General features: G+C 43.5%; 1 protein-coding gene, 2 long non-coding RNA genes and 2 pseudogenes across 11 annotated transcripts in view; 3 read left to right on the forward strand and 2 right to left on the reverse strand.

Annotated features, from left to right (window-relative positions):
* Nucleotides 1-31,291: 31,291 nt before the first annotated feature.
* On the reverse strand, nt 31,292-154,607 carry LOC148004566 (uncharacterized). The gene is made up of 3 exons (XR_015625132.1): nt 154,274-154,607; nt 37,314-37,496; nt 31,292-31,939 (listed from the first exon to the last, which is right to left on the reverse strand). It is a non-coding gene; the product is annotated as an uncharacterized LOC148004566 (long non-coding RNA).
* Ddx21-ps3 (DExD-box helicase 21, pseudogene 3) lies at nt 39,728-64,460 on the forward strand (annotated as a pseudogene).
* LOC148004567 (putative sperm motility kinase W pseudogene) lies at nt 65,171-83,190 on the forward strand (annotated as a pseudogene). 2 transcript variants are annotated; one of them, XR_015625123.1, is made up of 11 exons: nt 65,171-66,772; nt 70,615-73,305; nt 73,444-73,584; nt 73,866-74,061; nt 74,290-74,621; nt 75,459-75,612; nt 76,661-76,698; nt 77,283-78,105; nt 78,177-78,379; nt 82,344-82,519; nt 82,682-83,190. The product of XR_015625123.1 is annotated as a putative sperm motility kinase W pseudogene, transcript variant X1 (transcript). The 2 variants fall into 2 exon arrangements; XR_015625124.1 differs by lacking the exon at nt 82,344-82,519.
* A 12,775-nt stretch (nt 154,608-167,382) lies between the features above and the next one.
* LOC148004568 (uncharacterized) lies at nt 167,383-186,449 on the reverse strand. 7 transcript variants are annotated; one of them, XR_015625125.1, is made up of 7 exons: nt 186,167-186,449; nt 185,305-185,873; nt 172,602-172,782; nt 170,822-170,966; nt 169,033-169,147; nt 168,265-168,377; nt 167,383-168,154 (listed from the first exon to the last, which is right to left on the reverse strand). It is a non-coding gene; the product is annotated as an uncharacterized LOC148004568 (long non-coding RNA). The 7 variants fall into 7 exon arrangements; XR_015625126.1 differs by lacking the exon at nt 186,167-186,449 and adding an exon at nt 169,471-169,659 and having other exon boundaries at nt 185,305-186,111; XR_015625131.1 differs by lacking the exons at nt 168,265-168,377; nt 186,167-186,449 and adding an exon at nt 169,471-169,659 and having other exon boundaries at nt 185,305-186,111.
* A 14,777-nt stretch (nt 186,450-201,226) lies between these two features.
* Nucleotides 201,227-221,625, forward strand: part of LOC148004569 (ubiquitin-conjugating enzyme E2 R2-like) — a 69,430-nt gene continuing 49,031 nt past the window's right edge. The window contains exon 1 of the mRNA XM_087559464.1: nt 201,227-201,544. The gene's annotated coding sequence lies outside the window, so the exon portion shown is untranslated. The remainder of the gene's footprint in view (nt 201,545-221,625) is intronic.

Raw genomic sequence — 221,625 nt, forward strand, 5'->3', positions numbered from 1 at the left:
CAAGCCTGTGGATCCAGGTGCTCCACCACCCCGACTCCTGCACACCCCTTCATGTCTTGTCTTCCACCCAACGGAACGGCCTGTGAGCCCAACAGTGTCCTCCTCCTTTACCAGCCTTCAGGAGAGCATGGACCTGCTGCCCTGACTCTGTCAGGACACAGGAGGGCAAGAAGAGCTCCCATGCTTTCCATTGCTCTACACTGTCCCAAGAGGAGGAGCAGATACTGCCTGTGCCCTGTATTCTGTAGATGGGTCTGCCCCTGTGAACACATGAGCACATCAGAACAGGAAATTCCACTGTCGCCTGAGGAAGACTTGGACAAGGAAACCTTCATCACCCTCTCAGAAAATTGGGTGTCTCATCAGAATGGGGATAAAGAGAGCTTCCCTGTTATTTCAAAACTATCTGAAGACAATCCACAACCCCCCACCCACCCATATCTTCCAAGAACCTAGGTCCTCTAAATCAGGGAGGACGCAGTAGGAAATGAAATGGTATGCTTGTATGGGAGTGTTCATCACAACATTGACATTGTACACTACATCATCATATTACCATTAACCTCTTCTAGGTTCTAGTAACATCAAATCCTTTCCAGCTAGATACTCAGTATGTTCCAGAAGGAAACTTTTTGACCTCAGAATAGAGGAGGGGCTGCTGCAAGAGGAGGAGTCAAAGAATTCTATTTGGGCACATAGTGCCGGACATAAAGTATTGCCACTATCTTGACATTGTTTATTGAGACATTAAACATCAATGCATTTTGCAAATTGCAGACTGATATATGAAGGTAATAGTGCTTGCTTACTAGGATCAAAATCAAATATTCTTATTAATATTCCTCTATCTTCTCACATTAAAGCATTATATGTGCACCAAGGTGGCATTGCCTGAGAAGACGTAAACAAATACCTGTGTAACCCAGATGTGGAATCAGCAAAAGACCACAGAATTAGTCTACCTGAGTCTATCTTATTCAACATTGACTTCACAGGTGCTCCATGCTCAGGAAAGCATGTGGGGTCACTTAGAAGAAGGGGTTACTCGGGCAGTTGTTCTCTATGTGCTTCAGCCAGCACTGGCTTCAGCTTGGATAAGCTGCATTTCTGAAGCCTCTGATAGCAGGATAACTGCTCATGCTTGTCATTGTTGAGATTTGTAAGTACTCCAAGTGTCTAGGACAGTGGATCGCCCTTCCCTTCAATAGCATGCCTTTAACATTACCAAATGTTGTTATAGACTCAACAGCAAAGGGCATTAAAATATCCACTGGCTTTGACTTTTGAATGAGTAAATTTCAGTGCATTGGATCCACTAAAGCAATAGCTACTAAGGTCTGCATGTTCCTTACATTCGCTGCAAAAAGACACCTGGACCCAGGCAGCAAACGTATAAAGTGAATGTGTGCTTTAAACTCATTTACAAGTTGAGTATCCACTGGGATCATCAAAACCATTGTGAACAGAACAGCTGAGGGCTCACTTGGACCACAAGTGGGAGGCAGAGAGAGAATCAATTGGAATGGCCTGGGCTTTTGATACCTGTAAACCCAGCCCCAGGGACACTGCTCTTCCCCAGACTATACTGCCTAATTTTTCCTAAACTGTTGTCCCAACTAGGAATTGTATTGAAGCACATGACCCTAGGGGGACCAACCTAATTCAATCTCCTACATAGGTGCTGATCTTTGTCACTAGGAAGAAAAAGGCTGTGAAGGCAACAGTCAAGACAGGCACTGTGCTGAGGTAGTGAGCGGGACACTCTCCACCTCTCCAGGTCCTGTTCTCATGGATCATTCATGAGGGAATTATAAGTGAAAAAAAAGGAAAACACTCTGTGGATATGTTTGTGCTTTGGACTGGGGTTTGGTTCCTATAGTCCAGGGAGACGTGGTTTTTTCCATGATACCAAATGATTCCTATGTACCTATTTTGGCTCAATTTCAAGTCCACATATTGGGACTAGTAATATTTGGTTGCTGTCTTGTTTTAGACAAGAAAGTCAAGCTCAAAAATATACCTACACCTTTCTCCAGACCTATTTCCTTCTAAACTGGTTAGGTACCAACACTTACTAGGACCATGAGGGCCTCGACAGTGTTTGCCAAGCTCATGGTAGAATTCATGGGACCTAGTAGGAAACTTTGCTGTTGTTTGCTATTTCCTCAGATCTTGGAAAAGAATCTAAAAATGGTTAAAAGATTTGAGTTTAGAAGTAGTACCTGATTACTGGAGACTGCTCAAAAGGGTTTAAAATAACCATGACTATGTAAGAGAAATGCTACTAAAATTAAGAGAGACCCTAGAGTGGAAGCCAGAGACACCAGGAGAGGAACAGGGAAGAATGATGTCTGGTCCTATGTTAGTAAGATTACAGAGAAGGTCCATGTTCCATGCTGTATTGGCCTTTCTCTGGGGCAACAGAGGTGGAAGTACAAGGCTCAAATAATTAGGCAGTTATCCTGGACTAGCACCACATTCAATACTGTTAATTTCAATGCTGCCAGCCTGCTGCCCGACTCTACGCCAACAGAGCCTCTTTCAGAGAGCAGAGGAGTTGTGGTCATGACTGTCTCTCAATCTAGATGGAGGGACAATAGGATTTGACATGGTGATGCTGCAGTGGATGCAGACAAGATGTCTAGCTGTGAACCAACGTGAGGACAAGGTACATTCTAGGTTCTTTCCTTGGTCGTATCTCTTATGGACATTGAAGCTCAGCTCATCCAGATGGACACTAGGAGTTCGGCTTCAGCTTGTAGTGGGTCCACAGGACCTCTGAGTGAATATCTCATTTGTGGTTGCAGGTGGAAGGGCCCTTTTATTTGTACCTCATGGAACATGGGATCTGAAGAGGTAGAATGCTTCCTCCCCTAGGTATATGCACACTGGTACAAGACTGACATATCCTGTTTGTCAAGGAAAAGGTGTGTGTGCCTCTGCCTGTTTAGGAAGACAGTGCTTCTGGTAGCTTTTCCCAGGGTTCCTCTAACTTGTTAACTCTGCATGATTTCAATCAGGGGCTCAGTGGAATGGGCTCTACCTGCTAAGGCATCCATAGGGTCAGTAACCATATGAACTGCTTGGAGTCTGTCTTCTTTTGCTAGATTATTTGCAATACCTCTCCATCTGTCTGTGTATATAGAGAAGTACGAAGCCATGATTTGTTTTGTATTCTGGTCTTCACCCTTGCTTGGACCTTTAATCTAAAGCAACCATTCCAAGTGGTAACTCCATAGGGAGATCCAGGGGGGCATGAAAGTTGGACAAGGGATGGGACACAGATTAGTGGTGAGAATGTATTCTCAGAAAGCAAGAGGAAAACTCATACCCCAAGACTGATTCTTACCATAGTGCCTAGCTCCGGTTTAGCTTTCTGTCTGGATACAAGATGCTGTACAAGCAGGAACTTTGTGACTCTACTGAGGTAAGGCCCACCTGCCTTGTGGGGAGAAATTTTGCCTTCTTTTATGAATGCCTGACTGTCTGCTAGAGTCAAGTCAGACCGGGGTCTACCAGCAGATTTCCTGATTTGCAGCTTCATGGAAGGTTATGAGGGACACACTTGAAGCTCATGTTAATGGGATCAATGTTTGTTGATCTTAAAGGAAGGAACTGGAAGAAAAAAAGAGGCCTCCATATGCTTAGAGATACTGAATACATATCAGTCATCGTCTCTGTGGGCTGGGGACTTTGATTCCCATGATACTATAAACAATTGTTAAGTCCAGGAGAACCTTGAGACTCGTGCGGTACGGACTCAACAGCCCTGGCCATTGCTTTTCTTTGTTTCATTTCTTTTATTTAGTAAGCATTCCATTCATTCACATTTCAAATGCTATCTCACTTCCAGGTTACCCCTCCACAACCCCCGTCCCACATCTGCCCTCACACCCCTCTGCCATGTCTATATGAAGGTGCTCGCCCACCCTCACATCCTCTCCCACTTCTCCAGTTTCTCCCTATGCTGGGGAAATCAAACCTCTACAGGACCAAGGGGCTATCCTCCCCTTGCTATCAGGAAAATATTTTCTTCCATAAATAGGTACTTGTAGCCATGGATCCCTCCCTGTACACTCCTTATTTGGTGGCCTAGATTCTGGGACCACTGGGTTGTTTGTTAGGCCAATGTTTTTCTTCCTATTGGGTTACAATAACCTCTCCTTCTGTAGTCCCTGCGACAGCTGCTCCACCAGGGTCCCTGAGTTCAGTCTGATGGTTAGCTCCAAGCATCCACATCTGCATTGCTCAGTTGATAACCAGGCCTCCCAAGAATCAGTCAAACCAGGATTCTGTTAGCAAGCGCCTCATGACAAAGACAACAGTTTCAGGTTTGGTGTCTGCACACAGTGTGGATTCCCAGGTAGGAAAGTTCCTTGAGGACCCTTCCTTCAGTCTCTGCTCCATTTTTTGTCCTTGTTCTTCCTGTGGACAGGAACATTTCTGGGTAAAATACTTTGAGATGGGCAGGCTCAGCCCTCCACTGGGGACTGTGCCTATATACTGGAGGTGGTCTCTTCAGGATCTATGTCCCTCTTCTCTGCATATTTAGGCTAAAGCCATTCTCAGTGGCCCTAGGAGCCTCTCATTTCCTGGTCTATGTGACCCTCAGTGGCCATCTCCAGTTTGTAATCCCTGTTACATATTTTTATCCATTTCCTAAACCTCTCTTCCTCTTTACCATCTCCTCCACTATCTTATATTGCCCCTTTATTTCCTCCTCCTCCTGTCTCCCTCTCTGGTCCCCTTATTCCTCCCCCTCCTGCAATAATCCTGTAACCTCCTCAATGCAGAACTGAAGCATCCACACCCTGGTCTTCCTTCCTCCTTAGCTCCATATGGTCTGTGGGTTTTATCATGGCTATTGTGAGCTTTTTGGATAATATCCTCTTTTCAGTGAGTACAAAGTGTGTGGGTTTTTTGTGTGACTGGGTTACTTCACTCAGCATATTTTCTAGCTCCATCCATTTGCCTGAGAATTTTATGAAGTCATATTATTTAATAGCTGACTAGTATTCCATTGTGTAAATGTATCATATTTTTGCATCCATTTTTCTACTGAGGGACTTTTGGTTTGTTTCCAGCTTCTGGGTTTTATAAATAAGGGTGTTATCAACATAATGGAGCATGTATCCTTGCTGTATGTAGGGGAATTTTTGTGCATATGCCCAATATTGATAAACTTTGTTTCTGATTCTTTATTTTCTCTCTTTCCAATAATCCCCTCTCCCCACCTAGAAGACTACTGGACGTTTTGCCAGACAGACCCACATACTCTGCTCTCCTTTTTAGGCGTAGTTAGGTTTTATTGTCTTTTCACTCTCATCACAGACACAGATGTCCCAATTTCAAGTTTATTTCCTGTCCCAGTCTAGTAGGATTTGGATCTTTCTTGCATGAACTCTGTTCTCTCCTCAATTAACCATGTCCTGTTTCTTCAGCCAGCTGAGAAGATGCCAGAGCCATTACATGTACCCTAGCCTCAGCAGACAGGCCTTGCCATACTTTCAGAGTCCTCTGCCTACCAGAAAGTCACTTGTTGTTGTTGTTGTTGTTGTTGTTGTTGTTGTTGTTGTTGTCGTCATTGTTGTTGTTGTTGTCGTTTTCGTTGTTGTTGTTGTTGTTGTCGTTGTTGTCGTTGTTGCTGTTGTTGTTGTCGTCATTGTTGTTGTTGTTGTTGTCGTTTTCGTTGGTGTTGTTGTTTTCGTTGTTGTTGTTGTTGTTGTCGTTGTTGTTGTTGTTGTTGTTGTTGTCGTCGTCGTTGTTGTTGTCGTTGTCGTTGTCATTGTCGTTGTTGTCGTTGTCGTTGTTGTTGTTGTTGTCGTTGTCATTGTCGTTGTTGTTGTTGTCGTTGTTGTTGTTGAGAAATATCCCTAGCTCACCTGTTGTTGTCCTCCCTCAGTCACCTTCTCTTCACTGTGACCAAAATGGCAGGAGGAAAGTAAACACTCTGCTGAGCCATCTGTGTCTGTCCACCAAGTTTACCCTTCTATTCCTAATGGGCCCTGTTCACAGGGGCTGAGGTCTGCAGTTGCCATTCTTTACTGTTGTGTGTCTACTTTCTCAGTTCTAACAAGGCTACGTAAAGTACACTGGGGTGGAGTAGGTAAGGCAGTAACCTGAGACGTGGAGCTGAGATACTGTGGCCTCAGCTCATGCTCCATAAAGGATGCAGCCACTTGGCCCCATGGAGAACAGGAGCACTAGATGTTGCCTTGTCCAGCAACCTCTCAAGCCTATTTCTGCTGGAGTAAGGGAGGCCCCAGCCTGCCTAGGGGGGATGTGGTTCAAAATGAACATCTTTTATATTATGGTTCCATAAAGAGTCGGTTCATATATTCAAATGTTTGGAAATGAGTGGTCAGAATTGTCAGCTCAAGTTACTCAATACATTTTGAGTCCCTTAAACTCAGGCAAGGAAAATCAGACCTGTATATTCCCTGAGGTCTTCAGGGGTCCCAGTGTCTGTCTAATGGAAAACATTGTACAGGAACATGGAAGGATTTCTAAAGCAGGTTATGTATATTAGGAGGGTTGATTTAGGAATATCTGAATACAGAGGGCACTTAGCTCCTAAAATTGGGAGTAAGTCTTTTACTATGTGGCAGTTCTCCATAGGTATTTTCCCATCTCCTTGGTTGATGCCTCCATTAGTGAGACAAACTTAGCGACAATCCAAGTGTCAACTCTAGACATTTGTGAGAAGAGCTGCAGAACATCCAAAATTGACACCAACTGCCATCTCATCTGTACATTGGCATTTCTCTCCAAATGCCTTTTTATTGTACAGTGAGCATCTCTTTCCAACTGCCTACCTCCATGTATATGAAATCTGTTGTCAACTGCCTTTCTTTTTTGTAAATAGACTGTCTATCTCCAATTACGTTCCTGTCCAAATAGAGGGCATCCCTCGCAAACTGCCTTTCTCCCAGAATGTAGAATACCTCTGGGCAAGTGCTTCCCTGACTTCCTCTAAAATTCTTAACTGGAAGAAAAATACTCTTGGGGCCCAGAACCAATATCTCAAAATTGACATCTCTCAAAACCATTCAGATGAAGTGTGAGAACAGTAGAAGATAGGAAAATTCAGTATAATTATATCAGGGTAGAATTATCCCCAGTTTCTTATAAAGTTAGGTAAGGGTATGTCAGGTAGTGTCTTGGAGATATTTGTGTAGATATGGGAGTATCTGATGGAATCTAAGTTATGTCGAGTTCTGAGCGACCCTGTCTGACAAACGAGCAAAGTTCAATGATGAGAACATACATAATTGAAAAATTAATAGATCAGGAAGAAGGTGGGGATGCAAGCCTTAAATTGTGTAAAGTACTGTCAGGAACCATCCAAGAAACCTAGCCTTAGGGCCAGCACCACAGGAAAAAAAACAACTCAGGAATCATTACATGATACTTTTCCCAAATGACCAGCGTGCATTTGAGACCATGAATCCAGCCTGCAACACAAAAACACAGGCCTTAGTGATCATAAAACTGTAGAGGTCATGAAATATCTCATTGGAAGGATCCAGTCACAAATACCAACAGTGGAAACACTATACCATTCTAATATCAAGAGCTTCTAATAGGTTCTAGGAACATCAGAGAAGATCCATCTACTTTCTGAGAATGCTCCAGAAGGAAACGCCTTTGACCAAATAGTGGAAGGGGGCATGTTGCAGAAGGCAGAGCCAAAGAAAATATTTGGACACATATGGGCATCAATAAAGTACTGCCACAAAAATTGAACTTGTCCATCCAGGCATAAAATTCGAGAATACCCAAAAAGATGCAGTGGATTATGTAAAATCATAGACGTCACCAGCCCATCACCGCAGACACTGCCCCTCACTGAAATGGCAGCAGAGGACCAAGGATTTTATGCTCCAGAACTGATACTACGGGAACCACAGGATGGCAAGGAGGCAGAAGGGTAGAGTGTGGACATGCTACTCCATTATATCACCACAGGGTCCCCTTTCTTCAGTGGAAGGACCACGAAAGAGATCAGAAATAGATTGTCACAGAGACCTATGACATTGCAACTCACTTCTGGCAACCAGAAACCTAATCCACCAAATTCTTACAGTTTACCCAGAAATAAGGCCCTCCATTGAGAACATTGAGACATTTTTGTGTAATGAGAGGAAATGTGAAGTACTTAGCTCGACTGTCACCTATCCAGATTCTCAAACTGTAGACATGCTCTGAGGTATAGAATTTTATAGTTGCAAGAAATTAAATCCTTGAACAAGTAAAACTACAGCAAAATGATGGGGGACATATTTAAATTTAAAAGAACAGGAACAGAGGGCACTTGAGCATGGGTCTAAGACTTTTGTCATTACCAGGCTTACATGCCCTATGCCACCCAAATCATGAGCACATCCCTTTATTCTCTTCCTCCACCAAAGAGAAAGGGGAGTAACCCCAACTTTGGCCTCATCCATATCCAGCCCTAGGAGAGCATGGGCCTCCTGCCCTGACACAATAAGGCCAGTAGTGGCAAGAAGTGCTTCCATGCCTGCCACTACATTACAGTGTCCCAAGAAGAGGAGCACAGAGACTGCCTGTGCCCTCCATTCTGGAGATGTGTCTACCCACTGAGCCCACATCAGCATACCAGAAGAGCAAATGCCCCTGCTATCTAAGGAATTCTTAGACAAGGAGCTCTAAGTAAAGCCTCAGAGGATTGTGTGCTTCAAGGGACTAGACAAGAGTATCAGGGTTTTCCTGTCAAGAATCTGTTGTGTTAAGGAGTCTCTGAAGATGAAAGCCTACTATATAACTTTCAAAAATATGGGTCCTGTGAAAGAAGCAGGACCCAGAACCCATGAGTTTCTAGGCAAGTACGGGATGGTGCATCACTTCTTGACCTTCTTCACTATACCATGCTACACCCATTAGCCTCTTCTAGGACCTACTAATGCCAAAGGGGGTCCATGTAGATACTGAGTGTGCTCCAGCAGGGGACATCCTGACCTAAAAATGGAGAAGGACCCAAGCAGGAAAAAGAGGCAAAGAAATATTTCTGCAAATAGTTGAAGCCATTACGTACTGCCAGAACCTTGACATCCAGATATAAAGCACCAGATTGTCCTCAGAGATTCAGAGCTTGATTCGAAATAAAACAGGCATGTCCTGAACCTCGTTGCACTGCACATCTTACTGAAAAGGCAGCACAGGACCAAGGCATTTTATGCTTCAGAGTTCACATTAGGTGAGACATGTAATGGCAAGGAGGCAGATGGGTAAAGTCTAAGCGTGCTCCTTTATTTTATCACCACAGGGACCCATCCCTTTGCTGGAGTCACCATGAAAGAGATGGAGAAGACGATTGTCACAGGAGTCTATAACATTAAACCTCACTTCTACTGGCAACTTGAAATCTGAATCTCCAGATCCTCACAGTTTGGAAAAAGATGAGGCCCTCCATTCAAAGCATTAAGAAAGATTCTTGTGTAATTAAATGAAATGTGAAGTAAGTATCTCGACTGTGATCTATCCAGAATCTCACATTGTAGACATGCACTGAGGCATGGAGTTTTCTATTTCCATGAAATTGGTATCCTTGAAAAAATAAAACTATACCAAAGATGGGGACAAATTCAAATATACAAGAACAGGTACAGGAGGTACTTGAACATGGATCTAATACTTCTATCATGACTGGGGATCCATGCCCTATGCCACACCTATCATGAGCACATCTTTTTATTCTCTTCTTCCAGCAAAGAGACTGGAGAGTGACCCCAACTTTGGAGTCCAGCCCTTGGAGAACATGGGCCTGCTGCCCTGACACATTGAGGCCACAGTGTGGGAAGAAGTGCTTCCATGCCTGCCATTGCTTTACATTGTCCCAAGATGAGCAGAGATACTGCCTGTGACCTTCATGCTCAACAGAGGTCTGCCCCATGTGTCTGCACACCAGAGGAGGAAGTGCCCCTGCCATCTAAAGAATACTTGCACAAAGAACCCTTATTAACACCTACAGAATGGGGTGATTCAAGGGACTGGGCAAGAAAAGGAGGGATTTCCTGTCAAGGATCTGTTACATCAAGGAATCTCTGAGACCAAACCCTACTATATAACTTTCAAGAATATGGGTCCTGTGAAAGAGGCAGGATACAGAACCCCATGAATGGGTAAGAAAGTATGGGAGTGAGCACCGCATTGTTCACATTCTTCCCTATACCATCGTAACAGCATTAGCCTCTTCTAGGGCCTACTAACATCAAAGGGGTCCATGAAGATACTGAGTGTGCCCCAGCAGGGGACTCCTTGACCTAATAATGGAGAAGGGTCCAACCAGGAAAAAGAGGCAAAGAAAATATTTTCAGCAATTGTGGCAGCCATAAAGTAGTACCATGCCCTTGACCTTCTCCATTCAGATATAAAATGCAAGAATATCTGAAAAGATGGAGATGATAATGTGAAATTTATAGATCTCACCTGACCATCAAGGCAGACCCCGCCCCTTACTGAAGTTGCAGAATGAGACCTAGGATTTCATGCCTCAGAGCTCACATTAGGTGAACCAGGAGGCACATGTGGCGAGTCTGTGCAGGTTACTTTATTTTATCACCACAGGGTCCCACCACTTCAGAGCAAGCAGCATGAAAGGAATGGAGAAATAGATTGTCACAGCGACCTATGACATTGCAACTCACTTCTGTTAACCAATGAAAACTTAATTCTGCAGACCCACAGCGTTTCCGTAAAAGAAGCCCTCCATTCAAAATATTGACATTTTTGGGTAAAAGAAATGTGAGTAAATATCTCGACTGTGATCTATCCAGATTCTCACATTATAGCCAGGTTCTGAGGATGGAATTCTATATTTTCAAGGCATTGCATTCCATAAAAAAGAAAAATTTAGCAAAATGATGTGGACAAATAAAAATTCACAAGAAAAGGGACAGAAGACATTTGAGCATGGATCTAAGACTTACATCAGCCCTGAGATCCGTGACCTATGCCACACCTATCATGAATACACCCCTTTATTCTCTTCTTCCACCAAAGAGACTGGAGAGTGACCCCAACTTTGGCCTCCTCCATATCCAGCCCTAGGATAGCATAGGACTTCTGCCCTGACACTGTCAGGCCAAAAGGGGGCAATAAGTGCTTCCATGCCTGACCTTGCTTTGCATTGTCTCAAGAAGAAGAGCAGAGATACAGCCTATGCCCTCCATTCTCAAGATGTGTCTGCACCTTGTGTCTGCATCAGCACACCAGAAATGACAATGTCCCTGCCATCTAAGGAATCCTTGCACAAGGAACCCTCATGAACCATTCAGAGAATTTGGTGCTTCAAGGACTGGGCAAGATATCAGTGATTTCCTGTTCCTCTCTGAAGGAGTCTCTGAGGACAAAACCCTACTACATATGTCTCAAGAATATGGGTCCTCTGACAAGGCAGGACACAGAACCCATGAGTTTCTAGGCAAGTACGGGATGGTGCATCACTTCCTTGACCTTCTTCACTATACCATGCTATAATCATTAGCCTCTTCTAGGACCTACTAATGACAAAGGGGGTCCATGTAAATACTGAGTGTGCTCCAGCAGGGGACTTCTTGAACCAATAATGGAGGAGGCCCCAAGCAGGAAGAAGGGGCAAAAATATTTGTGCAAATAGTGACAGCCATAAATTACTGACATAGCCTTGACTTGGTCTGTGCAGACATAAACACCAGAATATCCTTAGCGAGTCAGAGGTTGATGAGAAATAGACAGAGATGACCTGAACCTCAATGCAGACTTTGCATCTTCCTGAAAAGGCAGCATGGGTCCAAGGGAATAATGCTGTAGACCTCACACTAGATGAGCCATTTGATGGCAGAAGAACAGATGTGGGCAGTCTGGGCATGCTACTTTATTTTATCACCACATGTTCCCACACATTCATAGTAAACACCATGGAAAAGACAAATACTGTCACAGGGACCTATGACATTGCAACTCACTTCTCTTGGTAAATTGAAATCTAAATCCCCAGACACTCACATTTTCCCCAAAGTTGAGTTCCTCCATAGAAAACATGGAGGGACATTCCCAGGTAATGAAATGTGAAGTTAATATGTAGACTGTGACTTCTCCAGATTCTAACATTATGGACAGGCTTTGAATCATGGAGTTTCATGTCAAGTAACTGGAATCCCCCAAAAAAGTAAATGGAAAAGATGGGGCCCTAACTACTCTAGAAGAACAGACACAAGATGTGAGCATGGATCTAAGACTTCATCCAAGCCTGTGGATCCAGGTGCTCCACCACCCCGACTCCTGCACACCCCTTCATGTCTTGTCTTCCACCCAACGGAAGGGCTTGTGAGCCCAACTGTGTCCTCCTCCTTTACCAGCCCTCAGGAGAGCATGGACCTGCTGCCCTGACTCTGTCAGGACACAGGGGGCAAGAAGAGCTCCCATGCTTTCCATTGCTCTACACTGTCCCAAGAGGAGGAGCAGATACTGCCTGTGCCCTGTATTCTGTAGATGGTTCTGCCCCTGTGAACACATGAGCACATCAGAATAGGAAATTCCACTGTCGCCTAAGGAAGACTTGGACAAGGAAACCTTCATCACCCTCTCAGAAAATTGGGTGTCTCATCAGAATGGGCATAAGAGAGAGCTTCCCTGTTGTTTCCTGTTTCCTTTTTGTTATTTCAAAAGTCTCTGAAGAAAAGCCACAACCCCCCACCCACCCATATCTTCCAAGAACCTAGGTCCTCTAAAGCAGGCAGGAAGCATTAAGAAATGAAATGGTATGCTTGTATGGCAGTGTTCATCACAACATTGACCTTGTACATTACACCATCCTATTACAATTAATCTATACCAGGTCCTCGTTACATCAAAGCCTTTCCAGCTAGATACTCAGTATGTTGCTGTAGGAAACTTCTTTGACCTCAGAATAGAGGAGGGCCTGCTGCAAGAGGAGGAGTCAAAGAAAACTATTTGGGCAGAGAGTGCCGGACATAAAGTATCGCCACTATCTTGACATTGTTTATTGAGACATTAAACATCAATACATTTTGCAAATTGCAGACTGACATATGAATGTAATAGAGCATGATAACCAGGATCTAAATGAAATATTCTTATCAATATTCCTGTATCTTTTCTCTTTAAAGCATTATATGTGCACCAAGGTGGCATTGCCTGAGAAGACATAAACAAATACCTGTGTAACCCAGATGTGGAATTAGCAAAAGACCACAGAATTAGTCTACCTGAGTCTATCTTATTCAACATTGACTTCACAGGTGCTCCATGCTCAGGAGAGCGTGTGGGGTCACTTAGAAGAAGGGGTTACTTGGGCAGTTGTTCTCTATGTGCTTCAGCCAGCACTGGCTTCAGCTTGGATAAGCTGCATTTCTGAAGCCTCTGATAGCAGGATAACCACTCATGGTTGTCATGGTTGAGATTTATAAGTACTCCAAGTGTCCAGGACAGTGGATCGCCCTTCCCTTCAATAACATGCCTTTAGCATTCACAAATATATATTAATGACTCGACAGCAAAAGGCACTAAAATATCCACTGGCTTTGACTTTTGAATAAGTAAATTTCAGTGCATTGGATCCACTAAAGCAATAGCTACTAAGGTCTGCATGTTCCTTACATTCGCTGCAAAAAGACACCTGGACCCAGGCAGCAAACGTATAAAAGTGAATGTGTGCTTTAAACTCATTTACAAGTTGAGTATCCACTGGGATCATCAAAACCATTGTGAACAGAACAGCTGAGGGCTCACTTGGACCACAAGTGGGAGGCAGAGAGAGAATCAATTGGAATGGCCTGGGCTTTGATACCTGTAAACCCAGCCCCAGGGACACTGCTCTTCCCCAGACTATACTGCCTAATTCTTCCTAAACTGTTGTCCCAACTAGGAATTGTATTGAAGCACATGACCCTAGGGGTACCAACCTAATTCAATCTCCTACATAGGTGCTGATCTTTGTCACTAGGAAGAAAAAGGCTGTGAAGGCAACAGTCAAGACAGGCACTGTGCTGAGGTAGTGAGCGGGACACTCTCCACCTCTCCAGGTCCTGTTCTCATGGATCATTCATGAGGGAATTATAAGTGGAAAAAAAAAAAAGGAAAACACCGTGTGGATATGTTTGTGCTTTGGATTGGGGTTTGGTCCCTATAGTCCAGGGAGATGTGTTTTTTCCCCCTGTAAAACGAAATGACTCTTATGTACCTATCTTGGCTCAATTTCACCTCCATATGTTGGGATTTTTCCTGTATATCTCAGCAGAGGTCAAGGAAAATTCTCAACCTCAATTAATGGCCAATCTCTTCAGAAAGAAGAACCTAGGCATTCAGTACATGCTGCTTTCCTGCATAGCTGTGAAGGCTTGACTCTGTAAATTATCCTACCATGGCTTTGCAGGGACCTGAAAAGCATATAGTGTCGAGGAAGGCACAGAGAAGCATCTTACTACATTGTTTTGATATTGATGTTCTCCAGCATCTGAATCCGATTTTCAAGGGTCATGTTAAAGAAAAGTAACTGAATATTAATCCTGGCAGAAGAACCTTGCTAACTGTGTGAGGAAAGGGAACAGAAACTATCTGAAGAGACCGCAGTGGCATTCAATACTACCCCCAACCCCCAAACAAAGCCCAAACCAGCTGCTTATGCAGACAGCAGTATCAAGTGTTTGACTTTGTTCTTCCCAAAGGCTAGAGCTGTACCTTGTGAACCTGAACCCTTCCGGGCCCCAGACCTTGTCCTGAGGGAGTCATGCAATGGTAATGTTGAGTGCAGTCTGGGCAGGAAGCTCTCTGGGATAAGAGAGCAGCGCACCTCCTCTGCATAGGAAACACACAGGGTGAGCTGCAGGACAACATCCTAACAGGAACCCACAAAGTTCCATGTCCCTTACCTTGCCAGATAAACCCCCTCATGTACCAACTTTTGACCAGTTGCCCCAGAGAGGCCTCTGCTAGAAGATATTGAGAAACCAAAGATGAGTGAGGAAAAGTCACAGACTATTCCAAGTGAGAACTATCCAGGCCACATCACCTCAGCCTCCCATGTGCTGTGACTTCTATGACATACATGTCATATGTGCAGAAGTGACAGTATGAGAAAATAATGAAGACATACTTAATACTACTGGATCATGCCATAAATGTGGGCTTGGCTGAAGGCCTTCACAAAGACTTGGTCCATGGCCATATATTTTTCTATCCTCAAAATTTCTTGTCCTTCAATTTTTCCCAATAATTTAAGAAGCACTGATTCTGTTCATGCCTGCTCAGGCCGCTGTGTTTAGAACCACACCTATCTGAAGAAATGTCATGGGGAAAACTGTCTCCATGCTTAACATTTTCTTCTGCTGTCTCATGAATTGGAGCCCCAGATACAGTGAGGCCTCCCAGTGTCACTCTGTGGCTGTCCTTTATGCGAACTGCAGCAAAGTTCAGGAGCAGATCCCTTGCCATTTTGGTAATAAGGTGCTTGCAATCTGTTTGCAAACTGCAGAGGATAGAATGAAGGCAGGACTCTCAGGGTTGTTTTACCTCTTGCAGTTCAAAAGAGTTCCATCTTGATTCTTCCAAAGATTGAAATGGCAAACCGTTTCACACCTAGGAATTGTGTTTAGAGACAGGCCTCCTGTCTGTAGCTTGTGAGTTTAGCATGCACTGAAGTGCTGATAGAATGAAGCCCCCGTCATATGAAAACCAAGAGAAGGACAGCCTCTGTAGTCCAGAGAGGGATGTCCCTGGGCATCGGCTCATGTGTCACCTGATGAGTACTAATTGCAAATGCATTTTCCTCTGGTCCCTGGAGAAAACATGACGGAAAAAGATGCCTGAACAAAGCCCACCCACACTCAGAAGCAGTCCTATAGAGATTAAAAAGTGCTTCAGTCTACAAAACTAGCCTACCACAGACAAAGTGATTTCTATTGTGGACATAAGTCAGACTCTGGAGAGGGAAAAGTACAGATTCTCTATGAAATGCCAATATTCCCAGGCTTACATCCTAGGCATATCACTCGTCACAACTGATTAAGATAGCATTTCAAATTACATCCATTTCATGCTGGAGTATGAAGCAGTCTACTGGACGCAGTGGACAATATCATGAAACAGAGATTTGTCTGGAAACAATGTGTAGTCTTTAAAAAAGAATTGGGAAGATGCAATGGGAGGAATAATTGATTCAGGAGATCAAAGGGGGCAGCAGGCTGCTGAACGAGGAGACACAGAAATCTCATTTGTTGTTTGACCTCTACCCAGACACTGATTTGAACCTGCACTCCTTAGAATGTACATTACTCTTCAAAAATGCTTGCTTTTCCTCCTGTGGAATTCGTAGGGCAATGTCAGTGAACTCGTTATGGTGGACTATTAACATAAAAGTCAGAGAATGTCTCTGAGTATCTGTATTTATACTCAAACCCAGAAGTTGAAGTGACCAGCTCAGTCCTAAACACTCACTGACTCTAAGTAATTCCTCCCTCTCTCTTCTCCTGCAACTGCTAGGAGAAAGCATTTCAGGGCAGGCTTCCTCCCTTTACTTTCAGTGTAACCCTGTACTTCTTCCTGAGTGTCCCTATGTCATCCTCTATGAGGGCTAAACCTGGACCCATGTATAAGGATTCTCAGGGACTAATATCACTACTCTTGGGCACACCCTGAGTATAGTGGGATCTTTGACCTTGGTATCTTCCTAGGTGTCCACAAGGAGGCCCTGCTCTTCTGCCCATGCAATACAGCTTGAGTCTCCTCATGTCTAGAGACAATTGTCTAGAGAGGACATCTGCAAGAAAATCTTGTCTGCTTTCCTGAGGCCTGCCAGCTATTCCAAGCTCTCAGGTTCTCAGTAATATGTGAAGACTCACTTAGCAATTCTTCCAGGGTCTTTGTATAGCACAATAGGACCTCAGTGGATTTAATGAAGTCTATGGCTCACTTAAACAGGATCATCTGGATTTTGGAGTTGATTAGGAGAAACAATGCACAACTGTAGAATAGGGATCCTAACAAAAGAAACAAACCCATGACCACCCAAGTGCAGAAGAACTAAATATACTGCATGTCAGTTGGGTGCTCTGGGAGGCAGCAGTCTGCCAACGTTTCTGTGACTGCCATGACACACAGAATTGAGGTCAAAGAACTAAATCCAAAAGAATCCTGCTATTGTAGGCTGGAAGCACAAAATGTGTTATTTGGAAAACTGGTTCATGGGTAGGGGACACTAGGGACATTGTAGGCACATTTTACTTCAGTGAAGAGGGAAGGACAAAGGTGTGAGAGAAACAGGAAGAGAATGACTAACTGACTGAATGAATGAATAAATGAATGAATGAATTTTTGCTGTGGGACATATGATGAACTGGAGGTCTGACCCTAAGTCAGTGCTCTCTCATTCCTTCAGTGGCATTGCCATATCCCTTTATAGAAAGTACTTTTGGAAAGTTATAGAAGTCCCAGAGGATGTTTAAAGTCTTTCTCTCTCTCTTCTTCCAAATGGGAAGCATCCTGCCTTGATGATTAATTGTTCTCCTGACGGAGAAACCTATCATGGAACTCATGATGAGAAACCTATTTCTCTTTAGATGTAACAGATCCTCACCACATTCTTTGGAAACAAAAGCCCATTAGGAAAACCCACCTTCCTCTCATTCCTTGAGATACTTCTCCCTGCCTCTATAGGCCCAGCAGACTTAGGATACCACCAGCATCACAGCCCCCAGAAGGTTTCACACATTTTTGGGGTCTGGTTGTAAGCCTCTGCCTCCAGGAAGGGTGGATTTTTATGACCCATGCATGGTACAGGAAAAAGGCAGTTCTGGATACTTGGAGAGGGCCAAATAAGACAGAATTTTAGTTTTATTAAGGACTACCAAGACGCCAGCATCAAATTCATATTCACAGAACAGACATCCTAAATGTCTTCCTTGTACCTGGAGGTATGTTGATCCTGCTGTCCTGAGGACTGTGCTATCTTTCCCTAACCCTCTGAGGTCAGTGTAATTGTCCTAGGTCTGTGCTTGCATATGGCCTCCCATACAGCAGAGTGTGTTCGCTGTTGGATTCAGCTAGGTCAGTCCTCCCTTGGACAGAGGTATCACATTCTCAGAGCCATGGAGCTATGCAGCAACTAAAACTATGGTCACTATAAATGTCTCACTCACACCTGTAATTCTGGACGATAGGACAGTACACCTATTCTAGCATTCTTTCACTAGACCTTACAGCAGTACTTTCTAGTGTCTGATGCCAAAGGCCTGATGTTGTTTCCCCTGTGTGTTGTCTGTGACTGGCGTGTTGACACCTGGCATAGAGGCCACCTTCTGTCCAGGTTCCTAGTGAAATTTCATTATTTGGTACACTCAGTTTCCATCATCTAAATCATAGGAGACAGGAATGTCTCCAGAGTCCTGTTTCAGTTTTGTTGATGGCCTTCTAGAAAGGTCAAGTGCACTCCTAGATCTGCCTCCTCAGGACACCTTCATATTCCTTCCCAAGTTATTCTCAGTGACTATTATCCAGTGCAGGACCTTCATTATGGGCCAGGTCAACTGCAGCCTCAGTCCTTCCTGCCTCTTCACTGTACAACTGTGGAGGCCAATAGGCTGGGGCCTGCACACAGAATATGGAGCCATTAGGATTTAACTCCAAAAGGAATCCAAACATGGCTGATTCCCTTCCCACTTCCCTCAAACCAAGGGGGTTATGTCTATCTGTGCTTTTAGGATTTAACTCCAAAAGGAATCCAAACATGGCTGATTCCCTTCCCACTTCCCTCAAACCAAGGGGGTTATGGCTATCTGTGCTGCCTATTTAAGGTGCTACGGGCAAAAGAATCCTTTGCTCTGAACACCTTAGGAGAGATTGCTGTAGAAAGACCATCACCCTGCTGTGTAGAGTGTCTAAATGTATTCCTCCTGCCCCTCTGAACTTTGTTCCCTTGGGCTACTGGGCCTGCTTCCCATTAGCTGCTATCCCTGTGCCTGGTGCCTGGGGATGGTCACTAGACCCTCCACATTTGGTAGTTGAATGATTGCAAATGCCTGGAGGAAGCCTTGTGGTGGAGGTGCACACCTTTACTTCCAGCAACATAGGCAGGTGGATCCATGAGTTACTTGCCAGCCTGGTGTACTGAGGGAATTCCAGGCTAGTCAGGGCTACACAGAGAAACCCTGACTTGGGACCTCCATGCTCCAAAGTGAGAAACCTCTTGTGGAGATAAAGGCAGAGTATCTGAGTACCTCATCTCTGGCAGTAAAGTAGGCAATGTAAGTTAAACTACAGTTTCTGACAGTTGGGCTTGCCCATCCCCCAAGGTTCTGCCCAACAATACCCTTTCTAAAAGTGGGGGGAGGGTCTATCAGCCTCCCTTCCTTCTTGCTCTGCCACAAAACAACCACTGCCTGATGTGGACCAGTGTACAAAAATGTGTGTCTGGCATAAGTTACTTTGCATTGATTTGACAGACACTATGACCAAAAGCAACAAGGAGCACAAATGATTTAATGTGGCTCCTATATCCTGACCATTGTCAAGATTTAATGTGGCTCCTATTTCCTGACCATTGTCCATCTATGACGAGAAGTCAAGGCAGAAACTCAGACGAGGCATGATCCTGTAGGCAGGGAGTGAAAGAGAGCTGGCAGAGTGGCAGAGGAGAGCTGCTGACTGGCATGCTGACCTGACTTTCCTGCTCAGATAATGATGCCTTCTAATCGCACATCTCCAGATGGGACACCATGCTCCCATTGTAGTGACTGATGAAGAAAATCCCTTTATACCTTCCTATAGGATATTAATACAGGAGTTAACTCAGTAACATTTTCCTCCATTCAGATTTCTTGTGCTATTGATGTTGACCAGTTGACTATCGCACATGAGCACCATACAAATAAAAAGTGCAGTGCTACGGTCAAGTGAAATGTCATCAGAGACAGAAAATGACCTAGAATGTCTAAGCATTAGATGCAGCTGGCTGTTCCTCTTATCTTGCTGTTTTAAGATCTATTTGAAGCAGAAGGGAGGGCCTGCAGGTGTGGAGGACTGCAGGCTGGAATTCAGTGTTCACTAGGTGGAGGGGATCTGTCTGTCACAGTTCTGAGAAGAAGCTTATGGCTCTGACCTTCCCACTCTAGAGAGCCATAATCAGAGACAGGTCCTGACTGGAACTCACTCCTGTCAGTGAAATGGTCACTAACCAGCCTTTTGGTGGGCATGGAGAAAAAGAATTGTTCAGAAAACGTCCACCATAATGTTCTGCCCTGGATATTTATAGCCGGAAGACTGCTCCCCTACAGAGAGTACTCCTACCAAGACTAGCTAAACCTGTCTGCCTGATACAGCCGCAACCCATAAACCATGCTACCTTGATCTATGTATAATAGCCCAGTCCTTGTTCAGCTGAATGCAGTCACCCCACCTCTCTTCAACTCTATACTAAACACACTGAGCTTCCAGGGTGCTGAGGTTTCTCCAGCAGTGAGTCTGGACCACATTATCCCAGCTTTCTGTCCATATGCCTGTCTGTCTGTCTTCCGTCCTTCACCATTCTTGTCAAGTCTAAGTCCCCAAACCATGCAAGGACTTGGCAGTGAGCAATGCAAAGGAGACAGACAGAGCACCACAGAAAATATATGTGCACCAAGGTTTCTCCAGAGAGACGGTCTATGTTGGCAAGTAAGAAAGCCCGGCTATTTTTCTGGGAAATATCACAGAGATTCCTGTTAAATGTCCACAAGACTGGTCGCGTTAAATACCGAGAAAGATTCGGGGCAGGTAAGCTAGAGTACCCCACCAGAGGAACATGAGATGGCCTGACAGATTAGGGAACACTTGACACCTTTTAAAAGTTTTTTTTTAAAGACTTATTTTTAGGAGCCTGTCTGTGTGACTGTGTGTGTGTGTGTGTGTGTGTGTGTGTGTGTGTGTGTGTGTGTGTGTGTGTGTGTGAATGCCCATGTGAGTACAGCTGCCCCAGCTGACCAGAATTTCCTGACAGTGGCATTAGAAGCAACAGGGATTCACCCTACTTGAGAGCTTGGGGACCAAACTCAGGTCCCAGGGAAGAGCAAGAAGCACTCTCAGCTGCAGGGCCATCTCTGTGAGCCCCTATTTAGCAACTTCTTAAACCAGCACTTTCCCTATGCCCCAGGCCTGCTACTATATATACATTTACAAAAGAGAAACAAAAGTGCATGTCCATATGAAGACATGTATATGACTGTCTATAAAAGTCTCACTTTGTAGCCCAGTGGGGTGACACATGCCTGTAATCCCAATTCTTAGGAAGTAGAAGGAGAATCAGGAGTCAAGGTCATCCTTGGTTACATTTGGAGCTGAGATCAGCCTGGGCATCGTGAGATCCCGTCTCAATACATAAGGGTTTTAGAGAAGGAGAGGTGGGTTAAGAACATGGTTTGCTTTTGTAGATGACCCAGTTTCTGTTCCTAGCACCCATGTGACACAACCATCTCTAACTCTAGTCCTAGGGCATCCGGAGTCTTTTTATGGTCTTTTAGGCCATCAGGTACACATGGTGCAGGACATACAGGCAGACAAAAACAACCATACACATAAAAGAAATAATAAACATTTAAAAATAATAAATAAACATTTGAAAGTCTGATTTGTAATAACTCCAAATCCGAACGTCCATGAACACTTAAAAAGGAGTTATGTAGCTATACAACACAGTGCTTTTTAAGCAGTGAAGGCAAATGAACGTTCATGTATGCAATACCAAGATTAACCTCAAAATGATGATGGTAACTAAAGCCAGCGTGACTCCACAACGTTCCTCACAGCAGGATTCTATTAGATAAATAAATGTAAACAGATTAGTAGTGATAAGAAACAGGTCAGAGATTGGGCAGTGAGGGTGACAGGGGAGGGACTAAACAAATTCAGAAGAAAACTTTGACTAGGGATAAGTGTGCTCACTTCCTTGACAGCAGTGACAGATTCACGATGTGTACAGATCCCAAACACTATTGAGCTGCTTACTATAAACATGTGCATTTTAAGGCATGTTCTACCCCTAAGAGGGCAAGAGTGCTGTCTTAAGATTTCTGAGAATTACAATAAGCTGAGGGCCTTATAAAAATAGTTTAGAATTAAATCTCCATTTACAATACAATTTAGACTTATGATTTCTTAGACCATGCCTCAATTTTACTGGACACTCTAAGATATTAGGAGCTGGAGAGCTGAGTCAGTGGTTAAAAGCACTTGCTGCTCTTATAGAGAACCTGGGGTTCAGCTCCTAGCACCCAGATTGGGTGGCTCACTGTGTCTTGTAACTCCAGCACCAGGGCATCAGATTTTCTTTTCTGGCTTCTACAGGCACCTGCATGCCCATATTGCATATAAACACATTCTCTCTTCCTCTTCCTCTTCCTCTTCCTCTTCCTCTTCCCCTTCTTCTTCCTCTTCCTCCTCCTTCTTCTTCTTCCTCCTCCTTCTTTTCCTCTCAACACACACACATACACATGCCCCAATCTTCAAAAGAATCTCTCTCTCTCTCTCTCTCTCTCTCTGTGTGTGTGTGTGTGTGTGTGTGTGTGTGTGTGTGTGTCTGTGTGTATGCTCACACTTGTAGAGGCCAAAGGTCAAAAGTAAGTACCTTCCTCATCACTTTCTACCTTTTTAGAACAATTATTACATTTGTTTATTTGGGGAAGGGATATTCACACCATGATGCTGGTGTGGAAGTTGAAGGACAATTTTTGGGAGTTGATTCTTTTCTTTTACCATGTGGGTCACAGGGATCACATGCTCGTTTGGCAACAAGAGCATTTACCCACCTTCATTCAGTGAGCAGAAAGCTCATAGAATAACTGGCAATCTTGGGATCTTGGGATCCTCTATCCAGTACCTCCAATACTGAGATCACAGCTGTACTTGTTGTTGTTGTTGTTGTTGTTGTTGTTGTTGCTGTTGTTGCTGATGTTGTTGTTTAATGTGAATATGGAGAACTCAAGTCCTCAGACTTCTGTGGTGAGCATTTTACCCACTAAGCCATTTCCCCTAAATACTCTCTATTTTGAATAAGAAGAAAGCTCATCAGATCATAGAAATCGGATCCAAAAGCTATAACAACAAAAATGGCACTGTAAATCTTTAAATAGTTTTTCAGATCTATCTTAATTTTAACAGGGGAGGTGGTGTGTGTAGTGAATTCTGGAGCCCACAGAGACATAAAGGTCCTTTGTAGCTGGAGTCATAGGTGGATGTGAATCAGGGCTTTAAAGAGAATATAATATATAATATATGATGTATGATGTATGATACATGAATATATATATATATGTATATATATAATCTAGATTTTACAATCTCTTCAGAATATGGTGATGACCTTTTTCACCAAAATTTGAAGCAAAGGATGTATAATTGGTTATGGAGTCTAAATAGGATACAGAAGCATATTTGTTTGTTTTTCTGTTTTTTGAGACATCGTTTCTCTATAACAGCCATGGCTGTCCTGAAACTTGATTTGTAGACCAAGCTGGCCTCAAGCTCACAGGGATCCTCCTGCCTCTGCCTCCTGAGTGCTAGGATTAAACGTGTTCTCCACCCTGCCTGTCCCTAGAAGGAATGTTTTTAATTAAATGTAAGTAGTTACTTTGACTATATGTTTATGATGAGAAGGATTGGACCAGGAGCTTCATGCATGCTGAACATATATTGTGCCACTAACTGGTAGCCCCAGCTCCCTAAAATTTCTTAGACATTCTATCCAGTGGTAAAATAAATAATGTAAATGTCCAAATTCTCATTCAAAGGCAATGCATTAAACTTGATGCATCCTAGAAATGGAAGTTCAGGGAATGAGATGCCATTCTGCAGTTATTAGGGAGAAAAAAATTAACACCGGCAGCAGCTACTCTAGTAGAGTGCTTGTGTTTATGTTGGGAGCAGTAGGATCCAGTCCAATCTGCTTGAAAGCAATATAGTAACATCAACTAACAGTAACTGTGCTTATAAGAATGTAAATAACATCTATGCTGATCCTGAAATATGGCATTTTAACAAGGTAATTATTTAAACTAGAGATCCCTCGAGAAGAGCTGCTCTGGGAGGACACTTTTACTTTGACATCGTTTATCTACCTAAATCCAGATTTCCAAAGAACACAGTTATTTTTGCTTCCTTCCCTAGGTTTCATTAACTAACCCCATATAGTCGGGAATCAAGACTAAAGAATGTAATCACAACGGGACAGTTTTTTCACAAGCCATGGACTATCTCCTAGGCCCATTCGATTCCCAAACACACTCCGTCACTAACTGCTGTCTAGGCCTGGGGTTCATTTATTCCTCTAATATTCCTTTCGACTCCTCAGATTGGTCATCTTCCCCATCTCCCTCCCACGAAGAAGACAGTATAATTATGTAGACCTCATTGAGTAATGGCACTTCTGTGGTTCTTCCTCAAGCATGTTAATAGATGTGTTTATCTTTCTCTCCTATTAATCTCTCATTGTTGCTTCATTCCAGCAAGTCAGTGGAAAAGGTAGGGGCCACTTTCCCTTTGCCCTGCATCTGCATAATCATTCAGTTGAGCTGGAGAGAGGAAAGCACCGATCCAGGCCATTTAATTGATTTTTTTTTTTTTTGCAACAGGCTGGATGAAGTTAGAGATAAGGAAACGATAAAAATGCTAAGAATGTCCTGTCTGCTGATTAAAGATGAGGAACTATTGCTGTCTCCGTGGATTTGGAATGACTTCCAAGAGATACTGTTCAGTAAAAAGGGCAAAAGGGAAGAGCATTTTGCATGAACCAGTGCTCTGCTGGAGAATCAGAGCTAGAGACTTCTGGAAGGACTTTGGGGCTGGGGGTTGGGGGGGCTTGGGGAAGGGGCTGGAACAGGTAATCTGAAGAGTGCAGAGGCCAGGCCATAGGTCAGATGGGGCAGCGGATCCTTCCACTGGTATATTTTCTTCTTCCCAAATGTCTTAGTTCTGCTGTTAAGGACTTGCCTGTTTCTGGTTGGTTGGTTGGTTGGTTGGTGGGTAGGTGGGTGGGTGGATGGGTGGGCATATGTGGACCCAGGGCACTCTGCATACCAGGCAAGTATTCTGATCCCCAGGGCCTCTGAATATCTTTCAGCTCAGTGAAAAAGAGCCACGGAGACGACCGAGAATATTCCCCTTTACTCAAAGTCAACTGATTGTGACTTTAATCACATAAACAACAAACACCGTCACAGCAACACCAAATCAAACAGTTGATGGAATAAACCCTAATAGCGGTCAGAGGAATAATGCTTCTCTTGTTTCCTTTGCACTTGATCTTAGCCTAGAGGCAAACAAATGACTGTTTCATTTTTTATAAAAACGAATAATGAGAAACTCTGCGTCATACCTTCCACCCTACCTTCCCCTTATCTGTGGTAGGACTTTGTGCAGCTTAGGTCAACCTGTGTGGCCTCCTGACAGCAGAGTTCAAGGCCTTAGTTCCTCCCTCAGTTTGACAGCTAGAGGCGTGGTTTGTACTGTAGCAACTTCAGCAGGCAACTAAGTTTTCTTTCCTAACTAAGCAGATAACCTCCGTCTTCCCATTAAAGGGAGCACCAAGTACTAATTCTAAACAATTGTTCCCGGAACAGTGTTCATAATCCTGGAAAATGTGTCTAAAATGAATCTACTTGGATTGATGTGCTGACCCAGTTAGGAAGATTGGGCTTCAGAGAGCGGCAGTTAGCATTTCTTCCCCAGGCACAATGAGCTTGTGTCAGTTCTTGTCTGGGTCTGTTTCCTTGTCAAGGTTACTTGGGATCCTCTCAGACAGCTGGAAACTCAGTGAGCAGCCTGTGATTCTCTTTTGTCTGCGACCTTGGTGCTAGGTCCTGAGGAACATTTTGGAGGCCTGTGTTTCTGCCTTTGTGTGACAGAGTAGCTGAGGGCTGGGTGTTCCTCGGAGGTCCCTTTCAGACATCAGTGCAGAGTACAGTTAAGTGTAAACTAATTTAAAACTTGCTTTTCTTCAAGAGTGGGGGCTGGGAGTAGAAGATGACTCAGCAGTTAAGAACTCCAGCTGCTGCTCTCCCAGAGGACAGAGGAGCCAGATTTGGTCCCCAGCACCTGCAGCCAAGTTCACAACTGTCTGTAACTCCAGTTCCAGGGCATCCGACACTGTCATCTGACCTCTGAAGCCTCCGGGCACACACGTGGTGCAACAGACCTACATGTGGACAAGACACTCATATGAAAGAACCTAGCTCAAGTCTCAGGATGGCTGGCCCCAGGAAACACAAGAGACCAGCTTGATGTAAAAGCAAGAGGCAGTTTATTATAATGAAGCTCCGGCTGACACGTGTCTCTTGCAGGAGACAGAGGAGTCGACCCTGAAACTCAAAAATCAGGGGTTTATATAGGGAAAGCTAGGGGGTTTGGCCCGGTTACACACAATTGGCTGTTTCAAACAGTGGCGGCTAATTTCCAGCGCGGCTGTAAGTGATTGGCTCATTCAAACATAGCAGTGAGATTACAACACAGCAAAAGAGTATGTGCTGACTGGGGCGTTCGGGATTTTAGAAGCCAGGTGTTTATCAGGGCTTGAAGGACATATGGTTAAAGTGTGACTCTGAGGGAGTCACATCTGGGGGAGATGCCCTCCTGCCAGATGGTTTATGGGTCAGTCCTGATAACTCGGGCTGGTTTCTGCATTCCTTTTCTTTATCTTTATGGTCTGTTAGTCCTGGCAGCAGGGCGGGCCGCGTCATGCTTGGACTTGCCTGGGCCTGCGTTTCACAGGTTTCTTAGCCCTGAGTCTGTGAATTTTGAAACTTACTCTTTACTTTAAATCTATATCCTTTCATTCCCCTCTTCTTCTTTTGACTCTTATTCTAATCATAGAATGTAAACACCAGTGTCCCCCAGTTCTGTCTCAAATTGGACTATAGGTTGGTATTGTCTCTGTATTACCATGAGCTTTACTGTGTCTATCCGGTTCTGAATAAACGCCATGCCCTTGTTAATTATGCAGGGGCCAAAAATTAGAGCTAGGCAGACAAGGAGCACAGGTCCAGCCAGGGCTGAGAACAATGTGGTCATCCATGGCGACTGAGAATACCAGGACTCGAACCACCCTTTCTTAGAGTCTCATTCTCGTCTTCAGTGTCCCAACCTTTCTCTCAATTTTTGCATAGAGTCTCTGACCACCCTGGTATGGTCTGCGTAGAAACAACACTCTTCTTTTAGGGCGGCGCATAAGCCTCCCTCTTTTAAGAACAATAGGTCAAGGCCCCTTCTATTCTGTAGAACTACTTCTGATAAAGAAGTTAAGGATTTTTCTAAGGCATCTATAGACTTTTCTAGCAGCCTCAGGTCTTCATTAACAGCATCTTTGAGCGATTGAATTCCCTGTCTTCCCTCAACTAACGCTGCTATACCCGCCCCCATAAACAATGCTAGGGTAAGGGTTATTGGTTCTCTTTTAAATCTGGTGTTGGTGTATTCTTCTTCGAGGCTATCACCGGGGTGGTAATGTACACGAGGTATAAGCTGGATCATAACACAAAAATCATAAGAATTGAAAACACTAGTTGATACACATGGGGTGAGTCCTGTGTTGCATGCCCACCATCCGACGGGGTTTGGTACAAACTAGTGACTGGAGTCTATCTTAGCAATGGGATGGATTTGGCCACACAGGTGTTTGTGAGTGGGTGGTGGGGTCACTATACAGAGGCCGGGACTATCCCTGGAGACCTCAGTCAAGGTCAATTTTTTTCCTGTTCCCCAAGAGGAAGAAGCATGACTTGTGGTCGTATTGTAGCTTCCATTGAAAGCTATCCCTTCGTAGTAAGGGGGCCCTGAGGATAGGCACAACCAGCAGTCAGTGGTGGCATCCGGGTCAGTCTCATTAAGGGCGGAATAAGCTCCTTGAATTAAATTAAACATTCTTTGGCCGGTTGTAGGAGCCTTGAATGGGAGCTCCTGAGGAGGAGTTTGGGATATACTTATAGTCCTTACAGCCGGTGGGGCTTTTTTTGGGACCGGCGGCTTGATTCTGATGGGGAGGCCCTGCTCAGGAAGGACCTTGTTGGGTCCTAAAGGTACTGGAAGGGTGCTCTCTACAGTCAGTTTAATTGTGAATATTAACCCAGGATCTTTTCCAGGAGCATCTACTCGCAGACCCCAAACATTTCCTCTGTGCCAGCTCCGGCACTCCTATTTCCCTTTATCAGTAAACTTTATAAGTATAGGATTACAATATTTATCTTTACAAGGTCCTTCTGGACCGTTGGTAGAAGGCACAGCACACCCTTTAAGATATCTGCCAATCTCTCTTTCGCCCTGGGTTTCTTCATCATGACTACTGTTTCTCTTTGCAGTGATTAAATCCCACTTTGAGGAGGGATTCCAGTAAGCTTGCCCTGTTGTCTCACACAACCCCAAGCGGTGCAATAGAAGTCAGGCCTTCCCCCACACTGGTCCCGAAGCTTTCTGTGTTGTCCTTGTCCGGGACAGACGTAGATCCCTGCTGATCTGAGACTGGCTAGATAAAACCGTCCTGAGCACCCGTATATATCTGAGGCCGCTAATGGGGATTGGACACATTGTTTTTCAGGGGGTGCATTAAGAAGGTCAAGATGGTCTGGGATATCCCAGGCAGGCGAGCCTGCTGCTAACTTACAAAGGTCAGGGGTGAGGTCTGGCCACCATGTCCATGGGGGCCGAACAGCGGTGGTTGACCACACGATGTCTCCCTCTCCATTTTGTACTTCCCACGTTTGTTGGACAGGGGTGTGTGGGTTGTTGTTACTTATCTCTAGGGCTGCGCCAGCGGCGTAAACGCAGCTTAAGAGGATTAGTAGTCTTTTCCAGCGTCCATCCATCTGGATCAGGTTCAGGGGTTGCTCTCTTAACGTGAGACGCATGGACCCAAGTGGGAATTCCTTCAACTTTGACCACGGTGGGCATCGTCAGCAATACCAGATATGGTCCTTTCCACCTCAGCTCTAAGTTTCCTGCCCAATGTCTCCTCATCAGGACGGCCGTCTCCCACTTCAACCTGGTGCGGCACTTGTGTGTCACCAGCAATATAGGTTTCTCTTAATTGTGTCCATATCTCTTTTCTTACTGTTTCTAAGGCCTTGAGCCGAATCGAGAGGTTGAAAGAGGGAGAGAAAAATACATCTGGGCTAGTTTTATCTTTTATAGACATATAAATGGATGGAGGGGCTCCAAACATCAATTCAAAGGGGGTCAAACCAAAAGGGCCCAGGGAGTTTCGAACCCTGAATAAAGCATAAGGGAGAAGGGCTGTCCAATCGTTTCCACTGGTCTCTAAGGCTAATTTTGTTAAGGTCTCTTTTAATGTTCTATTCATTCTCTCTACCTGTCCTGAACTCTGGGGCCTGTATGCACAGTGTAATTTCCAATTAATCCCCAGTTGTCTGGCCACTCCCTGACTTACCTGGGAGACAAAAGCAGGTCCGTTGTCTGACCCAATTACCTTAGGTACCCCAAAACAGAGCAGGATTACTTCTCGTATCTTCTTGGTTACCACGTTGGCAGTTTCATTTTTTGTAGGGAATGCTTCAACCCAGCCTGTAGAGGTGTCTATAAAGACTAGAAGATATTTATTTCCATACTGGGCAGGCTTTACCTCCATAAAATCGGTTTCCCAATAGGTTCCAGGTCTATCTCCTCTCAAACGCCTTCCTTCTAGGGGCCTGTTGGACCCAGCATTAGTAAATGCACAAGCGCGGAAGTTTTTGACTAGATTTTCGGCAGCCTTCTTTAATCCAGGAATAGAGTAAGGGGACCTATTAACCAATTCTATTAACTTTTTAGCCCCCAGATGGGTAAGGCAGTGTATATCAGCCAAATATTCCTGCCCCTTTTCTTCTTTGAGAGTTCTGTTGTCTGTCTCATTGGTCTCTGACTGGGATTTAGTTTTCATCATCAGAGTCATGGGTCCGTGAGCTGCTTTCTTTGCCTCCTGATCTGCCATTTGACTTCCTTTATCTATGGGTCCGGTCCCTTTTTGGTGTCCTGGGCAATGTATTATTGCCACTTTATGGGGCAAGTGAACAGCCTCTAGCAGGCTAAGGATCTCTTCTTTATTTTTAATATCTTTTCCAGCAGATGTTAAGAGTTCACGCTGTCGGTATATTGCCCCATGGATATGTGCTGTAGCAAAGGCATACCGGCTGTCTGTGTAAATATTGATAATCTTTCCTTTTGCCAGCTTTAGGGCCTGGATCAGTGCGATGAGCTCCACTCTTTGGGCCAATGGGCCCTCAGGCAGACTGCTGGCCCATATGACGGCCTTTCCATCTACCACCACTACCCCGGCCCTCCTCTTACCTTCTACCACGAAGCTGCTTCCGTCGGTATACCAAGTCATTGCCCCTGGCCATGGTTGGTCTATGAGGTCTGACCGAACTCCGGAGGCTTCAGAGGTCAGATGACAGTGTCGGATGCCCTGGAACTGGAGTTACAGACAGTTGTGAACTTGGCTGCAGGTGCTGGGGACCAAATCTGGCTCCTCTGTCCTCTGGGAGAGCAGCAGCTGGAGTTCTTAACTGCTGAGTCATCTTCTACTCCCAGCCCCCACTCTTGAAGAAAAGCAAGTTTTAAATTAGTTTACACCTAACTGTACTCTGCACTGATGTCTGAAAGGGACCTCCGAGGAACACCCAGCCCTCAGCTACTCTGTCACACAAAGGCAGAAACACAGGCCTCCAAAATGTTCCTCAGGACCTAGCACCAAGGTCGCAGACAAAAGAGAATCACAGGCTGCTCACTGAGTTTCCAGCTGTCTGAGAGGATCCCAAGTAACCTTGACAAGGAAACAGACCCAGACAAGAACTGACACAAGCTCATTGTGCCTGGGGAAGAAATGCTAACTGCCGCTCTCTGAAGCCCAATCTTCCTAACTGGGTCAGCACATCAATCCAAGTAGATTCATTTTAGACACATTTTCCAGGATTATGAACACTGTTCCGGGAACAATTGTTTAGAATTAGTACTTGGTGCTCCCTTTAATGGGAAGACGGAGGTTATCTGCTTAGTTAGGAAAGAAAACTTAGTTGCCTGCTGAAGTTGCTACAGTACAAACCATGCCTCTAGCTGTCAAACTGAGGGAGGAACTAAGGCCTGAACTCTGCTGTCAGGAGGCCACACAGGTTGACCTAAGCTGCACAAAGTCCTACCACAGATGAGGGGAAGGTAGGGTGGAAGGTATGACGCAGAGTTTCTCATTATTCGTTTTTATAAAAAATGAAACAGTCATTTGTTTGCCTCTAGGCTAAGATCAAGTGCAAAGGAAACAAGAGAAGCATTATTCCTCTGACCGCTATTAGGGTTTATTCCATCAACTGTTTGATTTGGTGTTGCTGTGACGGTGTTTGTTGTTTATGTGATTAAAGTCACAATCAGTTGACTTTGAGTAAAGGGGAATATTCTTGGTCGTCTCCGTGGCTCTTTTTCACTGAGCTGAAAGATATTCAGAGGCCCTGGGGATCAGAATACTTGCCTGGTATGCAGAGTGCCTTGGGTCCACATATGCCCACCCATCCACCCACCCACCTACCCACCAACCAACCAACCAACCAACCAACCAACCAGAAACAGGCAAGTCCTTAACAGCAGAACTAAGACATTTGGGAAGAAGAAAATATACCAGTGGAAGGATCCGCTGCCCCATCTGACCTATGGCCTGGCCTCTGCACTCTTCAGATTACCTGTTCCAGCCCCTTCCCCAAGCCCCCCCAACCCCCAGCCCCAAAGTCCTTCCAGAAGTCTCTAGCTCTGATTCTCCAGCAGAGCACTGGTTCATGCAAAATGCTCTTCCCTTTTGCCCTTTTTACTGAACAGTATCTCTTGGAAGTCATTCCAAATCCACGGAGACAGCAATAGTTCCTCATCTTTAATCAGCAGACAGGACATTCTTAGCATTTTTATCGTTTCCTTATCTCTAACTTCATCCAGCCTGTTGCAAAAAAAAAAAAAAAATCAATTAAATGGCCTGGATCGGTGCTTTCCTCTCTCCAGCTCAACTGAATGATTATGTAGATGCAGGGCAAAGGGAAAGTGGCCCCTACCTTTTCCACTGACTTGCTGGAATGAAGCAACAATGAGAGATTAATAGGAGAGAAAGATAAACACATCTATTAACATGCTTGAGGAAGAACCACAGAAGTGCCATTACTCAATGAGGTCTACATAATTATACTGTCTTCTTCGTGGGAGGGAGATGGGGAAGATGACCAATCTGAGGAGTCGAAAGGAATATTAGAGGAATAAATGAACCCCAGGCCTAGACAGCAGTTAGTGACGGAGTGTCTTTGGGAATCGAATGGGCCTAGGAGATAGTCCATGGCTTGTGAAAAAACTGTCCCGTTGTGATTACATTCTTTAGTCTTGATTCCCGACTATATGGGGTTAGTTAATGAAACCTAGGGAAGGAAGCAAAAATAACTGTGTTCTTTGGAAATCTGGATTTAGGTAGATAAACGGATGTCAAAGTAAAAGTGTCCTCCCAGAGCAGCTCTTCTCGAGGGATCTCTAGTTTAAATAATTACCTTGTTAAAATGCCATATTTCAGGATCAGCATAGATGTTATTTACATTCTTATAAGCACAGTTACTGTTAGTTGATGTTACTATATTGCTTTCAAGCAGATTGGACTGGATCCTACTGCTCCCAACATAAACACAAGCACTCTACTACAGTAGCTGCTGCTGGTGTTAATTTTTTTCTCCCTAATAACTGCAGAATGGCATCTCATTCCCTGAACTTCCATTTCTAGGATGCATCAAGTTTAATGCATTGCCTTTGAATGAGAATTTGGACATTTACATTATTTATTTTCTACTGGATAGAGTGTCTAAGAAATTTTAGGGAGCTGGGGCTACCAGTTAGTGGCACAATATATGTTCAGCATGCATGAAGCTCCTGGTCCAATCCTCATCATAAACATATAGTCAAAGTAACTACTTACATTTAATTAAAAACATTCCTTCTAGGGACAGGCAGGGTGGAGAACACGTTTAATCCTAGCACTCAGGAGGCAGAGGCAGGAGGATCCCTGTGAGCTTGAGGCCAGCTTGGTCTACAAATCAAGTTTCAGGACAGCCATGGCTGTTATAGAGAAACGATGTCTCAAAAAACAGAAAAACAAACAAATATGCTTCTGTATCCTATTTAGACTCCATAACCAATTATACATCCTTTGCTTCAAATTTTGGTGAAAAAGGTCATCACCATATTCTGAAGAGATTGTAAAATCTAGATTATATATATACATATATATATATATATTCATGTATCATACATCATACATCATATATTATATATTATATTCTCTTTAAAGCCCTGATTCACATCCACCTATGACTCCAGCTACAAAGGACCTTTATGTCTCTGTGGGCTCCAGAATTCACTACACACACCACCTCCCCTGTTAAAATTAAGATAGCTCTGAAAAACTATTTAAAGATTTACAGTGCCATTTTTGTTGTTATAGATTTTGGATACAATTTCTATGATCTGATGAGCTTTCTTCTTATTCAAAATAGAGAGTATTTAGGGGAAATGGCTTAGTGGGTAAAATGCTCACCACAGAAGTCTGAGGACTTGAGTTCTCCATATTCACATTAAACAACAACAACAACAACAACGAGTACAGCTGTGATCTCAGTATTGGAGGTACTGGGTAGAGGATCCCAAGATCCCAAGATTGGCCAGTTATTCTATGAGCTTTCTGCTCACTGAATGAAGGTGGGTAAATGCTCTTGTTGCCAAACCAGCATGTGATCCCTGTGACCCACATGGTAAAAGAAAAGAATCAACTCCCAAAAATTGTCCTCCAACTTCCACACCAGCATCATGGTGTGAAGATCCCTTCCCCAAATAAACAAATGTAATAATTGTTCTAAAAACGTAGAAAGTGATGAGGAAGGTACTTACTTTTGACCTTTGGCCTCTACAAGTGTGGGCATACACACACACACACACACATACACACACACACACACAGAGAGAGAGAGAGAGAGAGAGAGAGAGAGAGAGAGAGAGAGAGAGAGAGAGAGAGAGAGAGAGATTCTTTTGAAGATTGGGGCATGTGTATGTGTGTGTGTCGAGAGAAAAAGAAGGAGGAGGAGGAGGAAGAAGGGAAGGTGGAGGAGGATGACGAGGAAGAGAAAGAGGAAGAGGAAGAGGAAGAGAGAATGTGTTTATATGCAATATGGGCATGCAGGTGCCTGTAGAAACCAGAAAAGAAAATCTGATGCCCTGGTGCTGGAGTTACAAGACACAGTGAGCCACCCAATCTGGATGCTAGGAGCTGAACCCCAGGTTCTCTATAAGAGCAGCAAGTGCTTTTAACCACTGACTCATCTCTCCAGCTCCTAATATCTTTGAGTGTCGAGTAAAATTGAGGCATGGTCTAAGAAATCTTAAGTCTAAATTGTATTGCAAATGGAAACTTAATTCTAAACTATTTTTATACGGCCCTCAGCTTATTGTAATTCTCAGAAATCTTAAGACAGCACTCTTGCCCTCTTAGGAGTAGAACATGCCTTAAAATGCACATGTTTATAGTAAGCAGCTCAATAGTGTTTGGGATCTGTACACATCGGGAATCTGTCACTGCTGTCAAGGAAGTGAGCACACTTATCCCTAGTCAAAGTTTTCTTCTGAATTTGTTTAGTCCCTCCTCTGTCACCCTCACTGCCCAATCTCTGACCTGTTTCTTATCACTACTAATCTGTTTACATTTATTTATCTAATAGAATCCTGCTGTAAGGAACGTTGTGGAGTCACGCTGGCTTTAGTTACCATCATCATTTTGAGGTTAATCTTGGTATTGCATACATAAACGTTCATTTGCCTTCTCTGCTTAAAAAGCACTGTGTTGTATAGCTACATAACTCCCTTTTAAGTGTTCATCAACATCCCCATTTGGAGTTATTACAAATAAGACTTTCAAATGTTTATTTATTATTATTAAATATTTATTATTTCTTTTATGTGTATGGTTGTTTATGTCTGCCTGTATGTCCTGCACCATGTGTACCTGATGGCCTAAAAGACCATAAAAAGACTCCGGATGCCCTAGGACTAGAGTTACAGATGGTTGTGTCACATGGGTGCTAGGAACAGAAACTGGGTCATCTACAAAAGCAAACCGTGTTCTTAACCCACCTCTCCTTCTCTCAAACCCTTATGTATTGAGACGGGATCTCACGATGCCCAGGCTGGTCTCAGCTCCAAATGTAACCAAGGATGACCGTGACTCCTGATTCTCCTTCTACTTCCCAAGAATTGGGATTATAGGCATGTGTCACCCCACTGGGCTACAAAGTCAGACTTTTATAGACATTCATATACATGTCTTTATATGGACATGTACTTTTGTTTCTCTATTGTAAATGTATATATAGTAGCAGGCCTGGGGCACAGGGAAAGTGCTGGTTTAAGAAGTTGCTAAATGGGGGCTCAGAGAGGTGGCCCTGCCACTGAGAGTGCTTCTTGCTCTTCCCTGGGACCTGAGTTTGGTTCCCAAGCAGTCAAGTAGGGTGAATCCCTGTTGCTTCTAATGCCAGTATCAGGAAAATCTGGTCAGCTATGGCAGTTGTACTCACATGAGCATTCACAAACACAGACACAGACACAGACACACAGACACACAGACACATACACACACACACACACACACACACACACACACACACACACACACACACAGTCACACAGACAGGCTCCTAAAAATAAGTCTTTTAAAAAAAACTTTTAAAAGGTGTCAAGTGTTTCCTAATCTGTCAGGCCATCTCACGTTCCTCTGGTAGGGTACTCTAGCTTACCTGCCCCGAATCTTTCTCGGTATTTAACACGACCAGTCTTGTGGACATTTAACAGGAATCTCTGTGATATTTCCCAGAAAAATAACTGGGCTTATTTTTAATTATTGCCAACATAGACCTTCTCTCTGGAGAAACCTTGGTGCACATATATTTTCTGTGGTGCTCTGTCTGTCTCCTTTGCATTGCTTACTGCCAAGTCCTTGCATGGTTTGGGGACTTAGACTTGACAAGAATGGTGAAAAATGGAAGACAGACAGACCGGCACATAGACAGAAAGCTGGGATAATGTGGTCCAGACTCACAGCTGGAGAAACCTCAGCACCCTGGAAGCTCAGTGTGTTTAGTATAGAGTTGAAGAGAGGCGGGGTGACTGCATTCAGCTGAACAAGGACTGGGCTATTGTACACAGATCAAGGTAGCATGGTTTATGGGTCATGGCTGTATCAAGCAGACAGGTTTAGCTAGTCTTGGTAGGAGTACTCTCTGTAGGGGAGCAGTCTTCTGGCTATAAATATCCAGGGGCAGAACATTATGGTGGACGTTTTCTGAATATACTATTAATATCCATATACAGATATTAATGGAGGGATTTGCCATTTCCCTCTGAACCTCACCCAGGGCTGGAGAAGGTTTTGTCATTTTTCCATGGGTTTGGGGCTCTGGGTCCCTAAACATGGCTGGCACGAGTCAACACCACTCATTCACTCAGAACTGCACACCCTCATGGCTTCCTCCCCCACCACACACAGTTTGTGTGAAGCCCATCTTTCTGTGGCATTCTGGTTCTCTATATGACTCCTGTATATCAAATATCCTGAGTTTGAATTCCCATTTATGTCTCCTCTATCCAGGAAATTTCCCTATCCGCACCCCACCCCCGCCATGCACTGAAATCTCTCTAATTCTCTGTCTCTCTCTTTTTTAAATTTATATATTTTTATTATGTGTATTGGTTTTCTGCACGCATGTATGTCTGTGTGAGGATGTCAGATCTTGGAGTTACAGACAGTTGTAAGTTGCCATGTGGGTGTTGGGAACTGAACCCAGGTCCTCTAGAAGAGTAGTCAGTGCTCTTAACCACTGAGCCATCTCTCTAGCACCCCCTCTCTAATTCTAATTTTCGGTTGCTATAAACAAAAGTCTTGTGAGCATCCATGTATGAGTCTCTAAAAGTCTCAGACCTTCATTTCTCTGGTTAATGCTTAAGAGTACAAGGCTGAGATAACACGAAGTGATCATTGAATCATTCAAGAAGATGCCAGACTTTCTCCAGATCGATCTTGAAATTCATATAAAGTTGAGCTGCGTCGTAGAATTCTACACCACTATGTAGTTTAACTGTATGAACATCTCTCCTCTGTGGTTTGCTGATTTGAACGGGCTCAAGGCTCTTATCTTTATACTCTCATCCTCATACTCTGTGCAGATTCTTTTAGGAATTGTTTTTATGAAACAGTGTCTTATTATGTAGTCCACGCTGTCCTCCTGCCTCAGACTCACCAGAGCTGGAATTACAGGCATGAATCACATGTCCTCTCTCTCTTGGAAGGGGAGCATAGGAAGGGAGATTCCCTTGGAGATGGTACCTGGAACCCCATGGTGCTAGCTGAGGGCTCTCCATCACTGGCTGGATCCCACTTCTTTCAGATGGCTCCACTCCAGATCTTAGAAGTCTACAGAACCCTGTAATGAAGCAAGATTTGATACATACTTATCTCTGAGGGTATCTTCCTTGGCTTTAGCTCTCTCTCTCTCTCTCTCTCTCTCTCTCTCTCTCTCTCTTTCTCTCTCTCTCTCTCTCATCTCTTTCTTTCTGACAAAGTGCTGGAGCTACAAGCCTGTGTCACTGCACCTCATAAAGGCAAGACTGAGGATCAGGAGTCTGTGGCTTTGTGCATTCTAGGTGAAGGGCCTCTGGTCAGCTCAAGTATGGCTGTGAGCATGGCTCTGGCAGGCCTTGCCCATCTCCCCAATTCTCTGTGCTTTGCAAAATCCCCTTAAATTGCATTCCTAGAGCTGGCCACCAAGGCCTAGTTCCTTATTTGGCCACTTCCTCCTCCTGAGGCTGACTATCAAAGTCAAGCTATCAAAGTATTGAAGTCCAGCATTAAAAAGCCCGCCTTGGCTGCCCCATTAACACAGCCCAATACAATTAAACACCTCATCCTAACACGGGGGAGTTCCCCTGGTACCTTTATAAAATGTCATTGTCTATGGGCCTCTTTTGTTTCCTCTCTATCCTTTATCCCCTAGGACAAATATCCCTGAAGCCTTCCATCTCCCTGTCCCTTCAAAGTGAGCTCCAGCTTCTGGGTAAATTACTTTGGTTCTCTTTTTCTCCAGTGAAAATGCCTGACCCCAGAACCTCATTCAGGTGAGGCTGGTTCTCTACCATGGAGTCCATCTGTAGCAGTCTCTTTGCTTCTTATTTTGAGACAAGATCTCACTCTGTTCTTAAGGCAGGTTTTGATTTTACTCTGTAGTTAGAGCTAGCCTTGAACAAGTCGTCCTCCTTCCCCAGCCTTCTGAGTAACTAGAATGGCAGACCTGTGCCAGGAGGCCTTGCTAAATCTCTTTTGAAAGAGGAGCCATACTGTCCTCTAGTGGGGGCAGGATTGGGAGGGGAACTTCCATATAAAATGGGAGGGGGAGGGGCTAGTGGGATGCTGGCATGGAAACTGGGAAAGAGAATAACAATTGAAATGTAAATAAGAAATACCCAATTTAATTAAGATGGAGAAAAAAAGGAAAAAAAAAGAAAAGAAGGAAATGAAAAGGATGAGGACAGGAGAGAAAGAAAAGAGGTAGAAGAAAAACACCAAGGGCAAGAGAAAGAAGAAGGAGGAGAAGGAATTAAAAAAGAAGAAGAGGGAGAAAACAACATGCTAGAGAATTCCCCATAGTGCCCATCTATAGAATGTGTGGTGTGGCTCAGAAACACAGGAGCAGATCACAGACCTGGAGTGGATCAGCTAAAAATGAACCCACACATTAAGAGACAACTAATTGTACACAAAGATGGTGGTGCAAATCTGTAGGAAAAGGTGCACCTTGGTCAAGAGATGGTGCTGGGAAAAGCAAATTTCCATATATGGGAGATTGAAGTCCCTCTGACCACACATGAAGATTATTCCAAATCAATCATGGCCACAAAGTTAAGACCTGAAATGCTTCAGAAAACACAGCACACAATAGCACATAGCCAAGGAAGCCTAAAACTGTGAAAGTCATATTCTTAAGGTGGGAAATGTTCTCAGGAAAAAACATGAGGGCTTCCGTGAAAAAGAACAACATAACTAATCAACACTTTAAGAACAAAATAACCAATCAGCCCTTTGACGGGTTAGGGAGAGTGTGGAGACTAAGAAAGATATCTCCAGAGTTCACCTGGCTCATGTGCTGTTCTGAGATGGTGAGGAAATAAAGAAGACAGGCCCTCCGCTCTCTGCTTCTCCTGTCCACCACCTCTCTCTCTCCCTCCCTCCCTCTCCCTCAGCTTTTGATTCCCCACGCCTAGTCTAGTGGTATCTGGAATGATGGGAAGAAATGGGGCTTTGGATAACTATGATGTTTCAGAGGAAGCAAAAAGACCAAGGTATGCAGGAAGAGGAGTGTGCCCTTCAGTTGGATCTTGATCAACTCTGCCTCCTGCATTTGTGGGAGCCTCAACCCCCACACCTGGTGCCTGTGATGGTGTAGGACTGGGAGTTGGAATGGCAGAGGAGTGGGAGTGGGGATGGCATCCCTGAGCAGCCGACAGACCCTGCCCTGCAGGCCCTCCACCCCCCACCACCACCCCAGGCAGCCAGGACTCCAGATTTGTGAAGGTCAGGGCCTCCCAGACAGCAGACCCAGCTGTGCAGAGGATCCAGCAGCCCAACACCACCAAAGGGCAGAACACAGCAAAGCTCGGAATGGACAAAGATGCAAAGCTTTGCCTGAAGGCCACCAGCAACACCAAAGCGTGCATTCCAGTGCTCACATCTGAGCGAGTGGAGGAGATCGTAAGTAGCCAAGGATGATGGATTAAGGCTCTGAGGGCCAAGACCAATACCCATATTGAGACACCTGTGTGAGATGAGGAGCCAGTGTTCATGGTGACTGGAGGCAGTAAGAAGTGTTCACAGCCTGGCAGGAAATCATCTCCGAAGTGTGGCTTTAGTGTGCCCCCTGCTCTGCCAGGCCAAGCGATGATCCCTGTATGAGCCCTACCATGTGGTGATGCTGTTAGTGTGCCCAAATTGTATCCAGCAGCAGACCAACACTTACATCATAACTTCCAGCCAGGACTAAGACCTGGTGTTTGAGGTCAACAGTGCCTGGGTAACTTGGAAAGTAGACAGCACCGCAAGGAAGGAGATAGCAAGGTACAATACCCCACACACTGGCAAGATTCTTGAGTAGAACAGGGATGGTGACTTCCTGGGTGACAATAAGATTGACTTCATGGCTGTCAGACTCCATGCAGCCCTGGATAGCCTCTACTCAGATGCCTGGCCCGTGTTTGCTCCAGGCTGTAAGCCACTCTCCACCTTCAGGCACAACAACCTGGGCTGTATAGGTGAGTGTGGCATGAACTCATCTTTGAGGCCCAGCACTTAGGCTAGCAGGGCAGGGACATCAGCTAAGGTGGATATCTGTTTCCAGCAATGGTGTGGGCAGGCAGGAATTGTACTATGGAGTGAGAGGTAAGCCTGCCCACCCCCACTGCTGATGGAGTTCTTACCAGGAACTCCATCTTCACACTGGTGCACTTCTCTTCTGCCTCCTACTACTTTTCTTCAGTCAAAGCATATGCAGAACCCCCAGGTGAGCATTGATCTCCTGCCACCAATGAGGGGTCCTGGACAGGCTCACATAAATGCAGTCCAGAGAGACACAAAGAGTTTCTCTAAAGTGGGAGTGGGAGGGCCTGCATCGTCTGCTTTGAGAGAAAAGTGACAGCAGCCCTGGTGCCCAGTGGACATAACCTTGTCTGGATGGAGGGTGCAGTATGCATCTGTGAGAGGACAGACCAAGATTGTCCTGTCTGTCACATCACTGCCACACAAGCTATCTGAATATTTTTCCAAGTTCCATGTCCCTGGAAAATCGGTCTGCTCCCTAGGGTACAGCCATGGACCTATAGCGATTGTTGAAACATCAGCAACTACAGGTCAAGGTTCTGGGCAATAATCATCTCAGTTGGATGGAGAAGGAGAGGAATGAGTGGCTACTGATGGGGCAAAGTCCAGAGCCTCTGGTTACACTTTGGGAGTGGGCTATAAATTTTACTAACGTTACAACTCTGATACATCAACAGACCCTTAAATCAGGAAGCAGTTAAGAGAAGCTTTTGTTTAGCTTGAAGCGGCCACCAGGACAACCTGACCTTTCCCTTCTCCCTATCTATGTGACATTAGGCCTCTTCCTCTGCGGAGTAAGAACAGGGAGAATTGCTGTCTGTAGCTAGAGGTGCTCTTAGTGATCCCCAGTCCTTTGGTTCTGACCTCCGATCTCGTAACGTGACCCCTTACCACAACCCACCCTTTTCCTGAGTTCCCAACAGAATAAGGAGAAGGGGACCTAATAAGGTTCTAGGTACATTTTCTGGGAAGGAGCAGGATGTCAATCAACAAAGGGCTCACAATTCACCTGTCTCACATGGCTGGGCTAGAGAGATCTCAAAAAGGCTTCTCTTTTCCCTCCAACTTTTTGCTAGTCCCTTCTTCAAATTTTTTTGCTAGGGACTTGCCCTTTCCTTTTTTTGTCTTTGTTCTTTTTTTCCTATTCCTTCTATTCCCCTTTTTTATCCAGCTGTTACTTGCAGTCCCTGGTTCCTCTTGCCTCTTCTAGCCCAGCTTTGGGCATATCATCTTCCTGGGAGAGAAGTCTAGAGAACATTTTGATAGCCCCCTTCCCAGGTTCTGATCCTGTAGTGGACAGCCCCTTCCCCACTCCTGCAAAGACTCAATTCCAATTCCTGATGGAATGTTAGTTTTAGATCCAGACAGTTTGAGACTGGAAACTAATAATGGGGTACATAGTGGAAAATAGTAGCGGGGTTCATAAAAGGTTGGAAACCAACCTTTATCTTCTGTGGGTGTTCATAAAAGGTAATAAACCAACCTTTATCTTCTGTGGGCGTTATGCTGAGGGTGCAGCATATACGTATCACTGATCACCTGACCGAGGGAAGGGGAAGCAGATTGTAGGAAATATCCTGGATCTGGAGAGGTGTGGTTGGGAATTGTCCCCTCTCCCTCACTAGCAGTGGCCCACCCCTGACCTCTCTGCACCTAGCTGAACCACTATTGAAGCCTGATTAAACACAAATCATTATGCTATGTCTTCCCCACTGCCTGAGGAGAGAGCTCAGCTTCTTGGTGATGGGTTACGCCAGGGCAAAGCAGGGTTGGGGTGCAGTGGAGCCTCTTCCAAGAATCAGGCATTGTGATAGGTCTAGCACCCTTTGTGCTCCTCTTGCTCATTTATGTCAGTCAGCAGCCTCCTACCCTCCTGGTTCTGCTGGCTGGGCCAGGAGCTGGTGGGTGACCAGGAGGCCAGCAGATGCTTGTATGTAATAGGGAGGGAATACTCTGAGCTCTAGCTCAGGATTCTCACTCTTCCTGGCTGGAGAAGGGATGTGGGAGGAAGGCAGACGGAGGTCTCTCTCTTTTGCCTCTTGTCAATTAATTTACCTCTCCACAACCTCACCCTCTGGACCACCAGCCTGAGAGGGGAGATGCAGGAGGTCACAGCCATTTCACTGACAGGAATGAGTTCCAGTCAGGACCTGTCTCTGCGTATGGCTCTCTAGAGTGGGAGGTCAGAGACATAAGCTTCTCTCAGAACTGTGACAGAGAGATTCCCCTCCACCTAGTGAACACTGAATTCCATCCTTCAATCCTCCAGCTGCCTCCCTTCTGCTTCAAATAGGTCTTAAAACAGCAAGATAATAGGAACAGCCAGCTGCTTCTAATGCTTAGACATTCTAGCTCATTTTCTGTCTCTGATGACATTTCACCTGACCCTAGCACTGCAATTTTTATTTGTATGGTGCTCATGTGTGATAGTCAACTGGTCAACATCAATAGCACAAGAAATCTGAATGGAGGAAAATGTTACTGAGTTAACTCCTGTATTAATAGGAAGGTATACCTATAGGAAGGTATAAAGGGAGTTTCTTCATCAGTGACTACTATGGGAGCATGGTGTCCCATGTGGAGATGTGCCATTAGAAGGCATCATTATCTGAGCAGGAAAGTCAGGTCAGCATGCCAGTCAGCAGCTCTCCTCTGCCACTCTGTCAGCTCTCTTTCACTTCCTGCCTACAGGATCATGCCTCGTCTGAGTTCCTGCCTTGACTTCTCCTCACAGATGGACAACGGTCAGGATATAGGAGCCACATTAAATCTTGACAATGGTCAGGATATAGGAGCCACATTAAATCTTGACAATGGTCAGGATATAGGAGCCACATTAAATCATTTGTGCTCCTTGTTGCTTTTGGTCATAGTGTCTGTCAAATCAATGCAAAGTAACTTATGCCAGACACACATTTTTGTACACTGGTCCACATCAGGCAGTGGTTGTTTTGTGGCAGAGCAAGAAGGAAGGGAGGCTGATAGACCCTCCCCCCACTTTTAGAAAGGGTATTGTTGGGCAGAACCTTGGGGGATGGGCAAGCCCTAACTGTCAGAAACTGTAGTTTAACTTACATTGCCTACTTTACTGCCAGAGATGAGGTACTCAGATACTCTGCCTTTATCTCCACAAGAGGTTTCTCACTTTGGAGCATGGAGGTCCCAAATCAGGGTTTCTCTGTGTAACCCTGACTATCCTGGAATTCCCTCAGTACACCAGGCTGGGAAGTAACTCAGAGATCCACCTGTCTGTGTTGCTGGAAGTAAAGGTGTGCACCTCCACCACAAGGCTTCCTCCAGGCATTTGCAATCATTCAACTACCAAATGTGGAGGGTCTAGTGACCATCCCCAGGCACCAGGCACAGGGATAGCAGCTAATGGGAAGCAGGCCCAGTAGCCCAAGGGAACAAAGTTCAGAGGGGCAGGAGGAATACATTTAGACACTCTACACAGCAGGGTGATGGTCTTTCTACAGCAATCTCTCCTAAGGTGATCAGAGGAAAGGATTCCTTGGCCCCTAGCACCTAAAGTAGACAGCCTGGATAGCCATAACCCATGGGTTTGAGGGACGTGGGAAGGGAATCAGCCATGTTTGGATTCTTTTCAGAGTTAAATCCTAATGGCTCCATATTCTGTGTGCAGGCCCCAGCCTATTGGCCTCCACAGTTGAACAGTGAAGAGGCAGGAAGGACTGAGGCTGCATTTGACCTGGCCCATGGTGAAGTCCTGCACTGGATAACAGTCACTGAGAATACCTTGGGAAGGAATATGAAGGTGTCCTGAGGAGGCAGATCTAGGAGTGCACTTTTCCTTTCTAGAAGGTTGTCAACAAAACTGAAACAGGACTCTGGAGACATTCCTGTCTCCTATGATTTAGATGATGGAAACTGAGTGTACCAAATAATGAAACTTCACTAAGAGTCTGGACAGAAGGTGGCTTCTGTACCAGGTGTCACCACACCAGTCACAGAATGCAGGGGAAACAACATCAGGTCTTTGACATCAGGCTCTAGAGAGTAATGCTGTAAGGTCTAGTGAAAGAATGCTGACATAGGTGTACTGTCCTACCATCCAGAAACACAGCTGTGACCGAGACATTTCTAGTGCCCAAAGTTTTGATTAATGCACAGCTCCATGCCTCTGAGAAATGTGATACCTCTGTCCATGGGAGGCAGTCCTGGCTGAATTGGACAGCTCCCATAATCTGTTTTATGGGAGGCCATATGCAAGCACAGACCTAGGACAGTCATAGTGGCCTCAGAAGATTAGGGAAAGAAAACACAGTCCTCAGTACAGCTGGATCAAGATACATCCATGTGTAAGGAAGACATTTAGGATGTCTGTTCTGTGATTATGAATTTGATCCTGGCAACTTGGTAGTCCTTAATAAAACTAAAATTCTGTCTTATTTGGCCCTTTCCAAGTACCCAGAACTTCCTTTTTTCCTGTTCCATGCATGGGTCATAAAAATCCACCCTTCCTTGAGGCAGAGGCTTACAGCCAGACCCTGAGGCTGTGTGAAGCCTCATTGGGCTGGGTAGAGGTCACACAACAAGTGAGATTTCTGGGATGCTAGTGGTATCCTACGTCTGCTGGGCCTATAGAGGGAGGGAGGAGTATCTCAAGGAATGACAGAAAGGTGTGTTTTCCTGATTGTCTTTTGCCTCCAAACAATGGGGTGAGGACATATCACTTCTAAGGAGACATAGGCGCTCCATCATGAGTTCCACTATAGGTTTCTCCCTCAGGAGAACAATTAACCATCAAGGCAGGATGCTCCCCATTTGGAAGAAGACAGACAGAAAAGCTTTCAACATCCTCTGAGGCTTGCCCTACAACTTTCCAAAATTACTTCCCATAAAGGGTTAGGGCAATGTCCCTGAAGGAAGGAGGGAGCACTGACATAGGAGCAGACCTCCAGTTCATCATATGTTCCACAGCAAATATTCATTCATTCATTCATTCATTCATTCATTCATTCATTGTGTCAGTCATTCTGTTTCTCTCCCACCACAATCCTTCACTCTTCCCTGAAGAAAAATGTGCCTACAATGTCCCTAGTGGCCCCTGCCCATGAACCAGTTTTCCAGATAACACATTTGGTGCTTCCAGAGAACGATAGCAGGATTCTTTTGGATTTAGTTCTTTGAACTCAATTCTCTATGTCATGACAGTCACAGAAACGTTGGCAGACTGCTGCCTCCCAGAGCACCCAACTGCCATGCAGTATGTTTACCTCTTCTGCACTTGAGTGGTCATGGGTTTTTTTCTTTTGTTGGGATCCCTATTCTGCAGTTGTGCATTGTTTCTCCTTAAGTGAGCCATAGATGTCATTAAATTCACTAAGGTCCTATTGTGCTATACAAAGACCCTGGAAGAATTGCTAAGTGAGTCTTCACATATTACTGAGAACTTGAGAGCTTGGAATAGCTGGGATGCCTCAGGAAAGCAGACAAGATTTTCTTGCAGATTGCCCTCTCTAGACATGAGGAGACTCAAGCTGTATTGCATGGGCAGAAGAGCAGGGCCTCCTTGTGGATACCTAGGAAGATACCAAGGTCAAAGATCCCACTATACTCAGGGTGTGCCCAAGAGTAGTGATATTAGTCCCTGAGAATCCTTTGACATGGGTCCAGGTTTAGCCCTCATAGAGGATTACATAGGGAAACTCAGGAAGAAGTACAGGGTTACACTCTGAAAATAAAGGGAGGAAGCCTGCCCTGAAATGCTTTCTCCTAGCACTTGTAGGACAAGAGGGAGGGAGGGATTACTTAGAGTCAGTGAGTGTTTAGGACTGAACTGGGCACTTCAACTTCTAGGTTTGAGTATAAACACAGATACTCAGAGACATTCTCTGACTTTTATGTTCATAGTCCACCATAAAGAGTTCATTGAGGGTTAGGGATTTGGCTCAGTGGTAGAGCGCTTGCCTAGCAAGCGCAAGGCCCTGGGTTCGGTCCCCAGCTCCAAAAAAAAAAAAAAAAAAGAGTTCATTGACATTGCCCTACGAATTTCAAGGGAGAAAAGCAAGCATTTTTGAAGAGTAATGTACATTCTAAAAAGTGCAGGTTCTGATCAGTGTCTAAGAGAGGTCACACAACAAATGAGATTTCTGGGTCTCCTCATTCAGCAGCCTGCTGCCCCCTTTGATCTCCTGAATCAATTATTCCTCCCATTGCATCTTCCCAGTTCTCTTTTAAAGACTCCATGCTGTCTCTGGACAAATCTCTATTACCATATTGTCTACTGCATTCAGGAGGCTGCTCATACTCCAGTATGAGATGGATGTGACTTAAAATGCTATTTTAATCAGTTATGATGTGTACATGATATGCCTAGGATGTGAGCCTGGGAACACTGCCTTTTCAAAGAGAATCTGTACTTTTCCCTAGCTAGAGTCTGACTTATGTCCACAATAGAAATCACTTTGTCTGTGGTAGGCTAGTTTTGTAGACTGAAGCACTTTTTAATCTCTATAGGACTCCTTCTGAGTGTGGGTGGGCTTTGTTCAGGCATCTTTTTCTGTCATGTTTTCTCCAGGGACCAGAGGAAAATTCATTTGCAATTAGTACTCATCAGGTGACACATGAGCCGATGCCCAAGGACATCCCTCTCTGGACTACAGAGGCTGTCCTTCTCTTGGTTTTCATATGACGGGGGCTTCATTCTATCAGCACTTCAGTGCATGCTAAACGCACAAGCTACAGACAGGAGGCCTGTCTCTAAACACAATTCCTAGGTGTGAAACGGTTTGCCATTTCAATCTTTGGAAGAATCAAGATGGAACTCTTTTGAACTGCAAGAGGTAAAACAACCCTGAGAGTCCTGCCTTCATTCTATCCTCTGCAGTTTGCAAACAGATTGCAAGCACCTTATTGCCAAAACGGCATGGGATTTGCTCCTGAACTTTGCTGCGGCTCGCATAAGGGACAGCCACAGAGTGACACTGGGAGGCCTCACTGTATCTGGGGCTCCCATTCATGAGACAGCAGAAGAAAATGTTAAGCATGGAGACAGTTTTCCCCATGACATTTCTTCAGATAGGTGTGGTTCTAAACACAGCAGCCTGAACAGGCATGAACAGAATCAGTGCTTCTTAAATTATTGGGAAAAATTGAAAGAGAAGAAATTGTGGGGATAGAAAATGTATGGTCATGGACCAAGTCTTTGTGAAGGCCTTCAGCCTAGCCCACATTTATGGCATGATCCAGTAGTATTAAGTATGTCTCCATTATTTTCTCATACTGTCACTTCTGCACATATGATATGTGTGTAATAGAAGTCACAGCATGTGGAATGCTGAGGTGATGTGGCCTGCATAGTTCTCACTTGGAATAGTCTGTGACTTTTCCTCACTCATCTTTGGTTTCTCAATATCTTCTAGCAGATGCCTTCTCTGGGGCAACTGTCAAAATTGGTACAAGAGAGGGTTTATCTGGCAAGGTAAGGGACATGGAACTTTGTTAGGATGTTGTCCTGCAGCTCACCCTGTGTGTTCCCTATACAGAGGATGTGCCCTGTTCTCTTATCCCAGAGAGCTTCCTGCCCAGACTGCACTCAACATTACCATTGCATGACTCCCTCAGGACAAGGTCTGGGGACCAAAAGGGTTCAGGTTCACAAGTTACGGCTCTAGCCTTTGGAAGGACAAAGTCAAACACTTGATACTGCTGTCTACATAAGCAGCTGGTTTGGGCTTTGTTTGGGGGTTGGGGGTAGGATTGAATGCTACTGCAGTCTCTTCAGATAGTTTCTGCTCCCTTTCCTCACACAGTTAGCAAAGTTCTTCTGCCAGGATTAATATTCATTTACTTTTTTTTTAAAAAAACAGATGTTCTCATGGCATGACCCTTGAAAGTTGAATTCAGAGATACTGGAGAACAACAATATCAAAACAATGTAGTAAGATGCTTCTCTGTGCCTTCCTCGCCAATATATTTATGCTTTTCAGGTCCCTGCAAGGCCATGGTAGGATAATTTACAGAGTCAAGCCTTCACAGCTATACAGGAAAGCATCATGTACTGAATGCCTAGGTTCTTCTTTCTGAAGAGGATGGCCATCAATGGAGGTTGAGTATTTTCCTTGACCTCTGCTGAGATATACAGGAAAAATCCCAACATATGGACTTGAAATTGAGCTAAAATAGGTACATAGGAATCATTTGGTTTCATGGGAAAAAAACCACGTCTCCCTGGACTATAGGGACCAAACCCCAGTCCAAAGCACAAACATATCCACACGGTGTTTTCCTTTTTTTTTTTTCACTTATAATTCCCTCATGAATGATCCATGAGAACATGACCTGGAGAGGTGGAGAGTGTCCCGCTCACTACCTCAGCACAGTGCCTGTCTTGACTGTTGCCTTCACAGCCTTTTTCTTCCTAGGGACAATGATCAGCACCTATGTAGGAGATTGAATTAGGTTGGTCCCCCTAGGGTCATGTGCTTCAATACAATTCCTAGTTGGGACAACAGTTTAGAAAGAATTAGACAGTATAGTCTGGGGAAGAGTTGTGTCCCTGGGGCTGGGTTTACAGGTATCAAAAGCCCAGGCCATTCCAATTGATTCCCTCTCTGCCTCCCACTTGTGGTCCAAGTGAGCTCTCAGCTGTTCTGTTCACAATGGTTTTCATGATCCCAGTAGATACTCAACTTGTAAATGAGTTTAAAGCACACATTCACTTTATACGTTTGCTGCCTGGGTCCTGGTGTCTTTTTGCAGCGAATGTAAGGAACATGCAGACCTTAGTAGCTATTGCTTTAGTGGATCCAATGCACTGAAATTTACTCATTCAAAAGTCAAAGCCAGTGGATATTTTAGTGCCCTTTGCTGTTGAGTCTATACCAACATTTGGGAATGCTAAAGGCATGTTATTGTAGGGAAGGGCGATCCACTGTACTGGACACTTGGAGTACTTATAAATCTCAACAATGACAAGCATGAGCGGTGATCCTGCTATCAGAGGCTTCAGAAATGCAGCTTATCCAAGCTGAAGCCAGTGCTGGCTGAAGCACATAGAGAACAACTGCCCGAGTAACCCCTTCTTCTAAGTGACCCCACACGCTTTCCTGAGCATGGAGCACCTGTGAAGTCAATGTTGAATAAGATAGACTCAGGTAGACTAATTCTGTGGTCTTTTGCTGATTCCACATCTGGGTTACACAGGTATTTGTTTACGTCTTCTCAGGCAATGCCACCTTGATGCACATATAATGCTTTAATGTGAGAAGATAGAGGAATATTAATAAGAATATTTGATTTTGATCCTGGTAAACAAGTACTATTACCTTCATATATCAGTCTGCAATTTGCAAAATGTATTGATGTTTAATGTCTCAATAAACAATGTCAAGATAGTGGCAATACTTTATGTCCGGCACTATCTGCCCAAATAGAATTCTTTGACTCCTCCTCTTGCAGCAGCCCCTCCTCCATTCTGAGGTCAAAGAAGTTTCCCGCTGGAACATACTAAGTATCTAGCTGGAAAGGATTTGATGTTACTAGGACCTAGAAGAGGTTAATGGTAATAGGATGGTGTAGGGTACAAGCTCAATGTTGTGATGAACACTCCCATACAAGCATACCATTTCATTTCCTACTGTGTCCTCCCTGCTTTAGAGGACCTAGGTTCTTGGAAGATATGGGTGGGTGGGGGGTTGTGGTTTATCTTCAGAGACTTTTGAAATAACAGAAAAGGAAACAGGAAACAACAGGGAAGCTCTCTCTTATGCCCATTCTGATGAGACACCCAATTTTCTGAGAGGGTGATGAAGGTTTCCTTGTCCAAGTCTTCCTTAGGCGACAGTGGAATTTCCTGTTCTGATGTGCTCATGTGTTCACAGGGGCAGAACCATCTACAGAATACAGGGCACAGGCAGTATCTGCTCCTCCTCTTGGGACAGTGTAGAGCAATGGAAAGCATGGGAGCTCTTCTTGCCCCCCTGTGTCCTGACAGAGTCAGGGCAGAAGGTCCATGCTCTCCTGAGGGCTGGTAAAGGAGGAGGACAAAGTTGGGCTCACAGGCCCTTCCGTTGGGTGGAATACAAGACATGAAGGGGTGTGCAGGAGTCGGGGTGGTGGAGCACCTGGATCCACAGGCTTGGATGAAGTCTTAGATGCATGCTCACATCTTGTGTCTGTTCTTCTAGAGTAGTTAGGGCCCCATCTTTTCCATTTACTTTGCTGGGGATTCCAGTTCCTTGACATGAAACTCCATGATTCAAAGCCTGTCCATAATGTTAGAATCTGGAGAAGTCACAGTCTACATATTAACTTCACATTTCATTACCCGGGAATGTCCCTCAATGTTTTCTATGGAGGAACTCAACTTTGGGGAAATTGTGAGTGTCTGGGGATTTAGATTTCAATTTGCCAAGAGAAGTGAGTTGCAATGTCATAGGTCCCTGTGACAATATTTGTCTCTTCCATGGTGTTTACTCTCAGTGCCTGTGAAAATGTGGTCAGGTAATATAAGAGCATGCCCAAACTGTCCGCATCTGCCTTTTTTGCCATGAAATGGCTCATCTAGTGTGAGGTCTACAGCATAATTCCCTTGGACCCATGCTGCCTTTTCAGGAAGATGCACAGTCTGCATTGAGGTTCAGGTCATCTCTGTCTATTTCTCATCAACCTCTGACTCGCTGAGGATATTCTGGTGTTTTATGTTTGCATAGACAAAGTCAAGGGTGTTTCAATATTTTATGGCTGTCACTATTGCACAAATATTTTTGCCCCTTCTTCCTGCTTGGGGCCTCCTCCATTATTAGTTCAAGAAGTCCCCTGCTGGAGCACACTCAGTATCTACATGGACCCCCTTTGATGTTAGTAGGCCCTAGAAGAGGCTAATGACTGTAGCATGGTATAGTGAAGAAGGTCAAGAAGTGATGCACCATCTCGTACTTGCCTAGAAACTCATGGGGTTCTGGGTCCTGCTTCTTTCATAAGATCCATATTTCTGAAAGTTATATAGTAGGCTTTCATCTTCACAGACTCCTTAACAGAACAGATTCTTGACAGGAAAACCCTGATACTCTTGTCTAGTCCCTTGAAGCACTCAATCCTCTGAGGGTTTACTTAGAGCTCCTTGTCTAAGAATTCCTTAGACCGCAGGGGCATTTGCTCTTCTGGTATGCTGATGTGGACTCAGTGGGTAGACACATCTCCAGAATGGAGGGCACAGGCAGTCTCTGTGCTCCTCCTCTTGGGACACTGTAATGTAGTGGCAGGCATGGAAGCACTTCTTGCCACTATTGGCCTTATTGTGTCAGGGCAGCAGGCCAATGCTCTCCTAGGGCTGGATATGGATGAGGCCAAAGTTGGGGTTACTCCCCTTTCTCTTTGATGGAAGAAGAGAATAAAGGGATGTGCTCATGATTTGGGTGGCATAGGGCATGTAAGCCCAGTAATGACAAAAGTCTTAGATCCATGCTCAAGTGCCCTCTGTTCCTGTTCTTTTAAATTTAAATATGTCCCCCATCATTTTGCTGTAGTTTTACTTGTTCAAGGATTTAATTTCCTGCAACTATAAAATTCCATACCTCAGAGCATGTCTACAGTTTGAGAATCTGGATAGGTGACAATCGAGATAAGTACTTCACATTTCCTCTCATTACACAAAAATGTCTCAATGTTCTCAATGGAGGGCCTCATCTCTGGGTGAACTGTAAGGATTTGGTGGCTTAGGTTTCCGGTTGCCAGAAGTGAGTTGCAATGTCATAGGGCCCTGTAACAATCTATTTCTGATCTCTTTCGTGGTCCTTCCACTGAAGAAATTGGACCCTGTGGTGATATAATGGAGTACTTTGCCCACACTCAACCCATTTGCCTCTTTGCCATCCTGTGGCTCTCCTAGTGTGAGCGCTGTAGCATAAAATCCTTGGTCCCGTGCTGCCATTTCAGTGAGGGGCTGTGTCTGCATTGATGGGCTGGTGATGTCTATGAATTTTACATTATCCACTGCATCTTTGTGGATATTCTGGAATTTTATGTGTGGATGGACAAGTTCAATTTTTGTGGCAGTACTTTATTGATGCCCATAAGTGTCCAAGTATTTTCTATGATCTTCCTTCTGCAACATGCCCCCCTCCACTCTTTGGTCAAGGACGTTTTCTTCTAGAGCATTCTCAGAAAGTAGATGGATCTGAATTGACGTTCCTAGAACCTGATAGAGGCTCTTGATATTAGAATGGAATAGTGTTTTCATAGTTTATATTTGTGACTGGATCCTTCCAATGAGATATTTGATGACCTCTATAGCTTTATAATCACTAAGGCCTGTGTTTTTATGTGGCAGGCAGGATTCATGATCTCAAATGCACCCTGGCCAATTAGAAAAAGTATCATGTACTGACTCCTGAGTTGTTTTTTCCTGTGGTGCTGGCCATAAGGTTAGGTTTCTTAGATGACTACACTATTTAACCCTTGCTTCCCACGCCTTCTTCCTGATCTATTAATTTTTCAATTATATATGTTCTCATCATTGAACTTTACTCATTTTTCAGACAGGGCCCCTCAGAACTGGACATAATGTACAGATTCTATCAGATACTCCTATCTCTACACAAATATCTCCAAGTCACTACCTGACATACCCCTACCTAACTTTGTAAGAAACTGGGGATAATTCTACCCTGATTTAATCAGACTGAATTTTCCTATCTTCTACTGTCCTTACAGTTCATCTGAATGGTTTAGAGAGATGTCAATTTTGAGATATTGGTTCTGGGCCCCAAGACTATTTTTCTTCCACTTAAGAATTTTAGAGGCAGTCAAGGGATGCAATTGCTCAGAGTTACTCTATATCCTGGGAGGAAGGCAGGTTTCGAGAGATGCCCTCTATTTGGGGAGGAACATAATTGCAGATAGACAGTCTATGTTCAAAAAAGATGGCAGTTGACAACAGATTCCATATGTACAGGGAGGTAGGCAGTTGGAGAGAGATTCTCATTGTACAATAAAAAGGCATTTGGAGAGAAATGCCAATGTACAGATGAGATGGCAGTTGGTGTCAATATTGTATGTTCTGAAGCTCTTCTCAAACAGCGGGGCTCATCCAGAGGTCCAGTGGTGACTCTTGGATTGTTGCTAAGTTTGTCTCACCAATGGAGGCATCGACCAAGGAGATGGGAAAATACCCGTGGAGAACTGCCACATAGTAAAAGACTTACTCCCACTTTTAGGAGCTAAGTGCCCTCTGTATTCAGATATTCCTAAATTAACCCTCCTAATATACATAACCTGCTTTAGAAATCCTTCCATGTTCCTGTACAATGTTTTCCATTAGACAGACACTGGGACCCCTGAAGACCTCAGGGAATATACAGGTCTGATTTTCCTTGCCTGAGTTTAAGGGACTCAAAATGTATTGAGTAAAGTTCACTGACAATTCTGACCACTCATTTCCCAACATTTGAATACATGAACCGACTCTTTATGGAACCATAATATAAATGATGTTCATTTTGAACCACATCCCCCCTAGGCAGGCTGGGGCCTCCCTTACTCCAGCAGAAATAGGCTTGAGGGGTTGCTGGACAAGGCAACATCTAGTGCTCCTGTTCTCCATGAGGCCAAATGGCTGCATCCTTTATGGAGCATGAGCTGAGGCCACAGTATCTCAGCTCCACGTCTCAGGTTACTGCCTTACCTACTCCACCCCAGTGTACTTTATGTAGCCTTGTTAGAACTGAGAACGGAGAGACACAACAGTAAAGAATGGCAACTGCAGACCTCAGCCCCTGTGAACAGGGCCCATTAGGAATAGAAGGGTAAACTTGGTGGACAGACACAGATGGCTCAGCAGAGTGTTTACTTTCCTCCTGCCATTTCGGTCACAGTGAAGAGAAGGTGACTGAGGGAGGACAACAACAGGTGAGCTAGGGATATTTCTCAACAACAACAACGACAACGACAACAACAACAACAACAACGACAACAACGACAACAACAACAACAACAACAACGACGACGACGACAACAACAACAACCACAATGACAACGACAACGACAACAACAACAACAACAACAACAATAGCAAGTGACTTTGTGATAGGCAGAGGACTCTGAAAGTATGGCAAGGCCTGTCTGCTGAGGCTAGGGTACATGTAGTGGCTCTGGCATCTTCTCAGCTGGCTGAAGAAACAGGACATGGTTAATTGAGGAGAGAACAGAGTTCATGCAAGAAAGATCCAAATCCTCCTGGACTGGGACAGGAAATAAAGCTTGAAATGTGACCATGGGTGCCTGTGATGAGAGTTGAAAGACAATGAGAGCTAACTGTCCCTGGAGAGGAGAGCAGAGTATGTGTGTCTGTCTGGCAAAATGTCCAGCAGCCTTCTATGTTGGGAGAGGGGATTACTGGAAAGACAGAATATAACTCTCAGAGACAAAGGTTACCTCTACTGGGCACATACACAAAAGTCCCCTACATATAGCAAGGACACATGTTTCACTATATTGATAAATCCCTTATTTGTAACAGCCAAGCTGGAAACAAACCAAAGTCCCTCAGTAGCAGAATGGATGCAGAAAATGTAGTCCATTTACACAGTAGAATACTAGTCAGCTATTAAATAATATGACTTCATAAAATTCTCAGGCAAATGGATGGAGCTAGAAAATATCATGCTGAGTGAGGTAACCCAGTCACAAAAAACCCACATACTTTGTACTCACTGAAAAGAGGATATTATCCAAAAAGCTCACAATAGCCATGATAAAACCCACAGACCATATGGAGCTAAGGAGGAAGGAAATCAGGATGTGGATGCTTCAGTTCTGCATTGAGGAGGTTTCAGGATTATTGCAGGAGGGGGAGGAATAAGGGGACCAGGGAGGGAGACAGGAGGAGGAGGAAATAAGGGGGCAATATAAGATAGTGGAGGAGATGGTAAAGAGGAAGAGAGGTTTAGGAAATGTATAAAAATATGTAACAGGGATTACAAACTGGAGATGGCCACCAGAGGGTCCCACAGACCAGGAAATGAGAGGCTCCTAGGACCCACTGAGAATGGCTTTAGCCTAAATATGCATAGAACAGGGACATAGATCCTGAAGAGACCACCTCCAGTATATAGGCACAGTCCCCAATGGAGGACTGAGCCTGCCCATCTCAAAAGTATTTTACCCAGAAATGTTCCTGTCCAAAGGAAAAACAAGGACAAAAAATGGAGCAGAGACTGAAGGAAGGGTCCTCAAGTAACTTTCCTACCTGGGAATCCACACTGTGTGCAGACACCAAACCTGAAACTGTTGTCTTTGTCATGAGGCGCTTGCTAACAGAATCCTGGTTTGACTGATTCTTGGGAGGCTTGGTTATCAACTAAGCAATGCAGATGTGGAAGCTTGGAGCTAACCATCAGACTGAACTCAGGGACCCTGGTGGAGCAGCTGTCGCAGGGACTACAGAAGGAGAGGGTTATTGTAACCCAATAGGAAGAAAAACATTGGCCTAACTAACAACCCAGAAGCCCCAGAGTCTTAATCACTGAACACGGTGTGTACAGGGAGGGATCCATAGCTCCAAATATCTATTTATCAGAGAACAGAATTGCATGACAGCAAGGGGAGGGTAGCCCCTTGGTCTTCTAGAGGTTTGATTCCCCCAGCACAGGGAGAAACTGGAGAAGTGGGAGGGGGTGGGGGGGTGGGCGAGCACCTATATATAGACATAGCAGAGGGCTGTGAGGGCAGATGTGGGATGGGGCTTATGGAAGGGTAACCTGGATGTGAGATAGCATTTGACATGTGAATGAATAGAATGCTTACTAAATAAAAGAAATTAAACAAAGAAAAACAATGGTTAGGGCTGCTCAGTCCATACTACACGAGTCTCCAGGTTCTCCTGGACTTGACAATAGTTTATAGAATCATGGGAAACAAAGTTCCAAGCCCACAGAGACAATGCCTTATATATATTCAATATTACTTAGCATCTCAAGGCTCACCTATTCCTTTCCGTTCCTTCCTCTAACATTAACAAACATTGATCCCCTCAACATGAGCTTCAAGTGTGTCCCTCATAACCTTCCATGTATCAGCAAATCAGGAAATCTGCTAGTAGACCCCGGTCTGACTTGACTCTACCGGACAGTCAGGCATTCATAAAAGAAGGCAAAATGACTCCCCACAAGGCAGGTGGATCTTACCTCAGAAAGGGCACAATGTTCCTGCTGAGACAGCATCTTGTATCGAGACAGAAAGCTAAACCAGACCTAGACACTATGGTAAGAATGAGTCTTGGGGTATGAGATGCCCTCTTCTCACCCACTAATCTGTGTCCTATCCCTTCTCCAACTTTCATGACCCCCTGGATGTCACTATGGAGTTACCACTTGGAATGGTTGCTTTAGGTTAAGGATCCAAGCCAGGGTGAAGACCAGAATACAAAGCAAATCATGGCTTCCTACTTCTCTATATACAGAGACAGATGGAGATGTTTTCCAAATAATCTAGCAAAAGAAGACAAAGCCCAAGCAGTCCATATGGTTACTGACCCTATGGATGCCTTAGCAGGTAGAGCCCAATCCACTGAGCCCTTGCAGACATGTGGATATAATACCTACAAGCCCAAGTCTTCAAAGAGGGTAAACTCTTCACTCAGACTCTGCTCAAAAATAGATTAGAACAAAGCCCCTGTAAGATGGCCTTCTGAGTGAGTGCAGCCCTATTGGGGTGAACCACACCAGGTATCTGTGAATCATGGAACTGTTTCAAGGTGACAGGCACAGTAGATCTCTGGATCCAGGCTCACAACCATCTCATACTTGGAATATCCCATCAGCACCTGCTCTACCTGAGTTGTTGTCTTGGGATTTAGAACATCTGGTGGGAAAAGACTAGGTCACCCAGCAAAAGGCTTTAAAAGACAGGGTCTTATGGCTTAGACTTTTTTTAAAAAAGCCTTGGTGTTAACATCATGGAGGGAGCAATAGGCAATCCCCTGACCAGTGGCTTATATCAACACTTTGTGGATTGAGGACCTGGGAGAATTCAAATCATGCCAAGTCAACAAGATAGAGGGTCCCTATGAAAAGCTACCAGAAGCATTGTCCTCTTAAACAGGCAAAGGCACACACACCTTTTCCTTGACAAACATGACAGCATGTCAGTCTTGTACCAGTGTGCATATACCTAGGGAGGAAGCATTCTACCTCTTCAGATCCCATGTTGCATGAGGTACAAATAAAGGGGTCTGACTTTTCCACCTGGAGCCACCAAAGAGATATTCACTGAGAAGCCTGTTGCTCCCAAACAAGCTGAAGCTGAACTCCTAGTGTCCATCTGGACGTGCTTATCTCCAAGGTCCAGCAGCTGGAACTTAAGTGATGTGGCCTGGGAAAGAACCGAGAATGCACCTTGCTCTCGTGTTGTTTCATGGCTAGACATCTTTCTGCATAAACTCCAGCATCACAAAGTCACCTTTTGTTCTCCTGTCTATGTTGAAGGACTTTGATGACCACAACTCCTCTGTTCTCTGAAAGAGGCTCTGTTGGCTTAGTGTAGGGCAGCAGTCTGGCTGGGTTGAAGTTAACAGTACTGGATATGGTGCTAGTCCAGGATAACTCCCTGATTATTTGGGCTTTGTACTTTCACCTCTGTTGCCCAGTAGGAGGGCAACACAGCATGGAGCATGGACCTTCTCTGTAATCTCCCTGACACAGGACCAGGCATCATTCTTCCCTGTTCCTCTCCTGGTGTTTCTGGCTTCCCCTCTGGGGTCTCTCTTATCTTTAGTAGCGTTTCTCTCACACAGTCATGCTTATTTTAAAACGTTTGAGCAGTCTCCAGGAATCAGGACCTATTTCTATCCTCAAATCCTTTAACCTTTTTAGATTCTTTTCCAAGATCTGAGGCCAAACACCCAACAACAGCAAAATTTCCTACTAGCCCCCATCAGTTCTACCATGAGCTTGGCAAATACTTTTAAGAGTCTCATGGTCCTGGTAAGTGTTGGTACCTAGTGTGTTTAGAAATAGGTATGGAGAAAGGTGGAGATATATTTTTGAGCTTGACTGTCTTGTCTAAAACAAGACAGCAACTAAATAGTAATAACTGGGAACCAGAGCTCACCATATAGGAGGGACAAAGGTCAGATTTATAGAGTAGGGCTGAAAAAAACTGATACTGGTTTTGTTTGTTATGAGTGATATGAGCAATCCACAATTACCAGTGCCCTGAAAGAGGGGCAAATCTTTAGTCAGCTCTTTTCTGTGCACGTGTGAGTTGTCTTGCACAAGAAAGCTGCTCCTCAACACAGAAAAAGTGGTCAGAGTAGCTGGGTAATCTTAGTCACCAGATTCCAAACACTAGGACCATCAGTTGGCTACCTGACTCAAAAACAAGGACACTGTATTTCAGACTTGGTCTGGAGTTTTTCATGCTAAAAAAGAGACAACATAAGCATGCTCTCCAGTAAAACTCCCCATGAGGCATGTCAGACACTGCCCAACATTGCCTGGCACTGCCACCTGTTGCTTATTCAGTGGTGTGGACAAGAAAAAGACACCTTCCTCTGCCCTTGTACCTCACCACCTATGGCATGCATGATACTTGACTCTGGTGTGACTAGAACAGGAGAGGAGCCCCTGTCATTCACCTGCTAGAACATTCAGGAGTTCAGGTCCTTAACCTTGCTTGGGCAGCACAATAGATCTAGCCCTGGATAAATGGGCTGTGTATGAAAAGGCCCCAAGGGTTCTGTCTCTTGTCTGCGAGGCAATGGTGAGGATGATGGAGAAACCCCTCTCCCCTTATTCATCATGATGTCTGTGGCAGGCAGGAGAGCTGGCCCTGTGCTCATGTGTAACAGACCTGGCCATGTCCTCACTCGCTGCAATACTCAAGAGACAGGAACTGGTGCTTCACCTGAAGAGTAGGTTGTCACTGGCCATGTTTTCAGGGACTACAAGGTAAGCAGTCTCCTTGAAGGGTGCTAAAGTCATCAGGCTGACAAGATACATCTCAGGCACAAATCTAGGACTTTTAATTGACACCAATATCTAGCTATTGGTGAACTTCTGGAGTGCATGCAGGGCTAGTTTTATAGATCTAAAAGTCCAGAATGTCTATGATACAGATAACCACCATGACAACAAAATATCTGAGAAGAGGTCCATAGAAATTCCAGTGTTGATAGAGTAGCTAAAGACTCATAACACACCAAACAACCACTATAATGAAAATTTGCAGATGAGAAGGTATGAAAGCCATGGTGACATATTATAGCTTCCACAACAATCATTTTCGACTATTATTGGGGAAGATAGCATGGGTTAAGTATGGACAGGAGAGGAGAGGGAGATAGTGGGATTGTGTCTTGTGAAGGGAAATACACACACACACGCACAAACACACACACAGAGGGGGGAGAGAGGGATATGAAGAGGGACAGGGAAACAGAGAGATTGAGATAGAAAAAGAGAGAGAGAGAGAGAGAGAGAGAGAGAGAGAGAGAGAGAGAGAGAGAGAGAAAGCGCAAGTGCAGACAAGTGAGCAGGCGAAATCGAATAATGTTAAGCACTAGAAAGATCTTTAATGCCACAGTGGTAGTTAACTAGTCAATGTCTGAGAAATGGCAGTGTTGTTCGAAGCACAAACTCACAGTGATTGTCAGCGTATGCATGAGAGTAAGCAAGCTCATACTACAGGGAATCTTATGAACAAGGAAGTGGGGATAAGGATTGGAAATCCAACTACAAGGTGAGAGACCATTGGCACTTGACAGCTGCTGGGAGAGGGAAAGGCTGTTTTTGATGCCAAACCCTGAGAGGTCAATGATTCTCCAACTCGCACTTCATGACTGAGATTAGTTGGGTAACAAAAACTGGACCTGATCGAGAGATATGAAGGGAAAGGGAGAGGAAGAGGGAGGGGGAAAGGGAAGGGGAGGCAGAGGAGGAGCAAAACAGGGAAGGGAGGGAGAGGGAGAGGTTGAAGAAGAGGAGGAGGATCAGAGGGGATGAAAAGGAGAGTGAGACTGGTCTTCAGTCTGGACAAACCAACCTCTGTTGACTAGTTTTGTTCTTGATGCTTCCCTAGGACACTTTCAGAGGCACAGTGCCATTACCTACGTTTACTCAGCTGGAGCCCTGTTTTCTACATCTTCTGACTCCTGGATCCCCAAGGGCTGTGACTGATAGGGCACACATCGGGCTAATAGGGGACTAAGGGGCATTTGAGGACTCCCATCACTGAAGAAGGGTTCATCATTTCTCAGAACTGCATTCACGGCTGTGATTTAATAGAGCTCGTTGATGACAGGTTGAGTGTTTTCAGCTTTGCAGTATGCCTAGCATTCTGTCTTCATCTGCATCATGACTGTGATCCACATGTAATGTCTCACTAGGAAATATTTGATTGCAGAAGAAGGAAGCCACACTAGCTGTGTGTAATTCTTGTCCCCAGTGGTTCAGCTTTTATCCATACTTAGAGGATCAGAACTTGTAAGACGCTCAACCACAGGTGCAGAGACCATCACACCCAGTTAGCACAGTGTCTGGTAGGGGAATCCACCTAGAGATGTAGATTCACAGGTCACCTCCACCACTGACGCTCTAGTCAGGACCCGGAGCTGATTTACCTTAGATTCAGTTGAAGGAGATGGGGACAAAAATCACTGGAAGAGTCTGTGGTCTGAAAGACTTGCTTTCTCTGAAAAGTGTGGCAGGCATTGGTAATATTTTTGTGACTTGGAAAGGAGAGTAGACACATGACTAATGGAATGACTCTAGAGCTGATAGGGAATTCTCTGACTTCCTTTCTCCGTCTGTGAGAAAATAATGAAGACTTAAATAATGAATAACTTAAGGAATGATTTGTCCTGGCTCAGATGTAATGATGATACAGTATCTCATGGTGGGAAAAGCAGGGTATCAGCAGAAAAAGCAACTGATTTCCCTGTGTTCATGATCAGGAATCCCAGGCAGTGGATGGTTGAGAATCTTGTTGCTTTCACAGTTTGATGCAGCTGGAAATGCACCCCGAGGAAATGTTCCAAAAATCATGCAGGGCGGACCTTATGTTCCTTAGAGAAAAACATCTCAAAAACACTCACAGATACTTGCCCAAATGTTTGCACCTAAGCGCCTGTCACAGTCACAAAGAAGGTTGATTTCTGGGAAGCTAAGGAGCCCATAGAAAGAAGTACTTTACGTTCAGAAAGTTTATTGTTTGATCAAGACAAATGCTGACCAAAAAAGGAGCTGGGAGGACACAGAGCACAGAGCTTGGAAACTGCGTGTGTTTGTTTGTACTTGCGTGGCAAATGGAGGGGCACTATTGGAGGTGTGTGCTTGTTTGAATACGTGTGTCACTGTATGCGTGTGTTTGGAGATTCTCCTCCTATCTGCCTGGAAGGAGTTTTCTGTTTGCCTTTGGAGCATGATGTACAACACTCAGCGCCTCAACTGCGCTGCCTGTCTAGAAGCTGCCTAACTTCCCACCATAATGATTTGGATGGAAACTCACAACCATTGAGCCAGCCACAAGAAAATATTGTACATGACAAGGCAGTAATATAGTACCTTTGTCATGGCATGTTTTCACAGTAGAGGAAATTCTAACAGAAATTGCAGGGGAAGTAAGCATCATCTCTTTCCAAGGGAAGAAATTATTGAGAGATGCAGAGTGGATCACAAGTAGAAGGCTGCTGTGTCGCTCTCTCTCCTTTGCACACAGTTGGGGGACTGGCAGACCTGAGTAGCTCACACTGAAAAATACCAGGAAACTCCCCAGTGCATCCAAGTAGGGAGAAGACAGGGCTGAGGAGAGCAAGGAGATGCTGCCAACTCAAGCAAGAGTAAAAGTAGAAAGGAGAAGCCAAAATCGAAGACAGAAGAAGCAAGGAAAGGAATGGAAAAGACTTGTTCCTCCAGAGCAAAAGCAGTGAAAGAGAAAGGGCCTTCTGAAGTTGATGTGTGTTCTGCTAAATCCAACAAGGACAAGAAGGACGATGAGCCTCAAGACCACAATGCTTGTAAAAGCAAAACATCCCAGAAGAAAAGGAGTCCCTTGAGAAGAAAACAGCCAATGGGAAAAAACACAGAGACAAAAACCAGGAAGTTTCTGAAGCAGAGGCAGACATGCCCAAGCCCAAGGAGAAGAAAGGGAAAGAAGTTAATGAGACAAGGGAGAGAAGAGCCCAGGCTCAAGAATGTCCTCTCCCATTCCGAACCAAACTCCAACTCCAGGGATGCTCCTGGGGAAGAAAATAGTAATGAGATAGAAAAGGAAATACTCATGGAGAAGAAAGGATTCTCTCTAATTTTCCCATACCCGAGGAGACTGTCAAGCTTCTCAAAGCTCAAAGCTTGAGGGGTGAACTACCCATTTTTTCTAAAAACCAAGACATTCAGTCATGTATACAGTGAGACAGACTTCATTGCCCAGGCATGGACAGTAAGCAGGAAGTCCTTCTCCTTTGCCGTCCCTTTGATTGGGTAACTTAAAGGTGGACTTCAAGAGAGGAAGAGAGGCCAAGCCAATCAGATACTACTGCTGCACCTACAAGAGAATTAGCAAATCAAATGAGCAAAGACTTCAGTGACATCGATAAAAGCTATCAGTGTTTTTTATGGTGAAACTCCCTATGGTGGTAAACGAGAACAAGTGCAGAGTGGGATTGATATCCTGGTTGGGACCCCAGCTCATATTGAGGATCACTTGCAGAATGGCAAGCTAGATCTCACCAAACTTTAACATGTTGTCCTGGATGAAGATGACCAGATGTTAGATACTGGTTTTGAAGATCAAGTGGAAGAAATTTTATGTATAGCATACAAGAACGATTCTGAAGGCAACCCGCAAACATTGCTTTTTCTCTGCAAAATGGTCTCATTGGGTATTTAATGTTGCTAAAAATATACAAAACCTACGTATGAACGGGTGGACCTGATTAGGAAAAGACTCAGAAAGCAGCCTTAACTGTGGAGCACAGGAGACAGAGAGGACAGTGGTGAGTGGGGATGTGTTCCGAGGCTACAGTGGTCCTCAAGGGGACATGTTGAACTTCTGTGAATCCACGAACAGTGGCAGGAGCTGTCACAAAACACATGCATAAAGCAGGAATGCCCAGTCCTTACATGGGGACATTCTGCAGAAGCAAAAGGAAATCAACCTGAAAGGTGCTGAAATGGCAATTTTGTGGGTTTACTGGCTGCAAGTGGGTTAGACATCCCCGAGGGTGACCTGGTTGTTCATAGATGTACACCAATGGAAATGGAGTCTTTGATCTTTCAAGAAGAACAGGCAGAGCTGGAAGGATAGGGGTTTGAACTGCTTTTACCAAAGAAGAGTACCAGTTACCCCAGGTGGAGCGGAAAGCCAGCACTAAATTTGAACGAATAGGTCTTCCTTCTGAAACAAATAATGAAAGCCTCCAGCAAAGATGCCATCAGACTATTGGACTCTGTGCCCCCACTGCCGTTGGCCATTTCAAGCAGTCGGCTGAGACGCTGACTGAGGAGAAAGGAGCTGTAGAGACCTGGTAGCTGCTCTATCTCCACAGATCAAGGGCCACATCGGTCGACCAGTGCTCCCTGATCCACTGCCCAGCAGCCTTTGAGACCATGATACTGCAGTGCTTTGTTGAGATGTCCAACTGAGCAATGCTTGGAAGGAACTTGAGGAGCAGCTAGGCAAGAACATCGATGCCAAAATGAAGGGGATGGTCTTCCTCAAAGGAAAACCGGAAGTTTGTTTTGATGTCTGCACTGAAGCAGACACAGAAACACAGGTGAAGTGGCACGGTTGGAGATGCTAGCAGCTCACCGTGGCCACTGAGGAGCCAGAGCTGAAAGGACCCCCAGAAAGATATCAAGGGGGCAGGGGCAGCAGATGGCAGCCATGGTGATTTCATGGGACAGCAGGGTGGAAGCAGGAACTTCCTGGATCAGGGCAGGGACAGCAAGGAGGAAGTAGAAACTTCAGAGGACAATGACCAAGAGGTGACAACAAAAGGTACCAGAACCACAATCAAAGGCCAGAAGTGGAGTTTATAGTAAAGTATTGGGTCAGTGAGTAGAGCCAAGAAGAAACTCTTCACAATGGGCACCCCAGGGTCCCTCCTGCTCTCAAAGTCCCCAGTGCTTCATTCCTTTTAGATGATTTACCAGCTCCCCTTCCTTGCAGAGAGGCTTCTGACCTGTCTGAGTAACCGTCATTCTGTCTTACTTTTGGAAAGAAATAGGAATGGATGGATGAATGAATGAATGAACGAATGAATGCATACATAATGTGAGAAGGACAAAATAATCGATCTGATATTGGACCCTCAATGCACTTCCCAGGTGCTGCTCCTCTAACCAGAGCCTCAGGAGCCAATAGAGCAGCTGGAGAGGTGATCAAAGTCTCTCTTAGGTTACAGCTTTTTTTTTCTTTTTTTCAGAGCTGGGGACCGAACCCAGGGCCTTGCACTTCCTATGCAAGCACTCTACCACTGAGCTAAATCCGCAACACCAGGTTGAAGCTTTAATGCACTTCCCTGTGCAGCACAGTACTGCCTGTAATTGCTAAACAGTAAATACTGACTCTTTGATCTGCTGAAAGAAGCTCAGAGAGGCTAGTTTCCTTTTCACAAGAATGGAAAGTTCCCTGAGGCCCAGAGTGGAGACAGCCACTATGGTTTACAGCCTTGTCTGTTCGGTGCATTTCATGCTGTGACCTCACAAAGAACCACTGTGATGTAAGAATGAGTGTCCTCTGTATAAGACAGTGGGCCAACCTGTTGAATTTGTCCATAAGGACCAGGGAGCAGGTTAACGTTGACCTGTGGGACTCCTTGATAGCTGTGTATTTTGTTAGTTGACTGGTTATTGTAACTCACAACCTGTGTTCACCAGATCACAGGGATGGACATCACTTCTATTAAGAAGACTTTGGGCAGTCAGTATAGGGTGGCATTCTTTCTTGGCCAGGGTTCATATGGCAGTGTGAAATTGGCCTGGCACCGGAGAACACAGGCCCTGGTTGCCATCAAAACGGTAGAGATCAGCAAGAAGACCATCAGGTCAATCCTGTCCGAAATGACCACTTTGGAGTTACTGCACCATCCAAATATAATTTCCCTCTTCCAGATTCTGGTTACAGCGAACCAGATTCATTTTATTTTACAATATGCTCCAGGAGGCAACTTAGTAGAACTAATAAGTGAGGAGGGCCCGCTGCCAGAAGAAAAGGCGAAGAAAATGTTCGGACAGATCGTATCTGCCATAAGACATTGCCATAGTCTGGACATTGTCCATGGCGACATCAAGCCACAGAATATACTGATAGATGGAGAGGGCAATGTTAAGCTGATCGACTTTGGCCTGGCAGTCAAATGCAGACCTGGTACATTACTGAGTAGGCACTGTGGAACCAGGGGCTTTAATGCCCCTGAACTGGTATTACGGCAGCCATATGATGGCAAGAGTTCTGATGTGTGGAGTTTGGGCGTACTCCTATACTTCATCACCACTGGCTACTTTCCCTTCAGAGGAAACACCATCGATGAGATTGAGCAAAAGATTACAACGGGGACCTATACCATTCCACATCACCTGTCTGGGCAACTCGAAAACCTGATACATCAAATCTTCACGGTTTCCCCAGAAATGAGGCCCTCTATAGAGGAAATTGAAAATCACCCATGGATCAAGAAATGTGAGTTTAAAATCCTGCCCAAGACTGACCCAGATAACAAAATTATAGAAATGCTCTGTGCAATGGGGTATAAAGCCAAGGACATCTTGGAATCCCTCCAAAAGAAAAGATACGATGAACCAATGGGGGCATATTTGAGCTTAAAAAATCATGTAAGCGAAGGGTATGATCTTGCATCTATCACTCCAACCAAGCCTGGGGATCCGTGCCCTCCGCCACCCCCATCACCAGCACATCCCTCTGTCTTTGGCCTTCCTCTCAGGAGAAGGGCCAGTGAGCCCAACTTTGGCCTCCTCCACAGACAGCCCTCAAGGGAACAGAATCCTCTTGACCTGATTCTATCAGGACTCAATATGGGCAGGTGTGTCTCCATGCCTCCCATTGCGGTATACTATCCTAAGAAGCAGAGAAGCACTTCTACCCGTGCCCTCCACTCAAGACCGGTGGCTTCCCCATGTGTCTACAACAACATGTTGGGAGTTGAAATAATCCTGCCACATAAGCAGGACATTGAGATGAATACGTCATCTCCCCCTCAGACGATGGGATGGTTTAAGAGACTCCGCAAAGGAATCAGAGACTGCTTTTCAAGACTTTGCTGCCTCCCTCGGGCTCCAAAGAAAAAACCCCAGCATAGATCCTCCAAGAGAGTGGCCCCCCTGAAAAAGGCAGCAAGCAGTACCATATAAAAGGGTAAGCTAATGTGGGAGGGTGCATCTCCACTCTGAATTTTATTGTCTCTCTCTTTATTCATGTATTCTCACTGGAAATATCAGAAGAGTATACATGGGGTCTCTTGGGTTGGGGAGAAGTATGTCTACTCCAGCTGGATAAAACCATGCTCATTTCCGTACCATCTGAGGAAGAAATATTTTTAGAGAATGCCTAGGTGGTGCTGATGTAAACGAACTAGCAATAATCAGCAAGTGATTGTGGGTACAGCCAGTCTGAAAGGGGGCATATAAGGCTGTTCTCTATGGGGAACATATTCAGATAGAGACTCTGCTTAGGGACCTAGTGCCTGGCAGAGTGACAGTGGTCAAAGTACTAAGGGGCCACCTCCATGTCTCCCTACAATTGAACTGGACAGGCAGAGTGTACTGAGTCCTGTGAGGTCTGACAATGCTGCTTGAATGAATACATTGGGATTCAGCTGTGGATACCCAGTTCTTATGTATCCTGCATGCAGCAGAGAGGGGTCAGTGTCACCAGAAGTTCCAATCTGGCATTCAGAGACTGGACGTACAGTGTCATGATAGTCTTACTTACCATCTACTAACCAGGGCTGAATAGCAACTAGAGGATCTTCCTTGCTACCAGGCTCAAGGCAACTAAACCTCAAACTGAATGTCCCGGGACACAGACCCATGGGCTCCTAGTTTCTTTTCCTCCCATTATTTGGTATGCTACCAACAAGGAGACCTATGCTCCCTGTTAGTAGAACAAATGCCTGCTCCATAGTTCACAAGGAGCAGAAATGGGAAGTTTCCCTCCATAGCTCTCTTCTTGCTGCTTTCCCTAAGCTGCAGTGCATGTGCTGGCTTGGTCAGCTCCTGATCAGCCCACTGGGCATTCAAAGTGACATCTATTCACGTTCCCACACGTGCTACATACCTAGGACACACCTTCCCAGTCTTTCATACAAACCAAACTCACTGAGGTCTCACTCTAAAGCTCGAATTTCTTTGAACTAGCCATCCTCTTGAGAATCTACTGTAGTAGGCTTGGGGCACTGTATGCAGCAGACAGCAGCAGACTTGAGGGACATGGGAAGTGGGCTTCAGGTGTGAGAGCTTAAGTGCCTCCAGGATGTGATCGTGAAGCACATTCCAAAAGTGCTCCAGCTTTGGAAAGTCCAGGCTTCTGTCTACCATGTCTCGTATGAGTCTCAGTGCTGGGCTGAAGGATGCCACACGGAGATTTAGAGAATAATACACAGTGCTTCTATCATGGAGATCACTCGGCTTGTGTGACCTGCTCTTCTGTGGGAAGGATAAGAGTAGGCACCCAGCGCATCTCTCTCACTGTGTCCAAGAAAGATGCAAAACTTGTGAGTGAACCTCAAAGCACCTAAGCCTGGGAAACTAGAAGGGTTGCTCCCTAAGCATTTGCCATCTTTCTGACACTCAGTCCTCTTCCACATCTGAAGAGCCTGGAGCTGCAACTCTCCTCATTTGTCAGAGGTTAGCCTCATGACTTATGTCCCTGCATTTCCATGGGATTTTGTTGCCAGGGTGTGGGCTCTTCGTCATGGTTAGGGTTCAGTGTCCTAGCCATCCAGCTTGTTCTTTGCATTCTGGGCAGAGCCTGTTCAAGTTCTTCCCTACAGCATCTGTGTGTCCAGTTCATTGCTAGAGTTAAGTTTTCTTTCATAGGCCTCACGTCATTCTTTCCTAACTGGAACAAGTCTTCCAGTGTCAAAATGAGATCTGAGATTCAATCCTGTGCTCTAGGTTTACTCTGTGTCATGCTATGATCAGTTATCCAGTCAGAAGTCATTGAATAAAAATGTGTTCTGTCCCAAGCCTTCACTCACTCCTGGGTCCAGGGATCTTTAGGCCTGAAGACCTATCTGTCCCCAAGCAGCACATAACCTGGCAGAATCCAGGAAAATCAGGAAGACAAAAATGATGGTGTAGTTCTGCATGAAAACAACTAACTTGGTAAGAGACCAAAGAGCATGCATGGTAGTCCAGGGCATCAGAAGAGACACTTTTGTGAGAGTTACAGCAGGAGAGACCCTGGAAGAAACTAATAGAAGGCACAGAGGGCCATGGCGGAAGCTGTGTGACCTACAGCCAGCATCAATCTCTGTATATGATGCATCTGATGGTGTCTTTTTCTGATACTGCAGTGTTTTGAGTCACTTAAGAATAAACTAAGTTTCTCCTTTAGGTGAAAACTCCTGAAATTCCTCTTGACTTTCAGGCTCTCTCAGTCTTGAAGGTCCACACATGGAAAAGACCTGAGGGGTGCACTCTCCTGAGTCCTGAGGATTGGAAAGGTCAAGATAGTGAAGAGAACAGTGGGAAAGAACAGAGTCAAATAGAAATGGGGCTCATGGTGGCATCCCAGAGTCTAGAGGCCCCGACCTTCCTTCACATGCACCTGTAGGCGTTTCAAACTCAGTGGTGGTTCTAAGTAAAAAGTGTCACCAGGCACCTCTATGGATCTGTGTGTGTGTGTGTGTGTGTGTGTGTGTGTGTGTGTGTGTGTGTGTGTTCATGCTTCCTATCCAAATCAAAGGCTCCATAACCTCGAGACAACATTTTCAGTGTTACAGGAATATCTTTCTACTCTAAAGTATAGCTGAAAAGCGGCCAGTTATACTGACTTGGCTTTTTCTCTCACGTTTCACCATCTATCCCTGGTCTCCTTAGATTTCTCCAGCTGAGAATTTTCAGTAAGTTAGGAAGCTACTATGAGTCTTCTGGGATTAGGCTGCCCTGAGCTGGAGCCACAGTCCAACAAGTGTTCACCAAATGTTTTTGTCTTCATTGCTGCCAGGAACAGAGAGCAGCGGGTCTTGCTTGGCTGTGGAGGAAACTGTTGTGTAATTTAAAACTGATGTATGTAACTATTATGAGGGAAGTCATAGTAACTGAAGGTAGATATTTAGAGGCAGAAACAAGAATAGAGGTCATGACCTGTGCTCTCTACTGGCTTCTTCACAATGATTTCCTTGACCTCTTTCCTACTGCCAGATGAGCTACCATCCACACATCCCTACACACTTAGTCATTAATCATGAAAAGCATTAATCAAGAAAAGGTACTATAAATGCAGTGGACAATCAGGCAGTGGCATAATGTAAACAAACGTTTCCATCCCAAATGGGCTAAAGTTGACCAAATTTCCAGGAAAGTGTCCAACCCATATGGGGAGGGGCAATCCCTTTCTGGCATGTCAGTCACATCAGGGTGTGCACTTGTCTTGTTACTTGGATCTGTGGAAAACTTGAATTTGTCTTATTTCACACTTTCACTCGGGTATCTATTAGGTGTCTCAGCCACTCACCATCTCCTCATCAATTCTATCCTCCATTTGTTTAAGTTCTAGGATTTGTAGCTGCTGGATTTATCTGCAGATGATGGTCAAGAGAATCCCTCTGGAACCTAAATTCAGAAAATACATAGAGTGTCTGCACTCTCTGTATCCCAGAGTCAGCATGAGACAAAGCCCAACAACACATGTGGACTCTTCCCTCTCACCCTAAGGACATGGTGATCCATTAGCTTCCTGATACACAACATCCTGACATCCAGCAGTCAATGGCCTTAGCAGTTCTTCATGGCCTCTGGCTCTCTCAAGTGCAGTCTTTAGTCATTCAGGAAAAGGGAAAGGATCCATAACTTCTCCCTTCTCTGTACTTGCTCTAGTGTCCTTCCCTCCTGAGTGCTTTCGCAGTTCCCCTAGTTATAATCTACAAAGGGAGGTCTCATTCAGTCGGAGGTTCTGAGAAAGGATTATTCTGTCATTGTCCTGGAAACCTGGGTTTAAGTCCCCCTCACAACTAATTTCTTTCCCTCCTTCAGCTTCCCTCCTGCAGATAATGGTGCATTTGAGGCCAGGATAGTCATGGATTCCGGAGTACAAGGACAGTGGCTCATTGTTGCTAAGGATCCCAACTCAAATTAGCAACACTGGACTGAAAACACAAACTAAAATCCTCCTACCTGAGCAAGGTATGCAGGAAAAACTGAGACTGCTGTTTGCAGGGACAAGTATCCATATGAAATCTATAGTGATGATCTATGCCTGGCAGAGGAAAAATGGTCAACTATCTAATGGGCCCCCTCAAAGTCTCCCTGCATCTCAGAAGAACACCAATGGCCAGAGCTCTGTGATTCCTGTATCACTGTGGAGCATCTGCCAAGAATGGACACCATCATCTGTAGACCAGGGAGAGACTGGTTCCCACACTTTAGTTCCGTACGCCCAAACAGTAAAACAACATCCTATCCCCTAATGAAGTATGTACATAATGATAGAGGATTCTCCACACAAACTTGATTCACAAGAACAGGGCCTCTTTGGTAGCCACCCAAACCATCTGAAATCAGGCGAGAAGATGTGAGAAGCCTTCGATCCCTGTACCTCAAGACCAAATAACACTCATTCTGATAGGATACATAAGCTGGTCCTCGTTTATCTTCATTCTCCAATTCCTTCTATCTCCTATCCGCATGAAGACCTTTCCTTCCCATGCTCTGATCTGAATCTTGTTCCGCAATTCATGGAACACATATGAAAAGTCGATCTGAACCTCCATGTCCTCATTTGTCCGTATGGACCTTCAGGATGGACAGTCTCTGGAAGATCCTGTGACAGCTGCAGGATGGGCTGAGCAGCTGTGTTTGTCCATATCTACGGCAGAAGCACTTGAGCCAATAGACTACCTAACAGTGCCATTCTGCCCTTAACAATGATGTAAGGATTCCCCTACCTCCATGTGAACCAACCTGCCTGCCCCAACACTGTGCTAATGTCGCTGCGGGAACACTAAGGACATGAGGACTATGAGAGTAGGATGCTGGATGCAAAAAAAAATTGAATTCCCTTTTAATACTGACTAAGATGCTCAGGCCTCAAAGGAGGTGGACTGCAAGGGTGAGAGCTGAGTGTTCCTTCTGGATATGAATCAACACCAGCACGCAGGAATCCACCAGGTTTGGACGGACGATGCATCTGACCAGAAGAGGGGAGTAGTAAGTTTCTGGGGTGCACAGAAAGATCCCTAACTCTGTGTAATTACCCAGGAAATGAAATAGTCTTGTCTATGTGGACATCGGTCCACATGAGAAAAATAGTGTATATATCCTGACCACTTAAAAGTCATGCTTTTTCTGAGAGAACCTCTGAGCTCGAAAGACTGTGAAATAGTATGTCTGCCTGTACCAGAATCTTTCCTGAGTAGAGAATTTCATCAGGAAGGAAGAGGCCCAGAGCATGCACATATGTTGAACTCTTGAAGGGCACCCAGTTTGAAAGAGAACATCAAAGGCCTGAATCACTGTGAAACATGCTGTCTGCAAGTACTAGAACACTTCCTGAGAGCAAGGGACACTGCCAAACCACTAGAGCAAAAGTTATGATGGATAAAGAGACAGGTGTTCTGGTGACCTGTAACCCCATCAGGAGCCCCAAGGGTCACCTCCTGCTAAACCAAACATAACCTTTATCAGTGAAGGTCACTCCTGAGAAACCCTGTTGAGAAACCCTGCAGAGAGGAAAGCCAAGGAGGCCTCCTCCTTTCCATTGTCATTGTCTATTAAGGGAGCTTGAACAGGTTAGCTCCTACAGACTTCTTAAACTGCCTGGAACACTCTGCTAATTCTATTTCCCATACTCTTCAACTGAGTCAAGAGAAGAAAACAGATATTTGGAACCCTGATCCAATCAAATTAATATTCTGGTGATCAGAAGCCAAGACTGTACAGAGATTTCTGAGGCCTCTCCAGGAATTCTGTCCAAAATCCAGCTCTGGAGGACTTCAGTGTGCGAGAATGTACAGTACATTGGATGGACTCTGGGGTCTAAGGAATGAAGTTTGTCCTCATTAGGACAAAAAGATACAAGAGGAACGCCCGAGTACATATAGAACACAGGGTGCCATGATGTGGAGCCTGAAGACAAGGGAGGCTGCTGAACACTCTAATGCCTGTATGAGTGAACTTGGACATGAACAGTGTAGCTGGATCTGTTTGCCTTCAGTTCAAGCTGCAATGTTGTCACCATCTCCTCTTTAAGCCCATGTATCCTTGACAAGGTTGTTCTGCCCTTCAAGCTCATATGATGATTGTGCATGTAGGAGACCTAGCCTTCTGTCACCAAGGAAACAGAAAGCAGAGGAGGAATGTGACCATAGGAGGCTGCAGGCAAAAGTGATGTGGGGCCACAACTGTACCTGGAAGCTACAGGGTACAATCCCTGAGGCCCTGTTCAGACCTTCATTCTATTCTGGTGTCTTCCTAGTGACAGCCCTGCTAGCCAATGACAACAACTTCTCCCTGACTCTTCCCCAGCCTTGCTTCCCAGTCCTAAGACTTGAAGAGCACAGAGGATGGCCTCTGTAGGTCAGTCACTGGCTCTGGACCATTGACCACTACCACTGCTTTTACTTGGGATGGTGTTCAAATTGTGGGATGTCTGAGAAAGCTGGGTTCCACGTTTTTGCTATGCAACCTGTTCCTCACGTCCTGGACTTTGCCTGCTCCAGTCCTCAGGTACTATCATGGAAGCCATTACTCTCTTCACAGTCCTGTCATTCTTACCCACAAGGAGTAAGGATGTAGATTCACTCTAGATGTGAGCACAGCTTCTAAACTGTCTATGTGAATTGGTGTCATCTGTCCTTTTGTCAGTTGCCATTCAGTAAGCATTGTGACGTGTAAGGCTCTCAGGAGAAGCCAGATCCCAGTGGCATTAGTGTGACAAACAAGCTGTGCCCAAGGAGCTGACACTCTGGCAGAGTCCAAGACATCCAGGAAGACAGAGGTGGTGAGGTAAGTCTGCATCAAAACAGGTAAAAACAGTAATAAAACTGTCAGTTCCCATCCTTGTACAGGTTGTTGGGAAACACTGTCCCTGAGAAGACAGCTCTGTCGAGCTGAGCCTGGAGAGAAAGAAGGCATGAGAAGGAAGGCAATAGCAGCCATGTGACAGGCAGCCATCATGAATGACTGGACCTGACGAGTTTCTTTGATACTGTGATAGATATTTATGGACACCCTAAAAGGAAATTTATTGTGTTTCATCTCTTAGTGAAATGCTGTTCTCCACGCAGATCACAGACCCTGGGAGTGTTGGGTATTACTACCTGCCAAAGGCCTGAAGTGTGCACTACTGTTGTGCTGGTGGTGGGATTGTCAGAAGATGAGGAGGCCATCCTGATAGAGACAGTGTAGGAATCCCAGAAACAACAGGCCATGTTGCTGCACGTGGCTAACCATCGTTGATTTTGCATGTCAGTTTCTAAGCCGGTAAGGAGTGCAGATAAAAACTGTCACCAGAGGTAATCCTGAACCTTGGTTGTACACCAGCACTGTAGTTGGCTTTATCTCCCATGCAGACACTTAGTCTCCCTCAGCACACCCTCTTACTGTCCAGGAATTTTCTTAGCTATACAAATAACACACTGGGTTGTTACAGGTGGAATGACCTAGCTCAATCCTCTGTTCTCTTACATTCTGCCCCTGTCCTCTTTTTAGATATCACCAACTATGACTCTGACATCCAATGAAGCAGTCGAGGGTCATGAGGCTTTTCTGACTGAGGCAACACAGCCTGGAGCCCAAATCCCGAGGCTGTGCACCAAAGTCCTTCCCTGTTTGTCACTGGTGAGCACAGTCTGACCTGAAAGTCTGGACCTGATCTCTCAGTGAAGGCAAAACCGCTTGACCTCTGATTTTGAACTGCTCTTGTAGCTAATGCTGCTATTGATTTAAAAATCTAGTTCAATATGTGAAAAAATACACTCTTCAATCTCCTGGAACATTCTGTCTCAGAGAGGACCGTGTCTACACATCAAAGGAAAGACCAGGTGAGGAAGATGGGGAGGTCCCATGTGGATTTCTCACTATGTGATTGATCTCAACCCACTTCCCAAAGTTCCTTTAGTTCCAGCATAAAATTAGTAGGCCTAGGATGAATAGAGCCCTGAAGTGCTGATAGAGACTGAGGGCTCCCTGGGTGGCGTGTCCCATGAAGAGACCCTTCAGGATCTTTGGTGTGGGCAGATTTCTCCTCACTCTTTGAACATCATAGGTTATGAATGCTCTCCCTGAACACTCTGATATTCACTGGTCAGTTTGCAGTCCTGCCTACCACTTCAGGAACGTTCTCCCACTCTGATTGATTTCTGGGATCCAGCTTCCTTTTCTATAGAGGGTGCTTAGTGCTGTAAAACGGGAATCTGACTAACACAGTGTGTTGAATAGCTGGCCTTTTGCAATGCCTAGAAGCAGCACAAGATGGGGCTACTGGATCTAGTCATCCCTGTATCCTTCAGCACCATAGAATTTGTGATTAGTTATCAGCACAGAAAAACACTTTTCTTTGATTCTATCTTTTCTAATTCTTTTCTAAATACTAGAACTAAATACTCAATACCAGAACTGACCTGATTGTGTAGGAACATGGGAATATCCTCTAAAGTTCTACCATCTACACACCCTCTGCTGTCCTCTACTTCTGGGCACTTGATCCCTGTGACTGTCTTCCTGGGATGTTCACCCTCTCGTCTATTTACACATCTTCTCTCCAGAGTCTCAGTACAGTGTCATTATGTGAAGAAGCTCTGGATGCATCATGACCAACGTAGTGGGGACTCTGTCCTTATCATCCCATGGTATTCCATACTCTCAATTGTCCCTTGCAGATCCTGGTGCTTTCCCACAAGAAGTTGCTCAATGTGGCTACCAGGCAGGCCAAAAAAAAGCCTCTGTCTGCAGACAGGAGGGCACCAACAATGTGTCAAGCAACCTCATCTGCATCATCACAAGCATATGTAGTGTGGATATCTGATCAACATGGTATGGCCCCTCCCTTCCCTGGTTGCCACCATCAAGTGTCATATAGGTCATCCATTTCAGTGCCAAGACCTAGAGTTCTTCTGCTGGTTAGGGATTGGAAAAGGTCCAAGTGCAAATGTGATGGCGTTTTGTGTTATTGGTTATTCCTTAAATGTGGGAAATATGTGTATCCAGCTGTTGCAGAGTGCCTTCTTCTCTTGGTTTTCTTAGAATATGAATGGAGATCAGACATTCATAGAGAGTGAAGCCATGTCCACCTGGTCCTACCGAGCAAGAGTTGGTAGCTACAGTTTGATAAATTTGACTAAGAGAACCACCAGATAACTTCCACTGTTGTCTGAGTTGTTGTTTTTAAGTGTCAGTGTGATTATCTGAAACAAAATATTTTTAGTTTCATTTCAATCCAGTGACTTAACACTTCCTGGTATACTGCATTAGCACAGTGTAGCTAAGGAACTACAAAGGGGCTACCCATGTTCTATCCACAGGCAGAAGTGTGAAAAATTAATGCATGCATGTAGGCTTGCTTGCTAGTGCTCATCTAAAGGCCTCTGCTCTTATGAAGTCTTTCCCTAAGACTAGGGAGTGGCACTGCTAAAATTCTTGTTACTTCCCATGTCATTTAAGATCATAAAATCGATTCTCTACAGACTTGCTCACAGGAGAAGGATCATCTAGAGGATTCCTTTGTGAAGACTCTCCCTCCAGGTCACGTTTCCTGTACTAATTGACAGTTATAATTAAAGATCATGAATTTCTCCCAGTGGCCACCTCGCCGCTCAACATTGAAAACTGTCAGATATGTGACTAGAGGCTTTAGCTTCTCATTTTACCTAGGGTCAAAGCTGACATCTTGTAGTGTGTCCTTTCTGGCCTTCTCAGTTTCTCCCCATATTATACCTGACAGTGTTTCCATTCAGCCATCAGCTCAACACTATGATGTATGTACTGTGTCATTGACTAGTACTTTCTAGGCAGAGATAAAAATTTCACAGCAGACTTCTTGGCCTTCAGGTTGATCTTTTTCTTTTTCTGTTTCCTCTGCCAGGTCTTTTGACAGTTGTGGAGCCCCTCCCACCAATAAAGGTTAGCAACTTGTCGGGCTTTCATGGCATTTATGGCAGCTAGATTGTGCTTCTTAGAGTAAGTCCAAATCAGTGCTGCTAGGTATGTATGATGCTTATATACTTTACCCTAATTTAAACAGATGGTGTGGGCACTGAGAACATGTAGTCCTGCAAAGCATTTTAAATTATTTACATATTTTCTCATTTACCTATTCACTCTCCCCTACATTCTGTCTGTAGTCTGTCTCTTCTATCTCTTCTCTGGTTTTTATAACTTTTGTTCCGTCTTTTTCTGTTTCTGACTCTCTCCTGTTCTCTTTCTTACTGCCTAACTCCCTCTTTGTCTATCAATCTGTCTCTCCCTTGCTCAATCTCTATCTCTTTCTCTGTCTCTCTCTTCCTCTCTCTCTCTCTCTCTCTCTCTCTCTCTCTCTGTGTGTGTGTGTGTGTGTGTGTGTGTGTGTGTGTGTCCATGCATGTGGGGGCAGGTAGCATGTATATTTCCTGGAGAGCCTGTGGAGGTCAAAGTTTAACTCAAGTGAGGTCTTTCTCAAACTCATAAAGGACCTAGTAACTGAACTCTACTACCTATTATTGGAAAAGCTTTTGTAGGTGAAGAACCTGAAGGATCTGAGGCTGTGCCAGTACATGCTGGAGAAATACTTGACTGGACTCGGGAGTAGGAGCCTAGGCATTGGCCCACAGATGTGCTGTTCTCCTTCTTTGGATACCCGTCGCAACAACACAATCTTCTCTGTCTACTGGAGTTGTCTTGGTTGTAGATTTGGAGATCCTCAATCTCTCAGCTTAGTTCTCTAATGTTAAGTCATATCGACTCTTAGCATAGTACTTTATTTGCCACTGTTCTTTCTACCTTTATTTTGCCAGAATTTTCTATGGGTAAGTTATTCCATCTATAACACTTTATGATGTGTAAGCCCACACGAAGGTACCCAGAGCCCATATACAATGTGCTCTTATTTACCTGTGAGAAGTCCAAGCCAGTAACCCCAATCTTAACTCAGTGGTGAGAAGGAACTTAAAACTCAGAACAGGACTTGTTTTCATTCCTTTCTTGTTAGTATCATTCACAACTTCTGTAGAAGTTGGGAGTCCAGAAAGCAAAGGGCGGGATTTTCTCACATGATCTTGACCCATGTTGGGTTTTCTGTCTTCCATCTCCACCTTTAACATTTAATATACCACATCTCTCCAAAGGTCATGCCTATTCTAGTGTGCTGCACTCAGTGAAGAAGTTGGAGTAAGTGTCAAAAGAGTGAAGGCCAAGCTCTAACTGTGACAGAGAGTTTGAGATGGATAAATGATGCTTTGAAAAACACGTGACTTTTCGCTGGGACCTCCATCTCCTGTAAATAAGCAACAACCTGTTCAAGGATCAATGTGCCTCTGAGATGAGGACAACAAGGTAGAAGGGAGTCCACAGAAGGAAACGGGTCTGAGGTCTAACACCATAACGCTTCCAATTCTGTCTTCTAGGCATCACTAAGAAATCTATATAGTCCTACCTCCCAGAAGATGAGTGAAGGTGTTACAGTTAGGATGACTGTTGACATGAGGCTCTCAGAGGTTCACCACAAATCGGAAGGACAAGATTGAGATTGCCATTCTTATGGTCTTTCCATAGTCTCCCCTTGCAATTAGAATTGACCATCACTGTGGACCTCATCTATTAGATGAAGGTAAGATGATCATCTTAGGAAACCTAGTCTTTGCTGCTGAGATACTGGGATTCCAAACAACTCTGAGAGGAGAGGGTACAAAGTGGAGCTCAGTTCTGCCTCTCATACCACACATAGCTGATGTCCTGGGGTTCTGTTCTCAGGAGGCATGGAGGACATGTATCTATTTCATGTAAAAAGAAACTGTTACGAGCAGTCTGAGGTCCCTGTACTTAGAGCAGATTCTTTGATTGTACCACATCCTAAGCAAGTGAGGTTGGAAACATTGTTGCAAATGACAACTGCCACCACTCTCCCTACAACTGTTTTAAGGGATGTTCCCTGTACATCTTTATCCTATGTGATGCAGGTGTGAGTTAGATACTGACTAGAATAATAACTCAATGATTCTAAATTATTGATATATGGAAGGACAGGGTATTGGTTGTGTCTTGGTAAATGTACCCATGTCTGTCCATGACTGAGTTAAGTAATACACTGTGTCCTTGTGTGAAGGGGAAACCAAGGCCCTTCTGAGGTCTCTCCTGACAGTGACTGCCCCAACAACAGAGAAACTCATCAAGTTTCTCAGGATCTTTCCTTCCTCCTGGCTTATTTTGAAAACAGTCTCCTCCCCAGACACACCCAATTCAGTCATTCTCACAGCCATGACCTTGACACAGTCTCGATATCTTCCAACTCATAGCACTCTCTTTGTGTAACATGGAAAGTTCTTGGTCATGCCCAGTGTCCTAACAATTCTAGAGTAAGCCTGCTTTACTGCACATTTAGACTTGTCACAGCAAGCTTCGTTCTTGTGTAACATGGGCAGATGTCGGCCATTCCCTGTTTCCTAACAGCTCTAGAATGAGCCCACTTCACTTCACAACTAGGCCTGTCACAGCAGGCTTTACTGTGAGCCATGTGGACATCTTCTTCCTTCTGTATGGTTTCCCTGTATAGTAGACAAGGGAATGATATCTCAGGATATCCCTCCACCGTGTAAGTCTTCACAGCTTCTCCGTCATGTCCTTGGCCTTTTGAGGTGAGCCAAAGCAGCAATTCCATCCATTGCAAAAGACAGTAACTCACACCCCATTCTTTCCGGACATGGCCCAGATCTCACCTCCAAACTAATTAGAGCACTTAATCCATCTCTCAATTCTCTGAGGTCCAGGTGGTGAGCTGGCACTTGAAGGGAATGCAGAGGTGACATATCCTCTCATGATGATCCTCAGAGAATTTAGCTATTAAGACCAAAATAGAGGGAGACCATGACTGCAAGCTGACCTTTCTGAGCAACATATCCTCTCGGGACATGAAGCAATGACATTGGGATGTCTCTAAAGGGGCAACGCCCCATACTCTTCATAGCAGTGTTCTGTCTATTTAAAACTCGAGGGAGAAGTGGGCTCCTTCTCCCATAGATGTGAGCAGGGTTGTCAATTTCTTCTGTCCCAAGAAGAAATTGTGGATCACATATCTGATTCTTTCTGGTCCCTGGAAATCCCAGGATCCTCTGAGTTTAACATAGGCAGCCACTGGAATACAGGTCAGTGCGGTCTCTAACGTAGCTGTGCTTCCATTTGCTGCACATTGTGGCTACATTGCAACCATGCTCTCTGGGTTCACAGAATGCTATGCTGTACTCTAAGCTTCCCCAGTCTCAAGGGTGGACTCAATCTGGCTTGTTACTACCACTTTTTTTGGAGGTTGCATCCTGAAATGCCATGTGCTCTTCATAATGCCATTAAATGCTTTTACTATTGTTTGGTACATATGAACATTCATGAAAATCAACATAAAACTCTACATACAAGATGTATTCAAAAACAGTAAATGTTGTTTTTCTAAGCCATTATATTCCTGAACCACTGCTCCAACCCTACTAGTTATCAAACCCCCAAGATTGGCTCTGTCGCATCTGGCCAGTGATTCCTGGGGATGTCTCCTTCTGGTTCTTAGCAATGACCCTGCTGCTTTAGGCAGGCAGACTATGTCATTTTTCTCAGATGGTTGCTGTGAAGACCCTCTCACTTGTATTGTCTGATGTGCAGTCAGTTTAACATAGCTTGCAAGAAGCAGTTGAAATGACCATTTGCAATGTTGTGGTCATGGGCTTAATTGTCAAGGAAACTCGAAGACATGAGACTGACGTGGGTAAAGAAAAAAATTGTGAAATAGTCTCAAATTCTCAGTGATGTGTTCAAATATGCGATGCTCAAGATGGTGCTTAAAATTTGGAGAACTCATTTGTTAGTGTGGAGCCTAAATAGTCCTTTTTAAAAGGCTAGGCTAAGCCATAGCCAGGCAGAGTCCATACAGTTATAGTGCAGTACTGAAAGACAAATCTACTAAAAGCCTTTGGCATTCCCACAACTGTGTAAAGATAGATGGTCCTACTAGATGTCATAAATGATCCTTTTATTGTAGGTAACTGTCATCTTTTAGGGTTTTATCCTCCTTATCTGTCATGTGTCCTTGCTGTCTCTAAGATTATGTCATGTTCTTTTTTTGAAGTACCAGCCTTCCCATAATCTGGAACATTACAAAGTTTGGATGATGTTGCAATGAGGGGTCGGCTGGCATATGCCCTAAGTAGAAGCTGAGTGAGTTGTGGGGTTTTCCTGAGTTCAAGGTACTTGAGCAGAGTGAGGCAGGACAGGTACCCACAGTCTGGAATCACTGGTCAAGCGTTATGTGTACACTGCTGTACTGTGGGTGGCGGTGCACAATGAGAACTGGACGCTTAGCTGGCTTTCTCCTCACTACTCTCTCACAGGTTTTCATCTTGGACCAAACTGGTTCTGATCAAGGCACAGTCTAGTATGTGATAAGTTTCTCTTTATGGGATGGTGGATGAGTTAGGATTCTCAACAGATACTGTTTTGTAGACCACTGTGTGCCTCCATTTTGAGCCCTGCCTGTGGCATCACCAAGTCATGTGATCCCTCCAGACTTCTTCCCAACATTTATCATCATGTATAAACCTTCCATCCATCTCTGAGAATTCATTTTCCAGAAGGTAGATCATCCTTGGATGGCAATGACATCTTTGGGCCCTCATAAGGCAATCCTGGTAGAGAGTAGAGATCTGTCAGTCATTGGACAAAGGAGTCTCTTCTGGTTCATGATGAGCAGATTCCAGGTGACTTTTATCAAGTATAATAAGGTGATCTAGACCCTTTGTTAAGTAAGTGCCCAGAAAATTTATTTTACCCTCCTCCCCCACATTTGCACAAAAGGCATAAGAAGTCTACTGGAGTCTTTTGGGTCATTAGGGCTCTGCTTGTGTCTTTAGCAAGGTACTGGTCTGCGAAGAAAGCTCTGGACAGTGGCATATCTGCAACGTGTCCCTACATCTTCATGATGCTCCTATAAGACCAGGAAATAGAGAGCACACAGTAACATTAAAATATAAACTCTGTTGTATGACTGTTGGGCTGTGCACAGTAGACTGGGCATTCTTCAGAAGTACCATTTAGACATTTTTCAGCTATGGAGAAGGAACCCTTTGTCCATCATCTTCACCGCTGGTTGTCTTTATGTTTGTGTCGCAGACCTTGAGATTTTGAGTCTCCAGGGGGAATCTTGGTCATGTTACTGCAGGATGTGCAGTGGGTCTCCTTGACTGTCTTCTGTACATTGATAGCACAGGTGATGCTTTCTATAACTCGGCGTAGGTCCCTGAAGGTGTAGTTGTGTCTCTCTCCCTCAGTACCCAGGATCTTCATGTTCTCTGTGCTCACCCATTCTCAAAGTTTTGTAAAACTTGATCACCAGTCATGGTCTGTCCACGAGTGACCGGGCATTTGATGTATACTTGAGGACACCCCTGACAGGTTGTTTCCAGTTTTTACCCCATTGTATGGAAGAGAACAAAGACCTGGAGATGTCATGTTGTTCCCTAGTATGGGCCATGCAGAATAAAATTGGGCAACCAACAACAGAATTACTGAGTGCTTGACCCTGACATTTTCTACAGGATGTCTAGAAAGCCTCTGGACAGGCAGCATGGCAGAAATCAACTCTTTCCAAAAAATAAAAAAGGCTGCTGCTGACACAGTGGATAGAGCACACACAAGCTCCCTGTCTGACACCTTCAGCTCTTGCATATCCCCTTGGCTAACATTTCAGAGCTTCTGATTCTTCAGACATCAGGTTAGAGGGACAGGAATGGCAATGAGGGTTTTCTTATTCATTGGTAGAGTGCTAGAATGTCTGGTATGTTCAAAAATTATTGGGAAAGAGCTGGGAACATATCTTCTGAAAAAATATTCCCTCCATTTACACAATCTCCTTCCTTTTGTTCTCCACATTCAGCTTCTTGATACTGAAGAGATTGTTCTACCTGATGAGCCCAGGCCTAGAAGATGGACTACATCCAAGAAGCCTGGCCAATCTAAGGCCAAGTCACATCTTTAAGTAATATTTGAAAGCATTTGTGCACAGGATAAAGGTGCAAGGACCAAAGTCTCCTTAGACATTCCAGCCTACAAAGGGTCTGACAGACTCAGGTCAAAGGTTACGTCTGAAGCCTAGATCATGAAGAAGGCCCCACTCCACAGGAGAAGCCTGTGGCTGATACTATTGCAACTAGGACTATGATTGTGAAACTTGTGTCTGTGGATAGCAGATTCACGAATCTTGTGCCCAGGTATCCACAGGCCTTTTTTCATACATTCCTTGGTATAACTTTGCAAGTCCTGACTTTGGAAGTGTTGGGTCCTTATGCTATCTCACTTGACATATAGTCCAAGAAAGATTTTTACCCCTTTAAGGGGCTGGAAATAGACTGGACTCACAGTTACCATTAAAACTGAAGTTCTGTCCTTTGTGGTTATTGGCCCTTTTAAAACTTGTTTGACTGGGAACAAGGCTCAGAGCCTGATATTTCCAAGATTCTCCCCTACAAATTCAGAAACCCACAGCTCAAAGCAGTACAGATAACACTCAGAAATTAATCCAAGGACAAGGTGTCTGACATGAGAATCTTACAGATTTATTTAAAGGTCCAGGACTCAGCAACACTACACCTACGTGGAATCATTCAGGGATTCCACCGTTAGAATTTGGGAGCTGCCATTCACAGAAATGACCATTGGAGACTCTTATTGACATATCATGGCCTCCATGACCCATAGTGCTGTGACTGCCATGCTCTCTGTCAAACTCCATAGGATGTCACCATTAGTAGAATACTAGTGCAGGGCAGCAGAGCAGTACAGTGGCCCTAGGGTGGTGTCATGGGTGGTTCTAGGAGATACTGACATCACACCACCCTCTACATCTAGAATGAAAGGAAGGGGAACACAGGAGGGAGTGTGTGATTGAATTCATGGCCCAAAGCAGGCTAGGTGTCAGTTACCAGTCTGGAAAAGCACATCTGCCTCTGTATGGAGGATTCAGGTCAGGAATGTGACCGGGACCAGATGATTCAATTCTCGCAAGAGGAAAGTCCTTTATGTGACATCTTGCACCACAACAGAACAGCCACAAGATAGCTTGTCCTTATAGGAACTGGCACACCAAGGGCATATGGGAAGTCTCTGGAATATACAGGATTGGTTGAGTACCACACAGGATGGCTGACAAGCTAGCAGAAGAGTAGGACACACTGAGGTCAAGTGCCAGGTATCATGACCTATGTAGCCACACAGCTGGACAGATGGACTTTCTTGCTCTGACTGAAGCAGAACCAAAGCAGGGCCTGCCTCAGCCTCCATCTGTACCTTGGCTCTAGCTGCTTCTGTCTCTTGCAAGTCACAGCATCATGAGGCAACTGCCTTGGTTCCCGATATCACATAGTCTTTGTTCACGTTAAAGACAGGGCATGCAAGAATGTATTCTCCTCCTACCTATGTGCTGGACTAGGGACAGGAGATCAGATCCCTAGGCCTGGACTTCTGACCATTCCATTGTGTATCAGGGAAATATTTAACCTTGGATTTCCTGCTCCTAGAAGCCAAAATAAACCTGTCAGTCCGGGAGTCTTATCAAGAATGATACTCTGGGATTCATCTAAGCCAGGCCTCTTACTCAACCCTTCTGCTGCCTATTTCCTGGTGCTAAGCATGGACCTCAAAGTCACCCTAAGCCTGCATCCTGAGTTCACACCCTGAGATGCACTTAAGACTGACCTGAGAGCTGCTCAAGAGGACACACATGGGTTACACCACAAAGAAAAGTCTATCAAAGCTGACATAGGCCAGGAGGTTGGCCCCTGACTAGACAGTGCTTGTCCAGTGAGTATTTTACACATTATATGGAACCCCAGGACCAGAGCCAGAGTCACAAAGTCAGGGGAAGTATATAGTGTGCAATTAATAGCCAACGGAATCTTCGGTAGCAAGCTAAGAACCTGCAGAGAAACCTCAAACCCAGACTGCTGGATGGTGCCAAGATCCAGTAAGGAACACTTCCTAAGAGAAAACTCTTCCTGGGAGAATTGCAGCCCAGTAAATGGATGCTCTCACGATTCTCGGTGAAATAATTCATGGACCTTTTTACTTGTGAACAGGGAACTTAAAAACATCATGGGGTGAGGTGAGGTGAGATCCAGGGAAGAAGGCTGCCCTTTGGCTCAATCTGAGAAGTTAGGATGCTTCATTTGCAGGGGGGAGGATCTCAGGTGTTGTCCTAAGTGACATCATCATCCTGGTGAAATGTTATGTCACTTGTTCTGAGACCAGTAGGCCTGAGTTGTAACTAATGCCTACACTTTTCAATTAGGAGAATTCCTGGAATTTTTTAAACCTTTTTCATCCATGCCAGCTCTTCTGTCTTGTGACAGACACCACTGACCCACATAAAACTACACATGTGAGTGCGCATGTGGACACACACACACACACACACACACACACACACACACACCAACCCTGTCATCAAATGAATACAGGGGCTACAAAACTAAAGACATGGTCCTCCAAAGAAGACCCTCAAAGGTAGATAATTAAACAAGTGTTCCCCATCCTCATCATCCTGGAAGAGGAATTTAAAGTGCTTTATGTGACCTGTGACCTGTCCACCATGACAGGTAACAAGGAAACCAAGGTCAACAAACGATGGGTGGGACAGGGAGAATCATGGTTGCTTACACACTGATAGTGGGAAGTGAAACTGGGGCCACCCCACTGGATGCCAGCCATTTTGTCCCTCAGAACGAGTAAAATAGGACGGCTGTCTGATCCATTGATGTGATGCAGGGATCCTCAGACATGCAGCATCAGTGTTGCATTGTTCACTATAGCTCAGAAAAGGAACCAGGCAGAATGACACCTCATTAATGTCCTGTTTACACACACACACACACTCACTCTCCCTCTCTCTCTCCTCTCTGTCTCTGTGTGTGTGTGTGTGTGTGTGTGTGTGTGTGTGTATGTGCAAGCTTCTGTGAATGCACTTGTGCATGCAATGTGTCTTATTTGCTTTCTCTTACCCATGGCCTGTTTATTTTCCTGACACTGATTTGTGGGTCTCCATCCATTCCTCACTCTAACCTTGGGTCATAAACATTAGACACTATGCCTACTGATTTTGGCCACAATATCTCTTGTCTTCCCCTCTCAGAACTGGTCCACTCCTTACTGCTCTAGTAAGTGTCCACTGTTTCCTGCATTTAATAAGTGGTTTGGGCTTTATTTGGGGGCATTATTTGACGTTAGGTTCTGTTCAGATACTTTCTGGTCATGTTCTTCACAGACGTGGCAAGAATCTTTTCCCAGGAGGAGCATTCAAAGATTAAAATAAAACACAGATGTCGTCAGGACGTGGAATGTGAACATTAAATTCGGATGCTCTTACTTTTGGAGAAGAGCAATATCGAGACAAATGTAGTACTGATGCTCCTCTGTGTTTCCAGGGTGGTAGGATTATGCCTGTCAGGTCCCTGCAAGGCCAGGGCAGGCTAATGTTACAATGTCAAGCCCAGGGAGCTGTGATTACTCCTGAGGTTTGTCCTTCTGAAGAGGCTGGCCATGCAGCGAGGTTGAGTACTTTCCTTGGCCTCTGCTGACAGGTCCAGGGAAAATCCTGACACACAGACTAGAAATTAAACCAAGACTGGTACATAGGAGTCCTTTGGATGCAAAAAACAGCTCCCTGGACAATAGGGATGAAACCCTAACCCAGACTACAAACTTATATACATGGTGTTCCTTTTCCCTTATAACTTCTGCAAAAATGCTCCATGTGAACATGAAATGGACAGTGCCCTCAGCACATCTCTACAGTGTTGGTCTAGACTTTTGCGTCAGGGCCTTTTCCTTCCTTCTGATGATGCTAAAGATCTCTTTAGGGGTTTGCTGCCCATAGAACCATGTGATTCAGTATTTGGTTCCTAGTGGGTTAACCTGTTTCAGAAGGATAAGGCAGTGCTTCTTGGGGAAGAGCTGTGTCCCTAGGGTTTGTTTTATAGGTTTCCAAAGCCCAAGTCATTCCCAGTGATTCCCAATCTGCCTCCCGCTTGTGGCCCAGAGAGCTCTCAACTGTTCCTTTGCTGTACCACAATGTACTAGTTCTGTAAACGTGAGTATGAATCACACACTATCTTTTACAAATTTCTTGCCTTGGTCATGATGTCTTAAGGAGCAAAGGAAAGGAATATGTAGAACTAGAAGCTCTTGCTTTCATGGATCAAGCAGGCTGACATTTATTCATTGAGTCAAAGCCTATAGGTACTTCAATGTCCTTTGCTGTTGAGTTTATCAACTCATTTCAGACTAATGAACAGTAGGTAGTTGAAGAGAGAGGCGATGCATAGTCCTAGCCATTTGAGATGCCTATGAGCCAAAACAATGACCAGCATGGCTAATATCCGGGTACCTGAGGCTCCAGAAATACAGATTTTCTGAGGTGAAGCCAGAGCTGGGTCAGACATTTGGACATCAGCAGCCCTTGAGTCACTCCTTCTCATAATTGACTCCATGTGCATACTTCAGCATGGAGCTCCTGTGAACCCATTGGATGAGTACCCCAGACTTAGGTGGAATAGCTCTGTGGCATGTATCTGCAGTTCAGCCTTGATACAGGACAGTGTTCTCAACTAGGGGCAGGGATCCCTGCAATGTACTTAAGGAACACAGGGCTCTGATCCATTCTTTCTCCCTGCATTTCCTTCAGATAGAAACAATTAATTCTGTGTTAATATTTTTGAGATGAGTGGGTGGCCCCATGCCTGAGGCGCAAACCATGCCTAAACTCTGGATATGCTCTCTACAGGATCTTGCAACCCACTGTTGGGTATTTCAACTAATGTGATCCCCATGTGTCCTGGGAGCCTCTTGCTTTGCTAGAATCTCAACTTTCTGGTGGCTATCCTAGTTCCCCACTCCGCATTGCTGCACACATTCTTGTAACTTTCTGATCCTCTGTATGTCTCCCTGTCTCTTTTCACACCTGATCCTGCTCCCCTTTTCCCCACCCCCTCCCTCTCGCTCCGAAGTGCCTACCTCTCTCTACCTCCTGTGATTATTTTGTTACCCCTTCTATGTAGGAATGAAGAATCCATACTTTAATGCCCCTTCCTTTTGAGCTTCACATGGTCTGGTAGCTGACTCATTGGTATTCCAAGCTTTTTCTCCTAATATCCACTTACTGTGCACGCATTTGATCTTTTGTGACTGGTTTACCTCACATAGGATGATATTTTCTGATTCCTTCCATTTGCCGGCAACTTTCATTGTCATTGTTTTTAATAGCTGAATAGAACTCCATTGTGTAAATGTACTGCATTTTCTGTATCCATTCCTCTGTTGAGGGACATCTCAGTTGTTTCTAAGATTTCCCACAACAGTCCTGAGCATATTACTACTGTTTTTAGGGAGCTAGCCTTTCTGGCCCTACTGGAAAGATATCCTTGCCCTCTGAAGGTTGTAACTCAAAGACACCAGAGATCACGTAGTGGGTCTCTGGCTCATAGATATTCTTGGAACATTTCCCCTGTACTTACTCAACAACAAGGTAATCAGAGCAAACTGAACTTAAAAAGGTGAACAAGATTCAGTGGACTAGAAATTTTAGCAGCAGAACAGGCAAAAGCCTCTCCCTACTATACCCTCAGGCACTCATGTGGCATAGAAGATTGGTGGCCACATATACCAAGACTCTGCAGGAAAAGATACAGCAAGAAAGTTAGATGGACTGGAGTCATCTCCAGCTTCTTCTGACGAACAGGGGATGGTTTGAAAAAAAATGATAGGATACTGAGGTGTCAAGACCTCCATTTCTTAGAAAAGTTTTCTCATGAAGTGGTGTCCTATGCCCAAGAACAAGATGGTACATATGAATAAATTCTACAAATAAATAAATATAAACATCGTACTATGTTGGAAATTGAATAATAATTGCATTAGCTTTGGCTCGAAGTTTTTCTTAGGCCTAATGACAATTAGTACCCTGCTCCACTGCTCAGGACATGACACCCAGGCCGGCATCGATGCTGTTCTGTCCAGTGCTCTGGAATCCACAATATCCTAACTGTTGGGTTCTGGGGTTAAGGAGGGACGATAATTGTAAAAGATAATTCTGTTCTGTCATGATTTATGAATGTTGCCTAAACTTCTGGCCAAAAGAGATAAAACGTGTTTGGGGACAAAAATGATATTTTCTATGTTTTGGAACGTGAATCTATCCTTGCCTACTGAGTTCTCTATAAATAAAGAAGCAACCAGACTGCCAATCAGTCAGGCTGCAAGATTCCTCCAAACCACCATGACTGACTCACTTCTTTCTCTCTGACTCCCTACCTCCTCTGTGGGACCTGGTCATCATCAGGGCTGGCCTCTGAGAGCTTATAGTGTATGTGTATGGTCAGAAGTCCAGGATGTTACACAACTGCATAGGACAAAGATCTATATGTCATGTATAAGCATTGGAAACAGTCATGGATATCATATACGTTCATAAGAACCAGCTCTGGATATGTTGGACTGTTAAGGCAAGCTGTCCTCAAATTTATGCACTCACATGGGAAGTAATTGCCGATATCATGTTACTGTGTGAGAATCATTCCTCAGTATTGGTACATGCATGGTAAGGAGTGCATGGGAAGAATTCATGCAATACTATGTATCATGTACCTGCAATCGAAGGAAAAGAGGTCTTGGAAATTTGGAACGTATATGGATAAAAACTCTGGATATCATAGTCCTACATAGGAAAAGCCATGCATATTATGCACATATGTAAAAAAACAATCCTGGATATGGTACTTTCATTGAAGGAAGCAACAGATATCATCAACAAAGGTGGGGCACAATCCTGTTTACTTTAAACCCAAAATGATAAAGTCCTGTATACACTTTACTTGCATGAAATTAAGTCTTGGATCTCAGTCACCCACAGTGAAAGAAGTCCTGGAAATACTATACCTTCATGGTAAGAGGCACTGGATATTATATTCCCACATGGAAAGAATTCCTGCATATCAGGGACCCACATAAGAAGCAGTCTTGGGTGTTTGCTACATGAATATTAAGAAGTTGTTTATATGGTGTGTGTGTATGCGTGTGTGTGTGTGTGTGTGTGTGTGTGTGTGTGTGTGTGTGTGTGTGAGATACTCCTAGATATCACAATTCCACATACCAAAAATTCCTGCATGTTGTAGATGAACATGTACCCGTATAGGAAGTATCCTTGTTATTGGAATCCACATGAGAAACATTGGATATAATGAATCAGCAGGAGAAGCAGTTCTGTTTATTGGATACCCACATGGGAAGAAGTCCACATATCTTGTTACTGTATGGGAAAAGTTCATGGAAATTATGTGGCGTGACGGGAACAAGTCCTAAATCTCTAAAACTATGTTGTGACTCTAGGGAAGTTCTTGTTTATACGGTAGGTTCCTGACTCTGTTCTGTGGCCTGTTCTTGGGTCACTTCTGGTACGCTGTTTAAGAATTTTTGACTGTTAAGTTGATGTGAGGGGAGCACACATGCATATATATCTTGAGACAAGATGTTTCTTTACTGTTTTTTTACAAAAACATATATATATATATATATATATATATATATATATATATATATATATATATATAGTGTTTCATGAAAGAACAATGTACACTGACGTTTTAAGACATAACAGAATAAGGTGTTGGGTTCCGTAACAGACGGTTGTGAGCCTCAATGTGGTTTCTGGCAATTGAACTAGGGAACTCTGGAAGAGCAGTCAGTGCTCTCAGCCAATTGTCCACCTCTCCAGTCCCTATTTTCATATCTTGAGGAAACAGATCTTTACAATTTTCACTAAAGGGGAAAAAGGAAACTTTCTTAAGGCTGGTGGAGCCTGTGCAAGTTGCTGAAGATGCCGATATGACTGGCAGGAACTAGTAAGATAAACAATTCAAAATATTTAGGGACCAAGGAGATCTATAAACCTATTAACTAGCAAAGCAATTTATACTTATGAACAAAATGAATACCGATAAACAAAAGAAAATGCTAGCTTTTATGAGAGAGAATTGCATCCACAGAGCCACATTTGAAGCCATGAATCAAGTTCTTGAGCTCATCTGCCTGAAAAATGATTGCATGATTGACATCATGCAGGGACACTGGCTATACCTGGAAGACAATGGCATTTTTGTTATAGTCCTTAAGACAGGGTAAATGAAGAAATAAGGCAATCATGTAAGCTCTACTATGAGATATATTCCCCCCCATGTTATTATTGTTTCCTACTTCCTGCATTTTTGTTAATTCACTACCATTATAATATAAGACAAAGTCTCAAGGTTAATTAAAAGAGAAACAGATCCAAGTTGCCCTAGGTATTGAACGTGCCTGACCTCATTACACACCTCAGCATTCTTTCTTGACTTTCAATGCTTATTGGATTTGATCCTGCCTGATTCTGCCATCCAGAGGAAGGTGATTCACTCAAAGTGAGCATGTCAAGCTTTCTCTGTGGACCTGTGTAATCTGGTTGATATCCTCCTGTCTGGGTGGTATATTTTAGGGGGAGAATACCCAGAGTTCACAGAAGGAAATTTTCCATTTGCTTCACAGCTCTGGTACATCCAATTAAAGCAGTCATGAGAGGTATCTTTGGAAAAGAAAAGGTATGACATATATTTAATCATGCACATCCATATTTATGACACTCATCGTTGTAAGCCTTTCCAAGGGACTCTCTTTTGAAGTATGTTTTCTCTAAGATCCCTTCAGTAATCATTTGGATTCTAACGCCTATTAGCTACATAATCATAAGCTTTGGTGACCCTATTCATATGCTGAGGACCCTCACTGAGACATTTTTGAGGGATAACAAGACTATTTGACATTCCGTGGTATCATATAATGGTAGACTAAAAATGAGAGTCAACTAAGAGAGCTGGACACATTTCTGAGGGGAAAAAGAATGAAGGAAATCTCCATATAGGCAGACAGAATTTTCTTTGTCATTTTAATGAAATTCTCCAACTCTCCTATCCTTTAAGATCAAAGTATGTGGAGTGGAATCTGGTTACAGCACATTCCTGTCATATGTCAGCTACCATGTTTCTCGTCTTACTTGGCTATCATTTCTAGATTATAAAGAGACAGCTTAGTCACAAGATATTGTAACAACTATTTTGATATAATCCAATATACTACATGGATAAATACTGCAGGTATTTTGTACTGGTTAGTAAGACAGGTTCATTCATGGTCTAAACAGAAATTCTAGTTCCAACACTCATCTGGGTCATTTGGGAAAAGTTATTTAAGATAGTTAATTATACTAAGGTTTCAGATAAAATAGTAGCTGTAGTCATTTGAATGAGAACAGCCCATAAAGGCTCACATGTTTGAATAGTTGGTCTCCAGGCAGTAGAACTGTTTAGAATTAAATCAGAAGGGTGGCCTTGTTGGAGGAGGTGTGTCATTAGGAGCCAGTTGAAAAGTTTTTAAAGCCTAAATCTTTCCCAGTTAGCTTGTGCTTCAAGAAATAATTTGTTAGCTACTGTTCACATGCCACAACTGTCTTCCTGTAGCCATACACCCTGACAAGATGGTCAGGTACTACTCTCCAAAACTATTAGCCACAAAGAAACTCTTTATGCTTTAAATTGCCGAAGTCAAGTGCCATATTATAACAATGTTAAAGTAACTGAGTCAGAGACTGACCTCTGAACATGTTCGTGAATTTGCATTCAAAAATGTTTGCTGAAATAGAACCATCTAGATAGAATGCAAAGGCACCATTCCATGGAACAGGGTCCCAGACTGAAGGAAAGGGGAAATAAGTAGATTTATCTTTCTGCTTCAGCCACCCAATTAGACAAGATGGATCAAGCAACGAAGTGCAGGCTGACAGGAACCAGATGTAGATCTCTCCTGAGAGACAGACCCATAACACAGCAAATACATAGGCGAATGCCAGCAGCAAAACACTGAACTGAGAACAGGACCCCCGCTGAAGGAATCAGAGAAAGGACTGGAAGAGCTTGAAGGGGCTCGAGACCCCATATGAACAACAATGCCAACCAACCAGAGCTTCCAGGGACTAAGCCACTACCCAAAGACTTTACAGGGACTGACCCTGGGCTCCAACCTCATAGGTAGCAATGAATAGCCTAGTAAGAGCACCAGTGGAAGGGGAAGCCCTTGGTACTGCTAAGACTGAACCCCCAGTGAACGTGATTATTGGGGGGAGGGCAGAAATGGGGGGAGGATGGGGAGGGGAATACTCAAATAGAAGGGGAGTGGGAGGGGTTAGGGGGATGTTGGCCCAGAAACCAGGAAAGGGAATAACAATCGAAATGTAAATAAGAAATGCTCAAGTTAATAAAGAAAAAAAGAAAAAGGAAAAAATAATTTTACAAGGAGGTTTTGTTTATTAAAAGTGAAGTTGAGAAAAACTGCTTAGAATGTTATCTGGTATACAATAGCACCAAAACAGACCATTGAAACAAGCATAAATTTTATTTTCCCGAGAGAAAGCATCATTTCTGTAGATCTACTTGCTATTGGATGGTGTCTTGCATAATTGTCCATCTATTCTGATAATATCCATTGGGAAAATTATGTCAATATTCTTATTCCACACTACAATGATGCATGAAACCCTGCAATTTCATGGAGAAGAAAGAAGTAGACAAGGGTCCTATTGAAAGAGAAAGATTTTCTGGATACAAGGATGAAGACTGAGAACATGAGTACAGGGGCATGCAGCCCAAGCATGTACTCTCTTCCAGCGTTTTCATGTGCTAAGTTCAACCTCAGAGGATTCAACGAGACACATTCAGTCCCTGGTGACATCATTCCCCTGCATAGATACACAATATGACTCACCACAGTTTTAGATAACGGTTGGTAAGAACTTTAAAAGGGAGTAGGAGGGGAGACAATGAAAGAAGCTCCTAACAGGAATGGAAGTAGTCAGTGCTGCCCTATGAAGGTTGGGGAACACAGTTGGCCTGGCAGTCTGAGGGCTATGTTCTGTGATGCTCACACTGCTCTCCTGACACACACACACAAAGGAGGCAATACTTAATAAGTATAGTGTGGGGACAGTTTTTATATTTTCTAACTTGCATTTTAAGAAAAATAAATCTTTTCTTCTTTTTTCTTTTTCTTTTTTTTTTAATTTGTCCAGAATTTTTGGAGTTTGACTTGTGGTCGCACTTCTTATAGATTTATTATGCAAACTCAAAGGAATATAAAGGATATAGAGCTAGGAAAATAGATTGGGGGTAGGTGGCTTGCTTAATATATATGAGGCCGTAAATTCAGTTCCCAGTACCAGAAAACAACATCGCCAAACCCTAAAATACTTGGATTAATGAGATGGTTCTTCACACAAAGACATTCACTTCTTACAAAGCCTGAAGACATGACTTCAATTCCCAGGTCTCAGACAAAAGGAGGGAACTGATTCCCAGTGAATGACCTCTAACCTCTGCACCTGCAGCTATACAGCAGTACACAAAGTCCCAGTCCACAGTTTCCTATGCATACCAGGAGGTCTGCTCCAACCCAAGACACCAAGTTCAGCCACCAACACAGACAACCAGAGAGAAACAGGCAAGTTCAGGAAAATAATCCACAGAAGCCACTGCAATATGCCACCACTGGAATACAATTCTCCTACTTCGTCAAGCCCTGAATATCCTAACACCCCTGAAGAGCAAGACTATAACCATAAACCCCATGTCATGAAGACGATAGAGGCCTTTAATGGAGATAAAAAGAATTCCTTAAAAAATACAGGAAAGCAAAGAGAGGTGTAAGCCTATAAAGAGAAGACAAATAAATCCCTTAAAAATACAGGAAAATATAAATAAACAGGGAAAGGAAATGAATAAAATGGTCCAGGACCTAAAAATGGAAATAGAAGCAGTAAGGAAAATAGGAATGGAGACAACCCTGGAGAAAGAAAACCTAGAAAAGAGAACTGGACGTACAGATACAAGCAAAAGCAACAGAATGCAAGAGATGCAATAGAGAACCGCAGGCATACAAGATACTAAAGAAATGATAGATTAGTAAAGGAAAACACAAAATGTAAAAAGTTCCTAGCTCTGGGGCTGGAGAGATGGCTCAGAAGTTAAGAGCAGTGTCTGCTCTTCCAGAGGTCCTGAGTTCAATTCCCAGCAAACAACTTGGTGGCTCACAACCATCTATAATCAGGTCTGGTGCCCTCTTCTGGCCTGCAGGCATACATGCAGGCAGAAAGCTGTATGATGTATACATACATACATAAGTAAATAAATAAATGTAAAAAAAAAGTTCCTAGCTCAAAACATCCAGGAAATTTGGGACACTTTGGAAAGCTCAAACAAAGAATCATAGGAGTAGAAGAGATGAAGATTCTCGGTACCAACTGCCAGAAGATATCTTTAACAAAATCCTAGAAAAAACATTCCCAAACTAAAGGAAGAAATTGTACCAGAAAGGAAAGTCCTTCCACTACATAATAATCAAAAATGGATAGAACAAAGGAAGAGTACTCGAAGCTGCAAAGGACCAAGGACAAGTAGGCAATAACAGTATCAGAATTACACTTGACTTCTCCAAAGAGACTCTAAACGATAAAAATTCGGGACATATTTCTTGCTGATCCTAAGAGAAGGCAGGAGCCACCCCAAATACAATACTCAGCAAAACACTCAATCATCATAGATATAGAAACCGAGAAATTCCATGACAAAACAAATTTTGAACAATATCTTTCTACTATTCCAGTCCTAAAGAGTGTACTAGAAGTAAAACTCCAACACAGGAGGATAACTACACCTGAGAAAATACAAGAGATTAATGATCACACACACACAGACGCACACACACACACACACACACAAACACTCAGACACACACACACACACACACAAACACTCAGACACACACACACACACACAGACACACACACACACACACACAGAGAGAGAGACAGAGAGACAGAGAGAAGAGAAGAGAATTACATAAACACACTAACACCCCCAACATCAACATCAAAATAATAGCAACTAACCATCATTGGTCCTTAACATCTCTCAATGTCAAATCACCAATAAAAATAGACACAGACTAACAGACTGAAACCTAAAACAAGATTGAGCATTCTACTGCATACATGAAACAAAACGCAGCAAAACAGTGGACACTATATCAGACTATAAAGCTATAAGATGATTTTCCAAGCAAGTGGACCTGAGAAATATGATGGAATTACTATTGTAATATGTAATAAAATAGACTTCCAACCAAATTTAATCAAAGGAGAGGAGGAAAGACATTCCACTCTTCAAAGGAAAAATCTACCAAGATGAAATCTCAATTCTGAACATCTATGCCCAATTGCAAGGGCAGCCAGATTCATAAAAGACACTTTACTAAAGCTCAAATACACACTGAACAGCACACAATAATAACGGTGAACTTCAACACTCCACTCTCATCAATAGACAGGTGAGTGAAACAGAAACAATGAAAATTACAGAGACTATAAACCTAATGGATTAACAAATACTACAGGACATTTCACCCGAACATAATGGAATGTACCTTCTTATCACTCACAGAACCTTCCCAAAATCGACAATATATTGAGCATAAAAGGAACCTCCATAAATACAAGATTAAAATAACCCCATGCATTCTATCAGATCAGCACAGATTGAGTGTGGACGTCAACAACAACAGAAACAGCAAAAACACACACCCAGGGTAACTGAACGGCTCTCTATCCAATGATCATTTGGTTAGAGAAAAACATTAAAAAATGAAAGACTTTTCAGAATCCAATGATAATGAAAGCACAATATTCCCAAACTTACAGCACACAGTAAGAAGTGTGGTAAGAGGAACAGTAATAACACTGTGTGCCTTCATAAGGAAAATGGAAAGATCTCATACTAGCAATGTAAGGGCACACCTGAAAGCTCTAGAAGAAAAAGAAACAAAAAGAGCCAAGAGGAGTCTATTGGTTCAGGTTCTCTCCTCATGGGATTCTTATGTGTGGTGCCCTTTAGGATATCTGCCCAGTTTGCTTGATAACAGAGATGGAGACACTTGTCTCTCTCCTCTGTTAGTGAAAGAAAACAGCAAAAGGCTCAGGAATGTTTATTTAAGCTTCAAGAAGAAAATTTAAGGAGAATATACCGAAATACTCAGCTGTTTCCTGACAGGCGTAGGAGGCATTTCACCACAAATTTTATATCCTGTGGGGCAAAGTGCTGGTTAGAAGATGGCCTGTTTCAATCTGATGACACTTGACATCATGCTCCCACCATTGGCAAAAATATGAACTCTAATGGCAGTAAGTACAGATCCCTTGAGACCGCTGCAGGGGGGAAAATCTGATTATCTTCTATGTCCAGAAATGTCTGTGTAGATAGAGTACTGTCAGGGAGTTCAGCTGAAAACGGTCCAGACCCAGGGCTCTCTTGAACAGTATTTACTGCTCGGGCCTGTTGAGGGTTGAGTCAACAGATTATAGATTTGTGGATTATTAAATACAGCCTGGGACGGGCGATGCTGAACAAGAGTTAGGAATTAACATGAAGAGAGTCAATGCTACACTGATGAAAACTGAGGTGATAGCAGTTCACATGGCTGTTTAGCGAAAGTCCACCAACAGCAGGCCAGCACCTATCAAGTCATGCTTCATATCGGCACTTCCCGAGAAGTGTTTTCAGAAACAGGCAGCTTTATACAATGACTCTGGAGTCCTTCATTCAGTGTTGCCTGCTTTTCTTACCCCTATCACAAGGTATATGACAAAAGCGGCTTAATGAGGAAGGATTTATTTTGCTTCCTAGTTTCAAAAGGTTCAGTACTGTGTCAGGGAAGACACAGTGGTTAGAGCATGTGGCCTGTGGTGATGGGAACCAAAGCTTAGGAGATTGTTTACCTGAGCCTTGTTTAGGAAGCAGAAGGCTCAAGCTGGCATCAGAGCCAGGTTATACCTCAAAGTCTATCCTCCAAAATACCTGTTTTCTCCAGCTAGGCTCTGGTCCTACATATGCCCCAACTTACCAAACTTGTATTGTTATGGTGTCCCCTTGTATCTAACATAATGTAATCATAAAGTTGATGCAGAAAAGTTTATTGTAATGAGCCACTGCAGAGATGCAGACAGGAATCTGGAGATAAACTCTGACCCTGAGTCAGAATGTTATAGAATTTTTAATCAAATATCAACAACGGCTGTAATCATATGTGCCACGTTAGAGTTTCATTGTCTGTCAATCAGGACTGTACTAGGAACATTTCTTCATGGTACATTTATGCTTGTCTCATTGGTTGGCTTGCTCAACTGCGGGAGAGTGGTTTGCCCAGCATTCATATCTCAACTTGCCAACCAAGATGACACTCATTCAGGTAGGGCTTGGGAAGTGAACCTTTGACACCTGTTCAGAATGCAAGTTTTATTCAAAATGAAATTGCGGTCTGCAGCTGGAGCTGACCCTGTGCCAGAGCTCTCTGTACCCAGATCCTACCGGGAAACAGCTGGTCTCCCAGGAGTGCTGACACACAGGCTTAGAGGAGGGCCAAGCCACTGTCACAGACAGCAAGACCACCTAACACCAGAGATAACCAGATGGCCAGACAAGTGTAAGGACCTAAGCAACAGAAACCAAGGCCACTTGGCATCCTGAGAACCCAGTTCTCCCACCACAGAAAGCCTGGATACCCAAACACACTGGAAAAGCAAGATTCTGATATCAAACCACACCTCATAATGAAGGTAGAAGACTTTAAGAAGGATATAAATAATCCCTTTAAAGAAATACAGGACAATACAGGTAAACAGGTAGAAGACTTTAAAGAGGTAATACCAAAATTCCTTAAAGCAAGACAGGAATACACAACCAAACATGTGAAGGAATTGAGCAAAACCACCCAGGATCTAAAAATGGAAATAGAAACAATAAGGAAATCACAAAGGGAGACAACCCTGGAGATAGAAAACCTAGGACAGAGATGGGGAGTTATAGACGTAAACATCACAATAGAAAAAGAGACTTGGGAGAGAAAGGGTTCATTTTAACTAGCAATTCTAGGTTAAAGTCCATCCTTGTTGCAAAGTCTTAGTAGCAAGGGCTTTAGACAGTTGGCCATGTCTCATTCACAGCCAAGAACAGACAAATGGATTTGTGTGTGGTCAGTTGCGCATTGGCTTGACTGTGCTCAGTGCAACCTCTTGACTAAGTAGTTCAGTAGCCCTTGCCTAGAGAATGTTGCTACTCTCAACAGGACGGATCTTCCTACACAATTAATTTCATTAAAGCAATCCCCTTAAGTCACGCTTCCAGGAAAAACCAATGGACCCAGTCCCTCACTGGCATGCTGCCCTTCTTGGGTGATTCTGTGTTGTGTCAGGTGACAAGGCTGATGGCACATCACAAAGACATTACTTTGCAGGTAAAGGACCCAAACCCTGGAGAAGTGATGAACGTTAGCCCAAGATGACACAGTGACACAGTAAGCTCTGGATATGGACTCTCTCACTCGGGGTTCCTCAACATTGATTACATAATACTGATTGTGGTAGATTGAATGAGAATGGCTTCTGTAACCTCATGTGTTTCAACACTCACTCACCTATCAGTGGAACTATATGGGAAGGATTTGGAGGTGTGGCCTTGTTGGAGGCAGTATTGCTTCTTACAATGGGCTTTGTAGGTTCCAAAGGACCATACATTTCCCAGTGACCTCCCTCTGCCTTGCAACTGTGGATAAGGTTTTAGCCCTCAGCTACTGCTCCAGCACCATCTCTGTCTGCCTTGGTGCTGGGATTGTCTCCACCATGATGGCCCTGGACTCTAATCCTATGGAAATGTATTCCCCAATAACTCTTCCTTCTATAAATTACCTTGATTGTGTTGTCCCTTCACAGCAACAGAAAAGCGACTGACTCTGATAAAATATCTACCTGCTGATGTCCTGGCCACACCCCTGTCAGTTTATTTATTTGGATGTAAGGAAATGAGGAGTCCATGCATCTTGCATTTTAAACTGGAAGGTGGTTGACATGTGCAGCCTACCATGGGAATGAATCTCTGGTAAACTATTTCCATCTTCTGTCCCATAGCCTTGGACTCCCCTATTTACCATGCTGGAGCTGCTTCTGCCTGAGACCTGGAGGACAATTTATTAGACCTTCAGAGGGACATGATCATCTGAGACTTCCTAGCACCCTTAATTATACAGCCACACCCACTGGCATCTGCCTCCCTTGAGGGAGACTGCAAGAATTCAGAAACTTATTTTACTGGTTGCCATGGCAATTCTTTGCAGGGTCGGCAGAAATACTCCACAAGACACACAAGCTAGTAGAAGCCTCCCCCAAGTCTTCAGCTCAGAATCTCTCTCAGCCCTAGCCTCAAGCATTGTATTGTGGAGCCTTGACTCTGAAATGCAACAAAATAACCACACACTCTGGGATTCTTTGCTATACCCTCCTCTTACTAGGGCTCAGAAGTGAAACATTGTAACCGCCTATCCAGCTGGAACAGGCATGGGGGCAGATGGAATTGAAAAGTTCTTGCACCACTGATCCTCCTTGTATAGACTCCAAAGCTCCTGGTTTCTGTATCCCTCCAATTGCTAAAGCAACTCTAATCCCCCAGAATCCTGATCACGTTTGTTCCTAATCTCACTGTTTTCCAAGCTCTCAATTTGAGTCTTATTTAATTCCCTGTGACGGTATGGGCACACACTACAGTGTGCATGTTAGGGGCGACATATGGAGTTCAGGAGATAACCTAAAGTGTCGGCCCATATTCTCCTTCTTCCTTGTTTGAATAACATCTCTTTGTTTTTGCCTGCTCCACATAGGCTACATTCTGGCTCTGCTCCTGTCTCTACCTCACATCTTGCCTTTGAAGACCTGGGATTGCAGGAGTGCTACCGAGCCTGAATTTTTACCTGAGTTCTGAGGATGCTGATCCAAGTCCTCATGCAAGTGCTCTATTCATTAACCCAATTCCCCACCCCATAATTCATCTGTAGTCATGTAGATCTTTAAAATAAATATTGAAAAATAAAACCTTCCTATCATCTTAAAACTCTTGCCATGTATAGAAAACAGAACAGTCCTACCCTTGCTGACAAGCAAAGCCAAGCTACAGCCCAGTAAACCCAGAGCTGTTGGGAGTTAGAACCCAGGTTCCAGTCACAGCTCTGTCAATTGCAAGCTGTGCATATGAAATGTGAAACACTTGCAAGCTGTAAACCTTACACTAGAGAGCTGGTGTCTGGAATAGTTTGTTGTTAAAGAGCCAGCTCACTTTTTAGACCTGATAAGAACAGCTTCTGGGTTCTATTCAAATATAACTCTCCTTTTCAGATGCTACTGCTACCACCATCTTTTGGGGTGTGATTTTTTTATGGAGTGAGGATGGGATGTGTACACCTGTTACCAGGTAGGCATTTGCCTGTGCACAGATCCCTGTTCTAAACTGTTCATTTGCTATTGTATGAGGCAATCTTTCTTTCCTGAATCCATCAAGGTCTTGGAACAAAGCAACAGAAATGTGACTAATGCAAGAAAGTGGATGCAAGCACGGATGGAGATTCAAAATATCAATCAATCAATCAAAGAAACAAACAACAGTACTGTGAGGAACAGGGGTAGCCAGAAGGATGAATGTAGAGAAACAGGCAGGAATCATGGGAGCTGGGTCTGGCTACCATGATTCTGGACTACATGGTCCAGTCTCTTTAGAATGCTGCAGCTGTCACTGTCACCCTGAGCATCCTCATGTCCAATCTCTCTCCTTCTTTTGTTACTATTGGTTGAGCTATCATTCTGTTCCTGTGGATTGGATGTGAATGGTAGATGGGCAAACTGTGGAGGGTTCTGTCCCATTGTGAATTGCCAGTCTTTCACACACTGAAAATTGACCCTCAAGAAGATGTGGAGGTACAGGGACTGCTGATACAGTTCAGTAGTTAAGAGGACATACTGCTCTTGCAGAGGCCCTGAGTTCAGTTCTAAGTACCCAAGTATGGTGGCTTACAATGGCCTGTAACCCCTGCTCCAGGGAACTCCCTTCCTCTGGTCTCTGCAGGAACCTATACTCAGGTTCAGACGCCTACATACACGTAATTAAAAATAACTAAATCTCCTTTGTAAAACATATGGAAATAAAATATAAGTGACATTTTCTAGAAAGCAATCTTTTAACTAGTGCACTTTTTCCTGCTGACAAAGTTTCAGAAGCAATGATTGGTCCTCTTCTACCTCAGAAGTCCTTGTACAACCTACAGGTCCAAACCCAGTGATTTATGAAATTTGCTGTTTCTCCACATTTAAACACCCTGTCAGGTGAGAACAGTAGGAATAAAGGGATTGTTTCTTCTGAGGGTGATTACTGTTTGCAGACCCCTTTCCTTATTTGAGTTTAGTAGATAAAAATAAAAATTCTAGGTGGTGCTGACCTCCTGTGCATAATGGAAGAATAGCATTAATAAAACACTTTGTTATGTGTACTGAACACTGGCCACCATATGTTGATAATTGAATGCAAAGCACCACATGCTGCTACATCTAATCTCTACCTTTTAGATTTATAGTGCAATTAAACATGAATACTTGTGCAGGAATTTGCCTGGCTTCTCATCTAAACCTTTGCCCCATTCCTTCTATCCTTAGAAATGTAAGGTTCTTTAGAATTACCTGTTCTGGCAAGAATTCCCCTTCCAGTTTTCCCCAGCATTTTAACTACTCATTTTGAACACCAGTAGTGTTTTTACAAATAACTCTATTTAAAGGTCCAGATACTGAAGTTAGAGTTGGATGTGGAGGCACGGGTCTTTTAACTCCGAACTCAAGAGACATAGGTAGGTGGATCTGTACGAATTTGAGTCTAGCCTGGTCTACATAGTGAGATCCAGGCCAAATAGCTACATAGATAAATCCTGTCTCTAAAGTCAAACAAAATACTGGAGGACAGAGGAACCTTGAGCAAGATCTGCTTTGGCCTTGTGTAGGACCCTCAGACACAGAAATTACACAGGAGACAGGGCCCTGTCAAAGCCCTCCTAGTCTGTTCTAGATAAGCTTTCCAATTGCCTTGTTTTCTAATACGAAATTTCTTTTAACCTTGTAGTCTTAATTCAAATCTCACAAATCTCCTCTGTACAGAGTCCTGTCATGGTCCGGGCACCACTTTTGTGTTCTTACTACACATCCCTCTCGTTGATATTATCTTTTGTTTGTGTCTTGTATGTAACCAACTCCCATGCCATCCCCATGCCAGGGTAAGATCTTAGCTCTTTGTTGACCTTGTGCTTGTACTCCTGTGACTTTTGCTCACAGCTGCCTCACTGGTCTCTCAGAAGCCCCTACTAAGGACCAGGGGAGTCAGGTGACTTTCTCCAAGCTGGCTTCCTAAAATGCTGAACTGCATTATTCCCACTCCTGAGAGGCATCTCACCCCTCTGGGGATGGAGAAAAACCATTCATTTGGCCACTCCGGCACAAGAAGACCAAAACATATACACTCTAGCAACTTTCCCTGCTTGGCTGCAGAGGGAATGCCTACAGGGTGAGAAAGGAGGGGCTGGAGGGGCGGGCCTGGGTTCAGGGCCCTTGTCACCCCAGCCAATGGGCTTTCCAGCATAAGGAGACCTGGCTGCCCAGTGGAGGTGCTCTCATACTGTGCAGGGCAGAGACAAAGCTCTGAGGCTGCAGCACTTCCACTGATCCTGTATTTGGCTTTGCCAATCCGAGGTACACGCGGGCCACCGTAGCTGGCATGGTCGGTAAGCCACAGCAAAGTCGACTAGGTGGTTTTTCTGGCCATACAGAGCACTGACCTCGAATTCGAGCTGCAGGCGGGCCCTCACTTGGTGCCAAATCCCTATAAGCTCATTCTTTTGTTAGAAGAATGTTGATAGTGCATGTTGGCAGGATGCAGGTTCTCCCTGGGCCCGGAATGCCATTCTCAGGTCCCAGGCTGATGCTGCCTGGCTCTAGTTCTATTCCCTGCAGAGTTCCGGAGCCCCAGGGCTCACAAAGCTATGACTTCTGAGGTTTTTAACCCAGCATCCAGATCTGTCCCCAGGAAAAGCTTCCTCTGGAAAACTGAGACCACAGCAGGTGTTGGTGATCTGCACTGGATCCCTGCACCTGCTGTGTGCTGGTCCCTCAGGACCTGTTGCCTTGGGTCTGGGGCTCAGATCTGTTACGCAGTCTTCTATGTCCAGCTATCCGGAAGCAAAGGAAGAAACCTTGGAGCGTTTTCCTGGCCAGACTAGGAACACAGACTAACACCGATAGAGAGACCTGGTTATTTATTCTAGATTTACTTGGGTATAGGCCAGACAATATGCTCATCTTTAGGGGCCTAAAAGGAATCCCAGGAGATCCTGGGGCCTAAGAGGAATGACAGAATAAGAGGGATTGCACTGAGGTGTTCTGCAAACTGCAAAAGGTGGGTGGGTCCTGATGTAGCCTGAAAGACTGGGAAGTCTCTATTCAATACAGAGATGCAGTGACTGGAGAGTTTCCAGCCTGAAAACTGTGGAGGCAGAGGCATCAGGGACAGAAGAATTCCAGGTAGCCTTTTTATATGCAGATGAAAGAATTGAAGAAGCCAGAATCCCAGCTAATCCAAGAGCAAAGTACCAAGTAGAACCAGGACTTGCAGTAAGGACATATAGTGCAAGGGGGAGGGGCTAGCCAAAATATGCACAGGTCTAGAGCTCAATGCAACCTTACAAGTTTATCCTAAGAAGAAGGAAGCTGGGAAAGAATTCCAGTTGGTCTCATGGCCATTCTGCTGGTTCTCTTGATAGTGATGGAGGCTGGTATCTACAAGCTAGGAAGTTGTAAAAAGTTGGTTTTAGGGCAACTTTGCTGCAAAGACTCTGGCCCCTTAAGGCTGACTGTCTGGCCAGAGCCCAGTAACCCTGGCTTCTGGGCATGGATTCAGGCAGGGAGATGCTGCCGGGTGATGCTTGCTTCTAGACTTTCCCGTCATTGTATTGGAAACTGTGACCTCTATCTTGTCATCAGGGAAAGCCCTTGTGGAGTTTCATAGAGCAGCTGTGCTCACTTTCTGAGGCCCGGTCCCTGTGAGAACTTCTGCCTTACCTGGGCTTATCGTTCTGTCTCCCAGGGCCCTGTGGGTACTGTTGGGGTTGCCATAAAGAGACTGGTATAGCAGCAATATAGAGGCTCATGGGACGTTAGAGCAGAAATCACTTCATCTGTTTGCCTTAAAGACATTATTGGCCTTGTGAGATCTCTCTCTCTCTCTCTCTCTCTCTCTCTCTCTCTCTCTCTCTCTCTCTGTCTCCAACGTTCTCTCTCTGTGTATGTTGTTTTTTTTATTAAGAGATTACTGTACCTAATTGTCACAAGCAAGATTCCTTAGCTAAAATGTCAGAGACACTGACCTGATTAATTTTAAATTGTTAATTTTCCTCAACCTAGAATTACCAAGGAATAACATCGCAATGAGGGATTGGTTGTCTAGATCAGATTATCGTGTCAGTAAATCTCTCAGACATTGCATTTCTTTATAAGTTGATTCAGGGGAAGACCTAGCTCATGGTTACCAGTGCTCTTCTCTGGAGTCCTGGGTGGTGTAAGTATGGAAGAAGTGAGCTGGACAGTAGGCGTGGGATTATTCTTTCTCTGCCTTGTTCCCTCAAGTTCCTGCCACCTTGACATACCCGTAAACTATGAACTATAGCCTGAACTTGTGAACTTAAATGAACCCTTTCTTACCTAAGTTGCTTTGTGTTATTTTATCACAGCAGCTGAAATGAACACAGAAGTGGTGCTAAGGTTTCTGTGTAGAAGGGTCCTTGAGAACATGCTTTACTGTTCAAGTGAGTACAGAGTGCTGGCAGTAGGACCAGGCACAGGTTGATGCCAGTCCATGATGCAGAGGAAAAGAGGATTCACGCCATCTACTGAGGGTTTTGAAAGCCACAGTGACAAGCCAGGAAGTAGAGAATGCTCCCAAAGAGTGGTGAGACTTAAGCTTTCCCTCAACCAAACAGTTTCTAAGTCAGGACGCAACTATGGGCTATGCCCACTCAGTACTCCTGCCTGCTGGGCTTTAGGATGTAACATGCATCTGGTTCTTGTCGGGAGGACATGGATGCTTTTCCACAGCATGGATTCTCTGTGTCACTAGACGGCTTTGGGAAGAAAATTAGGATTGAGAAAGACTCTTTGGGCTTTCAAGCTCTTTATGCCTCTGAAAATAAATGTTGGGCTTGAGTGCTTTCTAATGTGAGACACCATTATTAATAACTCGAACGACTGGAGAGCCCTATCCAGTGCTTTCTAGGTGCCTCTACCCTTGCCTAGTTGGCCCACAACATGCAGAGTTATTCTCAAGTTTTATCGAAGACAGCACTTTCATTATCAATTTTTTGTCATCTCAGTGATTCTCAAGCCTAATCGAGTCTGTTCTATGACAGGAGCGACAACATCAGTCACAGCGTCTTATACTTCAAGAGATGCTCTTACTGATGAGTCACTCGTTAACGCAACCACTGACTAATCCACTCAGTCTGTTTGGAAGGCTGTCCCAGGCAGGGAGATACAGGTCTACCTGCTAAGAAAATATAAAAGAAAATACTCTAAAAAGAAAATATCAAAGTATGGACCTTTGATTTATATGGCGTATAGGAGAGGAAAAGGGGTTTTGCCCCTGTGTGATTCTTGTGTCTTGCAGTTCAGTGCAGACTCTGTGAAAAGACAATCCTGAGGCATATGGAAACCTTCCTTTCCTTTCCTTTTCCTCTCCTTTACAGAACTTTTAATTTTCATTCTCTTCTGTTTGTTGATTTTCCTCATTACAGCACAGGCTCCAGACATTCGAAAGCTGTTTCTCCCTGGGGCCTATAGAGTTAAGCACCTTCATTACATGTATGTGTGGATGGCTATGGTATGAAGAGTGAACCAGAGATTCATCCATGCTAGCCACAGCACCTACCCCAAGCTGTACCCCTATCCCGGCACATACATCTTGAAGAATGAAATGAACGGTGGACGTTTTTCACAGGATTATGAGAGAAGCGACCTCTCTGTCTCCATCTCCCCTCCCCATCCCCCTTCACACGACCCTCCGTTCCTCCATTCCTCTCCCCCCTTAACTCTCTCACACTGTGTGTGTGTGTGTGTGTGTGCGTGTGTGTGTGTGTGTGTGTGTGTGTGTAATGTTTAAATTGATACATGATACTGAGCAAAGCCAAGATCAGGAAACAGAAGGAATAGCTTTTCTGTGGACCATGAGGCAGAGGAACACATCTCACTGTAGTGGGAGCATCGCTCAAGGCTTACTTCAAGCCAGTGGAGATGCACTTGAAGTTTCTTGGCTTTGGACGCATATTGAGTGCAGATTTTACTCAAAGTGCAGTGAAGCTAGAGAAACGTTTTCACCCAAGTAATGGTCTGATATAATATCATGTTATGGGTTTCTTGATTGTTTTGCATTGTTTCTAGGAGACAAGCTCTGTAAAGAAAGGCCAAGTTACTAGAGTAAGATGAATGGATTGACGAGCTTTAGTTTTCTAAATATCACAGTAGCTACATCGAGAGAAATGTACACATCAGCTAGAAGTTAGGCAGTTAGTGAGATAGGGGTGTCTGTGCAAGCAGAGAGAAAGAACGGAAGCATTTGAACTATATTTGGAGAGAGAATGCATAAGATTTGATTCTATACATGATTGGAGGTATATAGAAAAGAGAAAGGTCAGAATGACTGTCAGGCTCATGGCTTACAGTTGGATGAATGGAAGATTTCTGTCACAGGGGGAATGGATGAATGACATGTGTCACATGAACACAGTGACCTGTGTGAAAGTAATTAAAGAAATTATAATACATGCTACAGTGTAAATGGTCCCTGTAAGCATTACAAAGTCTGCATAAGCATAAGAGAAGGCAGACACAGGACTGGGGAGAGAGCTGAGTGAGTACAGTGCTGTTGCTCCAGCATGAAGAGCTGAGGTCTGATCTTCTTCTCCCATGTAAATGGTGAGGGTGGTGGCCTGCACCTGTCATCACACATTAGCAGGTGGAGACCATGTGATTGGTGGTGAGGCAGCCAATCAGAAGCAGGGAACACCAGGCTCAGGGAAAGAACCTGTCTCAAAAGAAGGGAGAAAGCCATCCCACCTTCAGTCTGTGGACTCTGAACATTCAGTCCTGAGTGTGCAGTTACATGCTTGCACACACACACACACAGACCGTGGGCATAAGAAGCCAGATGCTGCACAGTTCCACCTGATCATATGTGTGAATCCACAGACAAAAGAAGGAAAACAGAGTTTGTCACAGGTTAGGGATACGCAGGAGGGGGTGAATGGTTTCCTTTGTAGCAACGATGAGGCCTTAGAACTAGATAGAGGTGGGGGTTGTCTCCAGTATGAAGGTGCTAAGTGCCACTCGACCTTGATCTTTAAAGTGCTTACTTTTGTACAATGTAAGGTCAATTCTTTAAAGATTAGAAGGATAGTGTGAGTGTTTTGGCAGTGGGGAGACTGGGGAAAGCAGGCTGTGTGGGGCTGGACTACTCCAATGCAGCATAGATCCATGAGGAGTGTGCATTTGATGTGGGTCTGTCGTCGAGCATATAAGCCTACGCTGGGATATAGGAAACAGTTGCCAGCTCTGAGATGTCAATCATGAAACAGGTGAACTCTTGTGACAAAAGATATGGAGGAAAACATAGGATGCTGGACCATTCTTTAAAGTGGTACTCATAGCTACGCTATAAAGAAGAAACTGTGGTCCTTTTCAGACAGTGAAACCAAGAATAAACCTCCTACCTCAATCAATATGACCAAGATCAGACAGTTAACTCATGTGTGCCCAGGCTTCCAGCCTTCTGCCTTTCTCATGCCAGCATGATGATGCCATTTAAAACTTCATCACAGCCTCTCCCTCTGGCCCCATTCTTCCTGTCAGCCACAACTGAGTATTCACACATGGCAGGCACTGTTCTGGGCATATGTGGTTGGAAAGTGTAGACACAACTTTAGTCTCACCAAGGTGATCCAGTAAACAAGTAAGCATATCCCCCAGATACACCCTTGAGAATCACAGAGCAAAGACACCTCTCCAGGTTTATAGGTAGGAGGGAGATTCCCAGAGAACACGATAGTGAGCCTGAGGTTTGCAGTAGAAACCGATGGAGTGAACGTGAGAGAGACAAGGATTTCTAGATCAGCTGGCTGCCTCTGAGTATACCTGTCCTCTGGTATTTCCTGTCGTCTGTTCTTCTCAGACTCTCGCATTCCTAGCTCATTACCTATACCAATATTTTCTAAATTCTTGCAGACCATGCAAAATGCAAATGAAATGGCCTGAAGTTCATCAACTTGAACTTCATTCTGGATACAGAGTTTAAGGTCCATAGTCACTACAGTCAGAGGCAGGTGGATCTCTGTGGGTTCTAGGCCATCCTGATCTACATAACAAGTTCTGGTGAATCCTGACTTTTAAGAAGTTCAGACCTTCACATGCTATTAATCGAAGGTACATCAGCCTGGCCTTCAAAGTGAGCCCCAGCCCTTGAGCAAATTACTTTGGTTCTCTTTTTGTCCAATGAAAATGACTGACCCCAGAACCTCCTTCAAGTTAGGCTGGTACTCTACCACGGAGCCCATCTGTAGCACTCTCTTTACTTCTTAATTTGAGACAAGATCTCACTCTGTTCTTAAGGCTGGTCTTGAGCTTACTCTGTAGATCAAGCTAACCTTGAACAAGCCATCCTCCTTCCTCGGACTCCTGAGTAGCTGGAATGGCAGACCCGTGCCAGGAGGCCTAGCTAAGTGTTTTTGTGAAAGAGGAGCCATAATGTCCTCTGTTCAGAGTAGGACATGAATGAGAAAGAGGCACTAAGTGTTGAGTGTATTATATAAGCTCAGAAAAAGAAAGGTCACTGCCCTTGGCAAGGAAGGATTCTGAGTGCACTGGGTTCCCTGTTTTTTATACTGTTAAAATCGTTACCTACATACACACTAAAGGTTGTAGTGTGGGTAATTTGAAGTGTATGACTATAAACTACATGTTTAGGATGCTCTTCAGAGAAAACATTTTTTAAAAAAAGAACAGATTAAGAAAACATTGGTATAAACCAGTTTTTTGGTTGAAACATAGGAAAGAGTTAAACATCTAGAAATAGGATTTTGCCTTTTAGGAATTATTAGCCAATCAGGGAGCTCAGTGGTGATGTAATGCCTGAGGCGGGCAATGCATTGGTTAAGTGTATTGTTTCTCTGGATTCAGTGAGAAGGAGAGCTGGAACAGAGGGGTTAATCATTATCATATTCTCTCTCTCTCTCTCTCTCTCTCTCTCTCTCTCTCTCTCTCTCTCTCTCTCTCTCTCTCCCTTTCTCCTCTGTGAGGAAATAGCAGAGCTCATCACACTGTTGGCACTTGCTTTCCTATAAAAGCCATACTTGCCTCCTGCCTCCCTCCCAAGCAGAGCACATGTTCCAGTAGTACTACAGAGGAGGACCTAGGAGGGCTGGGAAGAGTGGGAGGAGGAGCAAGAGGAGGAGTTGTTCTTTAGATGAAAGAGCCCCTTTGCTGGGCTGTGGACTCTCCATGCCACCTGGGATGGGAACTGCTCTACACACACCCCATGAATTATTTAACAGCCACCTGCTTCTGAGCATTGTTCAACCTGGAGGGCTCCTCAGAACTAGGAGGTGAGCCCAAGGATCTGGAAGAGGGAGTGGGTCTGGGAGGTGAAGGGAAAGTCTCTGGGTGGAGGGAAGCAACAGCCCTAGACTGGGACAAGCTCTGGCCAGTGGCTGTCACTGGCCTGTAGTGTGATCTCAGGAAGGCAGGTCTCCCTTTCTGAGTCTGTGTGCTAAAGTGCACATGGTTCTGTCAGGTGCTGGCAGGCACTGTGCTCAGGAGGAACTGGGAACAGACTTGTCCTTGGTGTAGCTTTCTGTGAAATGCTCCCTAAAGGTAAAGGCTTGGCTTTGGGAATCCAACCAGGATGGGATCTAATGAGCCAAGCATCCAGTTATAAAGCTGTCCCTTCCTTGTATTGTCTGCGCTCCCTGCTTAGTGCTCTATCCCAGCAGACGATGGAGTAAAATTTCGCCAAGAATCTCTGAATGCTCTTATCTCTTTGCCATGAAATTGCACTGGTCTCCTGCACTGTCCCCTGTGTCCCCAGTGCTGCTCTTGCTGCACAGCTCTCTGAGGCTCCTCCACTGGCCTCCTGCACAGCCCCCTACAGGCCACAGCGCTGCCCAACCCTATTCTAAGACATCCAGCTGCTGAGCTGTGGGTCAGAGTCACCCGTGTTCTGCACAACCCCTAGATCCCCAGGCTTGCTGTTGGACTGTGACAGCTATCTGAGCAGCTCACTGAGGTTGGGCATCCTCAGTGGCTCCGAGTCTCACAGCCTGGACCCTGTCCAATGCCTGCCCATCTTCTGCTAACTCTCCATCTCTGAGGACCAAAGGAAGGGGGCGCCTGCGAGGGCTTGGGAGAGGTGCTACAGTGCATATTGGTTGGTGGGTGACACTGCAGCAGGCCTACTTGCAGGCCAAGCTGAGCACTTATACTGGAACTCTTTCAGGAGGGGCTCCTTCGGTTCTCTTTGTTTCCCAGTTTCTTTTTTATATCATCATCATCATCATCATCATCATCATCATCATCATCATCATCATTGCTGCAAAGTGTCGTTCTTGTTGAAATGAATGCCAATGAACTTTTATTTTGAATGAACAAAATATCCACAAGAGGGCAGTTGTGATGTGGAAAGAACAGAAATTCCAAACACTTGTTTAGGTTTCAGATGAGTTTGAAACTCTAGTTTTAGTTTTACAAGAAAAGAGAGCCAAGCACCAGCAGCTATCAGCCACCATTCCATCTCTTCTCTCACCTGACAGCCTTAGTTACAGTCCAGATGTGAGAACTCGTACATTGGAAGGGTTTCCAAGACCAGTGTGAGCCAGCGGGCTGCCACCTCCCTAAACTATAAGTTTCTAGAATTGAAACTCAGTCCAACTCTTAAAGTATCTGCTAGTGAATAATACAATAAATATTCATAAGCTTGAACATTTACTACATTTCCTGGGCTCACCATTTTGTTAATTTGCCTTTTCTGTTCCATATGCATTTTTACCATCATCAGGTATAATGAATGGGTCTTAGCAGATTCCACTTGGGTGTTCTACTGAATTCTCTCTCTCTCTCTCTCTCTTTCTCTCTCTCTCTCTCTCTCTCTCTCTCTCTCTCTCTCTCTCTCTCTTTCTCTCTCTCTCTCTCTCAGAAAATGCTTTCTTAAGATAATGTCGGGCTGGAGAGATGGCTCAGAGTTTGAGAGCACTGACTGCTCTTCCAGAGGTCCTCAGTTCAAATCCCAGCAACCACATAGTGGCTCACAACCATCTACAGGGGGATCTGGTGCCCTCTTCTGGTGTGTCTGAAGAAAGCTAGTGTACTCATATACAATAAAAACTTTTTTTAAGGATTTATTATTTACTTCATGTATGAGTACACTGTCACTGTCTTCAGACACATCAGAAGAGGGCACAGATCTCATTACAGATGGTTGTGAGCCACCATGTGGTTGCAAGAACAAAAAGACCGAAACGTAATCTTCCTGTGCTCAGGTGTGTAATGATTATGTGTATTGTGTACAGTTTTGGTTTTTAATAGAAGAAAGATGTGCATAACTTTGGAACAGACTCAAACACATCAACTAAAAATATTCAGCCAGAAAAGAAGCCATGTGGGCTTTATCCTACGACGTAATCATGTAAACTGGTACTAATGAGCAAAGCTCACACACTATAACAAAAGCAAAGAATTGGAAGCCATCCATGAATACACATCTGTATAATGAACTCACCTCAAAAATAGTTAAAGAAAATGGCTGAGAAGTAGGGACAGGCTGGCACACTTCCGTGTTCCTAGTAATGTTCAGAGGCTGAGACTGGAAGATCAGAGTTCAAGGCCAGCCTGATCTACGTATCCAGACCTTACTTCAAAACATTAGAAGGTTCCTTTATAGAAAGGTTTCCAAGATATATTGTTAAAGGAAGCATGACAGCACACAACTTGTGTGTAAGACGCTACCGCTGAATTAAAAAATGAAACATAGGGATGGGAGGGTGGGCAGGGAGACTGCCTTGGGAGTATGAGACACTTCTTGTCAAGCCTGACAACCTAAAGTCCACCCTAAGGGTTCACATGGTAGAAAGAGAGTATCAAGTCTGACAGGTTGACCTCTGACCTCCACACACTCACATACACACATGCAAAACCAAGTGCAATACCTACTTTTAGTTAAAACGGGAGTCTTTGCAGTAGAGTCCTTGTTTAGAATGTTTGAGGAGAAAAGTGAAAGTAGGAGAACATATACATTTATATCCGTGCATGTCTGAGATTAAGTCTGAAAGTATACATATGAAATCATTAATCATGATTTTCTGTTAATGGGGTGGGTCGGGACAAAACGAGGAGGTATCGAAAGAGAAAGGGATGTTTTCTTTTGTAGCTCTGTATACCTTTTTGACATTTCCTATAGTGCTATTTATTTTAAAAACCAAATAAATAACATTAAATGAGGAGCATTAAAGAACCACTATGGAGAAAAATGAGGAGAGGAATGAGGGCTGCATTGTGTCTGTACTTAGGAATGGTCCTTAGTAACTTATCTTATGGGTATCTCCACAACCAGTGTAAATTACCACACGCTTAACTCAATTGTAAAGTGTCAAATAGGCACTTATTCCCTGCACTTTGAGCAATTGTGAGATTCTGTGTTAACCACTATTGACTATCCAAAAACAAACAAAACAAAACAAAACAAACAGAAACCCTTATCTGTAGAGGTCTGACAACAATTCTAGAATATAGAGAAAGAATTACAAATTAAAATGTCACCTGGTTCCAGTGAAATACAAATAATTAAGATAGAGTTCTTAAAATGTTCATCTGTAGTCATCAGTGAAATGTACATTGGGAAAAGATCTTTACCACTCCTACAACTGATAGAGGTCTTATATCCAAAATATACAAAGAACTCAAGAAGATAGACTGCAGGGAGACAAATAACCCTAGTAAAAATGGGGTTCAGAGCTAAACAAAGAATGCACAGCTGAGGAATGCCGAATGGCTGAGAAACACCTAAAGAAATGTTCAACATCTTTAGTCCTAAGGGAAATGCAAGTCAAAGCAACCCTGAGATTTCACCTCACACCAGTCAGAATGGCTAAGATCAAAAACTCAGGTGACAGCAAATGCTGGCGAGGAGGTGGAGAAAGAGGAACACTCCTCCATTGTTGGTGGGATTGCAGACTGGTACAACAATTCTGGAACTCAATCTGGAGGTTCCTCAGATTATTGGATATTGAACTGCCTGAGGATCCAGCTATATCTCTCTTGGGCATATACCCAGAAGATGCCTCAACATGTAACAAAGACACGTGCTCCACTATGTTCATAGCAGCCTTATTTATAATAGCCAGAAGCTGGAAAGAACCCAGATGCCCTTCAACAGAGGAATGGATACAGAAAATGTGGTACATCTATACAATGGAATACTACTCAGCTATCAAAAACGATGACTTTATGAAATTCATAGGCAAATGGATGGAACTGTAAAATAATATCCTGAGTGAGGTAAGCCAATCACAGAAAAACACACATGGTATGCACTCATTGATAAGTGCCTATTAGCCCAAATGCTTGAATTACCCTAGATGCACAGAACACATGAAACTCAAGAAAGATCACCAAAATGTGAATGCTTCACTCCTTCTTCAAAAGGGGGAACAAGAATACCCTTGGCAGGGAATAGGGAGGCAAAGTTTAGAACGGAGGCAGAAGGAACACCCATTCAGAGCCTGCCCCACATGAGGCCCATACATATACAGCCACCCAATTAGACAAGATGGATGAAGCAAAGAAGTGCAGGCCGACAGGATCCGGATGTAGATCTCTCCTGAGAGACACAGCCAGAATACAGCATATACATAGGCGAATGCCATCATTAAACCACTGAACTGAGAACAGGACCCCCGTTGAAGGAATCAGAGAAAGGACTGGAAGAGCTTGAAGGTGCTCGTGACCCCATATGAACAACAATGCCAACCAACCAGAGCTTCCAGGGACTAAGCCACTACCCAAAGACTATACATGGACTGACCCTGGGCTCCAACCCCATAGGTAGAGATAAATAGCCTAGTAAGGACACCAGTGGAAGGGGAAGCCCTTGGTCCTGCCAAGACTGAACCCCAGTGAATGTGATTGTTGGGGGGAGGGCGGTAGTGGGGGGAGGATGGGGAGGGGAACACCAATATAGAAGGGGAGAGGGAGGGGTTAGGGAGATGTTGGCCCAGAAACCAAGAAAGGGAATAACAATCGAAATGTAAATAAGAAATACTCAAGTTAATAAAGATAAAAACAAAAAAGGAGAAAAAAAAGATATTCCACATACCTAGCACATTGTAGGGATTCAAATCCCTACAATGAGAGAGCCCTGAGCTATTAGAATGACCAAACTACTTAGCAGGCCTTACCAGGTGCTGATGTGGAGAGATCACTTGGAACACTCAGGCATTGCTAACTGACTGGAAAGCAGCACAGCTGCTCTGGAAATAGTTTGACAGTTTCTCACAGACTTTTACAATGCCTTAGAGCATGGAACTATCAATCCAAAACTATCTGTGTCCACACATAGATGCCTGTGCTATATGTACAGGTGTTGGTATCAGTGTGCACTTGTGAGTGTGAGCAAGTGTGCACGCCACCCACAGGTTGACTTTTACATTACTTACCACATCACTCTTCATGGTTTTAGTTGTGTGTTTGTTAGAGACGTGATCTCTTACAGCACCTGGAATTCACCAATTCAGCTAAACTGACAGGAGAGTAAACTTCAGGGACCTCTCTCACTCTCCCAACCCCTGTCTCATGCTGGGATTATAGACATATACTGCTTTTCCAAACTTTTCTTTAATGTTGGCAGTCATGGTGATGGTAGAAGTAAGGTTCTGCTAGGAATCCAAATGCAGTTTCTCCTGCTTGCACAGCACACACTTTACTGACTGAAACATATCTGTGCATATGACATTTTGTGGTGACACAACATTGTGATAGAGATGAAATCTATGGTTGCAGTTGTTAAAGGTGAGATGTTTGTGACTATGGCAGGATGATAGCAGGCATATTGTGAGCATAAATGGAACTGTTCAGTATATTGATCATGGATCATGGATCTGACAGTTACATGCACACACACACACACACACACACACACACACACACAAAGAGAAGTGGAGGCAAACAGAGACACAGAGAGATATTGAGACAGAGAGTCAGCCAGGCATAAAAGCATATCCCTGCAATCCCAGCACTTCAGAGGCTGAGATAGGGGAATTTTGAGTTGGATGGTAGCCTGAGATCCTGACTAAAATTAATAGAAAGCTAGTTAGTCAATCAGTCCACCCATGTTGCCTCCTTGATTAAAACTTCTAACATGGGATGGAATCTAATCTCCCTTGCTCAGAGCACAAATTCCTAACAAATCCAGCTTCAGGGACCCTTTAATAACATCATCTCTAACTTCCCCTTACTGGCCAATGTGCCTACTCTGAGACTCATTTACTGTTTCTAGTTTCTCCAAGATATTTCCAGCTGCTACTGAGCTTCAAATGAAACTCATTATCAGCTCTTTAGATAGAATGACACTAAGCAGAGTTAAGAATGCCTCAAATATTTGTTGAATGGATAAAGGAATAAACGTAAGAGATCAACTTTCAGTCCTGAAATTTCCGGTGCTCTGAACCTGGCCTTACATTTTAGTTTTGTATTTTCCCCAATCTAGAAATAATTAATTCAGCCCTTGGTACTTTAAAACTGTATTCAGGCTGACATCTTACTGTAGCTTGCTTGAGCAGGAACAAGATCTAGGAGACACAAAGGCTGAAAACTCATGTTTTCTTAAGAGTGAGTCTACATGAATCTTAACCAAGAGAAAACTACTTAGAAGCACTACCACCCTGAGAAAATGAGATGTCCCTGTAGTATCTTTCAAAGGAGGATTAGCACCTAGTTCTGGGTCTCCTACAGGTTCATTGGGTCATCTCAGAGTCAGCAGAGTGAGCCCTACGACTGAAGGACACAGAGTGTCAATAACAAACTCAATGTCACACAAAGCTGGGTAACACCTGGCGTACTTCCACTCAGGTGTTTACAGCCTTCAGCCCCATTCTTTTTCCACTTGGGATTTTGGAAGTAATGTTTATTCATGAGAATAAATGTCAGAGGTGTCAAGCAGGATGCACAAACTCAAAGATGGCCTAGTTCTCCTCTGAAGTTTCTGAAAGACTGGCATAGTCAAGGCTGACAGAGCAAGAGTCCGATGACTGCACATATTTATTGAACATCTGTTCTGTAACAGGTCTTGGACTGGGGTTTCCCCCAGGTACTGTCATTTGATTGTCAAGATTGTCTAAACATCTTTCAGCACCCATGTGTAGAGAGCGGCGCGGCGAAACAAAGATGGCGCCGACATCCAGCCTTGTCTGGATATAAACGACTTACTGCGCATGTGCAGGCTTGTCCCCTTGCTAGGGCTCCCTCTAGTGGTGAACAGCGGTACTGCACATGTGCGGTTTATGCACCAGGTGTTAGTTGACCGTTAATATGCTAATGAGGTGATTCATTCTCCGCCAATCCCTGGAGGACAAGTAGTGGGGTGATCCAAGCCCCACCAATCCCTGAGAGATAATTAGCATACTGTTGTCTATATAAGCCGAGCGATTTTGCTGCTCGGGGTCCCTGTTCAGAAGAGCTGTAACACTGAGAAGAGCTGTAACACTAAGAAGAGCTGTAACACTGAGAAGAGCTGTAACACTGAGAAGAGCTGTAACACTAAGAAGAGCTGTAACACAATAAAGGCTTGCTCGCAGAAGAATCCTGTTGCCGCGCGTCGTTCTTGCTGGCGGGACATTGGGCGAGTGACAAGTGGTGCCGAGACCCGGGAACCAACATCGCCGGTGCCGAGGGGACCCTTCAGTGTGCTGAAGAGGATTCAGAACTGTGAGAAGGTAAATTAAAAGGCAAGCTCCGAGAGGCATGCCCCTTTTTGGATTTAGTCTTGCCATGGAGGGATTGTTGCTCGTTTTTATAGTGACTGTTGTCTTCTTACTAGTTGTGTTAAAATGTGAGGACATAGTCAAGGCAGGACAGAACATTCAAGAGAGCATGTCAGAAACGGAGCAGAGTGAGAAATTAGGAGCGCGCAAAAAGAAAAAGGTTACTAAAACAAAAGTGAAAGAGATACAAAAGGCGGAAGAAATGCCGCTGGAGGAAAAAATAGGTATACCCTGGAGGATGAAGTACAAGTCATCCGGAGAGGATACTTTTTATCCATTAAAAGAATCAGAAGCCTTAGAACTGACTGGTAGTGACTCTGAGCAAGAGTTGTCAGAGTCAGAGGAGGAGGAATTAGAGGAAGAGGCAGCCAGATATGAGGAAGAAAGATATGGGCCTAGGTGGAGAGCCACTGTGAAGAAACCGAAAGTTATTAATGCCTCGGTGGCCTCCACTCCCCTGCCTTATATAGAGGGGAAGTGTGAGTACTCTTTCTGTCCACCTGAAACACAGCAAGCACTTAGGCAAATGTTTCCTGTGTTTGAGGACGATGGCGTTCGTTCTCATCACCCCCTAGAGCACAAGCAAGTTAAGGAACTGGCAGAGTCTGTTCGTGCCTATGGGGTTACTGCTAATTTTACCATGTCACAGGTAGAAAGACTAGCAAGCATTGCCATGACTCCAGCAGACTGGCAATCTGTGACAAAGGCCTGTCTCCTTAGCATGGGACAGTATATTGAGCGGAAGGCATTGTGGCACGATGCTTGCCAAGCACAAGCACGCGCAAATGCAGCAGCAGGACAACCTGCCTGGACATTTGACATGTTAACTGGACAAGGGCAATGGGCCAATAATCAAACTGCCTTCCCCTTGGAGGTATATGCCCAGATTGCTATTAGTGCTGTCAAGGCATGGAAAGCTCTAACTAACAGAGGAGAGGTGTCCGGGAACCTGACCAAGGTCATCCAAGGACCAAGTGAGCCTTTCTCAGATTTTGTGGCCCGCATGATGGAGGCTGCTGGTAGGATTTTTGGAGACCAAGACCAGGCCATGCCCTTAATAGAACAGTTAGTTTTTGAACAATGTACCAAAGAATGCCGCAATGCAATCCTCCCCTGGAAATCTAAGGGGCTGCAGGCTTGGCTGAAAGCCTGTAGGGAAATAGGAGGACCACTTACCAATACTGGTCTAGCCGCGGCTATATTACAAGGACAAAGGCGGCCTGGCCTCTCTAGCAGAGGCATCACGTGTTTCCAATGTGGAAAGCCCGGTCATATGAAAAGGGAGTGCAGGAATCAGAATCCTGGCTTTAATCCAAAGAAAGCCCCAGGACTGTGTCCAAAGTGTAAGAAAGGGAAACATTGGGCCAATGAGTGCAGGTCAGTAAAGGACATAACAGGGAAACCCTTGGGTATGTCAAAAAACTCCAACGGGGCCCCCGTCCTCAGGGCCCTCAAATATATGGGGCAACCAGCTCCCCGGTAACCTGGGCTCATCAAACTTCCCCAGGAGAGCCACTCCGGGTTCCGCAGGATTAGACCTCCGTGCCACCTCCAGAATCGTCCTAACCCCTCAAATGGGGGTGCAGCCTATCCCCTCTGACTTTCATGGCCCTTTACCACCCAATACAGTCGGGCTGCTTTTAGGATGCTCCTCTACTACTCTTAAAGGATTGGTGGTACATCCTGGGGTTATTGATCAAGATTATGAGGGCCAGTTGAAGATCATGTGCTCCTCCCCACGAGGTCTCTTCTCCATTTCCCCAGGTGACTAGATTGCACAATTGCTTGTTTTACCCAGTTATCATGCCCAGTTTAAATCGGGAAGTACAAAAAGAGGAAAGAAGGGTTTCGGCTCTACAGGCACTGATTCAGCATATCTTATGGTCGATTTACACGCTCGACCTACTCTGATCCTAACCATTGAAGGAAAGACATTTGAGGGAATTCTAGATACAGGGGCAGACAAAAGCATTATCTCCACTAAATGGTGGCCTACAAAATGGCCCATTACTCAATCTTCCCATTCATTACAAGGTTTAGGTTATGAAGCTAGTCCAACTATTAGCTCTAGGCCCTTAAAGTGGAAAGCCCCAGAAGGACAGGAGGGTAGTTTCGTCCCATATGTTCTTCCTTTACCTGTCAACTTATGGGGAAGAGATATTTTGGCTGAGTTAGGGCTTAAACTTATGAATGAGAATTCCCTACCAGCACAGAGAATGGTAAGGGATATGGGGTATGTCCCAGGAAAAGGAATTGGTAAGCATCACCAAGGAACTACAGAGCCAATTCAACCCACTGCAAAACCCGATCGTCACGATCTGGGTTTTTCTTAGGGGCCATTGAGGGGGCTATGCCCATACCGTGGATAACAGAAGAAGCTGTATGGGTTCCTCAATGGCCTCTCTCCTCTGAAAAGCTGGAGGCCGCTCACCAATTAGTAAAGGAACAGTTGCAATTAGGACATTTGGAACCTTCAAGCTCACCCTGGAATACTCCAATATTTGTTATAAAAAAGAAGTCAGGAAAATGGAGGCTATTGCATGATCTTAGAGCAATTAATACACAAATGAAATTGTATGGATCAGTCCAACGCGGTCTTCCGCTTCTTTCTGCCTTGCCAAAGCAATGGGAGGTTATTATAATAGATATTAAGGATTGCTTTTTCTCTATTCCTTTACATCCTAAGGATAAAGAGAGGTTTGCCTTTACTCTGCCTGCAATAAATCATGTGGAGCCTGATGAGCACTATCAATGGAAAGTCTTGCCCCAGGGGATGGCAAACAGCCCCACTATATGTCAGTTATATGTACAACAGGCCCTGACTCCTGTCAGAGGGCAATATACATCACTAACGATTCTTCATTACATGGATGATATACTCCTCTGTAGATCCAAACCTCAAGAGCTTGAGACAGCATATGCTGACTTAATTAAACATTTCCAACAGTTTGGGCTAACTATAGCTACTGAAAAGGTTCAGAGATCGCTGATGGGCAAGTTTTTAGGAGCCGTTGTACATCCAGAAGTTATTACTCCACAAAAAATTGAAATCAGGTGAGATCACCTACAAACCTTAAATGATTTTCAAAAACTTTTGGGAGATATTAATTGGCTACGGCCATTCCTGAAAATATCTACTGCTGAGTTAAAACCTTTGTTTGATATATTGGAAGGGGATCCGCAATTAACATCCCCGCGATCCCTGTCTATGGAGGCTGTAGAGGCCCTCCAAAAGGTGGAGAAGACTCTTTCTGAGGCTCAATTAGTAAGGATACAACCTGATGAACCTTTTGAGCTATGTGTTTTGCAAACTGCTAAATTACCCACTGCGGTGTTATGGCAGAATGGCCCCTTACTTTGGATTCACCCACAAGCCTCTCCGGCTAAAACCATAGAGTGGTACCCCTCAGCGGTGGCAAGATTGGCTATGAGAGGACTAAAAGTAGCTGTAACTCATTTTGGTAAACATCCAATAAAAATTGTTATACCCTATACTGCAGAACAGCTCCAAGTGCTGGCTGCTACAAATGATGACTGGACAATACTTGTGTGCATCTTTTCAGGGGTGTTTGATAATCACTACCCCAGGCACCCCATTTTGACCTTTGCAAAATGTCATCCCCTTGTGTTTCCCCGGGTTACCAGCATGGAACCCCTTCAGGCAGGGGATATTGTTTATACGGATGGATCGAAAACTGGTTTGGGTACTTATGTGCATGACGGTAAAGTGGTAACTAAGCAATTTACCCCTAATTCCCCTCAATTAGTTGAGTGTCAGATTGTATTGGAAGTGCTCCGAGTGTTCCCTAGTCCATTAAATATTGTTTCAGATTCCTCCTATGTGGTTAATTCAGTTAAATCTTTAGAAGTTGCGGGAATGATTAGAACCACTAGTACAGTGGCTTCTATGTTTCTGGAGATCCAGCAGGAGTTACTATCTCGGCATTCCCCTTTTTTCATCACCCATATAAGGGCTCATTCAGGGTTGCCTGGCCCAATGTCTCATGGGAATAACCTGGCCGATTTGGCTACTAGAGCCACTACGTTTGCTGTGCTGACTCCTGTGGAAGCTGCCACCCAGTTCCATTCCTTATTTCATGTTACTGCTGAGACCTTACGCAGACGTTTTCCTATATCTAGAGCAGAGGCCAGAAAAATAGTGCTTCGCTGCGGTAATTGCAGTGCGTTTATTACCACCCCACATGTGGGCATTAATCCCTGTGGCCTTCGACCCCTGCAGGTTTGGCAGATGGATGTTACCCATGTCCCCGCCTTTGGAAAATTAAAGTATGTGCATGTTTCCATCGATACATGCTCCGGGGTCATAGTTGCTTCTCCCTTGTCTGGGGAAAAGGCCTCTCACGTCATTGCCCACTGTCTTGAGGCTTGGAGTGCTTGGGGTCTTCCTAGGCTGCTCAAGACCGACAATGGCCCTGCTTATACTTCAGAAAAGTTTAAACATTTCTGCAATCAGATGGGTGTTGCACACCTGACAGGACTTCCTTATAATCTTCAAGGCCAAGGAATCATTGAACGTGCCCATCGCACATTAAAGGCTTATTTAAATAAACAAAAAGGGGGAATTGGTGAGGTGCCGCCAACCCCCAAGGTTGCCATCTCCACTGCACTTCTTACTTTAAATTTCTTAAATTGAGACGCCCATGACTATTCGGCGGCAGAACGCCATGGGCAGTGGCCTATTCCACCCAAGGATCAGGTGAAGTGGAAGGATGTACTCACTGGAGAATGGAAAGGCCCGGATCCTATTTTAATACGATCCAGGGGAGCGATTTGTGTTTTTCCGCAGAATCAAGAAAATCCAATTTGGGTACCTGAGCGTTTGACTCGAAAATTGCCTTCTGCTCTTCCTGAAGATGAGACTACAAACCCTACTATTACTACTGGGAATGGTAATACAGGTTAATTCGCTCACCCTGTGGGCTATTGCCAGATCCTGGCCAGTACCCATGCCAGTTCATAGCAATTCTACTGTTTTGAGAATAAGACTGACAAGCATAATCTCTGGCCTTGGTTTCAATGGGTGCTGTCCAATGAGCAAGGGTTATATACATCCCTGACCCCCTTTGCTAGGTTGATGGGAGAGAACTTCGTGATGTATATTGTTTCAGCTACCAGAAAAAGGTGATACCAGGTTGATTAATATTCAATATAATAACCTCTTGGTAAATAATACTGCCACTAGTACTTCAGTATGTGCTAGATCACCTTTTTCTGATAAGCACTAATGTAAGCAGTGGTGCTTTAAATTGTAATAGCTCTGATGTAGTCTGCTATTTAGCTGAATGCTGGGATGGCACCAATGACACCGCAGTGATGGTTAAGATTCCCTCCTTTGTGCCAATCCCAGTGGAGGCAAACCCAGATAGCTTTCCTATTCTTACTTTGCTGAGAGCCAAAAGAGATTTTGGAATTATGGCAGCCATAATGTCAGCCATTGTGCTGTCTGCTGCCGCAGCTACCACAGCTGCAATCGCTATGACCAATCAAATACAGACGACTGAGACTGTCAATCAGAACTGCAGTGGCGCTAGAGATACAAGAAGAATTTAATACCCATTTGGCATCTGGCCTTCTATTAGCCAATCAAAGGATAGATTTAGTTCAAGAACAATTGAAGCACTGTATCATATGACACAGCTGTCTTGTGTTTCCTCCCTTCGAGGTTTATGCATTATTCTTTTGCGAGCTAACTTTTCTCAGAATTTTCAACAGAACAAAGAAATCTCGAATTATCTGAAAGGAAACTGGTCCATGAAAGCAGAGCAACTATCAAGACAATTGCTGATGCAGATTGCTGTCCTCAACAGCACTAGGCTGGACCCCATCACAGTTGAAGACGTTACCTCATGGATTACCAATGCTTTCTCCCTTGTTAAGGAGTGGGTGGGCATGTTTGTCCTGGGGAGCTATTGTCCTCCTGGGATGCGGAGTAGGTCTCTGGCTTATTGGCTGTTTAAAAAAGAGAACATGCCAGACACAAAATGGTTGTTTACCAGGCTATGACCACCATTAAAAAGGGTACTTCTCCCAACATATGGCTGGCCTCTTTGAAAGATCAAGAGTTCGCCCTAGATCATTTTTGTCACAGTCATGTGGAGTCATTGTATCCAGGGACGGGCAACTTTCCTCGAACTCGGACCAACCTAAGACACGGGGCCCGGTGGCAATAGGGTAACTCTATGACGGGTAAGGCCGAGTTTGGATGAGAACGACCTAAGACAGGAGCAATGACAAGATTGACGTGACACCCAGATCTAGACCAGTCATTTTATTAAACAAAAAAGGGGGAGATGTAGAGAGCGGCGCGGCGAAACAAAGATGGCGCCGACATCCAGCCTTGTCTGGATATAAACGACTTACTGCGCATGTGCAGGCTTGTCCCCTTGCTAGGGCTCCCTCTAGTGGTGAACAGCGGTACTGCACATGTGCGGTTTATGCACCAGGTGTTAGTTGACCGTTAATATGCTAATGAGGTGATTCATTCTCCGCCAATTCCTGGAGGACAAGTAGTGGGGTGATCCAAGCCCCACCAATCCCTGAGAGATAATTAGCATACTGTTGTCTATATAAGCCGAGCGATTTTGCTGCTCGGGGTCCCTGTTCAGAAGAGCTGTAACACTGAGAAGAGCTGTAACACTAAGAAGAGCTGTAACACTGAGAAGAGCTGTAACACTAAGAAGAGCTGTAACACTGAGAAGAGCTGTAACACTGAGAAGAGCTGTAACACTAAGAAGAGCTGTAACACTGAGAAGAGCTGTAACACTAAGAAGAGCTGTAACACTGAGAAGAGCTGTAACACTAAGAAGAGCTGTAACACTAAGAAGAGCTGTAACACTGAGAAGAGCTGTAACACTGAGAAGAGCTGTAACACAGTAAAGGCTTGCTCGCAGAAGAATCCTGTTGCCGCGCGTCGTTCTTGCTGGCGGGACATTGGGCGCGCGACACCCATGCACTTGTTGGCCCGTTTATACACAGAGAAGGACATAAACCCTTCAAGCAAGGATGCATTGGAACTCCGCACTCCCAGCCAGTCTGGCTCATTACCTGTTAGTTCCCTTGAAGACAAAAGCAGTATCAGCCCTGTGCAAACCCATGCAGATTTTGATTTTCTATTTCCTTTAGGCTGGGCCAGCATCTTGTGCACTGATCAGCACGGGCACTGCTGTTGAGGGTTACATACACAGAAGCCATACATAGTGCATGCTCTTGGTGACTAAATTCTTTTCAATGTATTTTTGCCTATACAGCTCTTCATTTCCTACTATGGCCTTGTGACCTAGAGAATATGAGTGTTCCTGCTATACCCTTGTTTATTCTTCAGTAAGAATAAACAAGGAATCTGAGATCTAATGGGAAGGTTGAAGGCTATAGGGTTCTGTTTATTGCCAGGATTTCTGCCCACTTTGAGTAAGAGCATGGAAGGTAAACTCTACTCTGCGGGACAACTCTGTCTATCCCTCTATATTCTGGGTCTCCTCCCTACTTCTACCCACTCCTGTGAACTGTGCCCTCTAGTCCTGTAGAATAATGACTGTTTCTTCCCTACGATAACCTTTTGTAGATCTGGATGGTGCTTTCTTAAGAACACCACGTGGGCTGGACAAAGAGTCACGTGTCTGCACTCTTTAAAGTTGACTTCATGTGCTTAGGTCTGGCTCTAAATCTCAGGTGTCATACAAGGTAATGAGACTTGCCTCCTTGTTATACAGTACCAGAAACTAATTCTGTTCAATTTTGGAAGCTGCACTCATGAATCAAGCAGCTTAGTTGGGAAGGCAAAGAACAGAAAGCTTATGTGAGGGGATCTGGTGTAGTTGCCTGGATATATACAGCCACACGTGCAGGGAATGGGTCTCAATTCACCCATGAGAAACGATTGCTCACCTGGGAAGCAAAGCCCACATGAAATAGTGCTGGGCCAGCTCCAGTGGACCCTGTCTGACATGAAACAATCGTGGTCAGCAGGACATAGATATGTGTTCCTCGGAACCTGGTCTCCTGGAGACACTTGGCCACTTCCTCTCGACTTTCTGCCTACTGATTTGAACAGGTACGATCCGGACTTAGATACAGGCCCCTTTGTTCCTTTTTCTACTAACGGGAACACCGAGACCTGATTTGGGCTTTACGGACCATGCCTCTTTTGAAAGCACTAGTAAAAATTAAGTAGAATCAGAATGAAACTCTAAGAGATGTGATCAATAACTTACAACAGGAAGAATGAACTGTGGATAATCCAGACCTCCTAGATAGTGAAAGAATCAAGGCACTAGCAATTAGAGGGGAGAGTCCCGTCAATTATAAAAAAAATCCATACATTTAGGAATTCCTATCAAGTGGTTACATGGAAGAAAACATTATTTAATTAGAGGAAGGTGGTGGGCCCCTCCTCCAGGTAAAAACAGCCTGAGTAGATACAGGACCGCTGCAGAGCCATTGCCCTACACAGGGACATATGATGAAGAAGGTGATAGATGGGTTAATATTGACGGAAAGAGAGTATTATATTATTCTTTAAATTTTATAGAACACTTGGCCAGATCACATCCCCCTGCTTGCCTATTATCAAAAGGAATTATCCTATCTTTAAAAAGACGATTACATAAATTTTGGCTAAGAGAGAGTAAAAGACTAAAGATTCCTTACAGCTGGCTGTCCTGTTGTTATCCGAGAGATGATATTTAGAGATGGAGGTAAATGAGGTTTATGACCACCGTCTGGCACCAGTCCGATTCTCAGGAAAGTTTATTTCCTGTCTTGCTTTCTGTTCTGAACTTCATTTAAACTGTTAAACTTTTTCTTTGTTATGGTTTGACTGTACCCTGGCAAGGGGCCAAAAATTAGCTCCTGTTCAAGCATTGTATATAACCACAAAGCAGAAATTTAGTAAAATCGCAGCAGATTCAAATCACCCTGAGTGTGTTGTGTCTGTCTGTCATTGCGCCAAACCTGTGCCTTCCTGAGTACCAGAGCCCTCCTTTTCCCACAGTGGTATCCTCCGTCTGAGTAGTCCGTGGCACCAGTGGATTTAATGAAGTCTATGGCTCACTTAAACAGGATCATCTGGATTTTGGAGTTGATTAGGAGAAACAATGCACAACTGCAGAATAGGGATCCCAACAAAAGAAACGAATCCATGACCACCCAAGTGCAGAATAGGTAAACATACTGCATGGCAGTTGGGTGCTCTGGGAGGCAGCAGTCTGCCAATGTTTCTGTGACTGCCATGACATTGGGAATGGAGGTCGAAGACCTAAATTCAAAGTATTCTGCTATTGTAGGCAGGAACCACAAACTGTGTTATTTGGAAAACTGGTTCATGGGTAGGAGAAACTAGGGACATTCTAGCCACATTTTTTTCAGTGAAGAGGGAGGGAATGACTAACTGACTCAATGAATGAATGAATGAATTTTTGCTGTGAAACATATGATGAACTGGAGGTCTGACCCTAAGTCAGTGCTCCCTCATTTCTTCAGGGGCATTGCCCTATCCCTTTCTGGGAAGGACTTTTGGAAAGTTGCAGGAGAAGCCTCAGAGGATGTTGAAAGTCTTTCTGTCTGTCTTCTTCCAAAAGGGGAGCATCCTGCCTTGATGGTTAATTGTTGTCCTGAGGGAGATTCCTATATTGGAACTCATGATGGGGCACCTATTTCTTTTTAGAGGTGACAGATTCTCACCACATTGTTTGGAGGCAAAAGCCACCTTCCTCTCATTCCTTGAGATACTCCTCCCTCCCTCTATAGGCCCAGCAGACTTAGGATACCACCAGCATCACAGCCGCCAGGAGGTTTCACTCATCTTCAGGGTCTGGTTGCAAGTCTCTGCCTCAAGGAAGGGTGGATTTTTATGACCCATGCATGGACCAGGATCAAAGGCAGTTCTGCAAACTTGGAGAGGGCCAAAGAAGACAGAATTTTAGTTTTATTAAGGACTACCAAGTTGCCAGGATCAAATTTATATTCACAGAACAGACATCCTAAATGTCTTCCTTGCACCTGGATGTATCTTGATCCAGCTGTACTGAGGATTGTGCTTTCTTTTCTTAATCCTCTGAGGTCACTGTGACTGTCCTAGGTCTGTGCTTGCATATTGCCTTCCACACAGGAGATTCTGGGCACTGTCCAATTCAGCCAGGTCTGCCCTCCTTTGGACTGAGGTATCACATTCTCAGGGGCATGGAGCTGTGCATTAATCAAAACTTTGGTTACTATAAATGTCTCTGTCATAGCTGAAATTTCTGGACGGTAGGACAGTTCACCTATGTCAGCATTCTTTCACTAGACCTTACAGCAGTACTCTCTAGAGCCTGATGCCAAAGGCCTGATGTTGTTTCCCCTGCATTCTGTGACTGGTTTAGTGACACCTGGTACAGAAGCTACCTTCTGTCCAGGCTCTTAGTGAAGCTTCATTATTTGGTACACTTAGTTTCCATCATCTAAATCATAGGAGACAGGAATGTCTCCAGAGTCCTGTTTCAGTTTTGTTGACAGCCTTCTAGAAAGGAAAAGTGCACTCCTAGATCTGCCTCCTCAGGACACCTTCATATTCCTTCCCAAGGTATTCTCAGTGACTGTTATCCAGTGCAGGACTTCACCATGGGCCAGGTCAACTGCAGCCTCAGTCCTTCCTGCCTCTTCACTGTTCAACTGTGGAGGTCAATAGGCTAGGGCCTGCACACAGAATATGGAGCCATTAGGATTTAACTCTGAAAAGAATCCAAACATGGCTGATTCCCTTCCCACGTCCCTCACACCCACGGGGTTATGGCTGTCCATGCTGTCTATTTTAGGTGCTAGGGGCCAAGGAATCCTTTGCTCTGAATACCTTAGGAGAGATTGCTATGGTATCCTCCGGGTTAGAGCAGCTTAGTCACTGGCCTCTACTCTTTTATTCCCCCATACTTTTCTCCATTCTACAGGGCTCAGGGGCCCATCACATCACCCTGCTGTGTAGAGTGTCTACATGTATTCCTCCTGCCCCTCTGAACTTTGTTCGCTTGGGCTACTGGGCCTGCTTCCCATTAGCTGCTATCCCTGTGCCTGGTGCCTGGGGATGGTCACTAGACTCTCCACATTTGGTAGTTGAATGATTGCAAATGCCTTGAGGAAGCCTTGTGGTGGAGGTGCACACCTTTACTTCCAGCAACATAGGCAGGTGGATCCATGAGTTACTTGCCAGCCTGGTGTACTGAGGGAATTCCAGGATAGTCAGGGCTACACAGAGAAACCCTGACTTGGGAACTCCATGTTCCAAAGTGAGAAACCTCTTGTGGAGATAAAGGCAGAGTATCTGAGTACCTGGCTCTTGAACCTTGTAGCAAGGTGAACCAAGGTGACTTCAAGGACTTTGTCAGGGTAACCTGGGAGAGGCTGTCTTTGGTGTCTTGGACAGTATGAATAGAGGTTTCCTTTTAGATGGTCAAGCTCTCGGTCCTGAATCACCGAGATTCAGATGACCCTTGCAAATGCCCTGGGACAGAGCTCTCATGTACTTGTCCTGTACTTAAACCTAAGGATTCTCAGAATCAACCCCAGCAGACTGGAAGCTCCCAACCCTAGTTAACAGCCTGCCCTAGCCCTGTCCTCAGGGTTAGGGCAGCTTAGCCACTGGCCTCTATTCTTTTTTTCCCCCATACTTTTCTCCATTCTACTTCGCTCAGGGGCCCATAATGCTACTAAACTTTAAGCTCTCTGACTATCCTCTACTAAGTAACTAGTAATTCTTTTTCTTTCTCTAGGATTATATGAAATAAATTTCAATTATTTTGTAGTATTCTCTTCTTTTAAATCCCTCAGTTTATCCTCTCATCTACAGAAAAAATGGTTTAAAAAATCTATTTCTTTACATCTCACACCTCTGAGGGTTTCTCCAGGCCTGTTAGACCTGACTTTTCCCTACTAACTGCCAATTGCTCAGAGAAGGGGAAAGAAGGAAACTCTAAGACGCTCAGTTTTTAGTCCCACACTTCTTTTCTGTTTAATCCCTTCCTTTGTTTGGCTCTGCTTACTCTCCTGGGGGTTGGGTTCAGAAAGGGGGAAGGGGATCCCACAGAGTGAAAGCAAATCTATTGTTGGGGCCCTAGGAGGGACCACCTCCCATCCCCTCTCTACTCTCCATCCAGAATACTCCCATAAGAAAATCAAATGATATTTCTCCCCCGAAAATGTGGGGGGCAAAAAGAGCTTAAACCCAAACATATATTAAAAAATTAAAATTTGAATCTGAATAGAAATGTATTTTCTTCTCTCCCTACCTACATAGTAAACTTTCTAAAGTTTTTTTGGGTCACTTTCTCATTGAATATAATTTTTGTATCATAATTACCTCATAAAACTCATTTTTCATATTAGCCCAGGCTCTTTGCTACATTTATATGGTAATAAATGCCTTTATTGAAACAGAAGATTAAATTATACTGAAATGCTCCTTTTCATTATTGATTTTTTTCCTCTCCTCTCTTGGTAGCCCATCTCACTCCCTCAGTGCTTGCTTTGCTGATAGATCCCTTTTGTGCTTGTTTCTAGGAAAGGCTCACCTAGCAGGGATGGATTGGATCTGTGGAGCCCCTAGTGAAAGAGTCTTTTGCCTTTGTGGGTGAAAAGGGGAGAGGGGGAGAGGATTGACAGACAGATTTCTCTTCTTCTGACCCCACTCCCATGCCCTGCCCCTGGGCAACCCACAGTGCCCATTTGGTTTGGTTTCTATCCTGCAGAGATCTCAAGATGGTTCACATTGGTGGAAAGGAATGAAGCACTTATAAAAGAGGTGCATTCTTTTCTTCCCAAGAAACATGGAAAATTATGCATAAAATAAATCCTCTGCCAATTCAGAAGCAGAAGTACCTGATTTTTTTTTGACATGCCACTTTAGGGGTAAAAACAAGGTTTCTGCTGCACACATGTGTCTAAAGCAGCTTTTGGAACACAGCACCACCCAGAGTACAACAGCTTCCATGAGGTGCCCTCTTCCTCAGTTTTTGTTGGCTGGGTCAGCATAGACTGGCAGATAGTACACTGGTCCTCGGCCACGGCAAGCCTCTGGCTGTCCAGGACAGGGCAAATGCTCAGGGGGCATGCTGTCCCTACCAAGGCAGGGGACGAAACCAGGGCATTTGAGGAAGACTTTGAATGTGAAGTGAAACTTTCATTCAGTGACATTGAGAAAACTAGACTGTGTCATTCCATGAAGTCGTTCTATCTGAAAGCTCATTAGTTGATTCCATAAGACTTTTTTGAACTTTTTTTCAATTACAAATCGGTGAACAGATGAAGGAGCTGTAAGGAATTGTCTGAAACCTCCTATGTGAGGTCACGAGCTTCTGAATACATTGCTGTGGTCCACAGAGGCTGGAGAAGAATAGAGGAGTTGCTGGATCAGCTATGGGAGACTTTAAAATTGTTTCTAGGCAGATCATTTTAGTTTTGTTTAATCAAATAAACCGTGAGTTTTCCCATGGAGTAGGGACAACTTAATAAGAAACTAATTAGTATAATGCTGGGAATACAGGCATGAACCAAACCAAGCCCCTGATTCATAGGACTTAGAGGCTTAAAGATAAAGATGAACCAGAAGGTAAATAACTCGCACTTTCAATGGTCATAGATGCTACAAAGCAGAAGTATTAGCGATATTAGATATTAGATATGAAGATATTCATGGTGACAGAGCATCTACTGCAGGGTTCCTTAATCCCAGCAGTAAGTGCATGTGCAAAGGTGGGATGGAGTCCTCCACCTGAGAGAAAAGGTAAGCAAAACAAAGGTTAGAAGCAACATCAAACCCCTTTAGGAAGCAGGAGAGCAAGCTATATCTGGTTGGTCAAGACTTCATTGACAGTGAGTTCACATTTTATCTCAAAGTATGACCAAATCCGATTTGTCTCTACTACCTGTTATCTCAACCAACCTTAGCAACAAAACTCTCAGATTCTAGACAGGGACATGGCTGCCTCCAGTAGAAACTACATTTCCCAGAATCCTATCTGATTTGGTTCTGCCCAATAAGATATAAACAGAAGTACTAGAAGCAAGTTGGGATAAGTGTCTTTAAAGCAGAGAGTGCATTCTTAGACTCTCCAGTTGATAGGAATGCTGAGGAGATCTTAGGTTTTTGCCCCTGAGCTGTGTTGTAGGAGAGCAGCACCAGATGCCTGTCACCATGGCACGGGACACAGAGGTTCTGGGTAGAGACCTGGGCTTCTTGAGAGAAAATTACACTTAGATTTAAATTATACTTATTTGAGGCTTATATGCCTCATTACTAAGCCAATTCTAAATCAATGGTAACACTTAAAGACTATTTAAACAACAGTTAAAGATCTGTGTTATGACTGTTAAATTCAAATATAATTTCTGCAGTTTTTATAAGATTCCTGACTAGATACACAGCATAAGTGTAGCGGTAAATATTAAAAAAAAAAAAAAAAAAAAACTCTCAACCCACACTAGTGCCGGCTCCAGCAGGTCACACGGCATCTTAATCAACAAAGCATCTCAACCCAACTTGCTACTTGCTACCTGTGGCCCTTTAAGGCCACACAGATCTGGGTTGTCTTTCTCCTCCTCCATCTTGGTTCTTCTCCTTTCTCTCTCTCCTCTCTTCAAATCTTTGTGCCCTCCTTACTTTTTCACTGCCCAATCACAGGCCTTGCCTTATCTTGTGCCTGCCCTCATCTGCACATTGACATCAATCCACCCATAAGAACCAAACCCTGAGAATATTTGTTTACATTTTGTTTGTTTTCTCATTAGCATAGTCATTTGGTATGGTGTTGTTTGCAAAGTACATTTGATATTATAGAAGACAAAAGTCCCCAATAATGAATTCTGACTGAGGGCTTCATGGTGACTGTCAAAGTGTGACCTGTGGGGAGAGGAATGATCTATCTTGTTTAAGGAAGCAGCAGCAATGAGACAGGGAAGGAGAAAAGAAGAGGAAGGGAGAGGAGGATGGAGAGGGAACGGAGAGGGAACTTGGGTGAAGCCAAACTCAGGCTTTTATATCTACTCTGTCTATACATCAATGGGTCTCTTGAGGAAAAGATCCTACACTTGGGTTATTTCCCCAGTGACCTAAAGATCTTCCACCAGACCCTACACCAAACTATCTCCTACAGTGCAATCCTTGAGAGCTAACTGAATTCATAATGGATCTTTGTGGGTAACACATATCCAGAGTAAAGCCTGATAAGTCAGCTTTGGCTGAGTATGTCTCCATGAAGTAGTCAGTCAACCACATCCAAGAGTCATGAGATTGCCTATCTGGAGCTGTGAGGTGGACGGGTTCTCTAAAGGAAGGTCTGGGCAAGGAGTAAATGATACGCATTTCTCCAGCACTACAGGAGGATGAGGAATAATTAATAGCATGCTATGGAATAATCTACAGTCAGGAAGTCATCCTTTCCATGGATGTCCAACACCATGAACAATGGGGCTCAGAAGGCTAAATTTCTCATAGGCAAAAGAGTGAAGCTGGACCCTTTCCTCTTATCATATACCAACGTATGCAATAAAACTCAAGATGGAGATAAAACTTAGAATATGCAGGCACAAGTCTCCTTGACTTAACATTTGTCTGTAATTTCTTAAATATGGCAACAAAAGGATGAGGCAGTGGAGTGAAAAAGTAAGAGACAGCCGTTGTGGCACATGACAGTTCTCTTCAAACACATAAGAGGCAAAGGCAGGAGGCCCACTACCAGTTCGAGACAAGCCTAGTCTACTTATTGGGGCCCTGCTTAAATGAATGAATGAATGAGTTGGACTTACACCCAAATGGAAAAGTTTGTGATGTAATGTGTCTGCATACTGGAATATTATCCAGCCTTTAGGGGGGCAGAGTTTAGCCATGAGTACCTCCAGAATCAGCTTCAGTGAGACAAATCAACTGTATTGGAGTGAACAAGGTAGATCTTGGGGAGTGGGTAGGGATTTCCAGGGTAGGTCTCCATTATTGGCTAGGGCTGGGACAATTCACTTACATGAAGAGGAATTCCAAGAACCAACTGGCAAGTTCTTATCAGGCGAGAGGAAGCTGAACCTGTAATCTGGCCATAGGCTGTGTGACTTTCCTCAGAGGTTTTTTTGTGGGGTGGGGTGGGGGATTTACAGGCAGGAAAGGCTGATTGGTCATAACACAGTACCTAATTATTATATGGTGGAAAGGACTGAGTGGGACTTCTGTGCAGTGGGACCATGTAGCACTTGCAGGAAGCTTTGTGCAGTGACCAGTAGGTCAATTATCTTAAAATCACAAGAGGTATTAGTATTAGCTCATTAGTCTGCAATTTGTCTGTCAGCTCCAACAGGTCACTGGAGAAGGTCTAAGCCTAGAGGGCAAGAGCAGCCTGTGTTCCTCTCAGGTCAGCAGCTGATGCTGGCTGACTGCCATTAACGTGGACCTCAGCTGGAGCTATCTGCTAAACAGTCATGGATGACCTCTCCATGTGCTCACTTAGATTCCTTACAGCATCGTACTAGGTCAAAGGAGTTTTGGAAGAGTCAGGAAGATGCTATCCCTTGTCATATCACCTAGCCTTGAAAGTTACCTAAAATCCTCCTGAAGGTCACTGACTTAAAGTCAGGAGGAACTGTGACTCACAATGGTGGGTTGAGGGAAGACACTCTGGCTGAGACCCTTGGTAGCTTTTGACCAACCCTTCAGCTCCTTTCCCACTCAGCTGTCACATTGTCATATTTTGAGAGAGTAGGCAAACAAGGCAGAAGTGAACTACATCCTCTGTTATAAGAAGATGGTGTAAAAAGACGAAAATGCTACCATCCTGGGAGAAAGGGATTGCTCGTTCAGCAAAATGCACATGAGGACAATGCAAGGTGGGTGACAGCAGTGGGTGTGGCCTAGTGCTCTGTCACTAAAACTTGTCCTAATGCTCCCCTTATTTCTTAACCATAAAAGTACTTGGCCACACTTTTACTACTTTAAACTATCTTTGTGAAAGAATGGACAAGTGCACATCAAGATATGGGGTCTCTCATACACACATGCATTATCACATATCTTAAATACAAAGTAAGAAAGGAAATATGGAAATATGTTATGTTTATATTGGGCATCATCAATATTCCTAATTAAAATACAAGATCCAGTTATAAAATGGGGACTATGGAATCCAAATATTGATTTCTCTGTTGTTAAATGAATATTAATTAATCAAAGGAATGGTTATAAAGTCTCCTGAGAGATAACCTTGGTAAAACCGTTGCTCATAAAAAAAGAGAAAAGTATGGTATGTGTGTATGTGTGTGTGTGTGTGTGTGTGTGTGTGTGTGTGTGTGTGTGTGTGTGTGACAATTGGTTATAGAACAGCATTGGTTGTTGTTTCTCAGGAGCCATTTACCAAATGTTTTCTCATTTGTTTGGAAATCCAGAATTTGCTAGTGTGGTGGCTAGTGGAATGTGGGATGGTAAAACAACACCAGAAAGTTTGCTAAGGTAGAGCAGGTTGAGACCCAGAGAGTTGGTGGGCACACACCTGAGACTTAGGTGACAGATTCCTGGCCTGGAACATGTGCCACATTCCCCACATAAGGAAACCTGGCCTGTAGTCTTGTGGGCCCAGAGCAGAGTTCTCCATGCTAATGAGGTACCTAGAGGCCCTGAGGACTTAGCCAATAAGCTTCCCTTCCAGACATTCCTCCGTCCAAAAGGTATTTAATCTTGGGTCCACCCTGAGAAGTAGGGTATGGATCCATTTTCTGCCATGAATAATGAATGAACAGTTTAGAACCATGGGCTGTCTTTCATCAAGATCCACCAGGGCAGCGTGGAAAAGGCCTACAGAACCACAGCTAAATCTCCTGTAGAAGGCTCATCTGTACTCCAAGACAACCACCACCAAGCTAAGGACAGTCACAGCAGCTAAGCTGGAAACCCTCTTTCTCCATCTCTACTCCACCACTCCTGCCCCAGGCTAGATGCTGTCCTCAGCCTGCAGGTCCTCTGACTCAGTTCTAGGCTGTTCCAAGACTCCCAGCAGCATCTGGATGTCGGAGAGTCAGAGGAACCCCGCAGCACCACCCTCATTGCAGGCCAAAGACCCCTGAACCAGCTCTGGCTTTCACACATCTCAGACTGTGCTTTCCCTCACCTGGAGCTGAGTCTTCCCTGAAACCCAGCACCCAACTGGCTATGGCTGGATAAGCACAGTCAAACCCCTCCCCAACCAAAGATGTTTTGCCTCCTGAGCTGCCATCCCTGCCCTGAAGTGAGCAGAACGCAGACCAACAGTGGCATGCAGTTATTCTCTTGCCTCCTCTTCCCTATCTTGGTGTTAAAAGCATGCATCACCACATCTGACTTTATTATGTGAATTTAAGGAATCAAAATCAGGTTGTCTTCATTCTTGGAAGGCAAGCAGTCTACCAACTGAACTATCTCCCTCATCCAAGAAAAAGAATGATCTTCTTTTTAAAGTATATGACTTGAATGGTTTTTGAAAAATCATGAGGAAATACTTGCTAGAAATAAAATACCATAGCCAAAGTATTTATAAACACATGAGTCATTTAAAGAAGTTTGGAGATGCCTAGAAAACATCTATAGCGTTTGCACATGATAATAAAGTAAAAACGAATATCGGAAAGGAAAGGGTTTTGACTCACCCCCGCTAGGTGGCTGAGTGGGCTGAGTCAATGAACAATCTATTCAAGTTTTCCTCCCTAGAGGGAATGAGAGGTCCAGGTAGCTGGGATGTGATTTTTGTGTTAAAATAAAAGGTTCACAGGAGACAGGTTACCTCTTTATTGCCCAAGTTCTACCAGGCAAAAAAATAGAATAACCCAGAGTGGGGGATAAAGTATTATTTGGGGAAGCAATAATTGGCCCCAGTCATGTGGTCTAAGCTGTAGAAGTTATGAAATGTTCTGTTTGTTCTATAGGAGCATAAATATTACAGACTGTTTTTCAAGATGAAAAATAAAAGCAAAAAAAAAAAATTTTTCTGGTTGCCAATCATCTATCTTGGTGGCTTTTCCTTTGGTTATGATAAAAATACCCAACAAAAGCAACTTAAGGGTGCAGAGTTCAAGGTTATGTCCATAATTAGAGAAGGCTCAGCATCAGGGGCTTAGGGCAGCTGGTCACATCACAGCCGCAGTCAGGAAACAGAGCGCGAGGAAACGGGACAACGGCTCTTTTACACCTTGTCATGTGCTCTACCATTGGTGCTAGACATGATGCAAGATCACAGAATCCCCCACAGGCACCACCCATACTCGATCTCCCAGATGATTCCACATCCATCAGGTTGACAACTGAGATTAAGCATCACAACACCTCATGGAAAAGCACACCATAATCATTTCCACTCACCACCCCCACAGAAATATTAAACACAGAAATTACCAGCAATTCTACTTCTACATATATGCCAAAGAGGACCTTAAGGGTTGACAGCCGAGCTAAGCATGATGGACATAGTTTGATCCCTGAGACCCATATGGTAGAGAGAGGAAGCTAACTCCCTTTAGTTGTCTTCTGATACACACATGCACACACACCACACAGACCCAGACAAAGACGCACACAGAGTAAATAAGTAAAAACATAATTAAGATATTTGTAAACTAATGCTCATATAAAAATAGATGGAAAGATGTCAAACAGGTGTCATCCAACAAATGGACAAACAGAAATGTACTGGATCCATTCAATGGACTATTATTAATCAGCTCTTTAAAAAGAATGGATTTTTATATGAAACCACAACATGGGTAAATAAGTGATATATTAGTACAGAACAAATGTTTCATGATTTCACATGTATGAGGAACAGGCAAATCCATAAAATGTAAGCAAGTGGATCAGGAGCTCTAGAGGAGAAGCACTGAGTTACTCTTTAACTAATACAGAATCCTTATTTCTGGTGGTGCACATTTTAGGAATGACGGTGATGGTGGTTTCACAGTAGCGTTTAGTCACTTAATGTCACTGTATCCTTAAAATAGTTAACGTCGTGACATCTGTGTTTCCTGAATTTCACCACAGATCAGCTTTAACAGTCCACCTCTCTGACTTCCCTCTCTTCCATGTACTTTGTGAGAGACAGACACACCTGTTTCTTTCCTACCCACTACTGTGGTCCTGAGGCAGGCTCTGCCCACTGCAGTCATTAAGTAACAAACTGAATGTAAGAACATCTAAATCCAAAATTAGGGATAGAGGTATTAGAAATATTTTGAAATATTCATGGTATTATTTTCCCTATCTCCAAGGTTAACGATCTTCATCTAAGAATCAGACTTAAGGGATTCAGAATCAGATCTTGCCCTGTAGACTCAGACAATATCTCTATTTTCCTCTGGGCCAAATTTCCCCATAAAATAGAACTATAAGAACAGTGTACCATGCTTGACCACAGGTCCCAGGAGTAACATGAACCTAACTGGGCAGACCTCATTCTGTGATGAGCAGGATAAAGAGTCAGGTGACTTGTGGATGACAGCCTGGAGATCACCTGGCTCTCCCTGCCTTGGCAACTGTAGATTTTCCTTTTCTCATCCTCCTATCTTGGAAAGAAGAGAAACACTGGGTTGGATCCCTGAATTTGCTTATATGGCTAGATCTTTACTATTTTAATGATTCCCTCTATGCCTTTCCTGGGCTTCTGTATCATTTTTTTATCCTACTGCCTACCAGCAACAGCACCCACAAGTGAGACCCAAAACTATCCTTGCTTAGTTGGTGGAGGAGCCCATCCTGGCCCAAGGGACTGAGTTTCTACAGTTGAAGAAGGGCTATAGTTACCATGTTGACATTATATTGCAAGTAATGTAAACAGTTGGTTTTGCAATGAAGGTGTTGTGTAAATACACTGTCAGTTATGAAGAAAGAGTAGGCATGAGGATACTGTAACTGACACTTTTTATTGGTGCATGAAACCCAGCAAGAGAGACATTGGTTTGGTTGTACAGTTTGGTTTTTACCCTGGGTATATAGATCTGCAATGTAATAGAGGTTGGGGAGGGTGTTAAACTTTTCACTCTTGAAAATGTAAGCTGGAAATGTACTTGTCGGAGGGGAAGGAGACAGCCCATGGACTGTAGGGTCTTTAAAGGTGTCCTGGTGTTTACTTACTGAGCTATTACTGCCCAACTCTTACGTTAGCTGTGACAAAATAGCTCTAGATCTTGATCGATCTATCTGGAGGAAAATGATTACCCCAGTAGAGAGACACTGCTCTTTCACAATCCTATAAACTGCAAGATGGACAGTGGGTGTTCTCTACAGTGGTGATTGTATCCTACTAGGAAACATATCCCAAGATACTCAAGAAAAAAAACAAAACAACAACAGAAAAGCATGAAGTCAACAATTATCACTCCCTCCCAAACTGTGACTTAGCTCCACTCAGGCTGCTCCACCTTTGTATCCATGGTTACACTACAGACGAAGCCACAGGAAACAACTAGTATCTCCATTATGCAATCAATAGAAAGAGCTAGGGTTAGCTTAGGGTTTACCATGATCTCCTGTTATTCTTGCTTATATCTGAATGAAACCTAATTGTTTCATTTAGGTAGTTTAAATGGATTTAGTTTTTTGAATACGTAGACTCCTAGTATGCTACTTGGTCTAGTAACGTGATTCTCCAGCCTTACTACTTACCCTGCTCATCACAGAGTGAGGTTTGCCCCAGTTAGAAGGCTCATGTACACCTGCATCTGATGGTCCTTTGACTCTCTCCCTAACACCAACAACTAACTTAATTTGCTTAGAGCCTTTCTGTATGGAGACCTGGAAGGTGGCCTCTGTCTAGCTGCCTTCTGAGCTGTAGCACTGTGGCTTTGATTTTGGCTCCAGTCATGTTTCTTTATGCATCCCATTTATTAATAATGTCCTTTGACTCTGTCTGGATGATTTTTAAAATTTATTTTCCTCTTTGCTTATCCACTGTCTTGTAAAACATCCTAAGCTTCTTCACAATGGGTTCAACAGTGCATTTTCCTTTAGAACAGGCCGTGAAGTTCTTAGTCCAGAATGGGCCTAAGATTGGCCCAATATGAAGACTTATGAAGAGATCAATTCTCTTAGTTTAATTTCAACTGCATCCTTTGTTAGGGTGCTCCACAAGCTAATAGACCAATAGACATGGGAAACCTTACAAGGTACCAAACTTAGACAAGGAACTACAGCTAGCTAAGGAAAGCTGAGAGTGAGAGAAAATGGTCCTCCTCATGACAAGAACCCTAATTGGTTATCCAATACCAGGTGGTTATCCCTGAAAACATTCATACAAATAACAGAAAACAATTCTGCTACTTGTATTTATATATTTATGTGTTTTATGTATCATATATGCATATATATGAATCATCAATGATATAACATATGATATATATAGATATGTCTATCTATCTATACATACATACGTACACACATATGACAATCTTGATTAAAGAAAAAGAGGATGTGAATTTGAGATGGACCAAGTGGGCATGTGAGGAGTTAGAAGAAGGAGAGGGGAGGGAGGCGGTGATAAATTACATTTTAAATTGAAGTTTACATAAAAGTAGCTAGAGGCTAAGTCTTAGTCAGCATCAGAATTGACCCCAGCATTTTCCTTTCCATCCACCAGCTATGACAGATAAAAATGACTAAGAGACTATACATCCCATTTCTTTCTTGCTCCTCTTCATTTCCTATGCAAGCAGTGAGACAGCTCCTTAGGACTATGGTGTATCACTTTACAATTGCCCTGGAAAGGTCTCCTAGTAACTGACACAGAAAACTGCACCTCCACATCACAAGTAACTCTGCATCCACCCAGAAATCAAAGTTTCCCAAACCAGCCTGGTCGTGTTTCTTTTTCCCACTAGCGTGCTCTAACAAGTCAGGTTTGGGCTCACAAATCCTGCTTCTGCCACCACCTGTCGTCTTTCAAAGCCAACTACAAGATTAGAAAGAACAAGACCCATGAGAAGCCTAACTACTGATACCTCCTACAAGTTCAGAGTCTTCCCTCAATCCACATCCCGCTTTCATAATTTGCTATACTTACAGTTCACTATAATCACTGAATCATACTATTTATCATGGAGAAAGTGTGCAGATCCAAACCAGCCAAAGTAGGAAAATACAGGACAGTCTTCCTGAGGAGGTTCCAAACAAGTTTTTCTTCTTCCTGTAAGTGCACGTGAACAACTCTGGGCACTAACGAGTAAAAATCACAGAGCACACACAGGCAAGAGAGTACATCTAAGCTTCTATTTTCAGAGTCTGAACTGGGTCTTTATTACATGCACAAGACAGACTAATTGGTAACATGATGGAAGCTGGTCTCTAGATCAACTGAACCATGTGGCTCATCGTCCCCAGCCTGGTTTACATAGTTGGTTTTCTGGAATGGTCAGACTTCACTTGGAATCACATGATTAGCCTTTTAAATGTGGTCAGTTTCTACTGAAATACGAGACTCCCATCATGTGTGGCATAGACTACCAAGGTGAGAAAAGAAACTAGCTATCTTTTTGGATGAAGTCAAATTGCTTACCGTGTAACCTATACCTCACACTTTAAACACATAACTAACTTAGAATAAGTAACTGAGTCAAAGTTAAGAGCTAAAGTTATGGGCTGGAGAGATGCCTCAGTGGTTGAGAGCACTGACTGCTCTTCCAGCGGTCCTGAGTTCAATTCCCAGGAAACACATGGTGGCTCAGAATCATCTGTAATGGGGCTATGATGCCCTCTTCTGGTGTGTCTGAAGACAGCTACAGCGAACTCATAAAACAAATAAAAGCTTTTTTTTTTTATTAACTTGAGTATTTCTTATATACATTTCGAGTGTTATTCCCTTTCCCGGTATCCGGGCAAACATCCCCCTCCCCTTCCTTATGGGTGTTCCCCTCCCAACCCTCCCCCCATTGCCGCCCTCCCCCCACCAGTCTAGTTCACTGGGGGTTCAGTCTTAGCAGGACCCAGGGCTTCCCCTTCCACTGGTGCTCTTACTAGGATATTCATTGCTACCTATGAGGTCAGAGTCCAGGGTCAGTCCACCTATAGTCTTTACTTAGTGGCTTAGTCCCTGGAAGCTCTGGTTGCTTGGCATTGTTGTACATATGGGGTCTCGAGCCCCTTCAAGCTCTTCCAGTTCTTTCTCTGATTCCTTCAACGGGGGTTCTATTCTCAGTTCAGTGGTTTGCTGCTGGTATTCGCCTCTGTATTTGCTGTATTCTGGCTGTGTCTCTCAGGAGCGATCTACATCCGGCTCCTGTCGGTCTGCACTTCTTTGCTTCATCCATCCTGTCTAATTGGGTGGCTGTATATGTATGGGCCTCATGTGGGGCAGGCTCTGAATGGGTGTTCCTTCAGTCTCTGTTTTAGTCTTTGCCTCTCTCTTCCCTGCCAAGGGTATTCTTGTTCCCCTTTTAAAGAAGGAGTGAAGCATTCACATTTTGATCATCCGTCTTGAGTTTCATTTGTTCTAGGCATCTAGGGTAATTCAAGCATTTGGGCTAATAGCCACTTATCAATGAGTGCATACCATGTATGTCTTTCTGTGATTGGGTTAGCTCACTCAGGATGATGTTTTTCAGTTCCAACCATTTGCCTACGAATTGCATAAAGTCGTTGTTTTTGATAGCTGAGTAATATTCCATTGTGTAGATGTACCACATTTTCTGTATCCATTCCTCTGTTGAAGGGCATCTGGGTTCTTTCCAGCTTCTGACTATTATAAATAAGGCTGCAATGAACATAGTGGAGCACGTGTCTTTTTTATATGTTGGGGCATCTTTTGGGTATATGCCCAAGAGAGGTATAGCTGGATCCTCGGGCAGTTCAATGTCCAATTTTCTGAGGATCCTCCAGACTGATTTCCAGAATGGTTGTACCAGTTTGCAATCCCACCAACAATGGAGGAGTGTTCCTCTTTCTCCACATCCTCGCCAGCATCTGTTGTCCCCTGAGTTTTTGATCTTAGCCATTCTCACTGGTGTGAGGTGAAATCTCAGGGTTGTTTTGATTTGCATTTCCCTTATGACTAAAGATGTTGAACATTTCTTTAGGTGTTTCTCAGCCATTCGGCATTCCTCAGCTGTGAATTCTTTGTTTAGCTCTGAGCCCCATTTTTTAATAGGGTTATTTGTTTCCCTGCGGTCTAACTTCTTGAGTTCTTTGTATATATTGGATATAAGGCCTCTATCTGTTGTAGGATTAGTAAAGATCTTTTCCAAATCTGTTGGTTGCCGTTTTGTCCTAACCACAGTGTCCTTTGCCTTACAGAAGCTTTGCAGTTTTATGAGATCCCATTTGTCGATTCTTGATCTTAGAGCATAAGCCATTGGTGTTTTGTTCAGGAAATTTTTTCCAGTGCCCATGTGTTCCAGATGCTTCCCTAGTTTTTCTTCTATTAGTTTGAGTGTGTCTGCTTTGATGTGGAGGTCCTTGATCCACTTGGACTTAAGCTTTGTACAGGGTGATAAGCATGGATCGATCTGCATTCTTCTACATGTTGACCTCCAGTTGAACCAGCACCATTTGCTGAAAATGCTATCTTTTTTCCATTGGAAAGTTTTGGCTCCTTTGTCAACAATCAAGTGCCCATAGGTGTGTGGGTTCATTTCTGGGTCTTCAATTCTATTCCATTGGTCTATCTGTCTGTCTCTGTACCAATACCATGCAGTTTTTATCACTATTGCTCTGTAATACTGCTTGAGTTCAGGGATAGTGATTCCCCCTGAAGTCCTTTTATTGTTGAGGATAGCTTTAGCTATCCTGGGTTTTTTGTTATTCCAGATGAATTTGCAAATTGTTCTGTCTAACTCTTTGAAGAATTGGATTGGTATTTTGATGGGGATTGCATTGAATCTGTAGATCGCTTTTGGTAAAATGGCCATTTTTACTATATTAATCCTGCCAATCCATGAGCATGGGAGATCTTTCCGTCTTCTGAGGTCTTCTTCAATTTCCTTCTTCAGTGTCTTGAAGTTCTTATTGTACAGATCTTTTACTTGCTTTGTTAAAGTCACACCGAGTTACTTTATATTATTTGGGTCTATTATGAAGGGTGTCGTTTCCCTAATTTCTTTCTCGGCTTGTTTCTCTTTTGTATAGAGGAAGGCAACTGATTTATTTGAGTTAATTTTATACCCAGCCACTTTGCTGAAGTTGTTTATCAGCTTTAATAGTTCTCTGGTGGAACTTTTGGGATCACTTAAATATACTATCATATCATCTGCAAATAGTGATATTTTGACTTCTTCTTTTCCGATCTGTATCCCCTTGACCTCCTTTTGTTGTCTGATTGCTCTGGCTAGAACTTCAAGAACTATATTGAATAAGTAGGGAGAGAGTGGGCAGCCTTGTCTAGTCCCTGATTTTAGTGGGATTGCTTCAAGTTGCTCTCCATTTAGTTTAATGTTAGCAACTGGTTTGCTGTATATGGCTTTTACTATGTTCAGGTATGGGCCTTGAATTCCTATTCTTTCCAGGACTTTTATCATGAAGGGGTGTTGAATTTTGTCAAATGCTTTCTCAGCGTCTAATGAAATGATCATGTGGTTTTGTTCTTTCAGTTTGTTTATATAATGTATCACATTGATGGTTTTCCGTATATTAAACCATCCCTGCATGCCTGGGATGAAGCCTACTTGGTCATGGTGGATGATTGTTTTGATGTGCTCTTGGATTCGGTTTGCCAGAATTTTGTTGAGTATTTTTGCGTCGATATTCATAAGGGAAATTGGGCTGAAGTTCTCTTTCTTTGTTGGGTCTTTGTGTGGTTTAGGTATAAGAGTAATTGTGGCTTCGTAGAAGGTATTCGGTAGTGATCCATCTGTTTCAATTTTGTGGAATAGTTTGGATAATATTGGTATGAGGTCTTCTATGAAGGTTTGATAGAATTCTGCACTAAACCCGTCTGGACCTGGGCTCTTTTTGGTTGGGAGACCTTTAATGACTGCTTCTATTTCCTTAGGAGTTATGGGGTTGTTTAACTGGTTTATCTGTTCCTGATTTAACTTCGGTACCTGGTATCTGTCTAGGAAATTGTCCATTTCCTGAAGATTTTCAAGTTTTGTTGAATATAGGTTTTTATAGTAAGATCTGATGATTTTTTGAATTTCCTCTGAATCTGTTGTTATGTCTCCCTTTTCATTTCTGATTTTGTTAATTTGGACGCACTCTCTGTGTCCTCTCGTTAGTCTGGCTAAGGGTTTATCTATCTTGTTGATTTTCTCAAAGAACCAACTTTTGGTTCTGTTGATTCTTTCTATGGTCCTTTTTGTTTCTACTTGGTTGATTTCAGCTCTGAGTTTGATTATTTCCTGCCTTCTACTCCTCCTGGGTGTATTTGCTTCTTTTTGTTCTAGAGCTTTTAGGTGTGCTGTCAAGCTGCTGACATATGCTCTTTCCTGTTTCTTTCTGCAGGCACTCAGCGCTATGAGTTTTCCTCTTAGCACAGCTTTCATTGTGTCCCATATGTTTGGGTATGTTGTACCTTCATTTTCATTAAATTCTAAAAAGTTTTTAATTTCTTTCTTTATTTCTTCCTTGACCAGGTTATCATTGAGTAGAGCATTGTTCAATTTCCAAGTATATGTGGGCATTCTTCCTTGATTGTTATTGAAGACCAGTTTTAGGCCGTGGTGGTCCGATAGCACGCATGGGATTATTTCTATCTTCCTGTACCTGTTGAGGCCCGTTTTTTGACCAATTATATGGTCAATTTTGGAGAAAGTACCATGGGGAGCTGAGAAGAAGGTATATCCTTTTGCTTTAGGATAGAATGTTCTATAAATATCCGTTAAGTCCATTTGGCTCATGACTTCTCTTAGTCTGTCTACATCTCTGTTTAATTTCTGTTTCCATGATCTGTCCATTGATGAGAGTGGGGTGTTGAAATCTCCCACTATTATTGTGTGAGGTGCAATGTGTGTTTTGAGCTTTAGTAAGGTTTCTTTTACATATGTAGTTGCCCTTGTATTTGGGGCATAGATATTTAGGATTGAGAGTTCATCTTGGTGGATTTTTCCTTTGATGAATATGAAGTGTCCTTCCTTATCTTTTTTGATGACTTTTAGTTGAAAATTGATTTTATTTGATATTAGAATGGCTACTCCAGCTTGCTTCTTCTGACCATTTGCTTGGAAAATTGTTTTCCAGCCTTTCACTCTGAGGTAATGTTTGTCTTTGTCTCTGAGGTGTGTTTCCTGTAGGCAGCAGAATGCAGGGTCCTCGTTGAATATCCAGTTTGTTAATCTATGTCTTTTTATTGGGGCGTTGAGGCCATTGATGTTGAGAGATATTAAGGAATAGTGTTTATTGCTTCCTGTTATATTCATATTTGGATGTGAGGTTATGTTTCTGTGCTTTCATTCTCTTTTTTTTGTTGCCAAGACGATTAGTTTCTTGCTTCTTCTAGGGTATAGCTTGCCTCCTTATGTTGGGCTTTACCATTTATTATCCTTTGTAGTGCTGGATTTGTAGAAAGATATTGTGTAAATTTGGTTTTGTCATGGAATATTTTGGTTTCTCCATCTATGTTAATTGAGAGTTTTGCAGGATACAGTAACCTGGGCTGGCATTTGTGTTCTCTTAGGGTCTGTATGACATCAGTCCAGGATCTTCTGGCCTTCATAGTTTCTGGCGAGAAGTCTGGTGTGATTCTGATAGGTCTGCCTTTATATGTTACTTGACCTTTTTCCCTTACTGCTTTTAATATTCTTTCTTTATTTTGTGCGTTTGGTGTTTTGACTATTATGTGACGGGAGGTGTTTCTTTTCTGGTCCAATCTATTTGTAGTTCTGTAGGCTTCTTGTATGCCTATGGGTATCTCTTTTTTTAGGTTAGGGAAGTTTTCTTCTGTGATTTTGTTGAAGATATTTACTGGTCCTTTGAGCTGGGAGTCTTCACTCTCTTCTATACCTATTATCCTTAGGTTTGATCTTCTCATTGAGTCCTGGATTTCCTGTATGTTTTGCACCAGTAGCTTTTTCCGCTTTACATTATCTTTGACAGTTGAGTCAATGATTTCTATGGAATCTTCTGCTCCTGAGATTCTCTCTTCCATCTCTTGTATTCTGTTGGTGAGGCTTGTATCTACAGCTCCTTGTCTCTTCTTTTGGTTTTCTATATCCAGGGTTGTTTCCATGTGTTCTTTCTTGATTGCTTCTATTTCCATTTTTAATTCCTTCAACTGTTTGATTGTGTTTTCCTGGAATTCTTTCAGGGATTTTTGCGATTCTTTCAGGGATTTTTGCGATTCCTCTCTGTAGGCTTCTACTTGTTTAATAATGTTTTCCTGTGTTTCCCTAAGGGAGTTCTTCATGTCTTTCTTGAAGTCCTCCAGCATCATGATCAAATATGATTTTGAAACTAGATCTTGCTTTTCTGGTGTGTTTGAATATTCCATGTTTGTTTTGGTGGGAGAATTGGGCTCCGATGATGCCATGTAGTCTTGGTTTCTGTTGCTTGGGTTCCTGCGCTTGCCTCTCGCCATCAGATTATCTCTAGTGTTACTTTGTTCTGCTATTTCTGACAGTGGCTAGACTGTCCTATAAGCCTGTATGTCAGGAGTGCTGTAGACCTGTTTTCCTCTCTTTCAGTCAGTTCTGGGGACAGAGTGTTCTGCTTTCGGGCGTGTAGTTTTACCTCTCTACAGGTCTTCAGCTGTTCCTGTGGGCCTGTGTCTTGAGTTCACCAGGCAGCTTTCTTGCAGCAGAAAAGTTGGTCTTACCTGTGGTCCCGAGGATCAAGTTCGCTCGTGGGGTGCTGCCCACGGGCTCTCTGCAGCGGCAGCAACCAGGAAGATATGCACCGCCCCTTCCCGGAGCTTCAGTGCACCAGGGTTCCAGATGGCCTTTGGTGTTTTCCTCTGGAGTCCGAGATGTGTATGCAGAGTGCAGTCTCTTCTGGTTTCCCAGGCGTGTCTGCCTCTCTGAGGGTTTAGCTCTCCCTCCCACGGGATTTGGGTGCAGAGAACTGGTTATCCGGTCTGTTTCCTTCAGGTTCCGGCGGTGTCTCAGGCAGGGGTCCTGCCCCTCCTGGGCCCTCCCCCACGGGAGCTCAGAGGCCTTATACAGTTTCCTCTTGGGCCAGGGATGTGGGCAGGGGTGGGCAGTGTTGGTGGTCTCTTTCGCTCTGCAGCCTTAGGAGTGCCCACCTGACCAGGCGGTGAGGTCTCTTTCCCACGGGGTCTGGGAGCAGAGAGCTGCTGCGGGCCGGGATCCGCGGGTGTGGGACTTACAAGCTATTTTTAAGTTATAAAAAGAGCTAACATTATAAAACTCACACATTAAAACATAGGTGTAAATTTTCATGACATTGTATGTGGCAGTTTTCCTGTCTGTGACTCCAAAACTGCAGTATCAAAAACAAAATAGATAAACAAGACTTGACTGTATTCATGTTTAAAATAAAGTTCACAGTCAGAGCCAAAGGAAACTCCAATTCCCCTGACTCCAAGAGGCAGTCCAAATATCCAGGTATGAGCTCAGCCTGGACTACAGGAGGGTTTCTGGTGGTTAGATAATAGCCAGCATTCCTCAGGAATTGTGAAACTCATTGCTATCTATGAAAGGCAGAGAGACAAATGGCTACCTGTGGTATCTGTCAGCACACCAATGCTCACGCTGGCCTTCAGGCTCCTTCAGTATAACAAGTACCCATCCCATATTTCCCAGTCCATGCGAGCATACTAGCCCTTCCCAGCTCCTCCTCTGCCCTAAACCTTCTATAGGTACTAATTCTCTTTTTAATACTGCTATTCCTCTCTTCCTCTCTCTTCTTCCCCCCCTCACTCCCTTCCCTCCCTCCCTCTCTCCCTCCCTCCATCCCTCCCTCCCTCTGAAAAACAAAAAGAAACACCCACAAAGATGAAAATCAAAACAAACAAAACCAAGACAAAATGGCCAAAATAAAACAGAAACTATACCAACACTGAGTTTGTTTTGTGTTGGACAACTACTCCTGAACCTGCTCTTAAGTGTGGTTGATATGCCCAGTGACACCTCACTGGAGAAACCTGAATTTCCCCTTACAAGTGGGCATTAATTGCAAATAGCGTCTTGGTTAAGTATAGGGCTGGAGAGATAGTTCAGCTGTGAAAGGCTAGGTTCACAAAGAAATATATATTTTGAGTTTTGATCTCTTTTTAAAAATCAGGCCATTAGTCCCACCATGAGGTCTCAGAGCCCCACCCTCTTTACCTCTTCAACTTTCCCTCAAATGATATCACATCAGGGATTACAACCTTAACCATGTGAATGCTGGAGAAGACAGCACTTGGTCTTCCCACCTTTCAGGGAAGCTTCCTTCTGGGCCAGCCACACCCACCCCAGGGTGCATCCTGGGCTGGCTTCCCAGCACAGTGTCTTGGGCATCAGCTCAAAGAGAAGCCCAGGAAGGACTTGCAGTGGGCCTCACATTGCTGCTGACCTCCAAGCGATGGAGAGGAGCTCAAGGAGAGGGGAAGAGCTGGACCACAAACTCTAAACGTACCTTAGGAGGACCAGAGATGAAAATGGGTATAGTGTGTGAGTCACTGAATGGACAGTTGGACAGACAGGGACAGGCTGCAACCTGCTCTGTGTCTTCAGGGCAGAGTGAGAAGGACACAATAACCTATGTGCTTACAGAGTTGATCACAAGGAGAGGAAAAGAGACACTGCTATTCATGAAGGTAGACCTCTGGGACAGATAGCAGTAATCCACTTCAACCCCAGGTTTCCCAAATTTACCTAAGGACACCTATTAACCCCCTCAGGGAACCTTCTTGTAAAATTTAGTCCAATCTTCCTATTTCATCGGCTTAAATTTCCAATATTTATACCTACAACCCTGCGTGAGTATCTGCATTAGTAACAGCTGGATTCTGGAGCTTTAAGTGTCAAGAACCTCTACACCTCTAATGCCTTTCTTCCCATAAGACATAATTAAGGCTCAAACTTCCTATAGTGACATTACCAAGCACCACTGTGGATTGACTACTAGCCACACGGTTAGATAAAGTACTTTAAATATTTTTTAAAAATATCAATTAAAGAAGTGATGATTGACTGCCCCCTGGAGTCCACAAAATAGAAACAAATGGAGCACTATCAAATTCCTTCTATGAAGCCACAATTATGCTTATCCTACAGCACACAAAGACCCAACAAAGAAAGAGAACTTCAGACCAAATTCCGTTATTAATATCAACCCAAAAACAGTCAATAAAATTCTTGCAAGCTAAATCCAAGAACACATCAAAACGATCATCCTTCTTGATCAAGTATGCTTCATCCCAGGGATGAAGGAATAGTGCAATATATGAAAATCCATCAAGGTAACCCACTATATAAACAAACTCAAAGAAAAAAACAGCATGATCACTCAATTCATGGCTAAGATGCATTTGACTAAATTCAACACCCCTTCATGAATAAAGTCCTGGAAAGATCAGAAATTCAAAGCCCCTACCTAAACATATTAAAAGCAATATAGAGCAAGCAAGTAGCTAACATTAAACTAAATGGAGAGAAATGTGAAGCAATCCCTCAAAAATCAGGGCCTAGACAAGACTGCCCACTGTCTCCCTACTTATTCAATATAGTTCTCAAAGTCCTAGCCAGAGAAATCAGACAGTGAAATGAGCTCAAAGGGATACAAATTGGAAGGGAAGAATTAAATTATTAAATTTTAATGTTAATGAGTATGTTAAATCAAAAGCATATTAAAACTCCAAAGGAAACAAAACACCTGTTCAAAATCCCAAACAGAAAAGTATCGAATTCTCGAATCAGTCTTTTATCTTTGCCCTTCTGTTATCAAATTAATATAAATCTTAACACTCCCACATTAATGTCCCACTGACTTTAGAAATACATGAATTCTGTTCCTATTCCTTAACACTACCATGTTTAATGCATGTTCTCAAATAGCTGTTTCCTGAATAACACCATATAAGCCCCACTGCCATCTCGAAATTTTCAGTGGTTAATAGAAACAACACCATCTTTTATTTTCAGATATTCTACGCATACAACTCATTTTTTCCTGATTTTGATCCAAACTCTCTTCAATCAACATACAGTATATTCTTAATTGGTTAACATGAATTTTTCTAAGTACAACTTATTGGGAATGTGTGTATGGAAGAGGCAATACAACAGAGCACAACAGAAATGGACTTAGTCAAAACACCTACATTTATGCCTCTTACTAAGTTAATTCATAAGCAGCATGCTTACCAGAGTGTATCTCTGACAGATTGCTCTGATAATGACTAACATTGGTTAATCTCATTTTATAAAGTATAAAGTAGCATGCTGTATTTGAATTTGTTTCAATGAAGTTAGAAAAGTCTCCCCCCCTACATTTTCCTATCTTAGCTGCCTTTATTCACTGAATTGAATTGTAGTAAACTATTATGTCACATCCACTCAAAATCGATTCATGAAACTTAATATTAAGGAAAAGCTAGAATACATAACTTGTTTATATGTGTGCATACATGTTAAGAAGCTAAAAATGTCAATTAGTTTTTAAAAGATTAACTTAATAAAAACTTTAGAAATGAAAAATCGTCAAATCATGTTTTGCTTTTATCTACTTAAAGCCATATTTGCTATTTTGTTTCCTACATGAGAACTACCTTATTCCTTTGAACAGTAAATCCCCTTTGTGTTATTTCATGCTAATGAAATGGCAGGGAATAAGATTATTAAATTTTTTCCTTCTTTCACTATCTTACAATTTCAGTTTTACTCTAAATGGAACTATTATATATGCTATGCAATTTGTGGACTATTTAGAACCTGACTTGATTTGATTTCCTAATAGACAATCTATCCATCTCTACTCAATTTTTTATTCAAAAATAAACTCAAAACAAAAAACATTAGTTCTCTAATTTTTATAGGATTCCATTTCTCAATATCCCATTCTTGTATGGATGAATTTACAATACATTTACATTTGATGGTTCTTTTTACTGGTGTCTGTACCATAATACATGGATATATTTCAACTTAGAAGTGTAATATTTCACCAGTTAACTAGAGTATAAGTTATAATGCACCGATTCTCAGTACTGCAGGGGTACTATTAAATGTCTAGAACATTTCTGGATGTCACCAGTGAAGTAAACTTCTGGCATGTGGTAGGCAGCCAGGGATATTTCCATAACAATGGATTCCCATAACAAAATATTACTGGGACCAAAACCTGTACAGGGATATGATGAAAAATCCTGTAATGGGTACCTCTAGAACTAAAGATCAAAATAATTGTTTGGGAGAACTTGCTTTTCATTGTTCATAATAGTGGTTTCCTTGCTTACAAAAATTAGAAAAAAAATCTCAAATGTCTTCTAAATGTATTCTGTGTACTAAAGTAAAATGAATGTTTGAGAAAAGTTTACTGAGAATGAAAATAAAGCAGTAAATATTATAGGATGCTTGATTTGGGCTTAAACTACCTGTTTCACCAGAGTAAATATAAAATCGGTTTCATCCTAATAGTGTAAACTATATTAAAGAAAGCACACAATATCCTGGTCCTTATCCAGTAGGTGGCACTCAAAACCAAGAAAGCAAAGAACTCCATTTTAATAAGACCTAATGCCTACAGTATGCTCAATATTGTTGTATTTAAAACACCCACTACTGATAAATGCTTTAGTTACTTCTTTTAAAATATGATCAAAACCACTCTACAACCAAATACTTGTAAGTCAAATTTTGATATTCAAGAAAGTGTTAAGTTTTAAACTTAAGAGATAGGGCCTTATTATGTAACTCTGGCTGGCCTGAAGCTTGCTATGAAGACCAGACTGGCTTCAAACTCATGCCTCTATTTCTTGAGCACAATAGATTTTAAGGGACGTCTTATGTTGCCAGTGTTGACTTGAATTTCTAAAGGGCTCAAGTGATCCTCTTGCCTTGGCCTCTGGTCCCCACTCACCCCAATAGTTGAGATTTTCCACACATCTACATGCCCATTACTGACCCTGGTGGAAAAGTATAATCTTACCCACCAATAGACTGTAATAGCATACTGAAAACAAATTGTATTAAATTTAAGGCAGATTAATTATATCTCCAAATGAGCTCTGACTTAACGAGAAATATTAGAATACCAGCAATGAACTTGGAGGCTAGCACACACAAACTTTGCTATTATGTACAGTAACATATTCCATTGTATTTGAATATCCACATAACAAATAGTGCTAGAAGCTGAGAATACTGTTATTAAAGATTTTAGGATAACGTTTTTGAAATGCAATTAAATCACTGTACTAGGCAAATTTCCATGTATGTCACAAATACTAGCTAATATAAAGTCTGAAGTCCTCACATTTCAAACACTAATGTAGTGAGTAACTATCCGGTATTGTGCGATCTTAATTACTGTAATAGATAATTCACAATTGAGATTCACAATTATTGCAAATGTTTACAAAAGTCCAACTTAATTTTCACATCTGTCATAAACTGTATGAATTTCTTCCTTTACCTTTAAAGTGCAAAAAATTATAAACAAGATGCAACATACAAGGGATTTGTGACTAAATGGCCATCAACGTTTACAGTACTGATTCTGAGGCAGAGTCTTACTGTAGCCTAAGTTATCCTGGAAGCTCTAAAGCTAGCATCCTGTAGTGGGGTACAGCAAGTGTCCTGTCTAGCTATCCCCTCCTTCACCCTTTCCTCAACCCAGCTAGGCCTCTGGCTCTCCCCCAGCCCATGCACACCAGAAGTTAAACACACAGCTGAGGCAAAGCTGCCTCCACCACTCAGGCACCACTGTCCACAGAGCCTGACCAATGGCAGCCTGTGAAGGCCCGCCTCCAGCCTCCCAATAACCATACTTGCTGAGTCACTCTAGACACAGCTGCTAATCCAAAAGTCCACAGGCTCTGAGGCTGCCCGCTTAGGCACCACCTGGCAAAGGAGCCCGCGCTGACTCCTCCTGGAAGCTGCTCCAGACAAGGGCCTGTGCGGGAGGGTGGGGCCTGGGCGGCCGCGGGCCTGACCCAAGGCCTACTCCTCCAGGCACCTCCGCCCAAAGGCGGGAAAGGGCTGTCACAGGATGCCCAGGTCCTGCACATGGCCCACCCTGGACCAGCCCGAGGTCCCCAGGGCTGCCATTGGCCACCGGCCGACCGCCATCTTCCCGGGGCCCCTCAGTGCTTGTGTAGGCCGCAAAGTCAGCAAGGCCACGACTCCTGCCCTCCAGGCCTAACCCTTGGGGCTGTCCAGTGGGGGAACTGGACAATTCGAAGGAACCCCTTTTGCCCTCTCCCCATTTCTTTGTGCTACACCTAAAAAGCCGAATTTCAACCCCGTGTAAGGAGTCTGCAGCTTAGGGCTGGTCTTCACTGTCACCCGGGACCTGCCCTCGACTCACCATGATGGCGGCTGGAAGTCCGGTTGAAAAATAACTCGAAGGTGGCACCACCGAAGCCATGTGGTTAGCAGCTTCTCAGGGCAGCTGCGGAGTGGCAGCCTGGCCGCCAACGGGCAAAAAGCCAAGGTGGCGGTGGAAGGAGAGCCGAGGGCCTCCAAGGCAGCTGAGCAGACTTGGTGGGAGCCTGTGAAACACTGAGGTGTGGGTGGCTCGCCCTAGGGAAAGACTGTGGGTGGCTGGCCTGGTCCTGGGCTTCAGCCAATGGGCGGCAGCCCTCGGCCCTCGCCGGGGGGCCTAGGGACCCACGTCGCCCACCCGAGTTTGTGAGGGGTACGCATGGGGCATGCGCGAGGAACAGTGCTCAGTGCAGAGCTAGGCCGGAGCCTCACAGATGTACAGACTTGCGCCACTCCCCTGCCCCCCAGAACCGTGTCTGAAGACCCTTTGAAACAAGTCCTGTGCAGAACCGTGGTCAGAGTTCTGTCAGGAAACCATTTATTCAGGTCATTCCCTCAAAATGGCGCCTGCAATACATAGGGTTATCCTGTCTGAAAAGCTCGGCGACCAAACTAAAAAGTAACAAAATGCCCGTAGAAAGAGAAAATAACAGGCCCGTCTAGAAAGAAGGCCTTGCCTGGCCTTGCCCCTTTACCCCTTTCTCCAGCCACATTTAGGAGATGAGTCCGGTTGCATATTGGAGGACATACTCACAGACTGGCCCTTCAGCCATCAGGACTTATGTTTTTCCTTCTGTTTTTTTCTCCCTTTCCGATGATAAGTGCCTGAATTATCAGGTACAAGGGACATACAGCAGTTAACACGCAAGGGAATATTTCTCCCCTCGTGGCACTTAAGTTGCAATGCGAGCTTTTCCTTGTAAGCTTTACAGAAACTAGCTAGGCTGTGAAAATCTCGTATCACAGAACCCCTTAAGCGCCTTATTCCGTCATGACTACCTTTTGTACTGAAGAAAAGTATTACGTGTTTTTCTTTTTCTTTTTCTTTTCTTTCTTTCTTTCTTTTTTTTTTTTTGAACTGGCAAAACGAGAGACTTAAAATTGCCATTAATGATACAGTAATGCTGGATAAAATGATAATAACATAAAAAATAAAAAATATTAGGGATGATGCACCCATTTAAAAGGGGGGGGGGAATTCCAAGGTCCGGAAAATGAAAATAAATTGGAAACTGCAGTGGTGAAGATCCGATTCTCCGCTGGCCTTTGATTGGTGACTACATTGTGGTGTGAATGGTCTAACAACGGGCCTGGACTGTCCTAATTTTAGTACAGAGAAAAAAAAAAAAAACCACCACACCTATCTGGAGTGGTTGGTTCATGAGCATGGACAGACGGTTCTAACCTCTAGCTCTAGGCATAGTTGTGTGGGCTGGAGGGAAACTTTGAAATAGTGCAGACAGATGTGGAACTGAGCACCCTGCAGCATACCAGTACTCTGGAAAGGCAGCACCCTAAGGAAAAGCATGGACTTGAGGAACGGAGAGCACGGTAGAAATTAGAGCAAAACACCACATCATTTAAGTCCAAATAGAATCTGACGCTCTACACCTGCATTTCCGGAGTTTGGCATTTATATTTATGATATGTTTATTACCAGAATCTCGAAATGAAGAAATAGGCCTTCCCAGCTCACTATCCCCTTCCCTGCAAAAGATTCTTAGGCATGGTATTTTTAAATGCTCGGAAAAAGGGAGCAAAAGACAGTCTGGAGAGATGGTAAGGGATCCTCACAGAAAAGGACTTTTCAAAGAGAACCCTACTGGAAGTGGGGCTTAGAGGTACAATCTCCTAACCCCAGCTGCTTGGGAGGAGAGGCTGTGAGGCAAAGAAAACAAAAAGTTCAAGGGTGCCCTGATGATTTAGCGACACTGTTTATACATAAATGGAAAGAGAACTACAGAGGATGCTACACAAGAGAGAGTTATTACCTAGCATAATAGAAGGATGTCCTGGCTTTAATTCCCTTAAGCACTTTTCCCCTCTCCCCCTCTCCCCCTCTCCCCCTCTCCCCCTCTCCTGCTCTCTTCCCTCTCCTCCCTCTCCTCCCTCTCCCTCCCTCACCCCCCCCGTGTGTGTGTGTGTGTGTGTGTGTGTGTGTGTGTGTGTGTGTGTGTCTGTGTCTGTGTCTGTGTCTGTGTCTGTGTCTGTGTCTGTGTGTGCATGTGTGTGGGCACTCCTGTGTGCATGTCTCTCTTTCTCTGTGTCTCTGTCTCTGTCTCTGTCTCTTTCTGTGTGTGAATGTGTGTGTTTGTCTCTGTTCCCCCTCTCTCACAATACCCCTCCCGAAAGATTACAAAGCCTTTACCAGGAATAGGAATGGCATGTTTGGATTGCATGGACTTTTTTCTTTTTCTGTCTCTGCCTTTGATCTTTTAAGACAGACTTTCTCTGGGAGGCCAGGAATTCTCTCTGTAGACCAGGCTGGCCTTACAGAGACCCACTTGCCTCTGCCTCCTGGGGAATGATCACTCCTGGTTCTTTTATTGCTTTCACATACACTTTAAATAGAAAACCTGATAAATATCTTCCCTCTTAAAGAATTCAAAGGCCTCTCAGGGTGTTTTTACTTGTAAAGCTCTTCTCCCAGTTTAAACTGGCCAGTTTTCAGGTTCCTTCTGTTAGCCTCCTATAAGTCAGCCATGGTGGTTTTTAGACCAACCCGCACAAAAAAACAACACTGTACTCTCCACATTACCTCCTGCTCTACCCTGCTCTCCTAGCTTCCTCCCAATTTAATCCTCCTATTCCATTTTCCCTTTTATCTCTCCATCACAATCTATCCTATTCCCCTTTTCTTGCATGATCCCATGCTCTGCCCTGGTTTCTTACTGGCTACTTATGGGTGGTTATCTGGATTGTAGCAAACATCAAAAAACTTCTTAAAGCATATAAAAGCTAATGCCTATATAAGAGAAAATATGTGATTTTTTTGAGGTCTGGGGTGCTTCACATGAGATAATTTTTAGCTCCATCCATTTACCTACAAACTTCATTTTTCTTAGTAGGTGATTAATAGTCCATTGTGCTTCATCTTTTGAGAATTCTCTGCTTAATTCTAGACCTCCCTTTTCAGCTGAGTTCCGTTTCTTGGTATTTAGGTCGTTTCATTTTTTTTTTACATATTCTAGCTATTGACCCCTTCCCATGTTGTAGGCTGCTGGTTTGCCTAAATGACGCTGCCCTTTCCCGTGAGAAGGTTCTCACCTTGATGAGGTCTCATTTACTACCTCTTGGCCTCCATGCCTGTGATATCAGTGTCCTGTTCAGAATGGCCTTTCGAGTGCCAAAGAATCAAGCCTGTTCCACCCACTAAAAATAATTAGAGCTAAAACCAAAGCCTTCTTGACACCACTGTCCCACGAAACAAGCCCAAAGTGTTGCTGTATTCCTCCTAGTCCTTTAAGGTCTGTGGGCCATTGGGGCTTCTTCTTTGTGTGCTACTCTCCTGAAGTCATATGGGTAAGAGTCCACAGACTTCTTTGCACTGAAAACCAGGCATGCAGTGCTGCTGTGTTGTGCAATATTTCTCTGCAGGTCAAGGAAGTGAGTGTATATGGAGACAACAGAACGGTTTACAAACATCATACACTACTTGGTGTTTGCATCAAGGGTCAAGCCACGAAGCGTAGTAGATGGTGCAGCAGGCAAGTCTTGGCACACTGGCAGCAGGGGATGTGGTAGGAGGGGTCCAGGCACAGTACCCCCAGCATGGGCCATTGAGTGTAGTCAGCTACCTGGTCAACTAATGTGCTGTCCCATGCAGGCTGACTCATTTGCAAGTCACCTGTCCTGGGCTTCCAGATCCTGCTCCGACTTGTCCTCTGGCTGGTCCTGGGTGTTCTTCCAATTGGAAATCTCTGGTTCATAACACTATCACAAGTGTGAGATCTCCTTGAAAAGTTTGTTTTAAGTTTTAAAGTTTTCATGTATAATTTAGTGTAAAATGATTTTACATCAATACTTACTGTATTATTTCCTCCCCTAGAAAATTAGTTATCACTGCATTAATTATTTCCTTCTTTGAAAAAGGAATTATGTTAGCCCCATGCCTCTGATTCTTGCTAGTATATTATCTTGAACTCAAGAAGAACTGAGCCAGGGCCTGGAAATTTCTGTTTGAACCTGAGGAGAGAAGATGAGTTGGAAACCTGTAAGTCACATGTCTTTGTTGAGCTCCATTTCCAGAGATGAGGCTCTCTTCAATTTACCTTTGAAAACCCTGAGTTCTAAGACTCCAGTTAGGATGAGTTTTCGTTGAGGGAAGGGTTTTATTTTATTATTGTTGATTTTTAAATGTGTGTGTGTGTGTGTGTGTGTGTGTGTGTGTGTGTGTATGTATGTGTGTGTTGAGCACACATGCCCACATTTCTGTGTATATGCTTGTGCTGGAGCACATAATTTAGAGGTTAGAAGAATGTTAAAGAAGCCATTCTCACCATCTGCCATACAGAGTCCGGGGATGGAACTCAGGCTGTCAGGCATGATGACAAGTGCCTTTACTTCCTGAGCCATCTCACTAGCCTCACCAGTGTGATGTGCTAAGAAAACGTGGCCTTTTGTGTTGTTGCCTGTCTAGGAATCTGCCAAGTATTTGGACCCACTTTTTCCAGGGCAGAGAATAGCTCTTCTCCACCTCAAACCCTGACAGGAACACTCAGACTCAGTTTCCAAATAGTGTGAAATAATGCTGTCTTACAGAAAGAATTCACCGATTTAGAGTGGAAAACTCTCACAGAAGAAGGGGGAGAGTGGTGGGGGTTTTATGGATGGGAAATCAGGAAAGAGGATAACATTTGAAATGTAACAAAAGCCCTTGTTGGGCAGGGGACAGAGGCTGCAGCTTTCCCAGGCCCCACTGCCCGGCTGCCTCCCTTTGCTCATGGCAGGCGGTGTCTGCCTGGGACTTGCCCTAGGGCTGTTGCTGGTACTGGTGCTGGTGATGCCTGCCAAGCACATGGTGTGCAAAGAGCGCTTGGTTCAGTCAGATTAGGAGCTGAGGGAGTGGCAGTCTGAAAACAACCAGAGCTTCCAGTATGATCAAGAGGTCTTCCTGGGCAAGGACTCCAAGACCTTCGATCAGCTAAGCCCAGACTAGAGCAAGGAGAGGCTGGGGAAAACTATTGATCCAATTGACAGTGAGGAGATGGCCTTGTTACTACTGAGGAGCTGAAAGTTTGAATCAATCAGGTAGAGAAAAGACACATCTACAATAATGTGGATAAAGTCTGGAACGATTATGATAGTGACATAGATGAAAAGATCTCGTGGGAAGAAAAAAGCAGGCCACCTATGGCTACTGCCTGGGAAACCATGCTGAATTCCAAGATAGCTCTGATCATCACACGTTTAAAAAGATTCTTCCACAAGATGAGAGGAGATTTAATGCTTCAGACTTTCATTGCAACCTGAGAGCTCCTCAGGAGGAGTTCACTGCCTTTCTGCACCCACAGTAGTTCGAACGTATGAAGGAGATTGTACTTCTGGAAACCCTGGAGGATATCAGCAAGAACAGAGATGGTTTTGTGAACTAGGATGAGTACATCATGGACATGATTTTTCCCGTGAGGACAATGGCCCTGAGCCAGACTGGGTTTTGTCAGAATAGGGGCAGTTCAATGATTTCCATGATCTGAACAAGGATGGGAAGTTGGACAAGAACGAGACTCACCATTGGCTCCTCCCTCACGATGATGACCATGCACAGGCTAAGGCCCAGCATCTGGTGTATGAGCCAGACAAAAACAAGGATGAGACACTTAAAAAGGAGGAGATTCTAGACAACTGGATCATGTTTGTGGGAAGCCAAGTCACAAATTATGGGGAAGTCTTACCAAGAATCATAGTGATCTTTGAAAGACACTCATCCTCATGTGGCCAACGGTCACAGGCTTTATGCAGATGTTCTGGGTGATTGCTATAGTTGTCAAGTGTATAGCAGTTGTGTCCCTAAACCGTGAGATTATACCTCAGATTGGGGTAAAAATTATTTTTCACTCCATATTTACTGGAAAATAACCATCACTATCTATTCCAGTAGGATTTGGCTTAAAACACATTAAACTCTTGGCAAAATGCAGTATTCTGGGGGATACATTGCAAGAGCATGATCTCCTCAACTCCTTCCCTACTTACTTAATTAATGGGCAAGAAATCCTGAAGGGGTTCTGTAAGTCAAGGTGGGTGGCAGGGACACTGTGCAGAATAATCACTATGTATTTCAACTATTAAATTTTGCGACTTCTTAGTTGCCACTGTTAAATGGTGGCAAAGGTAAAGGCTTGAAGGAGTCAATGTTATATTGTCCTATGTCAGCCAACTTGGAGCAGGCATGGTTTTTCAAATTCTTTATATTGGGAGTTGCTATTGTAAATGGTATATATACTTTTGTGAGTTTTCCTGTTTGGACCTGCTAATGTGCACAATAAACCCACATCTTTGTGGTTTTGTTTTGCTTTGTTTTTAATACTAAGAAGCAGAGTTCCCTGCAGCTAAATCCCATGGGAGAGAGAGCTGGACCCTGAGAAGTGTGGAGACTCCTGAGAAATCAGTGATGACAACATTCCAACATTCCCTCTGCCCAAGAAAGAATCGCCTAGTGCCAACTGTGCCCCCTGGGTGCAAGGACCAAGGAGCAATCAGAGGCAGAATTCTTGTGATTCCTGCCCCCGCCTAGAGATGTAAGAGAGTCACTAGGATTGCCCACACACAGGAGATCAGAGCACCTGTTCTCAGAAAAGGCTGAAAGAAAACAGGAAAACAGTTCCTCGGGAGTGCAGACACAGAGGCCTACAGGAGGGTGAAGCCACTCTCAGAAACAACAATTCAAGTAAACACCAGAGATAACCCAACAGCTAGAGGCAAGCACAGGAACCTAAGCAACAGAAACCAAGACTACTTGCCATCATCAGAGCCTAGTTCTCCCACCAAATAAAATACTGAATAGCCAAACACACTGGAAAAACAAGACTTGATTTAAAAATCACACTTTATGCTATAGATGGAGGACTTTAAGAAGGACATGAATAGCTCCCTTAAAGAAATGCAGGACAACACAAGTAAACAAGTAGAAGCCCTTACAGATGAAACACAAAAACGCCTGAAAGAATTACAGGAAAACACAACCAAACAGGTGAAGGAATTGACCAAAACCATCCAGAAACAATAAAGAAAACACAAAGGGAGACAACCCTGGAGACAGTAAACCCAAGGAAGAGACAAGGAGCCATAGATACAAAAATCACCATAGAAAACATCGACACAACCATCAAAGATAATGTAAAAACGCAAAAGCTCCTAGCCTAAAACATCCAGGAAGTCCAGGACACAGTGAGAAGATCAAACCTAAGGATAATAAGTAGAAAAGAGATTGAAGAATCCCAACGTAAAGGGCCAGTAAATATATTCAAGAGAATTATAGAAGAAAACTTCCCTAACCTAAAGAAAGAGATGCCCACAATGGTATAAGAAGCATACAGAACTCGAAATAGATTGGACTAGAAGAGAAATTCCTCCAGTCACATAATAGTTAAAACACCAAATACACAAAAGAAGAAATGATATTAAAAACAGTAAGGCGAAAAGGGCAAGTGACATATAAATGCAGAACTATCGGAATTACACCAGACTTCTTACCAGAGACTATGAAAGTCAGAAGATCCCGGACAGATGTCATACAGACCCTGACAGAATAAAAATGCGAGCCTAGCCTACTATACCCAGCAAAACTCTCAATTAACATAGAGGGAGAAAGCAAGATATTCCATGACAAAACCAAATTTACACAATATCTTTCTACAAGTCCAGACCTATGAAGGATAATAGATGGAAAACTCCAACACAAGGAGAGAAACTATGCCATAGAGAAAGGAAGAATATAAACTCCTTGCAATGAAACCAAAAGAGAGACACACAACCATAATTCCACCTCTAACAATGAAAACAACAGGAAGCGACAATCACTATTCCTTAATATCTCTCAACATCAACGGACTCAATTCCCCAATAAAAAGACATAGACATACAGACTGGATATATAAAAAGGACCCAGCATTCTGCTGCATACAGGAAACACACTTCAGAGACAAAGACAGACGCTACCTCAGTGTAAATGGCTGGAAACAACTTTCCAAGCAAATGGCCTGAAGAAACAAGCTGGGGTTGCCATTCTAAGATCAAATAAAATTTACTTCCAATCAAAAGTCATTAAAAAGGTAACACTTCATATTCATCAAAGGAAAAAATCCACCAAGATGAACTCTCAATCCTAAATATCTATGCTCCAAATACAAGGGCACCTACATTCATTAAAGAAACCTTACTAAAGCTCAAAGCACACATTTCACCTCACACAATAATGGTAGGAGAATTCAACACCCCACTCTCATCAATGGACAGATTGTGAAAATAGATATTAAACAGAGACATAGAGAAAGTAACAGAAGTTATGAACCAATGGATTTAACAGATATTTATAGAACATTCCACCCTAAAAGCAAAAGGATATACATTTTTCTCAGCACTGCATGATACCTTCTCCAAAATTGACCACATAATTGGTCATAAAACAGGCCTCAAAAGATATAAGAAGATAGAAATAATCCCATGCTTCCTATCAGATCACCACCGACTAAGGCTGGTCTTCAATAACGACAAGAACGACAGAAACCCCACATATACATGGAAGTTGAACAACCCTCTACTCGATGACAACTTGGTCAAGGAAGGAATAAAGAAAGAAATTAAATGAAAATGAAGGTACAACCTACCCAAACTTATGGGACACAAAGAAAGCAGTGCTAAGACGAAAACTCATAGCTCTGAGTGCCTGCAAAGAGAAATGGGAGAGAGCATATGTCAGCAGCTTGAGAGCACATCTATAGATTCTAGAACAAAAAGAAATAAATGAACCCAAGAGGAGTAGAAGGCAGGAAATAATAAGACTCACGGCTGAAAACAACCAAGTTGAAACGAAAAGGACTATACAACGAATCAACAGAACCATGAGCTGGTTCTTTGAGAAAATCAACAAAATAAATAAACGTGTAGCCAGACTAACCACAGGTCACAGAGCGTTTATCCAAATTAACAAAATCATGTATGGAAAAGGAGATATAACAACAGAGTCTGAGGGAATTAAAAAAAAATCATCAGATCCTACTAAAAAAGCCTATATTCAACAAAACTAGAAAATGTGGAGGAAACGGACAATTTTCTAGACAGATACCAGGTACCAAAGTTAAATCAGGAACAACAAAAAAAATCTAAACAACCCCATAACTCCTAAAGAAATAGAAGCAGTTATTAGAAGTCTCCCATCCAAAAGCAGTTCAGGGTTTAGTGCAGAATTCTATCAGACCTTCACAGAAGTCCTCATACCGATACTGTCCAAATTATTTCACAAAATAGAAACAGATGGAGCACTACCAAATTCCTCCTGTGAAGCCACAATTACTCTTATACTTAAACCACACAAAGACCCAACAAAGAAAGAGAACTTAGGACCAATTTCCCTTATGAATACTCATGCAAAAATACTCAATAAAATTCTTGCAAACCAAATCGAAGAGCACATCAAAATGATCATCCATCATGATCAAGTAGGCTTCATCCCAGGGACGCAGGGATGGTTAAATATACAGAAATCCATCAACGTTAATCCATTATATAAACAAACACAAAGATAAGAACCACATGATCACTTCACTAGACGTTGAGAAAGCATTTGACAAAATTCAACACCCCTTTATGATAAAAATCCTGGAAAGATCAGGAATTCATGGTCCATATCTAAACACTATGCAGCAAACCAGTAACTAACATCAAACTAAATGGAGAGAAACGTGAAGCAATCCCACTAAAATCAGGGAGTAGACAAGGTTGCCCACTGTCTCCCTACTTATTCAATATAGTACTCAAAATTCTAGCCAGAGCAGTCAGACAGTGAAAGGAGCTCAAAGGGAAGAAATCAAAATGTCAATATTTGAAGATGATATGATAGTATATTTAAGTGATCCCAAAGGTTCCACCGGAGAACTACTTAACCTGATCAACAACTTCGGCAAAGTGTCGGCTTATAAATTTAACTCAAACAAATCTGTAGCCTTCTGCTACTCAAAGGATAAACAGGCTGAGAGACAAATTAGGAAAATGACACCCCTCACAGTAGTTCCAACTAATATAAAATATCTTGGTGTGACTTTAACAAAGCAAGTGAAAGAACTGTATGACAAGGACTTCAAGTCTCTGAAGAAAGAAATTGAAGAAAATCTCAGCAGATGGAAAGATCTCCCATGCTCATTGATTGGCAGGATGAATATAGTAAAAATGGCCATTTTGCCAAAAGGAATCTACAGATTCAATGCCATCCCCATCAAAATTCCTACTCAATTCTTTATAGAGATAGAAAGAGCAATTTGCAAATTCATTTGGAACAACAAAAAAGCCAGGATAGTGAAACCTAGCAAAAACTACCTGCAACAATAAAAGAATTTCTGGGGGAATGAGCATTCCCTGACCTCAAGTAGTATTACACAGCCATAGTGACAAAGCCTGTATTATACTGGTACAGAGACAGGCAGGTAGACCAGTGGAATAGAATTGAGGAACCAGAAATGAACCAACACATCTGTGGTCACTTGATTTTTGACAAAGGAGCTAAAATCATCCAATGGAAAAAAAATAGCATTTTCAACAAATGGTGCTGGTTCAACTGGGGGACAGGATGTGGAAGAATGCAAATCAATCCATTCTTATCCTCCTGTACAAAGTTTAAGTACAGGTGGATCAAGATCTACACATCAATCCAGATACACTCATAGTAATAGAAGAAACAAAAAAGTGGGGAAGAGTCTCAATCACATGGGCAGTGATGAAAATGTCCTGAACAAAACACCAATGGCTTATGCTCTAACATCAAGAATCGATAAATGAGACCTGGTAAAACTGCTAAGCTTCTGTAAGACAAAGGACACTGTCGTAAGGACAAATTGGCAACCAACAGATTGGGAAAAGATCTTTACCGATCCTACATCTGACAGAGGGCTAATATCCAAAGTTGCAAAGAACTCTAGAAGTTAGACTCCAGAGAGCCTAATAACCCTATTAAAAAACGGGATACAGAGGTAAACAAAGAATTCTCAGCTCAGGAGTATGGAATGGCTAAGAAGTAACTAAAGAAATGCTCTACATCCTTAGTCATCAGGGAAATGCAAATCAAAACAACCCTGAGATGCCACCTCACACCCATCAGAATGGCTAAGTTCAAGATCTCAGGTGACAGCAAATGCTGGCAAGGATGTGGAGCAAGAGGAACTCTCCTCCATTGTTGGTGGGACTGAAGACTGGTACAAACATTCTGGAAATCAGTCTGGAGGTTCCTCAGAAAATTAGACATTGTACTACCTGAGGACCCAGCTATACCACACTTGGGCATATACCCAAAAGATGCTCCAACATACAACAAGGCACATACTCCACTAGGGACATAGCAGCCTTATTTATAATAGCCAGAAGCTGGAAAGATCCCAGATACCCTTCAACAGAGGAATGGATACAGAAAATGTGGTACATCTACACAATGGAGTACTACTGAGCTATCAAAAACATTGACTTCATGAAATTCATAGACAAATGGAATGAAGTAGAAAATATCATCCTGAGTGAGGTAACCCAATCATGGAAAAACTCACATGACATGCACTCATTGATAAGTGGATATTAGCCCAAATGCTCAAATTACCCAAGATGCACAGACCACATGAAACTCAAGGATAACCAAAATGCTGATGCTTCACTCCTTCTTTAAAAGGGGAAGATTACCCATAGGAGAGGTATTCTATTCTTTAGAACAGAGCCTGAAGGAATGGTCATTCAGAGTCTATCCCATATTTGGCCCATACATATACAGCCTCCAAGCTAGATAAGATGGATGAAGCTAAGAAGTGCAGGCTGACAGAAACCGGATATAGATGTCTCCTGAGAGGCACAGCCAGAACATGTCAAATAAAGAGGCAAATGCTAGCAGCAAACCATTGAACTGAGAACTGGACCCAAGTTGGAGGAATTACAGAAAGATTGAAAGAGCTGAAGGGACTTGCAACCCCATCAAAACAACAATGCCAGCCAAGCAGAACTCCCAGAGACTAAACCACTACCCAATCACTATACATGGACTGTCCCATGGCTCCAACTGCATATGAAGCAGAGGATGGTCTCCTTGCACACGAATGGAAGGAGAAGCCCTGGGTATTGTCAAGGCTGGACCCTCAGTTTGGGGAATGCCAGAGAGTTGGGAAAGTGGGTGGATGGGGAACGGAATACCATTATAGAAGAATGGGAGGGGTGGTATTGGAGCTTATTTCTGGGAAACCAGGAAAGTGAATAACATTTGGAATGGAAATGAAAAATATCCAATTAAAAAAAAGAACAACAACAACATGGCATTTAGAGCTTAAATTTAAAAAATGCCGCAATCAGGAGACACAGAATTGTATGCCTCTGGTTTTCTTCAAATATGCTCTGGGCCCAATTCAGTTCTGGGCCCATGCTGGACCAAGCAGGTTCCTGCCACTGACTGCTCCTACATTCCTATATCCAGAGGCACTATGCAGTTTACTCTTGGGCCAGGGATGTGGGAAGAGTTGGGGGGAAGGGGCGGTGTGTCCTGTGGTCTCAGGATTGTCCGCATTTCTGGGTGTTCAGCACTCTCCACCACGGGATTTTGGTGCAGGTTTTCTGATTGCTTTCATCTCCCTTATACAATGTTTATATTTCCTGGGAGATATTATAGAAAATTTGATGTTTATCCCATTAATTTGTTTAACATTCTCATCCACAGAAGAGTATAATTTAGTGGTAACTAAATATTTAAAAACAAGTATATACAATGGGTAATTTTTGCATGATGAACTTGGTATTCACGGAGTTGGAAACACAGTCTAAAGTGAAAGTATAATTGCCTTTGTATCTCAGTCTGACTGGGAAGTAATTATGATGCCCAGTCCCCATGAGAATGCAGAGATCCATCCCTGCCTGATAGCCGTGGGACATCAGATGGTGAAACCACACCTCAATAAAGAAGGTTCTTAAGAGTTGAGAGTTTGAGATCACTCTTTTATTCACCAGAATACATCAATAGTATCCAGATGCAGGTAGTCAATATATACAGTTTGTATCCTTATCAAAATAGCAAATCAAATGAATGAACAAAACAACAATGAATAAATAACAAAACTTCAAATGAATATAAGGAAAACCAAATAACCAAAGTAATCAAAAGTCAAACCAAAATGTAAACAGAGGAATTGTCCTAAGCATTCTTTTGATGCTCGTTTGCAGAATTGACTTATAGCCAATGACTTGCCTTGGAAACACAGTAGACAAGCAGTTACTGATGGTAATAATCTTTTCAAGGGGAATGTAAGTAGGTCTGCCTTGTTGGAGTGAGGGTATGAAGGACAAAGCCATCCAATACTGAGTATAAAACATATGACAGTCTTTGACTCAAAGTTTTTCCAATGTTGTGGACTGATCTCCATGAAACTCTTCTGGGTGACCCTTCAGGACAAGTACAAATGTACATGTGCACACTCTTCCTGGATGCCCAGCAGTTCTCGATTGATGTGCATCAGCTCTTCTCTGAGTCCTTCCAAATGTGCACGCTTGCTGGGGAGAGCCGAGATGAAAGTATGGCCTATTCAATCCAAAGAAATCAAACTAAAGTAGGAAAATGCAGCCCACAACTGCTATGGATATTAAGGATGCGATGTAATAGTGGTGTATTTGTTGTGCACACTTAGACTCCTCCTGTGGCACTGCTCTCCAAGGGAGATCTTGTTCTGGTCTATGCCATGTTCGAGTTTCGCTGGAGAATTTTAGACGTAGCAGAGCAAGGGAAAAAAGGATTAGTGAGGGTTTGTTGATTCAGCTCTCCCTCTTATGTCAGCTCCATTCGGTTGGACAATCCAGCATTACCTGTCAACTGAGGTCATTTCCTGCATCCCCAAGTGTCATAGAGTAAATGGGCTTCGATTTATATATCAGCTTTTAAAAACTGCTAGAAATCGAACTGTGGACTACGCACAGTACTGGAATCAAAAGAAAAATGAGCATATTTTTTTCACTGGTCCAGGTATATTATATTGAATAACAACATTGTGGCTATGTCTGAATCTGAGTTCAAGAGAGATATGAGCAACCTAGAATACCATGTGGATGTCTTATGGAGAACCTGCTCAGAATTGAAGTGAAGGTTCAGATTATTTTTGCAGTGAAGGAACCTGCCTAGGTTCCATTTGTAACCACTGTATCTGTAAATACACAGAGAAACCATCTCACATCAAAACCATGGGCACTGCATACATCCTGTAATCACTGAGAATGGGCTCCGTGTAAATCTTCCCAGTGTACACTCTAAGCATTAAAGGTGATGGTGGTGTACAAACAGAACAGAACCCCTGTATGTGTATAGTCATTGTAAGGCAATTTGTGAGAGAACAGAAAAGAAAATGTTCTCAGAGTTTACCACAGAGGTAAGAGGAAGAAGAAGTAGAAAATACCAAGAAATCTTGAAGATCACATATATTGCATTATGGACAAAATTCATATAAACTGTACCAGAATAATACTCCGAGTAGTTCTTTAGCTGACTGAGGCTGAAACCACGTAGGAGGTCAGTCACCCACAAAGGATAGTTATATAGGACAGGAAATCCAACTGGCTTCTGCCAGCCTATGTTCCTACCTGATCTCAAAGATGTCACAATTCTTCTACACTGTTTCTCCCAAGTCACTTTCCTGGGTGATCAGTTCTCTCTGCTTCAGAGTGTCTGCATTGTTTCCTCTAATCCTTCCTTATTCTGGTCATTAGATGAGTGTACTGTCAATGGAGGCATGTGTGCCTGTGTGCACATACAAACACACACAGACACACAGAAACACTAATACACACTCCCAAACACACAACACATGTGTGTTCACACAATATAAGCATAGTACATTGCAGTCAAGTGTTTACTTTCTGAGGTAATCCTTAATATAAAGACCACCCAGGATTCTCTGAAGGCATAAAAACAAATGTTGAGTGGGATATGTACATAGCAGGCATAGCCTATAGCCTATAAACAACTCAGTCAGTGTTGTGCTGTCCTCCCATAAACCAACATAGAATCATGGTTCTTGCCTTATTCCCCAATCTGGCTTAGCTCGTTCCCAAGGCTGTGTAGAGCAGGCTTGTTTCCCAGCAAAGGATCATATATTGGTGGTGGATTAGACTCTGTTCTTGGCCACTGTTTCAGACTTGCCCCACAGTGTGCAGCTTCTTCTAATAGCAGCTCTCTTTACCTTAACTTGAATGACTTCGTGCCCAAGGCTATTGGAACAGAATCATAGGAAATCTCCATACCCAGGATACAAATGAACAGTTTTTCTCCCCATAATGTGATTGTGTCACAGATATTTTGAGTAAGTAAGTAAATGCTTGCATGGATTATCTTACACTGAATCATAATCCATGGAATGGCCCCACCGTATAGTACATTTTCACTCCCTTGGCTGATGGACGTCTGGACAGATTCTCCTTCAGGGCTGCTTGGGGACCACCACAGCACTGATGAGCCCTAGTTGCTCTGTTGACACCTACTCCTTGTTCTGTAATCTTTGGGTCAACTAAAACTTCTGTTCCAATTTCTGTACATGGCTTCTCATAGGCCTACCTGTTCTTACACTACCAGACCTGTCTTAAGATCCTCATTCCTCCTATCCCCCACTGAGGCTGACTTTAACTCAGAGAAAATGATGTTGACTAACAGCCCTTGCAGAATGCTACACAGATAAAACAGGGGATGCTTTAGGTTATTTGTGCATCTAAAGCCGCTCCTGAACCTGCCCTGTTCTTGCACCACAGCACAGCTATGGGACTTCTGCTGGATGCCAATACAACTCCATGCAACTCAATTTCTCAGTGAATACAATCCAAGCCAGACTCCAAGGTGAAGTTGTACTGTGCCAAGGTAGCTGGAAAGAAATGGGAGCAGGCAATGTGGAAAACAAGCTTGGAGAAGACACAGTGAGTGACATAACCTTTCAGTGGGCTTTCACAATTCACAAAGGACAAAGAAGGAATATAAACTCATGGATTTTATAGAGAAGCCTCCTCCTTACCTCCATGTACTCCATTCCTTTAATGTGCTCCAAAGGATTTCAATGCAGATTGGTAGGTTTGCCCCTAATACCGTTAAAATTGAACTTTACAAGTGCTTTTGTGTCCTTTTGCTGTACAGAGCTAGGAGGAGAGGCTAAAATGATTGGGCTGCTGTATTTGATGTTTCATGACGCAAAGTGAACTCTCAGAGTGGTTTTCTCAGTAAACTTGGAAATAGGCAACACAGTTATATTTTTGCACAAACTAAAACACAAATACACACACATGCACACACACACACACACACAAACACACACACACACACACAAACACACACACACACACACACACACACACACACACACACACACACACACTAAGGAAAACATACCTTTTATCCAGCAGGTTTTCTGTTGAATGAAGAATTAGTGGGAGCTATGTTATGTACAAGTCTCTTACAGTCAAGCAGGCTGTGCTGCTGTGGTCTGTACTCATTTCCACTTCAGGAAATCTTGCTATGCCGATACTTGCTGGACCTACAAGTAAGTTACAAACTCTGCACAGATAAACTAAACAACACATCACCAAATTCCCAAGACAGAAGAAAAGCCTCCAGCAAGCTCCATGTTGACTCATCATAGGCCCCTCACTAAAACTACCCTGCTTCCCTCATAGAAGGCCTTGGAAGCATCAGAAGAAGACAGTGACTCATGGTCAGTACCCAGGAACTTTTCATCACATTATAATTCGTGTGATATTAAAACAACCTCAACATCAGTCAGAAGGAGGCTAAAGAAAAGGCTACAGTGACTTTGCTGAAATGCTGCACCCTGTACAACACTGAGAGGGAATGTATCCTGAAAGAATGCCATGCCCATGATATAGTCAGCAAAGCAATGTCAGCAGAGGGATGCACTATAGGATTCCATGCACGATCATGGTTAAGGCAATAAGACAGACCAGAATCTTCCAGGGGGATACCTCTATTAAGGTAAAGTGACAAAATCTAATCCTTACTTTTAAAATAGCTGAATGGTTTAGCTATTCAGAATGTGTTGAGACAAATAACAGAGGTGGCAACACCTGGAACTGGACAGGTGATGCAAAGACTGCTGACCAGCACAAAACAGGAAGATTTAGGTTTGTTGAGAGACCTAGGCTCAAAGGACTAAGTTAGAGAATGACTGGACAAAATTGTATGTCATTAACTGGCCTCCCCGAATACCCACAAATTACAGGTCACCACAGCAATGCATACACACACACACACACACACACACACACACACACACACACACACGAAAAACCATAAGTCGGCAGAAAACAATGAAGATTCCATCATGCTGGAGGAAGATCATAATATAGATTATTCAAAGCAGGTATTTTAAGAGAGAATCACTAACTCAGCTAATTTTCCCTAGAGGAATAAAAAGGCCTAGATAGCACTCTTCTTGGTCAGAATGTGGGGTATATATGGAGAACTTTGTTCTTGAAGTCTCAAATCTCTCATGCCTATCCACACCTTTTGAAACCCTTTCCACATCCCTGCTCTTCTAACCAACTTCAGAGTATAAGATGCAGATATGAAATGTCCAGCAGCACTTAAACAAAATAGGACTGACATGCTGCTACTCAGGTTCTGTCAGGTACCCAAGATGTATGAAGCATGAAGAGACCATCTTCATATATAGGGAAAAGGGGATAGAAAGAACAAAAGGCACCAAAAGATGACAATGAGAACCATTTATTTGGCATTTCCACCAGGCTCTCCTCCTTGCAAACTACTTACTTCCTGGAATCTCACAAGATCCCTGTAAAGCAAATGAACTACAGGCATTTGCCTCATCCCTCAAAGCTCTGTGCTATGTGGAGCCCCTAAAGAGGGGCTCCCACATAGCACCCTCCACACATAAAGGCATGTAGTGCTGTGATGTAGTCAGCCTATCTCCCGTAATAAACTGCAGATTCTAGAATAGCAGGGGCATTTGCTTTCCAAATATGCAGTTTCTTCAAAAAGGCTACCCCCACAGAAAGCCTTGTAAACGATCACATAAATGAACACTTGGATGAGACATAGGTCAGTACATGGATAAGTCAATGGACAGTTACATTCGTTTGTCTATGTTTATGGTTAGACATGAGGGCAACCTGACCTTGAGGTCTAATCCTACCTGCAACTGTTTGGCTCTGGGGACACAGATGTTCATTCCGGCCTCTTCACAGAACCTCTTTGCCTCCACACAGGATGCTGGCAGAACAGTCTGCTCCATCAGTTTTTTGTTCTCATTCAGCAAAATCTTTATATTGTTCTTCTATGGAGTCCGTTCACGCAGGAGCTGGAAGTGCCTGATGCTGAACCATAAACAAAAAATGGTAAATCCCAGTCAGCTTCTATCTGCCTGTCTCTCCTGCAAGTACAATCATCCCTTCAAGGGTCCTCATCCTCCGACATCCGCAGACTAGAGCCACACTATACAAGTCAGCGCCAATTAAAGGCAGTCAAATCCAGAGTCCAAATTCAATATGAATCAAAGTACTTCTGAAAATCCTGACACTGAGTGTTTATATAAATCAAGGAAGAAGAAATGGTACATATGGGAGCTTATATGTCCATGGTATGCTAAAACCACCTGCAGGTAGAGGGCAAATCCCCTCTGAGGGTGATAGAAGACCCAGTAGCTATACAATCTTTCCATGTGTTTCTCATGGATCATAAATCTTTAAATCTCATGTCAGAGTCCTAGAGGTTCAGAGTTGATTGATATTCCCACCATGGTGCCAATCTTTTCTATCTAGAGAATCCTTAATGGGTGAAAATAACAATCGGAGGGTCTTCTACACTCTTCACATGTAGGACAACTGAGTCCAAGAGTTACAAACCCAAGACCCTTGCCACGAGGCAGGCTTCCTGTTAAGAGTTAGACACTGCAGAACCAGAGCCCTGACTTTTTTTCAAAGTCATAGCTGGACAGAAGCATTCCCTGCCAAGTGCTGGGGTTTCATCTCTGTCAGTGACTCACTGTAGGAATTGTTCTCTTGTATGAGCTCCTTGTACTTCTCCATGGCATCACATATTGAGTTGTTCATTTAATGCACAGCCATCATTCTCATCCCATGTTCAGATTGAAATATAGGCAATTCAACATCCAGCCTGTGTTAGGGCATGGCCCATGGAAAAAATAACCATCTGAGCTCATGAACTCAGAATTAGATGAAATGTAAATAAAAAATATCCAATAAAAAATTAAAATTTAAGGAATGGGGGTGAGGGAAGCATGTGGTAATCTCTAAGACCAGAGCAAAAACACAACAGTGAAACCCCAAGCACGATTCTTCCATAGAAAATATTTCTATGCAAATCAGCAAACATTTATTTTGAAATAAGGACTCCTTAAGAACCTGGGGAGATATGGCTCTGCAGACTCTCTGTATAGGAGTGGGCAGAGCCTGAGAACTGCCTGCTTGGGAATTACAAGTATCAAGGGTTTGTTTCCAAAGCGACTGTTTCTAGGTCACAATAAACCATTCATAGATAGCTAAAAAAATGAAAAGTAAAAAAATAAATAAAGTTCAAATTGGGCAAAAAAAAATAGGTGAAATCAGACTGTTCTCTGTATTATATTACTTAAAGCCAGTATATATCACAGACTTGCTCCTTTGAACTGGGTCCTATTGGTGCTGATTGAACTTATTATCCTGGGTACAGGACAATAGAGCCAGGGTACCAGTTGGAGGGAGCTGACCTTCAAGAGTTGGCCAGGTGAGCATGAAGGCATTGACTAGTTCTGTAAGAAGTTTCCTCAAGTTTGTGCCACAACCTTAGGTCCAACAGAAAGGGGCAATGACATTTCTTTTGTTTTGAAAGCAGGGATTCTCAATCATTGTTTCCTATCGTTACATGAATTCCCAGAGGGCATAAATACTTTTGACAGGGCAGAGGATTATAACATCTCCTTCCCTCCAGAGAGTCCTATCTTCCACCAAGGTAAATAGAAGGTGCAAAGTGCTCTATTGATCAATGTGGGCCTCCACAGACTCATCACTATCATGACCTATAAACTGTTCATCAAACAAATCCTCAGAGCCCATCAAAGGTCCCCAGATGTCCTGATCCTGAGCAAAACACTCACAAATACTTTCACATACATATATACCAACCCATATATAAGTACAATTAGAATGCCAACTATATCCAGGGAGGTGCCTTAGAATCAGTGAACAATGAACAGATTCAGGGTAAAAGAGTGATGACATGCAGGCATTTCATTCACACTCCTAGATGCAGCAAATGTGACCAGGTCCTTCCAGCTGTTGACAGAACCAATCCAACTCCAAGCACCTCAGGCTCAAGTACAAAAGAGCTTGACCCTAAGCCCACAGCACCTAGCTTATCTCAACAGGCCACACCTGCCAAGGCTCTTTAAAATCCAGGATGAGGAGTGAAAAACTCTCTTGATGTAAAGAAATCTTGGGTTAGCAGAGAGAGCACAAGACAGTGAACAGGTGACTGGGCATAATGACTACCTATAGTCCCAATCATCATAGATATAAAGGTCCAGGATTTGAGAAAGTACATCCCTCTGGAATTTACACTTCTGGGTTTCAAATTTTAGTTCCTCCAATTTATTTAGACGCTTCTCTTGCTTACTGATATCATTTCAGGATGATGCCTTCCTACCGAAACCTGTAGATAGATAAACACAAGTGAAATTGCATAGTTGATGGCCCAGGGGAGGAAAAGACCATTCTGAGTCCCAAAAAGGAGGTTGAGGAAATGGAAAGGCTGGAGACTATATGATTCCCTGAAATAGCAGAAAAGCTTTCTTCAAACTGGACTCTTAAGCTATGTCCTTCTTCCCAATCTTCACTGCCATACATAAGTCGCACTCACTATTAGAGGACCCCTTGCCCTGAAAGCCATAAGCTGCCTCAGACATCCAGACATGGGACATTGTCATCTCATATCAGATGTGGTACAGGTAAATCCTGGAGTTCCTAATACTTAGAACCATCAATCTCTAATCATGTGTGTTCAAACCCAAAGTGTCTGAGATCTTAGTTCATGACTAGGGGTGCATCCTTCCTTGTTCTTATCATCAGAGACTTATGTAACCTACAGTAATCTAGAGGATGAAGTGCTTCAACTCCCAACCATGAATGGTCACATTGTTAATCTCATCATGCCTCCTCCTGGCATGTATTGGCACTCGAAATTACAAAGCTCCCAGAAAAAAAGCTGCACACTTGCCAATTCTTGGCTCTCTGTCAAACTAATCATCAGAACTCTGGACTCTTGGTCTGTCATTGAGAAATCCCAAGGTTCTTTGTTGCAAGGCCTACTCCTGGAAGGAACGTCTCAAAACTATCTCCTCAAGGATGTTCCCCAACTCTGCCCTGGACTCACCAAGCCTTCCCCAGAACGATTTCATTCTTCCTTTTTTACTAGACAGGAGGTCTGCATCCTTCTGCCTTTTTCTGGTCTCTCCTTGATCTCTACTCTCTTTTCGAACTAGCCTGAGCAGCTGGCGAAACATGCCTGTTTGTGAACCCAAAGGGAACTGAAGGAATATGCCAAAGGCAGTTGGTGTCACCACAACACTGGTGACATCCCATAAGATTCTAGTGCTGTCTTAGAGACAAGAGATTTTCCTAGGAAGGGCTTACTGATGATGTTACTGCGAGGTTCTGTGGCCTACCTGCTAACTAGCTCTCCGCAAATTGATCAGTTTCCGTAGGGGCCTTTCCCTGCAGTCTCTCATGTGACTCAGGGAAAACCCTTTTACAACCTCTACTCCAAAGCTAGATATTTCTCTCTGCTTCATTGGAAGTCATCAATTCTTTTAATGTGAAGAGTTGGTTACAACCCTGAATTGATAAGAGATTTTTGTTAGCACCCAAATCTCTAGGGAGCATGGATAAGGGAGATTTTTCTTAAAAATAAATTTACCACCTGAGACAACGCATGTGACATAAATTTTGAATCCCAAGGTTTTCCCTGTTTTCTAGAGGCCAATAGCTTTCTCCTATACATTTGACTATATAAAACCTGGTAATATTTGCTTAATGTGCAGTCCTAGACAGCTGGCATTGTTTCCATATACACATCTATGTATTTCACAAAATCAATGGTCTATAATCCTACTTTTTGAAATAATCACTCCCTTTTCTTGGGATCGTAGGGATCAACTACAGGGCATATATAAAATTATAACTTTATGTCTCTTTTATATATTAAGTTGGACATCCTCCCTTTCTCAAATATAAAAAGACAATTAAATGGGACATCAGTAAGCAAACATCAACCTGGACCCTGTGTTACTACATTGTAACCACATAGCCATTACTTCTCAAATATCATTCTTCCTGAATTTCCAAGTCTAGGCATGAGAATATTGGGGCTGCACCAGGATCTTTTACTCGTAGCAAACATAAGAATCAGGAGGATGGGCAGGGAGTGGAATGTCCTGAGGTCAGGTTAAACCTCAATTTTAGTGGGTCCATAAGTTCAGGAGGGAGTCCATTTGGCAATGTCCTATATGGATTCTGTGTTCTTATTCTAGGTGTTGTAATGCCACCCGAATATGTGCTATAACCTAACCTCACCGATGAAAGAGTGAAAATCATGTCGGACTTTCTGGGAAGAGCTCTGCCTTTTACTACCATCTGGGGTTGTACAGCATCGCGATGCAAATCTCAAACAGAGGGGTGGAGATTGTGGACCCTTTAGAAGTTGAAGGTCTCTTCTTCTGATTAAGGCACATATTTTTCCTATGTAATTTTTCCCTTGCTCTCTCACTAATGATGGCTGACTTTTTTCCTGGCCTGAGATATATTGGAGTCCAATCTTTTGGATTACCTAAGCTTCTATTTTTGAGATGACAGGCCCAAGGGTACTACTCCATACAGAAGGTATGAATAAGTGTCAGGGGCTGGAGTAAGTTCAGAAAGTTTGTGACAACAAAGAACTGATTGAGAATCCAACAGACAAGCTGCTCACCAAGATCATAGTTGTATGATAGTAAGAAAATGTGAATAATAAGGCATCAGGTGAAAAGATAAATTAGGAGGTCATAGTTCTAGAAGGTTATCCTTTGCTCTCAGCAGAGCCGACATTTTTTCAACCATTCCTCGCCCTCTGCCACAGGACCAGAGACTTCCCCAAACAACTGGCTGGCCTTGCTAAAAGTCCTGGCTTGGCTTCTCTTTGTAGAATAAGACATGCAGAGTCCTTGAGAACCCACCAAGAAGTCTCCTCCACAAAGGCCCCTTGTTGTCAAAGGAAAATGTTCTTGCAGAATCCTGCCATGGCAGGAGGAATTTCAACTAGGCTGCTTTTAGGTCCAGCTCACTGAGGGCAGGCCTGAGGCCCAGGTGTATCTGTGGAAAGTAGCAGCACACACTACCTCACAGCTCTCTCTCTCTTGGATGCAACTGCTAGAAGTGTAATACGATTTTTATTTCTTTGTTTGTTTATTAGAAATACCTACAAACCTGATTAAAGTTGCAACATGCCTTCAATTCCAGCATGCAGAATTTTGTTAAATCATTGTTGTTCCTGTTTTATGTTTGGTTTTGTTTTTAGTCCCCTCAGCAAATTTCTCTTTACCTAGACTGTTAAGCACATGCTCTGGAGGGACCTATTATTCAAGTTAGGCAAAGCGTTTGTTCTTACCAACCACTCCATAGATGATCCCATTACTTACTTTCAAATAAGAAAACAGTCATAGAGAAGTAAGTTAACCTGTATGCTATCACAGAAGAAACACATCATGATTGTGGAATTGCACCCGAATCTTTTGTATTTCCTAGGTTTTTTTTTAATTTTAACTTTTTTATTGGATTTTTGGGGGGTACATTTCATTTGTTTTAAATCTAAAAGGTATCCTTTATAGCTCTCCTCTCATTTACAAGGAAGAATTTCACCTGTAATTGTTACTCCAGATCGTTTGGTCAATGGCTTAGATATTACCTTGCTCTGTTTCCTTGCCTTAAGCTGTGTTAGAAGCAGGCTCAAAGGTTCGGGACTCAACAAATAATGAATTCCACTACATCTGGATCCCTAGTCTCACAGACAGGAAGGGACTGTATTTCCATTAACTATTTAAAAAACAAACAAAGAAAACAAAAACAGACGCAGTTGTTCTCAAGTATATTAAAGTATGGATCGTGGTAATATAGTTATATTATATAATATACCTGGCATTCATCTTTCTCCAAATCCTAAAATTTCTTTTTTTGTTCACATTTTCTTTTTTTGATTGCTTCTTAGTAATTTTTATCTTGTTTTTTTTTTAATTTTAGTTTTTTCATAGATATATTTCTTTATTTACATTTCAAATATTATTCTCTTACCTAGTTTCCGGTCCATAAGCCCCCATCCTGTCTCCCTCCCCGATATGGACAGTCTCCCAAACCACTCCCTTTACAACTCCCCGACATTCCCCTGCACTGAGGGTCCAACCTTGTCAGCACCAAGGGCTTCCCTTCCACTGGTGCCCCAACAAGGCTATTCTCTCCTACATATGCAGGTGGAGCCCTGGGTCAGTCCATGTATAGTCTTTTGCTATTGGTTTAGTTGGTTGGCATTGTTGTTCTTATGGAATTGCAAGCACCTTCAGCTCTCTCAATCCTTCCTCTAATTTCCACAAGTGGGGTCCTGTTCTCAGTTCAGTGGTTTGCTGCTAGCACTGACCTCTTTATTTGACATACCCTGATGTATCTCTCAGGAGAGATCTATATCTGGACCCTTCCAGCAAGCACTTTTTAGCTTCATCAATCTTATCTAGTTTTGGTGGATATACATACTTACACACACACACACACACACACACACACACACACACACACACTTACACACACACACACACACATATATATGGGGGGGGCGTGTGCTGGGCAGGATCTGAACGGTCGTTCCTTTAGTCTCTGTTTTAAACTTGGCCTCCATATACCCTCCTATGGATATTTTTGTTCCCCCTTTTATGGAGTAGAAGCATCCACATTTTGGTCATCCTTCTTCTTGAGCTTCCTGATGTCTGTAGATTGCATCTTGGGTAATTCGAGGTTTTGGGCTAATATCCACTTATCAATGAGTGCATACCATGTGTGTTATTCTGTGATTGGGTTACCTCACTGAAGATGATATTTTCTAGTTCTTTCCATTTGCCTATGAATTTCATGTAGTCATTGTTTTTCATAGCTGAGTAGTACTCCATTGTGTAGACATACAACATTTTTCAAATCTATTCATCTGTTGAAGGGCATCTGGGTTCTTTCCAGCTTCTGACTATTATAAATAAGGCTGCTATGAATAGAGCAGAGCATGTGTCTTTATTGTATGTTGGAGCATCTTTTGGGTACATGCCCAGGAGAGGTATAGCTGGGTGCTCAGGTAGAAGAGTGTCCAATTTTTTGAGGAACCTCCAGACTGATTTCCAGAGTGGTTGTACCAGTTTGCAATCCCAGCAACAATGGAGGAGTGTTCCTCTTTCTCCACATCCTCGCCAGCATCTGTTGTTACCTGAGTTTTTGATCTTAGCCATTCTGACTGGTGTGAGGTAGAACCACAGGGTTGTTATGATTTGCATTTCCTTGATTACTAAGGATGTGGAACATTTCTTTAGGTGCTTATCAGCCATTCGATATTCCTCAGCTGAGAATGTTTCGTTTAGCTATGTACTCTATTTTTTAATAGGGTTATTTGCCTCTCTAGAGTCTGACTTCTTGTGTTCTGTGTATATTTTGGATATTAGCCTTCTATAAGATGCAGGATTGGTGAAGATTTTTTCCCAATCTGTTGGTTGCCATTTTGTCCTTATGACAGTGTTCTTTGCCTTACAGAAGCTTTGCAGTTTTATGAGGTCCCATTTGTCGATTCTTGATCTTAAAGCATAAGCCATTGGTCTTTTGTTCAGGAAATTTTCTCCAGTGTCCATGTGTTCGAGATTCTTCCCCCACTTTTTTTCCTATTAGTTTGAGTGTATCTGGTTTGATGTGGAGGGCCTTGATCCACTTGGACTTAAGCTTTGTACAGGGTGATAAGAATGGGTCAACTTGCATTCTTCTACATGCTGACCTCCAGTCAAACCAGCACCATTTGTTGAAAATTCTATCTTTCTTCCATTAGATGGTTTTAGCTCCTTTGTCAAAGATCAAATGACCATAGGTGTGTGGGTTCATTTCTGGGTCTTCATTTCTGTTCCACTGATCTGCCTGCCTTTGTGCCAATACCATACAAACTATTGCTCTGTAATACTGCTTGAAGGCAGGGATGGTGATTCCCCCAGAAGTTCTTTTATTGTTGAGTATAGTTTTTGCTATCGTGGGTTTTATGTTATTCCGAATGAACCTGCAAATTGCTCTTTCTACCTCTTTAAAGAATTGCATAGGAATTTTGATGGGGATGACACTGAATCTGTAGATTGCTTTAGGCAAAATGGCCATTTTTACCATATTCATCCTGCCAATCCATGAGCATGGGAGATCTTTCCATCTTCAGAGATCTTTTTCAATTTCTTTCTTCAGAAACTTTAAGTTCTCATCATACAGATCTTTCATTTTCTTGGTTAAAGTAATAGCAAGATATTTTACATTATTTGGGACTATTGTGAAGGGTGTCATTTCCCTAATTTCTTTCTCAGCCTGTTTATCCTTTGAGTAGAGGAAGGCTACTGAATTGTTTAAGTTAATTTTATACCCTGACACTTTGCTGAAGTTGTTGATCATGTTAAGTAGTTCTCTGGTGGAACTCTTGGGGTCACTTAAGTATACTACCATATCATGTTCAAATATTAGTATTTTGACTTCTTCCTATCCAATTTGTATCCCTTTGACCTCCTTTCATTTTCTGATTGCTCTGGTTAGGACTTCAAGTACTGTATTGAATAAGTAGGGAGACAGTAGGCAGCCTTGTCTAGTCCCGGATTTTAGTGGAACTGCTTCAAGTTTCTCCCAATTTAGTTTGATGTTAGGTACTGGTTTGCCATAATTTGCTTTTACTGTGTTTAGATATGGGCCTTGAATTCTTGATCTTTCCAGGACTTTATTCATGAAAGGGTGTTGAATTTTGTCAAACGATTTCTCAGCATCTAATAAAATAATCATGTGGTTTTTCCTTTGAGTTTGTTTATATGGTGGATTTCGTTGATGGATTTCTGTATATAAAACTATCCCTGCATCCCTGCGATGAAGCCTACTTGATCTTGATGGATGATCCTCTTGACATGTTCTTTGATTCGGTTTGCAAGAATTTTATTGAGTATCTTTGCATCAATATACATAAAGGAAATTGGTCTGAAGTTCTCTATCTTTGTTGTATCTTTGTGTGGTTTAGATAAAAAGTAATTATGGCTTTGTAGAAGGAATTTGATAGTGCTCCCTCTGTTTAGAATTTGTGGAATAGTTTGGACACTATTGGTATGAGGTCTTCTATGAAGGTCTGATAGAATTCTGCACTAAACCCATCTGGTCGTGGGTCTTTTTGGATGGAAGACTTTTAATAACTGCTTCTTTTTCTTTAGGAGTTATGGGATTGTTTAGATGGTTTATTTGTTCCTGATTTAACTGTGGTGCCTTGTATCTGTCTAGAAAAATTGTCCATTTCCTCCACATTTTCCAGTTTTGTTGAATATAGGTTTTTGTAGTAGAATCTGATGAGTTTTTTTTAATTTCCTCAGATTCTGTTGTCAGGTCTCCCTTTTCATTCCTGATTTTGTTAATTTGGATATACTCTCTGCCCACATTCTTGAACCAAGAGGAAATTGCCTAGTACCATCTATGCTCCCTGAGCAAAGGGACCTAGGAGCAGTCAGGGGCAGAACCCTTCCAGTTTCTGCCTGGGCGGAGAGCTAAAATCCAGTCACCAGGAGTGCCTACATACCTGAGAGCAGAGGTATGATCTACTCTTCTGTGCCAAGAAATCCACCAGGTTTTCAGGTCTCACAAACTCAGGAGCACCTCTATGTTCACAGATCCGGCTGAAAGAAAGCAAGTCTACAGGAGTGCTGACACACAGGCCTACAGAAGAGTCAAGCCGTTGTCAGAGACAGTAAGACAAGAGAACACCAGAGACATCCTGATGGCGAGGCAAGTACATGAACCTAAGCAACAGAAACCAATACTCCTTGGCATCACCAGAGCCCAGTTCTCCCAGCAAAGCAAATACTGGATATCCAAATACACTGAAAAAGCAAGATTTGGATTTAAAATTACATTTTATGATGACTGAGGACTTTAAGAAAGACATAAGTAACTCCCTTAAAGAAATACAGGACAACACAAGTAAACAAGTAAAAGGCCTTAAAGAGGAAACACAATAATTCCTTAAAGAATCTGGGCTAACTGGCTAGCCTCTGCTCTTCAACCAGGCTCACTGGCTAGCCTCTACTCTTCAGCCAGGCTCACTGGCTAGCATCTGCTCTTCAGCCAGGCTCACTGGCCTACGGGACCCTAGCACATTGCTTACCAATCGGCTCATGACTACCTGGCTGCACTGACTCCTTAAAGCCATTCTCTAGAAAGAGCACAAAAACCAAAGAGAAACACCACTGGGACCTTTTCCCATGGGCTCCGCTTAAGTTTAAGCAATTTTGTTATTTCTTTTAAAAAGTGAAATACAATTTCTGCTACTCATATGGCCAAGATAGCTGGGCAGTAATCATTGCTTTATGGAATTTGATCCTTTATTTTATTACAAGGTTATCTTTATGCTGTATGATGTATCTTTAGAAAACACAACACTAAATTCCTAAAATCTAGATGTTTTAAGACATCAGTTCATGGAGAAACATAAGTGCTTACCTATCTAGACTGGCCTCTTTTGCTATACTGCAGGTACAATCAAGTTTCCACACTACTTCCATGATTTTCAAGAATGGTTAAGACAAAAATAAGTTGAACATAATGGACAGAAAGGGGATTCTGTCAAGTTGTCTTATGTGGAACAAGATACCAAGATATGACTGGTAAACCTAAAACCAACTGTTTCAGAGACCAACAAAACTTACAGAAAATACATACTTTCTTATCATTCCTCTGCCCCGGCGGTAAGTAATTTATTGAGCACCTACTATGATCCTAGCACTGTGCATCTAGGGGTGTAATGTTGAATTAAAAGTTGATAAAAAGCTTCATTAAGGAATAAAGAAAAATGAAACATATCTGAAACTCAGAATTCAATATAAGCAGCACCACCATTTCTCAACTGGTGATTTCTGAAAAATTCATCATTTTTTCCATGTGCTTCTACAGAAATGATACTCAGTCTTGATTTTGTAAGTCATAAATAGGCAAGTCATACTTCTTTCTTGGCTCCCACAACTGTCAAAGGGAACAACACCGTCGCTGTACATTGGGCTTCCCTATCAATCCTGCTTTGAATGGTAATAAATTCTAGACTTTTAAATGTGAAAACAGGTCACCAAAAATGCTTGAGGGGAAAGGTTGTTAAAATTACCCAAACTTGTCTATTCTCTAAAACTTTCACATAGCATTTTACTGATAACACAATGCAAATTCACCACAAATATTTAACCAATAAAAACAGAAATATTGACTAGCTCTGCAAATAGGATCAATGATCATATATACTTGAAAACAACTTTCATGGAAACAAACAACGTACTAGGAGGAAAGATACATCACTAAAAACTACACAAGCAACAAAAAAAAAAAAGACACTACACTTCTTAAAAGTTAGGGGATACACTTGATCTTTAAAGACAGGCAATGTACTTGATCTTTAAGCCCTTTAACTGTGCCCTGTCCACATAGAAACTGAAGCAGTGGATGACAAGGCTAGATGCAGTTTCACAACAGCCTCTTACACAGCATCAAAGTGATCTATTTCATTAGATGGTTCCAGGATGATAACACAGACACTTTCACAGTTCCTGAGCACTTCTGAGTTCAAATACCACCAGTGCCAAGCTCTGTGCTGTTGACACATTCTGACCTGTCTCCTAAGGTTGTCAGCCACGAAAAGGACAGGTTAGCACCAGACACTGTTCACTGACCTATCCTAAACCCCGCTTCGTTTCTGAAAAAGCAACATTCCATGCTTGCTCCCTATCTGAGGAAGCCAAATGGTTGATCTGGCTCATGGCTCTACTTTTCTTGGCTCATCAACTTTCTTTTCCCACTTCAACTGCAACTAAGCTGCAATATTTGAAGAAAACCACCATAAACTCTGAGTGTCACCTCTTGAAATTTAAAATTCACGAAACAACTCATGGCTTTCTAAACAGCACCATGGAAAACAAACAAAACCAAGCAAAACCATCCCAAAGGAACTTGCTGATCTGGAGGCCTGCTTATAGCAGGTAGGAAAGAATTAAAATATGCAGAACTGTAATCTCTCAGAGCTTTTGAGGCTAAAAAAGGAAATCTGTGTTTATGTTCCCTTTCTCCAAGTAATCATTTGCAAGGGGCAGTCAATTACAAAGTAGATCAGAAGAAATCTATTAAATAATATATGTTCATTGCCTGCGGTTTTAAGAAGATATTTTCACACGATCCCTGTCCTTTAACACAAAACAGAAACCTTACAGGGAGTGTGCCACCAGGATAAGCTACCTCTCAAAAGCCTGTCCTACCCTGGCAGGTACAAGGCCATTTAATTCCAAGTCAATCTGGAGAGAGGTGACATCTCCAAGTTGCTCTGAGGATGTCAGAGCACAGCTCTCATGCACATTCCAGATCACCTCTCCATTCTTTCCCCAAGGCCATGGGCTTTCCAATCCTTGCTTCAGCACTCCAAACATCCCTGAACCCTCCTTTCCCCTAAGCAACTGGCTCACTTTGCATCGCCTCCTTCTGCCACCACTTCCCCAGAGCGGGGAAAGTGAGCACAAGGATGCTGGCCAGTCTCCTGCCTACCTTGACGCTGCTGCTGCTCACAGGCCGCTCAGCTTGCTGTCCCTGGGGACCGGACCAGCGACCGGGCTAGGGGTCGGCCAGAGCACCATGCCTCGAGGTTCCCTGGCAGGGCTGGCCCGGACTTCGTCCCCCGACACTGCGAGTCTGTAGTCTCTGTGGGAAACCCCGCCGCTGTCATAGTGCGCCAGACCTTGGCTAAGGCGACCACCCTTGGCGCTACCGCGCCTTCTCGGGCTCCCGCTATCAGGGCGCCATTGGCGCTGAGGGCCCGGCCGGGGGAGGTGGGCAGGGCACCACCTGTGGCGCCCGGGCCACACTCCGCCATGGGCGCCCCACGACCCGCCTACACAAAGTCGCGTCCCCACGTCCCCGCTGCCTCCTCCATCGCTGCGCGAGGCCCCTCCTCCTTGCCGCCTCCGCCGCCTCGGCCGCTTCTTCCGCTTCTTCTTTTCTTCTTCTTTTTTTCTTTTTTTTTTTTTTTCTTTCTATTTTTGATCCTGATGTGGCGCATGCGGCGAGCTCGCCTCCGGAACGGAGGACGTCATGCAGGCAGAATCACCTCTGGCGGCCTGCCGGGATCGGAGAGAGAGAAGAGAGAGCAGTCAGCTTGGGCGGAGGCGCCCCAGGCTGCGGGCACCTGGGGAAGGAAAACACGCCCCGCACAGGCGCCGCTGCGGGCGCCAAAAAGAACGCGCGTGCCGGCGCCCACCGCCGCGCACCACGTCCCCTCAGGCCTTGCCCGGAGCTCACGGATGAGCGCCACGTCCCTTCAGGCCCCAGGCTCACAGCCTGGCGCCTTGTCCCCTCAGGCACCGCGCTCACCGCTGAGCGCCTCCTCTCCTCAGGCCCCTCCTTCACCAACCTGCGCCGCGTCCCCTTAGACTCGGCTCCGGCGCGGGCTCGCAGCAGGGTGAGAGGGACACGTGCGCCCACTCCGCGGCGCAGGGGACACGGAGATACGCGTCGCGCCGGGCTCCGGGCTCTGCTCAGGCCTGTCAGTCCCCCCTCAGGGCTGGGTGGAGGCCCAGGGCGGCTTCTGACGGCGCCCAGGCCCACTGCCAAGTACCCGCAGCCATTGCCTCCTGAGCTTCGCACTGCCCACTACAGGCCGCGGGGACCTGTCCAGGCTTGGGCGCTGGCATTGTGGTCACTGCTCTGCTAGGCCAGCTTAGCAGGGCGCAGCCCCCACCCCACCCCGCCAGCTGTCTTTCACCTGAAGGCATCCCGAGGGGCAGCAGGTCATGGGGCCTTGGTTTTGGTCCTGCACCTACTCTCCAGCCCCTCACTTGGAACCCAGTCCCTTCCCCTCCTGCTCCTGGTGAGCTTCCTCAGTGAAGCAAACCCATTTCACACACAGGAATCAATCCTTTTATGTGCCCCTGGACTGTGAAACTCAACATGCCCGACTGGTTGCCAGGATCTGGGGTAGGAATGGCATGGCTGGCAGGCGTTGAGAGACAGAAGACCTCCCCAGAGTTTATTTGGTGCCTCTGGGTTGTCCCACGGAGGTTTGTTATTGTAGTCTCTTTCAACTGTGTCTTTCCTAAACCTGCCACCAGAGATGCTTGCTTGTCCAACCCCTAGTGGGTACCATCCAAATCAGGACCATCTTTTGGGATAGGATCAAAAATCAGTAATCAACGTGTCGTTCCCATATATAAAGACTTTCCTTACACCTCCATTCCTGGAGCCAAGGAAGAGTGCAAGACCACTGGGTAGTCTGGCAGAGCCATTGGCAGAGCAGCAGGACCAGTGTGCACTGTATGGCACCAGAGGCTCCACCCACTTCCCTATCCCAGGCACTCTGAGGTCCAGTCTCCTGCCTGGTTCTAGCTCCAGTTTTTCTCTCATTGTACTTCTTCTTCTGGAAAGGCATTTTCCCTGGAACCAGGAGTACCTGAGAGTTCCTTGGGACAGAACTTAGAGACCTTGCCCTCGTTAGCATGATATGGTACCCAATTGCCAAGAAGTCTCTAAGGAAATGAGCTTTACATTCATAAACATGCCTACCCTTTCCCCAGATGAAACATCAAAATCCCTCCCTGTTATTCTTGGGGTGTTTTAATTCTTCTGATCCTCTGGCAGGCTTTTGTAAAAGAACTGGGAGAGTCAAATAGGGTCTACACATTAACAAATGTTTTCTTATGCATAAACAGTATTTTAATTCTTTTTCCAGCACCACCCTCCATATTAACTCCTTTCATAGTTTATCCTCAAATTATTTTTATCTTCTGAGTTTTGAAGGAACTATCAAATCAGATTTTCATTTGCTGTATTAGATTTACAGTCATAATTGTGTTTGAATTTGTGAGAGGACAGAATACAGAGGTCTTCCAGTAGGAGTTCTCTAATGGTGATGTTTTCAATAACCACCTAGAGGATCCTGCCTTAGGCCAAGATTTCCCACGGTGCTTCCCAGATTTTTCCACCTGGTCAACTTGGGGTATATATTCGGTAAATAAAGCTACAGAATGGGCATTCCTTCTTAACAAAAATAACCCATGCATGTGTGTTTTTTTTTAATCCCGCATGTGATTTTAATAATCCCACAGGCTTACGCACGGATCTCCGTGCTGTGTCGGTGTGGGCACGGACAGCCTGTTCCTGTAACATGCAATTCTTGGCTCCCAACCTGTTTCTTATGCTCAGTTAAGAGTTTTTCTTCGTTACAAACAATACAGTAAGCAAGTATTTCTCCTCTTGGCCTATGCCTCTATAAGTCTAGGTTGTGTCAAGTTGACGATGTAAACTAACTAATGCAAGTCACAGCTCCTTTTCCCCCAAACTTACCTGTCAGCCACCCTGTCCCATTTTCAACCCACCAGCATTCTTGTATTACCTCCCCCTGACCAACCAGGCCTCATGGCCAAGACTTTTAACCTAACATGCTGAGTGGCATGCTGATCCCTTCTTATTCTTGCCCTCCCGTGTCCACCTTGCCAAGATGGATATATTTCTACATATGTCTACATATATCTAATCATGGCCTTTTCCACGCATACTCCAAGCTGCCACTCAGCTGAAGAAAAAAAAGTCATGTAGCCAAGCTATCTAACAAATATATGACTTCTGTCTCTGATGAGTCCTCCGTGCTTTCAGGCAACATTTTACTCTTTGCTACTGGACATGGACCTTTGTTCTCCAAACTGTTGGTCTTCTGATTGCCCACCTGATTCCCTAGCTCAGAAGCTGCCCTAGGATTCTTACACAGTCAACTGCCTCGAAAACTTAACTACATCGGCTGTTCCTCCAATCTGCCTGCCCTCACTCCACTCACCTCCCTAGTAGTCTAAAATTGGCTTCAAATGAGAAGCTGTGTGTGTTGGGTGTGATTAGCTTCCTCTGTTAGGATGTGATTGATTGGATCTTGTCACCTTCCCTTGAGTACAAGGTGGAGTCTTTCCTGAAGGAGTGGCCCACAACATTGCCAAATGTAAGAACAAGAAGAAATCAAGATCTTTGGAAACAGCCTTGACTCTGGTATCATAAAGCGACATAAAAGGAGAAGATGCCTTCAGAAGATGATGGAGTACAGCTCAGTGGTGGGCACTTGCCTCTCATGCACAAGGTTCCAGGGATGAAAAGAACAAAGTATTCTAAGTGTGCTCAAGGTACCAAAGTCTTAGACTGTGAGTAGCAACTCTGTATGGGGTCACAGAAGCAAGTGTAGGGGTGCAAAAACCTGGGCCACAGTAAAGGGGTTCAGAGCATGTGTTCAAAAATTCATTCAATGTCCTGCGCGACCTCTCGCCAGCAAGAAAACACAAAGGGACATACGAATCCTTCCTGCAGCCAAACTTTTATTCAATCTTAAGGAGAAGCCCCGCGCGCACGCATGGCGCGGCTTATATACACCCTAGCGTGGCGCATCCACACCTGATTGGTCGCTTACCCATGATCTCATTAGGCACGCCCCGGAGTGGGCAAAGACCTGGCACGAAGGCACTCTTGCACATGTGCACACAGTTAACTTCCTGAAAGGAAGTCGGCTGGCGCGGTTGAGCCATCTTGTAATGGCGGAAGCTATCCTGGCCTTCCACGTGGGGCGCAGTGGAAGCCAGCACCATCTTGTTGTGGCGAATGTTATAGCGGCCCTCTACATCTCCCCCTTATTATTTATTTTATCATGACCACCCTATCGCGTGCAATGAGGAAACCTCAGCGATGTTGAAGGGCTGATCAAAGGATCATTGAGTCTCTCTCATCGAAGTGCAATGGATCCACAGATCCATGGGGTGCAAGAGCAGAGAACTCAGATACCGACTAATTTTTGAAGATAGATAACCAAATTCTAGGGGAGACCCCTTGTACAATGGCCACAAGTGCTTGAGTGATAACGGCCTTGTCACGTTTCTGTTGAGATCTGAGTTTGCAAACCAACCATAGCATGAACACTAATCCACAGCATAGGGCTGCACCAAACAGAGCCACTCCCAATAAGTAGTGGGCACCTCATTTGGTTCTCTTCAGCTGTTACCACCAAGGGCCGTAGTCAAGCCGCTCCTATAATAAAATTTTGAACTCCCAATTGTTATCAACTACTCCAGAAAGTTCACCCACTGTGTTTGTCTAACAATAGATTGGGGGAGGATAACTCCAGACACTGCAGACACAATGTCTGCAGCAGTAATGGCTGCTACAATAGCAGCGAAAGTGTCAAGGTCTTTTCCAGGACAGTTCAGGATCAGTCATTTTTCTCTGGAACAACCAGCAGACAATGGAACCATTTCTGAGATCAGTACAACCAGGGTAGAGTTCTCCAGTCCACAGCAGCTTTATGCGGGTGGCATTCCTGTGAAGCTACAGTCTGTAAAATGACCAGTTAAGGCAGCAAGAGTCACTAGGGAAATGAGGGAGGCAGCAACAGCTGGAGTCCAGTCTTCTCCAGCAAGCAGCAGTGCACAAAGGGTCAGAGAGCGGGCCACAGTGGGAGGGGACACATGCAGCGGTAACACTGACTGCAGCAACGCCAAAATCTCTGTGATGACAAAAGATGAGGGGGAATCTTCCATCTTCCTCTCAGGGCAGAGGAATGACTCCAGGGACCCGAACCAGGAGAGCTGAATTATTATGCAACCAGGATCAGCAAGTTTCAGCAACCACTCAGGCAGCTGGCACACACTTGTAGCATCCTGTAGAAAAAACACAAAAATTCCCTCTTCCCCATATAAAATATCTGGACAGGATCATGTCAATATGTGGATCTTTCTATTTCTATTTCTATGCCTAGTTGTAGGGTGCCATAAACTTTGACATCCAAATTTTAAAATTGAAATAAAAGGAGCATTATTTAGCGTACAGGGATAACTCCCCCTTTTTATTTATTTAAGATATAGTAAAGATATTATTTATTAAGGTAATCCTCGAGGATTAAATTGAGGACACTGAGCACTTGTATTTATAAATTGACTTGTATACCAAATTATTGTCTCCAGCATTATTGTTTTGGATATATAAAGAATGAGATTTTTTGACTAATTGTTCCTATGCAAGGCCTATAATCTGTCTGGTATCATTGTCCTCCCTTGCTAAAGGGTCCAGGCAATCCAGTTTGAGTTCTTAAATGGTCTATTAAGGAACAGTACTTAGTGCTCTTAACCACTAAGCCATCTCTCCAGCCCCTCACCAGCTTTATTTACCTAAACATAAGCATTAATTAGAAATGCCAAATCCTGTAAATATTGTCCAGATTCAGTCGTACTAGAAATCCCTGAGCTGGCAGGGTGAGGCTGGGAGTTGAAGGTAAGCAACTGGAGTCTTCCTCTTTTCATGAGGGTGTGTTATCAACTCCATTACCATTTTCAAAGAGCTGGGTCTATGGTTTGTTTAGTTGTCTGAGCCAGAGCACTGAAAGGACAGTGAGTTGTCAGACAATTCACACTGAAATCATCACTCACTGATTTCAAGTAGAAAACTTGTCTCCAATAAAGCATTAAGTAATTGTAAAATTTGAGGGTTAGTAGTATCTAAAAAAAAGGAAAACTTTTTTAATCAATTGTAAAACTACAAGCCACACATTGGCTATCAGTATATGAATTGAAAGCTTGATTTAAAAACAGTGGCTAAACCACGGAATTTAATAATCTGTGTTGAAGCAACAGAAACTCAAGAGAATAAACAAGTGATCTAATCATACATGTAGCCTTTTCATTAGATGAACCACCTATAAATACACTAAGCGCATTTCCTATGGGTTGTATGCACAAATATATAGGAAGTACAAAAGCATGTAAAGAGTAAAATTATCAATTTTGCCTGAAGAATTTGTATATGTAATATGCCAAATATCAGTATTTTGTAATAATCAATTTGATTGTTGTTTGGAATAAGATGTTTCACCAGGTCCCTTTTTAAAATACTTCTATGACTCTAGCCTATAATTTTGTATTAACACTACTGAAGCTTTACCTCTAATGTGGATAACAAAGGCTTAAGTCCTCTGGTAAGGTGAAGTACTTAGCCAATTAACATATCCTTAGAAGCTTAAAATTAGTTTCAAATATTCTTTTCTGGAGTAGTGCAACACCTACTCCCCAAATATTAAAGCTCATTTTGAGAGCAAAGATTTGTAGTAAAAATTTCCATATACACTGGAAGATTCAAAGTTCTAACTTTTTACATTGAAAAAGCAACAAAATTACCTAATACAAGGCTGTTAGCAATCCTCTAAATCTATCTTGAAATGGCGGTTGAAGTAAGCAAACAAGCTGTAATGCTCTCACAAGTTCTAAAACCTCATCAATCTTTCATAAATCTTGTAACAATCTCTACCTGTTTGATTTTTTCTTAATTAAAAATAAGTTTGAGTTAGTCAATGTAACATTGGCAATCCTTAATCACAATCTTTAAGTTCTCCTTGTAACACCAGAGCACAAACACAAGGTCACCTGAGTTCTGAGTACCTGACTAGGTGGCTGTTCTTGGGGCAGTGGAATTAGCATCAAAATACAGATAGCTTCAGGGCAAACCACAACTTTGGAAAGCAAAGCTCAACCTCCAACAATCTAGTACAAAGTTTGACTGCCAATTCCTATATATGAACGCACGATGGTGTAGTCTCCAGTACCTCAACAAAGAGACATTGTCCTAAATTCTTTTAGAAGCCTGGTTTCTAGGATAAGAATTCCATAAAAATATTATCTCAATTTAGACCTGGGTTGGCTCATGCCACATGTCGTCTAGAATGACTCCATCCAAATTACCACCTTTATGTCAACTTTCTGTTACCAATATTATACCTTATTAACCATATCCAATAACTAAAAAAGCCAACAATCTATGACCAAGGCAAGTAGAGCATATTTACACATTTAAAACCAATGAGAAACAAAATTGAAGTGGCTACACATATCTTTAATATTTAGACCAAACACCATTTTTACCTTTTTAGCTATGATTTTAAGAGAAGCACCTTGTCACCTGTTGAGTCAAATAATAAGTCAGGGATTTCTTTAAGAGAAACAGCTCTCAGCTCTTGTACCAAAGAAGCTGAGAAGCTGCTGGCGCCTTTAAGATCAGCTCGTGCAGACGCTTAGCTCCTGGGCAGCTTCTCCAGCTGACCCAGACTCCTGGCTGCAGGTGCAGGGCTCTAAAGGCATGATTGAAACTGTTTTTTATTCATTTGTCCCTTTTTTGAAGCAAGTTAAAACCAAGTCAAGGTGTGAACGACCAGCAGATAAAGTTTTTACCATTTTTTCTTTTGAACATGAAACATAAAACATTTAAACAATGAGAAGCAAGAACCACAGACATAAACTGACAGACATGGGGACATCTTGGTGCACCAAGGACAGACAATAGACAAAGAGGGCACGGTGACTATCCACTCGAGTGGAGTCGATATGGACGATGGATTGTCTCAATTCCTGGACTAGTCCATCAACGTGCTGAAACCCAATTCCTGTAAGATACTGAGATATATTACGGGATATCTGAGCAGCACAACTGACATTCACAAATGGTATGGAAGTGAAACACAGTCCTGAATGTTTTTACTCACAACCCAATTACACTAACTCCATCAAGCTGTGCATGGGCATTGAGATGTCCTTTTGTTTGATTCTCCTGAATAAATTTTCAGGTGGTCTGCCTCTATCAAATCTAATCAGTATGACTCTGCAAAGGTTCCAGAGCTTAATCACACCTTTTACAAGCACAAAGACAACATTTTTCTCCCAAAATACTGTGTTCCTTTTATCTCCTCCCTTTTTCTCTCCCGGGGCGTTTTTCCCCCACTCTCTCGCTTCCTCGGACCCAAGGTCCTTGGAAGGGCCTCTTTTCTTAGGTGCACCTTTCCTTCTTAAAGCTTCTAATCTTTTACCTCGCTCTATTTCTGACATGCTGCCTTGCCCTTCCCGCAACGCTCTCTGCTTTGCTGTTACAACTGGGAGGCTCCCATGCGACCTCTGCTGCCGTCTGACGGTAGCTAGAAGCTCAAAGGCCAATAGAGAAAGCCCGAGGGCTGCTACAACCACCATAGAGGCTTCCGCCGCATCTAGCAGAGGAGTGAGGTGGAACAGATCAAGGCTAAACATTGTCTCTCAGAGTCTCACAGGTGTCCCGCAGCTTCTGGATCCTTTCCATGATCGGAGGCTCTCCTTCGTCGCCAGCGATGGTGAGGCGTTTGTCCTGGGTACTCGGCACCAAATGTTCCTCGCCAGCAAGATAACACGCGGGGACATACGAATCCTTGCTGCAGCCAAACTTTTATTCAATCTTAAGGAGAAGCCCCGCGCGCCCGCATGGCGCGGCTTATATACACCCTAGCGCGGCGCATCCACACCTGATTGGTCGCTTACCCATGATCTCATTAGGCACGCCCCGGAGTGGGCAAAGACCTGGCATGAAGGTACTCTTGCACATGCGCACACAGTTAACTTCCTGAAAGGAAGTCGGCTGGTGCAGCGGAGGCCAGCGCCATCTTGTAATGGCGGAAGCTATCCTGGCCTTCCACGTGGGGCGCAGTGGAAGCCAGCACCATCTTGTTGTGGCGAATGTTATAGCGGCCCTCTACAATTCAAGGTCAAATACATGGTGGATGTGTGGTGTCTGGCAGAACTCACCCATGCTGTGTCACATGACCTCATCACTCTTGGACCTGAAAGTGTAGTTAGAGCTCTTGAAACATGCCATGTGATACCAAGGCTGCTGCCAGGAGCCCCGCAGCTCCTGCCAACGCTGTGTATCAGGAGCTGCAGCATTCTCAAGGTAGACACAAAATTTTCTGCTCTTAGATAAATGCTGGTTTAATCACAGAAAACAATGGCTTCTAATATTTTCCTACCATCAGTTCTCAGCATGTAAATATCAATTCATGTATTGGATCACCTTGGGTTAGAATGATGTGTCTTTAAAATCACTACTTAACTTCTTGATTTGGGCTTTTTTTTTTAATTGTTAAATGAATTTTGATTTGGAAGTGAGACAATTTCGAGCAAGTTTTGAAATGGCCCTCTACAGTGTTCTGCCATTTTATGCTACACAGTTATGCAAAGCAGTATCTTTTGCACTGACAATCATAAAATCAAATTTTCCATCAAGTTTAAAAAACATTGAAGATGTTCTTCATCCTGCTAATATCCAGCCAAGCTTTTAATCTTTTTGTAAAAATAAATACACATGGTACATCATCTCATTAGAATGAAACTTGGCTTTGTGATGAGTTGAATATGCTTGGCCCAGGCAGTGGCACAATTAAGAGGTATAGCCTTGTTGGAGTAGGTGTGTCACTGTTGGTATGGGCTTTAAGACTCTTGTCCTAGCCACTTGGAAGCCAGTCCTCTCCTGATTCCCTTTGGAATAAGATGAAGAACTTTTAGTTCTTCCAATACCATGTCTGCCTGGATGCTGCTGTGCTTTCTGCCTTGATGATAATGACCTGAACTGAACCTCTGAACCTGTAAGCCAGCTCCCATTCAAGGTTCTTTCTAAGAGTTGCCTTGGCCATGGTGTTTCTTCACAGAAACAGAAACCCTAACTATGACAGACTTTGTATTTAATAAATAATAACTATATGTATACAAAGAATTATTTTTAAATAAGTTTATTATTTATCGTCTGCAAATGTTGCATCTGTACTCCTATTTTAAATACTTATATACATGGATGGCATAAAAATTTAGGGAGTTAAAAGTAGTCAGGAAAGAGTTCAAGAGACCCTGTTCAAAGCAATGAGAAGGGAATTCAGAAGCCAGGCAGGAGAAGATGCCTTCATCAGAAGCACCCTAAGGCTGGATGCTGAAGCACTAAGTAAGTGACTTCAAATCACTCCATGTGGTTTTAAGTCCCTGATGATGTTAGCTGAGGCAGATTTGCCAGCCCTCGCTCCCCTCAACTGTGACACTATGAATTCAAGGACAGTCCATGAAGAAGAGAGGACACCCTCCTCCCCACCTCACTCCCAGCCAGCATGAACTGGTGAGCTAACAGTCAATGAGATGCCAGAGCAAAGAGAACTTGAGCTGAAGAGACCAAAGTCACCTACAATACAGAGGGTCTCTCCTATGATATCACTGACATGGCACAGGTCCTTGCTCTCTATCTCCTTTTTGCTCACTCTATTTCTCTTACCATGGCTGCTTCCTTCCACATAATACACTGTATAGAGCTTCCCTTAACTGTCTCCCTCTCTTCTCACTTTCCTTCCCTCACATGAAGCCTCCCTGTCCACAACATATCTGTTCTGTGATTCTCGTTCTTTCTACCCTTCTAAGCTGCCTTTGTTCTGTCTGCTTTCTGCCTTTTCCATCAGAACTGCCTTCCTAGAGATCCTGGTTGACACACTGAGTGCTGGTTTTCACTTTTTATATCTGTTGACTTTTTCTAGAACATTTGATGCTAACCCCTCTATTGTTGCCATGTTCCCTGGGTCTGCCAAGGTTCTGGGCTGACACATTAGCCAAAACATACTACATGTGAACTCCATAAATCGGTTTTCCTACACTGTATATGTTACTCAGGTGTTCAACCCACAGGGTAGCACCATTGAAAAAGTCCTCATCAATAGCCACCTCCTGAGTCTGTTGCTCCGTTTAACCACTGAGACATTGCAAATTAACCTAGAAATGTCTCTCCAGCCCATTCCCACGAGAATGGACTACTAACTGTGTTAGCACACTCCACACAGATTTCTGCACTTGCCTCCTTACCCTGCTTGCCATAGTTCCCTTCCAGGACCAAGCTGTGTCTGCAGCTCCAACAGAATGATCCTTGGTAGGGGTGAGGGATGAAGTGGAGTTGGATTTCTGTTCAAATTCAAACTCTCTAATGGTCTTGCTTCAAGAAAATTTCCTTTTCATATGCACAAGGACATTTATAAGCTACGCCTTGGGTTTCTTTCTAGTATAATCTCCTACTTCAATGTAGCCAACAGTTTCACACTATCTTTGTGAGGAGGCTAGACATCATCACCTTCTGCCTATGGTGTCTGCTAGGTATAGAATTCTTTGTTTTTTTTCCTTTTTCACCTTTAGAAGTAGGAGTTATCCTTCAAGAAACATAAACGTTTATTGCTTCTATAATATATTTTAATAATTTATTAGTGTTTCAAGGCCCTTAAAGCACTAAATACACAGTTCCAAATGGCTCTCATTATTATATATCTTATTCAATTATTCATGAATCTTTGCCCACATGAGTTAGCTCCACATAAAGCTTTTTCTGCATGCAAACTTAGTCAGTCTTTGACATTACATAGGATTTACTATCACCCCACCAACTAAGGGTATGAATATTATAGATCGTCAATAACTTTGTAGATTTGAACTAATAAGGCTACCTTTGTCCCTCAATACTCATAAACTCTTTCTTGTTTCCTAAGTCCTCTTCCTTCAATATTTTGAGTTTCTATAAACTCTATACTTTATAGTTCTTTCTTTCTTTTTCCTTATAACCCTATGCAAATAAGCGCCTTCAGGTAGCTACCATCTGTACTTTTGAAAGCGATTGTTTAGTTCTATGAAGGAAGGTAACTGGTTTGAAGTAGAAAGTATATCTATTGTCCATTGTGTATAAATTAACAGTTCTATTAAAAATGAATTAATGGGGGTTGGGGATTTAGCTCAGTGGTAGAGCGCTTGCCTAGCAGGTGTAAGGCCCTGGGTTCGGTTCCCAGCTCTGAAAAAAAGAAAAAAAAATGAATTAATGGAGGAGTTGAGGCCTCCCTACAGGGCTTTAAAAGTCCTATGTGTGAGAGGTAGACTATAGCAAAGCCCCACCAGATCAAACACATCACTCCTCCAGCTTGGTATAGTAACTCCATAATTAGTCAGAGATCCCTACCACAAGCAACATACCACACAAAAATGGTTGAAATCTTCAGAAATCTGTTGCTATAACCAAAGTAGCTGGCAACAGGGAGCTTCTCTAGACAGCTCCCACTTACACACATAAGAAAAAAACAAGGCCAAACTTTACCTCATCCTTGATGGAAAAGGTACCTGAAACACCTGTGAGGAACAGTGCTGTCACACAAAGGTGGTAGTGGGAAGGCTCAACACAAGGCATCCTACACTCTATGGAACTTGGAGAGGGGCACAGGAAGGAAGTCAGGCTTGTGTGAGCCTGGCCTTAGAGGAAGTGATGGAACTCACTTGCCATGTGAGGTCAGAAGGTCACAGTGGAGAAGCCTACAGCACAGGCTACTGTGCTTCTTATTTTCTGTCTCCATTATAGTCCTGTACAAATTGTCTTCTGTACTTAAGTGGTGTTAAGGTACTCCAGGGAGATAGCCTCAGATGATCTCTGAAGATCTTGTTACCATTGGAGTCATGGACCCTGAGCTAGGCTGGGATAAGGGAAACCTTCCCTGCTCTGCTATCAGGCACTGGAATGCATTACCAGTGGAGTCTTGGAATTGCCTTTTCCTGTGAACCTTGAGAACTGGGAAGGCAATTATCTGCCAGGAGGGTTGGGGCAGTTCCAGTCCCAAGGCAAAGGGTCATAATGAAAGATTCTGGTTGACCTGTGGATTCTCAGTGTTCAGTCACTGGTGTGTTTTTTTAAAATTTATAATTGCAATCAAATTAAATGTTTAGCAGCAGCAGCAGCAGCAGCAGCAGCTCCCTCACCCCCAAGTTCTTCCTAGTCTATTTTAATGGAATTACTATTTGATCTGATACAATGAAACATTGTAGCCTTCTTCCAAATGCACATTTCTCTCCTGTGTAGTTTTAGTGTATTGAAATCAAATACCTTTGTCACAGTGTATTTCTAGAACCTGGGTTGCACCATTTCACTTCACTGGCCTACTTCTCCTGCTTTGTAAATTAGATCTCCTTTCTCTCTGTCATTGAGCAGAGATCCAGGTTACTTGGTCAATTATAAGTGCCTTTTTCCTGATACGGTAACTGCTTTGATGTTGTGTGCTTGCTGTGTTTGTGACAGTCAGGAACAATTAGGAGCGTGGCACAAATCGATCAAAGTACTGTCTGGTGTTGTACTTCAGGGTTTCAACTCACATTGCATCCAAAATAAAGTTGTTTTCTCTTCCATATACTCTAGGATCGACTGGAATAGGGGGATTAAATTGGGAGGGAGCTAGGAGAGCAGGGTAGAGCAGGAGGTACTGTGAAGAGTACAGTGTTGGTACTTTGTGTGGGTTGGTCTAAAAACCACCATGGCTGACTTATAGGAGGCTAACAGAAGGAACCTGAAAATTGGCCAGTTTAAACTGGGAGAAGAGCTTTACAAGTAAAAACACCCTGAGAGGCCTTTGAATTCTTTAAGAGGGAAGATATTTATCAGCTTTTCTATTTAAAGTGTATGTGAAACCAATGAAAGAACCAGGAGTGGTCATTCCCCAGGAGGCAGAGGCAAGTGGGTCTCTGTAAGGCCAGCCTGGTCTATAGAGAGAATTCCTGGCCTCCCAGAGAAAGTCTTAAAAGACCAAAGGCAGAGACAGAAAAAGACAAAAGTCCATGCAATCCAAACATGCCATTCCTATTCCTGGTAAAGGCTTCGTAATCTTTCGGGAGGGGTATTGTGAGAGAGGGGGAACAGAGACAAACACACACATTCACACATAGAAAGAGACAGAGACAGAGACAGAGACACAGAGACAGAGAGACATGCACACAGGAGTACCCACACACATGCACACACAGACACAGACACACACACACACAGACACACACACAGACACACACACAGACAAGGGAAGGGGAGGGAGAGGGAGTATAAGGAGGAGAGAGGGGGGAGGGGGAGAGGGGGAAAGGGGGAGAGAGAGAAAGTGCTTAAGGGAATTAAAGCCAGGACATCCTTCTATTATGCTAGGTAAGAACTCTCTCCTGTGTAGCATCCTCTGTAGTTCTCTCTTTCCATTTATGTATAAACAGTGTCGCTAAATCATTAGGGCACCCTAGAACTTTTTGTTTTCTTTGCCTCACAGCCTCTCCTCCCAAGCAGCTGGGGTTAGGAGATTGTACCTCTAAGCCCCACTTCCAGTAGGGTTCTCTTTGAAAAGTCCTTTTCTGTGAGGACCCCTTACCATCTCTCCAGACTGTCTTTTGCTCCCTTTTTCCGAGCATTTAAAAAATACCATGCCTAAGAATCTTTTGCAGGGAAGGGGATAGTGAGCTGGGAAGGCCTATTTTCTTCATTTCGAGATTCTGGTAATAAACATGTCATAAATATAAATGCCAAACTCCGGAAATGCAGGTGTAGAGCGTCAAATTCTATTTGGACTTAAATGATGTGGTGTTTTGCTCTAATTTCTACCGTGCTCTCCGTTCCTCAAGTCCATGCTTTTCCTTAGGGTGCTGCCTTTCCAGAGTACTGGTATGCTGCAGGGTGCTCAGTTCCACATCTGTCTGCACTATTTCAAAGTTTCCCTCCAGCCCACACAACTATGCCTAGAGCTAGAGGTTAGAACCGTCTGTCCATGCTCTTTAACCAACCACTCCAGATAGGTGTGGTGGTTTTTTTTTTTTTCCTCTGTACTAAAATTAGGACAGTCCAGGCCCGTTGTTAGACCATTCACACCACAATGTAGTCACCAATCAAAGGCCAGAGGAAAATCGGATTTTCACCACTGCAGTTTCCAACTTATTTTCATCTTCCGGACCTTGGAATTTTCTCCCTTTTAAATGGGTGCATTATCCCTAATATTTTTTATTTTTTATGTTATCATTTTATCCAGCATTACTGTATCGTTAATGGCAATTTTAAGTCTCTCGTTTTGCCAGTTCAAAAAAAAAAAAAGAAAGAAAGAAAGAAAGAAAGAAAGAAAGAAAAGAAAAAGAAAAAGAAAAAGAAAAACACGTAATACTTTTCTTCAGTACAAAAGGTAATCATGACGGAATAAGGCGCTTAAGGTGTTCTGTGATACGAGATTTTCACGGCCTAGCTGGTTTCTGTAAAGCTTACAAGGAAAAGCTCGCATTGCAACTTAAGTGCCCCGAGGGGAGAAATATTCTCTTGCGTGTTAACTGCTGTATGTCCCTTGTACCTGATAATTAAGGCACTTATCATCGGAAAGGGAGAAAAAAACGGAAGGAAAAACGTAAGTCCTGACGGCTGAAGGGCCAGTCTGTGAGTATGTCCTCCAATATGCAACCGGACTCATCTGCTAAATGTGGCTGGAGAAAGGGGTAAAGGGGCAAGGCCAGGCAAGGCCTTCTTTCTAGACGGGCCTGTTATTTTCTCTTTCTACGGGCATTTTGTTACTTTTCAGTTTGGTCGCCGAGCTTTTCAGACAGGATAACCCTATGTATTGCAGGCGCCATTTTGAGGGAATGACCTGAATAAATGGTTTCCTGACAGAACTCTGACCACGGTTCTGTACAGGACTTGTTTCAAAGGGTCTTCAGACATGGTTCTGGGGGGCAGGGGAGTGGCGCAAATCTGTACATCTGTGAGGCTCCGGCCTAGCTCTGCACTGAGCACTGTTCCTCGCGCATGCCCCATGCGTACCCCTCAGATACTCAGATGGGCGACGTGGGTCCCCAGGCCCCCCCGGCGAGGGCCGAGGGCTGCCGCCCATTGGCTGAAGCCCAGGACAAGGCCAGCCACCCACAGTCTTTCCCTAGGGCGAGCCACCCACACCTCAGTGTTTCACAGGCTCCCGCCAAGTCTGCTCAGCTGCCTTGGAGGCCCTCGGCTCTCCTTCCACCGCCACCTTGGCTTTTTGCCCGTTGGCGGCCAGGCTGCCACTCTGCAGCTGCCCTGAGAAGCTGCTAACCACATGGCTTCGGTGGTGCCACCTTCGAGTTATTTTTGCACCAGACTTCCGGCCGCCATCATGGTGAGTCGAGGGCAGGTCCCGGGTGACAGTGAAGACCAGCCCTAAGCAACAGACTCCTTACACGGAGGTTGAAATTCGGCTTTTTGGGTGTAGCACAATGGGGAGAGGGCAAAAGGGGTTCCTTCGAATTTCCGGTTCTGGGTTCCCCCACCAGACAGCCACCAGGGTAAATCCTGGAGGGCGGGAGTCGTGGCCTTGCTGACTTTGCGGCCTACACAAGCACTGAGGGGCCACGGGAAGATGGCGGTCGGCCGGTGGCCAATGGCAGCCCTGGGGACCTCGGGCTAGTCCAGGGTGGGCCATGTGCAGGACCCGGGCATCCTGTGACAGCCCTTTCCCGCCTTTGGGCGGAGGTGCCCGGAAGAGTAGGCCTTGGGTCAGGCCCGCGGCCGCCCAGGCCCCACCCTCCCGCACAGGCCCTTATCTGGAACAGCTTCCAGGAGGAGTCAGCGCGGGCTCCTTTGCCAGGTGGCGCCTAAGCTGGCAGCCTCAGAGCCTGTTGACTTTTGGATTAGCAGCTGTGTCTAGGGTGACTTAGCAAATATGGTTATTGGGAGGCTGGAGGCGGGCCTTCACAGGCTGCCATTGGTCAGGCTCTGTGGACAGTGGTGCCTGAGTGGTGGAGGCAGCTTTGCCTCAGCTTGTGTGTTTAACTTCTGGTGTGCATGGGCTGGGGGAGAGCCAGAGGCCTAGCTGGGTTGAGGAAAGGGTAAAGGAGGGGATAGCTAGACAGGACACTTGCTGTACCCCACTACAGGATGCTAGCTTTAGAGCTTCCAGGTTAGTTTAGGCTACAGTAAGACTCTGCCTCAGAATCAGTACTGTAAAAGTTGATGGCCATTTAGTCGCAAATCCCTTGTATGTTGCATCTTGTTTATAATTTTTTGCACTTTAAGGGTAAAGGAAGGAATTTATACAGTTTATGAGAGATGTGAAGATTAAGTGGGACTTTTGTAAACATTTGCAATAATTGAGAATCACAATTGTGAATTATCTATTACAATAATTAAGATCTGACAATACCGGACAGTTTACTCACTACATTAGTTTTTGAAATGTGAGGACTTCAGACTTTATATTAGCTAGTATTTGTGACATACATGGAAATTTGCCTAGTACAGTGATTTAATTGCATTTCAAAAACGTTATCCTAAAATCTTTAATAACAGTATTCTCAGCTTCTAGCACTATTTGTTATGTGATATTCAAATACAATGGAATATGTTACTGTACATAATAGCAAAGTTTGTGTGTGCTAGCCTCCAAGTTCATTGCTGGTATTCTAATATTTCCCGTTAAGTCATAGCACATTTGGAGATATAATTAATCTGCCTTAAATTTAATACAATTTGTTTTCAGTATGCTATTACAGTCTATTGGTGGGTAAGATTATACTTTTCCACCAGTGTCAGTAGTGGGCATGTAGGTGTGTGGAAAATCTCAACTATTGGGGTGAGTGGGGACCAGAGGCCAAGGCAAGAGGATCACTTGAGCCCTTTAGAAATTCAAGTCAACACTGGCAACATAAGACGTCCTTTAAAATCTATTGTACTCAAGAAATAGAGACATGAGTTTGAAGCCAGTCTGGTCTTCATAGCAAGCTTCAGGCCAGCCAGAGTTACATAATAAGGCCCTATCTCTTAAGTTTAAAACTTAACACTTTCTTGAACATCAAAATTTGACTTATAAGTATTTGGTTGTGGAGTGGTTTTGATCATATTTTAAAAGAAGTAACTAAAGCATTTATCAGTAGTGGGTGTTTTAAATACAACAATATTGAGCATACTGTAGGCATTAGGTCTTATTAAAATGGAGTTCTTTGCTTTCTTGGTTTTGAGTGCCACCTACTCAAGGATAAGGACCAGGATATGGTGTGCTTTCTTTAATACAGTTTACACTATTAGGGTGAAACCGACTTTATGTTTACTCTGGTGAAACAGGTAGTTTAAGCCCAAATCAAGCATCCTATAATATTTACTGCTTTATTTTCATTCTCAGTAAACTTTTCTCAAACATTCATTTTACTTTAGTACACAGAATACATTTAGAAGACATTTGAGATTTTTTTTTCTAATTTTTGTAAGCAAGGAAACCACTATTATGAACAATGAAAAGCAAGTTCTCCCAAACAATTGTTTTGATCTTTAGTTCTAGAGGTACCCATTACAGGATTTTTCATCATATCCCTGTACAGGTTTTGGTCCCAGTAATACTTTGTTATGGGAATCCATTGTTATGGAAATATCCCTGGCTGCCTACCACATGCCAGAAGTTTACTTCACTGGTGACATCCAGAAATGTTCTAGACATTTAATAGTACCCCTGCAGTACTGAGAATCGGTGCATTATAACTTATACTCTGGTTAACTGGTGAAATATTACACTTCTAAGTTGAAATATAGCCATGTATTGTGGTACAGACACCAGTAAAAAGAACCATCAAATGTAAATATATTGTAAATTCATCCATACAAAAATGCAATATTGAGAAATGGAATCCTATAAAAATTAGAGAACTAATGTTTTTTGTTTTGAGTTTATTTTTGAATAAAAGATTGAGTAGAGATGGATAGATTGTCTATTAGGAAATCAAATCAAGTCAGGTTCTAAATAGTCCAGAAGATGCATAGCATATATAATAGTTCCATTTAGAATAAAACTGAAATTGTAAGATAGTGAAAGAAGGAAAAAATTTAATAATCTTACTCCCTGCCATTTCATTAGCATGAAATAACACAAAGGGGATTTACTGTTCAAAGGAATAAGGTAGTTCTCATGTAGGAAACAAAATAGCAAATATGGCTTTAAGTAGATAAAAGCAAAACATGATTTGACGATTTTTCATTTCTAAAGTTTTTATTAAGTTAATCTTTTAAAAACTAACTGACATTTTTAGCTTAACATGTATGCACACATATAAACAAGTTATGTATTCTAGCTTTTCCTTAATATTCAGTATTTACCTATTAAGTTTCATGAATCAATTTTGAGTGGATGTGACATAATAGTTTACTACAATTCAATTCAGTGAATAAAGGCAGCTAAGATAGGAAAATGTAGGGGGGTAGACTTTTCTAACTTCATTGAAACAAATTCAAATACAGCATGCTACTTTATACTTTATAAATTGAGTTCACCAATTTTAGTCATTATCAGAGCAATCTGTCAGAGATACACTCTGGTAAGCATGCTGCTTATAACGTAACTTAGTAAGAGGCATAAATGTAGGTGTTTTGACTAAGTCCATTTCTGTTGTGCTCTGTTGTATTGCCTCTTCCATACACACATTCCCAATAAGTTCTACTTAGAAAAATTCATGTTAACCAATTAAGAATCTACTGTATGTTGATTGAAGAGAGTTTGGATCAAAATCAGGAAAAAAATGAGTTGTATGCGTAGAATATCTGAAAATAAAAGATGGTGTTGTTTCTATTAACCACTGAAAATTTCGAGATCCAGTGGGGCTTATATGGTGTTATTCAGGAAACGGCTATTTGAAAACATGCATTAAACACGGTAGTATTAAGGAATAGGAACAGAATTCATTCATTTCTAAAGTCAGTCGGACATTAATGTGGGAGTGTTAAGATTTATATTAATTTGATAACAGAAAGGCAAAGAAAAAAGACTGATTTGAGAGTTTGCTAATTTTCTGTTTGGAGTTTTGAATGGCTGTTTTGTTTACTTTGGAGTTTTAATATGTTTTTGATTTAACATACCCGGTAAAATTAAAATTTAATAATTTAATTCTTCCCTTCCAATTTGTAGCCCTTTGAGCTCCTTTCACTGTCTGATTTCTCTGGCAAGGACTTCGAGAACTATATTGAATAAGTAGGGAGACAGCGGGCAGTCTTATCTAGGCCCTGATTTTTGAGGGATTGCTTCACATTTCTCTCCATTTAGTTTAATGTTACCTACTGGCTTGCTCTATATTGCTTTTAATATGTTTAGGTATGGGCTTTGAATTTCTGATCTTTCCAGGACTTTATTCATGAAGGGGTGTTGAATTTAGTCAAATGCATCTTAGCAGTGAATTGAGAGATCATGCTGTTTTTTTCTTTGAGTTTGTTTATATAGTGGGTTACCTTGATGGATTTTCATATATTGCACCATTCCTTCATCCCTGGGATGAAGCATACTTTTTTTTTTTACAATTTTTTTTAATTTAAAATAGTCATTTCTTTTTTTTTTTAATTGAGTATTTCTTATTTACATTTCGAGTGTTATTCCCTTTCCCGGTTTCCAGGCAAACATCCCTCTAACCCTTCCTCCTCCCCTTCTTTAAGGGTGTTCCCCTCCCCATCCTCCCCCCATTGCCGCCCTTCCCCCAACAATCACCTTCACTGGGGGTTCAGTCTTAGCAGGACACAGGGCTTCCCCTTACACTGGTGATCTTACTAGGATTTTCAATGCTACCTATGAGGTCAGAGTCCAGGGTCAGTCCATGTATAGTCTTTAGGTAGTGGATTAGTCCCTGGAAGCTCTGGTTGCTTGGCATTGTTGTTCATAAGGGGTCTCGAGCCCCTTCAAGCTCTTCCAGTTCTTTCTATGATTCCTTCAGCTGGGGTCCTGTTCTCAGTTCAGTGGTTTGCTGCTGGCTTTCGCCTCTGTATTTGCTGTATTCTGGCTGTGTCTCTCAGGAGAGATCTACATCCAGCTCCTGTCTGCCTGCACTTCTTTGCTTCATCCATCTTGTCTAATTGGGTGGCTGTATATGTATGGGCCACATGTGGGACAGGCTCCGAATGGGTGTTCCTTCTGTCTCTGTTTTAATCTTTGCCTCTCTCTTCCCTGCCAAGGGTATTCTTGTTCCCCTTTTAAAGAAGGAGTGAAGCATTCACATTTTGATCATCTGTCTTGAGTTTCATGTGTTCTAGGCATCTAGGGTAATTCAAGCATTTGGGCTAATAGCCACTTATCAATGAGTGCATACCATGTGTGTTTTTCTGTGATTGGGTTACCTCACTCAGGATGATATTTTCCCGTTCCAACCATTTGCCTATGAATTTCATAAAGGCATTATTTTTGATAGCTGAGTAATATTCCATTGTGTAGATGTACCACATTTGCTGTATCCATTCCTCTGTTGAAGGGCATCTGGGTTCTTTCCAGCTTCTGGCTATTATAAATAAGACTGTTATGAACAAAGGGGAGCACGTGTCTTTTTTATATGTTGGGGCATCCTTTGGGTATATGCCCAGGAGAGGTATAGCTGGATCCTCAGGTAGTTCAATGTCCAATTTTCTGAGGAACCTCCAGACTTATTTCCAGAATGGTTGTACCAGTCTGCAATCCCACCAACAATAGAGGAGTGTTCCTCTTTCTCCACATCCTCGCCAGCATTTGCTGTCACCTGAGTTTTTGATCTTAGCCATTCTCACTGATGTGAGGTGAAATCTCAGGGTTGTTTTGATTTGCATTTCCCTTATGACTAAAGATGTTGAACATTTCTTTAGGTGTTTCTCAGCCATTCGGCATTCCTCAGCTGTGAATTCTTTGTTTAGCTCTTAACCCCATTTTTTAATAGGGTTATTTGTCTCCCTGCAGTCTAACTTCTTGAGTTCTTTGTATATTGTGGATATAAGACCTCTATCTGTTGTAGGATTGGTAAAGATCTTTTCCCAATATGTTGGTTGCCGTTTTGTCCTAACCACAGTATCCTTTGCCTTACAGAAGCTTTGCAGTTTTATGAGATCCCATTTGTCGATTCTTGATCTTAGAGCATAAGCCATTGGTGTTTTGTTCAGGAAATTTTTTCCAGTACCCATGTGTTCAAGATGCTGCTCTAGTTTTTCTTCTATTAGTTTGAGTGTATCTGGTTTGATGTGGAGGTCCTTGATCCACTTGGACTTAAGCTTTGTACAGGATGATAAGCATGAATCGATCTGCATTCTTCTACATGTTGACCTCCAGTTGAACCAGCACCATTTGCTGAAAATGCTATCTTTTTTCCATTGGATGGTTTTGGCTCCTTTGTCAAAAATCAAGTGAACTTGGGTGTGTGGGTTCATTTCTGGGTCTTCAATTCTATTCCATTGGTCTATCTGTCTGTCTCTGTACCAATACCATGCAGTTTTTATCACTATTGCTCTGTAATACTGCTTGAGTTCAGGGATAGAGATTCCCCTTGAAGTCCTTTTATTGTTGAGGATAGTTTTAGCTATCCTGGGTTTTTTGTTATTCCAGATGAATTTGCAAATTGTTCTGTCTAACTCTTTGAAGAAATGGATTGGTATTTTGATGGGGATATCATTGAATCTGTAGATCGCTTTTGGTAAAATGGCCATTTTTACTATATTAATCCTGCCAATCCATGAGCATGGGAGATCTTTCCATCTTCTGAGGTCCTCTTCAGTTTCTTTCTTCAGAGTCTTGAAGTTCTTATTGTACAGATCTTTTACTTGCTTGGTTAAAGTCACACCGAGATACTTTATATTATTTTGGTCTATTATGAAGGGTGTCGTTTCCTAATTTCTTTCTCCGCTTGTTTCTCTTTTGTGTAGAGGAAGGCTACTGATTTATTTCAGTTAATTTTATACCCAGCCACTTTGCTGAAGTTGTTTATCAGCTTTAGTAGTTCTCTGGTGGAACTTTTGGGATCACTTAAATATGCTATCATATCATCTGCAAATAGTGATATTTTGACTTCTTTTCCGATCTGTATCACCTTGATCTCCTTTTGTTGTCTGATTGCTCTGGCTAGAACTTCAAGAACTATATTGAATAAGTAGGGAGAGAGTGGGCAGCCTTGTCTAGTCCCTGATTTTAGTGGGATTGCTTCAAGTTTCTCTCCATTTAGTTTAATGTTAGCAACTGGTTTGCTGTATATGGCTTTTACAATGTTTAGGTATGGGCCTTGAATTCCTATTCTTTCCAGGACTTTTATCATGAAGGGGTGTTGAATTTTGTCAAATGCTTTCTCAGCATCTAATGAAATGATCATGTGGTTTTGTTCTTTCAGTTTGTTTATACAATGGATCACGTTGATGGTTTTCCGTATATTAAACCATCCCTGTATGCCTGGGATGAAGCCTACTTGATCATGGTGGATGATTGTTTTGATGTGCTCTTGGATTTAACTTGCAAGAATTTTATTGAGTGTTTTTGGGTTGATATTAATAAGGGAATTTGGTCTGAAGTTCTCTTTCTTTGTTGGGTTTTTGTGTGCTGTAGGATAAGCATAATTGTGGCTTCATAGAAGGAATTTGATAGTGCTCCATTTGTTTCTATTTTGTGGAATAGTTAGGACAGTATTGGTATGAGGACTTCTATGAAGGTGTGATAGAATTCTCCACTAAATCAATCTGGTCCTGGGCTCTTTTTTGTTGGGAGACTTTTAATGACTGCTTCTATTTACTTTGGAGTCGTGGGGTTGTTTACATGGCTTATCTGTTCCTGATTTAACTTTGTTACCTCATATTTGTCCAGAAAATTGTCCATTTCCTTGAGATTTTCCAGTTTTGTTGAATATAGGGTTTTGTAGTTGGATCTGATTATTGTTTTTAATTTCCTCAGATTCTGTTGTTATGCCTTGCTTTTCATTCCTGATTTTGTTAATTTGGATACACTCTCTGTCTCCTATGGTCAGTCTGGCTAAGGGTTTATGTATCTTGATTTCCTCAAAGAACCAGCTCCTTGTTTTGTTGATTCTTTTATAGTCCTTTTTGTTCCTACTTGGTTGATTTCAGTCACAGGGTTGATGATTTCCTGCCTTCTACAGAGGTTCAGTGTATTTGCTTAATTTTTTTTTCCTAGAGCATTTTAGTTATGTGTCAAGCTGCTGATCTGTGCTCTCTCTTGTTTATTTTTGGAGACTCTCAGAGCTATAATTTTCCTCAGCACCGCTTTCATTGTGTCGCATAAGTGTGGGTATATTGTGCCTTCTTTTTTATTGAATTCTAAGAAGTCGTTAATTTCTTCATTTTTTTCCTTGACCATGTTATCATTGAGTAGAGTGTTGTTTAACTTGCCTGTATATGTGGGCTTTCTGTCATTTTCTTGTTATGGGACACCAGCATTAGTCCATAGTGATCTGATAGGATGCATGGGATTATTTCTGTCTTCTTGTGTCTGTTGAGGCCTGTATTTTTACTGATTACATGGTCAATTTTGGAGAAGGTGCCATGAGAGGCTGAGAAGAAGTTACATTCTTTTGTTTTAGGATGAAATGTCCTATAAATATCTGTTAAGTCCATTTGGTTCATAACTCCTGTTAATTTCTCTATGTCTCTGTTTAATTTCTGTTTCGATGATCTGTCCATTGAGGAGAGTGGGGTCTTGCAATCTACTATTATTGTGTGAGGTGCAATGTGTGATTTGAGCTTAGTAAGGTCTCTTTTATGAATTTAGGTGCTGTTGCATTTGGAGCATAGATATTTAGGATTGAGAGTTCATCTTGGTGGACTTTTCGTTTGATGACTATGAAGTTTCCTTCCTTACCATTTTTATGACTTTTAGTTTAAAGTCAATTTTATTCGATATTAGAATTGCAACTACACCTTTTTTCTTTGGGCCATTTGCTTGGAAAGTTGTTTTCCAGTCATTTACACTGAAGTAGTGTCTGTCTTGGTCTCTGAGGTTTGTTTCCTGTATGCAGCAAAGTGCTGGGTCCTCTTTGTGTATCCAGTCTTTAAGTCTATGTCTTTTTATTGGGGAATTTATTCCATTGATATTGAGAGATATTAAGGAATAGTGATTGTCGCTTCTTGTTATTTTCATTGTTAGAGGTGATGTTAGGTTTGTGTGTCCCTGTTTTCATTTCATCGCAAAGAGATTATATTCTTGCTTTCTCTATGGCATAGTTTCTCTCCTTCTGTTGGAGTTTCACATCTATTATCCCTTTTAGGGCTGGATTTGTAGAAAGATGTTGTGTAAATTTGGTTTTGTCATGGAATATCTTGCTTTCTCCCTCTATGTTTATTGAGAGTTTTGCTGGATATAGTAGCCTAGCCTGGCATTTGTAGTCTCTTAGGGTCTGTATGACATCTTTCCAGGAACTTCTGTCTTTCATTGTCTCTGGTGAGAAGTCTGGTGTAATTTTGATAGGCTTGCCTTTATGTGCCAATTGACCCTTTTCCCTTACTGCTTTTAATATTCTTTATTTGTTTTGTGCATTTGGTGTTTTAATTATTATGTGACAGGAAGAATTTCTCTTCTGGTCCAATCTGTTTGGAGTTCTGTGGGCTTCTTGTATGTTTACGGGCATTTCTTTCTTTAGGTTAGGGAAGTTTTCTTCTATAATTTGTTGACTATATTTACTGGCCCTTTATGTTGGGAATCTTCACTCTCTTCTGTACCTATTATCCTTAGGTTTGATCTTCTCATTGTGCCCTGGATTTCCTGGAGATTTTGGGCTAGGAGCTTTTGGTGTTGTACATTATCTTTGATGGTTGTGTCGATGTTTTCTATGGTATCTTCTGCCCCTGAGATTCTCTCTTCTATCTCTTGTATTTTGTTGGTGATGCTTGTATCTATGACTCCTTGTCGCTTCCTTAGGTTTTTTTATCTTCAGGGTTGTCTCCTTTTGTGCTTTCTTTATTGTTTCTATTTCCATTTTTAAATCCTGGACGGATTTGTTCAATTCCTTCACCTGTTTTGGTGTGTTTTCCTGTAATTCATTCAGGCATTTTTGTGTTTCTGTAAGGGCTTCTATTTGTTTACCTGTGTTGTCCTATATTTCTTTAAGGGAGTTATTTGTCCTCCATCATTATCATAAAATGTGATTTTTAAATCTAAATCTTGCTTTTCTGGTGTGTTTATATATCCAGTATTTTCTTTGTCGGGAGAACTGGGCTCTGATGGTGGCAAGTCGTCTTGCTTTCTGTTGCTTAGGTTCCTGCACTTGCCTCTAGCCATTGGGTTGTCTCTGGTGTTTGCTTGTCTTGCTTTTCCTGAGAGTAGCTTGACCCTCTTGTTTTCTTGTTTTCTTTCAACCTGTTCTGAGAACAGGTGCTGGGACTCAAGTGTGTAGGTGTTCCTGGTGACCGTCTTTGACCTTTAGGTGCAGACAGGAATCAGAAGGATCCTGTCTGTGATTGCTCCTGGGTCCTTGCATCCAGGGGGCACAGTTGGCACTAGGCGATTCTCTCTTGGGCAGAGGGAATGTTGGAATGTTGTCACCACTGATTTCTCAGGAGTCTGCACACTTCTCAGGGTCCAGCTCTCTCTCCCATGGGATTTAGCTGCAGGGAACTCTGCTTCTTAATATTAAAAATAAAGCAAAACAAAACCACAAAGATGTGGGTTTATTGTGCACATTAGCAGGTCCAAACAGGAAAATTCACAAAAGTATATATACCATTTACAATAGCAGCTCCCAATATAAAGAATTTGAAAAACCATGCCTGCTCCAAGGTTGGCTGACATAGGACAATATAACATTGACTCCTTCAAGCCTTTACCTTTACATTTAACAGTGGCAACTAAGAAATCCCAAAATTTAATAGTTCAAATACATAGTGATTATTCTGCACAGTGTCCCCACCACTCACATTAAATTATAGAACCCCTTCAGGATTTCTTGTCCATTAATTAAATAAGTAGGGAACGAGTCTAGGAGATCATGCAGTGCATCCCCTCAGAGAATTACAATTTCCCAAGAGTTTAATGTGCTTCAGGGGAAATCCTACTGGAATAAATAGTGATGGTTATTTTCCAGTAAGTATGGAGTGAAAAATAATTTTTACCCCAATCTGAGGTATAATCTCACGGTTTAGGGACACAATTGCTATACAGTTGACAACTGTAGCAATCACCCAGAACATCTGCAGAAAGCCCAAGATTGTTGGCCACATGCCGATGAATGTCTTTCAAAGTTCATCATGATTTTTGGTAATATCGTCCCCATGATTGGTGGCTTGGCTTCTCATAAGCATGTACTTGTTGTCTAGAATCTCCTCCTTGATTAGCATCTCATCCTTGTTTTTGTCTGACTCATGCACCAGATGCTGGGCCTCAGCCTGTGTATGGTTGTAGTCTTGAGGGACAATCTGGTGGTGAATCTCATCCTTGTCCAGGTTCCCATTCTTGCTAGGATATCAGAAATCCTTGAACTGCTCCTGTTCAGACAAAGCCTCATCTGGCTCAGGGCAATTGTCCTCCTGGGAAAACATGTCTGCGATGTACTCATCCTGGTCCACAAACAATCCCCGTTCTTGTCGATATCCTCCAGGGTTTCTAGAACTACAATCTCCTTCATATGTTCCAACTCTTCTAGGTGCAGAAAGGAAGATAACGCCTCCTGAGGAGCTCTCAGGTCACCATCAAGGTCTGAAGCCTTAAACCTCCTCTTATTTTGTTGAAGCATCTTTTAAAAGGTGTAATGACCAGAGCTATCTTGGAATTCAGCAGGGTTTCCCAGGTAGTAGCCATAGATGGCCTGCTTGTATTCTTCCCAGGAGATCTTTTCGTCTATGTCTCCCTTTCTTTTATGTTCTCTTTCTCCGAGTAATTGAAGGAGGGATATTTTACATCCTCCAAGTACAATCACTTGCAAGGGGCAACCAATTACAAGTAGATCAAAAGAAATCTAAAAAATAATATACCTTCATTGCCTGCAGTTTTAAGAAAATATTTTCACAGGATCCCTGTCCTTTATCATAGGATAGAAACATTACAGGGAGTGTGCCACCTGGCTAAGCTGCCTCTGAAAAGCCTGTCCTGCCCTGGCAGGTACAAGGCCATTTAATTCCAAGTCAATCTGGAGAGAGGTGACAGCCCTAAGTTGCTCTGGGGATGTCAGAGCAGAGCACAGCTCTCATGCAAACTCCAGATCACCTCTCCATTCTTTCCCAATGCCATGGGCTTTCCAATCCCTGCTTCAGCACTCCAAACATCCTTGAACCCTCGCTTTCCCTTCACAATGGGCTCACTTTGCATTGCCTCCTTCTGCTACTGCTTCCCCTGGGGAGGGAGAATGAGCCCAAGGATGGGTACAGGTCTCCTACCTGCCTGGATGATGCTACTCTGGCGGGGCAGGCCATCTGGCTTGTTGTCCCTGAGGACCGGACAGGTGACCCGGCTAGGGGTCTGCAAGAGCAGGCATGATTGGAGGTCTGCCCTGAAATGGGAAGTTGTGAGTACTTTTAAGCCAACCGAAACCTGCAAGAGGCATTTACAGTGGTATATCTGTTGCTTTCTCATTATCCTCTGAGCCTTCCATAGGTGGGTATGTTAGCAAGCATTCTATGTGACAAACACTTCTGTTCTCATGGTAGAAATTTGAGTCCCAAGGCACACTTAGCAAATGTGTGGAACTTGCCAATAGGAAGGGAGAAGTCAGTTGACAAAGAGTAGATTCCTTTTTTGCCTTCCTGAAGCATTGTGCCTTCCTCTGGACGCCAACCACCAGGTTGCAGGACTGGTACTGAAAGGTCCAGGCCACCAGCCAATATTCTTCCCTTTCTCTATTCTGGGCCATCAGGTATGCTGGCAACAGTCCTGATTGTATGAGCTATATCTGTTAGAGTCAACCCAGAAACAGAGAACACAATGAGAATATCGTCCCCAGGTGAGGAATGGGAAAAGAAACTCAACACATATAACATTTCAGAGTGCAATGCAATAGAGCATTTATCATTGACAATAGAGTTTTGTGCACTCCAAAGCTATCAGTGGACTAGTGTCTGAGGTAGGGTTTTACTGCTGTGAACAGACACCATGACCAAGGCAACTCTTACAAAGGATGACATTTAATTGGAGCTGGCTTACAGGTTCAGAGGTTCAGTCCATTATCATCAAGGTAGGAGCGTGGCAGCATCCAGGCAGATGTGAGGCCAGAGGAGCTCAGAGATGCACCTCTTCCTCTGAAGTGAGCTAGGAGAAGACTGGCTTCCAGGCAGCTAGAACAAAGGTCTTAAAGCCCACACCCACAGTGACACACCTACTCCAGCAAGGCCATACCCATTGCAGCAAGGCCACAACTACTCCAGTAAGATCTTATCTCCTAAGAGTGTCATTCCCTGCACCAAGCACACACAAAGCATCACAGCTAACCTAGGTGTCATATGAACTGCTCTTACCACAAGAGGAAAATAAAAATACAGAGAGAGCCTAGACTGTGGCTTTTTGGTAGCGGCCGGGCTAGGAGTCTGCAGAAGCGCCATGCCTCCAGGTCCCCTGGCAGGGCTGGCCGGGGATTCTCAAGAGGATTCTCCCTAAAAATTCCCATGAAGGACACAGTTTGACTTACTGGGCATATTTCTCCAACCAATTCAGACCAGGTGAGTCTTTGTATCCTACATACTGGCTACACTGGGTACACTGAATATTTGAATGGGAATTATCTAGATTTAGTTATTGTTAGGGGAACAGTAACTTCAACTATTGTTTAGAGAGGGGTGTATGTATAGTGAGATGCAGGGAGGAGTCCTATGTTGCCAGGTGCACTGTTCAGACAGGGTGTATGTGTGCACAGTATGTGCAGATTATGGAGCAAGGCTGCCAGATGCATTATTAAAAGGGACTCCTATATTACTACACTATTCCCTGAGGCTATCTGCTTCATTTGGTGCCCCCTCCCCAGTTTTTTCTTTCTAGAAATGTTCATGTAAGTGTTGATCTGATATTTGGCGCTCTGTTGGGCCCTAGAAGTTTGAGATAGGCAAGACTACACAGTGAGTTCTGGTCTCTAAAACAAACGAAAACAAAGAGACCATCCAAACAGATGGTCCCAGCCCTCACTACAGTTCCTGTTCTGATGGCAGAGACACTAATTACACAGAATCAGTTTGGATGAGTTTCACAGGCAAGTTACAATAAATAAACCAAAGTAAAGATGTCTTATGCCTTACAGAAGTCATTTCTGATGTCAATGTAGACAATCTAAAATGATATAGTACCTGCAGCCGCAGCACTCATCTTCTATCTTACATACTGTGCAACTGTCTCCAGGGTGCAGTTTCCACTTTATGGTCCAGACTGACAGCTAGTGTCTAGCCGTAGAGTCTGTCATTCTATCTGGGGAAGGAGAAATGGCTGAAGAAAGACATTTTTGTGAATGGACATACTCTCATTTTCACATCTTTGGCCATTAGTTACCTCACATTGCATTTAGCTCTGAGACACACGTAAGTCATGCATCTTGTTAAACAGGGAATTCTGTTACCAAATAAGACAAGAGTGAGTGGCTGTGTACCAGGCATGGCATCTGCCAAACACAAAGGAAAAAGTTGAGTTTTTACATATGTAGATGGCATGTAGACAAAACACACTGTAAACACAGTGATGTAAAACAAAAAACAAAAGGACAACCAAAAAAAAAAAAAGAAAAAGAAAAATAAAAACGAAAACCAACAAGGAATGGTGGGTTAAGAAGAAACTTTAAACATAGTAGAAATCTGAAAACTGGATAGGCATGAACCAAGGAAAAATAACCAGAAGGAAGAAACATACAGAATGGAAGAGAGGAGGCAGCTGGTTAGAAGGACTTTTTAAAAACTCTGATGTCCAAGTATGGAGAAGAAAGGCATGTGACACATGAAGTAGGCAGACAGGGGACAACCATGCCAAGCTCTGCACAGAGTATTAAAGAGCAGAAGCTTCATTCTGAAAACGGTGCTGTGCCACAAAGGTCTCAGGCATTGTAGAATTATCACAAAATATACATTATAACGTACAGACAACAAATTAGAAAATCAAGAGAACATGAAAAAGGCCAGTGGCCTCCGAATTTGGGGTGAGTGCAGCTTGATTTAAATTAACAGCAGAGAAAAGGAAATAAAATGAAAGGGTTCTGAACCTAGTCACAGAGGACAAATTCAGGACTAAGGTGAGGGTTAGTCTGGGAAGACTGTGCAGGGAAGAATAGGGATGTAGCAAAGATGTTTGCCTTTTTAATTTTCACTTTTTATACTTGTGGGGTTTATTTAGGAGTTCTTTGAGAATATCCCAGAATTAGTTACTTTCTGCCAACTTCTCCCAGATCCATCCCGCTTCCCTACCCTCCCAACCTCCCTCCCCCTCCCTCCCTCCCTCCCCCCTCCTTCCCTCCCTCCCTCTTTCTCTCTTTCTCTCTCATTGTGTCTATTTGTAGTGCCCATATAGTCATGGATGTGTGGCCTTCCACTGGAGTTTAGTTGACTTACCAGTGGTTGTCTTGGTTAGGGTTTTACTGATATGAACAGACACTGTGACCACGGTAACTCTTATAAAGACAACATATAATTGGGGCTGGCTTACACTTTCAGAGGTTCAGTCCATTATCATCAAGGTGGGAGCATGGCAGTGCCCAGGCCCGCATGGTGTAGGAGAAGCTGATAGTTGTTCACCCTATTTTGAGGGCAAATAGGAGAAGACTGGCTTCCAGGTTGCTAGGACAAGACCATACCCACAGTGACACACTTCCTCCAACAATGTCACACCTATTTTACCAAGGGCGCACCTCCTAATGGTGCCAAGCCTTGGGCCAGTCACATACAAACCACCACAGTGCTTAAAAAGTGTGGATGCTTCAGATCTTCTTAGAAGAGGGAACAAAAATACTCACAGGAGGAAATATGGAGACAAAGTATGGAGCAGAGACTGCCCTACCTGGGAGATCTATCCCATATACAGACAATATTGTAGATGCCAAGAAGTGCATGCTGACAGGAGCCTGATATAGCTGTCTCCTGAGAGACTCTGCCAGAGCCTGACAAATATAGAGATGGATGCTCACAGCCAACCAGTGAACTGAGAACGGGGTCCTCAATGGAGGAGTTCGAGAAAGGACTGAAGTAGTTGAAGGGGTTTGCAACCCCATAAGAAGAACAATATCAACCAACCAGAACCCTCAGAGCTCCTAGGGACTAAACCATCATACCAAGAGTACACAGGATGGACTTATGGCTCCAACCGCATATGTAGCAGATGATGGCCTTTTTGGGCATCAATGGGAGAAGCCCTTTGTCCTGTGAAGGCTAGATGCCCCAGTGTAGGGGAATGTGGGTGTGGGGAGGTGGGAGGGAGCAGGTGAGTGGGTGAGGGAGCAACCTCACAGAAGCAGGGGGAGGGGGGATGGGACAGTGGGTTTCTGGAGGGGGAACTGGGAAAGGGGTAACATTTAAAATGTAAATAAAAAATATATCCAATAAAAGAAAAAATAAAGAACGCTTACTGTCCATCTCCCAGTGACTACAGCTGACCAAGGTGAATCGAGTCAGAGCCTTGAGCACCTGCTGGAGTCTTAGCTGGAACATCTGTACTCTACCCTTCTTCCTAAGGCCTTGTGGAAGATGGACAGAAAGATTGTAAGAGGCAGCGAGTGAATGCAAGAAGCTGTGTCCTCCGGACACAACACGGCAGCTGGACAAAAGCATTCACAGTGGCTATGACAGCAAGCACAAGCCCAGTGCAAGTTCAAATTAGACCAAGTCCTCTGCTCTTTTTAATATAAAAACTAAGAGTAGCATCTAGGCAGAACAACGGAGGTGGGGCTTTAGCACACAGTAGTTAGTTAAAGCAGGGGCCCCATAGTCACTCAGGTCCCTGTACTATTCTGTCTCAAGATCTGTTTTAGAAAGCAAACACTCTGATTTGTGGTACCTTGGGCCCCACAACTAAGTCTGATGGGCTCTTGGTTTAATATTTACAATCAGTGCCACGTGTTGGAATTCAGAAGAAATATTGTTGCATAGCAGCTTTCTCTGCTATTGGAACACTCTATCCTACAGACGGCTTCTTAAACAGGCAGATAAACAACTCAAAGTAGATTTAGGAAATACCTGAAACTGACCAGATTCACCAGGCCCCTCCCTGCCAGAGTGAGCAATAGAAGCTGAGATTCCCTCTCAGACCAACTAAGGGGAACTGCAAATAAGACTCTTGAGACCACACAGGCTGCCTGGAAAAAAGCAGAAAGCAGCTGAGCTGCCTGGAAGAGGTTTAGACCAGAGGTACCTGGAAAGGTCACACTCTAACCTGTGCAGGGTGCTCCAGTTTCCCAGCTGTCACTCATACAGGGTGGGCCTAAATGATGCAGCTGCCTTTGAGACATTTGTGTTCTTACAAGTAACCCCTCACCCATATATATATATATATATATATATATGTATATATATAGTGTGTGTGTATGTATGTATATGTATATACACACACAGATACATATGCCTATAAGTAGGTCCAATAAAACTCATTGCCCTACCAATTTGGTCTTCAGTCATGTCCATACTTTTGTCTCCTGTGGGTTCCCAATGTGGGGTGAAGAGACATTTGTGCTGCATCTTCCCAGGACAACTTTTATCACACAGCAAATATCTGCTCCATTCTGCAGGCATCTCTAGCCCTCTAGGAAATGTGGTGGGTGCTCTATATCCATGGGCTTTTAAGGGGTGAGAACTCCATCTCTTTGCAGTCTCCTGGAATCTCTCTTAGGGAAGAAGTAAACGTGGCTCCCTGTCAGCTTCAGCTATGTTCTTGGCACACGTGTGACACAAAGGCCACCTAGCCCAGTTTCTTCTTCTCTGAAACCTCATGAGCTGGGTCTCCATTGCTTGTGTTTCTTAGGCATTCTGGTCTTCTAAATCCCCATGGATGACAATAAGTTTTTCACATTCTTCACACCTTCCAGTTCTGCAAGCCTCGATCTATAGGGTCAGGTTAACAGAGGGTCAGCCTATGATCTATAGGGTCAGGTTAGCAGAGGGTCAGCCCACTGCTCAGTAACAATATTTCTGTATTAGCTACTTTTCTTGCTGTGAGGATGATAAAATACTGGACAAAGGTGATGTGCCGAGGAAAGGCGCTCTTATTTTGCCTGTAGTTTGAGGATATTGTCTACCATGGTGGGGAAATCATGGCCAGTCCATGGAATTGTTCCACTCACACCCACAGTGCAGGTCCCACCCATCAAGCTTCCGTGCAATGTCCTTACATACACACTCCAGAGGTTGTTTCCTAGGTGATCCTAAGGCCTGTCAAACTGAAAATCGAAATTAACCATCACAGCATTGTAATTAGAACCATGTGTGTCTGGAGGTAGGCGCAGGACGCTCGAGGCCACACCAATCCTATCCACACTGTGGAAGCAGAGGATAAAGAGCAATACTCATGCAATGGTATTTTATAAGAGCAACAGAAAAGCAACCAGTACAGATAGGGTGTATTAAAATAGCACAAGTATCTTTAGAATATGAAATACCCACCCTAAGTGTACTGAACACTTGGTCCCCAGATGGTGGCCTCTCTGGGAAGGTTGCTCAGCCTTTGGAGGTAGCTCCTCACTAAAGAAAATGGGTCGGTGGAGGTGAACCTTGAGATTCTGTAGCCTTGTCACACTTTGTTCTTTGTCCTGCTCTGCTTCCTGAGTGGTGCTGAAAGGAGACAGTAAGCCTCCTGCTCCTACTCATCCCTTCCCTTCTCTCCAATGTCTTCCTGAATTATAAGCCAAAATATGACTTTCCCTCCTTCAATTGCTTTAGTAGGGTGTGTTATAACAGGGAAGCAAGGCAACAAGCCACATTGCTCTACTTATCTCTTTGTTTTGCATGAGTCCTATCTGTACAAGGGCCAGAGGACTACCTCGGGTGTCTTTCTCAGGATGCACTTCCTTTGAGACAGGGTTTCCTTTTAGCCTGGAGCTAACTAATTAGATATACCCTAAAGATACGCCTGTCTCAAATGGCTAAGTTCAAAAACTCAGGTGACAGCATATGCTGGTGAGGATGTGGAGAAAGAGGAACACTCCTCCATTGTTGGGATTGCAGACTGGTACAACCATTCTGGAAATCAGTCTGGAGGTTCCTCAGAAAATTGGACATTGAACTACCTGAGGACTCAGCTATACCTCTCTTGGGCATATACCCAAAAGATGCCCCAACATATAACAAAGACACATGCTCCACTATGTTCACAGTAGTCTTATTTATAATACCCAGAAGCTGGTAAGAACCCAGATGCCCTTCAACAGAGGAATGGATACAGAAAATGTGGTACATCTACACAATGGAATACTACTCAGCTATCAACTACAATGACTTTATGAAATTCATAGGCAAATGGATGGAACTGGAAAATATCGTCCTGAGTGAGGTAACCCAATCACAGAAAAACACACATGGTATGCACTCATTGATAAGTGGCTATTAGCCCAAATACTCGAATTGCCCTAGATGCACAGAACACGTGAAATTGAAGAAGGATGACCAAAATGCGAATGCTTTATTCCTTCTTTAAAAGGATAACAAGAATACACTTAGGAGGGAATAGAGAGGCAAAGTTTAGAACAGAGGCTGAAGGAACACCCATTCAGAGCCTGCCCCACATGTGGCCAATACATATACAGCCACCAAACTAGATAGATGGATGAAGCAAAGAAGTGCAGGCTGACAGGAACCGGATGTAGATCTCTCCTGAGAGACACACCTAGAATACAGCAAATACATAGGCAAATGCCAGCAGCAAACCACTGAACTGAGAACAGAACCCCCATTGAAGGAATCAGAGAAAAGACTGAAAGAGCTTGAAGGAGCTTAAGACCCCGTATGAACAGCAATACCAACCAACCAGAGCTTCCAGGGACCAAGCCACTACCCAAAGATTATACATGGACTGACACTGGGCTCCAACTGCATAAGTAGCAATGAATAGCCTAGTAAGAGCACCAGTGGAAGGGGAAGCCCTTGGCCCTGCCAAGACTGAACCCCAGTGAACGTGATTGTTGTGGGGAGGGCGGTAATGGGGGGAGGGTGGGGAGGGGAACACCCATAGAGAATGGGAGGGGGAGGGGTTAGGGGGATGTTGGCCCAGAAACCGGGAAAAGTTATAACAATCGAAATGTAAATAAGAAATATCCAAGTTAATAAAAATGGAGGAAAAGAAAAAAAGATATGACTGTCTCCACTCTTCTGTGTGTAGCACTATGTAGCCCTGGTTTCCAGAGATAGACCTCAGGTCCTCAAAGCAAGAACTTTATTTATTGAGCTTTTTCTCCAGCCTCCTAATGCACACATGGTACTTCAGTGGTTAAATATATGACTGTGTGAGAATCTTCATACCTGGTGCCCTGCTATTGGAACCTCCATGGTCCTGCTGGCATTGCCAATCATGCTGCATGCTGTCCTAAGCCAGCAGCAACTGTGTCCCCTTTTCCATTGCCGTTTTCTCTC

This window comes from Rattus norvegicus, chromosome 7 (genome assembly GCF_021556685.1).
Source record: "Rattus norvegicus strain SHRSP/BbbUtx chromosome 7, alternate assembly SHRSP_T2T, whole genome shotgun sequence".
Lineage (NCBI taxonomy): Eukaryota > Metazoa > Chordata > Mammalia > Rodentia > Muridae > Rattus > Rattus norvegicus.